Consider the following 288358-nt stretch of genomic DNA (forward strand, 5'->3'; position numbering starts at 1 on the left):
ATGTCATCCAAAATATGACAAAAGCGTCATAATTTACAGGTGTCCGTATAGCTCAACTGGTTAAGTGGGTGACCCATGTACAGGGGCTGGTCTCCAATGCAGCAGCTTGGGTTCGATTCCTGCACATGGCCCACTGCTGCATGTCATGCCCCATTTCCTGTCTACCTTCACTACCACTATCGAAAAAGATAAAAACACAACTTCAAAAGTGTCATAGTTTAGTATGTCGTCCAAAATATGACAAAAACGTCATAGTTTAGCACGTCGTCCAAAATATGACCAAAAATTTCATAGTTTAGTATGTTGTCCAAAATGTGACAAAAATGTCATAATTTAGTATGTTGTCCAAAATATGACAAAAACGTCATAGTTAAGTTTGTCGTTCAAGATATCACTAAAAAGTCATTGTTTCGTATGTGGTCCAAAATATGACAAAAACATCATAGTTTAGTAAGTCATCCAAAATGTCACAAAAACGTCATAGTTTGCCATGTCGTCCAAAATATGAGAAAAGCGTCTTAGTTTGGGGTGCCCGTATAGCTCAACTGGTTAAGCAGGTGACCCATGTACAGGGCCTGGTGTCCGATGCAGTGGCCCAGGTTCGATTCCTGCCTGCGGCCCTTTGCTGCATGTCAAGCCCCATTTCCTGTCTACCTTCACTGCCGCTATTACAAAAGACCTTTAAAAGCGTCATAGTTTAGTATGTCGTCCAAAATATGACAGAAACGTCAGTTTTCCATGTCGTCCAAAATATTGACAAAAATGTCGTAGTTTAGTATGTCGTCCAAAATGTGGGAAAAACGTCATAGTTTAGTATGTCGTCCAAAATATGACAAAAACGTCATAGTTCAGCACGTCGACCAAAAATGTCATAGTTCAATTTGTCTTCCAAATTCTGGAAAAGACGTCATAGGTTAGTATGGCATTCAAAATGTGACAAAAACATCATAGTTTAGTATGTCGTCCATAATGAGACAAAAACGTCATAATTTAGTATGTCGTCCAAAATGTGGAAAAAACGTCATAGGTTAGTATGTCGTCCAAAATGCGACAAAAACGTCATAGTTTAGTATGTCGTCCAAAATATGACAAAAGCGTCATAGTTTAATATGTTATCCAAAATGTGGAAAAAAACGTCATAGTTTAGTATGTCGTCCAAAATATGACAAAAACATCATAATTTAGTATGTTGTCCAAAATATGACAAAAACGTCATAGTTTAGCACGTCGTCCAAAATATGACCAAAAATGTCACAGTTCAATTTGTCTTCCAAATTCTGGAAAAGACGTCATAGGTTAGTATGGCATTCAAAATGTGACAAAAACATCATAGTTTAGTATGTCATCCAAAATGTGACAAAAACGTCATAATTTAGAATGTCATCAAAAATATTACTAAAAAGTCATCGTTTCGTATGTGGTCCAAAATATGACAAAAACATCATAGTTTTGTATGTCAACCAAAATGTCACAAAAACGTCACAGTTTGCCATGTCGTCCAAAATATGACAAAAGCGTCATAGTTGAGTATGTCGTTCAAAATATCACTAAAAAGTCATCGTTTCATATGTGGTCCAAAATATGACAAAAACATCATAGTTTAGTATGTCAACCAAAATGTCACAAAAACGTCATAGTTTGCCATGTCGTCCAAAATATGACAAAAGCGTCATAGTTTCCGGGCGCCCGTATAGCTCAACTGGTTAAGTGGGTGACCCATGTAGAGGAGCTGATCGCCAATGCAGCAGCTCGGGTTCAATTCCTGCCCATGGCCCTCTGCTGCATGTCATGCCCCATTTCCTGTCTACCTTCACTGCCACTATTGAAAAAGATAAAAACACAACTTTAAAAGTGTCATAGTTTAGTATGTCGTCCAAAATATGACAAAAACATCATAGTTTAGCACGTCGACCAAAAATGTCGTAGTTTAGTATGTTGTCCAAAATGTGGCAAAAATTTCATATGTCATCAAAAATATGACAAAAACGTCATAGTTTAGTATGTCGTCCAATATATGACCAAAAATGTCATAGTTCAATATGTCTTCCAAATTCTGGAAAAGACGTCATAGGTTAGAATGTCATCCAAAATGAGACAAAAACGTCATAATTTAGTATGTCGTCCAAAATGTGGAAAAATCGTCATAGTTTAGTATGTCGTCCAAAATGCGACAAAAATGTCATAGTTTAGTATATCGTCCAAAATATGACAAAAGCGTCATAGTTTAATATGTTATCCAAAATGTGGAAAAAAACGTCATAGTTTCGTATGTCGTCCAAAATATGACAAAAACATCATAATTTAGTATGTTGTCCAAAATATGACAAAAACGTCATAGTTTAGTATGTCGTCCAAAATACTACAAAACATCATAGTTTAGTAAGTCATCCAAAATGTGACAAAAATGTCATAATTTAGTATGTGGTCCAAAATATGGAAAAAAAACATCATTGTTTAGTATGTCAACCAAAATATCATAGTTTGCCATGTCGTCCGAAATATGACAAAAGTATGATAGTCTAGGGTCACCTGTACATCTCAACCGGTTAAGCGGGTGACCCATATACAGGGGCTGGTGTCTGACACAGCGGCCCGGGTTGATTCCTGCCCGCGGCCCTTTGCTGCATTTCCTGTCTACCTTTGCTGCCGCTATCGATAAAGGACTTTCAAAGCGTCATAGTTTAGTATGTCGTCTAAAATATGACAAAAACATCATAGTTTTCCATGTCGTCCAAAATATGACAAAAACGTCATAGTTTAGTATGTCGTTCAAAATATCACTAAAAAGTTATCGTTTCGTATGTCGTCCAAAATTTGACAAAAACGTCATAGATTAGTATGTCGTCCAAAATGTGGGGAAAACGTCATAGTTTAGTATGTCATCCAAAATATGACAAAAAATGTCATAATTTAGTATGTCGTCCAAAATGTGGAAAAAACGTCACAGTTTGCCATGTCGTCCAAAATATGACAAAAGCATCATAGTTGAGTATGTCGTTCAAAATATCACTAAAAAGTCATCGTTTCATATGTGGTCCAAAATATGACAAAAACATCACAGTTTAGTATGTCAACCAAAATGTCACAAAAACGTCATAGTTTGCCATGTCGTCCAAAATATGACAAAAGCGTCATAGTTTACGGGCGCCCGTATAGCTCAACTGGTTAAGTGGGTGACCCATGTACAAGAGCTGGTCTCCAATGCAGCGGCTCGGCTTCGATTCCTGCCCATGGCCCTCTGCTGCATGTCATGCCCCATTTCCTGTCTACCTTCACTGCCACTATTGAAAAAGACAAAAACAACTTTAAAGTGTCATAGTTTAGTATGTCATACAAAAACGTCATAGTTTAGTATGTCGTCCAAAATATGACCAAAAATGACGTAGTTTAGTATGTTGTCCAAAATATGACAAAAACGTCATAGTTTAATATGTTATCCAAAATATGACAAAAACATCATAATTTAGTATGTTGTCCAAAATACGACAAAAACGTCATAGTTTAGTATGTCGTTCAAAATATCCCTAAAAAGTCATCGTTTCATATGTGATCCAAAATATGACAAAAAATTCACAGTTTAGTATGTCAACCAAAATGTCACAAAAACGTCATAGTTTGCCATGTCATCCAAAATATGACAAAAGCGTCATAATTTGCAGGCGCCCGTATAGCTCAACTGGTTAAGTGGGTGACACATGTACAGGGGCTGGTCTCTAATGCAGCAGCTTGGGTTCGATTCCTGCCCATGGCCCTCTGCTGCATGTCATGCCCCATTTCCTGTCTACCTTCACTGCCACTACCGAAAAAGATAAAAACACAACTTTAAAAGTGTCATAGTTTAGTATGTCGTCCAAAATACGACAAATCCCCATTTCCTATCAAAAGACATGTTTCCTCAGTTTGTGTGTTTCACATAGATCATTTGAATAATTACTAGCTGTGTTTTGTAACAAAACCCTGTTTGCCATGTCGTCCAAAATATGACCAAAAATGTCATGGTTTAGTGTGTTGTCCAAAATATGACCAAAAATGTCATAGTTTAGTATGTTGTCCAAAATATGACAAAAATTTCATATGTCATAAAAAATATGACAAAAATGTCATAGTTTAGTATGTCGTCCAATATGACCACAAACGTCATAGTTCAATATGTCTTCCAAATTCTGGAAAAGACGTCATAGGTTAGAATGTCATCCAAAATGTGACAAAAACATCATAGTTTAGTATGTCATCCAAAATGTGACAAGAATATCATAGTTTGCCATGTCGTCCAAAATGTCACAAAAACGTCATAGTTTAATATGTTATCCAAAATGTGGAAAAAAAAACGTCATAGTTTAGTATGTCGTTCAAAATATGACAAAAACATCATAATTTAGTATGTTGTCCAAAATACAACAGAAACGTCATAGTTTAATAAGTCATCCAAAATATGAAAAAAATGTTAGTTTGTCATCCAAAATATCACAAAAACGTCACAGTTTAATATGTCTTCCAAAATGTGGAAAAAATCATCATAGTTTGGTATGTCGTTCAAAATATCACTAAAAAGTCATAGTTTAGTATGTCGTCAAAAATATGACAAAAACGTCAGTTTAGCATGTCGTTCAAATTCTATAAAAAAGTCAAAGTGTAGTATGTCTTTCAAAATGTGACAAGAATGTCATTGTTTAGTATGTCGTCCAAAATATTACAATAACGTCATATCTTCGTGTCATCAAAATATGACAAAAATGTCATCATTTAGTATGTCATCCAAAATGTCAATAAAATGTCATACTTTAGCATGTCGTCCAAAATGTGACAAAAACATCATCATTTAGTATGTCGTCCAAAATATCAAAAAAATGTCATTGTTTAATATGTCCAAAATATCATTAAAATGTCATAGTTTAGTATGTGGTCCAAAATATGACACAAACGTCATAGATTAGTATGTCTTCCAAAACATAACAAAAACGTGATAGTTTAGCATGTCATCTAAAATATGACAAAGACGTCATAGTTTAGTCTGTTATCCAAAATTTGTAAAACACATCATTTAATTTGTCATCCAAAATGTGGAAAAGAGGTCATAGATTAGTATGTTGTCCAGAATATGAGAAAAACGTCATAGTTTAGTATGTCGTCAAAATTGTGTAAACAACATTATAGTTTAATATGTCATCCAAAATGTGAAAAAAAAAGTTCATAGTTTAGTATGTCGTCCAAAATATGACAAAAACATCATAGATTAGTATGTCGTCCAAAACATAACAAAAACGTGATAGTTTAGCATGTCATCTAAAATATGACAAAGACGTCATAGTTTAGTCTGGTATCCAACATTTTTAAAACACATCATAATGTAATTTGTCATCCAAAATGTGGAAAAGAGGTCATAGATTAGTATGTTGTCCAGAATATGAGAAAAACATCATAGTTTAGTATGTCGTCAAAATTGTGTAAACAACATCATAGTTGAATATGTCGTCCAAAATGTGAAAAAAAGGTCATAGTTTAGTATGTCGTCCAAAATATGACAGAAACGTGCTCGTTTATTATGTCGTCCAAATTGCGTAAAAATGTTATAGTTTCGTATTTCCTCCAAAGTTCGACAAAATTGTCAGAGTTTAGTATGCCATCTAAAATATGTCAAAAAAAGGTGATCCAAAATGGGGTCAAAATGTCATAGTTTACTATGTCATTCAAAACATCACAAAAATGTCAGTTTCTCCGCCAAGGAACGCGGCACAGTTATGTGACAATCGGCATAGGTTTGTCTGTGAATCCGTCCGCCTGTCTATTCGTGAGCAACATTACTCAAAATCGGACAACCAGATTTGGATTAAATTTTCAGGGGATGTCAGAAATGACACAAGGACCACCTCATAAAATTTTTGCAGTGATCCGGCTTTTAGTCTAGATCCACGGCTTTGTTCAGGATTTCCCATTGTCAGATGTAATAGTGATCTCATTACTTTTATGTAAGTAAACACTTCTTTTGTGTTAGCAGTTTATGACATGCTAAAGCCACCATAAACTGTGGCTGTGCTACTTTATCCCAAACAGACGACATGATTGCTTCACATCAAATGTCACTCTTAATTGCTATAAAGGACACAGGCTGAGGAAAAAGTAATATGGCACCTGGAATCAACAGTGAGCCTCTCAGTTCGGAGAGCTAATAACAGCATGGCAGTGACAGCCGCCAGAGTGATGTGCACAGACATAATTAGGTTACCAGCAGCATGTGGTAGCTGGTGCTAGACTACTGTGCCTTTTGGGATCTTACCAGCTCCTACTAATGCATTGCTTTGGGGGAGGCTGTCATTGAGATGTCACATCTAAAAAGAGGTGATTTTATATCATCAGGCAAAACAGGAATTACACATTTCTGTTTCCATATGTGATATTTGTATGCTTTGTTTTCGTGAGATGACAAAACAAAGAAGTTGATTTGACAGGAGAAGTCAGCATAAACAAATAGGAGCAAATTTCTGATGGTGGATGTATCAAAATCATATACTGACCTGATGTTAAACATGAATATTATCAGTAAATTCAACACTTTATTCTCAGGCATTTAAAGCATGACCATTTTTTATTAAAAGATTGCAAAAGACTATGAAGAGTTAAAATCTTCATTGTCTTGAAGTACATGTACAGTTTTTCGAATAGGTTTTACACTCCTTAAACAGAGGACAACACTGTTGTAAAATAATGCAAAATGGAAACATATGAACTGTACATCTACGCCCACATCAGATCACACGCGCTCACACACTCTCCACAAGCACACCCGGACATCAGTGGTTACTCTATGACTCACTCGCTGTGTACCATCCTGCTATCACTATCTCATTAGGTACTATAAACATACACTGAAGAGTATCACAGCTTACAGTGAAATAATATGTACACACAGAAAAAAAAAAACAAATGTCGACAAGAGAAAAAAAAATTGAGAATCGTCTTGATGCGGAGACATCAGGTCTTCGGTTCTCCCCTCAGCTCTTTTTGTGGAGAAACTTCATTTTACTTCCTGCAAAAGGGAGAAACGAATCCATTAAATCATGTAAATTGCATTGAGATTAAATAATGTTAAGTCTCATTTGAGCCTGATTTATTTGTCTGCAGTTTTTGTGTTTGTCTTTCTGAAAAAAATCTTTAAAGACTGCCTGTTTAAAGATGTTCAGAAATGTTCTGCTTTGAATAAAACCTTTTGTATTTATAGACTAAGATTGGATCTAACATTCTGTCACTGAAAAACAGAGACTCTATTAATTTGAAATTTTACATATTTTTGCTGCTAGACTGCAAGTGTGTCCTACTGCATTGAAAAGTCAGTTCTCAGTGTACATTATGTTTAAGGTTTGCACATCATGGTGAACCACAACTGATTTAAAAGCCAGTATATCACAAAAGCTTGCCCGCAAGTAGAGTTATACACGCTCAACTGAGATTTCAGAGGAACACAACTCAGTACATCCAGTATCATTAAGCACAGTGAAGCTCAGAAAGTCAAATGGATTAACAGAAGCAAAACACATTTTTGACCCAATTATAGACCGCACAAAATAATTATAAGTACCTTTATTATTTCTATAATTTTAGGTACTCGTGGTATAATCAAAACAGAGTGAATGAGCAGCAGAAACTTCAGCTTTGTAAAAACTGGTGCGTGGCTCCATCTGGCAAGCTAACAGTAGCGTCTCATGTCATATGTCTGCTGCAGAACTTACCGAGTCCTTTGAGGAACTTGTTGACTCCACTCTGCTCTGTGTCTGGCAGCTCCTCCAAATACTGATCCACCCTCTGCTCAAACAGACCTGTCGACAGCACAATAGAGATAAAAAAAAAAAAGTGAGACATCCCAGTGTTTCAGGAAGTAACGCTCACTCTGTCTGCCAGGAGGAACTGTGATGTGGGGAGTAAACATGAGAACTCATGAAAACTTCTTTCCAGTAGAGGTCAGTATAGGTGCAATACTTTCCGCCGCACAGGGAAATCCATAGAGAGAAGTGAATCTTTGAAGGATGAGAGAACATTCACATACACCACTGGCACTCAGAGAACGACAGTGTACCTTTAGCACGTGTCTTCCTCAGCTCCCGATCCTGAATGAACCCTGCAAACATCTGCGACTCCATGAAGACACCCAGGAAACGACGGATGCTCTTAGATGCCACTGACTTGCGGAAGGCCTCTCTCTGGAAAATGCGTTCTCCGCGCTCATTCTGAGTGATGAACAGGGAGTAATGTCCGATAGTCTCCAGGAAGAAGCGGATGAAGGCTTCTGAGACCAGGCTGTTCAAGGAGTTATACTCTGTGGACATAAGAAAGAAGGGATATGCATATTTATCTTGAACTGGAGATGTTGTTTGCAGTAGTATTATGCAAAGACACAGTTTAATCTCTCCTTCCACCCAACAGACTGTACCGTGGGCTGCACAAGCATCTTGCTTTGGATTGCACATTTGCAAGACCAGGTTGTGATTGACATGCAGCAGATGGAACATAACCACACAGTGTTTAGCTGCTGGTTTCTCTTTCGGAAGCTGAGACAGAAAGTCTGTGCCAAGTAACACACAGTTCTCTTTATGCTGTCTCTTCAATGTCACTGTTCCTGTTGTTTATTTTATCCTGCAAGCAAAGCAATACAGAAATTAACCTTGCATCTCTTCACATAAGTCTAGTTCCTATACCGGGAGTCGAACCCGGGCCGCCTGGGTGAAAACCAGGAATCCTAACCGCTAGACCATATGGGAGGTGAGTGCTTTTGTACACCCAGAGGTCCAACTTTGCAGGACTGTAATATTGTCAGGTATGATTGATCATTGTTGTTTCATCTTGTAACACTCCCATATTACTTCAAAAAACATACTTCCATGGAGCGCATGAAAAGTAAACACTATTTGCCACCAGCCAGCCTAAAACACACACTGATATCATCAGTAACTCGACTCTGTCACCTCTCATGTGAGTGTTTGTGACTCACTCTGGTAAGACGTCTGTGCAGTGTATGTCATTTCTCAGCGAGTTTCACTGAACATGTTCCGCTGCGCATGTTGTTGCTCTAATTAACGTGGAGAACATCTGCCTTGTTATCCGGAGATGATCTGTCACTTACTCACCTTCGTCTGACTCGCTGTCAGAGTCCTGATTGATGATGTCGTTCCTCTGCTCCAGCGCTTGCTCAAGAGCTGCTTGAAGTTTCCGCGGCAACAGTGAGGCCTCGTCGTCCATCTACGAACAAATGAAAATAGCAGTGATGAACAGGATTGAGTGTTAAAGTTATACAACAGCAAACTGCATGTTGTACAGCCTATTTAAAGTGAGCCTGTTTGAGTTTAAAAGAAAAAACACAGGTGTTTAGCTGTTTCAGCATCCCTTTGACCTGTATGACCAGTAATGTATGATGCTTGAGCTTTAGGTAGTTAATTCTGTGCAACTGAGACAGTTTGCTCAGGTCACAATAGTTGCTGTTTAGCCAAAGTCACATCGTCTCACCGGTTTTGTAAGCATGTAGACCTACCTGTCGGATGAAGCGGTCAGTTCCCAGGTCAACCATCAAAGCCTGAGAAAAGAAATACAACTGTATCATTCTTCATGCAATCATGTGGTTTTTACTGTTTATTTTGCCTGCATTACCTCACTGCAAAACACTATGTCCATAAAATGAATGAAGAAGCATCATGATTAATGAAGTTAAGCTACAAAACACGACATTTTTTGACATTTCCATTATTCAAGTCAGTGTGAACTTTACCTAACTTCCTCTTTTCACACAGTTCATGCCTTAGTATGATATGTGGATGTAATCAGTGCTTAGAAAAAACAAAGCTTTAGTCATTTTTCCTTGAGCAAACCAGGGATAAATGAAATTTTTATGTAACGTGTAATTTCCACCAATTAATGCCTGAAAAACTCAGTCTAAAAAGATGATCTCAGTTTTGACTGGAAGTCGCTTGGCTTTTTCCCTGATATAACATGACCAGAGGATGAGGAGGTCCAACAGGCAGAGCAGCAGTTGCCAATTTATAATGGAATTACTCTGAATCTGTATTGCTGTAATTAATCACTCAAGACACTAATATTGAGTACTGTAAGAAACAGCTTCAATCAGAGACTAACCAGAACGCAGCAATAGAACAATTAGGAACATCTAGACGAAGCAAGTTGGAGGCATCAGTCTGTAACGTAAAATAATGTTTACCTCTTCAACAGGCAACTCTTTAAGTTTTGGCAACGAGCTGGACAGCAGCCCCACCAGGAAAGGAGTGGGACAGCAGACGATATCCAACATGGACGCTGGGAGCACGGGGATGAAGGTGTGCTGCCAGGAGAATGGGTAGAGCAGTGCCACCACTGCATGCATGCAGCTGGACAGGGTGCTGATGATGGGAGACAAAAAGAAAAGACACATCATTCACCTTCAAAGTCACACAACAACAAGATTAAAGCCAATGCAGTCAAAACAGAGCGGCACATGTGTCACTAGATAATGAAATACGTTAGTTTCCAAGGCTGAACAGGGAGTGGAGGGTTGTGTGGTGGCTTTGGTGTGGAGATGTTAAGTTAACATATATATATATTCTTCCACTAAATGGTTGAATCATTATTATTAAATCACTAACTGGGCTTCATACCAAACTATTAGAGCATAAACTGTGTTTCCATCCGTTCCATTCAGTTTGTTCTCCAAGTTAAATGACTATTTGATCCTCTGTTCCCTGGAACAGTTACTTTTATACGAGGCATAACAGCACAGCTAAGTAGTCTTTGATTCTTTGTTCCTCCTGCAGCTCATCTGAAGTACAGCAGGATCCAACAGACTGTTCTCACACATTCACAAAAACAAGCTGGATTTTCTAAAAGACTTCACACTGCAGCAAGCTCTGGACAAATGAAAGCTTTAATCTATTGCTCTTCCACTTCACCCACTCAGAGTTGAACACCATCTACTACAGACCGCAATGACGGAGGGTGAGCCCAATGAAGTGAATTATTGTGACATTACTCGGCTGTATCTGCAGGGGTGGCGTGACTCTGACATGTTGCTATAGTTAAGCTGGGGGCTTGTTGACGCAATACCAAAAGGCAGCAATTCGGTTTAACTCCGACAGCTGTGGTATAACATCAAGATCACAAATAGCAGCCCGTCTTTCTCACGATCCGTCGCTTGTTGACAGTGGCTGACCCTCCTCCCCTCTGTCTTCTACATACTGTCCAGTCCATGTACACAAAGAGAGTGAAAATAAACTGTGTCCCCAATCACACACACACACAAACATAAAAGACCACTAAATCAGTATGGATCAAGAACAAGACCAGGGATCAAACATGGTATGCAAAGGCACCCTATTTGAGATATATACACTTTTAATGAGGAATGTTTTCCATGGTCACAGTCATCAACAGCAGACAGAACGTTCAAGTAAACAGAAGTTACTCCCTTCTTTTATGAATCCTCATTCATTTTCAGCACAGAGAAACTTCACTGACTAAATTTTGGAGCAACATACAGAGAATCGGGATCAGCACAATAATCAGTGAGAAAAAACGGCGAACCCCCACAGTCTTTTCCACGTTTGCCACAGGCCTTTTTCATCTCAGCTTCCCATGAGTCAAATTGCCAAGATTAAAATGTGTTTTCTTGACAGGGTAAAATAGAATTAAACCAGCGAAACCCAAAGGCTACAATAACCACAGCATTCAGTCTTTTTAGGCCCTTTCCAGTTCCCTCATAACATGAAGCACTTGCAGCTTTACTTTGGCCAGTCTGATTTCCATTTGCCTGAGGAGGGTTGATAATTCCTAACAGATCCCGTCTCCTGGGTTTGACGAGTTCCAACAGGGAGTGATGGGGCACAGATCTCAGAAAACCTTCGCCATGGGCTACACACGGCCCTGCACACCACTGATACCAAAAGGATCCATTACACTCGTTCCCCAACCGCACACTCCTGGGAGAAAATGAACTTGCAATGAAAACACTCTGCGCTACCAGAGGTTGCCACTCAACGCTGGAAAGAGAGAGGGACATTCCCGTTAGAGCCAGACCAAAACACGCATTAAATAAAGCTTTCAAGCCGACACATCCACTAATTGGTAAAGATAATAAACAAGTTCTAAATTAAACATCTTGAATTAAAGATTTGAATTCAGTGCAAGCAAAGGAAGATGTTAGATTGTCTTGGCTTTAGGATGATTTATTATCTGGGGTTTAGATATGTAGGTAATTCCAGAGGCTGCAATGTGGGTGTAGCAGATAGGATTATGTTTTTGGATGGTGTACAGCGATGTGGCTCTCAAGGTGTTAAATACCTGCAAAACTAACGACATTCCCATCAACATCAGCTTCATTTTGTGCCAAAATGCGGCAAATGTTTGCATGCCAACTTGTCAAACTAAGATGGGAAACATTCACATTTTAACACTGGGCATGTTAACATTTAGTTCAAAACACAGCTGTGCCACAGCCGTGCGGCCAGCATGACTGTGCACTTTCTTGTCATTCTTTTGCCCTAATATGGATACAACAAGAAAGCAAAATTAATCATTCTGTGGAACAAGCCATGTCTCCTTTGGAAAGATAATAAAACTTAAACATACCAAGATGATGCAGAGTTTGTGAGACAGAAGCATCTGTCTCTAATCCCATTTTGCTTGTAAAATGTACACCACACATGCATAAACTCGAATTAGTTTGATTAATTCCTATTTGATTGCACACTTAAAAGTCGTATAAATTTATGATCGCACTCCCTGGAAAAGAAAAAATATGCAGTTCTGTGGAGGTGAGCTCTGTGCAGAGCTCTTACGTGTTGAGGTTTGGGAGCTAATCCTGATATATTAGATCTCATTGGTCTGCCAGGCCTGGTTTAATGTGTGTGAGGCTGAACTGGCAGATACTCCAGGAAACATGGGATCGGCCAGCTTAGTCTGTGAAGCCCAGAGGAGGAGGGTAGATTCAGTGTTGAAGAAAAAGAGAGTGTGGGACAAAAGGCTGTATCATCACAGCTCTGCACTGCATCCATCAGCCCGGGCATGGCTGATTACACAGACAGAAGACAAAGACTGAACCACAAACTGAACCACAGCTGTCAGACACCAGCTGTGCTGCAAAGCTCCACAAAACCACTCCTCAGTGTCTTCCCAAGCTCAAAATAACACCTAGGAATCATATAAAGTGGAAGCAGAGTGCATACAGACCTATAGGACTTGCAGGGAAGGCTGCACATGGAGTATTTTTATCCTTTAGCAAAATGTTCTCTGCTCATTCTCTTAGTCCCCAAATGGTTTTCCCTCACTTCCTGTCTATAAGGATCTCCAGCCACCGGCTCTGGATCTAACAGCAGAAGCCATTTTACAATGAGAAATTACCTCCCGACGGAAAGCTCCATACATGTTCTTATTAAAACTCCAACAACGTCTGAGTTTGAGCAAGGCTGTCTCGAGAGCAAACGAATGTGCACCAGGTGTTTGTGTATATGAGCATGTGAGCGTCTACACGTGGGCGTAAACACCCACCAGGGCGACACTGATGTAAAAATCAGCTGGTCAGACTCTGGTAATAGCCATCTTTCTCAGCTCTTTGAAAAAACAGAAACATTTCACATGTTTCATTCTACCTCAGAGTTAAATACCACATGGGAAACTGGCAGAGTTGTTAAAAGTGGTTTTGGCGTCCTACCAGCTCTGCAGACTGTGTTAGAGAAAGTGTTTGAGAATAAGCGATAAATGAAATCAGCAAGCTTCCAAATGTTTTGATTAGAGAATGCCTGAAGCAGCAGCAATAATTCTACCTGTCTGGTGATTACAGTCATCTTATATCGTAACACTGCAGCTGCAAAACATGCTGGGAATCTACATACCTGCAACTTCACTTCCAGTCAGTGGATTATTACGTAAACAAAGCACAACACCACATACTCTACATAAAGACGAGACTTCACATTTTGTAGTTTTTGTCACATAGGAAAGACAAGAGTGTGTCTAGAAACCCAAGCAGGCTGCTGTACCGCAGAAAAGTGAGCTTGATTAATATGCCACAGCTATGAGAAAAGCTTTCAGCCATTGTTTAGTTTCCCTGCACAGTCTCCTCCCTTTTCACTCTGTCTAACACAGACTTCTCATATTTCATTAAACTCTTTTCTCTCCTTCTCTGCTACCTCAGTCACAAAATGCCACTTACTGTGACGAGACATTTTAGCCTTTAGTCTTTATTTATTTGGACGGGACAGTGCATATTGATGAACATACAGTCTCATACTAGTTGCCATAAGGTTGCAGTAAATACGCCAAATTTAGCACAAGGCTAACATCTTGGCAACAGGACACTAAACTGATTAAACCATTGCAGGGAATATCAAGTTTACTGTCAGTATTGTAGGAGAAATATGTGTCTTTTGCAAGGTTTAGTATTTTTCTGCACAAAAATGCATTTGTTGCTGCTTGATTTTAGTGACATTTATATGCATGTAAGTATGCTTTTTTCTTTTTTTAAAAAAAGCCCTGAAAAAGGATGGCTTAACTGAGCAACACATCAGGAGAAACTGCTATGATCTAACAAGCAGCAACACCTTCACTGTCAGAGTAATTCACAGCCAGGCTAACAGACAAATCTGGATATGCACGCACACTTTGCTAACCGTTTACCGCTTTAGCCTGAGGATTGACAGAGACTGTTTACACAAGTCCACAGCACTGACAAAACTCATCCAGCATCTGCAGGTCAATCGAGTTAAGCAGCTACAGAGTGACATAGCTGATGATGAATATATCTGATTAGGCTTCCAACTTGTTGTTACAGGCATCAGTAGGTCAGTGATCACTTAAAAGAAATTGTCTGTGCAGACATTCATGTAGAGGCAACAACCTCTCTGGGAAAAACAACAAAAGTTTCAGTGTAATTTTACAAGGGTGAACGCAACGATTGCCTAAAATGGCTTTTTCTTTCAGTTCCTTCATATGTTGGATATACATTTCAGCAGAAAGACGCATACATCATGCTCTGCAGCTGAGGTATTTTGGGAATGGATTATGTACCAGAGTCCCAGAGGGAGAAGCTCTTTTATCATCGCAGTCATTAATGCTGCAGTGAGGCCCTGTCACTGTTCAAATGAAACCAAAACACAGAAGTACTGCATATAAGCACATATACATGCAAACAAATGCAATGCACAAACACACATGCACAGTTTGAGCAGATCATAGACCAAGAGGCTGTAAAATACTGTGGTATTAAAGTTATTTCAGTTTTATTAACTTCATATTTAGCTTGAAATTCTATTTTACACATCTTTGCTTTACTGAAGACCTTAAAACTGATGGTTTTCTTTGCAGTAATTTAACCTTCTGCCAGTTTAAGTCTGCATCATGGTGCATTATGGAACCTGTTGTTCATCTTGTTGTATGCTGCCTCTTGACCAGGTCATTATTGACAATGAGAACTACTTCTCAGCTAACTTATCTGGTAAAATAAAGGTGAAATAAATAAATGAAACAAATAAGAATGTATGACCTTTCTTGTTTCTGTGTGCTAGCAGATCATACAGAGGTCTAGATCTGAACACAAATTAGCTCCTAAGGCAGATGGGAATGTCATTGTTTTTGGTGCTAAATCAAAAGCAAAGAGGTCACCCAAATTATTACAATTCATCATAAAGAGGACAACAATGGCTGCTCCACATTTTGTTACTATCTATGAGACAGCTGTTGAAATATTTCACTTAAATTAATTCGAAAAAAAATCTGAGGATCACCACAATTAACAAGTTTTAATGGGAACCATCAACAAATGCACTTTATACACAAAATTATGTTCAAGAACCCAAAGCAGCTACGCAAATATTACAAGGAAACATCATAAATGATTCTCGTGCAAGATATCACAAATTTCACAAGTGGCAGCTATTGGGCCACATTTCATGATAATATTGCATCATTTCTCGATTCCCACTCAATGACTCCTTGATGTTATCACCTCTGGTAATGAGTAACTTGGCCAAACTTTCTCCAGAGATTCGCAGACTAAGGTCGCTCATACGAAGGGAGTGACCGTGGCATCATAAGTCAAACGGTGACAGTCGAGCCACAGATCATAGAGGGCAGAGTCGCGCACACAGGAAGTGCATTCCTTCCCTCACAGTCACTGCCCCCACTGATGTTTGTGTAAACTGGGCTCTGATACATGGAGAGATTACTTCTCCACTCAGATGTCCTCCCACTCCACTCCACCCTCGCCTCCGATGCTCTGACAGCACCCTTCTATTTTCTGTAACGAGAGGACACCGAGTCCTTGGAGACTCTTCTCATCTTATCAGCCCCACCCTGCTCTCCTCTCACTGCTGTGACCCACTTTACTGCTGCTATCAAAGCTGGCAGCTGACTGACCTGTTGCTTGACTTTCTGATATCAGTCAGGATCAAACATCACAATCAAACCGCTCCACACATGGTGCATCTGTTAGACCCCAGCTGACAAAACCACAGCACAATGCTGTTATTAAGTGTGTGTGCGGAGGTTATTGCAATGCTGCCATCAGCTGACAGACTGACTGTCAGGCTGTTTTAAACTCGTCGTATTCCTCAGTTTGAGAGGACTAGGAGGCACGGAAAACAAATACAGAGTGCCAGTGGAGCCCAATTAACAAACCTAAATATGTCTTTTGGCAATGTGTGCAGTCATAATATTTATCATCCTAGTCATTCTATTCATGGTATCCATCCGTTTATTCCTTTATTCTGTTGAGGCACAAGAAGCTGACTTTGGATGAGAAGTGGTGTGTATTCTATTCAAGCTGCCAGTCTATCACCAGACTTCAAAGATCATGCTAAGTCATTTAAATGAACTTTCAGTTTCTGGGGCCTCTTAAATCCAGAGACAACATTATTTTTGTCAGACAAGTCTGGGCAACCTGACACAACACAATGCTTGTTTGGCTCCATTTCTATTAAATATGAACAAAGAGTAAAAAGAAACAGTAAAAGTCACAGACTGAATCCCTCACACTGGAAGACGAAAGCAACTGTGACAAAAATTAAATGAGCAAATAAAAAGAGAAAAAAAGTTGATATTGCGAAATCCAGCTCATTACACTGCTGAGGCAAAGAATCAGTGGACTGGGAGTGGCGGGAACTCACCTGAGTTTATCAGCCACAAAGATGACCCTTCGCTCCAGCAGCAGCGAGGCAAAGACTCGTATCACCTGCCGAACACTCAGGCATCTGAACAGACTGTCGAAGTCCACGTGCTCCAGTCTGGAGTCGGTGGGCCGCCGGAGCTCAATGACCTGAATGACCACAAAGTTCGACAAATGCAAGCCTCATTCAGGAAACACATTTTCTGCCGCACTGTATGTGAACATTAGTGTTTGTGCTCTGCTTTACCTCGTTTCCTGCACCGGGCAGGAAGGTCTTTACTTTGATAAGCTTCCCTGGTGCAGGAAAGGGGGACTCCATCAGACTCCTCATGAAGGGATAAACCAGAGCTGCTGAGATGCCCCTCCGTCTCTCTACCTCATCCAGGATCTGAACATGGGAGGAAAGAGTTTCCTTTATACATTTCTACCAGTTTTCAATCAAAGTTATTGGCGACGGTGACGGTTAATGGAAACTTTTAATATTATTATGTGTTTGAGCACTCAGCATTCATTTTCTGTTTTGAAAAATAGCAAATGACTCTATTTCCATGCTTGTGTGATTGGAAAATTCCACCCATTGTGCCTGTCTGCCTGTTTTGGTCCAAACTGCCTCCTGTCTGGAAAGTTGATTGGAGAATCGTTCCTTTTTCGAGGTCATATATCACCCCTCTCGTTCTCTCCGTCTCTGTTTTTGTCTGCCTCTCTCACACAGCTCCCTCTAGAATCAAATGCTGCCATCCCCCTTTATCATCAGCAGCTATAAACTCTATTAAATCTGAGGTTTCATGCTGTACTACTCTCAAAGTTTAGATATATAATTTAAAATCATGTTATGCAAAAAGCCAGCAGGCTTTGGCACCCATAAACACATTCACAAATGAAGTGCTAAATGGCATAATCACCTATAATACTTCATCAGCGTGGTACAGCTTCCATGTTTTAACTCAGCTACTGAAAACAGATTTCTAATGTTCTATTTCAGGCTTCATAAAACAGCTCGTCTACAGTCTCAGCGGGCTACACACAGGCCTCCCTATTAAACAATGATGACAGCACATATGCACACTGTCTTTGAAATAGTCTGTGTTATTTTATGTCCATGTCATATAGCAGCCGCTTTGTTTCAACAGTCTGGATTCACTCACTTTGAATTAATAAAGTAATCAGATAAGGGGCTGAAAAAGTCAAACAGAGTGACTGCTCTGCTCTGCGTTGGCACCAGTGAGACAAAAGCCAAGGAATCAATTACTCTGGGAAATCAGAAAGTTTTTTTTAAAAAAAAGAGACGGAGACTGAAATCAGGTTTACCAATGAGCAGGCGTTCGGCAGAAGGTCTGCTGAAAGTCATTTCCTTCAGCTGTGAAATGGGTTAACCACAGCTACAACACCGCATACAGCTCACTGTCTGTGGCTGGCTTTCCAAATGTGTGTGTGTGTGTGTGTGTGTGTGTGTGTAGACGTGCATGTATGTGTGGCTTGAGGACAAGACTGAACTCACCGTGGAGAACAAGTCAAAACAGCCCAACCGGCTGATGACACAGTACACCTCTGGAAGGCGAGGTCCTTTCCCAGTCGGCTGAAAAAGAAAGAAAACTCATTAGACTGGTGTTTGATAAAGCAATGATGTTATGAAGTCTGACTGAACAGATTAAAAAAAGGCCAAAATATTCAGGCTTTCAGGCAAGTGAAGCCCCTATGTCTATGAATTGTGCATTTCCTATATTGCAACCAACTTCTGTGAGGCTTCTCTGCCTGCTAACAGTTCACATCTTTCACAATTTGCAACATGGGCTTTTCTGCTAAAGGTTTGTAGTCTCCAGGCTCGAGCGGAGATAATGACTTCATTTTCAGACGTCATTAAGGTGATTTTTCAGACTCCTCCAGAGTCACAGAAGACTGCTTTGTTCACAGGCTGAATAATGCTAACAGTAAACTGAGCTCGATGTGTAAAATTGAAATACACCGATGAGCCATTATAATAACCCTCCTGTTGTCCTCATTTACGGGCAGCAAAAAATATTGTTTCCTTCTCTGAAAAAAAATCCCAAAATTCAGAAAAAAATTCCCCAAATTTCTGAAAATTTGCAAAACCTTTAGGAAGAAAATTCCAATACTTCCTTAAAAGTTTATCTTAAAAATTTTATTTTTAAAAAAATCCCCCAAGTTTGGCAAGAAAATTCTTGCAAATATTTTCAAAATATGAATAAACATCTTCCAAAAAAAATCCTAAAAAATCTGAAATGATTACACACACACATATACATACATACATATATATATATATATATATATATATGTATCAATCAGTAAAATTTCTAATATTTTCTTCAAGAACATTCATATAAAAATCAACCAAAATCTGGTGAATTTCGCTGGATTTTGGTTGATTTTTATGTTAATGTTTTTAAGAAACATTTTTAACATTTCTTTTTTCCACCAAAAAATGTTGAAAGATTTCCCAAAAATGTTGAAAATGTGGACATCAGAAGTTTTACTGTGAAAATTTTTTTTTTTTTTCCCACATTTTCAAACTTTAAACGGGTCAATTTTGACTCGCAGGTCAACACGAGGATTAAAACCACCTGCCTAATATCGTGTAGGTTTCCCGCATGTTGCTAAACATCTCTGGGGATGTCCTGTGGTGTCTGGCACTGAGATATTTGCAGCAGATTTGTAAGATGTAGCTGGGCAGTTCGTCTAACAGGATTTTTCCTGCAGCTCGATCGTTTTGAGATCTGGGGAGGTTGGAAGCTGGATCAAAGTTTAGGCTCTTGGTTGTGTTCCTCGAGCTGTTTTTGGTAAAGCAAATTGTCCCGTGTTTTAAACTTCACCTTGCTTTGCTTTTACTGCTGTGGCTGATTGGTGTAAATGTAAACACAGCATATATACAGGTTGATGAAATTACCACGACGAGACCACCAGGATAACGTCACATGAAGAGGTCTTTGATTTAATCTGTCATCTAAGGTGAAAGTTGCTCATGTGGATTCCTCCTTCCTAAACACAGGTGGTTTATCTGCCCCTGCTGATAGTATCTGTCCTCAGCGCACTCAGAGCATTATGTGCTTTGAAACACAAGAGCCACAGACGCAGTCAGACACTCAAACACACGGACACAAATGAACACAGGCACTCAACAAACACCAATCCACTTGTCCATATTAGGTATACAATTTTCTCCTCTTGTTTCTCCCCTGCTTTTCCAAATGGATGATTAAATCAACTATGTGGAGCTTGATTCAAGTCCTCAGGAATGCTCGGCTGCTGCCAACTGCTGGACAGACAGCAGGGAGGAAGCGGAGTTACTGAAGGAGACTAGCTCACCTCTTTCACTACCTTCATTAGAATCTGCTTCAATCAGGATGAATCTCAGATCAACGGACCAGATGAAGCGTAACCGAGAGCTACAAACTAAACTTAACTTTTGTCAGTCGAAGAATTCCTCCGACGGTAGTGAAAGACACTCCTAGTCAACGTCAGAGAACGTACACACTGAAGCAGCATAAACATACTCAGAAAATACCAAACGGCAAACAGAATCATAAGCCACATTTACAAAATGCCACAGAGTCGTGCTCTCTTCCCACAAGCTAAATGGGAAGCTCAACAAAACACTTCAAAGCGTTCCCCGGCCTCATTATAGAGAGGAAATGCTTCAGAATGACAAAGTTTGGATTTTTTATGGTTTCTCTTTGTCTTGCCTCTCCTAAAAACCCTCATTAAAGTGAGTGAGTCAATCCTAAATATGTTTTTATCTTGAATTTTTATATTTTTGTTGCATTTTTATGTGCTTTCTAACTATAACCGAATTCTAGTTTTTATATGTGGATATTCCTTTGTCCATTTTAAGACCATGTTGACTATTTTAAATTCAAAATACATTCATAAAGACAAATTTGTATAATTAAGTAAACATATAATGACAATATACTCATTCAGTCGCGTAAATCCATTTTATAGCAACTGGGAAAAAACTGTTGTTAATGTGTGATTTGTTATTCCAGATGTTTTTCCCACTAACACTACCTGAAGGTATTTCCTTGGCTGACGCTAATCCTGCTCAGCTGCTACAACAGTTAGTGTGATAATCTTTGTCTGCCTCTATTATTTTCCATTGATTCTAAAATCCAAAAGGTGTTTCACGCCCACTTCATTTTTTTTTTTTTTATGTTTTTCGTGTGATTTCTTTCCTGTCATGCAACACATTAACAGTCCGACCGGAAAATCGCATCACATGGTAAAATAAAAACATCTGTCACAACAAACGGGGCTCGGCAGGATGTGGACATGGAGCAGAGGATGAGGAGCTGAACGGTGGCTTACCAGCAGGCGTCTGCAGTAGCCAAACCTCCTGCTGCCGTCCTCTCCAGTCAGCATAAAGGAGAAGGTCTCACTGTAGCCAAAAACAAATGCATACCCATGACAATTAACATGTGAAGACAACTGTACATGCAAGTAATAAGAAGAGAGAGCAAATAATAATTGACTGCACAGCACGTTTGTGTTGGCTCTGGCCCATTGTTATTTTAAAACAGTGGTACAGCAGGTGTAAACACACGGATAAAAGATTTTATCATCCCATATGCCGACAACAAGGGTGGAGATGTTTGAAAGATAATCAGCGCTAAGAAAACTGCATTGATAACATAGGAGTTTCAAAACATGCTGTGTGGATAATAGTTCGAAAATGGCCGTAACCTTCCTCATTTATCAATAAGTGATGCTGTAAAAACAAAAAACTCCTACAGAAAAGAGGTCAGGGTGGAGCCAAACTATAATCAAAGCATACAAGGAAAGTAGTATGAGAATAACGTCAGCAATATACCAAGCACTAAATTTGCATGATGAACATACAACTAATTATATAAAATATAACTGGGAGAAGGAACGGAACATGGAAATTACAGATGATGATTGGCTTGATATGTGGAAGATTCATATGGAAGGATTTCTCTTGGAAAAATTTGGCTTCTTCTTTATTACGCCAAAACCGACATCAAAAATGTTGGCGAGATGTGGAGAACTTGATGTAGATCACACATGTTTTTCAGAAATGTCAGAAAATAACTGTGTTTTGGGAAACTGTACGTGAAGAGCTACAACAAATAATGGGTTATAAGATCCCTTGGAGTTGCACTGTGCTTTATCTTTGTAATTTCTCTGAAGAGAGTGTGATGGGGAATGACAGATATTTCATCAAAATACTGCCAGTGGCACGCAAAAAAGCCATAATGAGAAATTGGGCTAAAACAGGACCACCAACAAAGGACCAATGGTTGAAAATTACTGAGGAAATTTATATAATGGAAAAAACTAACTCACAAACTGAGACTACAGGAAGCACAAATGGACAAAAATGGACAGAATACACGACTCGAAATGGCAACGTTGAAGGGGAACAAGCGGAAAATTACAATTAACAGGCCTAATGGATGATGTAGATCAGGGGTGTCAAACATGCGGTCCGCAGGCCAAAACCGGCCCCCCACAGGGTCCGATCTGGCCCATGGGACGACTTTGTAAAGTGTAAAAATTACATAGAAGACATTAACTGCAAATTGTACATTTGTATAACTATTAATTTAAAATAATTTCTAGACCATGACAAGTTGTTTTGATCATAAAGTAAAATAATAGATTGTTCTTTTGTCATATTCAGTCTCATTTTTGCAATAGTTTGTCTTGTTTTTGTTGTTTTCTGTCAGATTTTTTGTTGTTTTGTTTCTGGTTTTTGTCATTTTGTGTTTCCTTTTTGTCTCACTTGTGTTTTTTTTCTTATGTTTGTCATTTTGTGTTTTGCTTTATTCGTTGTTTTGTGTTTCGTTTGTGTCATTTTGTGGGGTTTTTTGTCTCCCCTGTGTTGTCTGTTTTCGTGTCATTTTGTTTCTCGCTTTTGTAATTTGTGGTCTCGTTTGTCTCATTTGTGTAAATTTTTGTCTTGTTTTTGTCATTTGTCCAATTTTTGTCACTTTGTAACTTTTTTATCACATTTTTGTCTCTTTTTTTGTTTGTTTCGTGTCGTTTATTTCATTTTTTGTAATTTTGTGTCATGTTTTTGTCATTTTGCGACTCATTTTTGTAATATTTTGTCTAGTTTTTGCTGCCTTTTGTCTTTTTTGGTCGGACCTTTGTCATTTTGATCATAAAGTAAAATGCTGTGTCATTCAGTTGCAGATACCGTTGACTAAATATTTTGTTTGAGTTTGACACCCCTGATGTAGGTGCTCTGTTACTTCCAGACTTTTCTCAGTTGTTTTGTTTGTTTGTTTTTCTTTCTTGGCATGTGTAATTGTATAAAAATAAATAAAAACTTGAGTGACAAAAACAAAACAAAAAACTCCACTCATTTTGCACATTAATTTCAATCTGCACTCTGAAAACAGCTGTACAACGTCCACTGCAGCCTCCAAAGTCAGCCATTGCCTGCAGTTATTATGTTTGCCTTTTGTAATGACCCTTGTGTAAAGACTTTGACACATCGTGAAAGATTTTTTTGGCCATACCTGCTGTACTCTGAGACAGGACTCCAGTCTTTTGCATCTGGGAAACAGAACTGAGGAATGGCTTTGAGCCTCTGTTCAGCCTCCCTCATTTGCTTGGTGGGTCTGTCCAGCTGCGAGAGAAGAATAAAGAGGAGAGGATTCAGCTCAGTGTCTTTCAAATGACTCTGTCCTCCTTTTTTTAATCTCCCCATGGATGTCTATGTGACCTCTAAATGACCAGACTAACATTTCTCCCATTCAAGGATAAACCTTTGCCCTCCCCAAGTCCTCTTTAGCTCAACAACAGAGACAGTTTTTGCCTCACTAGAAGTACTTCTCCATAGGGACACTTCTACTAAACCAAAGAACTTTCAAACATATTTTAAAAATGGATCCTTGTTATTTTTAACCATAAACAAGCTCCCAAAAAATATAAACTGTATTCGTCACTGACCTGCATTATCACGTGTTAATACATACTAATTTGTGTTATTGTCTTACAGGCCTCTGTGGTAATCCATGACTAACAGTTCACAGTGGAAAAACTTTGGAAAACCTGCCCAGAGGAAAATTCTGCTGATGTAAATTATCCTGTCCAGTTTGAGAATAACAAGAGAAACAGGATAAATACGGAGAGCTGAGGCTTGAAGCTGATCACTGGAACAAATCACTGATATTATGCAGGCTCCTCTATAAGCCGATTTCCTTTTGGATCTTACAGATATGTCAAGAGCTTATTATTCAGACACACAACGATTAAATTAAAGGTTTCACTTGATTTCATTGAAGTGTGTTATTTGAAATTGTCTGTGGAAAAAATAGACCAGACAGAAAAGTCATCTAATTTCCAGGGACGGCTGGTATAAATGAGCTAACAGGGCTAAGCCCTCCCAAGCAAACACAAAAAAGATGAGAAAATTATTTTTTAAATAACTTACAACAGATTGTTTTAAGTTTAGGTGAAACCAAAGGTAGCAACAGCACCAATCAGTCAAAAGAAAAACATAGAATATCTCTAAATGGGCTTGTTTTTTTACAGTCCCAGCAGATACCGTCCGCTTTCATTCAGAGAGAGAGAGAGAGAGAGAGTGAGAGAGGGAGGGAGAGAGGGAGAGAGTGAGAGAGAGAGTGAGAGAGAGAGAGAGAGAGAGAGCGCACTAAAGTATAGTGTACCTGTAACTGATGTAACTGTGTGAATCATAGGTGATGTTAACTATTTAATCGGTATTATGCATTTGTTAGCCCACCCAACAAATTTTACCACCAGCCGCCACTGCTCATTTCAAATTCTCCTTTTGTAGTAGTAGTAGTAGTAATAGTAGTATTAATAGCAGTAGTAGTAGTAGTAGTAGTAATACTAGAAAAGAAATAAAAGAAAGAAACAGAAGTCATAGTAGTAGCAGTAGAAGTAGAAGCAGAGGTAGAAGTAGTAGTGGTAGTAACAGTAATAGTACTAGTGGAATCAGAAGTAGTAATAGTGGTAGTAGTAGTAGAAATACAAGTCATAGTAGTAGAAGTAGAAGCAGAGGTAGAGGTAGAAGTAGTAGTAGTGGTAGTAATAGTAGTAGTAGTAGTAGTGGAAGTAGAAGTAGTAGTAGTATAAGTAGTGGTAGTAGAAGTAGGGGTAGTAGTATTTGTAGTGGAAGTAGTAGTAGTAGTGGTGGTAGTAGTAGAATTAGAGGTCGACGTAGTAGTACAATACAAGAACTTTATTTATCCCCAAAGGGAAATTCAATGTAGTAGTAGTGATAGTAGTAGTAGTAGTAGTAGTAGTAGTAGTAGTAGTAGTGTAGTAGCAGAAGTGGTAGTACTAGTAGTAGTAGTATCAACAAACATTACCATGTGGTTCAGACACATTTAAACTTTAGAAAAATCTCAGCACTGTTTGGAGTGTTTGTAATTTTGAAGCTAAAACACTTGCTGACATCTTCTGAAGCATTTTAGGACCACTAACACATTTCAATTACATTTCTTTTTTTGATTTTTGCTTTATGTGAATAAACTCAGTCACTGAGGATTCCTGTTATCTCAGGTGTCCGTGATAACCAGCAGCAGGATTCAGTCATGACTGTTACCTTGGGAAACTGGTAGGTGACCTCTGGGGAGTAGGTGTTCTTGCTGGGTTTCTTTTTCAGAGAAACGACCACAAAGTACTCAAAGAGTTCCCTCTCCTGCCACTCAATGAGCTGCAGCTCCAGTGTCCGGTAGCTAGGCGCTCGTCGGAGGATAGACTGCAGCTTCAGTAACCTCTGGGTGTGAGCTGAGGAGGGAGGTGAGCATTAAAAAAAACCCTACAGAATTCACAGTTTGCAGTGCAGTATGAAAATCTAAGGCTCACGAGGTATTAAATGTGGGTGTAATGCACTTATTCTAGAGTCCAAAATGGAATGAAACCATCACTAATTCAGCATTTATTCCTCTCAGTGGATTCCAACATGTGATAAATGCTGTCCGGTCTACTGGTAATCTGTGCATATGGCAAATGTTTCAGTTACAATTCTGTGGTCTGTTCGGGTCACTTGTTAAAACTAAACTGTGTGTAAGCACTGAGAAAAAAATGGCTGTTCAGAGCTAACAGAAATGCAGCACCACTGTGGTCACTCACCTTTGAACCTGTCATCGGAGTCACTCTCACTCTCACTGTTGTCATCTGGGGAGCAGATATTAGACAGACAACAAGTTCTTTTATGGGTCAGAGGGCACTTTCACAAACATGTGTTTATGCCATAAGAGGGACTCTATGTGGGTGGCTGAGACGCAAATATTTACTCGCTTATCTGTCCAGCGGATAAAAGGAATAAAGAGAACCCTTACCTCTCAGAGATGCGGTCTCAACATTGGACATGGAGAGTTTCTTCAGCCGCTTCTTCCCACGTTTAGTGCAGTAAATGGAGTTGATCCTCTGGACGAGCTGTAAACAGACGAAAGAGGAAATTCTCTGACGAGGGATCTGAAGTTTTGTTCCTTTTGATCCTAAGTATAGAGGGAGTACCTGGCCAAAAGTAACAGTGTGAGATAGTGGACATGTGTGTTAAGGGTTGCAGGAAAATACAAGTGAAAGGCTACGTGGGGAGTTCTTGAGAAAAGGCACCGCAGGGGCTGAAACCCACACAGTAATTATATGCACCAAGGCACTGTATCTTAAAAACATCTTTCCCAATCTGAGGAATTACAAGTGATCCAGAGCTGCTCCGACTCTGACCCGGTCCCAGCAGAAACCTGAGCAGGTTTGCGAAGCGGGAACGGAAAGAGAACACAGTCGGAGCTCAGCGAGGACTTAGTGAAGGTGTTTGTGTAGGATCAGGTGGTGTGTACCTTGGGGATCCTCCAGTGCCTGTGCGAGGCCAACGTATCGCTGGTGCTACAGAGGCTATCATCCAGCAGGCCGCAAGGTGATGTTGATACGCCGATTTGGGGAAGAAGCAGCATTTCATCGTGACTGTAGCGCTTGGACAGCTGTGACAACCGGTGGCTCTTCCTGTCGCTCGGACCAGGGAGGCGAAGGGACTGGCTGCTGGGTTTGGATGGCAACTAGAGAAAAGAATCCAAAACATTTAGCTAATTTCATTCATCATTTACTTTTGGATTATTCCGTCTCATCATCATAAACTACAGATGTTTAAAATGGTAGCTGTAAAATGTTACATTGGCGTATATTTTCCAAGGTATATACTGCTTTGTAAATTGCCTGTTGACCCAGTTTCAGCACTTTTTTTGCACATCAAAATTCAAGACTGCATTTGAACGAGATTTCAGGACCTATTTAAGATAAAAGCCTGAAATTTTCACTGTTATTCTCCATCATGGCACCGATTCAGAACCTGCAAGTAGATCATATGATCTCTTCTGAAAAAAATTAAGCACGTCATGAAAAGTCCCACCTTTGAGCACACATTGACAATGCAGAAGTCAATCAAGTGTTATTTTGTGAACCATATGTTGCATGTCACAATAAAACAAAACAAAGAATACTTTAAAATATGAAACACCTGGTCAAAAAAAGATAACTTCATAGATTTGTTGTCATTGCTGATTGAGCAGGTATGACAAGCTGTACTACAATAAAAATATCAGTAGACAGCCTGATCCAAGCAGAACGGAGGTCTGGAGTTTCAAAAGGCTCTCTAAGTACATATATTAAACATTTTTGATATGAAAGATAAAAAGTATATAACTTATCAAGCCAAAATTTCACAAATATCTTCATAAATATCCATATTTTAAAATTTTCAGATGAGAGCAGAAATTGTTCTGAAAATTTGATTACTAGAATGATTATTTGAATGACCAAGTTTCTGTTGTTCTGCTGACTTGTGAAGCACTTTTTAACCTGTTTATTTAAAAGTACTCCATACATGAAGATTGTTACCCAGGGTCTTAATTTGGGAGCCAAAACCGAAGTACAAGACCGGGGCCGATCATCAGAGTTTTTAACTTTTTGTAAACTATGTCGGATTGTTTGCCTACATCTATCAGCCTGTTGTCACATCACAAAAACCATTTTGTGGTTCTCTAGACACGCCTTAAACAAATATGACAGGCATTTTTTGTTTGTTTTTGATGCATAATATGACCCCTTTATACTATATACAGTATGTACCTCATTTTATATATATATATATGTATAGTAGTTTTTATTTTTAGTGCCAGGATCTGCTATTCCCTTCCAGGAAATGCCTGCATAAGTATAAAAGATTTACAGGAAAAGATGTGTGCATATAAACCACTCTGTACAACAGTACTAGAGTTACAGAAAAATAATGCTAATGCAACCAGGAGAACAAAGAGTAGCATTTATTGTTAAGAAGCAAAAAATGCAAAACAAACCATTGGTTATCTTCCTCATTGGTGAAAGAGTGAATTGGTTTCACACCTTCAATTTCTCAGTAAAACCCTCCTATTATGAGGAAAACTTACTCCCACTGTGTGCTGCTTGAACTCAGATTGAATTTGCGGAAGGTGTGATGGACAAATAGCCCAATTATTGACGGACTTCTTTATTAAAGCAGCACCAGTTTATTTTGGCTGCACTATAAACAGATGCAGCGGTTCCTCTTCTGCTTGACTCCAGACAAAGTAACTGCTCAAGGAGTGTTTACAGGAGCATTAAAGTGCACGTGTTTCCACCAGCAGCGACCATGTGTGCTCCCCCTTCATGTACCGAGACAAGTGCTTCAGCGTTGAAGTGAGGAAGCCAAATCTGCAGATGGGCTCTTCTGCGAACATCACGAGGTCTAAACATGTCAAAATGTTTCCTGCCGTGACACAAATGAGGTGTGAGATTCCTCAAAAGATCTTATCCAGGATCCAGCACTGACACCCAGAGAACGGATGTACATTACAGCGGGAAAACATATCGGTTATGCTTACTACAGGAAAATACATCAGTGCTGTTGATCCCAGCAGGTTTATGACTTACCTGAGGCGGGGAGTTCAGTTTTCTGTCCATGGTGGTCCAAGATCTGCTGCTCTCCGACTTCCGCCCCAAACTCTTCCGCTTCAGGTCAACATCCTCGTATGGATTCTCCTTCTCTGTAGGGATGAGGTAAGTATTCAGTGGAGCTCAAATCAGCAGTAAAGCCAGCAATTCTTCATGGACAGAGGCTGTTTTTGACAGAAGATGTATGACGCTGGTGGGTCAAAGAGGGTAAACAGGGGGAGGCAAAGGGTGTCAGGGGCACCAGAGGGCCTCCCGATGGTTAGTCTAAAAAGAGATGAGTCATGAAAGGTAAGTCAAAGGTCATTCCGGGCTGGCTCGAGTGAACTCCCTTTTTTTCAAAACAGTTACTGTTGGCACTGGGCCTCACAGGCCCCAGTGGGCCAAACTGAAACTTCTGGACACAACACTGCTGGTGACTCACTGTCCAGGCATGCAAACTGTCTGCAGCTAGAGATGAAGAAGGTCTTCTTAGCAATAAAGGGAAATAAAAATGTTCAAATGATGTAAAAAGTTATAGTCTACTGAATGATTAGAATACTACAATAATCTTTTTAATACACATTTTCCATTCTTGTGAAGTACACATAGTATTTACATGTGTTTTGTGTGTTTAAACACATTGTTCTGAAATAAGTCTAGACATTAGAGTACAGCTCACACTAGGATTTCAACTGTGATTTGACTTTTAGGACATAAATGCAATCAGCACAAACTTTGCTACTGCTTTATAGACGTACTTCAGTCAATAAATAATGGCAGAGGAGGAAAGAAAAGGAACATTACAGAGCATCGCATTGCTTTCACTGATGTCACCTGGCAGAGGACCAACTTCAATAAAGAGAGAACTGAACTGGTGTAACACCACAGTCCATGTCTATTCAGACATGTGCTCTGAGAATAGCTTTCTGGCAGGGTCTGAAAAAGGTTGTGAGAAAGAGGAGAAACCACAGTGAAGAATAAAAACAGAGCCAGATGGCGTTGAAATGCATGAAGGGAACTTTTAAAAGAACGAAAATCGGCGTTATCTGTCAGTAGGAACTGAAAAAACAAGGATCTATTTGGTAGCTGTGCTCCTTCTTCCTGACAACATTAGTTAAAAACCTGGTGAACTCTGGTTCTCAAACAATGACAAAGTCTTTTTTTTGTAAAACACCTAAGATTAAGATACAGCCAGAGCTTTGTTCAGTCTATCTATTTTTAGGTTAATTATTAAACTTGTACACACACCCATGCACACAGACAATGTACACTGCCAGGAATCGTTATGTCGTGTCGCACAGTAAATTAGCTCAGAGGAGTTTTTTCTGTGCATCATTAAAGCCAAGGAGCAGAGTAAGAGGGCTTAGTCTGGCCCCACATTGCGCCGCAACTCCAGTAAACTGAAGCAATACAGTAATGAGAGCCTGCTGGGAAAATGATATGTCTGTCTAGCTGCTTATGTACTGCAGGGTACTAATCTACTGCTCTGATTACAAACATCCCGATCTCGCTCTAACACACTCCTCGACACACCGTATTATGTAGGGAGTGGACACACCTCGGCTGCACACTGTGATTGTACATTTTCTGTGTACACAATGGCCTCTCCGGGCAGGGCGAGGCACAGAACAAACTATACCAACAATGTCCGTATCAGCTTACCCTATAAAGCATGCAGCTACAGTATGGCTACGGAAAAACGCAAGGGTTGAAAAAAAAAAAGGTTAGAGTTCTGTCAGAACATTTGGAAAACCATACAATCGGTCCATCATGAAAATAGTCTGTTTGTGACCACACTGGACACACTATGAGGGAGAATGGAGAATATTGTCCATCTGTATTTTTTTAGGTGTAACTTTTGAATTACTCATGACAATACGCCAGACAGGCTCCCAGATATATTCACAAGAGTGAGAGCAGACAGTTGAATCACGGTGACACTGGTGTGTGATTCATCAGCCTGTAAACAGTTCATTCATTGGCACCACATTTATCAACCATGTGAGCTAAAAGCACTTAAAACAGTCCCCTAACGTCACGATCTATCATGCAAGTGTAGTAACACTCTAGTGCAGGCCATGACTTGTACTCTCAAGGTAAACGTCTGACGTCAAGCACAGGTGCCAAAGAACCAAGATGATGTGAGTGGACCTCCGAGAACACCAAGATGTTCTCGTGAAGTTCAGAAAATACGTAGTTTTTATTGTGAGGTGCTTGTTAAAATGGGGGCACAAGAGGACACGTTTCCTACTGCTGTGGCTGCTTCTGAAATGGATCATCTGACCTGTAAACCACTATTCAATAGTGGTGAAATACAACATTCTTCTCCGTTCGGTTTGAAAGCTTCTATTTGCGCAATTTCAGACTTTATCGGAAACCACGTCATTTTCAAGAATGAACAGAGACTGGCAGAAGTGCGTCTCCGAACTGCAAACTATACACTCTCACTAGCGCCGGATGAACAATGAGGGCTTTGTCAGGATTCACATGAAAATCCGTCATGCCTGACGCTCTCTCTGAGACTACAACGAATCCTCGCCAAGAAAAAAAAAACAAAAAAAACAAAAAAAAAGCTCATGAGCTAGACACTGATCCCTGACACATTTAGAAACGGCTACTTGCAGAAATTCAGTGAAGTGACGTCCAGCTCGTATATAAAACAAATCCAGCCCTTTTTTGGTCGTCGTTGAAGATTTAACAATGAAAAATGTTTCAGAGAGTAGAAAACTTTTTAACTGCCTCTGAAATCCAAGATTCATCTTGAGGCTACACTCACACTGACACAATCTGCACCGGGGGGGGGGGGGGGGGGGGGGATAAGTAACTGGCAGCTGAACTGGGCAGAAGGCCTGGCGTTATTTGCTAGTGGAAAGGAATTTGGCTCTTCAACATGTCCAGCAATTTCATACACACATTATCTCAGAGAGCAAACTACTGAGTTGAGTTGTTTAATGTAAGACACTTAGTATGAGGTGTGAGAGGATGGTGCTAGACAATCAAAATTTAGCAACCAAATAAAGACCTTTTTCATCGTATATTTGGCCAGTCGTCACTGTTACTGATTTCAGTATCTTTTACTGTGAGAGGTTTTCGTTTCTCATCCTAAAAACGCATGGATTACTGAATAACAGTGTGGCAAATGCAGATCATTTGACAGACTTGGGAGGAAAACGCAACCTACACAGCCACGTTACCCATTAATCTTATGAGTGTTGATTGACTTTCCCCACAATGAGACTTTTTCTGTACCCGACACTTCCACATGAGGCAGATGCAGGAGGAGGAGACACTCTCACATCTTCATTATATATAAGATAAGAATCACGAAAACATCAGACTTCTGTCTTGAATGTCGCATTACATTGATAAAAGCCATATAGCGTATGTGTTTACAGTGGATATATCAATCTTATCTCATATCAGTACTTTCAAATTATAGTAAATGTGTTATTATATGAACAAAAAGACTCACACCATGTGCCAAAAGTGCTTGGTGCTCACTGCTATCCCTCACAGTGCTGCAGAGTTTCACCTGAGATTACCCTTAATGCCTCATTTGCTTTATAAACCACCTGTCAGATGACTAAACATATTGCATTGCTTAAAGTCCAAGCCAGAAATCACATGACTTTCTGTGTGTATTAAGTTGTTTAACTATTTATGATAATTAATTCTATTATTAATAGTCAAGATAATAAAATTAGAGTGAAAAATGATCACCCACATGTCCCAAAAACCTCTGTTTGCATATAATTTGTCTTGTTTAGTTGCATCAACAGTAGAAAACACAAATAAATTCAGTTAACTATCATAGAAGCTCAAGAAAAGCAGACAATATGCACATTAAAGATGCAAATACAGAAAAATGCTGTCATGTTTACTTTAAAAAGCGACTTATAGGATGATGATACAAGTTGCAGATCAATTTTCTTTAATCAAAATCAATAAAAATTAAGGCCATCTGCCTTGTTTTCAAAGCTATCAGACCAGTGCCTTACCTACTATGTCCTCATAGGCATTCTCCTCTAAAGTGCTTTTGGAATTGGGTCGACTCCGTGTATTTGTGGTCAGTGCGCCATTCTCTGTGGGTGAGGACGGATATGAAGACGGCAAGCTCGCAGCATCCTCTGACTCACACGACTCTCTAGAAAGAAATGAAGGAATTTCAAACAGACCAAGATGAGAAATAGCTGGATGCTCCAAAATTACAAGGAAGAATTGTTAATAAGCGTCAGTGTCTAACTCAAATTATGCAGACAGAGGATGACAGAAAACAGGCAGATGGTATTATAAATAGTCCAGACAGTCGGTTTTACTTCAAACATTCTAAACTTCTCGTCTGGAAACACAGAAACATTGAACAGGTGGCTAAGACACTTCTATAGTTTATAAACACAAGTTCAAATCCTTGAAAAAATCTCAAATCTGAAGTATTAATAATAAAGTAAAAACACCATGATCAACATGTGCACCAATCACAAGGACATTCCAGATAAGTCACAAGTAAACATGCAGATTTCTTACTATTTCTGAGTGTTCTCTGCACAGTGTAAGGCACACATCACATGTCAAGGCACTGCAGAAAATGTTTGCTGAGCTACATTAGTGCAGGGATCTACAGTACGGTCATGTCGCGCCATCGACAGCTTGTGGCTTTTAAGCCTGGTCTGAAATTGCTGGAGCCACAGGAATGTTAAACATAGAGTCCGAGGGACAAATGTTTAAGGATTTCACATAGGGACGATCTGTGGAGGCCCCACCCTCACACAAAAAGCTCAGGACGCCTGATCCTGAGAGCTATAAGTTAAAAAGAATTGAGAAAACGGCAAAGATTCAGCTAATATATGTCAGATTTCATGGTATCTAAAGAAAACTTACAATTGCCAGTTAGTTGGTGCAGAAAGCTGATTGTTTTTTGTACAAACTGCCAAAACTTTTTTTATGGCCCTGCTCGAATTTTGTTTTAAATGTTCTGTAATCTATAATAGAAACAAGCTATCTTTAGTGTGACCCCCTTTTATCCAGCAGGCTTTTGAAATGTGTTGGTTTGATTGAGGATTATTTTTTTTAAAGCTGTAGACATCATAAAAATAACACAAAGCTCTTCACGTCATGTCAAAAATGCTATTATTTGTCAGTGGGAAGTTTTAATAATGATATGCATTGTGAATTCAAACTAAAACAAACTGAGCACTACATCCAAAACACGTTGATCGGTAACTTATTAACCCACATCAGCAAAGCAAGCTGCCATAATCATTGATCAAATTCCTCACAAGACGGTCAGACATGTTGGAAACTTTGCTCCCAATGCCTCCAAAAAAAGTCAAAGGAGTTAAAGGGACAGACCGATTATTGGACTAGCCAATTATCATGGCCGATATCTGGCATTTTCCCTATTGTCGGTATCAGTAATTGTAATGATTATTGATAGATTTAATGCACTACTTCAGGTCTGATGCAGCCACCTCTCTCCATCTGTAGTCAGAGTGAAAGGTCACTCTTTGGTCTCAAAAACTGAACAAGAAACACAAGCTGTTGCAACAAACCAGGAAATTAGCTTCTCTCACAGGCTAAGGCTAAGCTAACTGCTAGCAGCTAAGTTAAGCTTAGCTAAGTTAAGGAAACCAAAAAAATTACCATTAAACAGTCTGGAAAAAAATAATTAATAGCCCTTTAAGATAAGAACCGTACTGGGCAGGAGACAAACTAATCAATCCCAGTCAATCCCACATCAACAGAGGAGAGCATCCTAATTTAAATGCTGCTATTTCTATTTACATTTTCAGCTATAGTCACCCTTAATAATACAGAAGCCTATTTAAGGGTTCTTTGTTAGGACATGCTGTTAAAACATTTCATCTAATGCATATCGGCCTCAAATGTCGGTTATCGGCCTTACTTGATTGCTAATATTCAGCACTGGCATCAGCCCCAACAAAAAAAGCATATTGGTTCATCACTCACCTGTCCTGGATTCTCATTGGGGTGCTGCCCTCAGTCTTTGCTGTTCGCGTCATGCTGGGTGCAGGGGTGGACGGCAGAGGTGGGGGAGACTCCGAGGCCCTGTCTGGAGGTAGTCCATTAGCTGGCAGCGCGCCCTTCTGGTCCCGTTTGGCGTCGTATTCAAAAGTGCGTTTGGGTTTGGGTAAGGGGTTGACTGGTGAGCCGACGGAGCTCTGTTGGCTGGGAGGTTCTGGGCTCTCCGACCTGGCTGAGCTCACACTGAACCTTTGTCTGAGTTTAGAGAGCTTATCGGGCACCAAAACAGCATCCGGTTCAGTGGCCACCGAGCAAATGCTGCTGCGCTTACTGGCGCATGGGCTGTCTAAGTCGTCACCTATCACAAAGGACCTCTGTCTCGTCTTGTCTGGAGCGTAGCAGTTGCTCAGATATCGTGGGGGGGCCGGGCTGGGATTCTCCTTCAGGGCCTGCTCTATCTTTTGTATCCTGTTGAGGACGGCTGATGTTTCTTTACGAGTAGACAGGGAACGCACAAACGATCCCGAGGAGTCCATCTTGCTTATCCTTTTCTGGAAACGGCCGAGACCATCTTTTTCTGAAACTCCTTCCTCTTCCTCTGTGTAGGAGCACTCGGAGAATGCTGTGCTCATCCTGCGAACGCCCTTAAAGTCAAAAGCCTTTTCGCTGCAGGGAGAAGAGAGCAAGCTTGGGCAGCCCTCACTACCCCCTACACGCTCGCCTCCCCTTTTATCCAGACACAAGCTCATCCTAGGCAGAGACACCCGTCTGCACTCCCATTCTGAGATCTTTTTGCGGATGGTGGTGGGGGGGACACCTGCTACTGAGCGGGTGAGAGAGAGGGTTCGCTTGTGGCCTTGACTGGAGGAAGGCCCCAGTGAGAGTGTGCTCCAGCTCAAGGGCCGACCATTAAGTCCATCTCCCGCTGACAGATCTCCTTGTTTCTCCTTCTGCTCCGGGGCACCCTGACTTTCCTGACAGGACTTGTTGGTTTGAACCGGGGGCTTATAGATAGACAGCCTGTTGTCGAGGCAGCTGATGCTCTTTGCTTTGGTGAGACGAACTTGGGCGTCAGCGTCACTTGCGAGAGATGCTCCGCTGCACAAGCTAGCTGTCTTGTTGTTCCATCCAGATCGCAGCAGAAACCTGCCGTCGGTCCTGACGTACCTGTTCTGTTTGCCAGAGCTGTCGCCGTCGCCGAGGAGGGGCTGCTGGCTCTGGCCCTGGCTGGCTGAGAGAGCTGGACAGGGTGATGTAGACTGGCACCTGAAACAAGACAGAGAAAGGTGTGAACAAAAGAGACAAGTCATAAGGGCTGCCAACAAGTCCACTCAACTCTGCTGCATGAAAAGTAACAGAAAACTTAATGTGGAACAGATGGGAGAAAACTGTAAAGAATCAGCTGAAAGTTTTGAATTCATTTCCAGGATCAAAGGCAGAATGAGAACCTGAGCCATGTATTTAGAATAACCACAGGAAAGTATTCCGTCTTTGGCAGCAGGAGATTAAAATTAAGGCCAAAGGAAATACAGACTACATTAAAATGCCACTGTAGATTTTTCCACATAATCAAAATAACTTGAGGAGAATCAGTGTGGACCTCACACAGAAAGCAGTGTGCCAAGCCAGATTTATCATAGCGCTCTTACCTGTATGAGTCTCCCCACTCCTCTTTGGTCCTCAAAGCCTTTTTCTGATCCCTGCAGCTAAGTGATACTAGAAGCTGCTGCAGTCAAACGCTCACTGCTGATTCTACCAACGTTTACCACACACACACACACCTTTTCTCACGGTGCTCACCTCCTTTAAGATTTCCATAAAGGGAAACTTTCCACGTAAATGCAGGACAACCTACCACTCATAGTCATGATCTGGAAGGTGACTAACCCTTGTGAAAGTGAAGTGCTGGGAGATCTGATGTCACAGCCATGGTTAGAATAACAAGAGTTATGGGAGGAGGAAGCTGAGGGCTGTGGACTGTGATCCAACAATGCAGGTTGGAACAGATCCGGCTTCACACCTATCTGCCCTTCCCTGGTTTCATTCCTGCTTCTCCAGGGTGGAGAGAGTTTTTCTGCAACTGGGTGCCTGCAAGCTGGAAGCCTGATGGATGGATCTTATCTTGCTTCCCTTGAAGGAAAGTGAGAAGACTCACATCTGGAGATTTCTATTGATGGCTTCTAGTACCCTGGAGTCACCTGAATAGATTTTCAGTCACAAAATAATTGTGATCATTTGGGTTAAATAAGAACGGCTATATCCGTGGACAGCTGTTCCTCCAGCTTGTATATTAAAAAAACAACCAAATATGAGACTCCAACCAGTCTGTTGCTTAAAATTTAGTACTTTAGGTATGTCAGAATACATTTCATGGGTTTTTTCATGTTGACAGTTTGTTTTTTAACATCTCTCATTCTCATATTAAAATATAAATGCAATCAGTCCCTAAGTTAGTTAGTTTACAAAATATTGCTTCAGTCATGATAAACAACTTTTCAGTGAAGTAAATTTTCTATACTGTAACATGACATAGCAAACAAAAAACTTTGTCTTCCGGCCGTAACCTCAACAGGTTTTTGTATAATCATCCATCTAGAAGAGCTCATCAGAAATTAAAAACATTTTGGTAAAACTTTATTCAAATCCCTCTATTTAGCAGTTATAAGCACTACATTTACCTTTTTATAGGTTTATATTAAAGGATTTTTTTAAAAATACAATATGCTGTAGTTCTATACAGAAAAAAGATATTTAAGATACAAGTTTGCATTAAAGTGCAGTGACTGTCAATAACAATTCTTCTCCTAACAAGACACACTTTCTATGATTACTACTATGTTCCTGGTCCACAAGAAGAGTCATAGCTGCTGATAAATACATTGATTATTTAAATTACTTAAATGTACTCCATCTTGCATTCTAGTGCCTCATAAACAGTTTATTCAAAACAATATACTGCTTCTAAATGCTGAATTGGGGGCTTAGCAACATGTCAATATTTTACTAAAAAATACAAGCCTTAAATTATCACATAATGATCAATAAAATATAAATAAAACCCCTTTAAATCTGCCTGCTTCAACAGCTACTAAACTTCTTCTTCACATTAGATATGTGCCAAATGTCAACAGACCGTATTTCCACCACAGCTGAGGTGACATTGTTAAAGCAAATATACACTGGCCTGAGTTTTAAGAGGTACAGTTACACTCCTATCATAAGTAAAAATCCTTCTTATCGAGTAAAATTACAGTAGCATTCCCCAAATTTTTCATTTTAAACATCAAACTACTTTTCTCCTACATGCTACATGTTAATATTGATGCATAAATAATCTTTCTAATGTTGTAGATGGTTGGGGTGAAGCTAATTTTAAATATTTTCTACACAATAGGACATTTTATACCTGCAGTTTAGGTCCCCTAAAGGCTCACAATGATGATTAATAGGACAGCAAAGAAAGCTCTGATACTTAAATCTGCTTTCAAAACTTTCTCTCATCTCAAATTTTACTTTTCTTGTGAAATACCAGAGAACATGAAGACTTAGTGAAATGTAACATGTCACAATGACCCTTCTAGCAACAAGGTTATGTTTTTTCATGTAGTTCTATGTATCAATGTAAAGAGCGGGATTTCTTTCTAAAATGTAATGCTGTTAAAATAAGTACAAATACCTCAAAATTGCACAGTACTTCACTAAATTTACTCAGTAGCCGTCCAGCACCGCACATTAAAATCCACAATAAGTCAAACAGACCGCCTGGTTTCATGAATAAAATAGTTTTTGAGCACACTGATGGTAATCAGCAGTCGACACATGTTGCAGCATTTCAGAGGGGAGCTATTAGAATTTGTCTGACAAATTAAAATCCTACTGGTCTCCTGGCGAAACTCCTATGCAAACTTCTGCCAACGAGTATGACTACTGCAGGAAGCCAGAGAAAGAACAGCGTCTCAGAAGCGAAATGTTGGTGGGAATGTTTTAGTAGCAACCAGACCAAACACTCAGCAATGTTATTCTAATGCTGCTAACAATAGAGTTTACTGAGTTAATCATGACAGGATTCCTTGGTGCTCTGGAGTTGTAACTTGACTGAAACAGGGATTATTCAGGGCTTTGCTTCGATTTTCAACAAATAATCCACCGATGTGACAATAATCAAGCAGTCATAAGATGACGTGGAAGAAAATATCCACGCTTTGCTACGCTTCATGCTGTTTCAAAGCATCATTAAGTACATTATGTCTTCAGTTAGAGAAGCTTGTTTGACTGAAGAGACTATGAACTGAATCTTTATAGACAGATTTCATCCTGATTTCCTTACCGCACATAACTTGGCAACACTGTTTAAATACACTAAAGCACATACATGTTTGTTTTCTTATTTATTATTTTGTTTCTGTGTACTTAAAATCTTCGGTTACATGATTTGTTTGCTTGCTTTGGTTTGCGCACCATTATGTCACAGCCATACTGTACTTAAATTGGATTTTTTAAAGAAAACAGCCAATTTAATCAACTGCAAAAGGAAAATAAACCAATGCATAATATTAATGCGTATATCGGAATACTAAGGACTTATATAAAGCTGGGATTACTCCTCATGCTCTAAAACAAAATGCAGACTGTAGATAACTCAATTAGACATGAAAAAGGAATCTGTGCAATTTTTTTTTGTCTATTCAGGACTTTAGAGGTTTCTAGTGGTCGGGTTAATGCTTGTCAAAATAAGCCCAGTTTAGTCAGCTTCAGCTGGTTCGGCCACACATACAGTATGTATGAAGAGCTGGATACCAGTCACAACCTGGCCTCTGGCTTCCACTCAGGCTTCCAGGGCATGCTGACCACAAGCCACTTCCCGTCACTGGCCAGGATGGAGAGAGCAGACTGGTCACACAACTACTGCTGCAGCTCAACTTGTAAAAACTTTATCTTCTACAAACTGCCTCACATTTTTTTATTTATTTGTGTATTTACAAGCCAGCACAAAAGCTTTGGAAGGTTCAGTGAATAAGGAGAATGTGCTTTTTTGAATGTATGCAACACTGATCAGAGCAACACGAGCCGAGCTTTCTCTCTGTTTTTTGACAAAACATCTCTCTGGATTACTTTTTAGAGATGATCTGATCTTACAGAAAATCTTTAATTACTCCTCTGCAGAGCAAGAATCAATCAAACAATTTGCTGCATGCTGCCATGTGTGCCTCTCTGGGCTGCACGGTTCAATCTAGATGCAATTTGTTCTAGAAACTGATCCCTGGTTAAATTCATAGTGTAGGGGAATGCATTGTGTATCACTGTCCAACACAAATAAATCCTCTCCATCTGTTAAAACACGGAGCTGCAATGCATCTTTGCTGCAAGTCTCATGAGCTTTAAATGTGATCTTAAAGACTGTAGGGGAACATGAACCCACGAGGACCACGAGCTGCCGATAAGTCTCTACCACAATGACGATTAATTTTATTAAACGTGACAGAGGTTAAATGCACAATCATCGTGCCAGAGGAATGGTAAAAGAGCTTTCTGCTACTGTGATTACTGTTTTACTCACATTTTCATTGACCAGTTGTCCAATGCACACCATAGGGAATAGCAGGTATTACTCTTTCCTAGACATGCATTTGTACAAGGAAGTGAATGCTCTTTATGTCATAAAATTTGATTTTTGATTACAATTTTTGCGGTTTACCACTTGCACTGTTCCTAATTTATACCACAAGCAATCAGAGAAAACAGCTGCCGCAGGTTACGTGTGGGAAATATTGTCTGTGTGTTTTTACCGCCACTGACTCATTACCACAAAACATCACGGAAGAAATGAGCAACACTTCCAGGTAAATCATAGCAATACATAGAATACTAACAGTAGCACAATTGGTAATAATCATCTTACTCAAAATCAGTCATTTGACCAGAACAATGCGAAGCTAAGTCTTTTATGAGTCTTACTGTTCTTCAGAGGATGTTCAGGAAACAGAACATTTGGGACTAGATATAAACAGACAGGATGATAAACGTTAAGACGGAATAGTGTAGATATGTAGCATTTCCACAGTTTGCTTTCCTCTCTCAGTAGGACACCGTCAGCTCTCAACATGCTAACACAAGCTTCAGCTCGGTACTCACAAATCAGGGCTGGATGGGGCCCTTGTCCAGGAAACAGGATCGTACTTGCAAAAGCTTTGGAAGTCTTATCATGACTGACAATCACTGGTCATTTTTCCCACGAGTGAAAAAACAAAGATAGTCTGCTAAAGACTGATGGAACACTGATAGAAAGGTGTGGGTAAAAAGCTGGTGAAAAACTCAGCACTTCTTTCCAAATAAGAAGAAGCAAAGAAAAATTCAATCAGACTGATACTCTGAAACTACGTAATATGACTGGAAGTGCACATTCGTCATCCCATCCCTTTTCCAGATGTCACTGACCTGTCGGGGACGTCCCGGGGAGCTTTACCCCCTCCTGCACGAGGCACGGCCTTTGAACTCTTGTTGGCAGTCATGTTTGTCTGCAACCCGCCCGCTCACCTGATGGACAAACACAAAGATGTGAAACACTCAGAAAGCTGCAGCATTCCACGTATTTCAGCAAACACAAAAGCATGAACTGATGTCGCAAACTAAATCTCTTTAGAGGCATTTAGGTTTGTCAGTCAACATTACAAGAAAATTAATCAAGTCATGTTTTTGGCACTTCTAAATTGTTTCTAGGTGTAAATGCGAGTGTGCTTGTTTGTGTTTTTATGTGGCCCTGCGATGGCCTGTCCAGGGTGTTCCCTGCCTTCACCCTAAATCAGCTGGGATAGGCTCCAGCTCCTCCAGCAACTCTAATGAGAATTAAGCAGTGTAAAGATGATGGATGGAAGCTTTTAAGCTATTGGAGAAGCCATAGGTTCAATACTATGATTAATATAGACTATATTCCAGTGTCAAACAAAAACGGAAGACTTTGATTCCTCTGAATCACAGCCAGGACCCAGACTCAAAAATGAAGTAGCTAAACTCAAGATACCCTGGGGTTGCACAGCTTTAATTCCAGTCTGACAAACTGTTGTATCAACGCATGAACATGGATTTCTATAACAGCACTATTATAAAAGGGAATTATGAACTATGGGGTAAAAGATTACTACAACTCTTAATTCGATATCACCTCAGCTTGACACAAATTTTTTCACAAACTCTCACTTTTCTCAGTCAGGGATTACAATGAGAGTGCAGCATGAACTATTGCACTTGAGAACGTTTCACAAAGTGAGCTAATAAAAAATCCTACAGAGTACCCCACTTCACCACATCTGCCAGGTTGAACCTCCCGTGTAAACACCGCCAACAACGTTCAACAAACCAAACCTAAGTGGCATAACTAACACAGCATGTAGACAGGGTTGTGCCAGAGAACCTCTGGCACTGCTGGCAAGGTTGGATTTTTCCACCTAGAAAATGTGCCTTTCAGCATCAGAAGGCACAAAGAGCCGCATAGCTCCAAAAGAGACGGCTAAACTGCTCTGCAACAAGCTCTTCGTCAATATCTGGACTATAGCTAGAAAGGAAATTTGAGAAGAAAACCACTGTTCTCGTGTCTGCTGAACACCAACAGGGTGGCAGAACTGAAACCTACAATGCTGATTTTAAGTTCAAACTAAATGAAAAACACACATTTGTTCACTTATTCCTTGTGACAGAATAAAATGCTTAATTTTTAACGCCAGTGTATATAATTGATCTGTCAGAACCTGCTAACTCCACATTAATAGAAGAACTGGATCTACTTATGCATACACTAAGTGGAGTTTTAACTAGTGCTAAAAAATAATGGATTGCTCTTCAGTTAAAAAAGTACCCTGTGGGTACTTTTCAGCAGCTTAGTACAGCCCAAAATAATGTTTCATTGTGACAGACTTTCTGGAAGTCACAGGAGTTACGACACTAACAGAAGTAATGTAGTCATAGGCACAAAGTCTGCATTAGAGGGAGGTCGGAGTGGATGGATGGGCCGGCAAAACATTGGAGTTAACAGCTTGGTATCTTGAAAACACATATATAAAACACTAAGCCACTGAGCATGTGACAGGGATGCATTGTGTCCCCCTTTCCCCGACTTTTACCTTAACTTTAACCATTTTGCACGTTAATTTAGCCCCATGCAATGACGTGAAAAACTTAAGATGCATAGATATGTCACATGAAACACACCTGAAATAACATGTCTTGTATTTTCATCGCACATAAGATTTTCTTCATCAAACTGTCTTTGAATTATGACCATTCCAAAACCTTAACTGCACATTTATAATTGTAACTATGATGATGCAGGTCCACTATTTTTACCCAAATATTGACGTTTCAAGTCGAACTGAGTTACAACCAATTTGTCGTATTCTGACACTGGAGACAAGGTACCTTCTAGTAGGTATAGTTGTTTGGTCTAAACTTGTCAGTGCTTTTAAAATTATTGAAAGATAACAATGTGTCCGAATTACCACAAACAGACTTTTCTGCTCTGTTACTTCTTGTTACTATTTTGCTGACACAGATGATATGGATAGAGAAGGGTACTTCAAAAGGTTCATGGCCTCACGTTGAAACAAATGGCTTAACTTCATTTTAGGGCTTCATTACATTCTATAAAGCTTTATATCACTGGCCACAAAAACTCAAATGTTGGAAGCAATCGAAGACAAAAGGAGAGGAAAGCTTCAAGCTAGCTGTCGTTATTTCCTCTCCTTGCAAAGAAATGATGAAAAGCATTTGTTTTTGTGGACAATGATATAAGACTATACACTATACAGTTATGCCCTAAAATGGGAGTCACATCTGTTGATTCTGGGTGAGGTCAAGAACTTTTTGAAGTACCCTTGTATGTGCAAAAAGCTAATATTTGGTGATGGATCAGTCGCACCAAAATTCAGTGTTCTTAATGGTCTTTAAGATTGCTGCCAGAACTATACTGATGGTGTGAAAAGTATTGAACAGTTGTGCATAGCACTTGTCAATTGTCTTTTTAATGCAATCAAACATGTTCTTTTTAAAACTGTGGAAAGTCCTCACATGTGAAAAAAAAACTAAAAAAAAAATGATCACACATCTTCCTGACAATAAGTATTTCCTGGACTTAATCCTAAATTAGACCATCTAAGGCATCTCTCCAAACTGGAGGCCAATGCCCCTGAAAATGCAGCACTGACCCTTTCAAGAGGGCTCACAGCAATTGTTCTGGTGCGTAAAGAGATCTAACGGAGATCCCTGGAGATCAGAGGTGGAGGATAGGAGGGTGCTTGGCAGCATGACTTGTTTACAGGAAGTTGTTGTATGAAGAAGTCAGCCAACCAGCGGTGGAGCTGATTCCTATAGAGACAGATGAGGAGAGCGAGGGAGCATTCCTGCTGTCAGCTATTTCCTGTGACTCTGAACTGCGCAAGGAGAACGAGGCATGCATCATTATTTTCAGAAAACACAAAGAATGATGTTGTCCTGTGCTGCGTACAATTCTCCACTGCTTCCATTTGTCTGTGAACCACAGAAAACATGACTCTCAGCACGAATTTAAACTGAATTTTGTAACAAAACAGAAAAGAAAAGGTGGGAAGGAACCTGTATTTCCTGTGATGCATATAGTGCTGCAGGAGTTAACAATGGAATTAAAACCTAAAACTCTACTGATGTGTAATACAATGGAAAATAGAGAAAAACGCAAGTGACTCAGAGTGAGAACTATTAATCCATCAACATGACATTTGTTAATAATTCTCAAATGCTTTCTAGAAATCACATTGGGGGAGGGGAATACTGATTATTTTGAGGATTGACATATCAGTTTTGGACAAAAAAAGATTTTGACACACCAACAGCTATGTAAAATATAATTTCTGAATCAGGATGATGTTTTAGATGCGACATTTACTATTTTCCTTCTCTGATTGATTAGAATAATAATAATAATAACAGACTAAAGAAAGAGTAGAGAATTTAAAAGGCTTAAAAAATGGAATTCAAGCTAGTTCTTTACACTCTAGATTGATTAATTTGTCAGTAATCTTTATTTGTGTTAATTTGCTCTTTTCTTTTGTTGTGTCTTTTTTTGGACTGGGGAAGCTACAATCACAGAATTGGGTCACAGAGGCCCAAGATGGACATTGTGGTGTAAACACCAAGGCGTTAGCCAACTGACTTCCTGACGTCTGATACCATCTCCCTACACAAAATCACAGGCTGTAAACAACCACTTCTAAGAAAGCTCTAGAGTACCTTTAAAGTGCATTCAAGCAGATTCAAGACAACTTTTCTCTGGAGATGTGAGAGCCAAAGGCAAGTTTATAGTCAACAACCGGTGACTGATGAGTGTTAAAATGTTTTTGCAGGATGATCCAGGATGTGAAAAGACATGAGCACGCTTTGGCGTGAGGGTTTTACTCACGAAATATATACATAAACATTCTGTCTCCCTGTTTTCTTTTCCATATCCTCTCTTTTTACACACAGCTCTCTGGGCTGGAAGCTGCTTCATGTCCTCCTGAATCATACTCTTTACGTCAACCCTCTTTATTGTCCTCCCTGTACATTTACCATATTCCTCTATTCTGTTCACATATTATTTACTACATGTCTGGCCATCCTAAAAGAGTCTGTTGTCCTATCCAAGTTGAGGTTGAGAGAATCGCAGGTGTACTACAATGTACAGCTCTCTGAGGCAACTATGCAATTTGTGATATTGAGCTATATAAATAAAACTGACTTGACTTGACTAGCTTGCACAATGCAAAGTTGGACACAGAGCAACATCAGCATTCGCTGAAGTTATTTTTCTGATCACCTGAAAAATCTTTTGGCTCCATTTTTGGCCTCAACCATCTCCTGAGGGCAATATCTTACTATTTAGCAGCCAAATGTTCCACTACGTTTACAAATTCACTTACTATGTCTGTCTCCTCGGCAGGTAGTGGGTTTCTAGAGCTGGATGCCACAGCAGGAAACAACTCTGACAACAATGGTGGGAGTGAACCAAAACACACTGGAAAACTAAACCACAAACTAGACAATGAAAATGTCATTAGAGCTGCAAAGCCAGAGCATGATCGGCATGATTTTAACACTTTATGCACACTTTGATGTTATTTGATGCATTGTTAATACTAAATAATTGATTAGGGCAGCTTTAACATAGATTTTTGTATAGTATATATTATAATGTGTTGTGGTTAAGTTATCTGACCACACTGACGATGGCTGGCAATGAAAATACCTCTGACCAACCAGCTCAGGGGCAAAACACACACTGGCAGCACATGATGCGTGTCCGAGAATCCACACCCACTGTTTTCTATGCGAGACCCTTGATGCATGTCGTCATATCTCAACAGGATGTGCCACTAATCTACTCTGGACATCAACACTACTAAAAAAAATCTGAAATTTGCTCACCAAGCTGCTGCACAGGTTGACTGTTTCTTCTGTTACTACTAATAGCACGGAGAGGTTAATGATTCGCCTCCTTACTGTAAAAAAAGAGCTTAATCCTTTTACTTTTAGCAGCTTTTGCCAATGGTTCAGACTCAACAGAGTGATGACAAACTTTTCCTGTCTTTGGCTCTGACACATCCCAGAATTTGAATTGGAATTACCTATGTGGGGGATTTCAGGGTTTTTCCTGGTTTTGTCATGTGCATTTCCAGAAGTATTAAGTGATTAGATGAGAGGCATATCAATGATGTATACTTTCCTCAGCAACAAGAACATATTGATGAAATGGGACTATGACAGTGTCTCTATTAGGCTGTTGGGCCTGAGAATAAAAGAGCTCTTTGTGTTCAATGCGGCCTTGAGAGGGAGAGATGGTTAAAAAGTAAGTCTGTTATCAGCATGTGTGTGTGTGTGTGTGTGTGTGTGTGTGTGTAGGAGAGAGAGACTCTATTAGGCAAAATAGTCCACATGCCCTTGGCCTTGCCATATTTGACGGATCATCTGATACACAGCTCTCCCCGCCACATACAGGAATGTACTAATATTTGCCCTATCCATCAGACCGTGGCCGCATTCAGAATATTAAAGAATGTTTTCAGGGGGTGAAAGAAAGCCCAGCGGAGGGGCAGAACCACCTGGAGGGAATGCCAAGAGCTTTGTTCCCATTCAGCCAAGGCTACACACAAATATGCACAGTCTCAGCACCTGGCACTCAGACCAGAGGAGCACAACACCGCTTTATGCAACAATTTACTGTTGATGTCATGGTGGAGAAACATTTATTAACCTCCTGCTACCGGAGTTTCCTTTCAGGGCTTCTTTTAAATCCAGAAACATGCAGGAGCAGCAGCACGCACAACGCCTTCCACGAATAGGACTTAATACTGTAATTGTTGTGTCTCCTGCTTTTTCCTGGTCGACCGGCTGCTCTATTTCTGCTGATCAGCAACCTGACTTCAAGGTTCTTAAAACCACCTCAGAGCTCGCAGGCAGCCAAGAAGTAATGGGGAGAGGAAGAGTGAAAATCTCTGCAAATTCTCAACTCTTTCCAGACGTCAGAACTTACTGGCAGACGAGAGCGCATGAGCCCACACACTGATCCACGACATTGTTTCAATATCTGCAGAAAGAGCAGTTTTGTCCCTCGATGGACAAAAAGAGACTTGAGCTGGTTGAGTCGAATCAGAGCAGAGTGGGAGACTCGGACTCTTGCAGTTTAACAGCTTCTATGCGTCTCTATGTAAAAGAAACCACCAAGGTCGGTGCTACTGGCAGTAGCACGTAGCCATACCTATATAATTAGCCCACCACATGGTTTGCCATTCTGCCACTATATACTGCAGCGCCATTGACCAGGTGGATCCAATACTTGGAATCTTTTTTTATCTCCTTTTTTAGCAATTCAGCTTTTTCTTCACAGAGTAATCATGGCATATTTTCTCTTTGTGGAAAAGAGGAAAAACCCTTCTGTGTAACCTAGATATGAGCATGCACAGCTGCAGAGGCAGGCATGTGGAAAACAGGCTTATATCCATCTGAGCTGCGGCAGGGGGGCCAGAATTCGTGTTGCAGAGCTGACCTCCGACACAAAAGTCTTTGACTTTTCCAAGGACATGAGACGTGTTTCTTGTCGGCCGCTTGTCTTAAAGTCAGAGTTTAGGTAAACAAAAACAAAGATTAGTTTGACTAACTATGTTGTTGCTCATTTGGTCAGAAACGAGCACATCTGTCAGTTTCAATCAACTTCAATCAGGTTAAAACTTTAAAATAAGCCTCTTTTTTTCAGCTGGAGTGTAAACATTAGGAAGACAGTGTGAAGAGATACAGGAGTTGATCAAGAACCTCACAACTTAGTCATTTATCCAATATATATGTTTTCACTGCAGCCAATCTCAGCAATAGTTGGACTCTTTAAAAGTAATGTTTCCCTGTTTCCTGTGATTGATGGTCAAGTGTCTACGACCTGACAACATAGCTGACACCGTTTGTATTCTGACATTGAAGCTGATGTAGAACCACTTGACAGAACCGCTAACATCCAGAATAAATAAAGGCAGAACATCTCGTAGAATGCTGCTGTTGTCAACAGTAGACAACAGGACAAGCCTCTGGTGTCTCAAAGGACTGAGGGATCCTCAAAACAACTACACACATTTGTCTTCTGCCTTTTCAGAATGGCAATGCAGTGTTGGAAACAAACAAATGAAAGTATATTAAGCTAATGCCACCTGCTTGAAACTAACTGTTCTCCATCCATTTCAACTACAGCTACAACAATCACTCATTCACTTGACGATTATGAAATGAACTGGCAACTATTTCGATCAGAGAGTCAATTTTTAAGAAGAAAAAAATCTCAAATCTCTACATCCAGTTGATCTTCGTAACTTCAATGTTTTCTGGTTTCTTTACTCCTCTAAGACGGTAAACTAAATATCTTTGGGTTGTGGGCGAAACAAGACACTTGAGGACGTCATCGTGGGCTTTGGGAAACACTCATCAACATATTTCACAATTTTTTGATATTTTATGAGCCCAACAACTAAGAGAAAAAGATGCAGTCCAATTTCAACACTGAAAACTGATTTCCAGCACTTTGGTGAGAGAGACCGGTGTCTGTAATCCTATAGCATAAAGTATGTGCCTAAAACCTGTCTGTACAACTTTATATTCTACCTGATCATTGTTGCTCTAAAGCAGAAGCACAAGTGTGTACCTTTAAGCTACGAGAATGTGAAACCAAAGGCACCAAGTACAGCAACAGGTATCCTTTAAGTAGATCGAAAACCATAATCTCCATCTGTCATTTCTCATTATTTTATCTTTGTGTGTATGCGCAACAGCTGAGAGTCAATGAACTCTAGAAGTGGATTTTCTTCGTTTCAAAGGAAGCTTTCTCTCAGCGGTTGATAACTTTAGTAGAACCACAGGGAGACAGATGGTCTTGTGATTTGATTCAGAGCCACATGTTGCAGAAATACTCCTCCCAATCTAAAAGACATGAAGCTGAGGTTCCATTCAGCGAGACTCGGAACAAAACAGTTGATTCAGAGCTATAGTATCAGAGCCTCACTCTCACAGACACTAGCATACCATCTCAACTATCCTTACAGCAAATCACAATACAACTATCGGGCTGAAAACGTTGCTGAGCGAACAACAGCCTCTGTTAAAGCATCTGGTGACAGGCCGGGCTCACATGTTCAACTGAATGGAGAACAGAGAAGAACTTCCTCAATAGCTTTGTGTTGACAGTCGCGTCCAGCCAGAGGGGAAGGTCATTGTTTGATCTGCACAATGGAAAGAGTTTGAGAGGAGAAAGGGAGAGCTAAAGAAAAGTGGTCCCAGCCACAGGGGTTTGTGATATACTGAATCAGATAAGATCATAAGGATTTAGGCTGCACCATGTTAAGAAAACCCATCTTCAAGACACACACAAAGCTCCTCACATTGAGAACACGCTGTTGCCAGTGTTCCTCAAAAAGTATTAACTTCAGTAACTCATAAATGGATTAAGATCTGCATCAAAATACAAAGACAACCACCATACACAAACCAGATTGTTCTAAAGATTCAAATTAGTGCACGAGGTTATGAGAAAGTAAATGCTTCTTTCAGTCATTAATAAAAAAAATGGACCTGTATTTGTAACAAAACAAACTTTTTGAATGAAAAAAAAACAATTAAAGTTAAATTACAGAAAGAATCAAAAGTCTACCATTGCTGGCAGAGTTTAAAACAAGTAAATACAAGGATAAGTTGTAGAAAAGTTCACTGATATGAACATCATGTCTGTTCATGCACATCTTTTCTTAAATAGATACAGGCTTTCATGACATGTACAGTCTTAACTAACAAACCTAATGAAAATCTACTTTATGGCTAAATTTATGACACAGATTTAAAGTTTTGTGTGCGTTTTTTTTTAATTATTATTATCTCCCTGTCCATAAAAACAAAAAAACAAATCTCTGCAGTTCAAACCACAGCAGGAGAAGGACACAGGGATCTCAGTTCAGAGTGCTGTGCTGTTTCTGCTTATCTGCTGGTTTGACTTTTTGGATGTTTAAGCGATAATAACTTGGTCTAATTACAGCCCACAGCCCTACAGCCTGTATCCGCTGGGACATTTTTCTTCATTCAAAGGGTCAGCTGGAGAGAGAAAAATGCAGTCTGGTGTTGTAGCTTTACTTCATCGGTCAACATGTCGATGACCAAATATGGTCACATGGAGACACTTTTACGCACATTTAACCGAACCAACTTTACGCAGCTTTAGGCTCATTTTTCGGGCGTCTTGTTTGTGCTCCTCGCCGCTATCTTACAAGTTACAACTTCCTCGTCAGTAACGGTTCAAAAAGCTTTTACCTCCAAGTTTCTCCCCACATCCATGGCTGCTGACATTTTCAGATTATAATCCCTTTGCGACGCACAAATCCCGTTCGTCGTGGAGAAACTTTGACTGGCTGTGCCGGATACCTGCCCTCCGCAATAAACTCCGACTCATGTCTTTCCAAGCAAAACCGACAAAAAAAAAGAGAAAAGAAAAAAAGAGAAGCCCTCCTGCCTCCCCTCTCCTCTCACAGCCTGCTGCAACAGAGTGCAGAGGCAGGACTTGTTGCCACGGAAACGAGTTGTTTGCCCCCCATTTTTCTGCAGATTTGCCCCCTCCTCCCCCTTGCCAACTGCCCCCTGGCCTCCTCAGACAGGCATTCCGCCTCTCTCCCTTGTTTATTGTCAGCCTGAGAAGTGTGGATGAATATTCAGTAGCTGCAGCTTCTCGGGATGAAACTCAGCGATGCAGCACATTGTCCTCCAAACCCTCAAACGTCTCACCCACAGCAGCACAAAGATGTCTTTCATTTGTCTCACATCAGAGTGTAACACTGACCAACTTATAAATCTGCGCTATCTCAGTATAGCTACATTAAACGAAACTTGTCTTTCTTATTATTTCATTGCATCTTACTATTATTTTTTGTGCAAATTAATCATTCATGCTGCAGGAAAAAGTTGCATTCTAAACATAGTCTAATGCATGAAATACTAATTAACTCGGTTCAGAAGTGTCATAAGCAAAAATGATTCATAATGCAGAAGAATGCCATCTACCTCACCTATTAGCAGCATTTTATAGATATGAAGCTAATTCGAACTACAGTAAATAAACCTACAACAATGTGTCATATTTGGATGATAGGGTTTGCACTGTGTTAAAACTGCAACATTTTCCTCTGAGATGTAGTCGATTAGAGGTATAAAATAACATAAAACTAAGTGGAAGTAAGTCCTAGAAGTATAATTAGCAAAATACATATTAAAACTAAACTTGCTATGCCACATCTAATGCCTGTTTTTAGTCTTATATTGTCATGCTGTGCTGTATATATGAGCAGATTTTAATGTTAAAGATAACAAAGGTGAGGCTAACTGTCATTATTTAACCACAGCAACATATTTTGTAAGATAATGTGCAACTGTATTCAAGTCTTAATTTGAAAAATATCCAATAACCGTAGCTAAGAACATATAAAATAGTGTCAAATAGAAATTCTTAAATTAAGTGCTTCTTTAGAGCAAATGTACTCAGCTACATATCACCACCGGTTATGAATTATGCACCTTACTTAACTAAACGTTTGTGATACAGTGAGCATCAGCAGAATTGCCCCTGTCAATGATTTATTATTTTATATGATATATTCAATTATATTCAGTGATGCATGAACATGTTAACAGCATTTAGATGTAGCTGGTCAGAGGGGAGAGAAGCAAATGTAACAACATCTAATTGCAGAAACACTGAGTTTCAAGTAAAGTTTGTGCATTAAAATTAAAGTACAAAAGTCACAGTGTCAAAATATACTTATAGTACTAAAAGTAGAAGTACTCATTAGGCAGAATTCCATTTTTCACAATAGTGTATATTATTCAATTATATTTATTAATGCATTAATGTGCAAATTGCTTTAATGTTGAAGCTGGTAGAGGTGATTTAACTCGTTTATATAGTTTATCTGTTGAGTATTTTGTACATTTCCACCCGGCTATCAGTAAAGTTGATCTTATTCCATGTATTTTGTATTATTAACCTAATCTGCAAAGTAATTGTTAGCTAAAGTGAAGTAAAAACTCAAATATATCCCTTCTGAAATGTAGTGGAGTGTAAGCATTAAGTAGCAAAACAATGGAAATGCTCAAGTCAAGTAAAGGTATCTCAGCATTGTATTTAAGTAGAGTACATTTACTTAGTTACTTTGAACGAGCTGGAGCTGGTCCAGAGTAGTTTATTTATAAGCATATTTGTTATATCATCAATATTTTGTGCTGTGACACCATTTGTGCAATAACTGGGCCTTCAGCTGTCAGGTAAAGTAAAAGGTACGACACATAACTCTGACATGTAGTGAAGTACAAATAATATAAAGCTGTAATATTCCACCAAACACAACTGAAAAGATAACCAGCTCCATGAAAACTTGTTCTGCAGACTTTTATTGTTTTAATTTCTAACCTTTTGGTGACAATGTTCAGGTATGATCCAGCACCCAATGGCATCAGATGAGGGTGTATTTACAGGCGAGACGGAGCACAAACTGTACAGAAAACACCAAACCCTAGGATGTTTCAGACTTAAAGCAGGCTTGAAATTTAACACCACAGAAGACAGCTTTATCAGCCATTCTGTAAACCAGTAATCTGGTAAATGTTCCATACGTTCTACGATATGGTTGGAGTTTTCTGGTCACAAAGTGTGACTGAGTTGGAACTGAACCACGGGTCAAAACCAGAGGAGACCGCAAAATATAAAAATAATTACCCATAATACGCGGTTACATAATGTGTGTTTAAAAAGTAATATCCGCGGCCTCCGTCTGAGTCAACTCCAATCAAATTAAGCCAATTTACTCTCTCTGTGCTGTGGTTGTGGAGCGTTCACTGAATAACAGATCTTTGTCATGTTCTGCTCATGTAAACCATTTCAGACTGTCTGCTGAGCGTCTAGAAACACATGAATTCCAAACTTGCCTACTATGCTGCTCATTTGGCCAAGTGGTGAGTGGTCAGTGGTCAATGGTCCCATTAAAAGGTCTTCAAAACACCGCATGGCGACAAACAAAAAGCGTCTGCACCATATATGCATACACAGGGACATACAGGGAGACTGTGAGATCAATGAATGTACTGTTAAAATGCATTCATGATGTTTGTGAATCTGATTTATCATTTAGTTGGAACTTGAAGTTTTGTTTCGTTGAAAATTAGACACTGAAGAAAGTTGTCTTGTCAGAAATCGGCACCTGAGCAAACGCCATCAGCTGATGAAGCCTGTGAGATGCAGCTAAAAGCTCCAGAACAAGCAAATAAGCGAACAGAGGTTGGAGTTTGTTTTGTCAGCTGTGACCAACAATGTTTTCCCCAACCTGTTTACAAGAGAAATCCTTCTTTGCCATTCATGGTTATCTTTCTGTGCAACATTTCTACACCAAATGTAGAGTCATCCATAAAACCAGCTCCCTTCATTCTCCTGGGGTGTCTTATCATCCCAAAGGCCTGGGAAGAGAAAGGAAGTCACAAAACCCAGACATCCGTGATCAGAGTTCGCAACATCGAGTCAGCAGGAAGCCCACCGGTCTGCCACTGTGCAGCTCCTCTCCGAGACGCATTCAAAAACCTTTCGAGGTCTCGTAAAGACTGTCCTTTCCTGAGCACAAAAGACAGAGGCACCAACTGTGTTTTGTGGGATGTTTTACCAGAATGTAACCTAAGCTTAAACTGGTGAAATTCATTGTTCCACAGATCGCAGTGCCATCTGGACTTCGCATTTAAAGCCACATCCTCTTCTTGCATGACATGGAAGCATGAAAGCGTACACTCACATACATACATGAAATTCTTCCAGCCATGAAAAGGATTCTCAGTTCAAGCCAAACCCTCATATGAATGATCTCAAACTGAGCGTCAGGACAAACCACAGAGCTCTGCTGCTGCAGTTCTTACTCATTCTCTACCTTAGTATGCACCTGTTCAACCTGCAGTTACACGGGAGCGACTGCATGTTTATCTCATTTAATATCACTAAACCTCGTCTGTGTTTGCTAACTGCGGATCACAAATCCTCAGACACTCAGAGGGATTATTCCACAGCTCCGGGAGACTTTTGCCACCGACACTCCAAAAATTCGCCTCTGATCCTTTCTTTGAGCTCCAGGACATTCCACAGGTTCAAGAGGTTGAGGGAGAAGAGAGAGAGAGGGGGAAAAAACTCAAAGTCGCTGCACATTTACCTGCTCCATTTTTCATAAAAAATATTCTGGCAATAAACATCCTCTCGGGTTTCAGAAACACACCCGAGGCTGCTTCTTAAACTGCAGCATTAAGTTGACGTGCCTTGTCAACACCATGAGATAGAGTTTGACGGCGCAGAGGGAGAAGACACAACTTGTCGAGTAAAGACATCCTCTCCTCTTTAAAACTGAAAGACGTGTCTTCTTAAGAGTAGCTGACCCTGCTAAAGGAAGCCTACACCGTTTTAAAATATATATACACTCTATATCTAAATGTAACTGATGCAAAAAACCTTCGGTGGTTTCTCATTTATCAGGCATGTTCGAAACCTGTCGTGGCCGGTAGTGAAACTTTGGCCAAATTTATCCTTCTATCACCACTGAAGAGATAAACTAAAGCAGAAATAATACCTATGGGTCAATGTATAATTGTGGGACTTTTTGTAACATAGTTGACATTTTTGCTGTTTTCAGACCTAAAATCAACATGGCCGCCTACAACCAAACACCACATGGCGTTTTTACAGAAAGATTATTCTAAATATTATATATACAATTGAGTAAAATCGAAATTGAAAGTTATTTATAAAGATATTGTAATAAACCCGACATGCGATAAATCCACACTTGACTCACACACTACTTTATATTAAATAAGAAAGCCTAAAGTTTTCTGTATTTCCAAAAATGAATATCTGTCATGATTATCTCAACTTAATAAAAAGAACACAATCAAAGCAATTTTTGAATAAGCTCAGTTTATTATGGTTTATTAATTTGGATGGTTATTTAGTTGATATTTCAGTGATATCCAGTCATTTTTTATTAATAAGTGATTGTTTTCTTGTGGAATTTGTAAAGACATACCAAAATGAACATAAAAAACTTTTTTTTTAATACTTTTAATAAAATTTTATGCTAGATGTATCCCATGGACTTCAAAGTCCCTCAATTACATACTGACCCTTATGTTCTTTCAGTCACAGTATGTGCTGTACCATCACCTATCATTAATTCAGTAGCGTGTGATGCAAAGACACTCTAAGGAGAAATAAAGTAATAAAATAATGGTAATGCAATAATGTGCCACTGACCGGGTCACTCTTTGATTAATGACAGAACTATGGACTGGAATGTTGAGTCTGAAAACCAAATTGTTCCCTCAATAACACTGTGTTACTGTGTCTAAAAATGCCACGGTTTCACAACATGCTGCAACAGTGGAACACCGAGGAGAAAAGTTTAGCACAAGGGCATTCCTTTATCTCCTGGCTTTTTTTTTTTTTTTTTTTTTTTTTTTTTTTGCATTTCGCCACACGGCAGCCACAACATCAGTCCAAGCAAAGACTGAGAAACCTTGAAAACAGAAAGTAGTGTTATGGTGTAACCTCTCATGATCTGTGTGTTTGTGTACTTTTATTATTTATGGTGTGAGGACATAAATCTGTGTGGTGGGGAGCCGCCTCCTATATCATAAATCAATACAGTTAAGGTTGGTGTGTGTGTGTGTGTGTGTGTGTGTGTGTGTGTGTGTGTGTGTGTGTGTGTGTGTGTGTGTGTGCGCGCGCGCGCGCGTGAAGCATGAGGTAAAAAAAAGCAAAGCACAGATGAGTGGAAAAGCCTTCCATTATCTGATGGATCAAATTCAAAGGTTGAGGCGCCCCCTGTAGGCTGACTGATGTAATTGCAGCAGTAAAAGCTGAGAGGAGCCACCGTCGTCCCCCCCCCAAACATCAAACACTGGAGCAGACAGTCAACCAACATCGATCGAAGTCAGTGTCTGTGACCAACGTTAAAGTCAGATTCGTCAATTATGCCACCAGTCACAAAGAGCTCCTTTTCTTTTCTTCTACTCACTGTCATCCCAACATGCTACAAATGCTCCAACTTACTTCAAAAAGTAGGAATTTCGTTAGATTTCTACAAAAACATAACTCTTCAGGAGGTGAAAGAGAAAAACTCACCCGTCTTTCTGTGATGTTGGAGTGTTTTTCCCTCAGTGCTCCATTCTTCTCCTGAGCCTCTGTGTCGCTTTCTCTCTGTGCAGCCTGAAAACTGATTCTTTTTTTTTTTCTGGGGGAAAATAGTCTCCTCCGTATAACTGCATGCAATGAGGGAGGGAAAAAAAGGAAAAAAGTGGACTACACAGGAAATGATGACGCAGCTGTATGGAAATCACTTAGCAAAATGAAAAGAAGATGGTTTGGGGTTATCAAACTTCAGCAGAGGACTGCAGATGAACGGACTTGCAATTCAAGTCAACATGTTTTTAACTTAACGTTGCTTTTATTTGTAGTTTCCAGATGTCTTTGAGTCAGTTAAAGCAACTTAAGAACTTATGTCTGGATGTGTTAGAAATCAGCTTGTCAAAATCAGTCCTGGAGAGTTACTGGGACAATGCATAATTGCAGGACTTTGTGTAGTTGACAGGTATCATAGTTGACATTTTTGCTGTTTTCAGGCCTAAACTCAACATGGCCGTCTATAATCAAACACCACTTGGCATTTTTACAGAAAGATTCTTCTAAATGTTATATATACAATTGAGTAAAATCGAAATTGAAAGTTATTTATAAAGATATTGTAGTAAACCTGTTGACATGCCATAAATCCACACTTGACTCAAACACTACTTTATATTAAATAACTCAGAAAGCCTTGGAGTCTTTCCAGTCTTTTCTTCAAGAGAAAATGACATCATGTGGAGCAGGTCATGTGATCTGGAATTAACACACTTCCCTGAGAGGTGTTTTTTGTAATGGTGATATCCAGTCATTTTTCATAGATAAGTGATTGTTTCCATAATAAATAATTATGGAATTTGTAAAGACATGATTATAATGAACATTAAAACATTATTTTTCAAAATGTTTAATAAAAATGTATGCAAGATTTGTCTCACGGACTTCATAAGCCCCTCAATTATATATTGACCCTATTATAGGAGACTGTATTTGCCAAATAAGTCCAGCTGATCCTGAATGAGTGTTTTCCATTGGTGGTGGTATAATGTTGTGGATCAGAAATCTGTTGCCAATACAGTCAACACAAACCATCAAAACAATCAAGAGATTTACTGAACACAGACATCAGACACAAGTAATTTAATTAAAAAAACAAAAAACAAAAGTGTGCATCCAAGCAAAATCTGTCAGAGTGGCATTCATTAACTACACATTTAGCTAGAAAAGCAGTTAAAATAAAAGATGGATCTTGAGTATTTTTTATTTAGTTAGTTTTAATATCTTAAGTTTAAGGTGAGAAGCCAGGTGAATATTGTACTTTTTGTAATTAACAGATATATCAACATGAAACTTCCTAAGTTCATTACATATACTAAGATAACCGACTTTTTTCTTTTACAAGTTTTCTGAAATTTTATGTCTAAATGTACAAATGATTTATCGGCAAGTGTACATCTAATAATGCACTTTTTTGTATTAATCGTCAGGATGGGAAATCTGAAGATTGGATAAATCCCGGGTCAAATTTTTTTTGATCATTTTGGTTGATATAATATCAAAAGCATTTACAGAAGAGATTTAGGATATGTATTTTTAGCACTTTATGGTGAGTAAAAAAAGTTTTCTTGCCATGTTTTAGTGAGCATTGTTCTACAGCTGTTCTATAAATCAGGCTACGTTAAAAGCTTCAGAGTATGGGCAGAATAAAAAAAATGGAAAGCTTGGCGGAGTATGACGATGGCCTGTGAAGATGTGTTTTGTAAAATTTCAAACATTTTTTTTTCATTTGAAACCACTATTTATGGGTGAATATTGTAACTAATAGATATCATCATAAAAACCTCTCTAGCTCACATTAAGACAATTGTTTTTTGCAGTTCTATTTTATGAAATTTGATATCTAAACATACATGGTGAGGTATTTAATGCCTAATTATATGTGCTAATTTGGATAAAAGTCAAATAGAAAGTCTATAAAATAAGTGAAATAAAATAAACATCTAAATATGTCTATGAACGATTCTGTCAATTCACAACGCGTCAGCTCAAGGCACTTTAAGACGAAGACCCTACAAAATTATACAGAGAATCGCAAGAAATCCAGCTTTGTCTCAACAGTGGAAAGAAAAAAGTCCCCTTTTCAGGAAGAAGCTTCCAGACTCAGGGAGGACGATCAGCTGTCTCAACTGGTTGGGGTGAGACAACAGGATGGTAGATAGAAATCAAACAAACAACACATAAAAGAGCGATAAACACTCGGGAGATTAGTGAGGTCAGTAACTGTAAACATCAGAAACATTCAGCTCCAGAGCCACAAATACCTGCAGAAAGAGGACAAAACACAAACTACAGGAGAGAGAGAAACCACAAAATTATGACATGCAGTTGTGGCATTTACAATTTTGGAAAAAGAAAGGACAAGAGCTGCTCAGTGGATGCTGGGAAGTCCCCCAGCAGGCTAGATCTATAGTAGCATTACCAAGGAATAATTCAGGATCAGACCAGCAGCCATTACATTAGGCTTTACCAAAATGTAAAGTTTTAAGCTTAATTGTAAGAATAGGGAGGATATCTGCCTCCTGAATCCAAACTGGAAGCTGATTCCACAGTAGAGGAGGTTGAGAGCTGAAGTCTCTGCCTCTTGCTCTACTTTTGGAAACTCCAGCAACCACAAATAAGCCTCCACTCTGAGAACTAAGTGCTCTGTTGGGACAATATGACACAATAAGATCTTTAAGATGCAACAAAGCTTGGTCATTGAGGGCTTACGTGTGAGAAGGATTTTAAATTCTGTTAGTAGGAGAAATATGATGTCTGTTGCTAGTATCTGTTAGTGCTCTTAATGTAGCGTTTTAGATCAACTGGAGGTCAATGTATAATTGCAGGACTTTTTGAAACAGAGTTGACATTTTGGCTGTTTTCAGGCCTAAAATCAGCATGGCCGCCTATAACCAAAGACCACATGGCATTTGAAAGATTCGACTAAAATATTATATATACAATTGAGTAAAACTGAAAGTTATTTCTAAAGATATTGCTGTAAAATTGTTGATGTGCAATAAATCCCCACACACATTACTTTATATTAAATAACTAAGAAAGCTTGAAGTTTTACACATTGCCCAAAAAAAAGAAATATCTGTCATGATTATCTCAACAAAAAGAACACAATCAAAAGAATTTCTGAATGAGCTCATTTTATTATTGTTTAGCCAATTAGAAGATGGTTGTTATTAAATTGGACAGTTGTTTAGTTGGCATTTTAATGATATCCAGTCATTTTTTATTAATAAGTGATTTCTTTCCATAGTACATAATTATGTAATTTGTAAAGACATGATCATAGTGAACATAAAATACTTTTTTTTTTTTAAAAACTTTTAATAAAAATGTATGCAAGACATATCCCATGGACTTCAAAAGTCCCTCATTTATATATTGACCCATTAGCACATCCGGATCATAAAAACATATAGTAGTCTATCCTACAAGTAACAATGTATGAAGTAGTATTTCAGTATCATATCATTCCCACATGGTATATATCCTTACAGATTTGCATGTTTGATTTGGCCAAAGTTTTACGTTGGATGCCCTTCCTGACAACCCTCTCTATTTATCCGTGCTTGGGACCGGCACAATAAGACACTGGCTTGTGTCCCCTTGCAGCTACATTATGGTGTATATCCTTACAGAAAAGTGTCTAAATGTGTGGAGTTCTTATTCCTGGGACACCTTAGCAGACCAATCCAGACTCTTATTGCAGACAGGAAAAGTAAAAAGAAGGTCATGTAATTATTTTCAAAGTGCATCTGCATAATATTTCTCACAGCAGTGGTGAGAAACATCAGCATCACATCTTATCTCTAAGAGTCACACATAAATATTGTTTGTCCGTGTCAAACGCTCCGACAGCCAGCTGGTACATTAGTGTAATAAACACAGTAGACTCAACACAATGTAATCCAAGAATCACAAATAAATTTATTTCAAAGTTCAACATATACAATAGTTAAGAACACTTCCGTAGGTCTCACAGCAGTGTGCTGTCCTTCACTGAGCTCAGAATAACAGCACTCTGCCAAACCACTGCTGCCTGTCCGACAACAAGGACTGATCATGGAGCTGACGTTAGACCGAGCACAAAAAGGGCCAAAATGAAAGACTATACATTACATTAGTTAGGCAGTTGAAGAGGGCACTGATTTCAACAGGGCGGTTAACAAATGAGGATCAATAGCACAGCTATGTTTACATCACCAAGAAAATTGCATCGATTTCTGCAACACGGTTCTGAGAAACTACTTTTAAATATCAAACTTAATGTAATGCATAAAATGATGAATCTCACGCCGGTTGTTAGACATCATGGTAGGAATGAAAACACATTTATAAAAGATTTAATAGAAAACATGCATTTTCAAAGAAGGCTGAGGGATGTATATTTTACACTCTTTTCTTCTGTGGTGAGAGCAATAGTGATGCCATGTTCACGTCTGTAGGGGGGGAGAAAATACCCACCAGATAAATGCAATAAAAACAGATTATTATTGCAGCCAGGAGACAGCCATGAGGAGTGGCACCATCCAGCACCTGACATCTTACCCTGAAACCCAGTTTGGCTGATAAAATTATAAGCCTGGACAACTTTAGACTGATGAGACTGCACCTATCATTTATTAGTCAAACAGTAAATTCTGCTTTTGGAAAAGCTATCTCAGCTAGTTCATTTAAGACAGTTCAAAAATGACTTCACTGTAATCTCTTTTGCTGCCTGCAGACTAAATAAGAGTTCCAGCTTTGTTTGTGCTTCTGCCAGGAACTTTTGCTCTACAGATCCAAACTTCGTAACCATGTTCACCTCAGATGCGTCACACTTGATGAGATTTAAACCACAAATGAGAGGAAGGAAGCGATAGAAATTGAGTGTTTTGTCACAGTGTTTTTTTGTTTGTTTTTTCTTTTTTTTTTGCTCCACCCGAAACTCAAAGGCAATTTTAACTGAGAACAACATGGCGGTCGAATACAGACTTCCTCTGTTCCTGAACCTGCCTCCTCCAGCGCTGCTGGGCATGTTCCACTTTATTCAGCATGTTGGGTCGAGAGTGTGAACGAGACAGAACGTTGTGAGCGTTGGCAAAAGGCTGCTGGTCCTAAAAACACAGAAGATAATGAGCTGAAAATGTCTGACAAACATCAAACACAAGCCTATCTTGTAAGACTCCTAAAAAATATGAAGAAGCACATAGTGGTTTAGGATTTCAGTTCTGTGATACTGTTTGACTTGTGATGGACAATTTAAATAAAGATCAAAATAATGCTGCAGCAAAGATGCTATCATCATTTTTTTGTTCCATTCATTCTTTATCCTTGTTAAAATCTGGTTCCTACAAAACTTGTAAAAACAACTTGAATACCCACATTCAAGTCAGATGTAGAGCCACTAGCTTCACATCTTCAGAAATGATGTAGGCTCCCCCCCACCCCCACCCCGCCCCAACAATATCTTTGTCAAAATGTCATTAGCCCCAACCAACATGAGTGAAGACATTTACCAGCCTTCACACAGCTCACCTGGACCACAAAAGCTTTTAGAATTCTTTCATTCGCATATGCAGTAGTACTCCTTACTACAATATGCAAAATCAATGCATTAGTGAATGTATTAGTTCAAAAGAGAAGTCCTAAAACATAATTTTAGGACTACTTTTCCTACATCATCTATATTCCTTAAATTTTCTTGATTGAATTTTTGTAAGCTACATTTTAACTTGTTAGATAAAGTTGTAAAACTAGTATTGTCATGACAAAAAACAAAGAAATAAAGGCTGGGGAGGATCACTGACACAGACATCAGAAAAATCTGTGTGTGTGTGTGTGTGTGTGTGTTATCAGTCAGGCATCATCTCTATATCACGGACTGACTAAACATTACAAGCCCATCATTTCCTCTACAACTCATTTAACAGTGGTACTTCCAGTTTAACGGTGCTTCTGGCAAATTCCCTTCCCTTTGCATTCTTCAGAAGAAAAGTTGCTGCACTACAAATATTTGGTCTGAATTTTCAGCACAAACTCTGGGATTAATCAGATAATGTTAAACTTCTAATCCTACACCACAGCCTGCTCATTTACCACAACATCACAATACGGAAAGGACTTTTAGCGTCGACTTCTGCTTTGTCCCATTTCAATGCAGCACAAGATGTTTTATGAGGACCCTCTCATGTATCGCTTCCACTTTCTTGAAGTCTGCCAGTCCAAACACAGTGTGCTCAGTGAGGCAGCTGTAGTTCCCCCTCCACCCTCAGGCGAAGGCAGAAACTGTTTCCTTTTGTTTTTATCTAAACACGGTGTCATACCAGAGCAGACCAAAGAGGGGTTTTTTGTATGCAATCTGAGATTTTTAACTGTGCTTTTGTTACATCAAAAAATAAGGAGTGGACAATAACAACTTTGTGAGAAACGAGATTCATGTGAGAAATTAGGTTGAGGCTGTCACGCTCCAATTACAGAATTAGTGTAGCATCCCACTTTCATGTAAGTTGGTCAGTCATTAGTCCCTACTTTGTGCCGCATATGAACAAATACTGGGACACATTTTAAACTGAAGCGCAGTGAGCAGAGAGTATGCAGCCTTTGAACAAACAAACTACTATACGACAATGGAAACTGACACAGAGGCTTGTACAGAAGTTACATTTTAGAGCTGACTGACAGTTAGTTGCAGCTAAACTTGACCTTATGTGACAGTGACACACATCCACAAGCACTGATCTTTGCCGTGCCTCTATTCACACAAACAATGAGGATTTATCAAGCAGAAATGTAGCAGCTTTGACTAGCTTTCTTTTAACTGAACAAAGAAACCTCATCTTCATTTTCAACATACTGTAGAATGCTGTCAGTCCCATGTAGTGTTGTATAAACAGTAAATGATTAAAACTTGGTTACAGCTTCCTTCCTGCAGTGTTTTTCCTGTGATTGTGGTTACCACTGCATTATCAAGTCTTTTCTTGAAACATCTGTTTAAACTGACTCGATCAGCCGCTGTGAGAAAGTGAAGTCAGATTTTCACGTTTGTTTCAAATAAAGGCTGATGAACACAAATCCACCTATTCAGAGGCCTTCCCACACACGAGGGCTTGAAGATTACTGCAGGGAGCTTGTTAAATTTTACCCACAAAATGATGACTCCCACGTGATGTTCTGTGCAATGGGAGGTTATTTACACTCTTAAAAAATTCCTCTGGGGAAGAAAGTGTTCAACATTTACCGCAACATAAAGCATTATTGCACTTTCTGAGCCGCAATGAGGTACAAATAAAAGCAACACATACCCCGACGTCGTCATCGCTTTGGATAAGCTGCGAGTGTCCAAACAGACGCCTCTTCAACATGGGCTCCAGCAGCGTCAAGTAGACCATGTAGAGCAGCAGCAGCCCCAAAATGGACAGGTATATGATGATGGTAACCTAAATAAACAGAGTGATTTTTGGGCATATATTCATTTTTCAGGTGGCTTGTGAACAATAAAAGCAGCAATTTAAGTGACAAGAAATGCTGAAACCATGAGTCAGTTATTAATCTGTAGACGGACACAGTGTAGTCATATGTCAGGGCTGGTCGCTTTACAATAATGATACATTTAATGTCTTTGGACTTTCAGCTGCTGTTGTGACAAAACAGGCAATGTGATGACTGCCAAAGTCTCCTGGCATTTTATAGATGAAGTGGCTTTAAAGAATAAACTATATTTGCTGAATATAATAATGTGATACTAGCCTAGCCATGCTAGATCCCATGTTTCTGACGGCACAAGGGTCTAGGGAAGCTCGACAGGGAGGGAGGCGGGCTAAAAGGTTGTCTATCAAATCCCTCTGCAGCAATTGGGTAGGTATACAACCAATCAACGCAACGAATAGGCTGACGTAGTTCCGAGAGCACCGGCAGATTGTGGCTAAGTCCCATTAGCTTCCCGAGCCGCGGAGCCAACTGGTATATTAAGGATTTGCCATATCCCGTCGGCATAAGTCCAAATACGTCTTTCTTCTCAATGAAACACTTCAGTGCCGTCCTTTGTTTATCTTTCAAGTTGAATTTTAGCTTCAAATCTTTAAGGGCTGTGGCCAAAGCCGAGTCGAAAGATAACTGTTTATTGTGCGCCGGTTGTTTCTGTCACAATCGTCACGCCTCTGTCGTCACTTCGTTACGCCCGCCTTCTGACTCTACACTTCATGGTGATTGGTCCGGCCAGTTTTAGGAGAATCCAGCCTCGAGCCTTATGGAGGGTAACTAGACCCACCCTGGCAGAGAATTAAATTCGTTGCCGTGGGTTGTCTAGCGCGGCTAGGCTAATGTGATACAGCTAAGTAAGTAGAAACAACATATAAACTTACCTTGATGGTGTCTGAGCTCCTCTCTTCATATTTACACTCACAGCGTAAACAGTACGCTTCCACATCTTTCCCGTCCACCGGCATAGGTTCGACTACGTGGAGGCAGTTGCTGACAAGATAATAGCATTAAAAAGTCGATACTAAGCAGGAAATGGACAGCTTAAATTACTCGATGAAGTGTAGCGACACGTTTCTCAACGTACCAGTCTTTGAGAGACACATTTTGATTGTAGATTTGCCCCTCAATGTCTCTGTAGGGTGGACAGATGCATTTACAGCGGATGTCCTCAGAATTCTGTAACAGACACATTACATATTCGTTTTCATTTGGTTGCCTGTTCTCTCTCTCAAATTCATTGGAAATACTCCACCTATATGAAATGCAAATGTTTTAGGGAAATTATCTTACAGTATTTTTTCAGACTGATATTTGATTTGCAATAAAATAAATCCATAAATAAAGTGAAGCCTCAGTTAAATATTCACCCTTTAATAGATTTAAAACATGTGATGGAGCACAGGAGACACTATCAAAGGCCTGACTATCATTCAGTAAGGACAGCATGAATTTGTAAAACTATTGACACAATAGTTTAAATCCTGGTTAGACATGTTTCAAAATGAACAAGATATTAAATCACGAATCTGGGCCTTTGTTAAGTCAGTCCACGCCTGAATCATTATGTCAAAATTGAATAGAAATTTATTACAGTTTTACTCTCATTATTTGATAAGAACAATTGGTATATTATATAAGAGCCTTTGTGATGTGCGTTGTTTCAAATTTCCATTTGAAGTCGATTGTTCTGGCCTGTCCCCACCTCACCTTTCACTGAAATTAAGCCATTTACTGAACATATAGAACTGTTAAGTGTTAAGTTTATGTTGTTATGCATTTATTTCCCCCCCCTCCCTTTCTCACCTTTAACAGTTTAATCCTATGCTAGCCTTTGGTTGCTGTTTGTACTGCCAATAGTGAAGTAATTTTTCTCAGTCCCCTGTTGTTTTTTTATGTCATTGCATCAACAACATACATATGCCAACCATACAAAGCACAAGTGCAGTTTTGTTTTCTTTTTCTTTGTACATTTTGTTGCACAGCACATACCGGATCATGTCATTGATTAGTCATACTGCTAGTCCCCACACAGCGGTCTGTACCAAACAAGTATGTTCGCCTATGTCTAGAAAATATGTTTTACAGACCAGGGAATCTCTGTAATACCACCGTGCTCAATTAATAATGATAATATAAATGTCGTGGGGTATCTTATCACAAAATTACAACTATTGCAATCTGGATACTGCACTTGGCAATTTTTCGATTAACTGTCCAGCTCTATTACACATTAAACATTACACACAGGTAGGTTTTAGGTCATCAGGTACACTGCAAAACAGACTGCATTCGTGGAAGTAACCATAATGTTTTATAATTCAGCAATCACAGCGTTGTAGCTCAAGTCCCAGGCTCTTGATACTGACATAAGCTTAGCTCTTCTTCACGCAACAATGTTTAACTTTAAAAAACCAGAGCGGTGATTGAAAATTCAGGCAGCTTTAAGGAGAGTAAATGTCAGTTTACTAAGCCACCATCACCATTTTCTCTCTTGGGCTAGCTAGCCATGCTAACATTAGCCTTACCTTCGCTGTCACTTGGCTGAGCAGCACAAAACAAAACAAAGACAGAACCTCGACGACAAACACCGACTTCATCTTCACGGTCCGTCTCAGGTGTCCAGTCTCCAAACAACAGCCGCTAAACTGTCTCCAGAAACCGCCTCAGCAGTGCGAAAAGCTCCCTAAAACCCTAAACGATGATAGCCATCAAGCTAATTCGAGAATAAACAGCCTCTCAGCAGCTGACTTGTAGTTTCCGGAGATGGCGGTCGACTTCCGCATTTAGGATCGGACTGGGGGCGTTCGCTTAAATATGTAATGTAAATCCTGGCGGGCGGTAAATATGAGATTAAGTTACGTAAAACCATTAATCTATTTTTTAAAAACTATTTTCGTGAGAAAAACTATTTTAATCAACACTTAATTGGTAGCTTTTAATGTATTTGGTCATACTTTCGAAATTTCGAACAAGCATATCGAGCGGGAAAGAAGCTGCTATCTAAATCGAACACACCCTTTGGTTGGAGATGATTGTAAACAGTGGAAGAGAACAGGAAGAGGACCAGGGTAGGAATATATAATATTTAGTTATTAGTGACATTCTTTAGACTGTATTTCATGTTGATAAAATAAAACATAGTTGATCTGACACAGAGAAGCTAAGCGTCTATGTGTGCATAGATATATCAAATAGATATTTACATCTATTTGTTGTTTCATACAGATTTAATTTAGGGTTAGGGTTTAAGTCAAAATCAGCCAAGTTATAAAAACTCATCTTTTAAGCTTAAAGTTGTCTGACAATAAAAGACAGAGATCTTAACTCCACTTAACTACAAATTAGCAAAACCCCTCTGTTTACAATACATAAACTAGAAATGGTAAGTTGATTTGACTAAATTCCTTTATTATGTTTGACAGCATGTCATATCTTTTCACATCTAAATAATAGAATGAAGTGTGATATTTATATTCCAGTGCTGTCTTGCTAGTAGCTATATAATTAAACTTTAATTCAAAGTCACAGAAGAGTTATGATGTCGATGCAAATCAAATGCAACCTCAACAATTATACAACAAAAACGGCTAAATGAAATTGAATTAAAGGGGAAAAACACAAGATAAGTTTCCTATCTTTATTTACAGCATATTAGATGTACAAAATCATAAAAAATATACATACATGTATCATCTAAAGCAGGTGAATAGCTCAGTTGTATTTTACAGGACTTTTCATGTACTCTGGTATCTCATGGTTCGGTTTCTCTGAGTGTCTGCAGAGTGATTAGTTGTCTTTGGTTGCTAGACAATAACAGTAGAAAATATATATCGATGCATACTGATGTCATTTTGCAAGCCGATGTGTCGCAAATGTATAAAAGCCGCAGTCAATTTTTGAAAGATAAAAAGGTTTTTTAAGCACAGCAGCAGTCATCTAGACACCTTTAAACACCAAAAACAGCCACCAGCAAATGCAGCACACCTATACTGTCAAAATGTATGTAGTCGCTACAATACATCAGGGTTTCACCTAAAACTTTTTACATCATATACAAAACATTCATCAGAATAATTTCTTTTGTGGTGGGACTACTTCTTTAGTAGTGCTAATGTTCCCCAGAAAACATTTGTGCTATATTTGCTTCTGACATTAAGCGGCATTTCTGTCAATAATTCATCTCTACCTGTGAAAATAGCCTATGTTAAAACTAGATACACACTCTATATACAGTGTCACTGACAGTCAGTATGTATCTGTTACCTGCTACCGTGTTGATTTATCATCATAATGCTATTAAAGTCCCTTAATGTCAGCATGTACAGTATGTAGCAATATTCAGATACACAGATGTGCACTTTGGATTTAAATCCTGATTTTAAAATCTAAAAGGGTCATTAAAATTCTTCTGTTGCTAAAAAAACAATCCAAAGGGAAGAAATCCTAATTCCTTTTTGAAGATTCCCATGCAGGTCTATGCTCAGCACCACTTCACCTCTCCCTCTTAAAGCTCCACAAAAAAGTCCACTTGCTTGAATTGTCCAGTCAGGATCGGTTTTATCAAGTGTGTTGTCCACTCTAGTGTGGATCTGCGTGACAACAGGTAGCTACACTCTTAAAGGGGCCAGTGGATGAAACAGATACTGTGGCCAGTATGTGATATAGTTTATCGTGAAAAATCCAGAAACCCGGTGGTTTTTAGGGGCGAAGGAATCTCAGGACTTTGGAACGCAGGAAGCGGATGAAGGATTTTGGGAACATTTCTCTTGATTCTTGTGCCGTGTAGTTGAAGAAGTTCTGTGGGTGAGCCAGTACGTCAAACAACGCCTTCATCAGTTTCTTGTCCTGGTGAGGAAACAATGTAGAGTGGAGGCTTATATTATATAAGAGACAAAAGCAGTGTGAATGGCAGTTTGTGATTTCTACATGTCTCCAGAAGAGGGCACTACAGGTTTACAGGAGCCAAATATAGAATTCCCAGCAATATAAACAAAGTAAAAATGTGTTGACTCATAATTTTTATATTTTGTAACAGAATACTTTCTATTGCTATGCATTTTCTATTTTCTATTTATATTTGATACAAAATCACACAAAAGCATGAATGTTCTTTGTTAAACATTTCTTGTATCTACTCTCAGATGTATGTCGCTTTGGATAGAAGCATCTGTTAAATGAAATTGTAGAAATTTGTACAAGACGACCATAAAACACAGATACCTTGAGAATTTCCTGGTGATTCTCTGAAGCGTATAATCTTCCATCTCTGACTATGTCTTCTATCAATTCCTGGTAGTCCTCTGAAACAAATAAAGTCCACAACCAGATTGTAAATGCAGCAAATCAATCCAAAATATGTACAACAAATAGAGATAGCAACAAATCATTACAGTTAACCTCACCGTCATATGTCACATAAGGAACCTGGAAGCCTTTTCCACTGTTTCCCTCATTGGACCTGAACTGTATCCAAAGCCTCTTGGAGCGGGAGGTGAAAGCAATGGGACGTTCGTACGTCTGACACGTCTCGTAGGTTGTCACAGAGTTGGACAGAGCTGTGAAGGGATTATATTATATTCATAATCAACTTACAACATTAATGCATTAGAAGTTGCTGTAATCTCTGGAAGATGAATGAGATAAAGACACTTTATGTTTGTTCCCCTTGCTAATGATGCCTGCCAGACATTTTCATGTCATTTGGGCACTCTGATATTATATATCAAAAATTTGTTGGGTTTCTATGTTTTTATAGGGTCGAAAGTTTATCTCTAAATTTGTCAGATTAACCTCCATGATTAACAGTACTGCGGGTTCGTCTTCTAGGTTGAGTTTTGTCATTTATGCTACTGTATGGCCTTAGTTATATTATTCACTACTTAGGTTTTTCTTCATAATTAATATCAATGTAGGGTCTCAGTCTTATAGTCAGGGAAAGCAGTGTTATAGGTAAGTTTTATAGGGTTAAATCCCTAAAATGTGAACTACTCTGGTAAAATCACACCATAAATGACACTTAAGAGTTTTCACCCCAATATTTACATCTGTTAGGTTACTCTAGTACTTTGAATCATAATCTCTTTTACTTGAAGGCACTTTGATGCAATATAACAAGAACAAAAAAAACCTTGACTTAACTATTAACTATTTTCTCTTGTCATATTGTATGCTTAAGATCTTTTTTTAAAAATTTGTTTTCGGTATTTGTCTAATTAGATATTTGCTTTATTGTGAAAACACTTTGTAACTTAGTACTATACAAATAAAGTTATTATTAAATGGCACTAATTCACACATTAGAACACATTATACACACAACCACTTGTTTTCATCATCTCTGAGAATTATAGAAAATAGGATAAAACTTACCAAAACCTTAACTCTACCTGCTAAACCAATAGATATACTGAGCACATACATTCATGGTGGTAATATATTAGTTAAAACAGTTCAAACTCACAGCTTTTTCTCATGACTAAGTAGTCTCCACATTCATCCTCAATAGGAAGGTAGATTTCTGGGACAACAATAAGGATCCTGCGTTTGGGCGGTGGGTTGATGGTCCAAGTGCACTCGACATTGGCCGGATAGTTCCCCGGGTAGTTGGGGGACTCAATGTAGCCGGTAAAATCTCCCAGCTCTCCTCCACACTGTCGGTCTGTTAAGTGACACAGATGCGTTTTTTTATTGTAAGTGGTTCAGTACGGTAAATCATCTGGATTTAAATCCCAAATTGCTGCAGTATTTACCTCCTACAGTGTACAGAAATGCTTACTTTTGCACTGCATGATGTTAGTGGAGCCATCAAAGTCAGTGGTGGTATTTCCAGGACAGGCCATGCAGTAGTTCTGGCCAAACTCCCGCTGATATGTGCCCATGGGACAGCGAATGCAGCGGTGTGTGCTGGTGTTATAGTAATGTCCTGGAGAGCACTGGACTGCAGAAGACAGGGACAGTAAGAGCAGATCGTTAGTTGATATAATCCTGTTGGGTAAAAGGTTTGCATCTGTTACCACTGCAGGGTTTTTTTTTGTTGAATTTAGATCAGTTGAAAGATAGCATGCTATTCACTGAGTGTTTAAAATTTCTGCTACGTTCTGCTACAGTCCTGATTATACATAAAACTACGATTTTATTAAACTGAAACTAGCTGAATCTCTAGTACAGACCATCCAACAGCTGCAGAGGGCAGCAGAGGTCCTGACAACACTTGAAAGCTGTGTCGGCTCAGCAACCACATCATATGATTAGAGTCAAAATCGCAACAAGGACAGATGTTTCACTTTATCTAACAAGTCTGATGAGCTTTCAGAAACTTTCTCAGCTCCACAAGAACCACCTAAACCTTGACTTATGTTACAGAAACCTAAAGAGGAGTTATTAGGATTTCACCCTGCAACAACAATAACACAGTTGACTTTCACACCTTTGGTCTCACACTCCTGAAAGGTAGCAGCCCCACTTCGCTTGGTGACCAAGTTTCCTCCACAAGGGAAGCAGGAGGTGCGTCCCACCTCTGGCTGGTAGGTTCCCAATGGACAGGACAGGCAGGGGCTGAAGCCATCACGGGAGTACTGACCAGGGGAACATTGACCTGAACACACAAGCATTTGAGTCATATTGCGAAATGTTGGAATCAGTAAAGTTTTTGTCCAAATAACAACATTCGCAGAGCTGCATCGCTTGGATTAGTATAATTACAGGTTTGTTTTTAGTGTTTCATGAGAACTAGGAGACAAAACGCGGCAAAGCTTAAGCAAATGTTTATGGACTGATGCCGTGTTTTATCTCCTCGTCTCACATCACATCACTCCTGGATGACTAATGCAAACTGGGTGCCAGTGGGAATCGTCTCTTCTTGTTTAGTCTGTCAGAGGAGATGGGGATCTGGGATTCGGCCACAAAGTGATTCTGATAACAGCACAAGAGGAGAACAAAACATGGTGGCTCCTTCAGCTTTTATTCCACAGTGAAAGAACCTCTGTTCACCTTGTGAATTCAAATACATCTTGAACATCTGAGCTCAAGCTTCTTTGGGTTTACACAAAGCAGAACATCTGCCGAGGAGAGATCTTTATCAAGGCACTGCTGTTTCCTGTGTGGCTCAGATTCACAAAACCGCTTAATTACAGTTTGTGATTGTTTGAGATTTATTGCTTTTTTAAAAGATTTTGTTTATTTGTTCTTGTTTAATCTTGTTTCCCTTTGGGTTACTCATTTTTCTATTTCCCTGTTTCATTCAAAACCGTACGAAAGAAAGTAAGGAAAGAAAATGTTTATATTTTCATTTAAGGGACTAGTTTGACAATATTGGGAAAATAATTTATTTATAAATAGATGTCAATTATAATAAGAATTCATGTCCTGCTTTACAAGTCCTGAAGAGTCAATGAAGGCCTGATGAGCTTGTGACTACCTTTTGCACATGCTATACTCAGCGTTCATCTTTTTCTATGTTTAACAGTCACAAAATAAAAAGAAATTCTATGCAAAAATAATTTAAAACATGTAATAATGTTGAAAGGTTATTGTTGTTATGCAATAACAATCTTAATGTTATGACAATACTGTTTGTGTCCATTTTTGATGATTGCTTTGGTTTTGTCTTACCTCCACACTCTGACATGTTTCGGGCTCCAACCACCTTGGAGACTTCTCTTCCTTCAGGTCCTGGACAGACCTCACAAGACATCTGTCCCTCCTCATCCTGATACGTTCCAGCTGGACACAGGACACACCGTCCCTGATCGCCATCGAAGTACGTTCCAACACTGCAGCTCACTAGCAGACAGGTGGGAAAGAACAGGAAGACGAATAAAAAATTATGTGATTTATTCAGTGATTTATTTGCAGCATCCCTCAATATGCTGAACATAAAGCCGAAAATGTTTCTCCAAGGAGTTGCCAAGCTTGTGGTTGTTTGCTATATCTCTGCGAGCAGACAGTTTTGTCACAGAGTTGTGGTGAGTTTTGAAAAAACCCAAAACAACCTTGTTTTCCAGATGCTAAACACGTCTATTATTTTCTTTAAAAGAAATTGTGATATGGCAACAAGTTCAATCTAATTTAATTGCAAAACTACGGCAACATCAAACAGTTTCCACAGAACCTAAAACAAACACCTCAGATTAGACACCCAAAACAGGCTGTCACGTCTAAAACTTTAATTTACACCAATTTAGTTGACGGATCGGTGTTATGTAGTGGTTAGCACAAAAAGCATAAAAGGGTAGAAACACAATGTAAAATGCAGCACGAGTCTACAAATATAGCAGTCTGCCCCGTGGCTACACAAAATCAAACAGTCTTAACCACAGTGTAGATGCACACAATAAATACAGCAGCTGAAGTGAATGACAAGACCATTAAAAGAACCCAGACTTTAACTGCCTCTCAAGTGCAATCAAAGAGGGCCGTGTACATACTTGAAACGGATAAACACAGTGAAGAGAGTCAGTTAACTGCTCACATATTTAACACATCAAAGGCAATGGCTCAGCCCAATCAATTTATCAATCCGATGACAGATTTGAGAGTTTTGCTCATCTGTTGCTGCACATTAAAAGTATCACTCAGCTTAATGCAGTTAAGCAGAATATACAGCGGTGCATAAAGCTGTACACTGCGTAACAGCACAGTTTAGTGGAGCTTTAAATGCTGCTTCTGATTGAAGTAAAAGTGTGAGTGCACTTAGTAGGCTATAACATGCAAAATAATGTCTGTTTAATATTTTTTTCAAAGTTAATGGCACAGTTTTTCCATGTTTCTGACAGGACATCTGGCGTATTTTGTTCGAAAGCTCCGAATAATAATCTCACATATACAAAGACACCTCAGGCTCATTGATGAACTATTAAACTTTTAAGTCTGTTGAAAGTTTAGGACCAAGACTACAATCTTTGATGCAGAGCTAGTTATTTATCTTGACATGATACAGTGCCTGTTGTGCTGCTGTGTTTGGGGAAGTTGTAGTGATACAACCATTTACAACAACTGAGAAAACTACAATCATCTAAACCAGGAGAGACATTTATGTAGAGCTTTCATTCTTATATTGGGCGATGGCTGAACTGAATCATGTAGTTATTAAATTCAAAGGCTCATAGAGGTCAGAATTGCCTGGAGAAGTGCAAACATGTCAATAATTCAAGAGTAAATGTTCATATTAGAGCCCAACCAATATATCCAACTGATATATTTGTTGGCCAATATTGTCACTTGATACTGGCTTATCACTGATATATTGGTATTGCTGTATAGGCCCGATATATACCAACATGAAAGCTTTCTTTTACAAAGAATATTATAGAAAATGGTGCTGAGGTAATTTAGAAACAGCGCACAGTTTATCCAGCAGATTAGCTCCCACTGCATTGTTTACAATCCTCTCAGCACTGTCTGCAGCACATGTAGCAGAGAACACATCAGCGCTGAGCAGACAGTGGTACGGAGTCGAGTGGTGTCTTTTTGGTAATTTGCTAATCAGTTTACAAAATATATTGCTGGAAAGTTAAAAAGCAATAACCCCATCATTTTGCCTTTCAATATATATTTATATAAACATTATTGGATATCAGAATTCTTTACTCCCATATTTGCTATCAGACCCAAAAATCACTGGTTAGACTCTAAATCACATATGAGTGAACGACTAATGGATTTCAAATCAAATTTGTGATTTAATATAATTCAATTACTAAACTTCAAACAACAAGACGACATGGTCATCAATATCCCCCGCCACATGTGATTCTGAGTCTATATCCAAAATAGTGATCAAGGGCCATTATCGCACAGGTCTCATTTTGGAACTTGATCAAGGTGTCCATGGTGTGAAGCTACACTCTAAATTTTGTAATCCTAGCTGTGATAGTTTCCGAGAAAAGCTGTCCCCTTCATCTCGGACGGACGGACGGACGCACGAACGGACGGACGGACGGAGGCCAAACCTATATCCCCCTTTTCCACTTCGTGGAGGCGGGGGATAATAAAACGTAGGATGTATGTAATGCAGTGCATCTGATTCAGGGTTTAAACTGTTGTGTTGATGGTTTTCCAAATTCATATTGTCCTCCTTGTGTGACAATCACACTTTTGATGGTCTCTCAAGTGCTAATGCTCCAACATGTTTTAAATCTATTAAAGAACTGAATCTTGACTTTAAAAAAAAAGATAACCTGTCAGGAGAATCGCAATTGCTTACTTTCCCTAAAACATTCAGTCTTCATACAAAACTAACTTTAAATCAAAGACCCTGTCTATTAATTATATTTGTTAGTTTTTTGTCATTTCATCAGTGTATAGTCTGATTCTTGTTATTAACCACAGAAAATCTTGATTTGAAAATAAGTGTGTATAAATGTAGTCATACTCTGATTGTCATAAATGTGCACATTCAAATCAAACCAGATACAGATACACAGTGTTGTAGGATAGTAATTAAGTGTAACATAATGTATTAATAAATATATTCTATAAGTGCATTACAAATTGGCATTCAAAGCACAAGTTTTCCGACAACATTGTAACACTGGTAACTAAAGTGTGACCACCTGAAGGCTACATGATCATTTACTCACACAAATAAAGGAAAAAGAAACACCTGCATGCTGTCTTTTACTGCAGTTCCAGACACTCACACATAGAGACACACATTATGTACAAAAAGCCTGCATTAAGCTGTTAAAATGCTTTTGCAAACCAATCTAATACAGCCACACAAACCCAAGGAGACAAAAGAGCACCAGCCCTCTCCACAGCTGCTTTTGTGCCCCACAGCTGACATGTCCTAATACTTGATACAACATAGCTGTGCATCAGGGAGGAACTTTTAATACCCAACATAAGCACACTCACCTCTTTTAAAAGCAAACACAGAGGCAAATCAAAGGGAGCATTTCCCTCTTATCTCACAAAAGTGCAAAGGCTTGATTAAAGGGACTGAAACACCATTTTGCTTTGGTTCCTCCCATTCAAAGTGATGCCTGTAATTAATTTGGGAATTACTGTGTCTGTCTGATAGCTTTAAGAACTTGACTTGAAAACTGAAGCTGCTCTCACACAAGAATAAATCAAATAAATCCCTGGGCCTTCAGCGCAAAATGTGCCTCAGATGTAGCCTTTAAGTTGCCCGTATGGAAAGAACCACTATCTCTAAAAACTCTCCACACAAAAGCTTTAACGTAGATCCATTATACATGGCTCAGCAAATTGTTAGATTTTCCTCAAAAGAAAGAAAATGTAATTCTATCAAGAGCAGTTCATTTTTTGAAGCCTATTGTTTATTCTGAAAGACCATGAGGAGCCATCATTGCATTGTCCTCTAACAGCTTTTATTTGACAGAGGGAAGCAGTGAGGGAAGGGAGAGAGTGAGAGTGAAAGAGAAAAAAAAACCTTGAAGCCTTTCAAATGCAAAAAACGCTTCTATAGAGTCCTCGAATTGATGGCCCCAAAGAGGTCTAAAAGACCTTTCACCTCTATTCAAGTCCCCAGTTTTTGCCTACTTGATGACATAGGAAAACACTACGGTATCACAGTGGTAAGGAGCTGAACCCAATAAAAGGGGTCAGGTTTCTGAATCCCCCCATTCTGCTTGGCCCAATCGCTGCTCGCGCCCATCAAGCAGAGGCCCAAACAGCTGATGCTAATTGATTCCCATGGTGTGGCTGAAGTCAATTCTCTTTAGCAGTTTAGTGGCTGGGGGTCATGCAAAGTGGCCCCAGCTGGGGGGCAGGGGGGACACGACACTCAAACTGCCAGCTTGAATCAACAGCACTTCCTAAACATCTTCAATGTTAAAACAAATACGCAAACAAGTCGACTACGACGCTCAAATAGACGTGAATCCACGGACATGCACCATTCACAGCATTTTGGATCCTCTTAATTGACCGTTTGCACAAATGTTTTAATTTTTTCATTAAAAAATGAATTGTATTGGACTCAGATCCTCTAGAATTTCAAATCCACTGTCCAAAGAAATAAAACAATACAAAAATAATGATTTAATTCATAAACTAAATTACACAGAAGCTGTTTTAAACAGACCTGAAATCTAAACTGCACAACAACCAGTAAACCCAAGTATGCCACAGAATGAGACGGGAAAGGTTTTAAACAGTGCACAGTATTTTCTTCAAGGCTGTGTTGTCGTTCCTCTGAAGAGTGAGAACGAGCCCCAAATGGGGTTTTTCAATGGAGTGGGCAAACTGAAAAGGACTGAACTGCACTCCGAGCTAAGCCAGAGCGGGAGGTGGGGGAGGAGGGGAAAAATATAGCTCCTTTAAAGAGCTGGAGGTTAAGAAGAATGCCTTTCAGACCCCCCCTCCTCTCCCAAATTACATGTCTACACCCCTGCCATGGCCAATAGACTGCTTAATGTTGACCTGAAAGCATAGCGGGGGAGTTAAGGAATCAAGACACTTAAGATCTGTGTTACTGAAAGATAGAAATAACGAACAGGAGCAGTTCCGGCTGAAATCATGTCAGCTCAGCTTAACAGTAGAAACAGGTTGAATGCTAATGATGAGGCCAAAAAGTGTTTCAGCAATCATCTCTATAAACTAGCTGCAGTTTCAGTCTCCACTTAAAGAGCAAAGATCTTAAAATTAATACCATTCCCATAAGCCTCATTGTTCAGATCCGCAGCTAAAGATTTGAGTCTACATCAGATTCAAACAACTTCAACACTGGCGGTAGATGTGTATATATTGAACAAAACACATACTGTCTGAATAAATATTTACACATCTCAAAAGCGGAAAGGCGCCAGTTTCCTCTCATTGATATTGAGAAGATGTGCAGCAGGCAGCAAACTCACTGTGAGGCCTGAAAATAGGGGCGTACAGTCGCAACTGCCAGAGAAAACAAAAGCCAGCTTTCAGCTCTCTAACACTGACAGTGTGCGGTCCTATTTAATGAACATTTTCTCCATAACAGGTTGTATATAAAACTTAACCGAGAGGCAACAGCTACCAGGAGACCCGCCATGGGCCCTAATGTTACGCTCTTATCCCGGGGAGATGCTGGAAGATCTCACAGCTTGGAGGGCCAACAACAGTCTCTCTGTTCTTCCACATGAGCTCGCTCTCCCCTCCAACCACCTCATTACAGCATGTCTGCAAACCAAATATGGCACTCATCTGGCCCACACCTGCTCCAAATCCAATCATTAAACTAACTTGTCTAAATATATCTCACTGGCATGAGCCATTTCAATTACTTTAAGACATGACTGTGAGTCTACTGTGTGCACAGGCAAACCTGGAGCCACTGCTGCCTTAATAACAAAGAGGCTGGAAAGATGAAAGGATTTTCAGGAAAAGTTATGCCTGGCTGAATGGTACGTGCCCAGATCTTTAACATGTTTTCTATACTGACTAATAAGAACATATATGAATCAAACTCACCGCATTTCCTGCCCACCAGCACCTGTCCTGCCACACAGTGTCCGGGCAGCTCAGCCGGCTGGCCTTTGGATAGTTCATAGTCAGCTCCAGCAAAGTGGAGGTGGAACTGTTCCCGGTTGATGGACTTCCTCAGAGTTCTGATGGTTTTCCTGAGCCTCTTCTCTGAGCGTCGACGGACACAGTTCAGGTCACAGCTCTCTGCTGAGAGAGAGAGACACTTGATACCACAACTGTTTCAAGAGCGAAATTCATCATCGTCACATGAATAATCAACTGTGGTTTCTCACCTCCCACATGCTTTCTCAACACTCAAGACATCAAGGAAATAAAACACCTCACCCCCATGCCCCAAAACCCTCGAGCCCACCACCAGAGCCAAGTCAAAACAGGAGATACTTTAACAGTGTGGCTTGTTTAGTGACAAACAGGCAGCAGCGAGAGAAAGACAGAGAATAAGAAGCAAAAGTCACAGGCAGGCAGGAAGCGCAAAGAGACCAACCTGTTACCTCCTCTAGGTTCACATCCAGCTCAAATTCAGCTGTGATCGAGGAGCTGTCCTCCTCGCCAGCCTTCCTGCCGTGGCGGCTGCGCATTCGCTGTCCAGATGAGGTGCAGCGCAGGCTCACATAGCTGAACTGGACATTTTCAGTGAAGAGAAACCTGCTATCTGTGAACATGGGAGACAACCACCCCCCGACGACCAGCAGACACACAGATATGACACACACAAAATCGCACAATTGTTAAAGAAAATCAGAGCCAGAGCCACAGAAAGGAAACATGTAGGTAATTTATTGCTATTACCAAATGCTACTCCATAAATAGACTGTTAAAAAGCACCCTTATATACACATATTGTAATTTTTTGTGATGTAGTGTGGAAAGCTGAAAAAGGATGAGATGTCAAAGAGATAATGTCCTTTATTTGAAACAATTATGTTCCCTTTCAGTAACTGTGAGGGCTGTGATAGACCATGCTAAAGCCCTTTGGAGAAACAAAATAATCCTACAATCAGACCTCGTTTGATTGATAGCAAGGTCAGACCTCACTGAAAGGCATGCTATGGCTAATTACATCCTCCCCTGTCACTGCCAGACAAAGCGCTGCGCTGAGACATTCAAGACACTCAAAACCACATCACTTTCCCCACAAATTTCTTTCACATTTGCCCTTGGTTTTTGGTTTTCTTTGAAGCAGCTTTCAGGTCTGCTTTGTCTTCGTTAGATGTTGGCAGTTCTCGGTAAACCCAAAATGTTTTTTAACCAGCTACACGAAGGAGCTGTAACTTTAATCCTTGTCTATATGTAACCTAAGTCTTGTGTTTTGATGGCATTGTTAGGCTTCCTGTGTTGCAACCTCTGTACCTGAGTGTGCCGAGTTTAAGCTCTCCCTGAGTTTCTCCTGACTCCGTTTTAAGTTGCACTTCGCGATGCCAGACTTAAAAGTGGCTGTGGTCTTAATGCGGGGAACACCGGCCATTTCTGGACCTGCAGGACAAATGAAGGGAAAATCGTGTCATTTTGATCTCCTTAAATATCGACTGAAAACAAGGAAAGCATAGCTTGTTCCTGAGTAACTGTTTCGTGTGACAGAGCAGAAAGAAAGATGCAAATCTGAGGTTTTGTACTTGCCTAAGCAATACAAGCCACTGTTGTTCTTTTGTGCGTCAGCCAAGCAGGGCAGAGGCATTCCACAGGTCACCGTGTAGGAATCCTCCGTCCCTGAAAACACACAAGAGGCCGTGACACACAGACCAACACTGACAAAAGTCGAGGCCACAAAATCCAAGTAAGAGAGCAAACAGGATACATGTATGGACACGAAGAGTCACTCTGTGGGCTGATGTTGACGACCGCTCACACAACTAAACCCAGAACAGTTTGACTTAGTTGCTTTTCCACCTTCCGCCTAATGATGCACTTGCTTAGAAATCACTGTTTTTTATTGACTCTGAAGACATATAACACTCTCATTGTTTGCTGTACTTTGTCACAGCTCCACTGAAATCAGTTCATCTATTACGACTTATTACGTGAACCAAAGACTGTCAAAAATGTCCAGATTTGATTTTAGAACAAATTCTGTCAAGCTGAAAATCAGCTCTTGTGGCAAACCTTGGAAAATTAATGAACATATTCAGCAGCTGATTCACTTTGACAGCCTCCTAGAAGCCACTTCTTCATTTTGTACCAGCTAATATAAAGCCAAATGTGAATCAGTATTATGAACTTGATGTCTCTTTTTAAGCTGTCACACCACAGCCGCAACTGAAAAGACATTTTTGATCTAAAATGGCTTCATCAAGTGTTGAGAATTCAACAAAGGGGAGCCACTGGGGCTAAACTGTAGTAGCTAAATGTATAATTTTCTGGATTCTTAACTTGCACAATATCTCAAGGACTTGTAGGCACAGCTATGAGATCACAGTGATGCTTTTGTCTGTTTGACGAACAGAAAAATCAGCAACATAAGCAGGAAACTAACAAAACTGTCACTCATTTGCTATGTCAGTCAGCTTTAGCACATTGAAAGAAAATACTCCAAAACAAGAGGCAAGTGAACTCACCACTGCTGATGTGAACTTGGGACTGGCAGGTCAGAAAGCAGCGATCCCCTCCCTCCTGCTTACTACAGTTCAAAGTGGGTTTAGAGGGGGGGGTTACAGGTGGTGAACCCTCAGCCTCTAGATAAAAACCACAACAAAACTCAAAGGTAAAAAAGAACATGTTTGATTGTAACAAGGAGGACGATGCACGTGAAGATGAGGCACAAAAAAATGCCCAAAATCCTGACAGCACTGTCGCATTTTGGATGTTTTACTCAAGCACAAGAAAGAACAGAGAATTAAAGAGAAAAACGGAAATAATTCAAAGTATCTCCTGTTTTTGTCCCCCCGTTATTTTGTCCAAAATGTGGGATGTTGCACACTTCGTTATGACACAATTTCCAAAGAAACAAGGCAACAGCGCTCAGCAGTTGTGCCTCTCTTATAAGGAAGAGGCACCGACTTACCAATGCAGTCCTTTTTGTTCCAATGTAGCTTATAGCCAGGGCGGCAAAAGCATTCAAATCCACCCATGGTGTTCTCACAACCCTGCTCACAACCACCATTGTTCACACTGCATTCATTGACATCTGAGATGAAAAGGGGAAAATCATTATTATAATTACAGAACACATCAATGAGCAAGAACTCATATTTGTGCGCTTTTTTTTTTAGAACAACACGCCTCTAAATTGAGCAATTGTGTGTTATGCTCAGGTTATTATGTGTAGCCCCCTCCACCCGACGTCGACTCACCTCCGCAGTGGGCCAGTCCGTACATGGTATAGCCTTTGTTGCACAGACATTGAAAACCACCGGGGGAGTTCACACACGTGTGATCACATGTGCGCTCGAAAAAACACTCATCTATATCTGTAATCAAAATCAGGCAGATGACATAATAGCAGGGCAGTCAGTTAGCAATCTTCATCAGCAGGAATTTCCCACCCAAAACGCTCCCATTTTCCCCACTTAGTGATATGTGACAAGTGCTCTACGCCACACCAGGTAAAACATTTGCTTTTAATTACAGGTAAAAAGAGGGGAGCGTTTCAATGAGATCCCTTAATTATATTGGTAGTTGCATCATTTCTTAAGGCAGGCTTTAACTCTGATCCCAAAGGGAAACAAAAGGGAAGCCCCCAACCAGTCACTTATAATAAAAATAATGTTAGTTCTAACTTCTAGAGTTTGTTGCAATTAATTAACATTAAAAAAAAATCTATCAAATGAAGGCTTTCAGGATTTAAAAAATGATAAGAAAGGATTCAAAAGTTGCAGTAAATATAAAAGGCCTGTGTGGGGTGACATGTTCTTCTTCTCCCATTTATGTAAGGCAAATTTTGCTCAAATAAAACAGTTCAGCCGCTGTTTCTACCTTGACAAGAACGTTCATCAGTCAGCAGCTTAAAGCCTTTTCTGCAGTTGCACTCAAAGCTGCCGATGGTGTTCCTGCAGAAGTGGTCGCAACCGCCGTTGTGAAGCTCACACTCGTCAATGTCTGTGGAAATGATGTGACATTTCAGCAATACTTCCTCCAAATGTCTACAAAATCAGTGTTTCAGCATGCCACCTTTCTGTCTCTGGGAAGTTTTTCTTTTTTTTGGCAGACTGGCAGGCTGACCTTTGCATGTTTTTCCATCCGGCTGCAGTGTGAAGCCAACAGGGCAGCTGCAGCGCACGCCTGTGGATGTGTCTTTACAGGTGCAGTCACAGCCCCCATTGTTCACCGCACAAGTTTCTGAAATTAGAACAATACATCATGCCACGTTATGTGAATGAATGAATGACCTTTCTTCGTGTGAAAACCGTGGCATATTCCTCAATGTCAGAAGCTAGATCCTTAGTAAAACAAGGGCATTATATAAAACATCAGTGTTACAAATTTTTTTATCTAAACTGCTGATAATGTTAAATTCATACACAGTGTTTAGCAGTGTCTAAACTTTCCTAAATGCTGATGGAAGCTGACAGGTAGTCGGTATGCTGCATAGATGCATGTTTGGATCCAAATGGAGGTTATTTATATGTGACGTGCAGGTTTGAATTAATAACATGCGCTATTTATATGACAGGACAAGATTCCCAGAGCTCAAGTGCCAAAAAATTTATCTGATGAAGTGCCAAAGATACAATGTTCGACATGTATCAAGTGACCCAGAATCACACAACTGATAAATACTGGAAAAGATTCACACGCTGCTCTTTCCAAATGGAAGGAAAATGCGAAATGTACCACACTGTCACAAATGCGTATATTTCAGAGGGGAAACTGGGGGCGAGAAAGTGAGCATGTAGTCATTTCACAGTTTGCTCAAAAGACTGAGGAATGTATCGCTTTAGTAGACATTACTCCCGTCTCCTGAGCGGTGACTGGCAGCTCAGCGCACCCTCATGTAAAGCACCAGTCTGAGCTGTTTGAGGTGTGCAATTATTACCCATCAACAGCCTTCGTTTGACCCGTTTGTCCACCTCTGCGAAGGACGTGGCGTTGTGGTCTGAGGATTCGGTGGTGGCTTCGTCTCGTTCTGTGACGTAGAAAAAAAATCATTATTATACCAAATGTGTGTCCATACATTCGACAGATTAATCAAAGAACTGAAGCACCGTAACTTTTCTATTGACTTCTAGGTGTTTATGTCAACCTTCAGAAACCACATGGATTTTACACTTGAGATATTCAGCTTGCAGTGGCTTGGTGTGTGTCAGATAACACAACAGATCTGAATCAGGAGGCAGCGTCACAGTTATAAGCCCGGACCTCACACACACCGCCGCAGGAAGGAGAGATACTACCCATTATCTGATGGCTGATCTTTATCCTTCGTAACCATTGTGTGGAAAAATGCACACTGCCAAACAGGAGAAGTGATAGAGAGATGCTTCTAGTTACTGTGTTTTCATCCATTCATCAAGATGGCTTGTGTGTTACAAAAGAAACAAACTGCAACATACTGTAAGCTGCTCCTGGAATGCGTATCTCCTCGGCGGTGGTCTAGTTTTGCTATATTCTGCCTGCTAATATATGTACATAAAAACAACCCACTGTAGTTTATGATGTTCCTAATAAACCATAAACGGCAATGACAGACACGCTGAGCTGCATCCAGGTTTAGCAATTTGTTTTCTACTTAGCAGTTTTAAAGTTGTTAAAATCAGCACATGCCACACATTCAGAATGCACACTGTACTTTACCAACATGTTTTATCCATTCACTTTATCATTAAAGTATTACCAACATCGTTTATCTTAAAACACACAAGTCCTACTGATATGAAAGTGTCTTAATTTAAGCTCCAGTTATCAGTTTACAACCATGTCATAATCTTTTTCAGGCGTCACCATAGTTTTGTGCTTCCTCTGATATGCTTGTTATCTTTGGAAACTTTTAGTTTTCTTTAGAATTTGCATTAATGTGTGATATTGAACACAGTGAAGTGACTTAGCTTAGGTCAGTTTCATCAAAAGACCACAAAGCCTCACCCATCAGAGGATTAAGATATGCTTTCACAGTGGAGTATTCATTGAATGTAATGATATTAAAGACAGCAGAAAATGTTAAAAGATGTAGCATGGGGACTTTGCATTCCTCTGGACTGTGAGTCTGTTAACAGTGCGCTTACCTACACATGACCTCTTGTCAGGCTGCAGAGTGTACCTGACGTGACACTTGCATATGGGGCCGTTCTCTGTGTCCTCGCACATGTGCTGGCAGCCTCCGTTGCCATGGTTACACGTTACTGCAGGGTAAACCAGAGTAAAAACGATTGGCTCAACATATTAGGCCCAAAGTGTTTGCATGTCTTGGCTGATGTGTTGTGTGAATTTTGCTTCACGCTGTTGCACGTACAGATGCAGCCTCTCTGGTTCCTGGCCAGCTCAAACCCTGGACGACACTCACAGGCCACACCTCCTTTGGGTGTCTCCTTGCAGATGTGGGCGCAGCCGTGCTCCTTATTCATACAGTTGAGGCCCTCTGGGATAGAAAGAGGGAGAGAGGTACACAATGAAACTCTCCTACAGTGACTGACCGGCTCCACACAAAGGCACACACACTGAGAGATTAGTCTGGCATCCTCAAAGACACTGATTGTTCTCACGCCTCACACAATCCAAAAACATCCACCGCTGTGTTATTTTTAGCATTTCTACGGGGGAAAAGAATATTCAGTACTCAGAGTTGAAGCTGGTCAAGGGTTCATTTAGTCAAAATAAAACCCTACAAAGTCTTCTGGGGCATATTAAATACTGCTTTGAGCTAAAAACTGAGATAAGACGCAACACCATTTAGATAGATGAGTCACAGCTGAGTCGATGGGATTTAAAAGGGTTGTCAGGACTCGATGGAGTGGAAAGTAGTTGCATTTGACTTGACTTCAGTCAGAGGACAAAACAAAGGCGCTTCAGACTAATCTGTGACACAGACCACATAGACCAGAGTGTTGCAGTTATTAACTTATTTTGTTCTATGGGACACAGAAATCCTTTTCCCACAGCATGTTGCTGCTGCAGATAAAAGCTCAGTGACGAGAGCCAGCTTGAACCTGTCACCCCTCGTTGGGCCATCAATCTCTGATTTGTAGGTGACTCTGGGCAAATTTGCTACATCATTTTTCATGGTTTAATACAATTTGGACGTACAAGCATCCACAAACACACACACCAACAATACAGACTCATTTATGAATGACCTGTTAAAATTTCCCCTGGTGTGGATGTGGTGTACTCACCCACAGAGCGGTGGATGCATGTGTGCTGGTTGTCGCTGAGGAAGAAGCCCTCTTTGCAGCGGCACTCATAGCTACCCATCGTGTTGACACAAGTGTGTTGGCACCCGCCATTGTTGAACTTGCATTCATCTACATCTGCGGGATGCAGTGGATTGACTGCATTAATAAACAGTTTACAAAACTTTGGGGAAGTATTTGTTATATTCACAAACTTGTGTAAATCGCACTGAGGCTGTTTTGTTCAGCGCTGCAAACATTGCAGATGTTTCCTTTTTTTCTTTTGGAGTGTGAGAAACTTCACAAACAGCCCACACAAAAATGCATTCTCCACCACCAGAAGTAGAGGCTGATTGAAGCTATCTCTCAACACAGAAGGTTTAGAACTTAACGGTTTAAAGATGATCTCACCGAGACAGTTGTGCCCATCGTGTGCCAAGTTGAATCCATCATAACAAGTGCAGCGATAATTGCCTGGTATATTGTTGCACTCTTGTACACAACCACCATTGTACTCCAAGTCGCATTCATCAATATCTGAGAGGTAAACACCACATAAAAAAGTAATCACAAAGTTAAAATGCCAAATGAGTGATGAGTGAGTAAAATAAGATAGATGGATATGGTAACATGCGGTTCATAATAAGGACATTTAATCAATCCAGTAGGTGGATAAACACCCAACCTCCTGTGATTCAACTCTGACACTCACATAGTTCAAATAGTTCAACAAAAAAGGAGCCACATTACCTTCACAGTGTTTTCCATCTCCTTTAAAGCCTGCTTTACATGTGCACTTGTAGGAGCCTTGGGTAGTCTGACAAATAGCATCAATGTGACAGCCATCACTTCCCTCTGCGCATGGATCTGCAGAAATCCATGTGAGCGTGTCTTATTATTACCAAAACACACTGAACAAGTCAGACAGTAAGTAATTTACCAAATATCCTCCTTTCAAATCGACATATTTTCGGAGAATATGCTAAAGAAGACGAGCGAGAGAACTCCGATTTGACTGACAAACACTAGAATACAAACTTGCCTGATGGTGACAATCAATTTGACTAATCTTAAAGTTAATAAATTGGAAGACAAAACTGATTTTACAAACATGTGCGTACATGGAGACCAGCAACAGTCTTTTAATATTATTATTATCATTATTGTTATCATTTTATAAAGCAGCATATATCGAAACTAGGAGAAAATGTAAAAGTCACCGTTGGGGAAACAACAAGAGCGCACTCCTGAAAGCGTGCGTAAAGTAGCACTCTCCGCGACTGGAAAACACAACACACACATGCTCACACACTCACTACAGTCCCACCTCGAATCTCTGGAAGCGCAGCGCTTTGGCGACTATTTAACAAGAGCAAAAACAAACAAAAGTCCCTTGTAGCCCAAAAAGCTCCCATGGTGATATGATCCAAGTTTAGAGGTCTCCTCAAAAGGACGCGTACGCACTGAAGTCTTGACCGAGCGTCCGCCTCATTTTCATTCTAGCCTGTCAATCTGCTTCACAAGGGGCTTTTCAAAAGAGAAAGGAGTGAGTGACCGAGTGTGTGCGCGCGCGTGTGTTTGTGTTCGTGTTTGTGTATGTACGCGTGCGTGTGTGTGAAAGAGAACGAGAATGAGCGCGTGCGTGCATGTAAAAGTGGGGGGAAAAGCCGCTTTTGAAGCAGAGTTGAGTCAAGACAGTCAGATAGGCAGCGAAAAACGGGAAGTGTGGAGACTATAAGTAAAACTTTACACCAGCACTGAGCTGAAGAGGCTGTTATTTTGAAGCTAGGCCCAGAAGCTCTTTGGTGAAGTTATCAAGCTCTGTAAAGCATAAACTTTGTAAATACGGGCTCCAAGGGCATTTTAATGTGTGCCGTGACACATATCTGTCATAAAAAAGACCGAATACGCGATTACCTAAGAGACTATGAGCATGTCAATGACAAATGAAAAGCTAACTTAGCTACACGTTAGCTAACTAGCTTGTGCCGTACAGTTAGCTAAACATTATGGTTGCTAGGCAACTCAACTTTTTCACTTCTAATTTTCGACTAATCTAGCGAACTAAGCTATCGTTAAACGGGGGGAAAACAGCATTTTTCCTTTTACTAAATGTATGTATTTCATAATAGTAGTTTAAAGTAAGTTTTTAGTTTTACTAGTAGCTTTAGTTTTACTTTAGTAGAAAAAAACTTACTATACGTTACATCACATACCACTTTCTATCCGTCGCCTCTATACATTCGTTTCAGTAGCTCTAATCAATAAATGGATTTTAACTTCAAAATAGAGTTAACTATCTTCGAATCTTGTATCTAAGGCTACTTGCCCAAAACTCTGCTTTGAGGAAAAACCCTTTAGATTTTTTACATTTCAGTGTAGTTTCATCTACCACCATGTACCCCAATTATAGAATAGAATAGAATAGAATAGAACAGAAGTTTTTGTAGTCAGTTTGTCTATGTATCAAGGACATACAGAGGAACCAAAAAGACATTTCTCTCACACTTTTAAGGACCAAAATACAAAGTAAATAAAATATATTAGAACATGAACTGGTGGTAGTACCATATAGGACAGCTTATGGAAGTGATAGTAGTGCAAATGGTTGTAGAAATCTTTATCTGCAAAATCAGCTGATGCAGTGTCCTTTTGTAAATGGGTGTGTTGCCCTCCAGGGGCAGGAGGCAGAGGGGGGAGATAGTGGGTAGAGTTCAGCATCCTGACAGCCTAGTGGATGAAGCTGTTATTCTGTGTAGTATTACTACTCTCCAGAGAAATAATGGTTCTTAAGTGGCTCTTCAAAGTGCCATCAGTAATTGAAGAGCTCCTTCATTTAGACCAAGGGTGTCAAACTCATTTTAGTTCAGATACAGGCTAATTTCATCTCAAGTGGGCCAGACCAGTAAAATCATAACATAATGACCTATAAATAATGACAGCTCCAAATATTTCCCTTTGTTTTAATGCAAAAAAAAAAAAAAACACTCTGAAAGTGTTCACATTTAATGATGTTTTACCTGAACATTTTAAGAAAAATGAGTGCAATTTCAACATTATTATGTCTCAGTTTATCATTTGTGAATTACAACTTACAGATCACAGTGTCTCTACAGAGGCACAAAATATTTAGTGGCAGGTATCTGGAACTCAACGATACAGTGTTTTACTTTACGATGGAAACAACTTGTAGAAATAATTTTAAATTTATATTCATATATACATGTGTGCAGTAATTCTGACCTCCTGAATTGACACACTATTAAGGAAGAAGGTTTAGTTGTCCCACTGCCTTGTAAATGTCGAAGATTTATACACACAAAATATCAAAGTTGTCGCATTGCATAAAATGCTTTTGTACTGAAGCTGCTGACTGACCTTATATTACACAATGTTCAATGTTTTTAAATATTTTCACAGTAAGTATTCATTTTCACCTCTGTTATTTTTATTGTTGGGTTGGATCCAGTGGCAGGCTGGTTCTGGCCCACAGAACCACACTTCTGATTTCGAGAATCGGGGCGCATTAATAACTTTGTGATTTGTTGAAGTATTAGTACATTTTTATTGGGGTTATTGTTCAATGATGAAAATAATGATTATTTCATGTTATCTGCTATAATATGCTTAGTATTTTCTCAATCATTAGTTAATCGTTTGGTCTGTAAAACATCAGAAATCAGATGCCATCTTGTAGTATGTTTTTCTCTCTGACCAACACTCCAGAACCCAAAATATTAAATGTGTTCCAACAGAAAAGACCCCAAAATGTTGCAAATTCTTACAAATTACTTTTTTTTGCTTTAAAATTACTGAAACGATTACCAAGTCCTGATAACAAAACAAAACCAGATTTTAGCTTAAGCTCTTTAGAGCATCATTTATGGTCCCCAAGGGAACTATTTTTGGTTCTTTGAAGAACTTCACATCTTGCTAGAAGGTTCTCTGTGGAACTAAAACTGGTTCTTCTATGGCATCATTATAGAATTTAATATAGCTATAGAGTACATACCAGTGCTCTAAACTGGGTCACAAAATGTTATTAAAATCTATAAACCAACTAAGTAGTGACAAACAGAAAAATTACAAACTACCAAAGCTAAATCTTCAGTATGCATCACCATGTTGATGAACAGCTGACCTCTTCTTAGCGCTTGTCCACCACCTGCTGGTACAGTCAAATATTACAGACCCACCTTGTTCTCTAATTTTTTATTTATATTACAGACCTACTTTGTGGCACAGAATACAAAAAAAGCATTAAAAAAAAACCATACATTTCATGTTCAAAGGAAGTGCACAAAATTAAAAACAGACTTTCTGAAAGGCTCTACACCAGTTATCTCAAAATTTCAATTAAAAAAAGGTTTTGTAATAAATAAATATAAATTACATAGGAATCATAATGGAAAGGTCAGGTAAGTCATTAAGGCACATCTCGCATCCCAAATGTACCTCGCAAAAACAATATGGCAACTCCTTAAGGACAAAAAACAAGCTTATTCTTCAGCTAAAAAGGAAGCAGCATTTCTCCTTTAAGTAAGAATCATAAACATGTTCAGCATTTAACTACCCTGCCGTAGAAGAGTTTATATATTAAGCAACTTTACAGAGCATAGCCTGTCAACTCATTTAGCTTGAGATTGGTTACAATAATATAAAAACAACAAAAAAAGCAACCGTTGTCACTGCAGTATTAATTTGAGACAGTATGCTCCATGGCAAAAACTGTGCAATCTGAGCATTAGTATAACATGACATACATGAGAATGATCTTGACAAAAAATGACTTACGATTTGGAAAAATGCAACATTATTGCTGAATTAATGGATGCTTTTTACAAGCCAATTTGGTTGAGTAAGGATCCGTCACTTAACACTTTAATAGCAAAAGCAACAGACAGCCCCATAGCACTTATCACATTCAAAATGTCTGCATAGTTTGAACTTTTGACAGCTGTTTCTAAAGATGAATAACAGTAATGAGAACCACAAATACACTACTCCTAGAGCACCTTTTTTTCTGGTTAAATTGTAGAGCGACCATAAAACTTTGGTCACGTGTTTCATGTACCTTCGGTTTCGGTCAACAGCGATAAAAACTGTAGTAATATTACAGCTCGCTGACGCTGCAATTAAATTTCTACTTTTCCCTGCAGTTACACATATTTCTGCACTGAGCATAGGCTTCAGCAATCCATGCCTCTAGAGAAATGTGTCTAAGAAAATGAGATGTGAAAATGCAATAAAACTGGCTTAGCATAAAAATACGTTTTCAGCACCTTTCAGACACACAAAAGCAGTTTGTCTTAAAACAGATGTAGTGGTTTTCCATTCCTGTAATTTAAAAAGGTTTGGATGTACCAAGAGCCAAAATACTGTATTTACAAAATCCACTTTAAAAACATTTGCTTTACAACATGCACTGGCATTTGATTGGAGACTGTACAAAAGAAATGAATGAATCAGTGTCACTTCAAAGGGCAGAAAAGACGTACTGCATGCATCGTCTAACCACATCTATCTAAGTCAATGTGCACAAACTGGTGAACAAAATCAAAATGGAGTGTTTCAAAACTGTGGCATGCTTAAGCTGTGTACATATCTGAGAGATGATGCGTTTTTACCTAGTTACACATGAAAAGATCATTAAATTCAGAGAGGATACTTGTAATGATGATCAATGGTGTCAGCGAAAGCTATTTGTGTACTAAAAACAAAATCTAACAGACTCACTCGTTTGCACATATGGAGCAAACAGTTAGGACAAGACATTGAAGCAACATGTTGAAGAGCCACTCCAACACACAGAAAGCTGGTATTAGAAACAGCTGGTGTCTTTCATATGCACACTTACAATTTAACAAATTATGTAAAAAAAAAAAATTAAAAAATAAAATATAACAGTTCTGATATGTATCAAAAAGTGACAAAAATATTTACAAAAAGCTGATCACTTAGTACAAAATAATCAAAAACAATTCAGAATCAAAAACAGAGCCTGAACAAAATTTGTCTCCTCATCTATAAATAACGCTAATGCCCATTTTTTTCTCCTTTGTGCTTTCTATAAAAAAAAAATTAAAAAAAACTGACTCTATACAAAAAGTAAAATAAAAAACCCATATTAAAAAAAGGAATATTATGTGGACAGGTAACATCTAATTAACTAACTATTAGGGGGAATGGAAATGAGAGGTCTGCCACTGGAGACAAATCCAGGTGGATGCCATGGATAACCCTTACAGGGGGATTCAACATAAGCCTTCACCAGGTTTCTTTCATGTCTTCTGGGAGCTGTGGACCGAGCGTGTCCGGCATGTGTGTAGCCACTTGTGTGGACGTCAGTGTCTTCTGTTTTTTGGAACTGCAGCAGGGCTTGAAAAGTCGGGGATCGATAATCACCTCTCCAAACCGACCTTTGTAGACAATTCCACAGCACACCTTTTGCCTAAATAGAGAGGGGAAAAAGTGTTATTTATGACATTAAAAACAAAGAGTTCATTTTGTCCTGTCATATAGTGGAACACAGTTGCTTGCCTCTTCCAGTAGGAGCGATCCAAGAAAGAGAAGATGGAGGGAGTGGAGCGTCTTTGTTTGGACTCGATGTCTGAACCATCATCTGACTGGTTGCTGTAACTGGGAGACTGGGCCGGGGACACACTGGAGGTTGTGCTGTGGGCGTCTGAGTCTGCTTGAAAAAAAGGAAACAGATAAATACAATCATAGCATTTAGTAGAAAATTGCAAAATGACTTTCCAACTAATATTTATTTAGAAAATGTATGCATCTTCTTTATATTTTTTGAAAAAAAAAAGCATTAAATAATTCTAAGTAGCATGTTGGTAAAAACAAACAATCTAGATCATACTGGGGCAACAACTACAAATTATATCCATTAATCTGCCACTTCTCAAAAAAAACTCTAAATCAACCAGTCAAATGTGCACATTTTCTCCAGAGCCCAAGAGCAATTAGTCATTTAATTGATTAGTTTTTTTTACATAATTAACCAGCAGCTATCTGAATAATTGGTGAATTGTTATTCTCAAACAAAAACTCCCAACACTTGCTGCTTATTTGTTCTCTATTTATTTTTGGAAGCTAATCTACTTGTTTTGTTCAAATAACAGTAGAAACCCCAAATGCATCAAGTGTACTGCCACACAAGACAAAAACAAATTAAATATTCAGATTTTTAAAAATTCAAATGAGTAAATTACATTTTTAATGACTTCTCTACATGTCTCTTGAAACCAGTGTGCACCCTAAAACACTGCAGTAACAGTGGATGCCCTAATCCAAAGAGCCACAAGATGCTGCTACAGTCATTTTTAATGAGGTTTTAGGCTGAGAATAAAATCATACCAAACTTAAGACTGATGCAGAATGAAACAGCACATATTTGTGTTAGTGAGATAGACATTTTTTTCTTAAACATCCCATTCAGTTTACATTTAAATTCACAACAGAAATCCTCAACACGTGCATGCTGCTAGTCAACATATGAAACAACTTACTTTGTCTCTTTAACTTGTGAAGCTTCCTCAGCTTGCTTTTCTTCTTCCCGTCGCTGTTCTTGATCTTCTTGGGTTTTGTCATCTTAAATCCGGGGCCAGCTCTAGCATCCACCACCTGAGTGAGATCAGGCAAAAACATGTCAGGAAATCCATCCAAGGTCTTAAGATAACACAAATATGACGCCCGCTAACACAGGCAAGCATCACTTACATGGTTCCAGTTCTTCTTGGAGCCATGAGGCAGCTTCTTCCACCTTTTCACCAGTAACACACACGCGTTGCAAATGTCTCCAACACGATCCTCTGAGAGCCTTAAAAAAATTCAAGTGTTGTTGTTAACATTCTGACAAAGAAATCTAATCTGATTCACATTCACAACAGCAATAAACACGCAGATTAATGACCATACAAACACACACAAGATGAATGAACGGAAGCTTTACCCAAAACACAGTTTGAACGTCTCTTCATAGCGGCTGCTGTCTGTGAAACGTGAACTGGAGGACTTGGTCTTGCAAATGCAACAGCCGTCGTTACTCCGGTAGATCTTTGACTTATGAAAGCCAAACATGGTCAGTGTTATGGGGGAAAAAAACCTGCAAGGGTAAAAAGCACACGGTCGGTAATTGTCCCAACCCCCGTAAAAAGCACCATGGATGTGTGCAGACAGTTGTGTGCTGTACTGTTGAAAGGGGGCGGTCCCAACACGCACACACATACAGATACAAGCAAACCGCTCTAAAACACACAATTGCAACAAATCCCGCAAGAGTCCCGCTTTAAAGTATTGGTGCATTAAATAGACAACGCACAAATGGACGAAAAACTGATTAAATTCGACTAAAGCGACGTCATTCAAGTATCTTAAGGAATTTAAAGCCAAGTCACGGGAACGCCAAAACACCCCCAAAACAGACGACACTTGAAATCGCATTATAACCTAGTGATACTGGTTGTGTTATCTCAGAAATAAAACTCAATGAGCAAGAAAGTTAAGCTGAGCATCTGAAACGGGGTCCCGAACTTTCAAACACTCAGTCCGCGAAACGTGCGGAGAATCACATCGACGTTACACCCACCACTCAAGTACTGTTTTACTGTTGGCAATTGGAGTAAATGCTGTCTTTCTGAACACTTGTGTATAAACCGGAACTTTCACGATTTTACAATAACGAATACAATTGCTTTCTTCTGTTATAAGACGCTGTTTCGCCGTCTATTTGTTTGCGAGGGCTAATCCGAAACAAAAAGCGGGCAGCAGCGCTTTCTGAAGTGCAGAAACAAAAAGCTACCGGGCTATTCGTTGAATTACGGGTGAATACCAAACACACATTCATCAACTAGGCACAATTCATGCATGTTGTCAAAATTTTAATAAAAAACATAAAGTTCCGATAAAGCCACCCATCCCTTTAAATTCGAACTTTTGCCCGCTAGAGCGCCAAATATGGCTCATTGTTGTTAGCTGTTAGCATGCTAGCTAGCCGACGCTGCTACCATCACCACGCCACGCTCTCGTTCACTTCCACGTTATCCCATTGTCGGGTCGGTTAAGTCTTTGTACATGCAGCCCGCAGCAACTGGAAACGCACACGTCAGGTTACGATAACACAGCAACGCCACCAGTCTCATCACCCAGAACAAATTAGTAAACGCTCATAAATGTAATTTTTGTACAAGAGAAGCAAGAGTGCACTTACTGAACAAAAACTTTGAATCTTCGCCGTGTTCTTTTCACGTACTGCGCATGCTCTTACTACGACTGCACGCATACAGCTGGTCATTAGAATGTATTTGCATAAAAAGCCGGAATGAAAGGGTTGAGCGTAAATGACCATATAAGGAGTGCAGCCGTTGGGTTTGAACAGAGGTCCAACCAATCACAGCGATCCTCTTGTATTCTTCGGAAGACATGAATTATGGGAGGTGTAGTGAACGAGCGGCAAACCGCGGGGATGTCGGCCTGCTTTAAACTCAAAGTCCCATAAATCACCAGGCCAACGCCTTTAAAGAAAAACAGCTCTCTGACATGGCGCGAACGAGTTTGTTTACATTTTCTCAGCTGAGAAAGCACATTCAGCGGACAATATAAATCGACAAACAGCTTGTTAAAGCAAATATAATTCGTGACTGTGGTATTTTACAACTGAGAATTTGGTTTTAACTTTAACTATAGATCAAAGTGTTCAGGTTTTATTTCTAAATCTCTGTTTAATGACAATCACTACAGCAGCAAGATTACATGTTTGGCTGCAATTAACTAGTCATTTTATTAACAATTAATTCGCACAATATGATCATCATTTAACTACATTTAATTAATAAACCATTTGCTGTACAAACTTTTGGAAAATATTGTTAAACATCTTTTGTAGAGTCCAATTCACATATTCATGTTTGACAGCAAGATCAGTAATACAAATAATATTCACATTTGGCCGAAACCATTTTTTAAAGTGATCTAAATCTTCCTAGTCAAGGTGACTCATTCAGCAGACAGTATAAATGTATTGAGGAACAACTGGTAAGTCCATTTTAATGCATTACAGATGATTTATTCTTAATATATTTTTTACACTGTACACTGTTGCTCACTTAGTAAACACTACATTACACAGCTATGTCAATAAATGTACAACTGTATTGGAAAACAAAAATATATATCTCCCAAGATGCTCATGTGTGGGTCGTACACAGATGAGTACAACACAGTCATTCCAGACGTTGTTGGCACAGAAAAAAAGTCCATCACATATCAAATCTCTTGATCTGCACAGTAAAGTTCAATGTATATAACGGAGGAGGGGCCCAGTAACATTTCAATTTTCTCTTGTGGATATTGCATAGCAAGAAATCATGATGACAAAATCAGGAGAGGAAGGGGGAAAAAGCAGTCCTTTTTGTTTCCAACATGAGAAGCAGGAGATCATCCTTCATCACAAGGGATCTACTCAGATCATTACACTGTTTTTATTCAGAGAAGAGGGCAGATGTGGTATGAGGGCTGTAACGATGGGAGGGTAAGGGCTAGTTGGAGGTATTTACATGAAGGCTGTCGTTGTGATCCACTTTGCACAGAAAGCTGGGTCAAGCATCTCTTGGTGCACTTGCGTCTGGAACACAAGACTTGGGGTATTTTCCAACTGAATATACGGTCCATCACTGGATATAGGCTTAAGCCACACAGTCTTATTATCATGCAAGAAGGATCATTTTCTCCGCTGAAGGTATTCCATGTAAAAGATTTGCATACTTGTACTTTTTTTAGGGAAAGGCCCAAATGTAACAGCCTTTTTAGTCCTACGTGGGTGAACCATCTTCCACTCTATAAACCTCCCTGCCATACACATACTTATAAAGCATACTTCTACATCATTTGCTTTAAGCTCTGCGTTATGACATTGAATTCGGAGTTGACACCAGAGCAAGCAACTTCACCGATTTAACAAAATAATACTGTTTTTCTCTGAAAATATATTAACAGTTTTCATCATCGCTTTCCCTTAAATAAAGCCATTGTCAGCAGTTCACGATAACAATGAAAATATTTAGCTTTCAATAAAACATTATAGCACAAGGAGGTCATCGTCAATAATGTGAAAATCATGGTTCATAATAGAAAACATATTTTTAACATCTAATGGCAACATCATTGAGGATAAAAATAACAACATATCTTGAAAGGCTCATTGCACTTAATATATGGCAAATGTAACAGTAGCTTTAATATAAGCCAGAAAGTGTCCTTTGTTCAAGTCTGTTCCTGCATATAAAAGGTTCAGTTATTCTTTTTAGTGGTCCCCAGGGGTCTTCCTGGTCAAGTATGACTGGTGGTAAGTTGGTTTGGTTTAGATACCAACACCTTTGACGAGCGAAGCCTCCAGGGTGATGTTGAATTCCTGCAGAGTCTGTAGTACTCTGATCAGAGAGTTTACCAACGAGCGGTCCTTAATCAGTGCAGTGTCCTCGTACATCTGAGCAGTGATTGGACAGTCTGCGAGCAGAGCGATCCAGTGATGCAGCAAATGGTCCCTGAGACAAGAAGACACAGACAGTTTAACAATACAGCCAGTCAAGTTGCAATGATCAAAAACAAAAACAGGCAATGTAAAAGAAAGCATTTAACTAGTTATTTTCATGATCAATTAATATGCATTTCATTTAATTACATGATTGTTTTATCAAAACGTGACATCTTCAAATTATTTTTCTGACCAGCAGTGAAAAACCCAGACACATCCAATTAATAAAACTAAGAAAAGCAACAAATCCTCACATTCGAGAAGGTGAGACGACTCCGTTTTAAAGCATAAACATTCAGATTGTCAAAAGTGTTTGTAATTAATTGTCTTTGATTAATTAACTATGGCAATACTACTATTCTGTGCAGAGAAAAAATAACCCACAGTGATGTGTCTCTGCAGCAGAGTCACGTACACTCTTAAACAGGAAGGACTAAATGCAAAATACCACATCGTACATCTAAATCTGGACAATCAGGTTTTTAAATAAAGAAGCTGTCAGCTCTATATGTAATGCAAAAATATACACACAGTCTTCCACAAAAACAAAAGGACTGTGTCAAAGCAAACCAGCGCTGTAGCTATTTTTTAGTTAATTGCAATTAAGTTTCGGTGCATCACAATTAATATATTTTATTATTTCATTGGGCTGCCAAGTTTGTGGTCTCATGAAAATGAAAGGTGTATATTTGTATGTAAAAAGCCAACTCGAGACAAGAGCTGAAAATTAACAATAGCTATATATTCTCTATGAAGAACATCAGTTTCTCTGTATTAGAACTATAATGAAGAGCATAATTTCTATTAAATAAAACTAATTAAATCTTTAAAAAAAATCCAGTAAAATGTACTTCTAGACTCCTCAAAGAAGAGACTATTTTCAGCATTGCAGATCATGAATTTCATTTGTTGTTGGTCAGGATGCACGGTCAGAAATAAGAGCAGTGGATCCACAGCTGTTTCAGTTCACTAAACTCATTTCTCATCTGCAACAACATCAATAATGTTCGTCACTTCTAAATGTGTCACAGAGGGAAAAAGCGCTGCCTGCCCACCTTGCGCCAAGACAGACGAGCATCTGGAACTTCCCATCCTTCCCAATGTTTCTTGATGTGTTGTTGATGGCACGCATGAAGCGGCAGAAGTGGCGCACTCTGGTTTGCCAGTTTTCGTCTGGAGTTGCCTCCCGCTGCTCAGCACTTTCAAAGTACACTTGTGCCTTTTCTGTTTTTAAGTAGATTAAAAAACAAATTAGTTAATAATTCATCACACAGTAATATGAAGGAATAGCTCATCAGATCTTAAGTCCAAGTCCAACTTATTTGTTGTTTCTGAAGCTTTTCATCTGAATCTCATCACTGATATTGCTCGGCTGGCATCGATAAGGATGAGTTGTTAAAGGTGATTTTTTTTTTGTATCATTGTTTTCTTCTTATAGTAGCGCGTTTTCAGTATGCACGGAATTCCAAATCGTATAAATGGTTTCAACATGAACCAGACTGTGCAACCAGAGAAGGTCTTAATGAATTCTCTCCTACTTTTTAAATCTATGAAAACATGGAACCATTATAAGTCCACTGACAAACTTTTTACTGTGTATGCTTCAGGTCTAGAGTGTGTTTGATGTGGCTGAAGTCCTTACCCAAGAAGTCCCAGATGAAGACATTCTTAAAGAGTCGGGGTGATTTGAAACCGTGCTGGAAAACTTGCTCCAGAGCCCAGACAAGGCCGTACTCCCCACAGAGGAGAAGTGTCAGGCTGCCTCTCTGTGGAGAGAAAAAAATCATGTGGTTGGAGTTAATTCAAGGTAACTTAAGGTTGTTGTTATTTTCTTACAAATGAAGACTTTTCTTCATCCATTATACAATTGAAACACCAAACCTGCTGCCAAACATCTTGCAGAAAAAGAGGTCTGACTGTGCACACAGCTTTATCACAGGTGGCATTTAAATTCAGATTTAAGTCAAACTTTCAATTGATGCATCATTATGAGGAGATGGACCTGAATTCAAATATGTGATGAATGATGCAAGAGGGTTAATTTAATTCAGTTAAGGTGAGAAGCTTGTGTTCAGGCCATCATGTCAGAATGACCTGACAGAAATACAATCCATGACTGTATACATACATTATAAACATAGTAACAGGCACAACAACACAACAGAATACATTCAGTTTAAAAACTTTATTGTCTTAGGAGTCCCCCTTCGTTGTTCTTGTCTGTCTGAAGGAGGTGGAGCAAAAGGGAGGGGGATTTCCCTGTGAAATGCCTTTGTACTTTTTAATGAATGACTCTTTAAGCCTATAATAAACAGTTTAGTGACAATGCGCTTTAAAAATCTTCAGCAGGCATCTCCTTTGAATTGCGGTTATCACTGCACCTGCCTTACTATGTAATAATTATCAGTGTTGATGATTAATGTTGTCCATCTAGAACAGGAAAAATAACCGGTATCACTCTAAGCCTGTGAGATGATCAGGAATAAGGTCAGTTTCCAAACACCAGCATACACTCTTATCTGCTATGTTGAATTGCTATATACCACATAGCCTGCAGTTACTGAGGAGGCTTTGGGGCCACCAGAGCAGACAGATGTTTCTTTTCATTTGCAATGAATAATAGAACTACATGTTTGGGCCTGTCTAGACTGCCGTCTCCCACCTCCTTCTCTGGCTTGTGGAAGTGCTTCACAATCCCGTTGATGGCCTCTCCCACTCCCTCCTGGATCTGACCTGTGTTTAACTCTGGATGGGGGAAAAACCAGGGCAAACAAAGACACTGTGAGACAATGCAGTCAGACACAGGGAGAAAAAAACTCTCATCCATGTTTTATCTATTTGTCACTGTGCTTTATCATTCATGCATTTGATTTTTTTCTAGAAACAAGTCTAAGTATCAAGATGAATGTGCGTGGAAGATACTTAACAGGTAAATCTTAAATGTGTCATATCAGTAGCTGGTGGGGATGACTTACGGTTGTGCAGCTGAGTAACTCACTTGGTTTGCTGTTTGGCGAGATGATAACAAATCTCCTCATCATTCCCGGAGACTGCTGCATCGGCGGTGTGCGGCACATCCTTTCATCGTTCTCTGTGCTGGGGGTCATCAGCTCTCCCACCAGGATCCTCTCCAGACTGCCATCATCTACTCCCTTCCCCAACCACCGGCCACATGGAAACCTGTTCGACAATTTCACATTTTGTTCATCTTCTGACAACCATCTGGTCAAAACAACACTCTGTAAATTTCCCTTATGAGGTATGCTTACTTGTACGTGTGCCCTGTGATCTCATTGCGGACCATAACACACTCAACAAGCCACTTAGCGTAGAGCCCCGTGTTATCATGACCCATCTGCACTGTGGTGAGTTTGCCCAGGTTCTGGCACTGAGAGAGAGGAAACCACATTGATGTCAAACACCCAAACCACAAATTACAGTCAAAACAACACACTAGGTTGTAGAGATAATGGACAATTGTGGCTTGTTACAATTTATTTGCACAGATTAGGTCATCATTTCTACCTAGAATTTGTTGAGGGAAAAGAAATCAAACATGAAGAGGAGCACAAGAAGTCTGGTGATGAGGGAAACCAAAGCAGAAACAATGCTGACCAGTAAAATTAATACTCACGCTGTCTATTTTAAACACCCATAGCAGTTCACAACCGATTATGAGAGCACACTTGTCTATAAAACTAGGCATTTTCTTTAAGTTGGTTTGTTAACCACCTATCTGATCTTTAAATCACTCATGTTTGTTGCTTTTCGCTGTATTCCCAGACAAACAGAAATGAAGACGAAATTACAAAATCGAGACCCAAGTTCTTATACAGTGGAACTGACTCAACACGAACCTCAAAAGTGATCTCCAGAGTATTCCTGGGGACCTGCAGGACTCCGGTCTCTGCCAGCTCACCAGAAACACACACCCAAGGGTTGGCTGTGAACATGGACCCGCCGAGCTTCTTACTGGAAACAACCACCACATGGTAGGGGATCACTGGGAGAGAGGGAGAGAAAAGAAATGTTCCACAGTGAGCTCAAATCAATAACAAACTGCTAGTTTATGGGATGTTTAACTCCAAAATCGCACTCACTGATGGTTGTGAAGACGTTGGTGAAACAGAAGTAATCGACAGCATTAAAAGACAGGAGGTGGTAAAGAAACTGCTCCTTCTCATCATCACATCGCAGGAAAGCGTAGCGCTTGTACAGTTTTCTGAAAGGAAATAAAAGATTGTGAAAAACATGATTGCTTATATGCAACAGAGACTAAACGATTTCTGTTCTCTTTGAAATTACCCAACAGATAAACACTCCTGAACTGTAAAAGGAGCATGACAAATGATCCGTTTTAGGACAAATGGATAATAAAGTATATATTGTTGATTATCAGGTCGAAGAAATGACACTGTAAGGTCACAGTGGCAGACAGAAAGCCCCCTGACCCAGTTCACCACTCTGATATTAATTATGAAAAGGCTGTGCATTATTTATGCAGCGGTGGGCTACAGTAGGATGCTGTGCAATTTCAAAAGACTTAATGTATTATAAATGGCTTGATCACACGGCGTCTTTCATTTCATATGAGACAGACATTCCTCCACAAGCAAAGAAAGAAGGTCAAGACGAGAACAAATCAGAGGTAGCACAAGATGCTCAGTGATCTTTAAAAAGTCACAGCACAGCAGGACTTACTCACCGGTGATGCTCTCTGTCTGATAAATACTCAAACTACAATAGACAAAAGTGTATGAAGTGTGTTGTTCTGCTCACTTTGTCAGCTCGTGGTCTGAAAGTAGCTGCTTCAGGTGTCTGGAGAGCAGCTTCTTCTCCATAGAGAGGCGGACCCAGGCTCTGGCCTTGCCCACATCTGTCTTGATCTCACTTATATTCTGGATGTGTCTGCAAATAAAATGAAAAGTTTAGGGATCATTAGGGGACAGGAAATGATGCATCACCGCACAATGAAAAATCAGGACAACTGTATGCAGGGATGAGCAGTAATTAAAAGCAGCATTATTACAGGAGTCATTTAATTGATATTTGGCATTAGTATACTTTTTTATTGTTTGTCTGTGGAACCATCATGGCGATAGAAAATGCATTTATAAAGATTTATACATAAGTCTGTTGTCTGTGAACTTTATAAATGGAACGGTTTGGATAATCAATAAATCTGTCATTTTGGACGGATTTAAAATTAGTTATGTCCTTAAAATGTTAAAATCTTTGAATATAAACACATCAAGTGACAGCTTCAAAAAGCTTCTTCTGTCCATATAGTAGTTAAAACAACTAAACAGCATTAAACTTCCAAAGATGTTAAGCAAAGAAAGCTGAAAAAAAAAAAAAGAAAATCCTTGCATTTGTAGATTGTAAACAAATTTACAATTTACAATTGTAGATTGTGAATTTGCAATCTACGTAAATCAACTAATGACTAATTCTTTCAGCGCTACCACTAATACAAATGTCTGACACTGTTGTGGCTACAGAGAAGTCTCAGTTTTCCCTGTGTGGTGTTTTCTCCACAGCGGAGTCTCTGAGTGTGCGAGTCGATCCCGTGTCGTCGCTCCGAGCCACTATCATGTCTCTGATGTCCAGACACATTCCCTTCCACTCCACCTGTGCCATACGCTCTGCTCGTCTCCTTCTCCACCTTCCATCCCCCTCCCCGTCTCCACTCTTGACGCTCACTCACACTAAGTAACCCAGTTTTTTTTTCTCGTTATCTCCATGGCAACAGTGGAAAACAACTACTAGGAATATGTGTGCTTTTATTGCTACCTCTTTGTTAAATTGAAAAACAAAACAAAACAGTGCAACACAGATATGAATTGTTGACATCATCTCTGATAAGATTTTAAATGAGCAAAATTTGACTATCAACACACTTAATGGATGTTAAGATGATACAATCAATTATTAAAATTCATTATGGGATGCTGATGGTTGCTTCTGTGAAGGGGTGTGTTTGCAGACTTTTATGCGAGTGTGGAGGAGGGTCTATGTATCAATACAGTAGAGCTGTGTGTTTGTGGCCTGTGTTGACCCTCCTCCTCTCCGCTCAGTCAGACTGGCGGGGGGTCTGGTAATTAGGCTGGAAGTAACACGCTGTAACACGGACTCACTCTGCCTCTTCAACGCAACACAGGACCAGACTCCTCACTCCTGGCTGGTTACAGTAGATAACATGATCAGAGTGATGGCTGCCATCACAAATACGCATATGTGTGTTGAGGCATGCAGGTGCGCCTCAGGAGTCGTCAGTGTCACTGAAAGGCTCAGTGTTTTTTATGAGTAAAAAATATACTGGAGTACAACATTTTGAGCAAATTGGGGCAGGATGCTGGCCTAAGGGTCTGAGATGGTGGTCATGTAATTGGAGTGACTTTTGCTGCATGTAGCTTCCTCTCTCTTAGCCCTCATTTGCAGTCGCATGTCTGTCCATGATTTAATGAAAGTGAAAGTGCTGACAAATACTTCAAAAAGGGGTCAGAGCTTCTTCTGTAGCAACACTATGACTGTGGACTAAGCTGAGCAAAAATCTCAGACTTTCAAAATCTAGATTTCCTTCAAACAGCTCTTTAAAGGTTGCCATATAATCCTATTTTATGTGTCTGTGCATATATCAACACATAATATATTTATGTGAAATGCATGTGTACATATATATTATTTTGCCCTATGTTTGGCTTTTGTAAAACACTTTGTAATTTCTGGATTTAATAATTGCTTCTAAATTTCATACTATGTTCAACAGTGGTTCACTTGGATGTTTTATACTATAGTCCAACAAACACACAAATACAAAAAATAATGTCATTTAAGCAATTTTTTTTTAGTAATATTCAACCATAACTAAAAAAGCTGTATAGATAAGCCTGCAATTAAACATTTAAAGTCTGTTTTATTGTGTAAAATTATTATGTTTCTAAAATCCTGGTCTGCAACTTGTGCTACTAACACTGACATTGGGATGGTATTGGTGTTTCAGTTGCTGAGATGCTGCATTTATTGAAGCTAGAAAAACTTTTTCACAGCAAACTTTTGTGAAAATTGGGCACTTCTCATTTATCTAGTTTTATTGATGAAGTTATGAAGAACCGCCTTTATATCAAACATAAAACAAACATACAGACACAAACCTCCTATTTTTACAGCATTGGGTTGTTGTTGAACCGTGTTCCCTCTCAGTACAGAGGCACTAGTTTAAGAATGTCCATTTTTATTTTGACTTAATCAAGGTAACTTAAATTATTACTGATTTTGCCCCTGTGGATGCAAAGACTCAGTTAAAACAGTCAATAATCATATGAATGTCTCACTTTATATAGGTTTTGTTTGATGGTCTGCCACAGGAGGGCAGTATCAGTCCAAAATACATTTATCCGATGGTGACTGCAGCCGACAGAACGGCTTTGGGTAAATTGGATGGCACTAATTATTCCTCCTTTATTCCTTCATCAGCATGCACATTGCTGCAGTCTTTCTCACCTCATGTCCTGGATCAGGGAGACTTTAAGAGGCGGCATGGCGGATACACCCCCGTCAGATTTACGTCTCTCAGTGTCATGAATGAAACCTGGCATGAAATAAAGGATATGTAATTGTATCAAAAATCACCAGTTTGTTGAATGATTTTTATCAGATGAAAGGATTTTAGCATTTACCTGGAGGTCCCAAACCACCCGGGGTTGCATTCTTCTTCTCTTTGCTGTCCTGGTAGTGCAGCAGGTGGGACCACAGGGCAGATTTACCCTTAAAGACAAAACACATCATGGTGTCATTACTTGCACTGAGAGCACTGTAAGTCACCTAATTGTTGGGAATCGATCAGTTCACAAGGTGACAGCAGTCATTTGTTTCTTCCTGACCTGTTTAACCTGCAGCCCGTGACTCCAGATCCTCTCCAGCAGGTCACAGAGGCTCGCTATCAGGGTGTTTTCCTCGACACCGGTGATGCTGACCTCTCCGTGACCCAGCTCCACTGCCTCCCGACCCATCTTCTCCACCAGCATACGCTTGGTCTGCAGAGAAACCAAAGAAATGAACAGGCATACACAACTATACAAAGAAATTGAACATTACAGGAGAAATATTTTGTGCTCTGTTTGCTTTCTTCATAAGTTGGCCATAACTCCACACTACTCACTCTTTGAATAAAACAAGCTCCATTTTAACATTCTGATAGATGTCTAGAAATTATACTGACCTTTAATCAAATAAAATTATGTGGCACAGCAGGGATGGCAACAATCACAGCAACATTAATCAAATAGAGCGCAGTCATACACAAACCTTGTTCCTGCACTCCTTCAGCAATCCTTCAACAAACTTCCAGTTAGTCTGAGCGATGACAGAAGGCGACAGGTTGGACAGTTTAGGCTGTCGGATGGTTGTGCCCAAGTTTCTGGCTTCCTGGATGTATTTCTGATAAAAGACAGAGAGGATTCAATCAGAAAATACAAAAAAATGTTCTACCAGATAAATCAGCTAGTGAAGGCTACTACATTTCACTTTGGGATATAAATTTGTCTAACTACAGCTTCCTTTAAGGTTGAGATAGAGGGAATACCAGAACAACGATAAGTCACAGTTTGTTGTTTGTTCTACAGTAAAAAAAACCAAAACAAAACATAATTTTCCAATCAATCATCTGAATGGTTGTCAATCTAGCAATTCACAAGTTGAAAGAATAGATTTTTACACATGAGCTGTAATAACTACAGTCTATAAATTAGTAAACAGAAATGAAAGGAGCATCAAACCAAGCCTAAATCTATTAGGGTGTTTAATGGGAGAAATCCATTCCCCCTCTCTTAATCCCAAACATGACACGGCCTAGAAAGTGTCATGTACGGTACTTTCATATAAAGCTCAGCTGCTGGAGGTTTAGGAAGCAGAGGGGATTTAAAGACCACATGTTGACAGGACATGGGGTCTGTGGACAACCAACACATACCACGTCCACAGTCACCGACTTTAGACAGGGCTTGAAGGACTGCGAGAGCCAGTAGTAGTCAAGAAACAGCAGGAGCTGCAGCTCCGGAAACAAACACTCTACATGCTGAGAGTGTGGGAGCGTGAGTGCAAGAGAGAAACAGAGAAAAAATAAATAAAAGATAGTGACGACATGCGAGAGGGGGTGGGAGAGCAGAGAAGATGATGAGTGAAGTCAAAATAAAGCAAACACAGAACAGGTCATGCAAAATGAGCACAGACAACAAAGCTCAGGCTGTCAGTCTGTATGAAAGAGCTGAGAAAAGAAAACAGCGTGGCGACCTCTCACCTCTCTCTGGTCGTTATCTAAATAAAGGTGCTCGGCGTGCTGCTTCTGTCGATCCCTCCTCCTCCACTGGGCAGGAGCACTCCTCTTGGCATATCTGTAGCACAAAACACACCTTTGATCAGCTTTGTGAAGCTAAAGTATAGATAAAATATTGTCAATAACAGTCAATTTCACTTAAATATAAAGGACATAATGTGAAATATTAAAATACTTGTTGCTGGTGGGCCCAGTGGAGAGCACATCAGACTGCAGTCGAGGGAAGAAGCCCTGCTCATAGCGGCCCTGACCGATCTTCATGTCCAGCAGGTGGGGGTGCAGGGCGGTGTGATCGATCTTTGAAATTCTCATCTCAATGGCTTTTTCTGTGGAGGAGGTGTAGAGGTGTAAAAGGTGCAGAAGTCAGAAGTGAGATTACAGAATGCATTCAACCTTTCATTCATTTTGTTGGTTTTCTGAAATCACAGTGCTTTCATTGCCAAGATGCGTGATTGAGTGTTCTTGGCATAACAAAGTGTCCTTGGATTTGGGCAAAATCAAAATATTACAAGATCATCTGGTCATGAATTTTGCATTTATTCCAATGTGTACTCCAACAGCAAATCAATGAGGATTGGTAGAGGGAAAAAAATGAAATGGTTATCAGTAAGAAATTCTACAAGGCAAATATCTTCTTCTCATTACTCTCCCCACTTAACCAAATGAAGGATCAAGTGAGGGCTATCCTGACATCCCATCATCAAAAACCACATAATTTTCTTTTTCTTTCATCTTCTCACCCATCATTTTAGAATCTCATATCTTCTGTAGCAGCTCTGTGCTGAGAAATCAGGATAACCATGACTAAGCACCTTTAATTTCAGATATAGTAACTGGTTGACACCAGAAGAAAGACATGTTAAAACTGAGAAGAAAAAAAAGTCCTCCCACCCACAGAATCAAAAGAAGTGACAGAAAAGGCTCAGAATAGATGTTCTTTTTCTTCAAAGGAAGCCAGCCCAGAGTCATAAGAATGCAGCTTTAGACAGTGATTTTCTGATGCCTGATCAACAACACACCCACACATGAGCTGTGTTGACTAAAGCACCCATGAGTTTAGAGTAATAAAATCAACTTTAATAAGGACACTTCCGAAAGTCAGCGAACGGGCACAAAGCAGACAAGGTGAGAGATACAGAAAGTGTAGAAATGCAGCATAAAAATGGTAGGAAAGTAGAGACTTCAGACAGAATTCATCGCCACCCATTCACCTGCATGCTGCAAGTTCACCTGGAGATCAATGATAGCACTTGCAATTGTTAAACACATCATGTTCACCAACGCTGGTAAAGGCTGTCATGTCTGCAATGCACAGAGGCTCTCACAGAGGAGTCTTAAATTTCCAGCTTAATGTGAAAAGTACACATTTAGCAGTTTTTGTTTCCTGCATAGAACACTATTACAGTGAGTTATTACATGAACAAGGTCAAATGAGGCATTTCTATCCTCTGTGAGTGTGCCTAACGAAGTGCATTGCACACTCATTCAAAGAGCTGCCACCCAGGGATGCTCGAGCTAATGAGAACAAATATTACGATGGTCAGTCTTGTCATTCTTCTGCCCAATGGCATGAGGTCCAGGAGCGACAAAATCGGCTTTTTCGTATCGCTTTTTTAACAGCTTATCTGCAAACAAGACAGCAATTACAAGTCAGAGCAGAACTCCAGGTCTGTCAGCAGTTCTCCCCTTTAAACAAATTCATAACCACACTCATTGAAACTTCAAATTAAATGAGTTTTACAGGAGTTTTTAACGTCTGTCTATAATCATATTCAAAAAACTTTAAATTGAAAATTATTTGGCTTTTACACAGGGTCAGAATTAAACATTACAGAGGTCTATGTTTTACTGTTAAATGAAAGGATACTGTGGTGATGCTGTTCATTTTCAAAGTAAAACTTTTGCCTTCATTAGGGCAAACCACTCAGAGAACAAGAGGGTTTTATCCAAAGACAGAAAGGTCAAGATAACTGTGTGCCAGCTCAGTGCAATGCTTGAGAGTTCTGAGAGCAATCCAATTATGTTCAAGAGCTTTCAAAACCCCATTTCTATTTTTCTGAAATCCTCAAAGCTTTCAAGGATTTTCCTTTTTCCGTTCCTTCATATTTTTTATCCGTTTCCTTCACACATACAAACAAAACTTAAAACCTAACCTCCCTCCCACCCACATATACACAAAAGGAAATACAAAAAATAAACTTATTACTGACAGATGAGCAGAAAACAATTCATTTATTTGATGATGTTATGCAGAGAAAGGCAGAATTATAATAATGTTGCTCTTATTTCGCTGAGGAAACGAGTTCATTCCTCTTATGAGAAGTGTCTAGAAAAAGGGCTCTAAATTTTGGTCAAACTGAGCTAGACCTTATATTGGAACATATTCCCACCAGCTACATTCATCTACTGATTGAAAACTAGAGGATTCCAGTATCCCCAATATTAATCTCTCGTTATCAACTTGTTCCTTTAGTAGGATTTGTAGTGAAAAGTCTAAAGGACAACAATTTGTACGTCCCACAATGGGTAATGGAGAGAAAAAGCAATTGAATATTCCCTTAAATATAAATTAGGAATGGATATAAACCATTTGTTTGTATGAACAGTTTGTGGAGCCTGCTAATTCATTAGGCGGCAAGTCAGAATAGGGGTCTTCCAGTACAATAAAATTACACATAAGGGAAGAAACATGTAATCTCACATATAGAATCTTTCAAATAATATGCCTCTGCTTTTGAGAGGTAAAGCGCAGGAGACAGGACACCAAAAATGTCCAGCAGGGGGCATGACTGAATTGGTTAGCCAAAGTAGGTGGAAATTCATGAAAGATTTTTAAGCACGAGTTCTTTTATTTTGCTGCAAGACCATGATAAATGCAGATGAGTGGCTGGACTAGATTTTCACTTATTGCATGTGGACCTAACCTCGGGAAACAGTTCCACAAATTTTTGTTTCACCTAGTAGCTACAATGAAGTACTTTATACTGCAATGGCGGATGCAAATGGAAGATGTGTGCACTGTCTGATGACTATCTGAAATACAGATGCTTAGCTCAGTTTCCTAGTTGACTTTTAAGCCTTAAAATTGAGTTTTTTCGTGTAAGCTTAATAATATTTTTAATTTTGGTATACCCCAATACAAATTATGGCTGTAAATAACAATTGTTCCAGATAAATCTATAAAGTCGCAAGGATTACTTAGAGGTATAGAAAACATAACTGCAATAGAATACAAACTACAACAGAAATCAGGAAATGAATCGATGTCCAGTTACTACACCATCCAAGGATATCTTTTTTTACTAACCTGCTTCTTCAATGTTGGTGCATTTCTGGTACATGGAGGTACGCAGCGTGGGTGTGCGAACATTCAGCATGCGAATCTTATCCACACGTGAGTCAAACACCCTCAGTGTGTGCTCCTTCTCCTCATCGTCATGACAGAGGATCTTACTGTCGATGAAGGAGGCAAACATCTGGGTCTCCAGGAAACGTGAGAGGAAGGGCAGGTAGGGTTCTGGTTGGTCAGACAGGAAGGAGGCCTGCACAGAAACCAAAATTTGAAAGGGGAAATTTAGTGCCATTTATTACAGGAAATATTAGCCATCACTATACGCTGCTGACAACAAGCTGTCTACAGTCACTTTACCTTGTCAAAGTTCTGCATCTGGTCTCGATTGGTGAACCAGGATTCTTTGTCCTGGCTCGGCTGGATGACAAACACCTCATAGTCTGCAAACATCTGGGTGAAGCGGTTGGCGAAGACCTCGCGCACCTGGATGTTGAGCTGGTGCATCTTCAGCTCCTCTTCATCACACTGAGCTCGAGCATCCTTGTAGCTGCTGGCATCCTCTCTCACCTCCAGCTGAAGTGCACAAACATTCATTAACACACTGTGTAATTATAGATTTTGATAAATTACAACACACAATAAAGAAAGGTTTGAAAAAAGGGAAAAGCATGTTAGAAAGAAACCCGAACAGCATCGGTTTTCCCCCTCGAACCTTATCTGTCTGTTATCAAGGCTGCTGATGAAGCAGTCGGGTTATGGGAAAGGAAGTCAAGAACACGTGTTCTGATTTATGCCCTAAATCAAAACGAAACAGAAATTCTTTTTTTAGCATGTCAGCAGGTCATCTGGACAGATGCCAGCAGCAGGAGGTTAAAATAACAGAGAAGGCTGTCCACTGTGTCTATGCATAACAAATGTTGCAGTTCACTGACATGGCCCGGGAATCTACTTAATCACTGCCTTGTTTCTTTAATTGAAACTCAGCAGGGAGTTCAGATAAGACTAATTATAAGTAAGGTCTGACCTCGTAGCAGGAAAACTATACACAGATGACGCACTAATCCATTCATAGAAAGCTAATGCTGGCTATAAGTGCATAAGCTGATTAGACTGTACATTTAGAAACTTTCTCCGAGTACCAGTTCATTCATCGTTCAGTCAGCCTTTGGAGGGTGTACTTCATCACTAGCCTAGCTAGACCCGCTAGACCCATGTTCTGAAGGCACAAGGGTCTAGGCACGCTCGACAGGGAGGGAGGCGGGCTAAAAGGTTGTCTATCAAATCACTCTGCAGCAATTGGGTAGGTATACAACCAATCAGCACAACGAATAGGCTCCGAGAGCGCCGGAAATCAGAGGATGCGGTAGTTCGGTGAAGCCTTATTTATACAGTCAATGGGTGAAGCTCAAGTATATCACAGACATGTGAACAGAAAGATTATTCAGAGTCGGTGCTAATGGAGCTCAACGACTGTTGTCGTTTTTGTTGTCGACCCTGGCAGAGAATTAAATTCGTTGCCGTGGGTTGTCTAGCGCGGCTAGGCTAGTTCTTTCTGGTTGTTTCTGTCAGAATCGTCGCGCCTCTGTCGTCACTTCGTTACGCCCGCCTTCTGACTCTCCACTTCATGGTGATTCGTCCGACCAGTTTTAGGAGCATCCAGCCTCGAGCCTTATGGAGGGTAACTAGACCCACCCTGGCAGAGAATTAAATTCGTTGCCGCGGGTTGTCTAGCGCGGCTAGGCTACTCGATCACATTATTGACGAGTATTTGTAAAATTCTCAAACCAAATGGAAATGAGACCCTACAGATGTCAACTAAATCTGTCTATAAAGGGCTTCTGTCATCCAGCTGTGAGATATCGACCAGCAGATCTTCAAAGGCTACCAGAGCCGAAGTGTTGAAGTGATGAAGTCACCTACCTGAAGGAGAAAACCTGTTTAAGACACCATGGCACTGTGAGTGACACTGGCAAAGCTTCCTGCGCCATTAACATGATGATGAGACAGTTAAAGAGGAATCTCTCATCTAAAACCATATTTAAATAATACAGAAGTATAAATTACATAGTAATTACTCAAATATAATAATGATTCAAAACTAAATAACAGTGTATACAATTTAAACCACAATTTTTATGAAAAATACACGTTAAAAACATTATCTGTTTCTTCTTTAAAGTTTTGACAAAACATTAGTTCAGTATTAAAGTGGGGCTCCCCCTTTGTTTTCTGTCCCTTACTGCAGTAGTGCAGGTGATAACTTAGAATAAAATAAAATTTTGCACTTTTTCAGATCATTAATATCGATTATTGTCCTCCTAATTATACCTTTGCTCTTCTCAACACCTTTTATTCACTACATCATTTAAAAACTGGCACAACATAAATACATATACTTAAGAAGACAGTAATTCCAAATGACAATGTTTTGGATTAACAAGCCAACATTTAAAAATTGAAATAGCACTGAGTTTGAGGCACAATAATGCCTAGTATATATTTTTACTGTAAAGTCATTAAATATTATTTCTAATTAATTTCTCATTTCAGCTGCCAATAATCTATTTGTTAACTTAATACTGCAGGGTTAGGAGAATTCTGATGACCTGAAAGCTAATATTGAGATCCAACTTTCAATTACTTATATTATCACAGCTGGTGAGGAAATATAGTCTCTTTACTATATAATTTACTGCATCATATTGCACTCCTTGTGGTCAGTATCTCATTTACAATTTTGTATTTATAGGATTACATCATTTCTCACCTTCTCCAGGCTAACACCTGTCCTCTTGACCAGAGCCTGCAGTCTGGCAATTGTTTCATTTTCTCTCAGCAGGTAGGAGTTGAGGGGCGAGGCCAGGTTGCCGTTGCGTTTGTCAGAGACCATATCAGCAGATCGGAAGGGCCGGTATTTGGCCTGGCTGTCGCTGGAGCGAATATTTCCCTCTGGAGACACGCCGAAGGACATGAGCACCTCTGAGATCTCCTGAATGAACTCTAGTTTGTTGGGAAATTGGGGCAACTCCTCTGGCAGTTCAATGAAGTGATTATCGATGTCCACAAAACACAAGTTAGCCTGGAGGAAGACAAGTAAGAGACGATAATGAAGAGATAACTACAGAAAAAAGATTGAGACTAATGCACAAAAACACTGGCATTATCATAGCTTGACACAACTTAAACAAGTCTTAATATTTTTACAAAGCCTGTTTTTATATTCCTTTGGGTTGGTGGATTTGACCGATTTGATTTACAAAATAGGAAGCAAAACACTTGGTTTAAATGAGCTGCCAAAGTCATGTCAATCTGAAGTAACTAAATACTGCAACTGAGCTTAAAAATGCAGGCAGAAGAGGAGTGAAAAGACGCACTGTGTTTGCAGTGCAACAAAGGTCTTACCTATGCAGAATAATAACAACAAACCTGCTTGTTCAGACTGCAATTAAAACCCTGAAAAGCAGGTATGTCTATGTCCTCATAAAAAATAAAGACTAGCAGGGATTCATTCTCATCACATTTGTTCATATTTTGAAACAAGCTCGTAAACTGCATCTCGAGTAAAAAGCAATTATGAGCGCACAGTTGCAAATGTTGATTTGTAATCAGTGTAGCTAAAAGAAAAATAGACTTTACAGTTCACTTCACACCTTGAAGTGCAGCACAGGCCACTTTCACATAATGAATACATCTGCAAAGTCATGAACGTAAATATTCCTTCACAAGCAAAACACATTCAAATCAAACAAATGAGAAAAGTCGGAACTCTTTACAGGAAGAGACTACTATTTGTTTATACCTCCTGGGGCAGCTCTAGCTTGGTGCGGTCATCCTGCCCATTGGAGTGGAGGCCCATGAGATACGGCACAGGAGCGTCCAGGAAGTGGAGGAGGGAGGCGGGCAGAATGGGAACGTACACGTGCTGCCACTGGAAGGGGAACATTAAGGCTGTGATGCTTTCTGCCACCGTCATCAGCCTCTGGTAATCTGTTGGACACGTAAAAGAAAGCAGTGGTGATGGAACAACTGTAATCATGTAACAGATATGGGTTAGGAACATACACAATCAGAGTATACAATGCTGCTTTCTGGTTGATCAACACTGTGGTGATTATATTGGCTATAAGTACATGAGAATATCTTTTCTTACTCATTTCTGCAGTCTAATTGTGAAATCAACCACATGAAAATACTGAACTCAACATTTACTGAACAAGTAGACCGGCTGCACTAGTTGTTCCCCATATTTTTTCCCCCACACAACTCGTGAACAGCTTATGACAAAGGCGTTGTGCCAACAGGATTGTCTGTTTTTTTTAATGGGATTACATTGTTGATGCCTCCCTTTTCTGTTTTGCTCTCTGAGCTCAGTCAGCAGCAACACACGACATGATGCATTATAGTTAGTCCTGCTGTGTTCGCAGTTACAAGGGTGTAAATTTACAGGCTCTTGTTTGGTCAGGTCTTTCTGATAGCATCTTTTCATGTATGACTGTACATGGAAATGAGCCATAGATATAAATCACTTCTGACTGGGTGTGGACAAAATGACAGTTTGCAGCTACAGAAAGAAGTTCTTCACTCTGCAGGGAGAAAGTAGACTGACTAAACAGACACGGACAAGACAAAAAGAAACACCCAACCCTAATACAATGTTCAGTGTAGTTGAGGGAGTAGAGCTGGATTGATGTCCAACATTAAAGGATTGAGGTGTGGTAGCTAACAAACTGTTCATATTTAGAAAGAAGATTCAGTGAATATTTTACCCAACAACCAGGGAACATGGGTCAAAACATTTGACCTGGGACAGCACTGTTAGTGAATCCTTTGCAGTCCTCTATACTCTTATTATCAAGTAACCACTGGATAGCTTGGGTGGGGTATTTTTGTGAAATAGTATTTGTACATTGTGCTAATTCCTTTGTAAATAACACAACTCATACTCCTAACTCTGTAAATAGATGCTGAAACCTGACAGCATTAAACGAGTCTCTGTTAACCACTAGCATTCACACTTTGTGGACCATTTTAAAGGCACCATACTGGCGCTACACTGGCACATTTTTGAAATTCTTCACTGCCTGAACACACCATTAGTTTTAGTCTCTGTAAGGCTTCAACATCTCATTTGAAGCGGAAGTCCTCTGCGGGTCCTTTTGTGGCCTGCGCCCTGAGGAAGATCCAGCCTCTAAAGTGTGGCACAGCTGCAGACAACTGGCCTTCTGGCTAACGTTAAATTCCTTTACCATGACTCCACACAGCAACACTCCTTCATGTTCAGAGTTTCACACTTGAGTCGACTGGTATACATGCAAATATGTGTCCAGTCCTCCTCGTCTGCATTCCTGTTCTATCCCGTTGACACTGACTGCACATTCGGGAGCAGCAGCTCTGCCTCTCCCGTTATGGTGCCAAAATAAATACCATTCCTTCATTTGGTCATGTGCTGGTCCATGGGAAGAATTGTCTCACCCCAGCCTGGGCCTCCCCCTCATCCCTCTTCTCAGCAGGCTTCCTCTCCCAGGATGGGGACAAGAATACTAACATCATTCACCTCCTTTTAAAGTAGGCCACCATAACAAGAAACTACTTCAACAAAGAGAGTCAAGTATTGCTGCTTATATATACAGCTTCATGCCATGAGTGTTAGAAAAATCAACAGAGAGAGCCGGTAGCAGTTTGGACATGAAGTGATGCTTTAACTCCACAGTGAGGGCAAACTATGCAGTGAAGCAGGCTGAAAATACACTGGATATACAGAAGTGAAACTGCTACCACTCTGATATCTCAGCACTATTTTGAACACACCACTTGTTTTTGAGTATTCATTTAAGCATCTTAGTTTTGTACCATGGACGTTTTATATTGCTTTTGATCCGATAACATTTTCATTTGGGTGTAGTAAATGAAAAAGCCAGAAAGTGACATGGCATGTGTTACCTGCACAGATGTGCTGTGAAAATTCTGATTTGTCTCAATGTTCATCAGCTCAGATATCCAGTTTGTATAATTAGCAGCCCAAGTAAAAAACTACATGTACTAATTTTTTCAGCTACTTAATTTGCTGATAACTTTCCCAATTAATCAGTGAATACTTGGATAAAATGTGAGAATATAGAATGAAAGAGAAAATATCAAAGAGCCACATAAATCAAAAAAAGTGTAAATCCTTACATTTAAGGAGCTGGAAAGAGACTGTTGTGCATTTTCCTTTTAAGTGATAAAACACTCAGTCCTGTGAAGCAACTGATCGATTCATCAACTCTTTTAGCTCCTGCCAAAACTACACAATTAGGTGGACTGATATTGCAGCTTCAAGTAAAAATTAAACCCACCTCTGCAAGGTTTGAAATAACAAAATCTACATGTGAAAGTGGGGATAATACGATCATGTAATTCTCTAATGCTCATCTGTGTATGGCTGAAAGATAGAAGTGATTCTATACTTAAAGGCCACAGCCAAAGACACTGTAATAACAGAGGTCGAGCTTCAAATGTGCGCATGTAAACTTGATTTCCACCTCTGTGGCTGAAATCATGTAAAATTGTAACATCCTCAGGGCAGATCTGTCCTCACACCTTCATATCCCTCAGCTCTAACTTGTCCTGTCATTCTTAACTGCACAAATAACAAAACAATAGGAAATGCACATTAAATAATACCAATAAATTATGGCTTATTGTATCAAAACACTCTAATAAGATTTGTGCTAAGGTTCCTGCTTGAGAAAGATGAGAGAGGAAGCAGACGGTACTTAAGATGTTTTTCTTTGATGGCTTGATGGAAAAGATGCTGGCCTGGGTCGTTTTTTCTTCAATCAGAGTTAAGAATTCTAGTTCTATTTTTAGCACACATAGTCGCCTCCTTATTTGCAGAGCATCCCTCTGCTCGGTGTGTGTGTGTTAAAATGCATGCCGTCTTTCTCGTGGACGACTGCCAGGGCTTAACTCTACACAAAACCCTTCACATGTTCTGCAGTGATGAGCCTCATGGGGGTGAAAAGAGGCATGATGTCACTTCCAACCAATAATAATCATCCTGCATCACTGCCATCCTCCTTGTCTCCGGGTTACCTAGCAACACCACAGCTTTCCCCCTTAAGAGCTTCCCCCTCCCGGCCAATGCTGTTTTGTGAACCATTTGCCTTCTCTTGCCATTGTAATGGATCCAATCACCATGCCAGAGCCAGCATTCTTAAGTGATCTTCTTGTTTCTCCACACAAAGTCATTCTCTCCAAACGGTGACCTGAATGGCACCTTTTTGGAAAAAATTTATTCTGCTCACCGCAGAATGAGCTAAATCTTTCGTGAACAGCTGCTCATAATGAATAAGTGCTAACAGGGATGGCGCTGACTGCGTTGTCTGAATGCTAACAGGTTTAGCTGATCAAAAAGTTGCAATTAAATTAGGCATTTAACTGTCAGATTCTTCCTGTACATTTTCCTTACACAGATTACTGCAAACAAAATATATTGTGGCATATTTCCATTGACTTCGAAGTACGGTTTATATTGAACGCTAGTTAATTAAATAACAAACACAAGAAATTCAAGTCAAAAGCAAAAAATCAAAAGGTTACCATTAGATAAACAAAGGAGGAGGAAGGTTCAACTGAAGGATGCAGTGTACTGTGTGTGAAGAGTGTGCTAGATGATCAAACAGCCTTGGAAACCCCCCTGCACCCACACTTTCAGATAAGAGAGGCGTCCAAAATGTATAAACCACAATGACAGCCTTAAAGCTACATCAGCGTGTAATAGGCAGGTCCCCAGACAATACCCAGTCTCATGTCATGACAGTGATACGTCCCCTAGCTCTAGGGAGATCTCTAGAGAACAGCTTTGCTAACAGGATCACATGACCTCACAATTTTGAAACAAACAGCTGGTACAGATAATTTTGTGCTTCCCTACTTACTGCCCTTTAGAAAACATGCATAGTTTTGTTGAACTCTGTCCAAACTAAACAGGAATTCAGTGCAAGCCAGACTACTTGTGCATTTGTTTTAAATATGGTTGCAATATGAGCCAGATGCACTGTAATCAATGCACCCCAAATGGGACCGGACGTTAAAGGTCACATGGAAAAAACCTGAGTGCAGCAGTTGCAGAGCAGCTACTTACGCTGTGAATAGAGCAGTATCTGCATCTCCAGCAGGGCACAGGTGAACAGCTGAAGAACGTTCTCCACCCCGAGCAGATTAAACATCTCACTGATGGCAAAGTCAAAGAGCGGCAGCTCAGATGTGCTCGGCCTCTGGCACACCACAGGCCCATAGACGCCTGAGAACTTGAGGGAACGCCCGGAGGGTGGTTGGGGCACCTCATAGAGGATGTTATAAATGTAGCTCTCCAGAGGGAGGGGTGGGGGCTGTGGGGAAGTGACGGCCTGGTGGAGCTGCTGCAGCACCTTCCTGCAGGCCTGAGCGAACGCCATGGGTGTTATTAGGCAGATGCACTTCGACACGTACAGGGTGTCGCGGCTGATGTCGTAGGAGTTGAAGCGCTGCAGACGGGAGATGGAAGGTGCAGCGTGGAGCATTGGGCGAGGCTGCGAGTGTGGGTGTCGCTGGTCCTCGGGTCCTTGAGGGGAGGTGGGCGTGTGCAAGATGTCATACTGCTCTGCGTTGTGCATGTGGTAAAGAGTCTGCATGGCGCTGCAGATCTGCTTGCTGGTCACCTCCTCGAAGAAGGTGAGGGCAAAACCGTAGGTCCGAGAGCCGTCCTCTCTGGTGATGATAAAGGAGTGGAACTGGGGCTCCCGAGAGTCAACCTGTGTCCTGAACGACAGACCCTTTGGCATACAGAGCTGTAGGAGGATATTCAGAAAAGGAATCAGAAAGAATCCTGACTGGAACCAGCCTTCAGTAACTGATCAAACAAACACCACATGAAATGTAATTTGTGATAAAGGTGCTTTAGAGTGTATGTTTTTTACCTTTGGACTATGCTAGCTTTTTCCCAAGTGTCTGTCTTTATTTTAAGCTAACTGCCTCCTGACTCAGACAAGATTGTATAAATATTCTTGTCAAAAAATATGTGAAGAAAACACATATCCCAATATGCCTGTAACCCAGCCGTACCCTTATTCTTACAGAACAACGTTATGTTAGAACTGTGTAGAGACCATACCATGCCAACCGCATCCTGGTCAAATGGATTCCACTCGACATTGTCTGGATAATGCGCTAGGACTTTGGATTTAAAGGTCCTCCGCAGTGGACTCTGCTCAAAATTCTCACCTGAAAGCAAAGCAAATAGAGAGAGTACAAAAACAACAGAGGAGGAAAAGAGTTAGTGCAAGTTTCCAGATGTAGACACAGGAGAAGAACAGTCTGATCATAAGCAGGCTTAAAGTGCCAAGCACAACTCCAGAGGAAAGAGCAAATCAGCATATTTGTCTTGAGAGGAAGATTGTATTGCATCATATAAAGCTGTCATTTGCATCCTGCTCCAAAGAGTAAACAAAATATTATATTCAAGCAGCAACATCTAATACTCCAAAATAGATCATTTATCATGGGAAAAAATGGCTAACTTTACGGCTCTTAATGCTTTCCGACAGCTTTAATGGCAATACTAAGGGACACACAAAATAATCAGTCATAGAAGCACAAATTGAGTTGATTTGAATCCAGATTAAAGCAGAAGTGATGCACACACCAAGGCAGTACTGAAAAGTCATTCAGAGTGTCAGGGGAGAGTAAACATTGACCAAGCAATGCCAGCGCAGGCAGCACTGGATTTGTGTGTGTGTGCGTGAGAAACCGAAGCAGTGATTGTCAAACATCAGCTCATTGTTCAGCTGCTGCTGAAGTAGGTGAGGGAGATGGAGGCGGGGAAAAGAGAAACTGAAGGAGGAGAAAAAAAAAATCAGTGTGCAAAAAAGAAAGGGCAAGTTCCCACACCTGTGCAGAAAGTAACTGTGAAAAAAAAAAAATCAGATTTTGAATCAAAAAAAGAGGGCTGCTGAGAAATAAAACACAACACAGTGTGCCAGGTTGAAGGTTGAAGGGTTAAAGCTGAGCTCAGGTTAGGAGGGAGAGGAGTGTGTGTGGCGGGAGGGTTACCTTCATTTGCCCCTGCCAATTTTCCTCTGGCCCCATCTCTGAATTTAGTAGCTTCTATATACTGGCATAAAGCTACACAACAAATAAAACAAAAAAAATAATTAAAGGCCTGCTTCTGGATGGGTAGCGCATCACTTCTCAGTTTGTGTCAACACATCCTGGCAGCTCTGCTCCCAAAGAACCACACACACACACACACACACACACACACACACACACACACACACACACACACACACACACACACACACACACACACACACACACACACACACACACACACACACACACACACACACACACACACACACACACACACACACACACACACACACACACACACACACACACACACACACACACACACACACACACACACGTCAGGTGGGTTATATGCTAATTCAAGCCAGCTGGTGAGGTTACAATAAAAAAGGATGCAGCATTTCTGTCTTCTTCTAGAGATCATACAAATTCATAGTGGTCAAGCATGAATATATTTTTAACACAAATGCACTGGGAAAGAACCAGCTGTGCTAGCAGCTCTGTCAGGCTGTAATTAGGCACAACAGCACTTTAAGCTACATGCTAACATTAGCAAGCTACCATGCTCACAGCAGCAATGACAATATGATGCTGTTTAAATGATATAATGTAACCATATTCACCATCGTAGTTTAGCACATTAGCAAGCTAATACTTGTTTAGCATGTTAGCATGATACAGATAGAAGAGTAAACGGCTGAAGTCTAGTAGTATGAAGACAAAGCTACAGCATTAATTTTTGTATAGAAATTATTATAATAAAAGTTGTGATTTTAAGCATAAGATCATGAAACTGGCAACATTTTTTTTAATCTTTCTTACTGTCAAGAAGTTCAATTAAAGAAAAAAAATATTCATTGTGTAGCCAAAACCTTAATTGACTCTTTCTTCTGTGTCTGATTGCTCCACTTTGGTCCAAAAACAACACAGAAGACAATGCTGAAGCTCAGCTTTGAACTGGATGACATATTCCATCATTAGCATTACACATGGATCCTGTCGTTTATTTTGAGTCGATCCCACATACGCCAACATGCTGCTGTAATTACTCACTAAGCACACTGAATTTGCATTAATCCATACTTATAAACATTTCCCAATCAGTACCGATGCTTCTCCTTTTTGGGTACTGTTTGCTAAAAGCTACAGTGCTCAGTTGTTTTAGGAAATGGCTGAAAATTAGAGTTAAAAAAAAATGTATATTTTAACCTCTTTGTTAAGATGTTTTGTAGTATGAACGAGTGCCACGGATAGGGTAAGAAAGTTGCAAGATGTTTATAAGAGGTATGTAAGACACAATTACTTACACAGAAAAGAAGTAAAGAAAGAAAGAAATTACAACATTTTGCCCTTTCAATTTCATGCTCCTAAAACATTTAATGGTATGGCACATGGGTCTAACATGTGGATCCCGTCACCAGACAGTCATGAGTTAGAATACAGTGAATGACTGCTTTTGTATTGCAGCCCTGGAGTTAGATTATCTAACATTTTACATTTAAAAAGATCCTTTGTACCCTTTGCAGGCAGGCAATGCTATTTGCTGACTTCTTCAATCATGACATTTGCCAAGCCCCAATGAAAAATCCTGCTGGCACAAAAACACATTCATGCAGCAAGTAAAAGCCAAATGTAAGTTGTGTGACACATGGCATCCACTCTTTTCTAGCAACATCACTTCAGCCTCAGACTAATGCTGCTCTCAGGCTAATGTAGCCTCAGAGATGTCAAACCAGGACAGTCCTTAGTGCACTTTCTGTCGACAACGTACTGTGGGGAAAATCCATTTTCATTGCATTTATAATATGGCTCTGTCGTGACACACACACACGGCCAGACAAGAAATGATCACTTTCTGAAGTCTGGCAGTTTCATTAATTCTCTCTGCTGCGTATTAGAAAGAATTCACTGAGAATACTAGCTGAACTTTTGAGAACGATGGATAAAAATTGTGTTTAGTCAGGTAGCTTGCTGATAATATTTGACCTCTGAGTCCAACAGTAACAGAAGTGTTGTTTAGAGTACAAACAGGGTCACATTAGAGCTGTATGTACGTAGTGCCGTCTGAAACTAATTCTGGCAAGGGAATGGAAGTCTTAAGGATTAAGGGGTGTAATCTGTTGGTTACAGTCATATCCAAAGTGCCCACGGGGAAGAATCTAGGCCAGGAACTCAGACGACAAAAACGCCAGCGACCAAAGATAGGTCAGACAGTGAGATTATTATTTGTGGGGACAGATAAAAATGGTTCAGGTCCTTACACTTTTTTGTACCACAGTTAAGTTACAAAAATGCATGTTTAAAAAGCATATTTTAGGCATATAATTGTCATCTGATGTTGTTAAAAGTGGATGAAAAAGACTGCATAGCTGAAATAACAAAGTAACTGTTCTAAATGTAGGTCGAATTCCAAGACAGAAAGCGGAAATCGACATGTGACTGAAGCTGTCACTGAACTCTGCCAGCAACACAACATCTGGAAGCATGTGGCTGTGGAGCCTGCTGGACGTGATGTGTTGTTATGCTCAACCAACAACAGCTAACAAAACAATCAGAACTGAGTAAATCATAGCTAATGGTAATATACCATTTGCATAAATCACAGCCACAATCACACACACAGCAGGTCTTTACACGAATACAGGGAGGTTTGTTGATTGTGAGAATCATGATCACCTTTTCAGGGTATAAAACATTCCTGTCTAGCATGTAAAATACAGAATTTCTAACAGTATTTTCCACAGTTTAAATGTACAGGATGGTTGTAATTATCTCTAAGAAAAAAAACATGCAAAGCTATTACGTGGATAAATAAAGAAGCCTGATCTAAAGTGTATGGAGAACAATGTTGGGCACTTAAAATGAACGAAACAGAAAATCTGAAGGGAAAATGGCAAATAAACCATCATCATATCATGCAATTTATTATAATCAGGTCATTACTAAAGAATAAAAAGAAAATGGCAGTATGAAAATGTAAAGTAATTTAAATTCCTGTAATGAAAATGATAAAAGTCACTATAGCAGATAAAAGCATTTCTAGGCTATGATTAAATTCTTAAAACATATAATAAGAAATCTATTCTCATCCTCCACACTTTCACTGTCATCGCATTGCAAAATAAATAGAAACTGTCATTTCACAAAAAAATATTTTAAACGAAAACAGCATCTGCACATTCAGATCCAAAACTGGGTGAGCTTTCCTTTTCTCCTCTATGTTGGAAATAACCTATGCTGACACTGCACCTTTTCCTCGTTTTTCACATAGGAAGATATAATGTATAAAATCATACTTGTGCTTCAAGTGCAGCTGGTTAAGACAACAAAGACATTCCCTTCATCTGGTAATTAGTGCTAATTAGAAGCTGACTGCATCACCTGGAGGAGACATTTGTTGACGTAAAGCTCTACCAGACCCCACAGTGTAAACATTTTCTTGATTTGTCATATTTTCTAATAAACAGACAGTAACGCAATAAGCGTGGACCGGTAGTGGTGGGAGTAGAGCGTCACTGCTCCGGCTCCTCATCCTATGAGCCAAGGACCACCCACAGTTCTGCACCCCTGCTGTGCTCACAACCCCTCACACCTACTATAGCCTGGTCCTCCAGGACGGGCATGAAGGGATATACCTCTCTGAGTGGAAAAGCTACAACTCAAGCACGACTCGATTCGACAGCCCGCAGCAGAATGTGGTGTAAAGACTGCTAACACTTCAAAATAGCTCTGCAGCAGAGGCATCAACACTCATTCACCTAGAGGACCCGGTGGTGACAGAACATGATAGCTCACTCGCAGCTTAAACTCACCACCTTCACAGCTCAGTCTCAGCAGAGACACAATGTGGGTTGTTGTGTGTGTGTGTGTATGTGAGTGTGTGCTCAATAAAAGGATATATGTTCTTTTTTCAGTTTTTGCAGTGCAGAGGGATTCTGAAGCTGACACCTGTCTTTTTTGTATTTAAATTAGTGGTTAGCACCACTTAAGCTGATGCTAGCTACAAAAAAAAAAAAAAAAAAAAAAAAAAAAAAAACAGCACAATGCTTCCTGGGTAGTTTTAGGGGGAAAAGTCATGAAATAACACCCAAAGAAAAGATGTCAACCTATCAAGGAATTCCTCAAACTACACTGGACCTGCTAAAAACCCAAATACTGACATTTTACTCTAGTCTACCATGCTTCCCTTGGTCTCCTCATCCAAAATAAAAGATTCTGATACTTAAACATCATTGGTTCCACAGCCAAAAGCTATTAAAAATATAGATTTGATCTTTAATAATGAGGCTGAAATATGAAACAGAGCTAGTGAGAATTACAAAAACCACCCAGACCACTTTCTGCACCACATCTACAGCTAGAAGCTGCTGTCGACAAGGCACCTGTAAATCTTACAATGCTTTAATGTAACATGACAGACTGGAAAAACTCTGCTCTAAAAACATCTGTTAGCCACCACGGGATTGGACAGCAGAAGACACGCCATCTTTAGGACAAGAATGTGCACGTTTAATTTCTGTGCCATGATGGTGAAGAATGCAAACCTTCACTATTCAAGAGCACATCCAAGCTGCAATCTGAAAATCCTCACAGTTTTACACTAAGAGAGGAGTGCAGAAATGAGTGAGGGAAAGTGATGTTTCTCCACAGTGAATTAAAAATTTATCACCATGTGGAGGCTAATCAAGCCCAAGAGGTTATCTCAGGGCAAATTCAACTCTCAATGTGGCAGAAGCAAAATAAATACCCCAATTAACACAGCAGATTTTACGTTAGGAAGCCAAACAATACAGTGTAGCTTGTTGGTTTAGCACGAGAAATAAAAACCACAAACGGAAAAACAAACTATGAGGAAAATATTAGAATAAGTATTATGATCAATGGGGTGTAGCCATCCTGTTCATGAAATTATTTAAACACAATTTTCCAATTTATTTTTGATCAATCTTGGCATAGCAGACAGTCTAAACACGACAACTCCCACAGAGAACAAGTCGCAGCTTCATAATTCATCCAAGAATCGAGAATTAAGTTGGTTAAAGCCGCAGATTGCGTTATCTGCTTCATCAACTCGATAGGCCTTCATTAGCGGTGTATATCAATTAATCACAGAGATGGGATGTTTCTTGCTGAATTGCACCATGGGAGTCATAGTTATCTTTCACAGGCTTGACCACTTGCTAAACAACTGTTTATCAAAGAACCAATCGTTTTCAAGAGCCGCTTTTCAACATTTGTAGAGATGATTTCACTAGAAAACTTTCATGTCCCTCCAAACTGTAGAAATGATCCGACTGTGAGACATTTAGCATCGTCTGCATGGCAAAAACAGAGTGGATTTTTATTTCTGAAACCCAAAACAACCAAATTCACTTTGCAATGTGATTAATTATCGCAAAAATAATAATTTTAATTTATAACAAAGGTAATTATTTAGCACAGCATCACAGGCCTATAAGGTAGTACTTCTAAGAGCTTACTTGTGGTCATGTTCTGAGTGTGTATGCATTCTGGGTGTAAAGATCGTGGTATGCTTCGCCTTCAAAGGATTGTTAAAATGTCTAACGAATCTTCAAAGTGCATCCAAAATTTCACTGATACATTTTCAAACAGATTTTTTTAAAACTACATACGAGTTACAGGCCCATAAATAAACAACTCCGAGCGAAAATATGAAAGAGCACATTATGCATTTAAAGCTAGCTTTCATGTTGAGCCATTCATCCTCATTTGTTTGCAGAGTAGGATTTGGGGGAGAGAGGCTGCCTGGGAGATTCAAAAGGATATTTAGCATTTGAATAAGTGGAGCCTGTCTGCAAGTGTACTTATGTCCCTCAGCTCCCTGTGTTTCCAGTGTCGCCTGTGAGGCTGCAGGGTCATACATATGCTAATCAGGTCTACACTGTGCTCAGACAAAGTTTTGGTCAATGCTTTGTGTTCCGCTGTACACGAATCACTGCTGCATCACATTAAAAGTGCGGAACATACTGTACTCTGGCTCTGTTGAATCCCCGAAGAAAACCACTGGAGAGTTTGATTTGGCTCATTTCATTCAGTGCACCATGGATCTATCAAACAGTTTGAGGCAAGGTTACTTTAAGTCACTACAAATCATTGTGTGTGATTCATGTCTAAATAATGCGCAGTTATCTGTTCAGTGATTACAATAATTACTAAACAGAAAGCTCCAAGGTTACCATTCTAGCCATCTGTTGTTTCGGGTCTGTGAGATAAAGCTGTACTACGTCTTTGTTGTTTCATAATGGGTTTTTTTTTCTTGCTTAAAACTGTTCTTTAGTTACAGCTGAAAAAAAAAACCCATTTGTTTAGAAATAAATTTCAAACTAGCTGCTGATTATGTTTACATTGACGGATCTGCTGGTTCTGTTCTTGCTCAATGAAATATTTGTTTGGAATAGTAAAAAATTTGACGCTGCAATTGTTTAGATTACTGATTCACAGGTTTCTTTTCTAAATGAATAATTGTTTAAACAATTTCTTAGGCAGTTCCTTAGAGCTAAAAGTCTCATCTTTGAATGTCTTTTGTCCAACCATCGATTCAAAACACAAAGATTTTCAGTTTACTTTTGCACATGACAAAGAAAACCGAGAAGCTGAAGACATTTAAATTGTTTGCTTTTTCCACTTTTGTGCAGGGAAAATTACCTAAACTGTGAAATAATCCAAAAAAAAACAAGACAAATAAATTTCTCTCTACCAACTGATTGATTCAGCAAAGATTGCTTCACCTCTAAACACATTTAATGTTAGGTCTTTGACTCAAAGATGTCATGTTTAGATTCCTTGTTCTACCCAACTATCACTCTAAAGTACAAAGATATTTAGTTTGCAATCTTGTACAACACAGAAAAAGACAAGTCTTCAGATTTGAGAAACTGGAACCAAGGAAAATATGGGTATTTCTACTTGAAAAATTACTTAAACAACTGATTGATTATCAGAACAGTTGATTTCTTGTCAGATGTTTGTTTCATCCATTTTCTTTTTCAGCTTTAGTGTTAGATCTTATACAGAAAGGTTGGGAAAACACAGAACTTTGGTATTAATAGCAATATTAGAACTCAAAAGCGATGACTTTTACTGAAATCAATGACTTCAGAATTTCCCACCTTCTGCATTTTCTACTAAACTAACCACAAACGAAAAGAAAAACATTACTGTCTTTCGAATAACACAAAGTATTTTGATTTCATGCTGAAACGGCACGGAAGCTCTCTGTGAACTCAATAAATCCTTTATAATTTATACAACTACCACTAAATCTAAGACTTTTATATTATTATATTAATGTGTTTGATCATTTATGACTAATAAAGTAAAAATATGAACTTTTAGGCAGAATTGCAACAATTAAGTAGATGATTATCTGTCAGCTAGAAATTAGTCTAACTGTTTTGATGATCAATGTATTGGTTTGATTAATTTTTCAAGAAAAAAATGCCATAATTTTCTGTGTCAAACTTTGAAAATTTGAATATTTTCTACTTCCTTCGTTTTTCTATGAGCCAAATTGAATATCTGTTGACTGTGGACTTAACTTATTGGAAGCTGTCATCTTGGGCTTTCTGAAACACTGACGGACATTATCTTTCACCATCATTTTTTGATATTACTCATCAGTGAAAATAGTCATTAGCTGCAGCCCTACTTCTAGGTACACCTGTAGTTTTAGCTGAAATAATCATATGCGACCTGTAACAATGGAATTTCCACACCATTTCCTTTCTTCAACTCATAACTGAAACAGTTGATAAGGGCAAGCCCCTAACCTGTTTCTACAGTAAACAGCAGCAGCATGCAGTAAGTAGAGCGACACCGGTGATGTTTGACCTCAAAGCACCAGTTTGTACGTCTGTGCAAAGTTTCAGTGGGTTACATTTCAGTCTTGTCAGAGAGGCTTTAAGGAAATCTTAAGATACACTCGCAAGACAAAAAGCTCTTCCATGCCTTTAAGAGAACCTGAAGGGTGATTCAAGAACATGATAATAAGGCGACTGCAATATAAACTGCAGCTGCTAAACAGTATTTCAAAAAGCCTATACGTATTTACGTCTTCAGCATGTGTTAAAAATGGTTTTCAAGCAGCTGATAATTTTAGTGCCAGAGTTGAGTGACAAACAACGCAGCTGTCTAATCTGCTATACCGCCATACAAAAAGAACTTGTCATATTAATTCTGCTGCTACACAATGGCACCAAGCTACATATTGGAGAGTGGCAATCACACACAAGTATTTTTTCTGTCAACCCTAATGTAAGGCTGACATTTTCATAGCATTCGCTGTCTTCAGTGTTCTCGAAAAGCTCTATTTTCACCAGAAGAATATACAGGCTTACTGTGGAAGAAATAGGCTGCATTTTTATATTAAACTACAATAGTGTGGACATTTTCTTAGTGTTGTCAGCTTCATGTACTTTGGCTCTGCTCAGTTAAACAGAAACGTGAATTTTTTGGAGTTTCATTAATTTCACAGATTCAAAGTGAATTTCTGTAAACCTGTAAAGAGGAACTTCATTGGAGGAAGTAAAAATAGGAAGTACAGGCGCTGAGTCTTTGAAAGCTAAAAGGATTTTTTGGTTAGGTCATTGCTTTAAGGAGGAATGAACTTTCGTTCAGCAACAACAGCAACTCCGCAGGCCTCCAACCGCCTGCTGAGTCACAACAAATCACATCAAAGTGGGACAGAAAATAAATAGACAAGAGATCAAATCAATCCTCGACCCTCTCTCAATCACTGCGTTCCAAGTTGCAGTTAAAGAAAGAACATAATTTTGTTTTCATAAGACTAAAAATGAGGAAAAATGGCTGAACTAATTGGACTGTTGTCTGAAGCCAGACGGAGCATTGGCCCAGTTAGCGAGAGCTTAACAGTTACTCTCAACAAGCTTAAAGACAGTTCACGTTAGATTTACGCACGGATCCCCCGACTTGAATCATAACAACCAGGAATAAGAACCTTAGTGCAGCACAAGACAAAACTGAGTATTTTGCTCTATCTCTACATATTTCAATTTAAATGCAGTAAGACATAATTTCAGTTAATCTGTTTGTTCCTGTCAACGCTTACGGCTTCCCCAGGTAACTTCATTTTGCTCTGTGGGAAACTGATATTACTTCATAAGGGAAATGATGGAACTGCCTGATAATTTACATCAACTCTGAGCAACACTGATCTCTTATCAAAAGTCTAAACACTATTTTTTTAACAAGCACAGCTCGAATTTACATTTTGGTTACGTTATGACTCACACAGATGACAGAAACTCAAGAGCATTAATTATTACATCATTTTTGTATGAGGGCAACCCCTTGAGAGCAAACCACACAAACAGTCAACTTCAGAAACTCCAGTTCCAAGACTAATAGTGTTCAGGTTTATTGTTTTACCCATTAAAACAATTAATATATCCGTAGACAAGTACAGTTTTAGCAAAAACTGAAAATGAATATTAGTCAACTTGGAGGTAGGGCAACATAGCCTACATAAAGTGACCACACTTATAAATGTCTTCATATATGTTTGAAATCAGCTTATCCTTAAACACCTGTAGCTTAACATACAAAAGAAGTAGCCCTCTAAAAAACCCCACCTGTTTTACTATTTGTAATATCAGAATGCGTGGGCAAAATGTCATAACATACTACATAAAATTCCACATCATAATGTCACTCTGTGTCAGGAAATAGTTAATTTTTCTAGCAAAAATAAAAAAACACTTAAAAGGTACCTTCTAAATGCTTATGTTGTATCAAGAGCAATAAATTCCAGGCAAATAAAGAAATGCTACCATACCGGTACAAAAATAACTTAAAAACCCCAGAAATAAAATAAAAACATTTTTAAATATGGCAAAATCACTATAGACTCGCTGACATTACCTCCCAGTACATTGTGTAATATGTTTTCAAAACGCTAGTAAATGATGCTACAGACATATTTACTGATTGTAATCCTGTACATCTGATAAATTTATTCAGTATTCTGTGTGAGAGAAAAGCAGCGCTGTTACTATGCTGTAATCTCAAACAGCTCATATCAGCGCTGAGGAAACCTTCGACCACAGCTTCACATGAAAACATTATCAGATCCTCTCTCTTTCACTCTAATTCTGATACACATACAATCTTAATTTAAATCTTACACAAATAAATAGGATCCAGGTTTACCACAGCCTATCGTACTTGCACTGGATGTTTAAGCTATTTGTGTGATTGTTTGTGAAAGGAAGGGTGTGCCCTCTGAGGAGGTCAGGGATACAATGTGTTCTGGTGGATGCTGTGGATGTCAGAAGTCGATGAGAGGGGACATCAGGGATTTTTTTTTGCCCCAGGTGAAACAACCATGTGGGCTGCCATCTTGATAACTAATCCCCTTTAGATGACAGTGATAGTCTGATCATAGGCAGCAACGTTATAAAGACATCAGTGTCACAACAGCAACGCCTGGATTAACCCAAACTGAAGTGTTGCTCATTTAAAATATATAATACTGCGCATTACTGGCATTAAAAAAAAACTTCCATGCATATTGAGTGTAAAAAAAACAAGCTTTGAACTGAAATGCATGTCAGTGCGTTAAAGAGGAATAACGAACAGTAATCCCCTCTCTTCTCATCGAGCAGCACAAACAAGAGGCTGAGAGATGAGCTAGGCCTGACGTTTTGTTCGCTCTGTATTTATCCCAATAAAATACACAATGTTTTACACGAATTATTAAAATACAAACATATAACGATACAAAACCGATTAAATAATGAAGCCAATATGATGTTAAAACACCCCTTCCTTCCTTATTCGCGTCCCGAGCATCAGCCCCGACGTTTACCCCCGATGGCTAATGTGCTTACCGGACAGTTCGTCGGGTTCCAGCCCGCTTTCGGTGTCGAGTCCGCAGATCACAAAATAATCTGCGAACCGGCAGGAACCGGAGCTGAAGCCGGTGGTCATTTTGAGACTGGTCCGGTGGTTCCCTTGTGCCCTCAACAGGGAGCATATTAAAGGAGCTCGGAGAGGCGACTTCTCCCTGCCATTACGGATGATACGTTGCTGCGAAGCTCGAAAATCACTACCAATAACGAGAGCCGCTAACGGTCAAGCTAACAGCAACGGACGTGATAAGCCCAGCCCTGGTCCTTCACAATATAACCTCCTTCAGAATAAAATGCCTTTCGACTACACGAATTTATAAACAATAAACTTTAATTTTACACGGAACTTCTCAAAATTCCCGACATGAATTCTGCATGTCATTTAATGGCTGATGGATTATCTATATATAGCTTTTGAAAAGATAAATACAGAAAAGAATAAAGGAATACAAAAAACACAAATTATAAATTAATAAATAAGAATGATTAATATAAGAACGCACAAATATACGAACATTATATGAAATTATATTGAGTAAATCTATAGTACTGCTGCTTCTATGACACAAGTATAAACGTAAGCATATTTTGAATAAAAAATACTTTCAAGTCAGTCAAGCTGTACATATTTTAAAATAAAAATTCGCACTCAAGTGTCACCTTGGCTTAAAGATAATACACTGTTGTAAATAAATTAGCAGTTGTTTCACTATAAATTAAAGAAAATCTGTCACAATAACACACATTTGAAATTTTGAAGTGTATGATTCTTGACATTTCTCTTCATTAATATAATTTTATGTACATTTAAATTAATTAATCCAGTTATTCTGCTTTTATTTATTTTATTTTTTGCCGTCGCTGAGACCAAGCAAACGTTTAAAGGCAATGTTCTTGGAATAGGAACAAGAATAGAAATTTCCGGGTTTATTCTAACTATTTCTGACTTGACTCACCAGAAAAATCAAAGCGTTGCAGTCGAAATGCATCATGGTCCATAGGCAGCACCACAGCTGTAATAATCTGCCTGTGCATGAAGCTGACATAGAATGTTCTTAAAATACTCAACAGCCATATGAGCAACAATGGTTATTGTGTCCTTAAAATAGCATTATATTCTATTCCCAGAAGCACACTGATTGGATGGATTAGATGTAGCTTTTAATTCCAGAGAGGTATCAGAATTTTACTCTCTGATCTTATGTAACCCAGATTATTTGTTTTTGAGGCCAATATTGAATGAAGTCTTTAAGTGCAAAATGAGTGCAGTTAGATTATATCTGTGAAATGGTAAATGTAGTGCATTAGCAGCATTGGATACAGGAATATTTCATATTAAAGCATGTTTTTTTCCTTATTCATCTCTTCTAGGCTTCTGTTGTCATATAATCTCACTGGATTTAACAAACAGCAGCTACACATTTCAGTCCAAACAAGATTTTTTTTTTTACCACTCCAAAAACAAGTTTTATTTCATTATCTTGCTTTTCATTCCACCAGCAGGTATCTAAGAAAAATACTTACCTATCTAAAAATCCGCACTCTGATCTGACATTTTTGTTTTTAATAAACAATTAAGTGCTGTCATTTCTTTCTATGTTCAAACTTACATTTTCTCATCCCGATTAACACAGTTTAGAAGCATTCTCACTGCTGCACACACTACAGTCTATTACAGTGCAGGGGTATGAAGGTATGCTACAATGTCACCACCTGGTGGCACTAAAATCTCCTCCTACATTTGTTTGTGATTTAATAAGCGAAGGTGAAAACATTAATGTAGCCATTGTTTGGACTACCGCAACAGATATGTTTTCTTCAAATGATGTCTTGTCCAGAACAGCAAAAGAGAATCTCATATGTATAACCAGCTTAATAATTACAAGGAAACCCCACATTTGAAGAATTCTATATTTATGATCAATAATTCAACATGTGCTCTTTGCAGATCATTCTCAGAACTCACTTATACTCTGTAAAGAAAATTTTAATGATTCAATAAATATAAAAACAAGTTATATTAGGTAGGACAGAAGTCTGCAATCTGTAAACACTTCATACTGCAATACATCACTGCTGAGTACAGAATAATACTGCCTTTTGAAATGTTAGCAGAGGGTTACACAAGAGGAATCTCACATCTGTGATTGGATAACAGGTACACCAATAGCATCCAAATTGAGTGTGAAGCTTAGAATAGGCATAATGTTTTATTACTTTAACTATTAGAAAATCACTTAAATCTATTAGCTTTCATCTCTTGGCAGTTTTACCATTAAGGGGAACTAAGATTAGGTTAACCATAGTTTCAAATTAAATATGAGGACAAAAATGAAAATTGTTAGGATTCAGTTGATAACATTTTACCATGTTACTGAAGGTCCTACTTGAGGTCCACTTTCCACAACAACTGAGTAAGTACTGTAGACGTACAAATGCAGCAAGAACCATAAAAACAACCTGACTCATGTAGCACTGTTTCCTGCTTTTACATAAATTGTTTTTATAGCCATTTCTAAAGTAGGTTTGAGAGGTTGATCATCTTAGACAGTAAATCTGTTGTGTAGTAAGACATCAAAGAAAGAAAAAAAACGGGAAATCCCAAAATACACAACTTCCTCTAAATGTGCAGTTTTTAGAGACTAGATAGGTCTGTTGTATAAGACTTGTTACCTGCATCTACATTCACTGCATCAGTGTCTCTGGTAGCCATCCAGAAAGTTTTTTAAGCAGCAGCATTAAAGTTGCCTTAGTGCAAAGGCAACACATCTAAATGAAAAACCAAAAAAATCAGTAAGCTTTCATATCACTGGACACAATTAGCAATCCAAGACAATTTAAAGAACACAAACTAGCAACATAAATCAGGCATCGTAATACATATCCCCTGGTGAAAAATGGAAGCGATAAAAGCAAGGCAAGGCTTGGATACCTCACAGTCTGTTGGCAGTCTCATCAGGGGCACGGGTCTATCATCCACAGACATCTCCAGTTCTATACTGGTGTATTGGACATGGACATACATAATCACAGTACACACACAGAAGTGCATCATTATCACTTAATCCCAAACTTGAGAACCCATCTGACATAATTATTTTGTATTTTGTTAATGTTTTGGGTTTGCAGGTATATTATATCACTCGAATCAGCAAATTTACATTGATCTGTATTTATTTCAATTTAAAAATACCAGTTGAAGATCAGCAATGCTTGAACTGTGATATCCTCCAGTTTGGATATCCTGTGATCAAATATTACATCAGCTTAGTCTTTTATTTACGTACAAGTTGCAGTAGCAACATGCTGCTTTAGGCTACCAACATGGACAGAGATCGGTGAACCGGAAAAGGGCTATTGTGCGGCAGTGGATCCAGGCACCTTTTGAGGAAGAACGTGGGAACTCATCCACATTTCAACAAAAGCTGATCTTACTGATCTGAGTCGTTACGTTTTTTCTTCTACACATTTTCCCCTCGCACTGCATATGTCTGCCAAGGCAAGCACCAGGTATCAAAATTTACTTTTAAAAACTAAAGTCCTCTTTCAACAGTAGTGTGACAGTTATTGCTGTGGTGGTACAGTTCACTGAGTTGAAACTAGACACAAGCATGTAAAAATAAATATTAAAAAGGGAGTGGGCGTTAAAGGTGCTACCAACAGGATTAGTAAGAGATATGAAAGCAAATGTAACTGCTGTTCCAGTAATAAAAAAGAAAGATGTTTAAAATTCCCTTGACAAGGTGCTGATGATTTCAGTTCCCAGCAAGAAATACAGTATAATCCCAATGAAAAGTTGGCTATTCGAATTGGAACAACTGCACTATAAAAAAGGATCCTATTAGTAGCACCTTGAATCATCTGTTAAGAAATGACATAATAATGAGTCTTAAATAAAAACAAATAATGCAATTTCTCTTATTTACAAGATGTGCCACAATCAACAATACAAGTCACAGAAACCAAAAAAACCTGTGCAAGCAGCGGCCAGTTTACACTTTAGCATCAGGAACAACGCACCACTGCATGCATTTTGTGGTCAATGAATGCTTGCTGTGCCAGAGCCCAGATTCCTCCACCAGCAGCGCACTGAGGCAGGGCAGCCCGAGTGACAGCTGCATGTTCCTGAGCCGAGGGAAGGGGATGTCGGGATCAGCCAGCAGATGAGGTGCTGAGGTGTTCAATGTTCTACTCAAGTTTCTGCTGCAGCTTTTTCTGGAAGCAGACGGGCAAGATCGAGAGCACAGCGAGCACACCGAGCACAGCCAGGGAGTTCCAGGACACTGCCTCGCCGGCTGTGGTCAGTTTGTACAGTGTTGTACCTGCGTTGATCGCTACAAAGGACGGTGGTGCCACTCCTGTTAATCAGCCACGTGGAATACAAGTGAGTCAGAGACAGAAATGAACAGCAAAGAGCAAAATACAACGGAAATGATAGACGGTCTTACCGAGAAAGGTTCCAATGAAGAAAACCCCCAAAGGCACATTAATAACAGGCGAGGTGATGTTGATGAACCAGTTGGGAAGAAAGGGGGTTATCCTCAGAAAGATGATGTAATTGATCAAATGATCTCTATGTTTGTCAACCTGCAAACAACAAGTCATGAGAAGAATGTTTCTGGCGTTATACTGGTGCAAAATATTGTGATGCAATACAATAGCTCTTAAAAAACCCTGTCTGTAAATATATATTGGTACTGTTTTAGAGGACTGTTGCCATGCAGGATAATAGGAAGCTCAGAGATCATCATTCACTTTACTCTAACAATGTGAGTGTCATAGTCTAGAGCTGTAATGTGTAGTCGATTAATTAAATAGTGCTTGAACAGAATATTAATCGCCATCCATTTTGAGAGATTCATTGTCTTTGCTTCTCGAGTGAATAAATGTTGATATGCTACTTTTACTTATATGAATTCAGGACTCCAACTTTAACACATCACCTGAAAAAATAATTAATCAAGACGATAAAGATCAGATTAGTAATAATGAATATTATTAGGTTATTGGGTTCAGCCCAACCATTGTAACATTACGTAATATTTTGCAACAGAAGTACTTCCTTTTGATAAAATAAACTTCAGTCTCCCAAACAGCTGTAGCAACACTCACAAAATGTCAATAAAGTTGTAAATACAAGCTTCACAAGTGTGGGCTGTACTGTATTGAATTGCGTGACTAAAACAAAGAAAGAAGACACATCTGAAACCAAACATCTCAAAGAAAAAAAACTTGCTCATATTGTGTGAAAGCTCTCACCTGCTGGGACCATTTCTGTGCTCTTTCTGTGAGATATTTGTAGACCATGGGTCTGCCCACCAGATACGACAGCATATAGCAGAAGGAAGCACCCAGGCCAGAGCACTGTAACACAAAAAAAACACAAATGATTAAAACATGTGATAGGGAAAACACAACCACAATCTCGTAGCTATTAAAAAAAACAGCAAAACAAAACACTGCTTACTTTCACACATGGCAGTGATTTGCCCTAAATAAGACTCTTGTAGTTTGGTAATTGTACAGACAAACTCCAGAGTAAAAGTATATGTGCTAAAATACTACATTATCTCAGCCGTCGGGACTGGCTTATTTTAACTTTGATCAGCAGTAGCGTCGCATTCATCTAGTCATTTCAAAGAGTGACTGTGGGTCTTGGTGTTTTAACACCTTAACCACCGCCCTTCATAGTTGGCACGGCAAAAGGAAATAAATTGTTGCACCCTGAACGAGAACTCCCTCTGCAAGCATCACATTTTTGCGATCATAAACAAAGCCACTGCAGAAGTGAAAAGAGAAGAGCAAAAAAAAAATCCAACCGAGAGTAGTCACACCTGACTGTACCGCTACACAGCCACATGACATGCTGTATATCAAAGTACTGAGGTCAAACTGCTGACTTTGTTATTGTAATGCAGCAACAAAAAATACAGTAAAAAAAACCTTCATCACACACACTGCCTGCATATTTGGAATTTTTCCTTAACATAGGCACATGCAATGCTGATTTATTGCTTAAAGGTCCCATACAGTGAGAATCCATTTTTATTCTTTTTAGTATGTTCCTAAAACTTGGTGGTGTAAAACAGAGGCTGTAAAAATATGAAGATGTCAACGACTGCCTTTACTCTAGCATAGAATTATATTCCATTTGTATGGAGAAGCTGAGTAACCAGTAGTCATCTGGCTTAAAAATTGCACAATCCTGCCCCCTCGCTGCCCACTGCCTGTGAGGTGAGCCATTCAGAAAGCGCAGCTGTTTCACAGAGTTTATCATACAGTTCAACATTTGTTTTCGATCTCACATTTCATACTGCTCTTACTCACCAAACAGACTAAGAAAAGAGCCAAGGGGAAAGGGTAAAGATATCCAGACAGGATGCTAAGGAAGATGGACCCAGGGATTGCAAATGTCTGGAGGCTGGTAAGAGTGTCAAGGGGAATAGCTTTGCAAAGACAGAGAGATATCACACAGACATATGCATGTATAATAAAACAGGCATATTCCTCCAAGCACTCTGGTCTAATGGGCCTTTTGTTGAATCTTTAATTTGATACAGTACATTTTATTATGAGAAAGAATACACAGAAGGGATGTATTTTTCAGAAATGTTCAGTTTTTCTTCAACCAGAACCACATATTGACGCGTTTTCCCGTTAGTCATCATGGAAAGGTCAGTTAAACAGATAACTGGGCATCTTTGATCTAGACTTTGAGCAGCTCAAGATCTGACTGTCTGCATACACCAGGCAATGTTCACATACGTAAGTAAGTTACGCAAGTTTTGTCAGCTTGAGTCAATTCAGCAGACTCAAAACTGATACTTTTGACACTTGTGACAGATTATTTCTATGAGATAGTGGCTATTTTTCAGTGTAGATGCTACTGGGCAGGTTTTGTTAGCTCATATGCAGTTACACTTTGTCAAGAATGCCAGCAGAATGACTAAATCAAGGAAACAACTGATGATGCTGCAACCAGTGTGTTGTCATTGTGGTCCAAAATAGCTGTAAATCAACTGAATTGCTTCTACAACCTGTTATGGCAAACCAAACTGTCTTCTAAAACCTGAATGTCAGTTCATTCGATAGACGAAGCAGAACTGAGGTATATTTTTCCAAAAGATGCACATGATTTCACAAAGGATACAAGATATATGTTGCAAAGTAGGCCACCAACACCTGGGAGTAGTAGGTGTCTTTGTATTTGGACAACACAGTTCCCAAAGCTTTGGCATCATCCATGTCTTTAGGGATTTTGATTTTCTCCATTTCATCACTGTAAAAAAAGAAAAGAAATAAATGAGTCTCTTCAGGAATTCATCTTTAACAAATTCTTTTGTCTATTCTACAATTTCATTTAAGGTTTTTCTTCATCCAAAGCGACGCACATCTGAAAGTAGATACAACACGAGCAAGGATCTAGTCAGTAGAAAACAACTTGACCATTTTCAATGTGGCTTCTTCATATAGTAATCAAGAATTTCTTAAATGCTTTATGCTGGTTCCGCTCTATATTCATGCTGTATTTGACACTGGTAGGAATGATGAATTTCTTCAACTGATGAACATTTAGCATTCCAGAAAATGACAGGACATACCCCAGCAGTTAATGCTTAGTTTAGTCTTGTTCTTCCTTTTGAAAAATTACAGAATATATTGTTCTGGTATTTGGATTTTGATCTATTGCTCATTTTGTTCAACTTACAATGTAAAACAGACATGGTCAGAAACTTCAAAATTTCATAGTTCATGAAAAAACAGATATTTAAAGAAAACTGTAAATTGTATCTCAGCATTTCTAGATTCTGAGCACCATGTTAAAATTAGTAGTTCAGTTTTGGCTTTTCTGATAAATAAAAGCTGCCAAACTCAGGCACATTACTGAGCCTTAGAATTTGAGAAAACTCCCAGAAAACTCCATTGCTGTTTTTTTCCCTCTATTTGACGTCTCTGCACTTCAGCCAGTCTGCTCTGGCTTAACCCAGACTAGCCCAGAGATCCGCCACAAGGCTCCTAACAACAACAGTACACGAATCTAACACTGAGCCACTGCCTGCTTCTTTGTTTGGTTACCCATTAACTTTAAGATTTACTTTTTCACTGAGAAGACATTACAAATGCAGCCAAATCCATCTGTACCTAAAAACAGTGGTTGTCCTCTTAAATAACTTCAGCTGCTCAGAGTGAAGGGTGTCATCACTACCTCATGAACCTCATCGAGTGTGCAAAGCAGTAATCAAAGCAAACGAGGGCTATTTTGAAGAATCTAAAACATGTTTTGACTTCTTTCACACCTTTTGTTTACTACATAATTCCATATGTATTCAATCATAGTTTTGATGCTTTCAGTGAAAATCTACCATGTAAACAGTCAAGAAAATAAAGAAAAAACATTAAATGAGAAGGTGTGTCCAAACTTTTGACTGGTAGTGTCTGGCTGAAATTTTCATTTTATTTTATCTGCTTTTTATCTGTATATTAATCAACTCATTAATTGTTTAGTTTTTCCCATTTGTGTTCCAAGAAACCTTACTATTCTTTAGGATGGCCAAAAATAGTGACAAGATTGCTTTCAGGATTAAACTATACCTGTGACACAACCTGTTCTGCAAATGGTATTTACACTTATGTATATACATTTGAATCTATCTTCACACTCAGTAGTCTGGCCTTGCTGCTACTGAATGTGACAAAGTAATGTATCTCCCACCAGGGAAACAGCTGAACTCTTTGATTTCATTGCAGTGGAAATAGAAGGGTCCACAAAAATATATTTCTTCAGATCCAAGAAGGTTTTTTGGGGGGTGGAAAATCCCAGGATACGGCTGTCATTACTGCACTTTATATTCAAATAAGCAAACCAGATAAGCCACTCAACTTTACTGCACTATGCAAATCATTATGTAACTGCTAAAAAGGTATTTTAGATTTTTAGTGTAACCTCTAACAACTCAAAAATCTAATATTTATTTTTTAAAATACCATCTATGAACAAAAAAATTCTGAATTTCCAAAGAAGTCTGAATTTCCAAAGATGGACATTGTCCCCCTCCTCTTACATATAACCATGTCTAATGATTATAAAACAACTTACTCAGGAAGCTCTGGGAAGTTCCTGTAGACCAGGTACATGACTGAGGCAGAGCAGGCGAAGATGGACACCAGAATGAGAAGAGACATGCGAGTTGAGCCCCCTACACTCTGTTGAGCCTCTGTGTGGACAGAAAACAAGGTATTTGCCTAATAAATGAAGGGTTCAACATCAAAACATACAGACTAGCTAACAGCAACTCTTATGTAATTTGCTTATGTGTTTTGCATCACTTGATAAAGACACTACAGGGATTCGAGTCTCCCCTGTGAGATAGACTCTTGTCATTGCTGAGACAGTCTAGTTAATTTTGTTTTCAACATTTTACGGAAAAGGAAAGGAAATTGCAATTATGTTGTACTAAAGCAAAATTATAAAAATATTAGTGGAAGTTTGGGTATTTTAAACAAACTATAGCACACTAAGACAGGTGGATAAACAAGGTAGGCGGAGACAAATCACAGATAACAAATTAATATTAATTACAACTGATTAACTAATTGGCATAGTAATTAGGTATGCATATTTCTAAACACTTATTTACAATCCAAGCATGCTTTTTCATCACATTTCTACTCTATTACAAAAACATTAATAGAACTATCAGTTAATTATTAGATAAACAGAATAGAAACAATATATTATCCTTTGTGAAATTAGAATTTGTCCCTGATGAACTGGTCACTGAGTGTAAAACATATACTATGCTGTGCAGTTTTTTCAACGTTATTTTAAAACAACTGGCCTAAATTGCAGACAGCAATAAGCCACTGACTGATAAAATTTATGATAAAAAAATAAGACTGTCTACAAGAATTTTCATAATAAACTCAACTTTGTGTTTACTGTTGGCACCATAAATGAACACAACTTCACAACACAACATTGCCATCAGTTCAGAAGGTTTTTCCTCCTCTCACCCATGTCACACTATTTTATGTCCCTATTAATTTATTGCTTTTGTTCTACAGAATACGGGAAGAAAGAAAAATGTGCATAAAAGTTCTAGAAAATCTCTTATCTTTGACACACAACTGCTATAAGTTTGAAGCTCGGCTGTAAACAGGCTGTAGGAGATGACAGGGGTTTAATGTTATGTTTCAAAACGATAGATTTATAGAAATTTCACACCAGCTTTGTTTATTGGTTATGGATTTATCTTTAGATGAAATAAATGTGTCTGTGTGTAACTGTTGTACCCAGTTGATTCTGGTTGAATGAAGGAATCTTTAAATGAAGACACTCCCTGTTATTCTTGATTAACTTTAGTCACTTTTGGCTGATATGTCAATGACACTGGTAAAATATAATTATAGTACATGTACTGGTGTATTTCTACTTCATGACATTTGACAGATCAATTCCGCTATATTTCAGGGGTAAATGTTGTATTTTTTGTTCTGCTGCATTTATTTGAGAGGTGTAGTTAGTAGCTACTTTACAAATTAGTACAATGTTATTTAAAACTATTTTATACCACATTGTATAAATTGCATGAATTACCTCCAAACAAGCTAATTACATATTTATATAACAGTAATAAGTGCATGATGCAGTCTCGTTGTATTAGCAGTCTAAGGCTTGTTTTACAATGCGTACAGTTACTTTACGTTATTTCAAGTATATTTTGATGACAATACGACCCTGTAGATTTGATTTTCATGCGGTTCTTTTGCTACTTTTACGTCAGTAATATCAGAGGAGCTGAAGGCTTCCCTGAACGATAGTACGATAGTCTTTGTTGACCAAACATTTATCTTATCTAGCTAATAAAACATTCAGAGATTTGAGGTTTTACCATCGTTTAAATAGTGGTGGTAATTCAATTATATCAACTATGATGATTCGCAAAGTAACAAACGACTTAGGTATGTATGCAGCTAACTTTGCTTTGTGTTTCATTAGCTAGCCATCGAAGTCGTATGGGGGCTAATTTTAGCTAGCTGGCTCCGGCTAACATTAGCTCCCGTTCCGCAATTTGTACCGACCTCAAAGTAAGCCGGACGTTGCCAAGTCGCTATATTGCTTAATCTGTCTTTATCGAGAAGAAATACCTATTTTTCTCTCGCTTTATGTTAACAGTTAGCCGCCGCCGTGATCCTACCTTTCAGTTCCTGAGAGACATAAGCGTTCGCCTTCACCTCCTCCTGAGCCGACAGAAAACCGTCCGTCTCTCGCGTTTCTCTCCGCTTTTTGGCCATTTTTCTTTTCGTGACTAAGGTTGAGGTCGGTTGCGGTACCGAGGTGTCTCACAGCAGCAGCCGGCGGGTGGAGTGACACCGGTGTGGTGACAGCCTGCTGACACGTTACACAGGCTGACCTTTTACCTTCACATCCAGCAGCAAACCGAGCTTCATCCACAGCAGCGCCCCCAGCTGCAGCTCACCGTCCACAGACACTGAAGCACCAACAGAAAGGATTTACTGCCAAGGAGGTTTTCACATAGGGATCTGACTTAGTGTTTTAGTGTAAATACCATAAATGGTAACATAAAGATTAAAAAGTGTTGCCAGTTATTAATATTAAGTGTAACCAGATAATGTTACAGTAGTTTACACTAGTAGTATACAAAGTACAAAACACAAAGTGTCTAAATGTGTAAAATGTCTAATTGGATGTCAAGGAATAGTGTCTAAAAAATGAAAATGAATAGAAAAACACAAGTTCAAAATGTAAACTGTAAACTAAATAACAAGAAACAGACAGCACTTGACAATGATAATACAGATAGTAAGACTATTAAAGACAAATCTGATGATATTGCACATGAAAATAAGTCTGTTGATTATGTATTACTCCTGCAGAGGGTGGGGGAATTGTACAGTCTGATTGTCACAGGTGGGAAAGACCTCCTGCATCTCAGTGTTAAAGTAAATAGTTGCAGTAAGTGTACAAAAGGGTTTATAAAATAAAAATTATAGAAATATTTCCAGAATGTGCAAACTACTGACTAGTTATACAGTGTTTGTAATCCAATACACTGGAGCACATGTTTCTGGTGCTGGAAGTTTTCCTTATTCTTAATATTACTAATGAAAAAGACATAATTATTTATTTTGAGTACAATAATATACCAATTTTTCTTATCTGACAGCATCTGTATCAGTGTTTTTATTTAATATCAAGGCTTTATAGACAAAAATTAGGATATAAGATGTGAATTATAGCTACAGATTCAGCTGCCAGACACTTTAAATGTAGGTAATGTCACCGCTTCCTGTTGAAAATAGGCCTTCAATTCAGCCATAAATACTGTATGTGGCTGAATAACTATCCTATGTGTTTAACTTGTAGGACAATTACATCTAAACATGACAATGTCAGTATTGTATATTTGATCAGTTTTGAAAGTTATTGTAATGATGTGAAGTTTTTCATTTTAATCTTATTCTGTTAACTATTATCTTTGTTCAAGTAATTAATGTGGCATGTATGTAATTATGTTTTTTTAAAACAAAAATCTGTACATTTTACCTACTTAACTGATGGACAACGTTCATGATGATACCTGTCTAACTGAATACTAAATGACAAATGTCTGCTGCTATGCTTAAGAGCAATGTATTTAAATGTATAATGTTGTAGAAATACCCTGCAAAGTCTTTCTTTTAAAGAGAAAAAGAAGGAGAGATGGTTGCTATAATTATTGAGGATGTGCAGATGTCCTTGATGGTAATTACAAGATCAGAAAATAAAGAAAAGGTGACCTGAGTTTGCAGCGTAATTTCTGCTTTATTTATTTGAATATCTAATTTTCATGTGTTGATTCTGGACACGGTCTGCACAATGGATCGGCAGTTAGCACTGCTGTCTTGCAGCAAGAAGATCAATGGTTCGTGTCCCAACCTGGGGCTGGGATCTTTCTGCATGGAGTTTGCATGTTATCCCCATGCATGCGTGGGTTTTCTCTGGGTACTCCGACTTCCTCCCACAGTCCAAGAACTTCCATCTATCCATTCTCTATACACCGCTTAATCCTCATTAGGGTCATGAGGGGCTGGAGTCTATCCCAGCTGACTTAGAGTGAAGGCAGGGGACACTCTGGACAGGTCACCAGTCTGTCACAAGGTAACATATATGGACAAACAAAAATTCACATCATAAATTACGTTATAGTGTTTTAACCTTAATATTTAAAATTGTAAGCGGAATTTGCAACGGCAGTCTTATTTCTCTACCAGGAAGCATTTTACTTGTTTGAAATTTGTTATAGAAATAATGGTAACTTAACTAGATTTTACTCAGCAGTGGGTCCAACAACAGGTAGAACATTTAAATTATTTGATCAGCTGCTAAGTGGTTGGCAGAAGCTTACAGACAAATTAATCATCATATAATATTTTGGCATTTAGCTGAAGGTAATTTTACATCAGTAATGTTTGTTGGAAAATCTATAGTTCAGATTATAATCAAATGAGAATGCAGAATGCACAAATCACAGAAACTCTTTACTTCTTGTCTTAAATTACCTTTTAATTATCTTGAGAATATCAAAAATCAAATTAGCCAAATTATTTTTCATCAGAAGTTTTACAAGCAACAGAGTTCACCAGACCAGCAGTTTAGTGCTTGTAATATTTTCTTATATAGTTGAAGGTCATTTAAACCAGTAGCTATAATCTACATTTCAGATTATGAGGTTGCAGATTTATCAGAGACTTTAAAATGGAACCTCTCATTTAAGATATTTCAAAAAGCAGACGAACCAAATATTTTTTTAAGAAAGCGTCCAGCAGGTGGGTCACCTTCCCTTTCTATTTGCTGGACACAGAAAAAAAGCAGGTTGTGCTTTATTTCTGCTGAAAAACTACAACTCCCATAGTCGCGCCAACGAGGCCGGATGTTCATGTTGCACAAATTTGGCGCTGATCTATCCGGGTACTTCATTCACTGCTTCCTTTCGCGCCGGGTAACCGGAGAGCTGTGCGTCCATGTGCGCAGTGACTGGGAATTGATAGACCTCTGAAATATTAAAATCCGAGCCGTAAACAGAGTTTTCGTGATGGATCCCGAGTCTTTGGTCGAGGCCCTTCGGGGGACGATGGACCCCAACCTGCGGGAGGCCGCGGAGAGACAGCTGAACGAGGTAAAAGTTGAGATTAGCCGTTAATGGTGAAGGCAGTTGTGGCGCGGTCTCGGGTCGGGCCTCGGCCGTTCACAACATCAAGATGGAGCGATCACGCAGGCTGGGCTCTGCTGCCTTTATCCGGATATATCGAGCGCTAAATCCCGCTAAAGTCGCCCGCTCTGTCTCACCGCCCTCGGTCCCGTCACCATTATAGAGCCACAAGCACCGAGAGAGGAACATTTTTGTGATCTCGATGACACACTCGTGTGCCAGTAACCAACGTCAACGCTAGCTACATCTCGAGCCAGCTGTGTCGCTAATGCTAAACAAGCTAGCCTTTCTGAAGAGATAATGGTTAGCTCGTCACAGACCATTTCAGTTCAGTTTAGACCGATTTCAGAGCTGACGTGACACGAGAATAACACGGGCGGCGTGTTAAATGCCAAGTGAAGGCGAGCGAATGTGGGACATTAGCCGGTTAAGGTATTTAACAGCAGGATACTGGTGTCTAGCTGTGTGGCTAATGTCAGCTAGCTAACTTAGCTACTTGTTGGATGAGCTGCCATAGCTGCTGCTCACGTGTCACTGTGACAAGCCCTGGACTGAACACAGTGTTTAACAACGAAGTAAAAATTATATAATTTGGCCTTTTTGCGGTTGATTTTCCTATCTAAACTTAATACTTGATCGGCGACTTTGTAATTAATTACATAAAATACATGGTAAATTGGATTTTTTACGCTAGGCGAGTTCCATGTTGAGCTAACGTTAAGCACGTTAGCACTAGTGTCCTGGTTGAGGCAGCAGCCGGAATGTGTTGTTAAAAAGTTGTCTTCTGTCCTCAGATGCCTGTTATCGTGTCTGCTTTTGACCTTTAGTTATATATGTGCATTAAATTATGGCGTTACATAATTAGGTCTCAAATCAGAGACAGAACGACTTTAAATGGCTGCGATTGAATGTAACTTTCACTATAAGCTGAAGCCACGAGGTTACTATTGTTTTGTTCCATTCTGAATCGACTGAGTAATGTTGGTAGGAGAAATGGCTTGCATGTTCATCAAGTTAATTAGAATGCATTGTCTTCACTAAACAACTAGAAGCCTGAGCCAGTAGTTTGTACATTCATGCACAATTTGCACAGCCCTCTCCCTTAGATAACCCTGTAAATATTTGTATTACTTTATTACTTTGTGATGGCTGTCATATGCTGCACTTGCTTTTCATTTGACTTGCAACTCATGCCTTTTACAATCTGTTGTTGTTATTTTTTCCCCCTGTTGGGGTTTACTGTTTTGCTCTAAAAAAAACCCCTTCAAATTCCACTTATGTAAAAACTGACTTGGCAATAAAACAGGATGTGATTCATAAGATATTTGGAGTTCTCTGAGTCAGGCTTATTTGTTACACAGATTAAATGCAGGACCAGATATCTTAAATTGTTTTGAAACTCGGGTTTTAGGTGCGAAAGTGGTATTGGTTAATCAAATGTTGATGCCATGATGAACTTCCACACTGTTCTTCTTATATCTGCATTGCTGTAAGTCACAAAAAATACCTGTTTGTTTTCAGGTGATGATAATCCAGTTATAGCACAAATGTTCAGTATGTTGTGCTCCAGTCAAGAACACTTCCTCTGTTTATTTATGGCAGTGCTAGGGGCTAAAGTTTTGTTTCTCCCACATATGCAATGATAGTGATGGTTCACTTGAATGGCATCCTGGGAGAGTATTCTCATACAATTGGCTGGATTTATACAAGTTGTGTATGGAGCCAAAGAAATCATGTCTTCTGGAGGAGGACGGAGTAAATCTGTAGTTTCTAAATACAGTTCTTTGCTTAGTCATAAACTCTGACACAGTTTTTCATGGAAAATTGAATAAAGATTCAGAAAATGTTTATTACATTGCGTGACCTTTAAGCACGCACTAATAGACTGCAGCTTCAGAGAGGCTGAAGGCGTATATTGCTGTCTTTAATGGAGCTCATCTTGCCAGTGTGATGGTTGGATTTGGCAGCGTATTTATTAGTCTGACCATACAGAAACAAACATCTGATGTATCAGTTGGTCATCTCATGAATCATCAGCTTTACAAGTTCACAGGGACCAGCTTAATGCAGCTTTGCTCCGGGGGAGGAAATTGCCCAGAGAGCTACCTTACATACTTCACCAATTAATCATATTGTAGATCAGAAAATGAACTTGCACCGTTTGGAATCACAGTTTGTTAATGTGAGCATACATTTTTAATGACATTAGTCCTTTTGAAGGATTCACTCATGTAATATTTGTACTTCTCTGTTGATGTGTATTTTTTTTTCAAATTTAGATTGGACAAATAAAACGATACAGACTATGAATGTTTTATGAAGTAAAAATGCAAAAAAGCCTGAAATTATTCATCAGTTTTATAAAGGTTATAAGTCATTATCCGTTTTTGTTGTCAGTTGCCTAGCAACAGTGTTGACATGAGCATGCCTTTGAGCATCTGAATGACAAACATAATGTTTACTCAGCTTTCCATGTCAAAAATACACCCGGCCGAGTATGTTTTGATTGCAGTGCAAAGTAGGTTTCGTGTAAAAGCACACAGAATAGTATTTTTTTATATATAAAAAGGTTATGTTGTGCATGTTTGTAGCTCATCTACATTCAGCTGTTTTCAATTTTGATTTACAGGGTCACACCCAGGTAAACTTTGTGTCCACTCTGCTGCGTGTCACCATGTCTGATCAGCTGGATTTGCCTGTCAGACAAGCAGGTGAGTCTAAACCCTGACATGTAATAATAGATCTTCAGATGATTGATCTTGATGAAAAAAAATCAGCTGTGTTCGCACACTATCAGATTAAATGTTAATCAGTTTGCCATTAAATGTCTTTTCTTTTTTTGAGTATATTAGTGGACTGCAACTGAGAAAGAATCCCTCCAGTATTTGTAATTGCTTGAGACTAATCTTGAGCATTTGAAACATAATGCTCCCTTAGTAATTAGATTGTCCTTTTTAGTTTTTCATGTTGTTGTTTTCTGACTTGATAAGTAGTGTGATTTTTTTATTTTTTTTTAAAACAATGCTAAGACTCTCAGTTCATGCGTATATCCCGTTGTATCAGCTGGATTCACACATGGCTACTAAAACACTCTGACTCTCTGTGACTTTATGACTTTACCACTTTATCCTTTATCCGCCTCTAAATTTGTCAGATTGCACTAGATGAGAAATCGACTTGATGTTCTCCACGATCCCAAGTCAAATGGGTCGCTTACATAATAGTGTTAAAAAAAGGATAATTTAGTGGTGATACGTGAGTCACACTTGTGTTTTTGTGAGGCTAAAGTGGCACGCTGAAGTGCAGTGCACACGTGGAGTCGGTTAAATATAGCTTGTTTTGCTTTAGTCAAATGCTGCTCTGTGAGGAAGGTGTTGATGGAAGGAAAATCTATGGGCAACGTTGAAATTTTGTCTGAAATTGTTAGAGAATATGCACAGATCGTATCTGAATCATTGTGGGTCCGCCTCCCAAGTGTTCATAGCTCTACTAGCAAATTAAGCTGCTATAGAGCTGCGCTTTGGTCCAATAAATGACTTTTCCAGCTGTAGAAAAAAATGCCAGAGCAGAATAGAGGAGCAGCTCCTCCAGACTGCACAGAAGCTGTTGGAATAATATCGAAAATGAAGCTGATTGCAAGCATACATTGTCGGAATTTACTGTCCTGGCACTTTGTCAATCATTTAGACTGGCCAGATTGTTATTTGTTTTTAGAGCCTGTCTGGCTTGATGCTGGTAGGCAGTTCAAGATTTTTTTAAAAAGAAAAGGCTTTCGTGTTTTTTTTTGTGTGGAAACATTCTGCCTCTTTTATGATCATTTTATGTGATTGGCAGTGGTTACATAATTTGAATAGATTGATCAAGTTAATAGTAGTTGTTTCACAGCAGAGTGTCTCTAGACAGCATGACTGGATGTGGGTTTGAGTCGTATTTGAGTCAGTGTTGGTGGGATGTGCTGTATGAGCTGTACTTTTGTGATTTCTACCTCCAAAAAACAAATAAGAGGGTAAATGAAGTTTTGTGTGTGGTGGTCCAAGCCAAAAAAAGCAAAAACAAAACACTTTTAAATTTGAAATTCCATTCACCTCAGCTGTATTTGTGTGGCAGCAACTTATAAAATCAGTATGGAAAGCACACAACCTGGATACTGCCTAAATTCTGTACAGCTCAATGCTACAAGGAATATTTGAGAATTTTTGATGTGAAATGTTGTGAACTGATCCTTTTTAAATATTTGGTTCAATCAATATAACTGTACCTCCAGGACATTAGTAGTCACTTTTTAAATTTCCGATGATCTCAACTTTGTGGAGAAAAAAGGGTAAAATTGTTATGTTTGAGAATGCCTGTAGTAAAGAGACAAGTTAGATAGGGCACTTTTGTTGTCTTATTTGAAGTGGTATTCTACCATATTTCTTTTTCCATTTTATGTTTTTCTGGCTTATGTATTAATCCTGCAGCCATTTCATTAATTTATACACTTTCAAGTAGTGATTTTCCTCACGTCCATGAGTCTGATTTATATGAGAGACCCTTGGCAGCGCTGGGTCGTAGTGTAGGGTAGTTTGGTGGTCATAGGTGGCAGGGAGGGGGTTTATGCTCTGTCAGCATTGATAGGCCAGATTATGATTGCCTCGCCAGCGGGGCAGACCTTTGTGTCAGCAGTCTGACGTCTGCGTCCAGCCCTCTCTCCTCCACTCCCTCAGATGCCACAGAACTCAGAGTGGGGCCCCACACTGTAGATGCGAACCCAGCTGACACCCCGGTGCCACATTCGAAACTACTGAACTACAGACGGAAGAATTTATTTCTGTAGCTTAGAGTTTAGGTGGTTCTAAATTCACCCTGATGTGTTGTACACAGCCTAATGATGCAAATGTAGTCGATATGATGAACGCAAGTTTGGGATTTGTGTATTTAAAACCACACGTTGTGATTTAGTCTAATGTGCACAAACGGGTGCATTATCCTGAACGGCATAATGGTGTCGTTAAAAAGCTATTTGACTATGCACTGGGGTTGATGTTGATGCAGCGGAGAGAATAAGATGCCAATATTTTAGGATTTCTGTAGTTTGTCAGCATTCACACATTGGATTTGGTGGCTTTCAAGTTTTGTCAGTGCTTTGAAAGATCTATGAAGGGCTGACCTTTGTGTTCTCTCTCTGTTTAGGTGTGATTTACCTTAAGAACATGATAACCCAGCACTGGAGTGATGGAGACGGTTCAGGCACAGAGACGCCTGTTAATAACATCCCCGACGAGGACAGGCTGTTCATTCGAGACAACATAGTGGAGGCCATCATCCACTCCCCGAGCGCATCAGGTAACCTCAAACCCTGCAGGTTGAGTGGAGCCAGGAGGAGACTTTGTCAGCCATCCACGTTCCCTCAGAGTCACAGTTGGTCACTTCACGCACTGTATCCTGTCGCTTTCTAAATCACCCTGTCTAAAAATGTCCCCTTTAAACTTCGCAGGGTTCAGCTGACAACATGTATCCACCACATGATCAAGCATGATTACCCAGGCAAGTGGACGACCATCGTGGACAAGATTGGCTTCTACCTGCAGTCCGACAACAGTGCAGGATGGCTGGGCATCTTGCTCTGCCTTTATCAGCTTGTCAAAAACTACGAGTAAGCCAGAGCTCTTCGTCTTGGATTAATATAGTATATATAACGCATGACATGGGGTTAACTCTTCTTGCATGGCTCTGTGTTTAAAACAGATATAAGAAACCAGAAGAGCGCCAACCTCTTGTGGCTGCCATGCACATCTTCATGCCCATGTTGAAAGAACGCTTTATCCAGCTTCTCCCTGACCACTCCAGTGACTCTGTCCTCATACAGAAACAGATCTTCAAAATCCTCTATGCCCTCTTCCAGGTAAAGTCACAACTCTTACAGTTATTGTTTAAAAGAAGTTTGGTTTGTTCTCTGAAATCAGTTGGTGTTCTTTGACATGAACACACCTAAATGTGTAGTCTAATCACAGAAAGATATCTTTTTTCAAAAAGCTGTCTTTCTTATGTGTTTCCACAGTACAACCTCCCTCTGGAGCTAATCAACAGACAGAACCTGACAGAGTGGATGGAGATCCTGAAGACAGTAGTGGATAGAGACGTGCCTCCAGTAAGGAGACGAAATGAATTCACACTGCTTTAACACTGCCAGTCCTCAAAGACTGTTTGCTTTCCAGACTGTGTGCAATTAACGTCTCAACAAGCAAACTGTGCCAATGTTGTTCTTGTCTGTGCAGGAGACGATGCAGATAGATGAAGATGAAAGGCCTGAGCTGCCGTGGTGGAAGTGTAAGAAGTGGGCCCTTCACATCTTGGCTCGATTGTTTGAGAGGTAAAAAAAGAAGTGTAATTTATCCCTTCACTTGCTTAATAAATGGCACAAACATGTTTAACACTGACTATATTAATTCCTGTTTGTAGGTATGGAAGCCCAGGCAACACAACCAAAGAGTACGCAGAGTTTGCTGAACTTTTCCTAAAGGAATATGCAGTTGCTGCACAGCAGGTAAGAACTTCAAAAAGTGAAATGGAAGCAGCAGTTCTCCAGTTAGACTAAATTGAGTGTTTTTTTGTTTTGTTTTGTTTTTTTTGTGGGGGAGTGAACATCACAAGTGAAAAGTTTCTTTGTATATTTGTCTCCTAGGTGCTGCTGAAAGTCTTATACCAGTACAAGGAAAAGCAATATGTGGCTCCCAGAGTACTCCAACAGACACTCAACTACATCAACCAGGGCATAGCACACGCTCTGACGTGGAAAAACCTCAAACTACACATCCAGGTACGAATACATCCTGTTTGAATATCCAGTAAGCATTTCATTATTCTGTACATGACTGTATGTTCGCTATGATGTCCTGATCAGAGTCACTGGTAGAGCTATTATGTGGTCACTGCCCATCGCTACTGGTTCAACCATGGTTGACAAAAAACAACAACAAAGTGAACATCATTTCTCATATTCTCTGTTGGTAGTTCAGTGCCCGTTCAAAATGTGTCACTTGCAGCTTGAGTCAGTGATAGAAGACATTTATTATGAAGGAATGGGGTGTGTCAGCAAATACACAACTGATTTGCGTGCCAATATTCAGCCTGCATTTACTAACAGTAGTCTGGAACTGAAATTTCCATTTAATGTTACTTCACAAAGTTTGTCATATGTGTCACAATAATAGAGGAAAACAAAAACAGCTGAATTAAGCCAGATGACCAGAGCTAATGCATAACGTGACTGTTTTTAATAAAGGGCGTAAGGATACACTCTGCTTGTAGAGCATCTGAGCGTCACTGCTGATAAACACTAAACGCCCGAAGTGAGCCTGAGGAGCAGAGATAATGCTTAACTAGCCAGCTTTTGCTAGATAACTAACTGAAACCCAACTTTTTTTATTCGACATTTATTTTAACATAAAGCCAAGGGTGAAAAAATAGATAGTAGGACAGCTGATAGCCGCTAAATATAGCATCGAAAACATCACATCCAGCAGTAATAAACTGTTGATGTTTCCTGATGAAGGCCTGCTGACAAGTCACTGAAAACATACCGTTGTGAAAATGTAACAAGAACTACTTAAACACCTGCCAAGTATGAGGTAGACTGGATGAGCAGTTGTTGAGGAAAGCACTCGTTAGATGTTAGAACAGTGTGGGGACGATGCTTTCTGGCCAACCAAATAAAGGACCTTAATGGTTGTATTTTTCAGCTTCAGCCATCTGCAGTGGTAGCTCAGTGTTTAGAAGTGTGTAGAACTTCATCCTTGCACTTTCATAACATCAGGTCTCAGGTCAAATGCTGGACAGCTGCCGTGTTAACGCTCCCTGTTTGTGACTTTTGTTTTTCAGGGCATCATCCAGGATGTGGTTTTCCCCCTCATGTGCTACACAGACAGTGATGAGGAGCTGTGGCAGGAGGATCCATATGAGTACATCCGCATGAAGTTCGGTAAGCGCAGAGTTTGGGTTCCTGTGATCCAAACCAAATCCAGTGCTCGTGTGATGATGACTAACCGTTACTCCACATTGTGCCGTCTCCCTCAGACGTGTTCGAGGACTTCATCTCTCCAACAACAGCCGCCCAGACGCTCCTCTTTACTGCCTGCAACAAGAGGAAAGAGGTGAGTTGACACTTTTTTTGTGGTTAATTTTCTGGTAACTTTAAAATGATTTCTATATTTCATGTTCAATGAGGCATAAAGAATAACACAGTATGTTGTTCTTGCTCGTTTTAGGTGCTGCAAAAGACTATGGGCTTCTGTTATCAGATTCTCACTGATCCCGCATCTGACCCCAGGAAAAAGGATGGTGCCCTGCACATGATAGGCTCTTTGGCTGAAATCTTGCTCAAGGTAAACTTATGGCTAGCTTGTATGCAGCACATCTTTGACCATTTCTTTCTTTTAAACACAGATTAAAAGACCTGCAACTCCATCCTCACTTGGTAAAACGGATGTTGAACATTTCTAACATGGTGCAGCAAAAGATGCAGCAATGATTTCTCGTGCTTTCACCACGACTGCCCTCATGAGCATTCAGTTGTACATTATGGTGCCTAACTGGGGCAAGAGATGAGTTTGCACAAGTTGACTTGGATATGGGCGGATGGTGAACTATTATCCCTACTTAGTTGTGCTCTGTTGAAATCCATCTAATTATTTCATAGCTGTAGGCCAGATATTATTCACTTATTCAAGTGCTGATATTGTACACTTGTTAACTCTTTCCCTAATTTAAGCAGAACAACTTCAAGAATTTACCAAACAATAAAATAGATTTATACTAATGTGATAAAATGCTAAACATACAGGTTAAGTGTTGTGTTTGACTGTCTTCCTTATTTCATGCTTGACACAGAAAAAGATATACAAGGACCAGATGGAGTTCATGCTGCAGAATCACGTCTTCCCCCTGTTCCGCAGTGAACTGGGCTACATGAGAGCCAGAGTGAGTGATAATCACTGAACAGACTGACCTCAGACTTGTGTGAAAACCACACTGAATAAAGTAGCCTGTAATATTGGCATGGAGCTTCATTTTTGTCAACCTCTCTCCAGGCTTGCTGGGTGCTGCATTACTTCTGCGAAGTGAAGTTCAAAAGTGACCAGAACCTGCAGACAGCTCTCGAGCTGACCCGCCTCTGTCTAATCAATGACAATGAGATGCCAGTGAAGGTGGAGGCTGCCATCGCTCTGCAGGTCCTCATCAGCAACCAGGAGAAAGGTGAGCAAGTGAAATCATGGTCTGCTGACTGCACTACATGCAGTAATTGACATTTTTTATTAAGCGTAATTCGGTTTTCCTGTCTGACTAAAGTTTTGTATGTTGTTTATACAGCCAAAGAATACATCACCCCCTTCATCCGGCCAGTGATGCAGGCTCTCCTGCACATTGTCAGGGAGACAGAGAATGATGACCTCACCAATGTCATACAGAAGATGATCTGCGAATACAGCGAGGAGGTCACTCCAATTGCAGTGGAGATGACACAGCACTTGGTGAGTTCAGTCAGCCTGGAGGTTACACGTTGATGTCATAATCTTACATGATTCCATTCTCTTTACCGTCACTGAGTAACCAAATTAACTCCCCCTAGTTTGTACAAACCTGTGCAGCATTTCCATTTTTGTCATGTCAATATACTCATAGAAGATGCCAAATATTTGCCTGTTTGAACATCAGAAAGTTCAGTGTACGGTGATGTCTCATTCATCCGCTTATTTTGTTTCGAAGAGAAAGCTACACTCAAATTGATTCCGTTTTTATTGTCTCCTTTAGCAATTCAGAGAAGGGAAAATGTGTCAGATCTCCTGCCTGTTGATGAATTTGTTGCCATTTGGATGGCAATATATTCTCAATCTAACAACGTAGTCATAATTGTCCCTCTGTTCGCTCTTTGACAGGCGATGACGTTCAACCAGGTGATTCAGACGGGCCCTGATGAAGAGGGAGGAGATGACAAGGCTGTGACAGCGATGGGCATCCTCAACACCATCGACACATTGCTAAGTGTGGTGGAGGACCACAAAGAGGTTAGCAGCGTCGCCGCTAAGTGTGCAGCCCACATACGCGCACACTCCTGGCTGATCACTCATCTCGATGCCACTTCCTCTGTGGAAGCAGCTCTGGTCTGCTGCAGCGTTCCTGCCAACACACTTGAGCCACCCACCAACTCCTGGGAACACGCTCTGTTCTCACCATGTTCAAAATGACTCAGAGGCTGAGGCAGGCACTAGAAATAGTGCCGGGCACGCTGCCACCATGTCTGCTGAAACATAGGACCAATGCTGCTCGAAGCCAAGAAGCCATTAAATGTGACCAAGCATTGAGTCTTTTGCTTTCGTAACGACTCAGTAGTTTGGGATTCAGCTATTGTCAGCATACGTCACTTTGCTGCACAGACGTGGGAGTATTTTTGTCTCACCTGTGAATCTGGTTTAGGAAATGTAACCTTAGAGAACAGCTGATATTACAGCACCAACACATCAGATACATACAAAATCACAACTAATAAAGAACTGCTTATTTTTGTTGCTTTTAGGTGTTTTGACTTGATAATTTACTTTGACTATACAGTCAATACTCAGATGTTTAATCATATTTTCAATGTAATGATCCCGCTGAATTGCTACAGAATTAGTTGGAAATTTAAAAATATAGAAACACACAAAGGCCCAGGAGAGGATTTAAATATACTGTGAAAAAAACAATATTTGTTGACAATTTCTTCTCTTGAATTTCTAATGGAATGATTAAATCCTCATTGACTTTTACTATTTGTGTCGTTTCAGATCACACAGCAGCTGGAGGGCATCTGCCTGCAGGTGATTGGCACCGTGCTGCAGCAGCATGTACTGGGTAAGCAGGACCGGTTCTTCCTGAGCTTCCACATTCCACCCTGTATGCTTCACTAAAGCTCTTTAGGTCTGCCCGCTTAAGAGATTACCTGTTGATAATAAACACACCGTGCTTGCCACCAATGACTGTTTGTTTGTTTTGCTTGTTTCTTTTAGAATTCTATGAGGAGATTCTGTCCTTAGCCCACAGCCTGACCTGCCAGCAGGTGTCGCCACAAATGTGGCAGCTTCTTCCACTTGTGTATGAAGTCTTCCAGCAGGATGGATTTGATTACTTCACAGGTACGTGTATGGGGGAAGCATTTACATTCATCAGAATAATAAATAGGCTTCAGTGAGGTATATAAACCTTGAAATAAATCAAAAGTTACACTTAGTACCCAGTCAGTATCCTGAGTTGTGACAGTGAAAGAGGAAAAGTAGAGAGCTCTAGTTGTATGACTGTTGCAGCCTCATATTCTGCATACTTTGCTGTAAATTCAGCTGCGTTAATAATATCTTTCCGTTTCAGATATGATGCCTCTCCTTCACAACTATGTCACAGTTGACACAGACACCCTCCTATCTGACACCAAATACCTGGAGATTATCTATAACATGTGCAAGAAGGTAAAGTCAAGTTGATACATGTTCTGAGAGTGTCTGTATATTCAAGCAAAGTTCTTTGATGAGTGTGCATTTGAGGTTTACTTTGGTTTGTCACTTCACAAAGGTCCTGACAGGTGATCCAGGTGAGGACCCAGAATGCCATGCAGCCAAGCTGCTGGAGGTGATCATCCTGCAGTGCAAAGGCCGTGGCATTGATCAGGTCAGTCTCGCACAAATGAATCCTTAAGATGCAGCAGTAGTAATTTAACATCCGTAGATTCCAAGAGATCTTTATTTGCCTGAGATATTTAAGAGAAATCTGGATTTTATTGTTATAATGTATGTTTGCTATAATTGCGTATAATAAAGAAAACAATTGGACCTGGTTTTGCTGGCAGGTTGTGCCCTTGTTTGTCGCTGCTGCGTTGGAGCGTTTGACGCGGGAGGTGAAGAACCAGCGAGCTGAGGACCATGTGCCTGCAGGTGGCGATCGCTGCACTTTACTACAGCCCCCCTCTTCTCCTCAATACTTTGGAGAATCTCCGCTTTCCCAACAACACTGAGCCAATCACTAACCACTTCATAACCAGTGGCTGAAAGACGTCGACTGCTTCCTTGGGTAAGGCTTATGTTTTTAATATTGCAAATTACACCTTGTTGCTGGATGGCAGTGAAACTGACTATAGCGAAGACGCAAACGCAGCCAATAATGTTTGAGTAATCACTGTTAATCATACAACTGTTCATTTAAAGGACCAGAAGGATTTAACGGCACTTTCCTGGTTTTTAACTTGTGCATTAGAGTCATCTTTTACCTCAGAACTAGTTTTCTAATGTGTGATTACATAATTACAGAGAGATGCACACTTAAGAGACCGAGGAGGGAAGGAGAAATTGCCTTTCAGGAAAAAATACACCTTTGCTGCAGAAAACCTAATTATTTTTTATGATACATTATCTGATTAAAATTAACCGAAATACAGGTTAATAACAGCAGCTGTAGTGAGATTTACAATGAGCATCTAGCAGCTATCCATTGCTGGTAAGACATTATTTACTAGTATATATTACTTTTAAACAACCAGTTTCCTCAGCTATTGTCAAGGTCATTAGTGTTAATATGAACTCCGGCTAACTCTTTGTGTCCCCTCTGCTGCCCCTCACAGCCTCCACGATAGAAAAATGTGCATCTGGGACTCTGCGCCTCATCGACCTCGACCAACAGGCCTCAGGCTGTCAACCAGGTGGCCGGCCAGCTTCTCCCAGCAGCCTCCTACTATTCAGTGGCCTCAAGAGGGCGTACGCTTGTCGAGCAGAACATGAGAATGAGGATGAAGACGATGACGAAGATGGGGAAGACGAGGACGACAACGGTAAGTCACAAGGTTTGATGAATCAAATGTTCCTCTGCAGGACAAATGGTGACATTAAAAGGTGTTTCGTAACTCTGTGAATGTAGCTGAGCTGGCAGCGACGAGGATGACATCGATGAGGAGGGTCAGGAGTACCTGGAGATGCTCGCAAAGCAGGCCGGAGAGGACGGAGATGACGAAGACTGGGAGGAGGACGACGCTGAGGAGACAGCACTCGAGGGCTACACTACAGCTGTAGACGATGAAGATAACTTTGTGGATGAGTAATCAGATTTTTCAAAGCCATACTACAAGAGTAAGACAACAACAGCTTGTGTTTATCACCCATCTGTGAAACAAACCATCCCATGTGGTGCATCGCTCACTGACTTCACTTCACTGTGTTGCAGACATCCAGACCGCGACCCTGCCTGGTAACCAGGCACTAACGCAAGCCCTCGACGAGGAGCAGGGCAAAACAGCTTCATGACATTGGCACACTTGCAGACCAGAGACGGGCAGCACATGGTGAGCGCGCGGTGTGGACCGCACCTCAGTTGTCCAATGAGACACTGACGTTGCACTTCTGCCTGATAAGACAATAAAGAATTTTTTCTACATGTCACTATTTACTGCTATTTTTGTTGTCGATACAGCTCTACCTGAAATAAAAAATTGTTGTTCAAAAGCATCTACATATTTACACCACAAGTCTAACATATTGAAATAAGGTATCCTTGTTTCTTTAAAGGCCTCTGGTTGTGTTTGGGAATCAATAAACTTGTTTTCTCATCACACACTGTTATCGAATTAAGAAAACAAACATAAATTGGCAAAAAAGAAGTCCTTTGACATCGAGTCCCGAGTATGTGGCTGAAACGGTGTGGTCTTATGTCAAACCTTGAAAACTTCAGTCCTTAAGCTGAGGCAGCGGAGTGGTTTGAAAAAAGAAAAACCAAAGAGACAAGTGAATGTTCATGTTCTTCGATTATTTTCAACATAAGCCCGTTCTGTTTCCTGTTGTTCATTTTCTCTGTTGGATTACCAGAAAGTTTTGTCTCAACATTACATGTCATGTGTAGATCACATGAAAGGAAGAAAAATTCCAAACCTACTCTTGAACATGAAAAGTTGTCAGAACCTCCAACTTAACATTAATAACAGCCAATCTTCAGTAGTTGTGATCCACCAGCTGTGCAGTAAATAAATTAAATCTCAAAACATTCCTCCCATGATCTATGTTGCTTGTTTTCTATTAACAGAATCCAAGATGATCGAGAAACACGCGGGTACAAGTTTCACAGCGCCAGTGGTGCCATCTACTTTCACTTGGAGGCACTGCTCCAGGAATGAATTGAGTCATCTGTTCTACTTTTTATTACTCTGTGACTGATTGTAGTGAAGTGAAAAAGCTTGTGTTGTTCCCTTAAGTAGTGGTTCCAGAACTGGTTCTTCTCAGTCATTCTTCAATCTGTCAAATGGGAAATAGCACCAGAAGATGTGGGAAAGCAACCAAAATGCAACCAATGGCTGGGGAAAACAAACCAAGAACTTGAGCACGATGCAAGAGAAGAAGCTCTGAAACAACGCTGTCTTCTGGAGCCCAGTGTGCAGGGGATACCATGACGGCAACTCTTTTGTTTTTTTTCCCACTTAAACAAAATTGGGGATTAACAGTTTAGAATTGATAATGGGACTAAATATTCCATTATCACTGTTTTGGCCAAATGGCCGTAATAAGATTATACTCTGGTAGTGGTGAAAATCTACGTTATTTTCTGCATAAACAAACACTCATGTTTATGTACATACAAGCCAAGGTTATTGAATTTTTCAAGTAGCCTGAAAAACACCAAGAGGCATTTGTAAGGTACAACAGCTGTATTCATATGTAGCATATTGGATAATTCATAGCACTATGTGATGCCTGATCTCTGTAAATTAATGACTAGCACTTTCATATTGTTCAGGTCTCCTAGCCTTCTGTATCAGACTGCAAATTTTTTAAATTGATGACTATTTAAAATGAAAACAGCTGTAACTTGTTACTTTGCAAGTGACTTCTGTAATTGGCTGGTTGGAACGCATCTGGTTACAGGGTGGATCAGTGGGCAACTCGGAAACATCGATTTCAGGAAAAGAGAATGTTCTTGGTGTTCAATATGGCTACAGGACAAGTGTTTGTAAGCACTGAAGTGCAGTTGGATACATCATTGAAGCATGTACAATTGGACTTATCGTGAAGGTCTCAAGCTTTGGTTGGTGTATGGAAATGAACCATCTAATATAATCATACTAAATATTAAAAAAAAAAGCTAGGGAAATTTGTGACCATGAACCGTAGTTTTCTTACACAGGCATGGGGGTTTCCTGTAACTAATAACTAATAAGTGTAACTTTGTAATGACTTGTCCACAGGGAGCAGTGCGCTCAAGTGATCACAGAATTGAGTCACTGTTTTTAAAATTGTTGTCCACAGTGCTATATACACCTGCATTAACTGCATTCTGTCTGTTAGCCAGTAGGGGGCGACTCTTCTGGTGGAAAAAATGGTCTAATTGTAAAGAGTCTATGAGAACATAACCCTACTTCTCCCTTAATGTTACCACATTCAGCATTTCCTAATGAGTGCAGGATCTCAGTTACTAGCTTACAACCAGAGCATTATAAAGAGGATTCTGTTTTGTCAAAGATGTTGGTAGTCTGACACATCTGCTGCTCCTTCGCAAAAGTCAATCATCTGCTTTGTAACAGGCATAGTGGTAAAACATCCAGCCAATCGTGTAGAACAGAAACTGCACACGTTGAAGAAGTAAACCACCTGCAGATGATGCTTTATGCTTTACAGGTTTTAAGGGCATATTTTCTATTAAAAAATAATCAAAATTACACATGAATCAGACAGAAACTGTAAAACCAGAGGAAACTGGCAGAATTGGTAACTTTCCCTGAGCTACTCATCTGTGATGTGTTGGTCCATCGTGGACAGGATTGTGATATTTCATCAACATTATTTGTATGGCTTATTTTTTAAAAAATTGTCAAAAATAAATACTTTGCTCTGACCGGATTCTATATAAAACTAAACATTTCTGCACTCCTTGGCCACATTTGCGAAGGCATTCGTACTCAGCTGTGACCAACAGTTAAGTGGCAAAAATGCAGGGACTTTTCAGCTGATTGCAGGCTGTGTTTGCACAGAGCAGATAGGGCACGTTTATGTCAACCAATTTAAAATGATAGCAGTAAAATATCTATAGTATACGATCAGTGTTTTTTCCCCTACTATTGCAACGCCTGGAGGACACTTAGAAGAATGTATGTGTTTATTCCAAGTTTCATTTTCTCAAGTTTTGAAAAAAGAATTAATTACATCTCTGTCTTTTTATGATTTATGGCATTGTAATTGTTGTGCTGCACAGAGGATTTTTGAGTTTCCTCTACGTCTAATCATGGTTGTGCTGGTTCCATAAAGGGTGAAAAAAATCATTCTGCAGTGGAGATGAGCCCATAGTGAGGTAAAATGTGACGGGTAAGAAGGCCCCTGAGGCTGCTTAGGAAAGAATTCATTGAGAATTTTAAGGGGACATTCCCTGATGGTTTCCCAAGTGTTCTGTGAACTATTCAGAAAATGAACAAGACCATCCATCCTCTTATACTCCACTTTATCCTCACTAGGGTCGCGGGGGGTGCTGGAGCCTATCCCAGCTGACTCGGGCGAAGGCAGGGACACCCTGGACAGGTCGCCAGTCTGTCACAGGGCTACATATACAGACAAACAATCATGCTACATTCACAGCTATGGGCAATTTAGAGTAATCAGTTAACCTCAGCATATTTTGATGAACAAGACCCATTGTTGCAAATATCCAAAGTCAGGTTCTATTTTTTCTAATATGTTTTTGTGTATATATATGGGTATATATATATAATAATATATATATATAGTATATATATAATATACTATATATATATATATTACACACAGTATATATATACAGTATATAAAATCATCTTTTGCTCCTTTTTCCTATAATTGGGTTTTACAGATTTTTTTATATGTTACATACATTATTTTTATTACTCATATAATTATTTTTGCTCATTTTTTTTCTTTGTTTGGGTCTTACAGGGTTAAGGGAGCATTTCCAGAACGTTCCCTGAGGTCTGAAGCATTTATTAAATAACTTAAAGGGAAAGTTAGCTGAGTGTTTTTTATTTAAAAAATAAATAACGGTGCAAAAAATAAAGTAACACTCAGGAAACATTCTTTGAATGTTGTTGTTTGCTAGGACTGTTTACTTGATTGCGGCTTTTGCATCCACTACTGGAGGTTCTGGCTGAAGTTAGCTGTTGATCGTCATGTGGCGCCATCATCACACTTCTCCTTCTGCGCCTCCAACTTCCGAGAGGCGGATAGTTTCAAATCGCACCGACAAACAGCAGACAGACGCACAGATACACAGACAGACTGACTGATAGACAGACTGACCTCCCTTTGGTGGCGGCTCAGGGACAAAATGTGGCATCGAGAGGAGCTTTTGAAATCCGTCTGGCATGCATTCACAGCCCTGGACCTGGATCATCGTGGAAAAGTTTCCAATCCCAGTTAAAGGTGCGTTTCACTTCTGTTCTTTCGCTTCACAAGTTGACACCCACCGCAGGACGAACACTAACCGTGTAGTTACCGTTACTCTAAGACCTAATTCACCACATCCTGGTGCCACTTGTTGGATATTTATGCGCTCTTTTCTCGTGATAAACAGTCGACTTTACTGTAGAACTTAGTAGTGTAAAGTAAATGCATTACCTAGATTAGTCTTGCATTGGACAGCACACATGGGAAATATCACTTCAGTATCAAGTGATTCAAATTGTGCCACCTTAAATAAAAAACTAACAGCTTAGACTTACTGTATTAGAATACTGAATCCGCTAATGCAAAATAGTCAGAACACCTGTCATTACTGAGATTTAAGTCTTTTGTTTTATGTCTAGATTTGTTTTTGATGACAGTCAGTCCTCAGTATCGAGGACATCATTGTTGCAGACATTTCTGGAGAGATGTTATGCAACTATTGAAATATGATTTTGTTTTTAACTCATAGGTTCTCTTTAAAATACACCAACTGTTTTTATGATTCAAGTCTGGTGACATACCTGGTCAGGTCTCAGAGTTCTTTGGATCCTTATCATGCTGCAGTATCTCTTTTATTCCTAAAGAATGGGAGTCACCTAATTAGCTGGTATTTTTAGAATTCACAGCCTTCATTGTCTATAAATGTCATAACTCCGCCAAGGAATGGTGGAGTTATGTGAAGATCGGTGTGCATTTGTCTGTGAATCTGTCTGTCTGTCCGTGTGAAACATTGCTCAAAAACGGACTAACAGATTTGGATGAAATTTTCAAGGAAGTCAGAAAATGACACAAAGACCACCTCAATAATTTTCACAGTGATGCGGCTTATAGTCTAGATCCATGGCTTTGTTAAGGATTTCCCATTTTTTGATTTTGCCAGATATACCTGCTGACACGGAGTGACTGTAACCATGACAACAAGTGAACACTGTGTCAGTTACCTGCTGACATCACGATTGCAGTCCTACTACAAATTGACCATGATTTATCAGTTGAAAATTAAACAAGGAACAAATGTGTTTCTGAGTCCCGCCAATTCCTGCTGCCCGCTACATGTTTAGGTCACGCAATGTAGCAAACCCCAGCCAGACAATGTTGAAGCTCCTGATGTTTCACAAAGCCTTTATTTACATTCAGCCGTCAGCCTTATTTTGAACACAGAGTCACCTTTCTGTCCTTCACTCCTTTCTTCAGGAAACATCGTAAGAGCTTGTCCCCATTCCAGCTAGGTACTTCTAAGTTTAGACACGTCCTTTCCTGGACAGCAACAGTGTAGAACTGCTTTCTTTCATCTTTACCTTAATTTTCTGACTCTTTGGCAGCGTCTTCCTCATGTCAAGAAAGCGCGTCTTAGATAAACACTTCCTGTGCCACTGGAATGGTGAGACAATAAAAGCCCGCAACATTAAAAATACGCCAGTTTATTATGTCGTCCAAAATGTGAAAAAATGTCATAGTTTAGTTATTCGTCGGAAATGTCACTAAAATGTCATAATTTAGCATGTCTTCCAAAATGTCACAAAAACGTCATAGTTTAGCTTGTCATTTAAAATGTGAAAAAAGTCATAGTTTAGTATGTCGTCGAAAATATCACTAAAATGTCATAGTTTAACATATCATCGAAATGTCACTAAAACGTCATAGTTTAGTATGTCGTCCAAAATGTCATCAAAAAGTCATAGTTTAGTATGTCGCCCAAAATGTCATTAAAATGTTGTAATTTTGTATGTCGTCCAAAATGTCACAATAAACGTCATAGTTTAGTATGTCGTCCAAAATGTTGAATAAATATCATAGTTTGGTATGTCGTCAAAAATGGCACAAAAATGTCATAATTTAGTATGTCATCCAAAATAAGAAAAAAACGGTCATCATTTCGTATGTCGTCCAAAATGTGACAAAGAGTCATTGTTTAGTACGTCGTCCGAAATGTCATTAAAACGTCATAGTATGTTGTCCAAAATGTGAAAAAAGTCATTGTTTAGTATGTTGTCCAAAATGGCACAAAAACGTCATAGTTTAGTATGTCGTCCAAAATGTCATCAAAAAGTCATAGTTTAGTATGTCGTCCAAAATGGCACAAAACGTCATAGTTTATAGTATGTCGTCCAAAATGTCATTAAAATGTCATAGTTTAGTATGTCGTCAAAAATGGCACATAAATGTCATAATTTATTATGTCATCCAAAATATGAAAAAACGGTCATCATTTCATATGTCGTCAAAAATGTGACAGAGTCATTGTTTAGTATGTTGTCCAAAATGTCATTAAAATGTCATAATTTAGTATGTCGTCCAAAATGGCAAAAAACATCATAGTTTAGTATGACGTCCAAAATGTCATTAAAATGTTATAATTTATTATGTCATCCAAAATATGACCAAAATGTCATCGTTTAGTATGTCGTTCAAGATGTCACAGAAAACATCATGTTTTAGTATGCTGTCTAAAATGTTGAAAAAAACATCATAGTTCAGTATGTCGTCAAAAATGGCACAAAAATATCACAGTTTAGTATGTCATCCAAAATATGAAAAAAACGGTCATCATTTCGTATGTCGTTCAAAATGTGAAAAAAAGGTCATTGTTTAGTACGTCGTTCAAAATGGCATGAAAACGTCAGAGTTTAGTATCTCACAGTTAGCAGGCGCCTGTGTAGCTCAGTTGGTTAAGCTGGTGAACCATGCATAGGGACTGGTCTCTGACGCAGCGGCCTGGTTTCGATTCACACTTGTGGCCCTTTGCTGCATGTCTTCCCAATTTCCTGTCTCCTCTGTCAAATAAAGCCTAGAAAACACCAAAAAAATTCTATTAAAAAAAAGTTGTAGTTTAGTATGTCGTTCAAAATGGCACAAAAAAGTCATAGTTTAGTATGTCATCCAAATATGACCAAAATGTCATCGTTTACTATGTCGTCCAAAATGTCACAGAAAATGTCATGGTTTAGTATGTTGTCAAAAATGTTGAAAAAACGTCATGGTTTAGTATGTTGTCAAAAATGTTGAAAAAACGTCATGGTTTAGTATGTTGTCAAAAATGTTAAAAAACGTCATGGTTTAGTATGTCGTCAAAAATGTTGAAAAACCCTCATAGTTTGGTATGTCGTCAAAATGGCACAAAAACGTCATAGTTTAGTATGTCATCCAAAATTTGCCTGGGGACCAGACAGCCTTTATATTGTGTATTACAAATACACATAAAGTCAGTCTGGAACTGCTCCATTGAACCAAATGTAGCCCAGAGGCGGGACTACCGATCACAGCTTGAACTGGAGAGAGCCAATCAGCGTAACACATGTGTGACGCAATCACTAAGCAACCTAACAATTGCCTTTCCGCCATGATGTTTTGTAGTTTTAACAGCTTCCTTCGCCATACAGGGGTCCTGAGGAAAATCTAAGCTCTCCCTTTCAACAGTGGAGGGCAGCATTACGCATTCTATCGTACAGCCTGCCGGAATTAAAAATACATCCTTTTAAAAAAAGAAAAGCTTTAAGAGCTGCTTCTTGTTGAGGTTTTAAGGAAAATTCAGCCCGTGCAAAACAGAGGAAAGCGCACGAGAGAAACCTCGCTCTGTTGCGGTCACATCGTTAACTTCCGCCTCTGGTGCTCTGATTGGTTCGGTCTGATCTGCTCGGAGCTTGAAAACCTGTCAAAATGTGTCAATGGAGGAGGGCTAGACCGTATTCCCGTATATCCCTTATAACGGGAATACAGTCTAGCTAAGCTAGGCTAATCCAAAATGTCATTAAAACATCATAGTTACCTCCACCAAGGAGGTTATGTGACACCCGGAGTTTGTGTGTTCGTCTGTTAGCAAGATAACTCAAAAATGCCTAGACAGATTCAGATGAAATTTTGAGGTGATGTAGACTATGGTAAAAGGAAGAGCTGATTTAATTTTGGTGGCAATCCGGAAATGATCCTGGATTCTGTTTTTTTACTATGTTTTTTTAGTATGTGGTCCAAAATATGACAAAAACATCATAGGTATGTATGTCGCCCAACAAATTGGAGCAAGGTGTCCAGATAGCTCAACTGGTTAAGAAGGTGATTTGTAAGCGGAACTGTGTCAGAGATGCAGGTTCAATTCCACCTCATGATTCTTTACTGCATGGGTTTCCTGTTTTCCTCTTTATCCTTGGCAGAGGTCTGCCCTCTCTGAGTGCTTTTCTAGTTTAGTATGTCATCCAAAATGTCATTAAAACATCATAGTTTAGTATGTCGTCCAAAATGTTTAAAAAAAAGTCATAGTTTAGTATGTCGTCCAAAATGTCATTAAAACGTCATAGTTTAGTATGTCATCCAACAATATGACCAAAATGTCATCGTTTACTATGTCGTCCAAAATGTCACAAAAAATGTCATGGTTTAGTATGTCGTCAAAAATGTTGAAAAAACGTCATGTTTTAGTATGTCGTCAAAAATGTTGAAAAAACGTCATGTTTTAGTATGTCGTCAAAAATGTTGAAAAACCCTCATAGTTTAGTATGTCGTCAAAAATGGCACAAAACGTCATAGTTTAGTATGTCGTCCAAAATGTCATTAAAACGTCATAGTTACCTCCGCCAAGGAGGTTATGTGACACCCGGCGTTTGTGTGTCCGTCTGTTAGCAAGATAACTCAAAAACGCCTGGGCAGATTCAGATGAAATTTTGAGGTGATGTAGACTATGGTAAGAGGAAGAGCTGATTTAATTTTGGTGGCAATCCGGAAATGATCCTGGATTCTGTTTTTTTACTATGTTTTTTTAGTATGTGGTCCAAATATGACAAAAACATCATAGGTATGTATGTCGCCCAACAAATTGGAGCAAGGTGTCCAGATAGCTCAACTGGTTAAGAAGGTGCTTTGTAAGTGGAACTGTGTCAGAGATGCAGGTTCAATTCCACCTCATGATTCTTTACTGCATAGGTTTCCTGTTTTCCTCTTTATCCTTGGCAGAGGTCTGCCCTCTCTGAGTGCTTTTCTAGTTTAGTATGTCATCCAAAATGTCATTAAAACGTCATAGACGTCAGAGACGTAGGTTCGATTCCACCTCATGATTCTTTACTGCATGGGTTTCCTGTTTTCCTCTCTATCCTTGGCAGAGGTCTGCCATCTCTGAGTGCTTTTCTAGTTTAGTATGTCATTAAAACGTCATAGTTTAGTACGTCGTCCAAAATGTTAAAAATAGTCATAGTTTAGTATGTCGTCCAAAATGTCATTAAAACGTCATAGTTTATTATGTCGTCCAAAATGTTGAAAAAAAGTCATAGTTTAGTATGTCGTCCAAAATGTCATTAAAACGTCATAGTTTATTATGTCGTCCAAAATGTTGAAAAAATGTCATAGTTTAGTATGTCGTCCAAAATGTCATTAAAACGTCATAGTTTAGTATGTTGTCCAAAATGTTGAAAAAAAGTCATAGTTTAGTATGCCATCCAAAATGTCATTAAAACGTCATAGTTTATTATGTCGTCCAAAATGTTGAAAAAAAGTCATAGTTTAGTATGTCGTCCAAATGTCATTAAAACGTCATAGTTTATTATGTCGTCCAAAATGTTGAAAAAAAGTCATAGTTTAGTATGCCATCCAAAATGTCATTAAAATGTTATAATTTAGTATGTCATCCAAAATATGACTAAAATGTCATCGTATAGTATGTCGTACAAAATGTTGAAAAAAAGGTCATAGTTTAGTATGTCGTCGAAAATGGCACAAAAATGTCACAGTTTACTATGTCATCCAAAATATGCAAAAAACGGTCATCATTTTGTATGTCGTCCAAAATGTGAAAAAAGTCATTGTTTAATATGTCGTTCAGAATGGCATGAAAACATCATAGTTTAGTATGTCGTCCAAAATGTTGAAAAAAGCCATAATTTATTATGTCGTCGAAAATGTCATTAAAACGTCATAGTTTAGTATCTCATCAAAAATGTCGCTAAAATGTCATAGTTTAGTATCTCGTCCAAAATATGACCAAAAAAACACATTGTTGTACGTCGTACAAAAATGTCATAAAAACATCATAGTTTTGTTTGTCATTCAAAATGTCATAAAAACGTCATAGTTTAATATGTCGTCGAAAATACGACAAAAACGTCATAGTTTAGTATGTCGTCGAAAATACGACAAAAACGTCATAGTTTAGTATGTCGTCCAACATGTGTGACACAAAGTCATAGTTTTGTCTTTCTAAACTATGACATTTTCGTGAACTAAGCAGCCTTGGCGGAGTACTGCACCCTCTGAGAGCTTTTCTAGTTCATTTTGTAACTGATTCAGACCCATGTCGTAACACTCCCACTTCTCTGCTTCACTTTCAGGATTATGAACTCACTTTGATAACTGTGGTACACACCAGACATGCTAGACCCAATCGGACCCAAATGTCTGACACAAGAAATTAAGCTTTTTTCATGATCGTTAGAAAAGTTTAATGTTTTAATCGTGTGCCACAGAGCAAGCAAGGGTTTTGCTGTTGGATGCAATCTGCAGAGGTTGATTTTATGCTCTGTTCTTCAAACTGTATGGGCTGTCAGAGAAACTCCCATTTCTATTAATATCCTCTTTGCTGAGTCTGAAGATTATGCAAGATTATGCATCATCATTTTAGGGGAATGACCACTGCAGCTCTGATTCGTGGTATTACAGTTTACTGTGTACCTCCTGATTACTATTACAACTGTATTCCATTGGTTTTTAGTTGGTCACTGATCTGCCTGTGTTCTTTTCCATCTTTTGGAAGTCTCTTTATCAGATTTTCAAAATTTGTCTGGCAGTTCTTGCTTGTATGGAGCCATAACGTGGACATGCTGACAAACCCAGACAATAGGTGCAAACTGAGAAAGTTCTGATATCATTTTATATCAATGCTCATGCAGTTGAGCTACCTGGAAATGACAGGTTTAATACATTTTTTATGTCAGTATGCAAAGGTGTATTCACTTCTTTACCTTGAGTTTTAACTACACTATGGGTCCCGTATTTGGAATATAGTCTTTCCAAAGTTTTGCATTGTTCATTAGAGGAAATACTTTGCTTTTTGACTTAAAAATATTGTAGTTACTGAAGACTGGTTCCGTTTTGAGTAATTTGACATTTAGGTGATATTTTAAAAGGCACGCACTTCTCTTATTTACTGCAGTTATTAGATACATATATAAAAAATACATAATAATCATGTAAGTTATTTAAAGCAGCTCCCTGTTTAGCTTCACCTCAAACACATTGATTTAAAGGCTGCTTAAACAATAATCTCTCACTAATAATCCAGTACTTCAAATTATGTTGTTTTGCCGTTTTTTTGTTAAAAATGTCATGCTTCTGAAGAGATAATTTAATATTCTTGCATCTGGCATCGACAGCACATAATGGATTTGTACCATTATAAGGCATTATATTAGCATAAATGTCATAAACATGTCATTTTGTTTGTCATTACCTTGTATTTTATTATGTATTGCAGATATTTAACAAATACAGGAGTTGAAGCATGTCTAATTAAGGTCTAATTGGTGAAAGAAGTAGTTTTCGACTGTGCTACTGAAACCCAGGCCTGAGAGGTGGTGTTTTGCTGTATGACAGCCTGAGCCTCGGTTTGTTTGCCTGCTGGCTCTCATGTCTATGTGCCCAGCCTGACAAAGACACAGTCTGACTTCAAGGCTCCTGCAGGGTTTTTCATCTCTCACATATGCTCCCTCGGCACTGTGGAGTGGCCAGGAAAACTGTAAAACTCCCTATTTTTGGGAGATTTATTCATATCGCCGTGACATCACTGTTCGTCTGTAAACTGTTGAAGAGGAGGTTTGTTTGAATCTAGTCCTCGCTGATGTAACTGTACAGATTAAATGAAACGTTTACGGTTGTCATTCTACAGTATTACAGCTGAACTAACCCATGGGAGCAACCTGAGGTAATGCTTGGCCAGTAATGCCAAACACTGATTTGCATATGTAGCAGAAATGTGTGACACTGAAGTTGAGCTTCAGCTTTAACTTACTATTTTGCAGGAATGTGTCTTTAGTTAACCTATCGTCTTTCCTCTTATGTGCAGCACTCATGTTACGGTGGTTTCTAATTCATTTGTTGTGGTTTTTTAGGTGCTGTCTCACAACCTGTGCACGGTGATGAAGATCCCTCACGATCCTGTGGCACTTGAAGAGCATTTCAAAGACGATGATAAAGGGCCTCTGTCCAACCAGGGCTACATGCCTTATCTCAACAGGTTTATTCTTGACAAGGTGGGGGCACAGAGTTTAAAACTGTGTAATCTTTATTTTTACTACTAATGCTCTGCTTTGTTCACAAGCAGCGATTAGATCAGAGTTCCATTAGAGGATGAAACGAGAAGTTGGTCTGGTCTTTACAGTAAGCAACCGTGAAACTGTGATAACAGTATGAGCAGCAAATTTAGCTCACACTAAATATAGCGTAATAATGGGTTAGTACAGTATCAAGGAAACATGATTAAACATGCAGACGAGCTGACAAATACCTAGCTGTATTTTACATAATCTCTCATGCCAGACAGAAACAAAAGGAGCAAATTGAGAAAAACACCAGTCAATATATACCTGCGGGACTTTTTGTAACATAGTTGATAGGTATCAAAGTTGACATTTTTGCTGTTTTCAGGCCTAAAATCAGCATGGCTGCTTATAACCAAATACCACATGACATTTTTACAGATTCTTCTTAATATCACATATACAATTGAGTAAAATCGAAATTGAAATTTATTTATAAAGATATTGTAGTAAACATGTTGAAATGTGATAAATCCACACTTGACTCACACACTACTTTATATTAAATAATTCAGAAAGAATTGGAGTCTTGCCAGTCTTTTCTTCGGGAGGAAATGACATCACGTGGAGCAGGTCATGTGATCTGGAATTAACACACTTCCTTGAGAGGTGTTTTTGTAATCAGTTGAAAAGGATTTCTCAGACACAGATACAATTTGTTATTTTCCATATAAAATTTAATGTATTGCCAAAAAAGAAATGTCTCTCATGATTATCTCAACTTAATAAAAAGAACACAATCAAAACTATTTTTGAATAAGCTCATTTTATTATTGTTTAGCTAATTAGATAGAAGGTGGCTGTTATTAGATTGGGACGGTTATTTAGTTGACATTTTAGTGATATCCAGTCATTTTTCATCAATAAGTGATTGTTTCCATAATAAATCATTATGGAATTTGTAAAGAATTGATCATAATGAACATAAAAAACAATTATATTTTTTACTTTTAATGAAAATGTATGCAAGACATAGCCCATGGACTTCAGAAGTCCCTCAATTATATATTGACCCACATAAGTATAGTATATTGTCCTATTTGAGTGTGATCCACTGTGTAGTTGGGTGCATGGATTATACGCTACTTTTCTGTCAACAATCCTGCAATGCAGTGTTTGCTTTTTATAGATATGAAAAATCAGTATCTTTAAATGTCACTGATGACAGAATGGTGAATTGCTATTGTCTGAAATTCCGCTTTTCCATTGAGTCAGATATTTAGTGTTCATTAGTCTGACTCACCAGATGCAGACTACGGACATAAGGCTGCCACTGGCTGTGATATATTTACCATTTTTAAACTCTCATAAAAAAGAAATAAATCACTCTGTAACTGTAAGAACTTAAGTTTAAGTTCTCCTGCTGCCTTGAAACATTTTCTTTTTAACTCAAAGACATCTGTTGACATTGTTCTTGCTCTTCTCTCCTTCCTCAGTGACAATGAAAATACAGTTTCTCTGTGAACATCAGCAATTGCACAAAAAAGGGACTTTTTTCTCAGTCACTGTAGCTTTTATTTCTTTTAACAAAAGAAGTCAAACTTGAAAGAAAACTTTGCGTACATAACTTGAAATCATCAAAGAATAAGTAAACAAGATGACAAATGTGACAAGATATTTGATGATGCCGGGTGTCAGCAGTTTCTGACAGTTTTTTAATTACACTGAACGTCACACTTTGCCAGGAACAGTTCCCACAAGCTTTTTGTAAGACTTAGCTTGAAAATCTGAAAAAGCCAGTCAGTTACACAAACAATAAAAATAGTAAAAACCCACAAACATCCACTAGAAGACTGCATGACGTGGATTAAGATGACTAATCATGACCTGCTTTGCTCTGTATTAGAGGAAATGGTTGCATGCACTTCCCTGTTGTGCCTGGAGCAACAATCTGGGTTTTTTGGTCTTCTGTTTGTGCAATGATTTTATAATAATTAGCAGTTTAGTGGATTCTTGTTTCTTTGCTCTGCAGCTTAGGGAGCTCAGTGTAATGCACAGCAAACACATCTGTTGAAGTTTTCTTCAAACTAACTCTCATGAGCTGTTTGGGTTTCTCTCTTTGTACTTGAAGGCTGTTTTCTTCCCTTTCTCTCGGAGGTCCTGACTTGAATGAAAATGAGGCATTTAATTGCATCACGTTCGTACCTCACATCCTGCAGACTTGAGTTTTTTGAAAGGGGACAAACGCTGTTCTCCTGCTTAGCATTTGTAAACACACACAGATCACTGCTGCCGGCCAGCTTGACTTTGACTCCGCTGCGTTTTTGTTCACAGGTACAGGAGGATTTTGATGTACTGGAGTTCTACAGGATGTGCTGGACGCTGTGTTTCAAGAAAAACATACACTCTCAACACCTCCTCATCTCAGATCGAGATGCTTTCAAAGTCTGGTGCATTTTTAACTTTCTGTCAGAGGACAAATACCCACTAGTCATCGTCATTGAAGAGGTGAGGAAGATTCTTGTAGCTGCTTCCTCTAAGATTTTTTTTTATATATCTTAGAGTGAATAACCTGACAAAGGTCCACTCCACCATGGTTTTATATTCTAAGTAGAGTGTTTTTTTTTCAATGTCCGTCTCCCTAGATTGAGTACTTTCTGCGGAAGATGACGGAGGCGATGGGGAGTGGATGGAGTGAGGAGAGGTTTGCACACTACAAGCTGCAGCTGAACACGAAGAGCTGCCTGACTGCCTGGGAGCTGATTGAACTGGTGGGGTTGGGTCACTTCAGCAAGGGCTTGGACCGCCAGACCCTGTCCATGGGCATCACCGAGGTCTTCACTGAGCTCATACTGGATGTGCTCAAGCAGGTCAGACAGGATGTAGATCTGAAATACACTGTGGGATTTTCATATTTGCTGTCCAAACGCCATAGTTTCAGACTGATTATTCCACTTAGATCACTCTGAACTGTCCACTCCCATCACCTTGCTGACATTATATAAAGAAAGAAGCCCTAAGTTGAAAGAAAATGGTGCTTCTTATTTAAATAGCCCTCATTTGTTGTACTGCGCTCACCAACATGCTTTACAAACTGGAGGAAGTGACTGTACATCCATTCCATGCTGCACAAACAGCAATGTATGAAGATTTACAGCAATTTGTGCCACATTAGCTCTTCTTAGGTCAGACTACATGGACCAGACTTCCCCCTCCACCTGCATTATTGAGCCTCAGTTGCCTATGACTCTGCTGCATGTCCACTAGTTGTGCTTCCTTGGACCACTTTTGGTTGGTGCTAACCATCACATACTGGGATCCTCCCACGGGACCTGCCCATTTCAAGATACTCTGAGCCAGTCATATAGCATCAAATTTAGTCATGTAGCAACCATTGTCAGATCTTTACACTTGTAATTTTTCCTAATTCCAACACACCAACTTCAAGAACTGACTGTTCTCTTGTAAAATAAAAAAAAAACCTGGAATGAAGGTGTAGACTAAGATCTGTTGGCCGCAGCTGGAGGGTTTTGTGTGTCAACATCTGCACCTGCTGTGTAGAGTAAAATCAAAGTGTTACAGCTTGGCTCAAACACTGTAACAAAACAGGGAGACAACTGTGTGGTGACTAAAATGGATTTATTCTATCACAAAAACAACCAAAACTACACATTAAAGTCCCCAAACAGGAAGCCAAAAACTACGCTGCTGGCGCTCCTGGAGAAAGCAGCTTCTGTCAGAGGAAGAGAGCTGGAATGGAAGTGAAGGTGCTGTTGAGCCACTGGATCCCAGATGTGGTTCAATCAGCTGACGACCCTCCCTCAGATCTGAAAAAGAAAAGACAGGGCCATCTATTGTCCAGGTGGACTGGTGGAGGGTTGTCACAAAAGTCTAACCTGAGGATATACACTCCTGATCAGAATCTTAAAACCAGTTTAGAAATTGCATTTTTTTCACTGGTGGATCTTAAGAAGGCTCTCAGCAGAGCTTCAAAATGCAATAAGAAGAAATGGGGGTGAGAGAAAAGAAAATTGAAGCAGGCAATTTGTTGAAAACTGCTTTTAAACTCAAATGTGCTTTTGCCAGCTGATGAAAATTTTAAGACCACAGCCTTTAAAAGCCAAAATCTACACAAAAATGTGGATTCCACATCATTTCCTGTCAGGTATTCACTCTGTCATGACCTCCTGAAGTCAAAGGCAAAACAGCTGTCTGTCTTTGAATATAGTAAGATTGTTGAGCTGCAAAAGCAAGGCCTCTCAAAATGTGCCATCGCTGCTGAGGTTGGACGCAGTAATTTTGAATTTCTTAAAAGATCCTGAGGATAATGGAACAAAAAAGTCAAATGGCAGACCCAAAAAAGTTTCACCAGCGCTGAGCTGGAGGATCTGATTGGCTATTTGTCAAGAGACGAGACGATCCTCGACCCAAATTATGCTCCTTACTGATGTAGTTCACAACGCTGGCCTGATGAAGGACTTCTTCCAGGAGAATAACATCCCTCTTTTGAACCATCCTGCATGTTGCCCAGATCTAAATCAAACTGAGAACATTTGGGGATGGATGGCAAGGGAAGTCTACAAAAATGAACATCAGTTGCAGACAGTGGATGCCCTTCATGAAGCCATCTTCACCACTTGGAGCAACGTTCCCACCAGCCTCCCTGAAACACTTGCATCAAGCATGCCTAAACAAATTTTTGAAGTGATCAACAAGAACGGTGGAGCTACTCATGACTGAGTTATTTTTTCACACTTATGTTTCTGTTTTGAGGGGGTTTTCTTTGTTTTTTGAGCTGTGGTCTTAAACTTTTGATCAGCTGATGAGCAGCCTATTTCAGTTTAATTGTTCTTTTTAATAAATTGCTCTCTAATTTTTTTTTCTCGCTCCCATTTCTTGTTTCTGCATTTTGAAGCTCTACTTAGAACCTTATTGAGATCCAACAGTGCAAAATGCAATTTCTTTCAATTTTTCAACTGGTCATAAAATTTTGACTGGGAGTCGATACGTGTTTGGTAGAATTGTGACGAGATGTCACCTAAAACTCATATAAAAGGAGCTTTCATGTCCAAGGAAATGTGCTCTTGTGTGCTGAATGTATGATGAAAACTCTGACGTGTACTATTCTCTGAATTAACATTACACAGGGATGAGCGAATCCAGCTGAAGACATGAAATTACTCTAAAAGTTTAGAAAAGGAGACTGTTCTCCATAAATGTAGGCGCATCAGAAGCTGAGGTTCAGTTTTCTCTTGGGAGCAGCTCGGGTTATTTCTGTTGCTGTTTCAAACACAGGAAACTCTTTTGCAATGGACTTTGACATCTCCAGTGATCTTTTTGATTGGACTCTGACTTCTTCAAACCTACTCGTCTTCCTAAAAATTGCATGTTTGTAAAAATAATAACAACTGATTATTCCAATCCAGCGAGCTGAGGATACTTTTGGACCAATTAGACCCTTGCTGGCGTTTGGACACGTCACACTTGCAGTCTCATACATCCCACATCTTGTTATCTTTTTACAACCTTATCATTGAATTAGTTTTGCTTAATAAATGACACTGATGATGACAGATTTATGATGTGACTCAGCTGTCTTTGTTGACCTCCGTGCTGCCATTTAAAGGGCTACATGATGAAAAAGGGCCACATAAGGAAGAACTGGACTGAACGCTGGTTTGTCCTTCGACCCACCTCGTTGTCATACTATGTCAGTGAGGATGCTGAGGAGAAGAGGGGAGACATAATACTGGACCAAAGCTGCTGTGTGGAGGTAAACAGTCCAGCTGTGCAGTTATAAGAGTTCTAACATTGAATCACACTGTTGGGCTGTGTTGACCGAACCATTTAATATTACTTTTTGTTTCTAAACGTACATTTGAACTGACAGTATGACTTAGGCTGTGATAATATTTTTCTCCTGTAGTCTCTGCCAGATAAAGACGGAAAGAAATGTCTTTTTATCATCAAGTGCACTGACAAAAGCTTCGAGATTAGTGCTTCCGATAAAAAGAAGAAGCAGGAATGGATTCAAGGTACTGACTCGTCATTTTCCCCTGCTCTGTAACTTCCTCATTATGAAGAAGCTCATTATTGAGTTACTGACTCAACAGCGGTTAGACTGTCGGTGATTCCTGTCTCTCTTCGTCTTGCGGCAGCTATTCAGTCGTGCATCCTGCAGCTGAGGTTGGGGCTGTCGTCTCCTCACCGTGAGGCCCGGCTGAGGCGGCGGGGGCTCCGGCAGAGGCAGCAGATGGAGGAGGAGGACCTGGCAGAGAGGATGAAGCGGCTCCAGGCAGCCAGTGACACCAAGCAGAGAGAGCTGGAGGCCATGAAGATGGTCTGTGTTTAACTCCAACTCAGATGTTAACATAAGATATGATAAGATACGTTTTCTTCAGTGAGCTTTTCAGTCTCAGACATGATATTAAATATTGTATATCTGCTATAGGAGCTCTTTCCTCCTAAACAGGCCTGCTAAAAACAACCACTGAGACATCATTTTGATCCTTACAAAGATTTTTGTGTTCCATTTGTGTCCATCAGTAGCAAAAATATCCAATTTTGTGCAGTGACTGAACTGTAAGAATTCATTCCACTACAAAAACACCACAAATTACAGCCCAATAAATGATCATCATTAAGTCAAGGCCTCACTTATTCTCGTCACAGAGCTTCTTTATACTAGATAGATGTTTATGTTAGGGCTGGTTCTAGCTTCAAGCTGGATACGATTTTTTTTAGAATTTGTGGTTCTTGCCTGCTATATAGCAGTGGGCAACTTTGGAGATAGAAACTCCAGAAGTCAGATAAGTGAATTAGTAATCAGGAGATTGCTGATTTGAGTCCAGATATCTTCTACTTTAAGATAAGTGTTTCTGTAATAAGCAGCATAAACAAGACTTACACTTAAACTAACATTTAGAACTGTAGTTTGTTCAGATCCACACATTATTTAGAACAGATTGTGTTTCTGAGGTTTCACAAGCGGTGGAACCGTGTTTGTTCTTTTACTTGTTTTTGTTTTTGCTGTGAGAGATGCTCTGCAGTGGGCTAATGTGGAGGTAAGAAATTAGAAACAGTACAAGTTATTGATCTATTGGTTGAACCAAACATGTTTTTTTTCTTGATATCTGATTGGCTTGGCCGAGGACACTCCTGTTTGACTCCTGATGACAAACTGGGGGAATATTCTAAATATTGTAAATACAGTTGTATATTTTCTTGATATCCTCTGACATCTTCTTTTCTTTGGGAAGCACAAACTGATCCTGAAGAGGGACAAATGTCATCATCAACAAAATTTTGAGTGGTCCAGTTCTGCTTATTGTTACATATTCTGGTTCAGAATAACAGTGCAGCAGAACTCTCACAAAGAAAAGAGAAGTAAAAGTATGTAAGCCACGCAAACAACAGTATATATCACGTCAGGGACACCTGCAGCCAGTGAAGGGTGTATGAACTCAACTCTTTTAGAGCTGCAGGAAATGATTGATCATTTCTCACTTCTCTTTTTACTCTGCCAGGTGGTTTTACCAGTTGTCAGAAATAGATCACGTCTATAAGCCTACTTACTGATTATGTGGAGCGTAACTTCATGTTTTTTTATTGTTTTTTCTAAAATACACCACAGAGTTAGAAAGCAAAACATATTAAAGTGACGACAAAACAGAACAGAAAAGCTGCTTCTTGATTATTTTACCAAGAAATAACGTGTTGAAATAACTCCTTCACAGTAGCCACAGATTCCCTCCTTGACTAAACCCAAGTTTCTCTACTATGTCTTGTTTGTCGTCAGTGGATTTCTGCACTATTTAATGTGGAGCAGACAAGTTGCAGCTCTTTCCTCTTATTCGCTTCACAGAAAATGGAAGAGGCTGCGGCTAAAGCGACGCTGGAGGAGCTCAGGAGGAAGAAGACTCAGTTAGACCTGCAGGATCGCTACAGACTGGACCTGGAGAGAGAGAAAATGGTAACGACTGTGCTCCATGGCCCTGATCATGTGGTGACACACCGCTTCGTCATCAGTACAGAAGGAGAAATAATGCATTTGATTAACTAAGACTGCCTTTTCATTTCATTTTTCATTTTTACCACCCGTCTGTGGTTTGGTCCTTTTAGGAAACAGGCTAAAATTACTTTAAATAACATATCCCATGATGTTGACTCATCTTTGGTCTGAGTGTCAGATGAGTTAACATATTAATCATCCTCTTAGTTGAATGACTACACAGAATAATGGCTTTGTAGGATAAGAAAAACTTTATTGTTTGCTCAAGTGCGTTATTGCTTCAACACATATGGGGGTGTAGAAGAAGCTAAAATTAAGCAGTTGTCACAATGTAGTGATTTATAGTTGATTTGTAGATGATTGCAAAGAGCCTGTTGTGTAAGAATGTGCAACACTGTGTTTGGTGTCATTCAGGTGCGTCAGCAGATGGAGGAGCAGATGGCTCAGAAGTCCAATGAGCTGGAGCAGTACCTGCAGCGCGTCCGACAGCTGGAGGACATGTACCACCGGCTGGAGGAGGCCTTGGAGGATGAGAAGCAGGCCAAGCAGGATGAGGAGGCCATGCGAAAGCTGCAGGCCAGGTCTCAGAAACACACAAACACACTGGGCAGCATGTGGATAAATACATGAAGTAAACACTTGTAATAATATATGTGAGACAATGAAAACCAGAGGAACAGATCTGTGGTTTTTCAGAGCTGTTAATAGTTACTCTTGTTGCCAGAGAACTGTTGACTCATTTTCTGGTTTTATTCTGCTGTTAGATTATCTTATGTGGTCGGTCTTCTGTTATGCAGTGAGCTGAACTCTTCCACTTCTACTGGAAATTTTACCAGATACAAAAAGAAAACTGTAAAAAAGATTATTAATTATAATAACATAAGATACCTCAAACCTGCAGTGAGGAACTTTTGTCTCCTCCTTCTGGCAGTGAGAGTAATTACACAAACACATACTTAGGCTGCTATTGATCGCTTTCTTTGTAGACTTTAAATCCTTCCTCTACATGCCGAGTTTCCTTTTCATTTGGAACGTCAGGACATTTTCCTGGATGCCACCTCCTTTTTTCCAACGTACTCCATTTTGTGGTCGCCTTCTCTGTCTCGGTCGCTGCGGTTGCTCCCCTCTTTATTGGAAAACCAGTTGCTGCTGGTTAATGTGACATGCATTACACAGACAGATTTACAAGCCACTGATGGACTTAAACGACACTGAGTGCAGTCGTTTGACAAGGACTTGAAAGTGGAAGATGTTCATTTTACTTGCAAAATTCCCTAAAGCCAACTCTAAGCACAGTTACCATGAAACTGGATTCACAAAAACATAAATTCACTTTCAAATCACTTCCATCGACCTTAGTGCCAGAAAGAAACTAATTCTCACATGTAAAAGAGCAACATCAAGCCTCCACAGGAAGGAGAGCTCAGTGATTGTACCATAAAGAGCTTAATTAGTAGTAATTAAGATGTTCTGTAGTTCAACAAATATCGAGCTTGGTTACCACTAAAACATCTAAATTCAAAGACACAGTCATAAAACAGTTGCTACCCTGTATGAATTTGCATTTGTTCACTTACTATTCTAAATTAGTCTGTTGTACGTGTAATCATCTGTGCCTGTTTTGAACTGACAGACACATTTTTCAACGCTTGTTCTGTGCTCTTCTTCTAAAGGGATTTTGACTGAATAAAGAAACTGTCAGAAACATTTTTTCAGCATCCTTGCTGTTCGTTTCCTGGCAGGCTGCTAGAGGAGGAGGCAGCCAAGAGGGCCGAGCTGGAGCAGATCCAGCTGCAGCAGCAGAGGGCGCTGTGTCAGACCGAGGCGGAGAAGCAGGAGCTGATGGCCGAGCAGCTGGCCAAGGAGAGAGACCTGCAGGCCGCCACGCTGCAGCTGGAGCGGCTGGAGAAGGAAAGACAGGGAGCGCTGGAGCAGTACGAGGTCAGGAGCACACATGGAGGTTTACAGGAAACACTCACAGACAGCTTTAAATCTACACTTAGCGAGAACGTCGGGAATGGTTTTATTCATTTTTCTGTTCTGAGCTGAAGAGAATGGGCAACAATCTGGTATTTTTCATAAATCAAGATTTTTCAAATAAGAGAAAATTACAGCTACAATGTTGCATGACGTTTTGGGCGGCTATGGCTCAGGTGGCAGAACAGAACATGTGGAGGGGCGGTTCTTCATCCCCCACCTGTCCACATGCTGAAGAGTCCTAAACCTTTACTTGCATCTACCTTGCAAGCACCTTGAAAGCCAGCTCTGTTGCCACTGGTGTGTGAATACATGTGTGTGAATGAGAAACACATTATAAAGCACTTTGAGTACCAATGGGATAGAAAGGTGTTATGTAAGTGTGGACCAAAGGATCCTAAACATCACTAAAGACTAGTCACACCAGCTGGTTAGACTGAAGCTGTACATTTTCCCTCTCATGCCAAAAAACCCAACAAACTATGCCGAAGGAGGCTGAGCCAATAAAGTCTGCAACAAACAAGCAAGAGGTTCACCAAAATGCATAAAATCTGCCCAGTTTCTTTTAAACTAAGCAGTTAAAACAAATGTTAAAAGGGTTTAAAAATATCCATAATTTCCACGTATCCACCTGTCTGTTCATCTCCTCAACATCTGAATGCATCTCTGTCTTTCTTCCTGAGATACAGGAGGTGTCGAGGAAGCTCAAACGAGCTGCTACCAAGACTAAGACCTGGAAAGACAAAGTGGCAAAACATGAAGGGTTGGTGCGTCTCATCCAGCCAGGTAGGTGGAGCTGATGGCTGCTCCTCAGTAGACATCAGTTCCTTTATACATTCATAGTCGTGCAGCTGCAGGTATTTCTGGACTGGTTCACGTGTTTATATCTTCCTAAAAAACATTCCTCCCCTTTGTCTTTTAGGTGATAAAGGAATTCAGCGCATGACTAACTGGGGTCCAGCAGCGTTTACTGGTACTGAGTTGGAGCAGAGGAAGAAATTATGGCAGGACAGTAAGAACCAGGGAGCTCAGGCTCAGTGAACATTTTAGATGAACGACTGACTGATCGGAAAAACTCTGGCTGTGTCCGAAATCACTCCATGTTCAATACTATCTATCTATCTATCTATCTATCTATCTATCTATCTATCTATCTATCTATCTATCTATCTATCTATCTATCTATCTATCTATCTATCTATCTATCTATCTATCTATCTATCTATCTATTTTGTTTTTTTAATTTATATATTTTTAGATTTTTTTGGTTTTATTTTTTTTGCTCATTTTCTTCTATATTTGGGTTTATATATTATCATGATTATTGTTATTAATATATGTGTATATTTTAGTTTTATTTTTTAATAATTATTTTCTATTCTGGGTTTACATATAGAAGTTTTTTGTTTATTTTTTTGTTCATTTTTTGCCTGTATTTGGGTCTTACAGGGTTAATAGACACTTCAGTAGTAAGTGAGTTGAAAAGTCAGATAATTATCATCATTTTGAATTCAGACTGAAAACAAAATGCAGAAAAAAAAAGTTAAACGATATGTGTGAATATTCAGTGATTTCAGACGCAGCCTGTTTTTAAGATGTGATAACATAAACCTACTGAGCCACGTGATAGCTGAAAAAACTGCTTTACTTACAGAATTTCAGATACTTTGAAATGCACAGAGCAGATTTATTGCATTTCATCAGTTTCTTCTGTAAAAATACCATCACACTCAGGAGGGAGAAGTTCATTCTTGACCTTGGAAGACGTCTGGTGAAATACTTTTAAATGTCCCATATGGTGAAAATATAACTTTATTGTGTTTAGTATGTCTTAAAAAAAAAAAAAACGTGGACGTGTAAAATACCACTGCCATTACTCTGCTTCAGTACAACCTAAACAGCCTTTACATCAGTTTGCTTTCCTCCTGCTCTCTGTGCTCACATAAACTGCATTTTAATACACCCAAGTCCCCAATAAATCTGCTCTCATTTGTGTATATATTTTCTGTTTCTGTTGTCAGACAACAGAACAAGTACGAAATAGTGACTGACACACAGCATGTTAGGTGGAGGTCATTTCGGAGCCATTTCCTAGCCTCTACTCTCCACAGATAAACCTCTGATTTTATTGCAGTAACACTGTCTGAAAAACTCACCGCACACATGAGGTAAAAACAACGACTGAGCAGTGAATTTGGGGATATTTTTTGTGTAAAATAAATAAGAACATCCTCTTCTCACACGTCATTCTCGTCTATGGTTGGTCAACTGTTTTCCTCCATGCTGTTGGTCACAGACACAGAGAGAGTCTTCTTCCTGAAGGTCAGAAGCAGACAGGTTGTATTTAAAGCTACAGACACATTTAGAACAAGAGTAAAAACAGCGATCACGGTGAGAGGAATAATTTTTGCAGTATTGTGAGCTGAGGCTTGTTGAAAATGGCCTCAATATGCAACCTTTAAGTCAGAGTCTACTTACTAGCTTTCTTTCTGCCATGTCTCGTTTTATTCAGCAGATGTAGTTTATCCAGGTGTCATGGAGCTCGTGATGATAGATGATCAGCCATCTCTGTGACAAATGAGCAAACTTCATCCACTGAAGACGTAAATGAGAATGCGACTGAAGTTTAGTCAAAACCACTGAAATAAAGGAGATTAAGTGAACCCATATTCTCAGTCTATTCAGCTCCTTTTGTAATTTTAGTCCTTCATTTTTCATTTCATGCACTGTTTAATGTAACTACTTTGCAGTTTTTCCATGTTTTGTTTTGACAACCTTTACTGCTACATAAACGGAGGAAAAAGTTTAAGATATTACTTGTCGACAATTTTGTACACAGCCTCAATTTATTAGCTGGAGATGACTGAACTGCATTTGTTAATCAACATGATGCAAATTAAAACAATTTATTTTTCATGAAAGTGGATGGCTATTTTCATTTCATAGACTGAGAACAGCCTTTTTATCCCCCGCCGGCCGTAGCCACGGAGGGGGATATTGGCATGGGCACGTCCGTCCGTCCGTCCGTCCGTCCGTCCGTCCGTACGTATGTCCGTCCGTCCATACGTACGTCCACATTTCGTTTCCGGAGCATATCTCAGAAACTACTTGAGGGATTTCATTCATATTGCACCCAGGCCATCTCTATATAGTATAGATGTGCCTTTTGGGGTGCATGACCTTGACCTCATTTTCAAGGTCATAGTGACGCACTTCAAATATTTTTGGGTTTCCGGAGCATATCTCAGAAACTACTTGAGGGATTTCACTCATATTGCGCACACTAAGCCTGTTCGTAATGTAGATGTGCTTTTTCGGGTGCATGACCTTAACCTTATTTTCAAGGTCATTGTGAGGCACTTCAAATATTTTTGGTTTCTGTTTCTGGAGCATATGTCAGAAACTACCTGAAGGATTTCATGCATATTGCACCAACGCCACCTGTGCATAATGTAGATCTGCCTTTTTTGGTGTATGACCTTGACCTGATTGTTTTTATTGTAGTGAAGATGTATCATTTTGTAGGTGTATCGTCCAGTATATATTATTATTATTTCTTGCACTTAGAGGCACTATATATAAGGCGGGGCATGTTTTAAGCGGAGCGTATTTATTACAAATAAAGACACTTAAATATGGCTTAAGAATCCTACCAGCTCTTTCATCATGTATCTCTTGAACAGTGTCCACCAGGTGTCACCAGATGAACAGGATCTTTTGTTAGTTAGAACCTGAGCAGGAAATAGAGACTGTATGCTACTGTTATTGGCTGCTTCAAACAGCAAAACCTCTGAAAATCTGACCAAAAAAGTCTACAATAGCAGTACATAGACAATATTTCAGGATGTTTAGGAGCCTCACAGTGTCTCCAGACTTTAACCTGGAGTTCTTCTTGCTGTTGCTGCTCATGACGGATGAAACTGCTGTCCGTTAGAAGCTTTGTTGGGACTATTTTGAGTCTGAGGCCTTATTCTATCAGATTCAGATTTCTAAAAAGCACTGCAGCAGGGAAGGACTGATCTGACGCTGACCTGCTTCGGCAGACGTGAGCGTCAACCACAGAGCTGCTATCAGACCGGTTCTTGTTGTTGGCAGACATCAGAAAGAAAACAGTGGATCTCTACATGCTCTGGTTACCTGCCTGACAGGCCTGTAGGTGTTTTACAATATGACTTCATTGTTCCTGTAATCACACAGCGAGATGAATCAGTCGATGCACGTGGCATGCGGCGGTGGGCTCTCGGTTTTGGTGTCAAAACAAATCAGTTGGTGCAACAAAGAGATCCACTGTTCTAAGACATACGCCTCACCCTCATGCTTGAGTGAAAAGAGAGACATATTACAGGAATACTGTAACTGGGTGAAACTGTCAGCTGTGGGTACTTGTTTGTCTCAATGTAAAAACTCTGAGCCCACCTTAGTTTGCCCTTAGAAAGAGAGGAGCTGGAAAAAAACTGAAAAAGTTCACTTTGAGTTCAGATTTGTTCAAGCAAGAAATGAGATGAGAACCTGCAGATATTCATACACTGATCTCACCGTCGGCGCCGTGCACATCTCTTTGTGCCGGTGGGTTATTGAGAAAACATTTACCACATCAAGATTCCAAAAAAACAGCCAGTTGTTGGTTGAATTTATTTGTTTTTATTGCAGTATTTGTCAGGAATTGTGCTCTGGTGTGCGGTAAACAGATTTGCTGTTCACATTTCTGCAGTGAGAGGTATTTATATCCCAGAATCTGAGAAAAACTGCACCACTTTCTTTTTACTGCAAAGACTATTCTCAGAATCTGGGGTTCTTCATCTCCGTAGCTAAATTGCACAAGCCCCTCGACATTCCAAGTATAAGGATATCTGTAGCTGTCTCACCCTCGCCCCATGTGCCGAAAAATGCGCAGAACCAATTCATCTGATTCCTGTCCAATCATCGAAACTGATTTGAAACTGGAAGGCTTTATGGGATTGTCTGTCGGTGAAAAAATGTCTGGCAGATGCCTGTTTTCTGAGTTAGATGACTTCCCACAGTGACCTCACGGCCCGGAGCGTTTCGCATAGTTGAACGGACTCGGGGTTTTAAGCTGCAGAGAGAAACTGCAGGTCACTTCCATTGGCAAGTGAAAAACATCAGGGCCTCAGATAAGTAACCCAAAGTGGGCCGAGAAAACAGACATTAGTGCAAACTGTAGCAACACTCACTACTATCCCCTAAAGCAACAAATCAAACGTTTAATTGTGCTTTTCTATTCATGGATGAGTGGGCGGTGTCCGGATAACATCATCTGGAGCTCGGTTGATTCATGCACTTGGTAATCTCCCAACTAGACCCCCATGTGCTGCCGGCAGCTGACATCACCCTGATATCTAAGGGTGGGACTCGATGATGTGTGCCGAGCCGGTGAGATCAGCGTTTGGAGGTGCTGCGTTGAGTTTCAGAGCAGGTGCCCGAAGAGGGGCCACAAGGTTTCTGAGGCTTGAAGGGCCTCAGCAGCGGTGAACCAGCTCCCACATGGCTGCAGAGGCACCCAGGAAGTGGAATCTGCTACATAGCCTGCATTCACCGCAGCTGCAGGGCTACATGGATAATAGGATTTGGAGGAGCAATAAAATAAATCAGTATCATCTGTCAAAGGGGGTATTTTTGTGTTTTTTTTGCAAAGGCCAATCAGCATCCACTGCAGCTGTGACTGCACAAGAAGGATGCAGGCTCCAAAAGTAACAGATACGTGCAATCTTGAATTTATAGACTGCTTTTGATTTGTCTTTTTATGTAAGAGAAGCACACTTCCAGCCAACCACGACTTATCCCACTGAACTCAGAAGAAACATGTGGCCAAGTTACACAAGATCACTGTCACACAGCTATGCGTTTATAACAATAGTGTTCTTAAGGACATTAGATGCTTTTGTCTGTAATTTGTCTTAAACTTCCCAGAGGATAGCATTTGCAGAGGCAGTAATGTACCCAAAGTCACGTCATGGTTATATAACAGCAGAGCGCTTTTCATCTCCCAGAACAGCTCTTTTGCATGAATGTGGTGTGATTTAGTCAGAGGAAAACAGTTATGTGAAATCAATAGCTAAATAAAATGGCTGCTGAGGAAAACCGCCATTTTTATCTCAGGGTAAAATGATTCCTGTCATGCCATTCCTCACAATCCTGCTGGAGAACTTCCGCTGCATCCCTGAGCTCACGGGCAAGCTTCCTAATCTCCGTACCCAGAGCAAAAGGCTAAATATGGAGAGAAGTGCCAGAGGCTCTGCCCAGATGTTCGACTGCAGCAGTTCTGCACCTGCTGCCAGAACAAGCCAGCTGGGATCCCGAAGCACAAACACCCACCGCATACCACTGAGCCCATGTGCTCCTCTTCTGACCTCAGCTTCCTCCCACAGGCGAACTTTCGAAGGACTGCAGGAGTCCTGATCTGCACCGCCAACCAGGCGCCACAGAGCCTGAGCTGGGGCTCTTGCCCAGTCCCATATTCATTGCTGGCAAGTGAGACATCCATCATCATCCTGTCCAAGCCCTGTTGTTGGCTCTGAGCAAAAAATACATGGGCTGCAGTGGTGTCTGATTACCTTTCATTGAGAGAAAACCCTTGTTAAAGACGAGGTGTTTGTTAGAGGCCAGAAAAACATGGCAATTACAAACGGTTCAAGTTTTCTTCCTGTGTCCTGTGACCCATAACAAGACCGAGAGGCTACAGCCACGTTAGCAGCTGAGAGGCTCCACTTTGTACTAAGGGCTAAAATGCAACACTCACTGCTGAGTTTTTAACAGTTTTTAGCATATCCATCACATTGCACATTGACTTCTTGGTATATGTACAAGTATTTTGAGTGGAATATACCATTAAGCCCAATGTTCAAGGGTTCTTCTGGGAATATACCATTAAACCAACCTTTTAGGTAAATGTTCCAGGATGTTGGGTAGAATATACCATCAGATAAACCTTTTGGTCTACATTGGAAGATTTTAGAGTAGAATATTACTCCAAACCATCCTTTAGGTCAGGGGTCGGCAAGTAGATGTGGCATCGGGCCAAAATGTTTGTAAACAATCGAACAGCGGGCCAACCTGCGGGGGGGGGGGCATACTGCGAGCAGCGGAGCTTCTACAGCTGATCGCTGCTGCTTGGGACACACGTCTCAATTCTGATCACAGATGTATTCAAAATGACTCCCGAGACACACACATGTTTTGCACACACTGTTGCTCAGTGAAATCTGGCTGGTACAACCGTGTCCGACCAGTAGCGCGAACGCGGAAATGCCTGGCAGCAGTCGACCACGCAAGTTTCGTGTTGCGGTGCAAATTTTCAAAATCATCTGGCGGGCCAGATATTATTCCTGACGGGCCAGTTTTGGCCCGCGGGCCGCCAGTTGCCGACCACTGTTTTAGGTCTACATTTAAGGTGGAATACTCCTTTACACCAAGATTTTTGGTCTACATTGAAGGATTTTAGGTGGAATATTCCTTTGAATGAAAGTTTTACCTTTATGTTCAAGGATGTTGGGTGGAATATACCATCAGACCAACCTCCAAGGTCTACAGCAGTCAATTTTAGGTGGAATATATCATTAAGCTCATCTTTTAGGTCAAGATTGGAGGATTTTAGATGGAATTTTCTTCCAAACCGTTTATAGGTCTACATTTAAGGATGTTTAGATCGGTATATTCTACAGGTCTACATTTCAGGTGGAATATTCCTCCATACTAATTTTTTGGTCTACATTGAAAGATTTTTTCTAAACCACTCTTTTTGGTCTATATTTGCGGTTTTGGGTGGAATATTCCTTTTAACCAGCCCCTCAGGTCTCTTTGAGGATTTTGGATGGAATACTCAGTTAAACCAACATTTTAGGTGCATGTCCAAGGGTTTTTGGTGGAATGTTCCTTTAAGGTGGATGCGTGAGGATTGACTCTCTTTATAACTTTGACATGCGCAGTTCGTTCCTCTTCAATACAAGCGATAGGAGACCGCGGGGCGCAGGATGACCGCGCCCCGCTGAGCGATCAGAGCGATCAGAGGGATCAGTCTCCCTCTGATTGCTTTACACACCACCGGCCATGGGGTGGCAGCAGAGAGCGAGCAGAGAACACAGATGTAGAGGTGCTGGCTTTAATCTCTAAAATGTGAGGATTTACTTTTTTTGTCATTTAATAATGTAAATAAAAATGTTATTTGACACAAGTGGCACTTTAGACTGAAAGCCTGTTGATTTTCATATGTTCTGAAATCTGAGGAATTACTGTTTTTCTTTATTTTCATTATAAATATTTAATGTTAGTTGACAGAAGCACTTTGGGCTCAAAGCCTAAGATAAGATAAAATTTTATTTTAAGGTTTTTTTTTGTCACATGCACAGTTATACATAGTATAATGCCTAATGGTTTCGGTATTTTTTTTATTGCTTTGATCTTAAATATGCAGATTTGCTGTTTTCTCATTGTCATGTAAGGTTGTTAATGTAAAAGTTAGCTCACAGAAGCACTGTCTGCTTTAAGCCTTATAGTTAGGTTTTTTTTTTTTTTACAAAATGTCCAGTGTTTGTTGGTTTCACAGGTATGGATTTGTTTTTGTTTATTTAAGTATGTAAATATAAATATATTGTTCCAAAGATTTTGCTGGACAGAAGAAGCACTTGGCACTCTTTGAAGCTAGAAAAATGAATTGTTTCTTTTTTTACTTTTGAAGTAAAAAATAGATTTGCATATTTATACATTCTTAATTTGTTTAATTATAGAAAAGGAGATTTTAAGGGTTTGTGTACCAATTACAACTTATCTGGAGCAAATCATATCAAACACTGTGGAGATAAATTCAGATTCACTAGCTGGGAACATTTACGTGCATTTAATTGTGTATTTGACTCAGCAGTAGTGCTTCGGTGTACCCTCCTAGTGGTGCATAGTAATAGCACATCAAATGGCTGTGAACATAATTTACATCAATTCTTGTATTCCGGTGTTGCCGACTCTGCTGTTTGGTTTGGTAAATTACGTGCCCCCTCCCCCCCAAGAGAAAAATTCACCAGCCGCCACTGCAGTCTAGTAGCCCCGCCCCTGGCTTTTGCATCTGTCACTTCCAACTGTGTTAGCAAAATAAATTTTCCAAAGCTGTGCAGTTGTATTGATAATAATAATAATAGTAATAATAATAATAATGGGTATCTGTAAGGAACAGATTCGCATTGAGCACTTTCAGTAGTTTTTGGTAATCAAATTATTATAGGAACAGTAAACTGACACTGAACAGAAAAAATGTTTTCAATTCTGGTTTTAATACAGACACAAGTGCATACTTCATCTAACAAACAAGGCTATTACTGCAGTACTGTTGGCAGAAGAAACATCCCTTTTTGTTGTTTTTATTAGTAGTTTTGTATCTCAAATAAAATATTTCCTAGTTCTGGTGATTTACTGGGTTTCTTTGCCAGATATTGGGGGTATCTCCAGAGGAATTATGGGTCAGTTTTTACAGGCTATCAGCAGACTTCAATTTGGGCCAATTTTGGCAGTTTGACTGGGGTGATTGCAGCCAAGTTCTAGCAGCATCAGTTAGATTTTGGCATCAAGATTTGCACCAGTGTGGGCTCAGTCTGTCATTTTTAATGAGGGATTGTGACCCTACGCTGGCAGCGCCGGTTTACTTTCAACACCCTGAACTAGTTTACTTGGGCCAATTCCGGGGCGTCATTCGTACTGAATTTGGCAACCAAACTTATTTCTGCTGGCCTGCTGGGGATAGACTGATCTCTTTTTATGTTTATTTTGTTGTGCACTTGTTTCTAAGCGAAGCTGACTTACAGATGCAGTTGATCGCCGGTGCACTGGTTAAATCACTGCAGGATTTCCACTTGTAACTTGACCGAATTGAAGAATCTGAATACTTCTCCAATCACCATTAGCAAATAAGTGAGCAAACCCCACTGATGTCCACTCAGTAAGCCGAAAACATCAGGAACGATGAGTTTCAAGTACGTTTGATTTATTTCCAAAAAATTAGTGTCACCACAAAACATGGTACAAAGATACAGTAACAAAAAAAGCCTCTGACATCTTTGAATAGTTTCATTTATGTTCTTTTTTTTTGTAATGAAGCTGTATAGGCTGCACAAACAGAGAACAGATGAGACGAGGATCTCTGAAAACCACAACGTCCTACATGATATATTCTTTAAAAGCCCTTAAAAGACACAGAGCCTGCCTGAACAACAACAAAAAAAACGTCTCCATTTCATTTTCAGAACAATGTTTCACCACAAACAGGGAACAGGCCACTCAGGTTTTTTTCTTTTTTTGCACCAGTAACAACACATTAAAAAAAACGGTTGGTCACATTAGAATGAAAGTTAGAAAAGTATACTTATGTTCAGTACATACAGTATATAAAATGAAAAGTCACATAGGTATTTACAGGAAAACATGACGCCACCACACGGACACAGTTACACTTTTAATAAAAAATAATAATTTACATTGCATGAGACAAACGTGTTAACCAGAAGTCAATAAACAATCAACAAAATAGAGAAAACGTCACTTATTTAAATAGAAAAATGTCAGGTAACTCTTTTGAACTCACTGTGCAAACTCTTCTTTTCATTTAAACCGTCAAGATGAAACATCACATGAACATAGTAAAGTAATGCCTTTAGCCTCGCCGTCTGCATCAGTTAGAAAATCTATATTTGATTATAACGAGTGCATACTTTAGAGCTAAGTGCAAAAAAATTGCTTTTTAATGTTGTGCATTAAAATCTCTGAGTTTTTGGCGGTTCATAACGTTTCTGTAAGCAGCAATAACCTTTTTACTCGTAGTAAAATATCTGATAAAAATTCTTTTACAAGCTCTTTTCTATATTTTTTTAAGTCTAAAATTGAACCCACAGTTTTAATGGCCAGTGATATTGCTTTGATGTATTTACAGCTTAAGTAGGATAACATTTCCTCCATAGTGCAGTCCCCTAAAACATCACCTCCTCTTCATCCCTGTCGGAGGGAGCTGACAGCAGAGACGGATGTGACTCTGACTGGAAGCTGACGAACGCTTGATCAGCCGCTAAGTAACGGGCAGAGAAGGTGGACGGACGGTTTCCATCCTCCACTACCAGGCACTTTGTTCACTGTGGTCCCAAAAGATTAAAGACACCTGAAAGCTGAAGCGAGCGGTTTCTACGTCTCTGCTCTCAGCCGCCTGACGCTGCCTCTGGTGTTGCTGATGTGATGTTTGGCCTCAAAGTTCAGGCGTCAGAGATGCAGTTCTGGATCTTGTCCATCCACACCTGAGCACTGGGAGCGTCGGAGGCGCAGAAGTTGTAGACTCTCTTGCTGGTCTTTAACTGGAGGAGCAGCATTTAAAAATGTATTTATTTATTCATTTATTTGATCAGGGAACATGCAATTAACATAGAACACATCTGATGTATTACATGTGGAGTGTAAAGCATTAAGCTGATTTTCAACTCCCATCCCTGGTTGAGCTTTTCAGTAAAAGTAGTCAGAGGACCAACAATGAAAACAGCACAGACAACACACTAAACCACAAAACCCCCCACCCACACACAATGACACAATCCACAGTCAGTCAAACTTTATAGATGTCATAGGTGGGTACATTTCTGTTTTTCTTTCAGCCAGTACTTAATTTTTGCTGTAAAAGTTTTTAAATTTGCCATCCTGTTCATTTTGTTTGGTAATGTGTTCCAGATGTGGCAGCCTTTGATTGAAAAGGCTGTCTGTCCAAAAAGGGTTAATGGTCACCTAAAGAGACTGAAAAGATGTGAATACAATAACACACTTTACCATCTAAGTTTAGTGCTCATTTTAAACTACAAGGTTCCTCCACTTATGTTGGAGTTCTGTTCCTACTGATCTACGTAAGTTGATTTTCGCTAGCCTAGCCGCGCTAGACAACCCACGGCAACGAATTTAATTCTCTGCCAGGGTGGGTCTAGTTACCCTCCATAAGGCTCGAGGCTGGATTCTCCTAAAACTGGCCGGACCAATCACCATGAAGTGTAGAGTCAGAAGGCGGGCGTAACGAAGTGACGACAGAGGCGTGACGATTCTGACAGAAACAACCAGCGCACAATAAACAGTTATCTTTTGACTCGGCTTTGGCCACAGCCCTTAAAGATTTGAAGCAAAAATTCAACTTGAAAGATAAACAAAGGACGGCACTGAAATGTTTCATTGAGAAGAAAGACATATTTGGACTTATGCCGATGGGATATGGCGAATCCTTAATATACCAGTTGGCTCCACTGGTTGGGAAGCTAATGGGACTTAGCCACAATCCGGCGCTCTAGGAACTACGTCAGCCTATTCGTTGCGCTGATTGGTTGTATACCTACCCAATTGCTGCAGAGTGATTTGAAAGACAAACTTTTAGCCCGCCTCCCTCCCTGTCGAGCGTTCCTAGACCCTTGTGTTTTAAGAGTTGGGTCTAGCACGGCTAGGCTAGATTTTTGCCATAAGTTGGACGAAAATGTAAACAAAGCCGTTATGTGCATCACAGTATCGATCAGTTCTTCAGAAAACTCATGAATACAAACGACTTTCATGCTTGTATGAGTCATTTTACAAGAAGATAACGGAATATTGTAACGGACTGATGTTGTTCATGTTGAGGTTTCAATGTTTATTGTTCAGTTCGATATTTAGTGTCCATCCCATGTTTAGTTAGCTCACCTCTGATTGGCTGAGAGTCAGCAGTAGTGTGTGTCGAGTGAGAGAGAGGTGGGAACGACAGCTAATTCTAGAGCTAAGTTATCAGGTTTTTGTAGTTTCTTTGACATTGACTACGGCCCAGAGCAGCCTGTGTGAAGGTTTGATAAACAACCAGAGAACCAGATAAAGTCTCCCTCATTCATCACAGAGGGTTACTACAATATGTTGCACTGTTTTTACAACTTGAGCGATGTTCGTCGGTGTTTCGCCCTGTTTCGAGTGTTTTATTATATCTAATATCACTTCCATGGAGGTGGCTTTCCTTGTCTTAGAAGCACTGCCATCAGAAGAGTCTGACTGACGCTTGGGAGCCAAAATGAAGGGCAAAAAGTTGCGAATGTAGCACAATCCAAGGTGGTGTACAACTGGTGAACGTAAACAAAGCTGTCTTATAGCGTCGCATGACGACGTGTATGTCCACGTTGCTCGTCAACTAGTTCCATGTAACCGGTTCTGACGAAACGCCATGCAATAAACTAAGGACTGGTCCCTAACCAGTTCCGACGAAACACCATAGGTCGATGACGCCGTAAACCGAGGACCCCCTTTATTTTATAGAAAATCGGCTGCAGAAAAAGCTTTCCATACAGTTGTGCTCATAAGTTTACATACCCTGGCAGAATTTGTAAAATGTGCTCCATTCTTTAATGAAAACATGAGTGATCAGAGCAAATACAATTGCATGACAATAAATAGCTTTGTCTGAACACCAGCCCTAAATGAAAGAAAAATGTTTCCAGTAACAAACATATTTGCTAAAAAAAAATAAAGGACAATATTTCACAAATTTGGCCAGGGTATATAAACTTATGAGCACAACTGTATATCAGGAGCTGGCTGAGAAGAGTTCAGATTCAGAAAACTTTATTTGTCCCCAGAGGGCAATTAAAAAGTTTATAGTAGAACTTTTTCTTGTAGAGAAAGAGGACACATTAAGGTGAGTTTACATAGAAATCCTACTTTCATGTTGTTTTATCTATTTACAGAATGTCTTTTTTGACATTTTCGTCCTCAGTGGACATTTTAAACACATTATGATCACTTTGCCCCATTTTATTTTTCATTTATTCAAGAACTTTTTCCTGTCAGCCAAACAAAAAGTTGTATCCAAAGTTTTCAGCACTACCACATAAGCGGCTTAGTTTTTCCATTCTTTTACCAGAATTGTATTGAAATAAAACATAAAATACATTGAAGTAAGGCAGTCATACGTTATTGCTTTGGAGACGAGGGAACGGTTCAGTTTTGCAACAGCTGACGTCAAACAGATGTTATGCAGCCGTGTTCTGTACCGACCCGAATGTAGGACGAACCCGAATCAGAGGCTTTTTCAATCAGTATGGTTTTATTTATGTGGTGAAACATGTCACACAAGCCTTAAGAAACTCCTCCAGGTGAAACTGGGTGAATGAACTTCAACGGCCGACTTTCTCTGACAACAAACTCAAGAAACGCGTGAGCCTGATGACAATAAGGCTACAAAAAACCATGATGCAACACTTCCTCTATCAAAAACAAGATATATATTAATATAGTTGTGAAAATGTAATGCTCTAGCCCTGAAACATAAGACGATGTCCAGACTAACATGTACTCACGTCAAAGAAAGCCTTTTCACTGATATGTTTGGGGGCTCCTATAGTGGGAGCAGCGATCATCACAGACTCCACCTCGGCCAGATCGATGTGGCCTCTGCAGTTTGTGTCCTCCCCGGTGTCGTAGTACCTCAGCTGTAAAGACGTGACTGTTAACCTTCAGTCTCACTCGGGTAAAGACAAAAAGTGTTTTTTTTAACCCTCTGAACCCCTAACATTTTCTGAGCAATTTTCACTCCTGCTAAATGTTTACTCCCCATAGACTCATTTCTTGCTCCAATGTAAAGTCTTACAACTGTGGCTTCATTCTGTTTTTTTTTACAGTTTCTTTCTCTAATGAATGATGCATGATTGGCAATAATTTAAAGGGCCAACATGCCTTTTAAAACTATGAAAGGGTTTTGGAGTCCACAGGGTTAAACATGAATGTGCTACGACCTGCTCACCTGGTGTTTTGTAATGTCCAATACAAACCAGCGAGGTTTCCAACCTTTCAGCAGCGCTCCACGTTTGTACAGGATCCCCTCATAAGACCTGAAAAAACACAAAGAGTAAGATTCAAGGGCATTTAGAAGATTTAGATGACAAATTAAAGCCTCAAACTACCATCAGCTTCAAAAGTGTTCCTAATTTTTTATTTTTTGTCACCCATTATTCCTGTTTAAGTCAGTAAAGTATATCTCAGTGTTTGTTTCCTACAAGGTTGAAAGACATAATGCAAATTTGAGTGAATTTCTCCATACATACCAGACAGACTCCAGCGCTGTTTATACACTCTAATGCCGTCGTGTAAAATGAGTAGGTGTGTCACACATGTAAAGAAAGCTTTTAAAGCTTTACATGTAGAACACAGTTTAAATCAAGCAGCAACCTCTGGGGCAAAAAAACATAAAGGTGCCTAAAACTGCAGTCCCTCTAATGGCCACTAGAGGCTGACTTCAAAAATGTGTCAATCCTCATAGACCCCACGTTAAAACGTTTAACTTTAAAGCAAAAGTAAACATACTTATCACCTGGAACAAAAATCAGTTTTGGTCTATAGCTAATTTCTCCATTCATGAAAATTTCACATGGTGTGAATTTTTATATAACTCACGTTGACATTGTTTTAAGGCTTAGAGTTATGTATAATTATGGAGGGAGCCATTTTAAATGACAGGTGAGTACCATCACAGACATTTCATGGCCCAGCTTGGCTACACTCACTCAATTTTGGATTAGCGGGGAGTTAGGAGGAGTCAGGCACCGCCAAGATAGCGACGGCTTGAACCACCACACTTAAACTGATGGCTGGCATCATAGAGGGTTCATGCATCTTTAGATACAGTCAACTGCTTCAATGATCAGTTCACCTCATCAGAAACTGTTTTTACCTTTTCTGTGTGAGGCTTGCAAATATCTGATAAAATATTTAACAGGAAATGAGAATACTTCAAAGGATGATATCATTTATGGATCATTTATTAGACAGAAACAAGCATAAGAGTGAATGATGTTTATTGATGTTAGCTTTCACTCTCCTCATCTGTTAAAGCTTGTATCTGTCAGAGCGTTATTCGGAATGTGAAATATGGAGAGCATGTACAAAAAAGTTTTTTTTTTTTTTATCCCAAGTAGATTTTAATCACTGTTTGTCCAACTCACAGGAAAATATCCAGATACTGGAGCCAAGAGACTGTACTTTAACCTCACAGTAATTGTAAAATTACACACCCAGAGTTTAACAGAGGACAGACAATCCTCACAAACATGACACACGTCATACCACAGCACTGACTCATCTTCCAAAACTGGACTGGCCACTTGGCCCCAGCCAGCGTGCAAGTGAATCAAATGTGGACTACTTATTTGTTCCGGTGCTCAGGAAGTTCATGACCCACCTGTTCTCCTCGCTCTTAGGGGTGAACTGGTTGTAAAGCGTCGCAGCGCGGCGGTTGATCCCATTGGCCGTGGCTGTGCTGCGGTCGTCGCCCAGTCCGCTGTCTGGCAGGTGCAGCATGGAGCGCCGCTGGTAGGCCTGCAGGCCGGACGTGGCAATGAGGCCCGAGATGGACACCGACTGCTTACAGAGCTGCAAACACAACATAAAGGAAATGATTTACGCAACTGAACAAATGCACGTGACTGCTTCTTCAGTTTTTTAAAATAACTTCTATTACACACATTTCCTTCTTGCTTGAGATCTTCCTGAATGCTGATCCTGACCCTCTCCAGAGTTGTCTGCCATTTCTCCGGGGGCTGGTTTAGTTGACCTTCCAGCTTCTCGATGTCCTGCAGCAGCAATAAGAGCCAAAAAAGATGACATACGAGAACAAACAAGGCACAACTTGGGTTAAAGCTTTTGGTGATAAACTCTTACAGCGAGGAGTTTGGTGATGGCGTCAGGCTGAGCGCGGCTCACGCTGCTGTAACACGGCCAGACAATCCTCCTCTTACTGTTGGAGATGGTGTCAGCCTCCTCCGAGTTCTCCAACCTCACAGCCATCATCTTCCAGTCGTAACACGGTCCAGTGGACAGAGTCTCATCAGTGAAGAAGTCCCACTTGTTCAGGCTGGGGATGCTGATAGACGGCTTCAGAATCACCTAAAATACAGAAACCAGGAGGTGTTGATGAGAATCTAACGCAAACTTGTGGGGTCTGATATGCAAAACACAGCAGAAAACAGTATTTAAAATAATAAAAAGCCTGACACTTGTAGAGGTGAATCACTGTCTGTCACAATGACTAAGCTGATGATGTCTATATGGTGTTTTTTCATTAAGATAATTCAGCTTCACAAAGAGCAGCTTGTCAGTCGGTGGTGTGGTAAGACACAGAAACAAGATCCTCTCATTGACATGGCTGGAATATAACTGGAAACACAAGAAACTTGAACAGTGAGGACTCATTGTTCAAATCTAGACTGAACCACCGACGTTTGATACTATTTCTTCATCTCTACTTCGATCATTCTCTCACCCTGACTCTCCTTGATTTATATCCATGGACTATTCTGTGAAAATACAAAAAAATGTGCAGATCATAAAATCATTGTGGGTCTCATTTCCAACAATGATGAAACCTAGTATCACACTGAGGTGGACCAAGCTATCACTCGGTGTGCAAAGAACAACCTCCTGGTTAATTCAGGAAATCATTTTTGACCTTTAATAGATGCACAATTCCAAAGTACCCACAGACATAAAGGGCCTACATTGCTAATAACTTCAAGCGGAAAACTAACACTGAACACATTATTGCAAAAGCTCAACAATGACTTTACGTCCTGAGGAAGCTTTAAAGGTCCCACATGGTGAAAATCCATTTTATTGTGTTTTGTGGTTGTTAGAAACTTGTAAAGTAAAAGCTGTTAAGACATTAAGATGTTTACTCCTGCTATTTCTCAAGCGCCCTGCCATCTAGATTGGCCCCCAGCTTTACCAGCCAGTTTACTAAACTATGTTCTAGCTGAGGAACTAACAGTCCTCTGGTTTAAACTGTGTGTAATCCTGCCTCCTCACTGCCTGCTGCTTCTGGGTGAGCTATTTAGAATGAGCAGCTACCCCTCAGCCCACCAGCTTTATTTACTTTCTAGAGCTGCTTCTGTCAAATCTAAATGTCTCAGCCATGAGAAAAGCAAAGCAAAAGTTCTGCTGCTGGCTGCAAGAGTGAACACAACAGTCTTCAGGTACTCCCACGATTCAAGGAACTGAAATCCAGTGAATTACATGTATTTCTTACGACGATGTCCACACAACAAAAGGAAAATCCTTAGTGTCAGTGTGTTGTGGTGCAAATGTGACTAATACTTGCATCTCTAAAGCTCTGCTGGGCAAACTCCCAGAATACCTCAGCAACCTTCTCACTTTCAGTTCTAGTAGTTACCGTCTGCGCACCTCCAGGTTTTGAATATTCCCCGGGTTCTAAAAGACTTTGGCAAAACAACGTTCTCCTATCATGCACCATGGTCATGGAATAATCTTTAAAAAGACTCTTAAACTACAAACATTCACATCCATTAATGAGTTTAAGAGTATCATAAAGAATGAAAGTGTTTTTCTTGAGAGGTCACTTTCCTTGAACAGCTGTCAGTCTGTTTCATTGTTTATTTGTATATCATATATCTGTTTTATATAACTTCTAAGTTTGGTATGGCTGCTTCCTTGGCCAGGTCTCTCTTGTAAATGAGATCTCAAATCTTAATGTGACTTCCTGGTTAAATAAAGGTAAACACATAAATGAAATAACACTAATTAACTTTGATCACATGCCCACAGGTCAGAGCTGTGTGAACAGTGTAAAGTTGAGATATACTGAGAGATATTGGAAACTTTAAGACCAATTGAAAAGCCATAAACAACCTCTCTGACGCCGCTGATTTGCCAATTTTTAAAAAAAACACATCAGCCTCAACATTATGACCACTGACAGGTGAAGCGAAAAACATCGATCATCTTGTTACAATGCAACGTTCTGCTGGGAAACCTTGAGTCCTGATATTCATGTGGATGTTTGACATGTAACACCCCCCTAAACATTGCAGGTTAAGTAACCTCCCACCCTACTGTGGCAACAGCGGTCCTTGATGCCAGCTGCCACCCTCAATAGAACACTGCACCCCGACACACCTCAAACTGCTCAGGAGTGCTGTTCATCTGGGTTCCACACTCTCCAGATCTACTGAACATCTGTGGGATGTTCCAGGATAAGCCTGATCTAGGTAGGATCCACAGAATTCACTGCCACCATCCCGGTGTCACAGAGGTCCTGTATCTATGCCCCACAGGGTCAGAGGAGTTTTAGCAGAATAAAGACGACCAACACAATATTATGCGGGTGGTCATAATGTTATGCCTGATCGGTGTACATTGATAATGTAATTACAGCGAGAGTCTGAGTTAGGGCTGGGCGATATGGCCAAAACATAAAATCTCGATTTTTTAAATCATCTTGGACGATTAGGATTTTAATTGATTTTTGCTGTTTCTTTGTGGTCTGTTTGCTATGGCTAGTGCTAGCCATGCAGCACTCCTGTAGCTGTGAGCACTCTTCCCATTCTTTAGGATGCCTCTGCCAGAGGTGCTGAAAGAGGTTAGTTGTGCTGTTACTCTTCGTTTTCACAGTACTTTTGCAAACCTTGCACATGACTGTAGTTTGCTCTGTGTCAGTCTTGTCAAAGCCGAACCACTTCCATATAATCGATGTAACATGAGGCCCTTTTCTCGCAACCAACTCTTCGCCTGCTGTTCTGTCCGCCATGACGGCGGTGTGAGTGTTTTGGCGGAAGGAGATGAGAGGCGGAAACAAACGTCAGTGCACAAGTCGTGGAAGGCAGAAGAAGAATCTGTATTGTTATATATTTAAGCTCGCCTCGATTTTACGATTTGGAAAATTTTCAAATCGTCAGGTTTTAAAAAGACGAATTAATCGAATTAATTCGATTTATCGCCCATCCCTAGGGTGAGTTTATTCCACCTCCTCATGTATGCAAACAGCTCCTACATAGCTCTCAGTTGGCTCTGGTGAAGGCCAGAAAGGTAACAAAAACACTCACTTCGCTCTCTGAGGGGCTGTACAGATAGTTAAAGAAGATGGGACTCCTCCGGTGCATCCTGTTAATGCACTCCCAGATGCAGATGCCTCTCCGGGCCTGTTTATCTCCTTTGTCTTCAAACAACAAGCCTGTGAAAAACAGAGGAGAAGCTGTTCAGCACATGGGCCAGTTAATCTCACAAAGTGTTCTAGCTTATGCAACAGTCTTGTTAACAAAAAGTCAGCAAATGGTGATTGTGAGTTATAACGTGGGCACTGGGAGAAGAAGGCTTTGGCTGGTCATGTGTGCACTCATTTTACAGAATATCAACATGAAGTATAGACAGGGCAAACTACAACTAACCTCACCTCACAATTTCATCATTTCATTTCCTGTACCAAATAAAGGCTTACAGATTTATTTTTGGTAGGTTTAGTGCTGTCATGTATCAGGATTCTATGAGGACAGTGAAGGCTTAAGTGATGGATTTAGTTTTAGAAACTCTTTACTAGATTAGGCTGTTTTTTTTTTTTTTTTTTACTTACATGGACTCATTTACGGAAGACATTAATTCTGCAAATTCAGATGTTGTAAATAAGTATAACACTGCGAGTGGCTTTAGACAAATACCATAAAAACAAGATTCAAAGTAGAAGTACTCACAATGGACATAATAATGATAACAGTAGAATAACACAACAGTTACAGTCATTTAAAGGAGTCTACACAATGTTTTAGGTGAAATTTCTTAAAGGGCAGACTAAAAAATAACATTATTAATTAAATTAACAAACGTTTAGAGAATAAGTGGACAATGACTGCATAATGAATACTAATGAAAAGACAAAAAGCAAGTTTATGCAACTAATGTGTCATTAAAATAATACAGCAGAAACAACAACATGACATTTTATAATTTGAAGTATCATCATTATGGACAACTACAGTTATTAAAAACACTACTTTAGTCACTACAATATATTAATCAAAAACAATATGGAAAACAGAAAGGAAATCGACAATTAAATGATAATAAAGGGAAAGACAAAAATATTTAGATTTTTGCTAACCAGGCTGGTAAATGGTTTTGATGAATGGGGGTCTAAAGAGTTTACCTCTATCTTTTTAATTTAATAAAACAGTTTCTTAAGGGACTGTGCAGCTAATATGGGTTGTTCATATCTCAGTGTAATGAAGCATTATGATAGCTTCAAAATGAGAACGTTTAAAAAAAAATAAAAAAAATCCCCCCTGGTATTAATTGTAAAGGACACTGACCATGTTCCAAGCGCTCATAGTCTGAGTCCAACAGGAAGTTCTTGAAGCGGTTAGAGATGTGATGATAGGCCAGGAACTTCAGATAATACTGATTAAACTCAAACTCCAGAGGATGCTGCTCCAAAATCTGCGAGGACATAAGAAAATGGATAAAGACACCTCGAGACCAAAAGGGAGGAAGACTCAAAGACAGGAGGTCAGAGTGTTGTGTGACAGCTGCGTTGCGTCCTCATGTTGTGGCTTCACTTCTCTCCAGTGTGTAACTGACCAATTACAAACAGGAAAGAACCTCTCCTGTCCGTGTGAGGGCAAAGGCCACTGATATCATCACCGCCAGACACAATCCAGCCTGAGCCAGCAGGACTGCTGCTCCATTGTTCCCATCCAGTGGTGTGAGGTGGCCAACGAGAGTGTCGAATATTTGAGGCCACCTGGGTCTGCTGGCAAAAACAACAGCTGTTTTGGAGATGAGGCACTTCTATTTCTAGCTCTTGTCCGATTCTCCTCTCTCCCCTCCTGTTTATAGCTCTCCAGACCCCAGGACCCCCGCCAAAGTGTCTTAGCTGCCAAGCCTACAGTTTCAAAAGACAAATGCAGAAACTATGTGTTGATGTAAGTGTATGGGAGTGGATCTGTGTGACCCCAGGAGACACAAAAAAACACAGCGCATTCTCTAAAGTTAGCATTTCAGAGCGGACACAGTTCTCTGGACCTCAGCTGTGTGAGCTTCATTCTTAACTCAACCCCCCCACTCCTCCTTCCCACCTCCACATCCTGAAGAACACCCAAACCTTCCTAGAGACTCTCAATCCCCCAAACTCCAATTTTCCACATGCAGCTCTGAGCACGCACTGAAATGTGAAGAGATGCTGAAACACGCGAGCACAGACAGCTCAACGCTGATCACTGGGTTCACCGACCATCTGGGCAGCAGCCTGCCTGCACACTCACTGGTGCAATATGCTGTCGTGATTACATCTCAAGCGTTGGGAAAGCTAAACCGATGCACGGTTAATGACAGCTGAATTTCTCGCCTTCTTCACTCACTCGCCTGTTTGCTTTTGAGGAATGCGATGAGCTCATGAGGAAGTTGTGAATGACATTAGGTCACAGGGTAAAAAGTGGAGCAGAGTCACGTAGCGGAGCCAGAGGTGAGCACTCAGTTCACCTGTGCTGCCTGTGGTGGTGACTGAAGCTCACCTGGTGCACACAGTCCAGGAACTGCAGGAAGATGGGGGTGAAGCCGCTGCCTTGGCTGCTGGGACTCAGGTTGCTCCGCTGGCTGAATTTGTGGCCGAAAGACAGCCACTCTTTCTCCAGGAGCACCTGAAAACCCTCCAGGGTCCGGTAGAAAGGATCGCTCAGCAGCTGCACCAGAGACACCACCTGCAGCGAGACGGAGAAAAGATGTGAGAAACCAAAAAGCAGGACGCTTGACTGAGACATGATGTGTGAGAAGAAACACCTCCACAGAAATAGATCTTCCTGATCGGTACCATACTCCTGGTTTGTGGTGTCTTTAGTCCTGCCGTAGCCTGAAATCCCAGGGTGCACATGTGGTTTGTACAAAAACACACACAGAAACACTGTGTTCCTTTAGGATAAGATCATACTGTTCTGAGTAAAAGGTACACGGGCTGCACATGTATCGTAACACACAAGTCAGACAACCTGCTCAGCCATCTAAGCCACAGCTGCATCTTAAAAATATTGAGAAAAAATTAAGAAAAAAGAAAAAAAATTGCAATCATCTACACAGTGAAGCTAACCCAATTCTTTAAATATGGAATAATGGAAATTTATGTATGTATGTCTGAGTGACACCAATTTCTTTGATGTTCTATTCTCATTTCCAGATTTGACAAACTGCTGAAAATGACTTGAACACAGCTGATTTTACGGTGATGATGTAACTAAAACAGAAATATAAATTATGGATTTTTGAGGCCAAGACCAACACTGATATTTCAACATTATAATATTGATATCATATGATGGAACTAATAAGTGTAATGAAACCCAACAGTGTTTCTACATGACCTCAAACGTATATTTGACATTGCAGTTGTGTTTCTTGTTACAGTTTGTGCCAAAACCAACCGCCAACCCACTGTTAATACTACTGAAGAGGGCGCTTCTTAATATGCTAAACTTATATGACATTTTGGCAAAGAAAATGCTTGATCATCTATACAGTGAAGGAAAGCGACAGCTGTTTCACGACAACTGTGCAGAATTTTTTCTGTTTGTCACACATGATTACAATTCAGCACACTTCATTTTTAAAAAATTTGGATGGTCTGACTTTGATTTCTATCCCTCTCAAAAGTCAACTGATCATCTGCTATCAATAACATTATATAATGCAGCCGCAAAGTCTTCAGGCACACTTGAGCTCACCCCACAAAACACCAGTTGAGAACCACTTGTCTACACATGCAACACTGTTGGCCTGCTGCCCTGCCCGCGTCTCCTCCAACACAACTAATGAGCCCTGACGCGTGTGGAATGAGCGGGAAAAACACTTCATGGCTTCCCCATGGGGTTTACAAGAACATCCAGGTCCGAGCGGCAGAGAAAGCCCCCTGCACCCCAGCAATGAAATAAAGCCCCCCACAGCACACTAAAGAGTGGCTTTAAGAAGGCAACAAGGCATGAGATAAAAGGGAGGACATGAGAGAGGCTCAGGACAAGAAGGAGAAACAAACAAAAAAAAAAAAACAGCATGTGGATCCCTAGAGGTTTTCTATAAGGTTGGCCCAATGGGTCAACTGATATTTATAGGGTGGTACAAAAAAAAAAAATCGAAAAGCTATAGTTGAATTTCTGTGACCTATGCATATACGAGAGCTAATAAATTATCTGTGGTGCACATACTAATACTGGTGCAGTTAAACTTTAGGGTGACCAACTTTTCAAAGTAGGAGGAGAGATGCTGCAGTGTGTTTCAGGCGAAAAAAATCACCTGTAGGTAGGACATCATTCATCGATATTTATTTAGGAATTCTTAAACAATGAAAATTCGATCCATATGTGATTATATTTTCAATGATTGACTTAAATTTCCCACAGGATTAATAGAGTATCTATCCATCTATCTATCCATGCATCTATCCATCCATCCGTCCATCCATCCGTCCATCTATCCGTCCATGTCATGCCTAATGTGTAATTATAGGAAGCCCTCCTAAGATGACAGTCTGCTGTACAACTGTAAAACTGAAACATCTTGGCAGTAAAAAAAACTTGAAATGACAGAAAAATATCTGGACTTCAGTTAACAGATCTGACTTCACAGCAAAATGATATCCCATCCCATGACGGAGAACTTAACTATGAACAAATGATTTAACTGTATCCTATAAACATTGATTCTGTGAGTGACGGCTCACCTGCCTAAGTGATCTGAAGTACAGTGTTTTTTTGCCCTCCATGTCTGGGATAATTTATTATCCTGAGTAGTTTATAAGGTTACTGTTGTTGTTTCATGCTTGTAAATGTGTGCAACTCTCATATTATTATTATTGGATACGCTCGATTGGATCCTGCTGCTGAAAGCAAAACTAACCCTCAGCTCCTGGTAATGTTTGGTCAAAACCAATACTACATCTATTATTGCTCTCATTAACCTGACTGGTACAGATTCTGTTATCATCACAGTAAAGTTTTATATTTAATGTCATTTCAATTCATACTAGATGTGAAATTTTAAAAGCAAAGTGAAAAACTCAACATATATGGGAAATGTTTTTGCTTTTGTTTGGGGAGGTCTGTTGAATGTGTTTCTGTCAATTAAAGTCTTCATGGATCAATAATTGTTCTGGAATGTGGGAGGAGTCGGACGCTCTGATTTTGTCTTGTACGAGTAGCGGTTACGTCATTTAATGCTGCTTTTCCTTGCACTCAGTCCACATAATTGCATTCATTGCAACTTGGACATCGGAATTACAGTGATTGAACCTGAATCTATCGGATCTAGTGGTATGATAACAGGGATCAACAATGAGATTTCTTTGGTCGCCAGTGCTCCCCTAGTCCCCCCCCCTTGGCGGCACTACTGGCAGAAAGAAAGGAAAGACAGTTCTGCATCCTGTCTGCTGGATGTCTATGGTCCGTAGACCGAGGCAGGAGAGCCAGAGCATATGGAGACCATTTGCCTGAGCAGGCTGATCAGGACCTGGCGTGATGGAGTCGGTGGCCCGTGGAGAAAGATGCTCAGGGCCGAACACGTGCCCCGCATAAAGGATCCACAAATTGCGATTTTAAACAGCAGCCCAGGGCCTTACAAAAACCGTAAACACATTTGAAGGACACGCGCTTGCAACACAAACATGTGCAATTTAACAGGCCGGCATGGAAAATATGAGCTCAGAGAGCAAACATGCGATGAAATTCTGAGTTTTGCAGGAAATGGATACTGACAATTGATCACGATCGAAACAGACTTTTTGTTTAGATAATTAAAAATCTGAACCGTGAGCTTTCATGGAAGAATTTATCACAAGTTAGTGACATAAGGCTTCAAGACTTTAGAACTCTTCTTTACATCTGCATAATTGGGTCAACAGTGACAGAAGTGATTAGAAGGATGAGCAGGAAAAGCAGGTGCGGCAAATTTATGAGCCACACATGGACCACTGAGAAGTGCAGACCTAATGGATGCCATGGGTGTCTGGAGAACCCCTAAAAATGTTGTCAACATCTAGAAATCACATTTAAACTGCAAGATATGCTTTCAGTGTCAGTTGTGGCACTAGAATACTGAGGACAACAAGACAGAAACGTTTAGTACAGCTACACCTAAACGTTTGTCTGAGGTACCTCTTTGATTCATTCATGCTCCCCCTTTTCTACTGAAGAAGACCAGAAATGATTGAGTAAATATGTGATAAAATAGACCACAGAAAAGACTAGAACCTGTGGTTTTTCTGTGTGCACACCATGGTTGCTGTTGTTTGGTATCTTACAATAGTTTACACAGTTTGAACAGTGAGGCTTTGTTCTTTCAAAGGTACCAATGCTGTGTCAAGCTGGATTTCAGGATGCACTGATGCCATTCAAAACACAGCAGCAGAATGTTTGGTTGACCCACAGTCGGACATTCGAGTGTTCCTAAGTTAAATGATTGAGCGGCGACATCTGGATCGTTTTTATATACACCTATTGGGCTTGGTTTTGTTACGTTGTGTCTCTGCTCTAGTGAAGTGAAGTTGTAGAAGGATCTGAGGAGTTGAACAGTTGAAGATATTAAACGGTGAGAATCAAAAAATTGCTAAAAGTTACTAATAATAACACAAGCAGTCAACTATATTCTCCCAATGATAAACCTTTAGCTTGTATCTACATGTAAGTTATGTTTAATTAGAATGTCGCAGCAAGTTTTACGCTCATTTTTGAAAAGTTGGCAAAATGCAACGTGAAGTGTGTGTTGCATCGGCTAAAGTGGTGCGAGTATATTTAACAGAGTGCGGCAGAACTACATAATTAATTGAGTTCCAGTAAAGCTGATACATCATGGCATGGCAGTGCTGTTTCCTATTAAATACCTGTGTGCTTGCTTTGATGAATTAAAGCGCGTCTTTTGATCCGTGTGTTCCCTGTGGCGTTTTTATCAACTGCTATGATTATAAAGAGGGGAGTGAAATGTAACAAGGACCCCATCTGGAGCTGTACCAGTGAAGTTGTGTTTACCTACTCTTAACAACCCCCTTCTCAGTTCTTTGTTTATGGACTCTAAAGTGCAGTGGAGGAATGTAATGGTGAGTGGCTGCATGACATGGATGACACATCTGCACCAGTTTTTATCAGCTTGTACAGTAGCGATTTTTCTTTTTCAGCACACCCACTTTCAAAATCTCTGCCATTTTAAAATATGATATAAAAATAACTTCTGCAACATAATTATTTGCTGTAATACCCGTTTTTAGACGAAATTAAGATCATCTGGAAAATAGGTTGATGGAAATAAACCTAAAGACAAATTCCGCACCATGTCAAACCTCTTGCCAGACATTTTACTTAACCCTCCTGCTGTCCTCATTTACGGGCACCAAAAATATTGTTTCCTCATCTGAAAAAAATTCAAAAATTCAGCAAAAAAAATCCCCAAATTTCTGAATATTTGCAAAACCTTCACGAAGAAAATTCCAACAATTCCTTAAAAGTTTCCCTGAAAAAATCCCCCAAATGTGGCACAAAAATTCTTGTAAATATTTTCAAAAAATGAGTAAACATCCTCCAAAAAAATCCTAAAAATATCTAAAGTGATTACATACATATCAGTAAAACTTGTAATATTTTCTTTAAGAATATTCACAAAAAAATCTACCAAAATCCAGCGAAACTCGCTGGATTTTGGTAGATTTTTTTGTGAATGTTCTTAAGAAAAACTTTTTTCAAACATTTTTTTTTCCACCAAAAAATGTTCAAAGATTTCCCAAAAATGTTGAAAATGTGGACATCAGAAGTTTCCCTGTGCAAATATATTTTTTCTCCACATTTTCAAACTTTCAAACGGGTGAATTTTGACCTGCAGGACGACACGAGGGTTAACATCATTTTCACGCACATCAGCCATGTGCTCGTGCTTTTTCGTGAAGGCTTTTGTGGCATTTTTCTTACTTGTGTGGTGATGTCCCAGCCGTCCTCCAGGCTGAGCAGAACAGACGAGCCGCTGTCCAGAAGCTCCACCAAAAACAGTGCCAGCTGCAGGATCTTCTGAAGCTGTGGGAGGTCAACATATGCACATGTGAACAAACAGGCACACACACACAATGAACCCACTCCCGTTGCATATATTACCATGTTTGGTCTACCGGTGAATTACTTGCTGAGTGCTGCTCATTTCCCACAGATATTTCTCGACAGTGTATGATATGCTCAATGTAAGTCTGCAGGGGGTCAATCAGATAACCAGCACGATAAGGCCTCTGCTCTTACCCCGTCGTTGAGAATCTGTTTCCCTTGGGAAAATGGCTTCAGAGTGGATTTATTCACATAATTTATCTATTATGCGAATCTGACACACAGGATGAGCAAAAAGAGTGAACAGCTGGGTCATTCTCACACAGTTTCGGGGGTTTTTAGTGTAATGTAAAGATGAATATAAAAACAGGCTTGTTTGTGTGTTTTGTTACCTGCTGGATCCACTCGGAGTCCTCCAAGGCTTTAAGGAAGGAGTCCTCTGAGTCAGATGAATTGGCACTGGGTGCGCAGGCCCTCAGCAGCTTTTTAAAGGCAGCTTTAACCTGCCGTGTGTCCGCAAAGTCCACCGGAACCAGTTCACAGTTCAGACAGGAGTCCACTCTGAGGCCCTGCACAGAGAGAGGGATAGTTAAATTAAATGACACTGAAAGAAAAATACTCAAAAAAACATGCTCAATGTAATGCAACAACTGGATAAATACCATGCTACATAAAAAGTTGGGTTTTCGTTTAGAGTAATATTTAGGTTTTATGTTGACTCAGCTCTATGGAATGTACCTATGTAGGAACACGCTCATGTATAATCAATAAGACATAATGTGTGTCTTTGCATTGGGGCATTGCTCACCTCCTCCTCAATAACTACTTTCTAAGTCTATATTCAGTCACTTATGTTGTGAAACTGTATAAGAAAAGGATAAAGTCTGGTGCTTCAGTTGCATTTTAGGAGCGTTACACGTTGAACTTGCATCTTTTAGGTGTAAGAACCGTCACTTCATATTCAAAGAACAATTACTGCATTGATGGGTGTTGGTAAACTGAGTTGAATTATTCCGGAAGAGAGGCTCCATTTTTACTAATTGTATTAATACTATTTTGCTTTATGTGTCAGCACACTAAGACAGAGAAACTTCTTAAATGTTAACTTTAAACTAAGCTAGTTAATTGCTGTTGACAGTTCACATTGTTTTCCTGCGTTAGGATTTATACGAAAACAATCAAATTGTTCCCTTCCACAACATACCACTAAAGGAGCTTTTTGCAATGTAATGCTGCTGTTTAGTCTGAGCTGGGAACTGGAAAATTTTTTCTTTTAGAATTTATACAAATTATGATGCTGTTCCACCACAAATTCTGATTTTGTTGGATAAACCTGCGCAATGTACTGCAACAAATTCCTCCGTTAAAAGGTTTACAATGATCAGTTTTTATACACAGTTTAACTTATAATTTTAAAACCTCGTTGCCAAAATAAAAGAACATTATACGCATCATTAAAACATAATTCATGGCAAAACAGATTGCATCTGGTACAGCAGGTGTACCTCATAAAGTGTCCACTGACAACAGATTTACAACAATATACTACACCGACTTGCAGCAACAGCCCCTAGAGAGCAGCTTTTTGTTTTTTATTTTAATTCTTACCTTTAGGTGTGACTTCTCCCCAAAGATGTACAGGGCAGCTTGATGTTTGAGGAGTTGAGCCTGCAGGCTGTTGCTCCCTGCAGGGGGCGCCAGATCCTTCCCTGCTAGTCTGGCGCCCACATCGGCTGTCAATGGGTGCTGACTGAGTCTGCTGCTGGAGCGCAGGCTGGCCCACATGCCTGCAAACATACGGATACAAACAAAAGTCACACACAGACGCAGGAGCTGGTACGTTCGAACATCACTGATGTACACATGCTGTCAAACAAACGAAGACTGAGTGATGAACAACACATGTCATGGGGACGGCGTTTACATGCACAGCACTACAACAGGAATTATGTAAACACATTCATTCCTTCAGTCCACCGACAAAGCAGTCGCATCTGACAATCGGTATGCTGAGATATTAGAAGCAGAAGTGGCTGGAATTTTTTAGCAAGTCAACAAGTCTAGAAGCCATTTCTCAAAAAAAAGAAAAAAAAAAAGATCAGCATGCAATACCTTCCAAACACCATGAATCACCATCAGGAAGGACATGATTTTTCACAGTAATCACTTTAGGCCTTTTCAGCTGCACTTGTACAGCGATCAAAGTGCAACAAGTGTCAGTTTCTGTAACCAGGGCAGTTGTGTAAGAGCCTTTGGCCAAATTAGCTGAACTTCATCCATCCATCCACCCATCATCTGTACACTGCTTAATCTTCTTTGAGCTCACGGGGGGACTGGAGCCTATCCCAGCTGACTTAGGGCAAAGGCAGGAGACACCCTGGACAGGCCACCAGTCTATCATAGGGCTACATATAGAGACAAACAATCATGCTCACATTCACACCTACAGACAATTTAGAATAATCAATTACCCTCAGCATGTTTTTGGACTGTGGGAGGAAGCCAGAATACCCGGTAAAAACCCACACATGCACAGAGAGAACATGTAAACTCCATGCAGAAAGATCCCAGAACCAGGCCAGGATGCAAACCAGGAGCTAGCTGGTCCACAGTTCTACCACCGAACCACTCTGCAGCCCTTACTGGATTTCAGTATTTGTAAATCCTTGGGTGTGATAATTACATTTCATCCTGAAATCGGACAAATTTCAAAAGCTCTGACACTTTTTTCAGATAGGATCCACAACATAACTGATAATAAAATAGTGTTACTTTTAAACCGACAACTAAATCAGAAAAGTGTGGTCTACCTTACCGACATGTTTCGACTGCATCTGTAGCCTTTCTTAGAGCGTCAGTGTAAAGACTACAGATGCAGTCGAAACATGTCAGCAAGGTAAAACCACACTTTATTTATTTAGTTGTCGGGTTAAAAGTAATGCTATTCTATAGTAAGAAATGACAAAATGAACATAATCCAACTATAACTGTTTATGCCTGATGCGTCACCTGATGACTGCTATTCTGATCTAATATGAACTAAAGAGCCAATCAAAACACAGTCATCACATGCACAATATCAGAGAATTTACGACATTTTCTCACATCAACCAAATTCGGCTTCCTTTGAGCCACATTTGCAGCACATATTCGACCCGTCTCCAATGTACTGCAAGATTGCAGGGGTCTCATTTTCTGTGATTCATGACTGGTGTGCCATGACAAACAGCTTCCTTTCCGTCTCAGTCTGGACCCGGCTCTTAACTGACCACAGTTAGCCCTGCTGAGCCAACACATTAACAATGGAAAAGACCACATCAGAGTAGCCACTCTGGTTTGTGAAAAACCACAGCTCCCAGAGGAGCACCCACAAAGTCAGCGATGATTAGTACTATGTTCCACAAGGTTTTTGTAAGGGGTTTGCAGCGTGGTGCACTGTAGTACTTGACCTGGTTAGTGAGCAGTCGTGTAGGTTAGAGAAGCAAAAATGATGAGCCTTGGAGGAGATGTTAGATAAAGCAGATGTGCTGCACAAGTGCTGGCAGGGGAAGCAACAGATTCACTATACCTTGATTGTGGATTCTCTCCTTACTGGCAGGTTTTTGGTTTGAGTGAGTGAATAGTTTATCTCTGTACTCAAGCACTGGGTGGTTGTTTTGTACAGGACAGAGGATGAGGGCAGGGAGAGGGGCATGAAAAAAATAAATCATGTCAACATCATATGAACTACAGTCACTGCCGACACTACGAATAACTTCACATTACAGGAACAGTCATGCAATTGAGGAGTTATAGTTTGCTCTGGGACACGTAAACTGACAATGAAATACAGCCTATATTATTAATGATCAGGAGAATGGTTGTCATACAGTAGCATGCATGTTCATGATTGTTGATGATGATGATTGATTGTATGGAGATAAAGGGGCAGATTGAAGTTTTCCGTGTGAGCTTGCATGGAACAGATGTGGGAGGCTGTCAACATCTGTGCACGCTGGAATCATTTACAGGAGCTGCAAGCAAGATTTTGTTGAACCTTATTAAACTTTAAAGAAATCTTAATGGCAACGAAAAAATGATGAGCACAACAACGACGCCCCTCTCAGACACTCAACCCTTTCCATTAATCTGAACATGTCAGCTTCATGTCTGAACAAGCAACCCCGGTAACTTTTAGACGTCGTGACATCAGTCTTACTAGATAGGATCTAGTAATATGTAACTTAGAGCATGGCACGGGTCTGAACTCCATGCTGTCGCTTTAACAGACGGGTGACAAGCAACAAGCAGCTGGACCCATATGAGCTTCCCTGATGTGATCTTATTGATACAGACACATTTGAATTGACCAGTATTGGCACGGACTTAATTAAGCCTAATTCGTTATGTTGGCTGTCACACAGGTGTCATAAAAGGAGAACACAATTTGCGGTAGGATGCAAGGAATTTAACGTTCGATAATTTTCTTAATCAGTCATTCTATTCTATTCTATTACCGGCATTAACAATAAATAAATGATTACTTGAGAAGACAAATAAGTGGATATCTACTATATCCCAGCTCATCTTAAGAACATCAGCTCCGTCTGCAGGTCATTAAGCGTTGCTTTGTCATGGCGGCCTGTGGCTAAGTAAACCCCAACAATGTTCTCTGCTTGCTAACACGGACCCAACCACAGTCCGGGTAACTGCCTCCTCGGGTCACTACAGAACTGTAAAGTTGGAGGCTCCACATGATGGTGCAACTAATGTCCAACACCCTATCCTTCAGATGGTTTATTGCCCCCTATTTAACATTAAAGAGCAACTTAAATGTAGAAATGCACTGCACAGCTCTTCACTGATAAATTAAACACATTTGACTGTTTTCTATAACTTAAATGTATTTAAAGTGATGGAAAATGTTATTGGATTGGGACTTGTATCGGAAGTCACTAAATATTAACTCAGATCAGATCTGGGGCAAAACCTTAATCAGGACATCCGTATTTGTAGATTATCCCCGACATGGAGGGAGGATTGATTAGGATTTAATAACACGTAACACCGTGTACACTTCCTCCCTTCAGGCAGGTGAGCTGTCACACACAGCTGCAGTTTGTGAGTTACAGTTAAATCACTAGTCATAAACTGTATTTAGTTTGATTTGGTAATTAGCATATTATCATGCAATATGCTACTTGATGCACTGTCCAAACTCAAAACCAGCATCAGGCGCGTACCGTGGCCCTCTCCATCAATGTCGTGGATTTTTTCTGAAAGAGGCCATGAGGAACATTATCTGAACGACAGAATGCTGTCATGTGCAATGTTACATATCTAAAGTCTGAAAAGAGCTTTAAACAGCCACCCAAAGTCAACACTGCATTGCCTCAGTTAATTCACCAAATGTAAATTAATACAAATACACAACCTTGGAACGAAGCAACCACTAATGGCTTTATATTGACAATATTTATCTCAGTGATCTATTGCAACCTCAGCCCTATCGACAACTTCACCCTTTACCTAATGCACTCTGTCTGTTGGCTCCTTTGAAGCAACTTGTTAAATCACATCTTTTTCTAATCTCTAAAAAGTCTTTTTAATGTCTCACACTGTACTTTTAATAAAATCCTGAAAACGGTATTACAGTTTAATGAGTAACAAGATCTCTAAGTTATCAAATATTTCCAGATTTCGGTGATCCCAAATCAGTCAGATCACTTCATTTGTGTCACTTCCTTACAAAATCTGGCTCGAACTTTCACTCCTTGTTCCATGGAAGCAAAAATGGTGTTAATGATAATTCAGCACTTTAAACAGAACAGTGTTGCGGTTTGGTGGATAAAGAAATGGAAGTGACACATTCACGTTGCAAAAAATTTAAAGTGCTGGGTCATCCTTTTCTCTGTGCTAGAAAAATGCTGAGTAATGTTTGCGAATTCTTTCGCCTTTGAGCTTCATCTGAAGCAGTGACTAACACCTCCGTTATGCATCAACTCTAAGAAAACATCTGGGCAAGACAAAACACTCAGTATCGTTGTTTCTATTTAAGACTTTGCATTCCAGTGTGGACAGTCACTGTGTTGTGTCAGCTTAACAGAACATGATGTTTTATCTGAAAGACTGCATTTACAGAAATTCTCATCTTTCTGGAAGATCGCGTGTCACAATAATAAGGGTTAACACAGAGGTCAGTTTCTGGGACATAAATTAAACTTGACATAATTAACAGATGCTGAACTACGTTTAAACTGTAAGCATGTATGACAATAGGTTCACATTTGCTCTTTGCACTAATGATCACATAGTTTATAATCTATTTTTTACTGAAACCAGTCCGTTAGTTGTACCTTGGTTGTATTCATTTGAAACATGTTTTTACCTCTTGGTTACTCTTCTACAATTTTTCCAAGAGGGTATACATTTGCTCGCATTCATGCATTATATTAATGACATTAAAACTAAAATATACTGTCTGAAGTCTGATTTCTCCTCTTTCAATTGATTAAACAGGAACATGTTTTTGAATACATGCTGTAAATGAACAAAATTATTATCACTGTGAACAGTTGCTACCTAATGTAGACATTAGGGGTTGTTGGCCTGTTAGCACTGGCTCACACTTTTCTCATAAATGCACATCGTTTTCAAAAATGACAGGAAAATCATTAAATATCATCTTTTTTATTGTTTTCTATTATTTATTCATTTTTGTTTAGGTGTGTACTTGTGTCTATAGACGTTCTCCAGTTAAAACTGAGTAACTTAAAAGTTTTTTTTTGTGCCATATTTAGGCACACTATGCATGTGGTGTGACTAAACTAAAGAGAAACAGAGACTCAAGTGGACACCAGAGGTAAGGGAAAAGAACATCTCAAAGATCGTTGGAAAACAGGAGAGTAATTAAAGAATTGTGAGGAGTAAGAGAAGTGCATGTCTTATTTCCTTTAAATAAAAAGATGATGCTACAACAGTCATAACTGCAGTTAACAGATGACAGTTCTAGTTTTTCATATTTCATCTGACAGCAGGAAGACGGGTGACAAATTGAGCAGGAAACAAAGGAAAACACTCACCTCCTCTCGTAAAGCTGTTCGAGAATGGGAGGTCTAAATGGACGGGAGCCATCTTTGGTATCCTCGATGTCCTCCTTTCACTGCCTGAAAGCAAAACATTTGTCCACAGGATGTTAAAACAAGTGTCAGGCTGCATGCATACGGTGCTAGTAGCAAATAATAAACAAGATGACAAATGTGCTCTCAATAATTGTACAAGCAACAACCAAGCTGATGCAATGATTAGCTGCGAGTTTTGGCTCCACTCATTGTAACACTGCAGAAGTGCGCTAAAGTCAATGTTCCACATAAAGACCCCTTAATCCTATTTGAGAGTTTAAAACACGAGATACAAGAAAGTTAAATGTGAACACATGAATGATCAGAATTCGCGTGTGTGTGTGTGTGTGTGTGTGTGTGTGTGTGTGTGTGTGTGTGAGTGTGTGTGTGTGTGTGAGAGAGAGAGAGAGAGAGAGAGAGAGAGAGAGAGAGAGAGAGAGAGAGAGAGAGAGAGAGAGAGAGAGAGAGAGAGAGAGAGAGCATCCTGGACACAGTTTTAGCACAGTATATCCAGGATACAGGCAGGAGGGGGTGAAGTCAGAAGAGATGAATTGGTTGGACAGTGACCCCAGGCTGTCTTGTGATTCTTACATAACCTTTTATTGTACAAATTTCCTTAGAAATGTTAAATATCAGATACAGTATTTCTCCCACACAATCTCTCTGTGTAACTAACACACACACACACACACACACACACACACACACACACACACACACACACACACACACACACACACACACACACACACACACACACACACACACACACACACACACACACACACACACACACACACACACACACACACACACACACACACACACGAAGATAAGTAGGTGAAAAATAACCGCTGACCAAAGCAAACACAAAATGGAAGAGAATGATTACCTGATTGCAGAGAAAAAACAGACTTGAAGGGAACGAAAATAACTCTGAGGAGTGCAAGTCTGCAGTTTTTCTCTTTATCGGAAGAAGTGAACTCTGTGTGGCCTCCTTTCCCTTTGCAAACAATCCAAGCTTTTTCTCACGGCACAGCCAAGGCCATCGCACAGCAAATTCAGGTCAGGTAGGGAGCACGACAGACGGGTGACGTAGCCTTGATTTAGGGGAATGAATGCCCGCTTATGCTAAAATTAGGGTTTACATAAAAGTGTCTCACAGGTGAACTTACTGTATTTACTATCTTATAGTTATGTGAGGTGGGTGGATGTGAGGCATCCTCTTCTGTTTGCTTCCTTAATGTCTAAAAGCAAGTGGAGATTTGCACACCGCAGACTAGTAGCCATGGCAACTTCTAGATGACTTTGACACAACATAAGGTCACGGTCTAGGTTGGGATCTGTCAATTCCTGGCAAAGAAAGTGAGGTATGTGTGCAGTCTGAAAGGCTCACATCAGGGCGACAGTCTCCGTCTCTGTTTGGTTTAAACAGCCCTTTCTCATGCCCCGCAATTTGACTAACAGCCATCAATGCTAACTGATAGCATGTTCCAGCTTCAGCCACCGCGCCGCCGGGTTCACTGGTATGTCTTGGTGGTAAAATGAAATGGAAGAGAGTCGTCGTTACGGTTCACTGACACCTAAGATATAAAGAGCCCAACAGGCACAATGATGCACCAAATGAATTTTGTCAAGAAGGTGAGAGAACAGTGTCAGTTTCTCTCCAAATAAACAGGACATACTTTGATTGAGTTTCAAAATAAAAGAACATGTCTTACAGCATTACATGTGCATCATTAAGAGCGCCCACATAATCTGTTTTACTTAAATAAAATGGAAAATTATACCGCAAGGTAAACCTAAATCTAATCAGATCACCTACTCCTGTGATATAATTGTGAAGCTTCTGCTGTACAGATTATGAATCATGGTGGCAAGACATAAAAAAACAAACAAAAACAAACATTGAATTTGAATTTTTTGTCTTTTGAACAGTACCTGGTGAGAGGCCTATGAGGGAACGGTTGGACAGGGTGTTGTTTCCGTTCATTTTGAAGTAAACAGGGATGGATTCCAGGATAGCCTGCAGGTACTTCTCCTGTTCAAGACTACTGGATGAATCTGAGGATGAGGCAGGGGCTAAAAACACAAAGACAGAAAATAATGACCATTGTTTTAAATCTGCTTGAATTACAAATCTACATAAATAGGACAGGAGCCACCAAATAAACTGTTGTGTTTTCATAGTTTAACCACTGCTAATTTCTTGTGATTCATGTTTTTCAGATCTTTAAAGGAACACAATAAAGATACAAAAGACAGAATATCTGTGCAAACCTGTTGAGGAGGGGTTCTGCGACTTAAACAATCCCACTACACTCTTGCCGTGAAAGCCTCCTGAGCGGAGCAGCACGGCTTTGGTACGAGGATGCTTCCAACAGACCACAGGCAGACGGTTGTGTCTGTAGCAGCGGGCTACTTTGTGTAAACTGCTGTCCTGTACAGCTTGAGGAACCACCAGCAGACCTGGGTAGCTGATGGACAGAGACAGAGCAGAAATCTGTGCCATTAATAAACCACAGGAAGACAGACATCCAAGTGAATAAACACCCTCTTACAGAATTTACAGCCAACATTTTAGTAAATTTGTGTTTGAGTATAGAGACCAAGATTCTCAATAAATAAGGCAAATATCTGTCTGCCTAGTAAAAATGGACTCCCCACTGGCAGTTCGAGATACCAAGGCTTACACAGCTTCCGGCAGGGCTACAATTACTGGAAACTAAAATTTGCAGCACCGCTGTGCCGCAATTTAGTGACATCAGCCCAGATCAGCAGGTTTCTGGAGTGATTCATGAGGCGCATAAAGTCACACCGCTGCAGATGATGCTACTTAACTGGCAGCAGATATCCAGTGGGAGGCGTTGTACCTGCGGCAGAGGGAGTAGAGTCTGTTTACGGCTGTGATCCTGAACTGCTCGCCCGATTTGGAGCGAGACGAGCTGGCGTTAATGGTGCCCAGACCCAGACGCTGGTAGTCACGGAAGCAGGACTGCTCCACCAGCTGCTCCATGGTGGATTTCTCCGACGCTCGCAACGTGTTGCTGGGTGGTGGCTCTCCTTCGTCTGATACTGAAGCACACAGAAAAAGCCGAATTACATTTTTGAAATATTTTCTTCAGTCTGTTTTCTTCTCCCTCCAGGTCCACACCACCACTTGTAAATGTGTCATCTCTCACTTGAAATGTCATCATCTTCATGCCAGGTCATTCTGCTGCCTCTGTCGTTCTTCTTCAGCGAGGCCTGGCTGCCACGGCCCATTGTGATCTTTCCAGCTCTCTTCGCTCCTTTGACAATAGTTTTAGACAGTGTTCTGTGAAGAGTACAGAGCAGACAGAATTTACTGTGTGCAGGCTTTGGTGGTGCATGTTTCTTCGCAGGAACATTTCATATGACAGCATGATTCACACACTGAAACAGCATTCAGTGATGCTCTGTAAATTGATTTAAAATAAGAACTCAGTCCAGTAGCCATTTCTGTACAGCTGGCTGACGAACCTGAAGCCAGTGTTTCTCTCTTTTTGCTTTGGAAGGATTAGTTGAGGTGCTGTTTGTCCTGCAGCAAACGCAAAGGAGCTGAAGATGGACTGTGGATAGCGGATTCTCTGGAGGTGCTTCCTGAAGATCTCCACCATCTCTGAGCTCACCTCCTCGTCAAAAGCCACTTTTATCAACTGCAAGAGACACCCATCAAACTGATTATCTAACAACGCAAGCAACAATTCAAACACAACATTTCACATTTACACCGGATTCCAATTCTGTTTAACCCAAGCAACACGTTTTGAGGTCAACCTAAACACACATGGCACTTCTCAGTGGAATAAAGCTGATTCTTCTCTGTTTCACTCCAAAACGTTTGCACAAGGATGAAGATCTACAACCTCCACATTTAATGAGAGAGTGGTCTAACAGGCCACGTATGGTTTCCATAACACTGGCACACAGTAAGTATGGAAGCACAACAAATCTACAGAGCAACCTACAACAACTTTCATCATCCTTGTTAGTAAAAAGAAAGGAATGAACCATAAAAAGGTTTATAGCAAAACATTTAGAGTAAAAACTCATGCTTGGCTGAATATTGTATTGATTCTGAGAGGCTTGAGTTATTTAGCACAAGACAGTGAGGTCATGTGTACCATGGTTAATGTTAATCATAAGTTCAAGTGTTACTGCTTATACATTAGTTTGTGTTGTTTTTGAATTTTTTGCCAGCACAGTAAATTTAAAAAAAGGCATTGAGTTAATATAATATTGCAATCTGAATAATGGAGAAACAGAACCACAGATAATTATAAATAGGACGTCGTCACTGCTCACAAGTCGCAATAACTAAAACACACTGCAGTAACTCCACTCATCTGTTTAACGTCTTGCTGGAAGTGTGTTTCAGTGTTTACCTGAAATGATGCAGAGCGGAGCTGCAAGCCTTCCTGCATGTTCTGCTGCAGCTGGTTCTGGATGCTGATCTTCTTCTCTTTGGTCAGCGTGGACACTGGGAAAGCTCTGATCACTGCCTGCTCCCCCACTGGACAAATACAGATATACAGACCCGCATCACATGACTGACATGTCGTGGGAGTTTCAGTTAAAAAGCAACTCTCTTTCTCTTGAAGACATTTCACTGTACATTCAAGAGGTTACTTCAGTTCAGGATTGAGAATCTACACAGATATTACTGACATGATGGCTGCAGCATCCTATCAACACAACCGACTTCTTTGCTAATTGGTATTTTATGCCTTTGTTAAACAGCTGGCAGTAAAGAGATGTGGAACATGGCATGCCAGATGTGAACAAAGAGCAAGAACATGAGGATCATTATTTTAACTTGAACATATAAAAATGTTTGGCTTAAATTACTGGGAATGAATAATCAATTGAACATTTTGTTTCTTGCTGTCTGTCCAAGAAAAAATGTCATTTTAGGTCAATTATTAACAAAAGCAGACTTATTATTTTAAACCTGAAAATGAGAAAACACAGTATTCTTTTAGTTCACTGAGACTACAAAGCCAGTGATGCTGTGGTTCAGTATTTACCGAGTGGATCGTGGGGGATGCCTTTGAAGATGATGCGGTACGTGGTGAGAAAGAGGGCTCCCTCTGCTGGCAGGATGTGTGGGCCCCCCAGGAGGCCCCCAGTGGCCTCCTCCCTGCCGTCAGGGTCCAGAAGCACCCGCAGCCCCTCCGACACCAACTCCTCTCCGGGAAGCAGCGCTGGACGCAGAATCTTAGGCTGAAGGGAAAAAACACATTACAAGCTACCCACGACAGAAGCACGAACTGTACCTGCCTGTCGACACGTCTGAGAGCAAACGTTGACAGCTTTCATTGACGAGAAGGTATTTAAAATGAAGCCAGGAAAACAATTTATCATCATGATGTCAAATCAGGAGCACCACATGACCTTGTTGGACAAATTTAGGCTTCTCATGGACGTCATCATCAAAAACACACATCTTGCAAATGCACTGACCATGAAGGGGGAGCATTTTAAAGATCAAACTTTCCAACAAAAACAAATTCCTGCTCTCCACAGAGACACATTTAACATTTCAACCCTCCTAGTAAAACTCGTGATCTGCTTTTTTAGTAAAGTGGTTCTGTTTATCCAATTTACTGAGCTGAGTAATTATTGGTTCTCGCTTTGTGTTTTGAACATTTAAACATCTGGACACAGACTGCTGTGACGTGTTTTTGTACTTGTAGCGTAGATTCATTTGATTGCCCAGTCATCAATAAGGTAATTAAAGGTTTCACTCAAAATGCAGGTTTTATACATCCTACTTTTGTTCTGCTCACTCAGTTGAATCATATTAACATGAAAACTTTGTGTAGCTAAAGGCATGAGGACTAACCAATAGCAGCCCTTAAAACTTCACATTTTTGTCAAACAGCAAATATCTTCTACATTCAAGATCTCTTAAGATACTTCTCATATTTGTGTGAAAGTGATTCAGCAGACAAATAACACTTGGAGAAATCGGTGTCCGTTTTAAGCTACTTTTCCAAGACAAAGTTAATGATGCTTGCATCGTCCTATAGAAAGAAGAAAGGGTGCGTGCAGTGAGACGAATATGCCTCATGTAATACACAGTTGACTGCATTTATGTGTTTTGACAAGAGAACTGATTATTAACTGTCCCTAACACCATATGACCGACTGTTTCTACTGCAAGAACTGTAACTAAAAACAGTGAAGTCTGAACCCTGCATTGCTCCAGCTCCTTCTGACCTCCAGTCTCAGTACAGAAATGCTCAATTGTTCCATTGTCACAAATACAAACGAGGAGGGACGTTAGATCATTCACAGCATTTCCCATTAAGGCCATAGCTGACCTGAGGGAGCCACGGCCTGGCCACAGGATAATAATAGCTTCTTGAATCTGTCCTTGAACGAACAGCGAGACCAAGAAGAGACTCCCTCTGCACCTCATTACTGCTGTGAGCTCTGCTACTTAGTGGAACTGCACCTTAAATGCGTTCACTGTTTTTCTTCTTAGTGCTATGGCTGCCAGTACTACAACTGTTCAGACTCAGTGTTGTTTACACACTTTTTTTTCTTTTTTAGCATTTTCTGGCATGATGCATGCAGCTCGCTGTGCAATTGAATGTTTTCTCCAACACATAAACTCGTGAGAAGTTAACCACAAAGGGCAGCAGACAGACTGCTCACCATGGTGTCCAGGTTGCTCCAAAAGCAGTGCTGGCATGGCGTTTGTCTGGTAAGTCTGTGTGTGATTGTGTGGTTTAACAAGAACTGGCAGACATATAACACAGCAGGCTACAATTGATTAACTGGTAAAATTTAGAAGTTTGACTGGAAAACACTGGATGACACTCTGCATAGTAGCAACAAACCAGACTAAACTGATTCAATTGTGGTCAAAACTGAGAGTTGCAACATGAGTTAAAACTTTCATTAAGGCAACAGTGCAGATGCATATAGTGTTTCGTATGAATATAGATTCATTTTTAGGTTAAGGAATTCAGATTTTATTCTCAGGTATCAGTATAGCCTGATGAGGGTAGCAAGCGCTGCACAGCCTCGTTAACATTTTAGAGTTGATCCTCTAACATCCATCCATCTATTCTTTATACATCGCTTTATCCTCATTAGGGTCGCGGGGGGTGCTGGAGTCTATCCCAGCTGACTTAGAGTGAAGGCAGGGGACACCCTGGACAGGTCGCTAGTCTGTCGCAGGGCTACATATACAGACAAACAATCACACTCACATTCCTCTAACATAAAACTGTATTTTTTTTAATGAACACTTGCTTGTATGTTTAAACTTCACCTCCTGTATGGCACATGTTCTCTCAAGCTGACATTTTAATTAAACTAGACAAATAGAGTTTATGTTGTACAGCTGAATTTTGTGAAACTGATGCCTCTCATATAGCACGACAAGACAGCTGAACACCACTTGAAATGCACTTTCACTTTTGCTTTCTAGTTAGGCAACACATTTTAAATATTTCTGTTGAGTCTAACTCCCTGTTGTTTGATTTTAGAAATGCTGCAGATACAGCTGAAGCCCCAGCTGCTCAGTGTAGAACAACACTCACCTTCTGAATGGGAGGTAACCTCCTGCTCTCTCTGTGAACTGCCTCGAGAGCCTCCATCTGCATAGCTACAATGCCTGCAGGTCAGAAGACGGGTCAGTTACCATATGTATGTGCACTAGAACGCATGTACGCATGCACGTTCTACTCTCAGGTGTATTTACAGATTGTGAGGCCATTTGGCGAGTCAGGAGTTAATGAGCTCAGAGGCCTTTGTTGCTGTTGGCTTGAGCTGAAAATACACGTCCAAGGGCTACTGAGGGAATCGAGGCAGCAACAGAGCAAGTGAATGCTGTGAGTTCTGTACCTGGAATCATGCTGTGCAGGCTCTTGATGTGTTCCTGGGTGACTCCACTCTCTGTGCACACCTTGTCAATGAAGCGGGCAACAAACCTGACGACAGAGTTGGCCACGTCGCTGATCTCTGAGTCCTCAAACCCGCTTTCTGTATCAAAGCTCTCTGCCACACTGCCAGCAATGCTGTAAACAGAAAATGAGAAAGGTCAAGCATCCATGTTCACTAGAGATCTGATCTGAGATCTGAGAGCAGTGTGTTGACAGAAATGGATTAGAAGATTCACTGTGATAAAGAGCAGTGCAAGTGCGAGCGATTTGTAGCCTGGAATGAACTAAGTGTCGATGACTGGATCAAATGCTCAGACTGTATTAGCCAAGAAGAATGTTTCACATAAAATAGTGATGCAACCTTCCCTCTGGATGCACAAATACTGAGTGATGAAACCTAAATGTCCTTTGTGTGAAACAAACAAGTCTTGAGCGAAAATGACAGAAAAAATAAATAAAAGAAATTTTCCATCGAAACACATTTTTGAGGGCAACATTTATGTAATCTCATTTAAAACAAATGAAGTACAATCAAATAGCAACATTATGTTCTTGTGGGTAAGTGTGAAATTATGAACAAATGTTTTGTTCAAATATCATACGTGACAAAAACTGACAGTCTGTTCCTTTGATTATTGGAAACAAATCTTAAAATTTGGAGCAGCACATTTTTTGGCTGAAATCCTTCCAGTTTTTGGGAAAGACATTCATGGGGGATCCTCCCATGTTTAATTCGCTCCACAGTTACTGCAGAGCAGTACGGGAAATCACTTCCTCTGCTCTTTTGCTTGGTTTGGGTGAGCACAGCTTAGCCCGTTAAAGACACCCTGAGGGATTGAAACTTCCCAACAGAAGTAAATGAGCCTCACTCTGTTTTGTGCAGTAGCGATGAAAGCCCACAGGATGGACGTGGGCCGGAAACACAAGTGGAGCTGTGGTCCATTTGGCTAAATAGAAAGGTATCATGTAGACTGAGTTATGCCACATCCACCCACATGCTTATCATCACCTTATTAAGAGAGGTACACATACTCCCAAACCATGAAACCTTACCTTAATATTTCCTCCAGATAAGACTGATCACTCTACCTTTCAAATTCTGAACAAGCCAGAACTATGTTCTAGGCACTTCTGTGTTTCATTTTAGAGGAGAGTAAAGATGTTAAACTTCATCTTTTCTCTACTCAGACAGTAGATTATGGTATGCAATCAATCTGCTGACCTGTTTGTCACGATGCTGTTGCTGCCGCTCTCCCAGTCAGCAGCAGGAGTGTTACGCAGCAGCTTGTTCTTGCTGGTGTCCAAAGGTACCAGCAGGTAAACCATGAGGCTGGCGTAGTGGATGGCCTGGCTGAACACAGTGCTCTCTTCGTTCTTCACCAGCTCCTGCTGCTTCTCTTTGCTCAGGTTGGGCCATGATCGCAGCTGCTCTGCTGCCAGGTCCATGGCTGTCTGCTCCTCATCTCTGCCTGCTGCAGGTACGGGGTCCACATCCTGGAGAGGTCACAGTAATCAAATGGACTTTCACTGAATTTGTTTCTTCGGTTAATGACCCTAAAAATGTAGTGATGCTTGTTTTGTTTCAAGCAACAGAGAGCTTACTTAATCAACCAGAGCATGATTCTCTTCTCTAGATTTTTATTTTTTGCATAATATTGTAATATATTAAATATTATCCTGCATTTCTTAATTAAAAAATGTAAACACACAAAATACTAAAACGTGTACATTTTATTTTTATTACAATAAAATAGATACTGAATTATGTTTATATGATTTAACTCTCTCAACCCTGGGAGGGTTTCAAAGTGCTTGTTATATCAAAAGAAATAAATAAAAATAAATTATCCACATTAAAACCACTTAGCAGAGCCAGAAACTGTGCAAACAGGAAAGATGTCAAAATTTGCATCTTTCTGATGATCCTTGAGTGCAAAATGTGTAACTTTTAGTGTTATCTATAAAATGAAACACATCTAAGTTTAAACTCATTATATTTAATCAAAATCTTTTTGTACATCTCCTTATAAAAATTACAAACTACTCAGATTCTGTTAAAGACAACCAAAATTATGTTCCTCATTGCAACCAAAAAGCTGCTTAACAGTCACATGACAGAAATTCAGGGACTATACAGCTGAATGGAGCTGCACTGGACTAAGTTCGAACAACGTTTAAATATCTAACACCTGCGTTTTTGGAAAAATGTGGTACGTTACATGCTTGAGGTTCAAAGGGTAACAGTTTGACCTTGATGTGGATTAAAGGAGTGAGGCTAAACACACCTTATATAGGGACAAAATCTCACTCGACATTTAGTCATATTGATGTTTTACCGTTAGCCTGGCTGTGATGCCCCCCTTTTCCTCTGGGGTGTTGAGGTAAAGGGCTCGGATCTGGCTCTGGACTTCGCTGTAGAAAGTGGCTTCCCAGAACTGCTGGCTGGTCCAGATGGGATGGTCCTGTATGCAGGTGTAAGCAAACTGGTTCACCCCAGCAGCCAGTTTCTGAAAGAAAAAAAATCAGTTGGGACAATGTAAAGAAAAATTAGGCAAAAAACAAAATTAAGCAACGTTAAACCATTTTCTCTGCTTGGGGTTAGATGTGCAGGGCTGATCTGAGGGTTAGTAGGGTTCTTAGGGTTATTTTTTGATCAATATTGCATGTTTCTGCAGACATGAGAACATTGTTTTCTAGATATTAATCACCACCTTTACTGAATGAAGTGAAACTGGAGCTTATTAAATCACTATCAACTGTAAGGAAAAGATAAAATGTCATTAAGCAAATAGTTACAGACAATAACATCATTTTTCTTTATTGACTAAATGATTAGTTTTAATAGAAAAATTAAATCTTTACATATACAAATTTGTCTCCACTAGTACAAACAGATGCTGCAGACGCAAACTTCATTCAAAAGTTCACCAAGGGTCCTTCAACACAAAATATCAGAAGGTTTCAGCTTAAAGGAACTGTGCAGCAAAACATAACATTGTGTTAATTTCTATACAATGCTACAGTAGTCAGTTGCTCCTGTATTCATGCATCTTACTTCTCGAGCTCTGTGTCTGGATGCATCTGGAAACAGAACTTTTATTTTTCATCAATGTGGGCTGAAGATTAAATCACCTGCTGCTTGAAAAATAGCAACTAAAGGGAACATACCGTCCTCAGTGAAATGCACTGACATTGATCCATACAACACATACATTAAACCACATGGAGCACACAAGTCACATGGTCTCCACAAAAGCACAACGTGCCAGTGAAATGAGCGGCCGCAAACCAAACGCTCACCAACCGTCCGTCTCCCTGTAAAGTCTCAGGACCACATAAGGCTCACATCTATTATTAGATTAGCGTCTGATTTCTCTCCCCCGAGTGTGACACAATACAGTGTTTTCTATTATAACTGCATAGTTTGCCTTTGAAGGATGAGAACTAGGGTGGAGGTTGTGGTAATTATAACAGACAGAACCAAAACAGGTCTATTCCCAATGTGATGGTTCCACAAGCCAACAGGCAGGAGAGCTGGGAGCCGAATGCCCATATAAAAAAAACAACAACAACACAGCACTGTTGTTCTTCATTTATGAGTGTCAATATATCAGCCACTCTTTAAGATTTAAATATACTGTTTATCCTCATTTACTACAGAACTAATACTTTAGAAAATTATTAGTAAAAAACTGGCAAATGTCTCGTTATTTAGTTTAAATGTATGTAATGAGAGAAAAATATGGGCAAAACATCTTGAAAAATTTAAACATGTTCTGACATCTTATTACACAATCGATGCAATGCCCGCACGCTGCTGTTCTCCTAATATTAGATTCCCAAAATGAAGCCGCTTTTTCAGGACACATGACACTGCTGAGTGAAGCAGATTTTCATCAAGATGTTGTAAGAGCCAAGGATATCCTGCTGGCTAATGATAGAATCCAACGAGAAACAGATCCAAATTGTCTCAATTAAGCAAAGGAATGTGAAACAGTAGTCTGAGGTATTTTAAAGCAAGAACACAGCAGTGCTCACATTTTTCGAAACTCGTCACTCGAAAGGTACAGGGTGACACAAAAAAACGGGAACTTTTTAACAATCCAATAAAACCAAGAGAGATGGAAGAAAAAATATTTTATTCATAGTAATTGAAACCTTAAAACATGCCATTTAAGAAACAATGATGGAATTTTCATTTTTTTTTAAAAATTGCTTCCTGTAGATGGAAGACAAAAAATGAGGCAATGAGGAATCTCAACAGCAGATTTCAAGAACGCATTCGTACAGGAGGACGCCATCTACAGGAAGTAATTTTTAAACAACGAAAATTCCATCATTGTTTCTTAAATGGTATGTTTTAAGGTTTCAATTACTACGAATAAAATATTTGTCTTCCATCACTCTTGGTTTTAATGGATTGTTAAAAAGTTCCCGTTTTTTGTGTCACCCTGTATTTCATGTTGTGAGCTCAACATTTTAGGAATCAAACCAGGGGCTGTGGCTATGTGATATGTGCTGTACCCTATGGATCACAGAGTGGCCCATCTGAAAATCTTTTGCCTGTGTTCACCATCTCAGTTTAGCATTTTAGCATATTAACCTAAACAATACCGTAAATCATGAAAAAAGAAATAACTAAAGTTGGATTTGAAAAACTTGAAAAGCTTGGATCAATATATGTCATCATGGCTTTGATAAAGGGTGTAAATTTGGTGATACTGGAAGAAAAAAATCCTTACCAAGCCTATGGTGGGTTCTGGGGCACAGAGGGTTAACATTAGCTAACTCGAAGTTAACACAAAGTTCAGGAATGCCAAAGTATTCAAACATTCCTCTCAGGAACAATTGATTAGTAACCCTTCTAGCAGAAATTGAGACACTTTCAGTCTACAGTTTGACTTCAGTCTTGGACCTTCCAATGTTGACATCTCGAGATAACAAATCACTCGCCAATACCAGTTTTTCAGTTAAAGTGCTCTCTGGTTGATAAACTATGTGATCATGACAAAGTGTTTCGTCAAGTATATCTTAAGCTTTTTTGGCAAACATAAAAGCTTGTATTGCTATATCTGTGATAAGATTAAAATAATGTTGGAAATGCAACTACCCAAAAAATGTGTTTAACTGTCCTGTGATGAGAGCAAGAGGTGTCTCTAATCTGTCCAAGCTGAAATGGTTCATCTCCTGCAGGCTTTGCACAGTCAATCAATGCTAAATTACACCTCACTGCTTAACTATAAATGCGCCTCCCCTCCATCCATCTAAACTGCTCTGACATCTACATGTGGTGAGCCAAAGTACAGCCTTGCAGTAGATCACAAGCCAACATTAGGACGACATAAATGGGGAGCTTGCGTAGATGAACAGTTTTCTCAGAATGAAAGATGATTAAATTCACTTTGCTATCATCAGAGGAACCACGCATGCTGTCTTAAACCGAGTATGGGAATTAGGCCATTAAATGACTAGGGCAAATCTGGTGGAGCAAAAAATGCTTTGAAGAGTGGCTAAACCTGGCACTGATCTAGTTAACAGACCAGTAGACTATGGACGATACATGGTGTGTGGACTGACGGCACACAGAAGTCAAACTCTGCAGGAATGGAGCGATGGAGCTGAGTGAAACACGCCATAAATAAGTTGTATCAAATACGATAAGAAGTGCAGCCCCCTTGATAGTACGGTAACATCTTTCTGTCAGCTGAGTGTGTTATGTGTCTTGGAGCAGATGTTGTGTGAGTGTACGTCTGTGTTTGTGTAGGGGGGGTCTGTCAGTGTGTGCGATTCGTCAGTGCTGTCTATAATCAGCCTGGCTGTACTTTTCTGACTTGTCAGATATGTCCAGGTCATTTTGACCGAGGTCAGGCCTTCCGAATATGATAATACACAAAGCTTAGAGAGACATCCACGAGACAGATGTGCAAGGAGGAGGACGGGGAAGGAGAGAAGAAAGGAGAGGAAAAGGGAGGAGGAAAGGAAGGTAGGAGGTAAAGATGAAGGCGAAGGAGGGAGTATACCACTATCAGACCCATCTGGCTGCGTGACCAGCAAAGAGGAGGAATGCAGGATTGAGGGAGAAAGGGTGAAAAACAAGCAGAGAAACCTCAAGGGGAGACAGACAGAAAGGAGAAAATGCTTTGTACAAGTCAGTGGAATGAGGCTATCAGGATTTGGGATCTTGTTTTGAACTCTGGGGCTCGATGCAGAGGTTCACTGTATGATTGACTACGTCCTCCAAGCATCAGCTGAACAGCATCACATATGTCCACTGTGTCTTTCAGAGACTGGGAGACTGCATGTTGTCACTGAGGGGAGTGTGTACTTACATGCAGACACTGAGCGAAGACTGCTGTATCTGATATGTCACCAGCCTTGGGGCAGCAACATTATTTACGTGTTTTGGAAGAATTCATAGCATTCCTAAACTGTTGATACAAAAACAGTCATGATTTCTAAGTCCTCGATGAGACTGCACGCCTGACCTGGGCGCAATCCATCTCCTCACTTTTGCAATTCGACATGAGTCAGTGTATTGCGAGAAAAACTACTCAAACCCTGAAACCATGAAGAGGGTATTTATAGAATGCAGTCCCGTAAAACAAACAGAGAAAAACATGTCGAAAGTCAAACCAACAAACGAGTCCATCATGGCATCCATAGGCGGCATGTGCGCAAAAACACAATGTGCAAGTAACACAAATGTTCTGAAGCAAAGTAAACAGAGATATGGCAAGTCAAGAGCTGGACATTTCTGAGATATACAAAGGTCACCCAGTACGTCATCTCCCCTGTGAAGACATAGTGGAGAGCAGTTTGACAGAATAAGCTGCCAAATCCCTCCATGCATAAACTCTGGCCGAAAGAATGCTAACAGTCAAGTGTTCTTGCCGTGTAGGTCATCCAGAATCGTGTTTGGGTTTTTCCACATGCTGCCGTATTCATTCTTTGTTTTCCCCAGGCAGAGGCATTTACACTCTGTTGGCACATTCAAATGTAAGAAATATCATGTGCCACTGTAAAGGGCAGAATAACAACCGACTCGGGAGTCAATGACACCCGCTCATCTCATGATAAACCCACCACCCACAAGATAATGAATGCCAGAGGAACTGGCCGCAGATTAGACAATCATAACAAAATGTAAAACATCACCTCCAACAAAAGGCCACTGTGCAAAGGTTGTAAGGCATTTAGACAAATTTTACCTACACAGGCAAATCCATGATTTAGACTAGAAGATGTTTTGCAATTACCACCCATAACTCTGAATCAAACACTGTTCCGCAAGTGGTTCAGTTTGAGCAAAACATTCAAGGAGGGTCAAATTGAGGGGAAACTCAAGAAACGGGACAGCAAAACAACTGAACACAGAATTTGTGTCAACAGCATAAGCTGTTCAGTGTCAACAAATGGCTATGAAAAAAACTAAACACTGTCTCGATCGTACAGATTCTGGAGGCAGACATTTGGTGCGATGGGAAGCTTCCCACGTTCCCCGACCTGGAGACATGAGGGCTGTGGGGAAAGTGCCACCGTCAGCATGAACGCAGTGTGAGCCTGCCAAAGTCTGGCTGAGAATACCACACAGGAACATGACCAATGACTGACTCCTGATTTTGAACTTAGAGTCTTTAATGTGTCTCAACAGAGGGAGATAATTTTTTACCCAAAGTTCAGCATGGAGTAGTTTTCCTAAACATGTATTCCTTCCTTCCACAGTGAAAAACATGTGCTTGTTGTAGAAAAAAAATTATAAACTGTCACTTCTGATTCAAATCACAAATATTAGATGGTAACACATCTTTAAATCGGTTAATACATAAAAGTGTGAAAAGGTGCAGGCAATCAAAGGGCAAATTCCTCATCTGCTCCTGCATACGAGACTAGTTCAAGATTAATGCCAACACACAGCTAAGTGGGTCAGTGCAAGATCCGACTGGGTCAATGATTTGATTCACAGCACAGACGACCTGCTGGCTTGGAAAAAAATGTGAATCACTTTTCTAGTTGTATTCTTAATAGCAGAGCCTTAATTACACAGTATGATCATCATACTTTACTGTAGCATCAGTAAACATCTCATTAAGTGTGGCTGTCAGGCAGTATTTTTGGATAATTGGCATAGAAATCTTATGAAATAAGTCGAACATCAGTCCAGCTATGTGAGATTAGGTTTAATAAAGGACGACTCAAACGTGTGGTTTTATTGAGACCAAATAAAAGATGTAGGACGAAACTAATCTCGACCACATGGACCACTACTGACTGCTTTAGGCATTAAATGACACAATAAAGTATACAACGGACAATGATGAACTCGTTTTACTGTTTTCAAGTTCCCCAAGGCATGAGAAACCAGCTATTGCTCACATTCTGTTCTGTGACTTTCAGATCTTGTCTGGTCAGATTGATCATCTTTAAAGTATCGACAACTGCTTGAGGAACAACTGTAGATTTATAGTCTGTCCAAACTGCATGTTAGACTGTCGGAGACCACTCCCTCTGCACGTTTCTGACGTCCGACGGTCATTAAATCTTTCGAACTTGTCAATCTGACACTCACGCTCTCTTCATGCTGTGATTGAGCATCTGTGCAGAGGTGAGAGAGGAATGAGAAGATCCTCTTTCTAGCTCTCTTCTTCATTTGTTACTTATCCATTTCAGACACCTTTCATGTCTGTTTAAGGTATTTTAAATGCTTGTAAAACATCTGCCTTCTATTTAAACTCGGTGTGTTATTGGACTTCCAATGTCATTGTACTTGTAAAATAAAGACACACCACATTCATGTTGCAAAACTTCCAAGACCGCATGTTGTCACGGTCAGATTTGTGAATGCAAAGAAATGACTAAACATGGATAAAACGCTGTGAAACTGGGGGTGATGGATCAATTATGAGATGTCAGGATCATGCAGGCCTCTCAGTCCCCACCCAAGTTGACAGCTGTTGTGATGCTCCATTACCAAGCTTTGTTTTTCTCACATTTCCACTGCATGATCCTTGCTCCATAAACCAGTTATTACAGACACTTTTGGAAGATTTCCTCCTGACCTCACTTTACTTTTCACCCTTTGGGTGAGGCAGAGCTTAAGCTTGTCACCAGTTCCAATCATCAGTAAATAACAAGGAAAAATCTGTCTCTCTTCCTAACTAGCTGTCAGTGCCAGATAAAAAATCATTTTGCAATTTTTTCACTGGAACAGCAAAGCATGATGGCAGGGTGGCGATGACGGTATATTCTTATGAAACGATTTGCTTAGAAGTGGTCAGTAATTGTTACATGGTTTAACAAGTGCACAGCCAAGCGGACAGGGCTGATTAATTTACGGTGCTGGTGGTCCTGAAGAGAAACAAGAAAAACAACACATATGGCTTTATCTGGGATAGTTACATCAGCCTGTGGCATGCGAACTGGATGAGTCATGTGGTAGTAGAGAGCGGGCCAGGTCTCAGTCCAGCCCATCAGGGTATGGCACTGGTATCCAACAAAAAGCCAGTGCGGACAGTTGTGTCTGTCCCCATAGCGACAAGTAAGCTGCGAGGACATAGTTGTGGTGAATACTGCAGCTAGCCAGTGTCTATATTATGACTTGGAAACCAAAGGCCACAGTCGGCTCTTTACACTTCACTGCGGAGACTTTAACGTGTTGCACTGCGTACGAAAATGCTCCAGGATCAGCAAAGGTCAAAGGCTGTGAAAGCTGTCCTTTCTCTGACTATTCCCTGCTTACAAACGTCTCTATAATGCAGTGCTACCTTAAGCCCAACCAAAAGTGGACTTTTAAAGGCAACTGTGACACTTAGATTTAAGAGTTCTGCTGACAATGCACTAAATAAACATTCAAGAATTTTTATAAGAAACCCAAAAATATCCTTTTTAGAGAGAATTGGGAGTTGTCCATTGAATATACTGGTGTAAAAGTAGCATTTAACGTAGACACAATTGTTTTGAACTGTGTCTTAAGCACTTCTGCACTATCATTCGTAGTTACCTTTCAGCCATCATATACTTCACTGCTTAAAAATCACCAGCAGTAGAAACAAATAAGCTACCGTATCTGTCTGCTATTGTACTGTACTAGTCTACATCAGTTTTTCTATTAGTTGATGCACAATCGGTTACAACGGTTGGGGCATTCAAGGTGGACAGTTTCGTGTAGGTGAACATGTTTAAAGCCTTCACTCCAGAAGCAGATGTTCTCTGCAAAGACACACTGCTGGTTGTTTTTTCCAATACAAGTTGTCAATGTTTTTGCAGATTAAATAATTGCTCACCTAAAATGTACTAGAATGGTGTTCAGAGAGAATAGTTTGACAAGATAAACTACAGTATGTGCACAGGCAGAAACCACTTACAAAGTGGTTTGCATGCATGACAGAGAAACTAAGTAGAACAACAGAATTCCATTAAATTCACATACATCCAACTTTTGCGCTTTTGGGACTAGAAATTGATTTCCTTACCCTGTAAAAGGCTGTTGACAGGGGCAGCAGTGCAGCGGCCACGGTGAACTCCTCGGAGCTGGAGCAATCCTGTAGGTCGAACAACAGGGAGAAGGTCAGAGCAGGACATGGCAGGAGACACGCTACAAATCTCTGTGAACATCTCGTCTTCACTAGAGCCCCAAAACAAGCAGCACAGGTTTCCAACAGAGAGGTCACACACAGTGGCCAGAGGGGAAACAGCTTTGGTAACTTCATGGAGGAACATTTTATGCCTGCTTCAGTCAATCCATTTTCAGCAGTAAGGCAAAGCAAAATCTGTCATCATTCAGCATACGACTGATGAAGTGTCATAAATTAGAAAAGCAGAGATTAGCTGAAGACAGTAGGGGGCAAAGAATCCATATAGCATACATAAGTTCCTGTTACATAAAGACACCCTGTCCTGCTAAATGACAGGGCAATGCTAAAAAAAAAAAGACCTGTCTAAAGCATTCGCTCTCCTCCTCTGCACTATCAGGACATATGCTTTCAATAGCCTTACATAATCTCCGCCTTGACACAATTGTCAGAGCGTTCCAGTCTTCAATTTACTGACAATTTTATGTTTTTCATTCTTGAACTAGAATCCCATACAAGTCTCATCAAAGAAAATCACAGGATGTTGCATAAAATACACCCCCTGTCAAAAGTTTTAGGACACTTTCTCATTCAAATAAAGTAGAACCTGTCCTACAGCTTTTGACAGGGGGTGTATTTCATCATATGGATGTGATCAGGACAGAACTCTGATCATACATGTAAAGGTGCAGGCAGATTGGAGGATGTTCAGGGCATTTACACAGCATTTGAAATTTCATGGTGAAGGATCAAAATTCCAGAGGCTGCCACAGACACGCCCTTTGCCTTTGGAAACAGATTTTAATAACTTTGGATCATTAAGGCCTCCTGTATGTACTGGCCGAATTTGAGGTGAATTGGAGTTTCCCCCTAGGAGGAGTTCGCTCTAGAAAAAAATGAAAATTGGGCAAAATCTGACATTCAACGCAAAATAGCTCACTTCCTGTTGGGTTTGGAATGTGGCTGTCACTGACTTTTTTGTTCAGCCTGATGTGCTGCATATGTGTACCAAATATGGTAGATACACCCCCTGTCAAAAGCTGTAGGACAGGTTCTACTTTATTTGAATGAGAAAGTGTCCTAAAACTTTTGACAGGGGGTGTAGATATTTTTTGTCACAGAATGCTGTATCCATTTATCTAGCAGCTAGCTATAACTGCAGAGGGAAAAGTAACTCTCTTTTTATTGTTATTTTTAAAATCAGGGAAGTTGAAAATACTCCCTCTTAGACATTTACACATCATGCCTATGTGTTTTTGTAGCTGGGACTATTTCAGGTCAAAGAGGCGGTGCCTAATTGTGCTTTCAGGAGAATGGTATTACGCTAAAGAGCACATTAAGAGGCTTAATACAGGAGGTTTAGGGGCCCAAAGTAAACTTTTCTTACAGAGATCACAAAAGACTGATGAGAATGGAGAATAAAAAGAAAAGACGCGAGTTAGATTCGAACCTACTTCACTCTCAGGAAATTGGTACTTATCATTGGTAAGCTGTGTTGGGATTTATTTGTTGGAGTTTGTAAATGAGAATAGCCGGAGGAAACTTGATTTAAGACCATGTCCAAACAACAGCACTGATTTTGACCTGGTGCCGCACCTCATAACCCCCCAGTGGGGCATCACAGCTAGAAAATGTGGGTATTGTGCATTTTCTTGCGCTTTTTGCAATATAGAATCTCTTTTTTAATGACGTTAAAAAGAGAACAAACACAGACATACAGAAATCTTAAATACACAGCTGTGTGTTTTTAAAACTATGCAACAAGCTATCAGAGTCTTTAATTTTGGCGGGACAGACAGGCAGAGGAATGCTGCACTTTCTGATAGTGGTCTGTAATGGGGGCCTCTGTTACCACCATTCCTCGAGAAAAAAAAAGCACAGAGACACACACACACACACACACACAGACACACACAGACACACACACACACACACACACACACACACACACACACACACACACACACACACACACACACACACACACACACACACACACACACAAGAATGTACAGAGGGGAGAAAATGCAAAACACATGAAAGTCTGGCCCCCCGTCGACCAAGCTAAATAGTTTCTGTTTTATTTTCCTCGTCGCTAGTGTTTTTCTTTGCAGTTATTTGGGCTGCGGTAAAATGTTCCAGCTTGCTGGAGCGGCACCAAAGCATTGTTTACCAGCATCCTCCACGACGCTGTAGGTCACAGGAGTTCATGGACACCAGTCAAAACAGAATAGCAAGTGGAAATGCAGAGACAAAAAAGTGTGAATATCTAGCAAACCATAAAAAAAAGAAGGAAACTTAGCCGTGCGTGTCATCAGTCCTGTGGATCAAAAACTCGGGACGACAGACATTTCTAGCACTGAAAATGCTGTCGTCCTGCTTCAGATGAAGAAATTGCTACAAGCTATATTCAAAGTGCTCTTCAACAAGTCATATCTCATATAAAGTAGACATTATCAGCTTTACTCAAGCCACACTTACCCCAAACAACCCCTCTACCTTAATCTCCTGTGAGCAAAGGGGCTAAGTGACAGCTCAAGAGCTTTGGAGGTCAACTAACAAAGCAAAGTGATAGCGGCAAAATCTAGAGCAGCTCTGAGATGAAAACAAATGAAAATTGAAAGTTTAGAAGGTACGAGCCTTGTATTCAGGTATATCCTATTGTGTTCAGGACTCAGTTACTGTCAGTGGTGAATAGATTCCTTTCGTGGAGGGTGGGAAATGCAGCTTAGTTTATTTCAAGGTTGCAGGAAGAAGAGGGTGCTCTGCATCCCCACGTTTCTGTTTCTGAGGACACCCTGGAGTCCGTTTCCTTCTGTTATTTCCCAGCACGCTCACCATTTTCCCTTTAGTTTTGAAACTACAGGGGCTGTGATGGCAAGAGTGACTAACACAGCTATGCCGTCTCAGACACGTATACAGGGAACATCAACAGAAAGCGAGCCTGTGACAGAAACACTGCAGGATATGAACAAACAGCAAATTTCTGTGCTTTCAAAAGAGGTTGGCACTTTCCAGAGAAGCTGTAAGATTAACTGATGCTCATGGCATGCTTTTACGAGACTTTTGTGGCCACGAACAAAGACAAAATCTTCAACTCAGCGTCTATTACTGTTAAGTGTGTTGAATCACTGATAGGAAGCCACAGAGTTGACCTCCATTTTGCCCAGACAGGCAGTAAACACTGGTTCCAAGACATCCGATTAACACAGATGTTTACCTGGTCATACTGGTGGACATCCTAGAGAAACAGTGAACTGGACATGGGAATGATACCCAGCACAGATTCCCAGTGACCATGTTACGCAAGACAGTTTATCATGGACACTAAGGCAGACAGGGGCCATGTTCTCACAGCAAGAGGCTAATTTATGATGTAAATAATGTAAAAATGCAATGAAGTCATCTATTCAAAGCGATTAAAGCACAGCGTTCAGGCTCAGGGTACAGATTCAGTTGGTAGGCGCTCCAAGCTGAAGCTTCAGGAGTCTGCAGGTCGAACACGATGGTCAGATAAAGCTGCTCATTCTTTCAAACAACATTTTGTGTAATGTGTGTTCTTGCACAGTGCTCCACATCGGACGGACGAGCTCAGGATCAGAACGCATGGAGTCCATGCCGTAGCGACCACTTCCCATGGACCCCCAGCCCAATCCCCTCTCACAGTAAACTGCCATTCAGAGTGTGTTTTTGAGCACCATCATGAGGGCCTCAGCCATGAGAGAGCAGAGCACAGAGGGCTCATAATCCTATCTGACAGGAAATAGTTGGGATGCCAGGATACATCCACAGCAAGGCTCATTCCCCCCACATGGCTTGCGAAACATTTACTTCTAAAAAGCTGGAGCAGTGACCAGTGCGCGCACACACACACACACACACAAACAAATGAGCAATTAGCTCAAATATCTTAATGAGGGTCGTTACCGTGTGTGATTCATGGCAGAGAACGGCACCGATAAGGATTACAACAGATGTTTAAACAGGAAAAAATGCGTCACTGTACATTTTTTCGCAGCTGTATCAACCCATTCCAGATATTGTATCGGCATTGTTTTGTGAATTGCAAAATATGTACAGAAAGATAAAACAAATTAATCAGAACTGACAAGGTACAGTTCAACCTGATTCTAATGTCCTAACCTTCAACCTATTATACAATTCTATGGATTACATAGCACTTCCTGCAGCTGTACTCCCCTGCAAACCTTTCAAAGAAAAACCCTGATTGCATCCAGACAACACAACTGTCACTCGGCCTGAAGCTGACAGTTAAATGATAAATGTTGTAATCCGCCTCTTAATGATGATGTCATCGCAAATCAATGTGTCACATCAACACGTATGCCAGAAATTCTAATGAGGCATTATGCTGTCATTATACAAAGAGCAAGCAGCATTTTTTACCGAAGAGGTCACTTTGGCTTTGTTCAGCCCTGAAGGATCTTTAGCACACACACCCATACACGACGGCTAACGTTCTCTAATATCATTTTGGGATTCTTATGTGGCCGGGCATTGAAAGAAAGGGCAGAGTGCAGAATATGAAAGTAATTACTGGTACCGCAATTTACTATTTATACTCCTTTCACAGATCATCAGAGACAAATTCCTCACAACTTAGAGGAGACCAAGAAATGAAAGCCAGGAACAAATGCTTGGCATCAAGACTAAATAACAGACAACACACAATAAAATCTAGAAAACAAACAGGAACCCATCAGAGAAATGCTGACCATATAGTATCCCGTGCTGCAGTTAACAAAAGAGCGCTCCACATCAAATCTCTTCTACATGTGTGAAATTACTACATCTTTCCACATGTGTAGCTGTGGATCACTGTTTTTTCAGCAGTATGCCAGAGAAAACAAAAGGAGGCAAATTAGGTTTTAAAATTCACTTGGAGACTGTTTTTTTAATATAGTTATACAGTGGTAGTAAAGATTTTACCCTACTTCAAATGACAGACCTTTCTCTTTTTTTCTTGTTTTTTGTTCCAGATGTGCATAACAGTTACCTGTTTCATGGAGTCTGACCTTGATAACATAAAAGACTGCAGGATTGCGACTATCCATCCATTCTCTATACACCGCTTTATCCTCACTAGGGGGGTGCTGGAGCCTATCCCAGCTGACTAGGGCGAAGGCAGGGGACACCCTGGACAGGTCGCCAGTCTGTCGCAGGGCTACATATACAGACAAACAATCACACTCATATTCACACCTACGGACAATTTAGAATAATCAATTAACCTCAGCATATTTTTGGACTGTGGGAGGAAGTCGGAGTGCCCGGAGAAAACCCACGCATGCACAGGGAGAACATGCAAACTCCATGCAGAAAGATCCCAGGCCCACCCCGGGATTTGAACCGGGGATGTTCTTGCTGCAAGGCGAAAGTGCTAACCAGTAATCTGTTGTCCACCACTTCACTTCATTCAAATTGTTCATATGAATTTTTTATCACATGTCTGTGTTATGTTACAATATTAAATCTGTGGTCACCTCAGACAACAGCCACCGTTAAATGGTTGTATTTTACATATTTACACACAGTGTACAGTGGATCAGTGGTTAGAACTGTGGACTAGCTAGAAGATTCCTGGTTCGCATCCCGGCCTGGTTCTGGGATCTTTCTGCATGGAGTTTGCATGTTCTCCCCGTGCATCCCTGGGTTTTCTCCGGGAACTCCGGCTTCCTCCCGCAGTCCAAAAATATGCTGAGGTTAATTGACAATTCTAAATTGCCCGTAGGTGTGAATGTGAGTGTGATTGTTTGTCTGTATATGTAGCCCTGTGACAGACTGGTGACCTGTCCAGGGTGTCCCTTGCCTTCGCCCGAGTTATGTGGGATAGGCTCCAGGCCCCTCCACCCCCCTGCGACCCTAGTGAGGATAAAGCGGTGTATAGAGAATGGATTTTCAAGACTCAGTAAGGAATTGACAAACTTGAGCCTTCTGGAGCTTTAAACTCCTACCATTAGTTATAAACTCCTTTAAAAACACAAAATAAAATAAATGTATGTCTTAATTCTTCACACATTTTGAGTATTTATTCTGATAATGTCAAAGAACTGCTTGTATAACTTAAACAAAAACAAAAAAAATTGGTTGCAAGCACATTTTAAAAGCAGCAATAAAATGAACCAAGTTTGTTGTTTTTCAAAAACATTCTAGAATCTTTAAAGAGGTGAAATTCTGTGAAACTCTTCAGTTCGATGAGGACTTCTTGGGAGAAAGATCACAGCATTTAGTGAAGAGATCGAACAACTACCACGATGTTCTCCTGTGTCGGAAAACGCAGAAAGGTTAGTATCTGATTCTCTGTTGTTATTATTATTATTGTTATTCACTGTTCATTTGATTTCATGGATTGAGATGATTTCCACAGAAATGTGACAATCTTCATGTGTTTGTTGATATTTTTCTGTTTATCAGTTAGGTATGTGTCTGTGACATTTCCTCACAAGTGATTTTCTATCTGTTTAACAGGAAAAAATTAATAATCAGGATGTCCCTGAGTGTCCAACCACCACAGGCTCAAGTCCTGCTGAGGCAAAACCCAAAAAGACCTGGTGGTTTGGCAGATGGCTCTGTCATGTCAAGGTACATTTTACTTATTATTTGTTCTACAATTTACTGTTATTTTCCACATTTCTCTGTTTTGTTAGTTCAGATAATGGCTAAAATCATAGAAAAAATATATGTATATATTTTCATGTTATTTTTTGAATGGTTCAGTATCCTATAATTTTTTTTTCAAACTTGATCAAAATATCTGGTGTTTTTGCTGCCAGATTTTGCCATTTTTTAGGTTTAACAAAGCTAAATATGTCAAATAATAACCAGTGAACAAACAATGTAGTATGTTGTCTGTCTCGGCTCTCTTTAACAGTTATTTTTTTGTATTTGTATCCAGCAGCAAACCAGCAATCGAGTGATTCCACTCAATGAAGACACGGACGAGATGTATGAAATTCTTTCTCTTTCTGTTCCCTTTTGAATTAATTGAACGCATTATATTGGTGTTATTTCCATTTTGTTCACTCCATGCAGTACAATTATAGCTGTGTTTCCTTTTATCAACAGTGTTGACACCGGCTGCAAGGATGTGTCACTGAAAATCCCGGTCTTTGAGACGGCCGTAGCAGAAAGGTATGAAATTCTTTTACTGTCTGTTGCTGTTTGAAACTGATCATTTCAGGTGGCTGTTTTTCCACCATCTCAGATTTTGTTCAGAGTTGATTTAATTGTCATTTTAAACTAAGTTCTGTGAAATATGTTGACTAACATAACAGCTTACTAGCACTAGAAAATGTATTATTTTCTGTCTAAAAGACGACCTAGCTGACTCTAGGTGAAGCTAATTAATAGAACATTTTTGAGGACAGAATATTTTACAGATGTTAGTTTTGGGTCCCAAATAACAAATAAGTACATTTTGAATAAAATGTGAGAGTTCAGCAAAATGTTTCCTGAATTCTGACTGATCTGACACAGACTGACAGTGAACATATTAAAGATTTACTTTTACTTGATCAAAGCAGCAAAGGCCCAGTCATATTTGCAGGATCATGAAGTCAACTAAAATCTGTGTTTCCCTTTATTACCAGTGTCAACACAAAGGACCAGGAGGTTTCACCCGCCACCACCACTGCAGGGACGACGGCGGTGATGACTGAGAAGAAGAAGGAACCATGGTGGCGCCGGTTTTGTCGTGTTTCCTTCAAGTATGTTTCACATGGCTAAATGTTGCAAGTATTATCACTGAACATCTGTTAAAGTAACATGTGGAGTCTGAATGTGGGAACGGGAATGTGGGAAGCAAGGGGAACTGAGAAATTACAAAAATAATGAGCTAAAATATTATGTATAATATTCAAAATATTAATAAAAAATGTTCTATATAATTACTAAAAAACTATCAAAAGATATGTATATATATATATATATATATATATATATATATATATATTTATATCAAAATATTAGTATAAAATATTGTATATAATTATCAAACTATTTACCAAAAATATCAAATATAAAAATCTGAATATTAATATAAGTTTTTACATATAATAATCTCAATATCAATGTAAAAGTGTATATATAAAAATCTAAAGTTTTCTAAAATTTTCTATATAATAAGCTAAATATTAATCCAAAATTGTATAAATAAAATGTAAACTGATTTAATACAAAATTTTAAAAAACTGTTAAATTGAAAAATCCACCATAAAAACATCAAATTCTCACAATTTAATTTCACAGAATATTAAGTGGCTGTTATCAACATTTTTCTGTCATTGTATGAAAACAATGTCAGCAACTTAACATGTTTCCTCTTTCTAACATGTTTTTTATTCTCTCTTTTTTCCTAGGTAGTGTCAATAGCTCTGTGTCTGTCTGTCTCTGTCTGAGTGTCCGTGTGTCCGTCCGAGTGTCACGGAAAAGTGTCCAAGTGTCTGTATCTCTCTGTGTGTGTCTCTGTGTCTCTCTCTCTCTCTCTCTCTCTCTCTCTCTCTCTCTCTCTCTCTCTCTCTCTCTCTCTCTCCCTCTCTCCCTCTCTCTCTCTCTCTCTGTCTCTCTCTGTCTCTCCCCCTCTCTCCCCGGCCGGCCAGCAGCAGATGGGTCCCCCCACATGAGTCTGGTTCTGCTCAAGGTTTTTTCTTCCCTGTTAAAAGGGTTCTTTCCTTGCCACTGTCGCCTTCAGGCTTGCTCTGTGGGGGTTCAGGCCATAGGGGTTCTCTCAAGCTTTTTGACACAATCTGAACTGCAATTGGCGCTATGTAAATAAAATTGCATTAAACTGAACTGAATGTACTTTTGATCGTTTCTTGAATAAGTGTATAAAAATTTGACATCAAGATGTGTTCATGTATTCATGAAACTTGACTGACAACTTCTATTCTGTGTCACTGACAAACAAGAACAGCTGAAATACAAGAGTGTGTCATTTGTTCATACACACCTGAACTACAAAAAGAGAGTTGGAACAGGATGTGTTGTCATCATCTGACTTTATTTATCTGACCATTTTCTGGATATTTTACAAGAAAACTGATTGTTCAGTTGTTGATGTTTATGCATGCCATTTTCTGTTGTTTCTTTTTGTTTGCCTTTCAGCTTGCATCATATAACTGTCAGTGCTCACAATAGTGACCTCTCACTTCTGTTTGTTGCTCTGAGTTATTTTCTGTTTCTTCCTGTGTGACCCGACAATCTGCATCTTGCAGCCACATCACACTTCATCTCAGAAGCTGAGGTCAATGTGTGCCCATTATATAGGACTTTTTGCTGTAAAATGCTCCATGTAAATACGGCGGTACGAGGATAGACGGACCAGGCTTTGGTGGCATTGCTTTACCAATAAGAAGTAGTTCAAATGAAAGTATTTGAATGCATGTGGTGCATTTAGCCTCACTACATGGAGAGCTTTTTGCAGGAAAAGTGTGAAATGTAACCACAGAGGTGAATATGTGTGTACGAGTTGTACACTATGAATGCCCTCCATCGACCCCAAGCTCCTCCTGCTGACTGTGATGCAGTTTATTATTGTGTTGCTTCATTCACAAGCAACCTCTGAATGCAAATTGAGCATAAATGTAGTTCGGAAGGCAGTTTAGCTGCACAGGAACATCATTTCTTTGACATTTTTGATGAAATCTATGTGATGTGAATTGAATTATTTTGCTTTCATGTTGCCAATAGTGATGATATTTCCTAATCAGAGCTGAAAATCTGATTAGGAAACATCAGGGAGGATGGTAGACGAACAAAATATTGTAGTTCTTAAGAGGACTTATTGATGAGGAGGTCAATACTAGAACTGCACCCATGAAGCCGAGACTCTTGAGCTTCCAGGAGTTGCAAGCTGCGCTCCAGAACTTGGCAAACTAACAAGTTCCATTCCCAACACACATATGCCCAGATACGTCACTTCAGACTGTAGTGCAAATGTGAAGACAGAAAGGACAGAACAGGAGCATTCTTTTAAAGGAGCAGAGGAGGTTAATGATAAGAAATGGTATCATGCACTGCTGCATGAGAAACTATCAAAGCTTCGTGATGGAGCAGTTAATACTACCAGAGAAGCTGCATACGCCAGTCAGAACCGCTCTGAATGATGACTCATGGCACTTTGGCACTTACTAAAGGTTTTTCCTTACGTCTGAATTCTCGCTTGTGTTGTACGTCGCTTTGGACAAAAGCGTCTGCTAAATGAAATTGTAGAATTGTAGAACTGTGGGCTTGGCAGTAAACAAATGCTACATTTTTACAAAAAAATGCATATTTCACAACTATTCACTTGAGTTTTGTTAACATTGGCAACAATAAAGTACCTAACCCCCCTAAAATTTTCTCAATGGATTTAGACGATTCACAGAAATGTTCAAATTTGAAATTAAATCGGCGTAAATCCGCGGATCCACGGTTAGCAACTTGCTAAATGCTCAGATATAAAGGATATCTAGAACATATCTACAGTATCTAAACACTTTGTGATGCATATGCTGTTAAAAACAGCCTTGGTGGGATAATTGTATCTGAACATTTCTGAACATGCAGAAAGATCCCAGGCCCAAGCCGGGATTTGAAACGGGGATCTTCTTGCTGCAAGGCGAAAGTGCTAACCAGTAATCTGCTGTCCACCACTTCACTTCATTCGAATTGTTCATATGAATTTTTATCACATGTCTGTGTTATGTTACAATATTAAATCTGTGGTCACCTCAGACACCAGCCACCGTTAAATGGTTGTATTTTACATATTTATTTTCAAGACTCAGTAAGGAATTGACAAACTTGAGCCTTCTGGAGCTTTAAACTCCTACCATTAGTTATAAACTCCTTTAAAAACATAAAATAAAATAAATGTATGTCTTAATTCTTCACACATTTTGAGTATTTATTCTGATAATGTCAAAGAACTGCTTGTATAACTTAAACAAAAACAAAAAAAATTGGTTGCAAGCACATTTTAAAAGCAGCAATAAAATGAACCAAGTTTGTTGTTTTTCAAAAACATTCTAGAATTTTTAAAGAGGTGAAATTCTGTGAAACTCTTCAGTTCGATGAGGACTTCTTGGGAGAAAGATCACAGCATTTAGTGAAGAGATCGAACAACTACCACGATGTTCTCCTGTGTCGGAAAACGCAGAAAGGTTAGTATCTGATTCTCTGTTGTTATTATTATTATTGTTATTCACTGTTCATTTGATTTCATGGATTGAGATGATTTCCACAGAAATGTGACAATCTTCATGTGTTTGTTGATATTTTTCTGTTTATCAGTTAGGTATGTGTCTGTGACATTTCCTCACAAGTGATTTTCTATCTGTTTAACAGGAAAAAGTTAATAATCAGGATGTCCCTGAGTGTCCAACCACCACAGGCTCAAGTCCTGCTGAGGCAAAACCCAAAAAGACCTGGTGGTTTGGCAGATGGCTCTGTCATGTTAAGGTACATTTTACTCATTATTTCTTCTACAATTTACTGTTATTTTCCACATTTCTCTGTTTTGTTAGTTCAGATAATGGCTAAAATCATAGAAAAAATATATGTATATATTTTCATGTTATTTTTTGAATGGTTCAGTATCCTATAATTTTTTTTTCAAACTTGATCAAAATATCTGGTGTTTTTGCTGCCAGATTTTGCCATTTTTTAGGTTTAACAAAGCTAAATATGTCAAATAATAACCAGTGAACAAACAATGTAGTATGTTGTCTGTCTCGGCTCTCTTTAACAGTTATTTTTTTGTATTTGTATCCAGCAGCAAACCAGCAATCGAGTGATTCCACTCAATGAAGACACGGACGAGATGTATGAAATTCTTTCTCTTTCTGTTCCCTTTTGAATTAATTGAACGCATTATATTGGTGTTATTTCCATTTTGTTCACTCCATGCAGTACAATTATAGCTGTGTTTCCTTTTATCAACAGTGTTGACACCGGCTGCAAGGATGTGTCTCAGAAAATCCCGGTCTTTGAGACGGCCGTAGCAGAAAGGTATGAAATTCTTTTACTGTCTGTTGCTGTTTGAAACTGATCATTTCAGGTGGCTGTTTTTCCACCATCTCAGATTTTGTTCAGAGTTGATTTAATTGTCATTTTAAACTAAGTTCTGTGAAATATGTTGACTAACATAACAGCTTACTAGCACTAGAAAATGTATTATTTTCTGTCTAAAAGACGACCTAGCTGACTCTAGGTGAAGCTAATTAATAGAATATTTTTGAGGACAGAATATTTTACAGATGTTAGTTTTGGGTCCCAAATAACAAATAAGTACATTTTGAATAAAATGTGAGAGCTCAGCAAAATGTTTCCTGAATTCTGACTGATCTGACACAGACTGACAGTGAACATATTAAAGATTTACTTTTACTTGATCAAAGCAGCAAAGGCCCAGTCATATTTGCAGGATCATGAAGTCAACTAAAATCTGTGTTTCCCTTTATTACCAGCGTCAACATAAAGGACCAGGAGGTTTCACCCGCCACCACCACTGCAGGGACGACGGCGGTGATGACTGAGAAGAAGAAGGAACCATGGTGGCGCCGGTTTTGTCGTGTTTCCTTCAAGTATGTTTCACATGGCTAAATGTTGCAAGTATTATCACTGAACATCTGTTAAAGTAACATGTGGAGTCTGAATGTGGGAACGGGAATGTGGGAAGCAAGGGGAACTGAGAAATTACAAAAATAATAAGCTAAAATATTATGTATAATATTTAAAATATTAATAAAAAATGTTCTATATAATTACTAAAAAACTATCAAAAGATATGTATATATATATATATATATATATATATATTTATATCAAAATATTAGTATAAAATATTGTATATAATTATCAAACTATTTACCAAAAATATCAAATATAAAAATCTGAATATTAATATAAGTTTTTACATATAATAATCTCAATATCAATGTAAAAGTGTATATATAAAAATCTAAAGTTTTCTAAAATTTTCTATATAATAAGCTAAATATTAATCCAAAATTGTATAAATAAAATGTAAACTGATTTAATACAAAATTTTAAAAAACTGTTAAATTGAAAAATCCACCATAAAAACATCAAATTCTCACAATTTAATTTCACAGAATATTAAGTGGCTGTTATCAACATTTTTCTGTCATTGTATGAAAACAATGTCAGCAACTTAACATGTTTCCTCTTTCTAACATGTTTTTTATTCTCTCTTTTTTCCTAGGTAGTGTCAATAGCTCTGTGTCTGTCTGTCTCTGTCTGAGTGTCCGTGTGTCCGTCCGAGTGTCACGGAAAAGTGTCCAAGTGTCTGTGTCTCTGTGTGTGTGTCTTTGTGTGTGTCTCTCTCTCTCTCTCTCTCTCTCTCTCTCTCTCTCCCTCTCTCTCTCTCTCTCTCCCTCTCTCCCTCTATCCCTCTCTCCCCGGCCGGCCAGCAGCAGATGGGTCCCCCCACATGAGTCTGGTTCTGCTCAAGGTTTTTTCTTCCCTGTTAAAAGGGTTCTTTCCTTGCCACTGTCGCCTTCAGGCTTGCTCTGTGGGGGTTCAGGCCATAGGGGTTCTCTCAAGCTTTTTGACACAATCTGAACTGCAATTGGCGCTATGTAAATAAAATTGCATTAAACTGAACTGAATGTACTTTTGATCGTTTCTTGAATAAGTGTATAAAAATTTGACATCAAGATGTGTTCATGTATTCATGAAACTTGACTGACAACTTCTATTCTGTGTCACTGACAAACAAGAACAGCTGAAATACAAGAGTGTGTCATTTGTTCATACACACCTGAACTACAAAAAGAGAGTTGGAACAGGATGTGTTGTCATCATCTGACTTTATTTATCTGACCATTTTCTGGATATTTTACAAGAAAACTGATTGTTAGTTGTTGATGTTTATGCATGCCATTTTCTGTTGTTTCTTTTTGTTTGCCTTTCAGCTTGCATCATATAACTGTCAGTGCTCACAATAGTGACCTCTCACTTCTGTTTGTTGCTCTGAGTTATTTTCTGTTTCTTCCTGTGTGACCCGACAATCTACATCTTGCAGCCACATCACACTTCATCTCAGAAGCTGAGGTCAATGTGTGCCCATTATATAGGACTTTTTGCTGTAAAATGCTCCATGTAAATACGGCGGTACGAGGATAGACGGACCAGGCTTTGGTGGCATTGCTTTACCAATAAGAAGTAGTTCAAATGAAAGTATTTGAATGCATGTGGTGCATTTAGCCTCACTACATGGAGAGCTTTTTGCAGGAAAAGTGTGAAATGTAACCACAGAGGTGAATATGTGTGTACGAGTTGTACACTATGAATGCCCTCCATCGACCCCAAGCTCCTCCTGCTGACTGTGATGCAGTTTATTATTGTGTTGCTTCATTCACAAGCAACCTCTGAATGCAAATTGAGCATAAATGTAGTTCGGAAGGCAGTTTAGCTGCACAGGAACATCATTTCTTTGACATTTTTGATGAAATCTTTGTGATGTGAATTGAATTATTGTTGCCAATAGTGATGATATTTCCTAATCAGAGCTGAAAATCTGATTAGGAAACATCAGGGAGGATGGTAGAAGAACAAAATATTGTAGTTCTTATGAGGACTTATTGATGAGGAGGTCAATACTAGAACTGCACCCATGAAGCCGAGGCTCTTGAGCTTCCAGGAGTTGCAAGATGCGCTCCAGAACTTGGCAAACTAACAAGTTCCATTCCCAACACACATATGCCCAGGTACGTCACTTCAGACTGTAGTGCAAATGTGAAGACAGAAAGGACATAACAGGAGCATTCTTTTAAAGGAGCAGAGGAGGTTAATGATGAGAAACGGTATCATGTACTGCTGCATCAGAAACTAACAAAACTGCGTGATGGAGCAGTTAATACTACCAGAGAAACTGCATACACCAGTCAGAACCGCTCTGCTCTCTGAGTGCTTTTCTAGTTCAAAATTTGAGAGAGCCAGGTATACCGTATGTATGCAAACAACCAAAATCTAAAAAAAAAAAAAAACAGTTTCAGTAGCGACCTCTATACTATCACAGTACAGCACAATTCCTCAAATTTGACAAATTTTTGTGTCTCTTCAGTACAACAAACAACAAATTGTATTGATAAAAATTATGAAAACATGGTTAGCAACTTGCTAAATGCTCAGATATAAAGGATGTCTAGAACATATCTACAGTATCTAAACACTTTGTGATGCATATGCTGTTAAAAACAGCCTTGGTGGGATAATTGTATCTGCATTACATATTAATCTCTCCTTCAGGGAGACCTAGTGCATTGGTCTTCATTCCGTGTTAAAGAGCATTTTGTGTCCAGCACTGCAACATTTTTTGAAATTCCTATTGCTCATTTGTCAAAACAAACCTAACCAAGATCTCATTTCAGCACAAAAAGATGCACAGTGCAATGTAGGAACAACGTTCAGTTCTGCATCAATTTATACTTAAACACAGTTTAAGTATTGACTAAATTAGCAGTGCAGACGGAATTGTGGTCTTGACTAGACCTCTTGCCACGTTTTGGCTTTTCAACAAGTGATAAACTACTTTGAAAACTGCTGAGAGTTCATCTCTCATCCTGAAAATGAAGGCAGTCAGACACTGTGCAGCGTAAAAGGGATGATTCGATAACGTTTCTTTTACGTCTTTGTGCGTGGAAAGACAACATCTGCACATCATAGCCTTGACATGCAGACAATATATCGGCCAAGTCATCAATACTGCATTTTATTTTGCACCGATTTATAATTGCGGAGCAAATGACACGTCCAATGACCTTGCATGTCCCTGGTGCAGGCAGATGGTGGGATTAATTGACTATTTATCATTTCTGGGGGGAAAAAAGAATGACTGGAATCTAAAGTCGCTCCATAAAAGCTGCACTCTGTGAGGACTGCTTAACATTATTAAAATCTCTGGAATGGGCTGATTCAAGGCAGTAAAACATGAGGAACTACCAATAAAGACCCGGCTGCTCTGGTCAAGTAAAGCTCCAGCGACTCTTTATGAGCTCCACAAAAACACATTACTTACTCACTCTGACAAGTAGCTGAGGCATGAGGGCACCAGGAAGAGACAAACATACCATCTGATAAACAATGAGCAGCACAGTTGAGACTCCGTCTTTCAACGTTCTGCCAGTTAATGGAGACTAACTTAAGAATAAAGAAAAAAGACGTTGAAGACAGCCAGCTATTTACTACTGTACACCAATTTCAGCTAAACATTTTGGGGAACATTTATTTTTATGAAAAGAAATAAATAATTGCTATTTATACTGTAAGACTTAAGATTCACATTCACAGTTTTGGTAAGCACTCAGGATCACATTTTCGGTAAGCACTCAGGATCACAACACAAAGGGTCAGATTCCTGTTTGTAGCAGAGTTATCTGTCACTTACCTGAAGGGCACAGTTCATCATACGAATAATGTAGTCAAACTGTTGGTGGTCCATTATGGCACGATTCTGCTGAACGTGAAGACTCAGTTCGTCAGTCAGACACTGGCGGGCTGCCTTGCCTTTCAGTGCGCGCAGTGCAGCCGGCAGGGTCTGTTAAGGGAAAGACGAATAAAGAAGGTTTAAGAAAAAAAATAAACAACTAAAACTACTGCTTTGTGGTTGTCCGCCTCTGCCAAACAGTCAAGCTGCAGTTCATATTCATGTCCATCCAAATTCATTTAATACATTTAGTTAATTGAGAAAAATTAAAGTTGTAGCTATGGCAGTTGACAATGCTACAACATGGAAGTTGCTGCAAAGAAGTGGATGCTTCACAAACAACAGATCTGCAAGCCGGCAGCACAGCAGATCTGTTCAATCAGCACAGTTTCAAGGTTTGCTGCCAAGATTAGTGTCACCAAGTGAGTATCCAACCAAATGACTTTTTGGATATATAATGTCATTACTTTATTATTTTTGGGGGCTTTTTTGCAGCTTTATTTGACAGTCAATAGTGAGAGGAAGACAGGAAAGTGAGGAGAAGAATGGGGGAATGACCTGCAGGGCCATGGGCAGGACTCGAACCATCATTGCTGCGTGGAGCCTATAGCCCCAGTTTATGGGTTGTCTACCAAACCTGTTGAGCTACCCGGGCGCCGATTATGTCATTATTTTATCTTTTTACAGACATATTTTGTGTGAAATTTTGTCATACATATGAATTCTTGAGTTACTGCTAAAGGTCACAGTGACCTTGATCACCAAAATCTAATCAGTTTCTCCTAAACTTCAAATGAACATTGTGCCACATTTGAAGAAACGGCCTAAAGGTGTTCCAGTTATATCACATTAATGAGATTGGGGCAGAAAGATGTTTGTATGGACAGACACAAAATGCAAAAATAAATGCCTTCTGCTATCAGCTGTCATGAAATACAGGGGCACAAAAAAAATTAGAATTAGGTAACTGACCTCAAAAAAGGCTGGTTAGTGTTAGAGAAAAAGACGTGACCGTTTAAAATAAAAGGGAAACACATTTTTAAGAAAGCCAACCGCTGTTCCATGTTGTTTCAATAAATAGCACTAATTTGATTTTACTATCCACTCACTGCTTTTAGTAACACTATGTACTAAAACAGTACCTCCAACTACTTCGACCCGCTGGATGACTAATGATGTTCAACTGACCATTCGGCAGTCAAGCATTTACAGGCTCGTGGGGGGTTCAGAGGATGCCTGCTACGCATTCTTGCATTATGGACAGAGATGCAGGTCTGGATTATATAACTGCAATATGAAGCCATAGGGATGCATAAAGTAACTGGCAGCCATCCCGTTTTGAACATATTGGATGCATATTGGGCAGAATGTTGACCTACAACATTACAAAGATCAGGTTACAGGAAAAGAAAAAAAAGTGAAGTAAAGTTTTTGTCGAGTGTAGATGCTTGAGAGGCAAACACAGATGATGAGAACCGATGAACCTCTGTGTTAAAACAGTAATTGTTGCTGAGCAAGTAAGCTTGGAACATGGATTCAGAGTGTTTTACTAATGTCCCGTCCATTCTTGTGTCTTGTGTAAATGTGTGCCAGCTGGGAGATATTAGAACGATGAGGGTGAGGAGAGACCAGCAGCTCCATGACACCCTGTAGGAGAAGTGGAACCCAGAGCACGGATGTCTCCGGTTAATGAGCTCGTTTAAAGGTTGATTAACTCCCCTGATGAATGACACTGTGCATCACCTTTTCAGTCTCCAGGGTCTTGTTGTCAAAGATGAAGGAAATGCAGCTCCGCACCACCTCTAGCCTGCGAGCGCTATTAAACACGGAGCCACTCTTCCCCATAATGGACGCTGGAATAAAGAAAGACAAAACAGCAGATAGATGTCTGCAGGTTAAAACAACAGCTGCTGCAAAGACACATTTTGCAGGTGTGAGTAAATTTATCGCAGCAAGAAAGAATGTTCGGATCATCACAGAAGTTTATATTCCTCAGGACTGAGGTTTAAAGTGGGTCATACCAACAGGTGGTCCAGCAGGTACAACACATTTCCTCTCTAGTCGTGTAGAAGGAGGTACGTTGCTGTGTTTTGCCACACCCTCCTGCAGCATCTTCTCCACCTTTTCGTCATCCAGCAGGGGGAAGGGTACCTGGTGCACACGCAGGTGGGATCCCTCGGACGGCCGAGGCACTTTCTGGAATGCCATGTGGGGGTTTGGGTTCTCCTATAGTGCGCCCACCAGGAAACAACACGCATTAACAGGATATACTGGCATATATGCAACACTCCTGTAGAGCGAGCTGAAATGAGGACAGGTGCTCTATATAGTGGAACTTGCATGAAGCCTTACATTTCTGTACAGCTGCTCAGAGAGCTCCCTGATGTGCTTTTGCAGCTTGGCAGGGTTCACCTCCTCTTCCTTAAAGCTGTCAAAGTCTAAGGCCACCAGCTTCATAGCGTACATCAAACAAAAAAACAAAAAGACAGTATTATGCACATTAAAAGGGATGGATCAATGCATTAAAGGTTGCACGGTCACTCATAACTGACGCTGATCCGATTAAACAGGTTGAGTATCAGTCATATTAACCTTCTGAACCCCAAAATTTGTCAGCATGCACATAAGGCATGAAGTCAGAAAAAAAGAGGTCAAAATTGTACCATTTATCAGAGCCAGAAAAAAGGAAGTGCAAGTGCTATATTTCATCAAAATCACTTTATTCTGCATGTCTCAGTTAAAAGTTGGCTGAAAATAAATCATTGGCTCTAACCAGATTCTATAAAAAAAAAAAAAAAAATTCTGCACTCCTCTGTGCAACCGAGAAGCCATTACCTCAGCTGTGGTCAGCAGTCACGTGGCGAAAATTCAGGGACTATTTGGCTGAGATGCAGGTTATTTTTACACAAAGCAGAGAAGACACAACTATGGAAGCATATTAAATAGGGGAGCAGTAAATTATCACTGGCATGCAGCGTCACCGTTATTTTCCAGTATTGGTAACATCTGTGGGCACATGGAAAATTTTGCACATGTTCAGTTTATTATTCCCTTTTTAAATTTTTGTAAAACAAATAATAAAATAACCTCAACTTTCCTTTTTTGTTTTATATGATATATGGCATAGCTGCATTATACTGCACAGAAAACATTTTTGAGATCTCTCTCCTTCTGCTCGCGGTTGTGATATTTCCACAGAGGTGCAGCACTTTCTACTGCAGTGAAAAATGAGCCCATTGTGAGTAAAAATGTGACAGAAGCAGAAAAAGCCCAGAAACGGCTTGGGGGTCAGAGGGTTAAACTAGTCCATATTTAAATCTGTTTCTTTTTCATTTTAGTGTAAAAATGTTTCAGTGTGAACTTCTATAAATAGCTAAAAAAAAAAGAAAAAAAAGTGAGGGTTTAACGGGTCCATCGTGGTGCTGTACCTCATCAAAGAGATCGCAGGCTCGGTAAGGTGGACCTCTCTCTGAGACGAAGCCAGCGAAGGCCATACCATCCAAAACCTTGGTCAGGAAATCATTCTCAATGAGGCCTCGCTGACCCAGGAAGGCAGTCTGGATAATGTCAGAATTAGAACAGTTACAATCCCACACAGATGGGAGCAATGTAATGGTGATCATATAGATTTAGTGCGGACTGAACAAAAAGCATAGCGATCACAGCCATTTTTACAACATGATCACAGAATCTGCAAAAAGATCCCTGCAAGGGGCCTTTTTATTGTTAAAAACATGAATAAATTCTTCAGCATGCACAAAAGGGGAAATAAATCTAGTTATAAATGACAACATGCAAATGATTTTAATTTACTTTACGCATAATTATTTGTGCTTGCGGGTAGAAGAGATAAAACAAAGTTCACTCAAGCCTTCCCCACTCAGGGATTCCAGACGAATAAGCAGAGCTTTTGTTTATAATGTGATCCATGTGGGGTACTTAGAGGATGATGTGCTGATGGGTTACCACGGAGACACCACAGACATGAACAAACAAAAACCCTGGCACAAAACAAAAATGTAAACCTAATACGTTTCATATGGCTCATTGCCGGGCTTTGCCCAAGGCCTGTGTCCGAAGTTTGCATAAACAAAACGATAGCATCATGGAAGAGCGTGTGCATGAAGCCTCTATGACACACTTAAAACAACATGCATACTCACACACACAAACACACGCCGTGCACCCATCACAAGTTTATCTGTCACGTCTTTGTAAGTCCACCCACATTGCTGGATAAAGCATTCTTGGCAGATCAAAAGAATAATGTGCTTGCTGAGGACAAATTGTCTTGGGGGTTTAAGCTAAGGTCACAGTGGAAAATGCGGTTTGTGCAAAATTTTACATTTTAGCACTGGGATTTCCAATAGGTTGTTTTCTTACCTTGTGAAAGTGAATAACAGGTTCGGAATGGATGCGAATGAGCTGCAGGCAAGACCTGTAGCCCTGGAAGAGTTGTGCAAACAGCCTGAGAAAGACGGCCCTCACCTCCTTGTCCTGGAAAACACACACACACAGACACACAGACACACAGACACACACAGACACACACAGACACACACAGACACACACAGACACACACAGACACACACACACACACACACACACACACACACACACACACACACACACACACACACAGAAAATGTTACTCCTCAAACAGCTATGCCACAAATGCAGCCTGATTAGCTCATTTCACAACAGATATGTTTTTTGACTTCAGGGTGATGGGTCAGTTAATGCCCTCAAGCTCTCTAGTACTGACATTTTCGTAACAAGAAACTTTTTCTGCTGTAGGCAGCCTGTTCTCCTCACATAGGGAGAGGAGAACATCACTACTTACAATGAGACGCCCCGAGGACCACGAGTGATAAGAAGGCATGTGATTATTGTGACGACTTACCAACAGCTTGAGGTTGGAGGGTGCAGTGCGAGGCGGAGGGAACGCGTTGTCTGCTATCTCCAAATCAGGGTGCAAAACCTAAAAAGAGAGAATTCATCTCCTGAATACTTATTTGTTTTCAATTAACCCAACACATTTAAAATTTGTTGATTTTGTGTAAGCATCTTGCAGCATTTAACAGCAACATATGTGAACATTGCTTATGTGTGATCAGTGAGGAGAAAATACAGCAAACCAAAAATGTCGCGATTTATTTAAGAAAGAAGAGTAACAACATCAATTTTGTTGGCAATCAGTCAGCAACTTTAAATTGAAACATCAAAAAAACTCTACATTAAGTACTGATGTGTGTAAATCGTGTGAATAGCAGACATGCACACAGATGCTCACAAGAACATTCTAGGATTTGTCTGGATGGTGTTCAAAGTTGATTGATTTCAAGAATGTATTAATTTTTGAGACCTGACTTCATATCTCATCATATTTCCATTATTTAAACACACATGTGTGAGTCTGTGTTTGTGTTTACCAGGGACAGAGTACACTGTGTTTGGTGTAGCAGAGGTTCAGGCAGCAGGGACAAGTGGATGCACTCAGGGATCTTTATTGTTCCTCCATCCAGGTCAGCGATAATTACATCCAACTGATTAAAACACACAAAACATTGCATGTCAGGTGGTTTGACTGCAGCTGGAGGAAGTGCTCTGACGTACAACATACACACGTACTGTGTGTCTGATGAGATTCAACCCAAAACAGCTAATTAAATAGACATCTTGTTTACATGTAAAAACTTCCTGAAAGCAAAGGGCTTCTGAAATTAAAACTCTTCTGCTTAGTAGAAAGAACAAGTCACAGGATGTCACGATTGCTTTAGAGATATCAAAATAAACTCAAGAAGACTCCAGTATTTGTTAATGATTCACAGGTGTCTGAAAGCATTCAGCGGTTTATGATGTTTGACCATGCATGTCCGCAACAGAGACTGCTGGCTGCCTGCGACACATCTGCACTCACCAGATCCTGGATTTCATTCTGAAACATGGAGTGCACTCCGATGATGAAGGGAGTGGGTGAGCTCAACACCTCCAGCAGCCGCGAAGGAAGAATAGGGATGTATGGGTAACTGAAAACATGACAGGAAATACAAAATGAATACATGCAAAATGTACATGTCACAGACCAAATTAGAATCCAGGCAGATTTGAAATCCGCCGAGGCAGAATTAGAATTTTGATTTTGCCTAGGCGAAATCAAAATCCTACCATGGTTGTTGTACGGATTTCAATCTTGATATATCAATAGCCTGTATATTAGAAAGAATAACCCTAACATTAAAAGAGCATATCATATTCTAAACCCTTCAAATTTCAATCAAGCCTAGGCAAAATCAAAATTCTAATTCTGCCTAGGCGGATTTAAAATCTGCCTGGATTCTAATTTGGCCTGTAACATACACATTTACGAAGAAGACAGTTAAGCAAGAATTAGGGGAAACCAAGAGCTTAAAATATACTCCCATGGAGGGAAGTGGACGGGTTTGAGTGCACATTATTATGAAACTAACTCTCACATGAGTAAGCCTAGAATAGGTGATCGGATAGCATTAAAGTGTAGATTACATCAATAATTTTGCAATTAACTGTTACAAGTTCTGGAAATTTTCTATCGCCATCAACATCTACCAGAAACTTGGGAGTATCTACTTTGTATCTGCTGGACATAATATATTTCACAATGTGTCGAAACACAGCATCTTTTATTTCTACATGTAACACAGAAATACAGAAAACCAGCAATGTGTGCCAGCCTTTTGATGCTACTGACGGCATGTTTTCAAATATGAGATGTTCAGAAGACTCATCTCAGTATAGTGTTTGTGCAGTTTGTTACACTTTTGAATTACACAATGATTTTTGAGACATGCATTTGTGTTGCCAGTGGGTAGGATAGGCAAATAAATCATTACTAATATCTGCCTGTTGCTGTTGGCAAACAGGCAAATGTAGCCCAAACATAGGATGCAGGAAAAGTCTGGCTTATGCTATCATTACAGAGTAACACAATGGACGAATAGACACTGGGGCATCTGTGATTCAGGGTCAAAGGGAATTTGTCCATCTTTTTCAGGGTTTGAAGGCTCGATCCTCAGCTCTTGAGCACATTCATGGACTTTGTGATTCTGGCACCAATTCCCCTAATTACATTCTTTATATTTTGTGAACTCTCTGCTTTTCTATACAAATACTCCAACACACAAATCCATCCACTCAAATATGAGTTCACCGAAAACTAATAGTACACTATCTTACAAAAAGATTAGTGTATATGTCACAGTGGGAAAAGCAGGTATAAATAACAAAACCAGTGCGACTGACTGCCATGCTACATTTCTAAAAGGCGAAAGTTTCACTAATGTTGATGAATGACAGATCAAAGTAGGGCGGCAGCTGTCAACTATTTTAATAATCAAATATTCTATCGACCAGTCTGGTGATCTGACTGAGTGATCTAGTGTCTCCGTCCCCATTTTGCATTCTGCACTTGGCATGAGCATTACACCATTACAAGTAGAAGTAAATACACTGTGCAACAGAAATAACTGTCCAGGCAGAAGGCGAGTGGACATACACAGTAGAGTATGGAGTGGATTAAAAAAAAAGCAGAGTTTTGCCTTACTCGAGGAATCATTTCAGCCCTAGATCAAAGTGTCTTTGTGAAAAAGGCCTATTGTCTCAAAGTATGTTGGTGTTTTGTCGGCCTCTGTTTATTCATCATTCTTGGTGTTTTATGTGTTGAAGATGCGTAAAAAGGAACTCCTGAATTTTTTCAAGTTTCATGCAGTTCTGTTTAAAACGATTTGCAAAACTGTAATACTCATGAGGAAATTACCTCCAAAAAGTTCCCTAAAAAAATAGTTGCGCAAGAGAGTATTGTGAAAAAAGGCAGGATGTTCATCACTACAGAAGAGAAAGGCCTTTCTAGGTGCAATTAATCCTAAGAAGAGTGACTCAGTGGAAAAGGTCATTTTAAGAACATGGTTAAACAGGGTAATTTTTTTACATTAAAGTGTGAACTTATGCAACCAACAAAGTGAATTATTCATCAGATCACAAGCCATCAAAGTCATAACATCAGTCAAAGTTCTCGTAAAGAGTCACGTGAGAACCTCACCTATATTTGAGAGGGAACATGAGGGCTTCGAGGGCGCGACACGCCTCTTCAAGCCTCTGGTAGCTGGTGGAGTGAAACAAAACCTTGTGTTCTGTCAAAACCGCACAAAACAGGCTTAGAACATTTTGGATTCCTGAAACGAGAAAAACAAGAGAGATTAAAATTGATGAGGTATTTGTTGGAATGTGACGTCCACATTGTTTCAGATCATTCATCAAACTTTCATGGCTATTTGCTGAGGACTGCAAACTTCAAAGACAGATTACAACTAATAACATCCATTTGGGGGTTCTGTGAATATCCATAACAGCTTCAAGGCTGATTACTGCACTTCTAAACATGCAGTGTTCTGCAGAATATGCCATCAACATGACAATCATGATGTCGAAGTTTATAGAGCTGCTCATAAATGGGATATAAATGTGTGGATGTTAGTCTAATTTGTTTGTGCTGGAAAATGTGCTGCATGACTTCACAATGCACGAAGCTGATACGGTGTCAGCTCTTTGGTAAGGAAGATGCCTGAAGCAAGGGTTGCAACTCGCTTCTTTCAAAAACGAGCTTTGACTTTGTCTGCATAGCATACTGCAGCCTTATCATTTTATTGGTTCCACTGCCTACATAACTGAAGCCAAGACAGCACGTCTTTGTCTTTGTTACGTGGGCAAGGCATTGCCCCTCTGTTTTCCATTGCACAGAGCAAACACGTGGACAAGAATGCTAAGCTAACAGTGAAATAGAGCAACATGAAAAATGTAAGAGTGAATGAAAGCGAGTATGCAATCAATTCAATTGGTGCTAAATTTTGCTCTTAAAACCTAACAGATGAGTATCCCTGCACGTAATCTGCTGCTATTTTCAGACATGCAACCTGCTGGTTCATGCTGACAAAAACACATTTCCACAACCAGACAGGACAGTTTATGTCAAACACTGAATATAAAACCTATGGGAAAACTCATCTCTGAAAAACAAAGGAAATTGCTCACCCTCATACAGTATAAATAATATGTCAAATACCGATTTGACAATCAGGAAGAATTCAGGAATCAGGAAGTTTACAGTTCCTGTTATTGTTTCCTATCAAGCAGTGACGGAGCAATTCATCACACATTGGAGTGATAAGGAGAGGGGAACACTGGCAGACATGTCCGTGCCACTGGGGGCGCTGAGTCTGGATGTCTGGTGGTCTGAATGGAGCACTTCAGTGATAAACAGGAAACATGACGAGCCTCAAAAAAATATGACTTTTGAAAACGAATACGTTCGTCATTGCTTTGTGGCCTTTTGCCCTGAAGAAAGCATGTTGTACGACACATTTGCATCTCGTCAACAGTCCAGCTCGGACATGTAAATATATTTTATTCACATGAATGCCTCAGTGTGGAGATTTTTTTTTGTTGTTTCTCTCCTTTTTGCTTTACTATTTTTTCCCTTAGACACCAAAGAGCATCCAACCAAAATAACCAATAATTCTATTAACAGAGATGCTCATGTGAGCGAGCTACTGAGGCTCTGGTTTCATAATCACACCTCCAGTTTAGGTGTTTAGTTATCTTATGGAAACAGCGACGAATTTCCGAGCCCTAAATAAAAAATGTGACAGCAATAGCCCCGGAAAACAGAAGAGACAAAGGCAACAAACAACAAACAGCAGGGCTGTTGATGGCCGCTTTTATCCTGCCCCTGGGGGGGATGTACTTCCTTTGCAGTGTGACATGTTTAACACACATTCCTCTCTGGTGACTCGGTGACCTGTGCACACAGACTGATGTGCCGACCTGCCCGTCTGCACAGCTACTATTCAACCCCTATATGGAAATAAGGATGACCTAATATGTGGAAATGAAACACTTGTTCTCTGTGCTTACATGTAGTTCATCAGCTGACTTATGAGACTTATCTTCCTGTCAGCATGTACAGAAATCAGTTCATAATGTTTGAGGAATGATTAACTCAGTTGAAGTCTCACAATGTCAATCACCTTCATTCTATCTGGCTATAGGAGATTCATGCAGACATTCATAATGCTTCACAATCAAAAAAGCAATACAACAACTGGCAGTTGTTTATCACCAGACAGAAAATAACCACAAAACTGCACATCTTTTTCAACATGTGGTGATTATATACTAAGCCATTAAAAGTCAGTGGACCTAACTTAACCGTCTGCAGTACATATCAAGTACAATTATGACAAGGTGCAATCACAAATCGCTATCTTGCAAAGAGTAGAAAAAGAATCATACCAATGTCTATGAGATATTTGCCTGACAACAGCAAATTTGACTCTGCCAACCAGCACTTTTGCATCTTAAGTGTCTATTTTGTGTTAGTTTTGTCATCTAACACATGGCAAGAAAGTGAGAAGCAGAATTTCCTAAGATGTTGAACCATCCTTTTAAGGATGCTCATCAACAGCCAAAAGCACAAACACCAGTTCATTAGTCAGTATTAGAAAAAGTGTTTTACAGCATGGAAGCACACAGTGCCATTCCACCTGTCTGTCAAACCAAGAATTAAAGTAACATTTTACATTTCTTACTCAGCTCTAACATTAAGCAGACAAGATAAATGTCAGACATTAATGGCAACAACACATACTGAGCATCTTTTTAACACACACACTAGCTCCAAAGCTTCTTCACAGATGAACGGCACTGAATAATGTGCTGTGTTGATGAATGAAAGCAGGTTTATAAAAACCAACAGACCACGGTTGACTACAAATGCATAACTTCGACATGACCCTGATCACATGTATCGTGAAAGTACCCCCCATGTGCATGTTATTCACTCTGTCCAAACAAAAGAGGACGGTGTTAATACATTCAGGAAACACTGATTTGAAGCACATTCTTCAAATCAAATGAGGCTAAATGAGGGCCAACTTTCCATTGCCAATCAAATTTCAGCTGAACTACATCTAATTTCACTCTCAGCTCATAGATGCACAGCGCAAGATGTGAAATAAACCTCATTCTCTGGAGTGACCTCAAATAGCTCTGTTCATGACGTATGCCAAACCATCATTTTCAACAGCTGAGGAAGGTGATAGATAGCCTGTCCAAGCACAGTTGAACTACATATATGACTCACAGTGAATGAGGAATGCTGTATCTTTACGACGTATGGCCTGTGCAAAGCGTTTAACTTCAAACCACTGACACACTGTGCAAACACTGCCACATGAAGTCAGCAAACTGCATCAAATCTTCATCATGTGCTCATTGCAGCCCAGACAAAACTACAGGAACTTTGATAGGACACAGTGAAAACAACATAATCTTGCCTCAGGCACATGTAGAATTAATCTAAGCTCTTAACGGCTCATTGAACAAGTCTCCTGATTGTAAAAGGCCTATAGTGCTGCAGTTTACCATGTGATTAACAAAGTAGAAACAATCCTTTACAAATCTGTTCAGAATCAATATGAAATATGTCACACAAATTAAGCTGCTTTGTTTAATCAACCAAGACTCTAATTTTAGGACAAATGTTCTTTTGAGTGTTTGCTGTCAGATAGATTATAAAACTCAACTGAACAATTCTCAAAATGTAATAAAATCAACCTGCAGGAAGAAGCTATTGTTTAATGAATAAATTCAATTCAAGTAGGATTCATGTTCAATAACAAATGACGGGACGTTTAGTCATCTAGTCTTGTGAGTTCATGAAGTACAGATACAGTAAATGACAAGTCATGTTCTGACTCATGATTAATGGTTAGTAGTGATCAAAGTGCGTGGAACACACCCAGCTGCTGGAAGAGTAGAGCAACACTTTTGCATGTGACGGGCAATGTGTCGTTCAGGGGCGTCTGGATGAGCTGCCGGTCTCCTGCTCCCAGGCTAAACAGCTTCTGTAACGAAAAAAAAAAAGCAGTAAAAGTCAGAAAACAGTCACGGGTAATTTCTGTAGCCATCACGGTCAGGCAGCGTGGCAACTGACAAGTCATTCATTAAGATTAATAGCTGAGTGCAGTGTGGCTCTATCAAACAGAGAAGACTGTTCAGTTTTATGCAGAAAGTGCAGCTGCAGAACTGAATAAACCATCTGAATACATTGGCTTGTCATCGAAGAAAAAAAACCACAACGGCACGTTCACAAAACTATAACTGGCACACCAAACAGCTGCAGCAATATCATGAAATCCCTTAAAAAGATCCTTCTATAAAATATCTAAAAACATATTTCGATTCTGTGTATCTGCTGCTAAAACATGCACTGACTGTTCTGCTGGGAATATTTAAAGTCCTACGAATAGATTGGGATTCAGATTATAAAGAACTAGCAAATGAGAAGTGTTTGGTGGTGGCCTTGAAGATGTAGAAAATAAAAGTTGTTCAACAAAAAGGAAACTTTGACATGTTGCAGGGTCTCTATTCATACAACTCCTGACATACCTGTATGTTCAACCTGGTTGCATTTAGACAAATGTGTCTGCTTGTGTCTGGCATATGGCAGGACTTGAGATTCACATTGGCGTCTTGCCAGAGAATACAGGCCAAATTCTTCCTAATTACACCACAATAGCAATAATTTAAAACAAAATCAGATGTGTATCTGAGTGATAAGGACATACCTCCAGTAGCAGTGCTTGACAAAAACAGTATTTTTCTATGGCGTCATAATTGGGTCAAAAGTCGCGCGCATAACACTCTCTCGCATGCGCGAAACATGTACCCCGCACCAGCGGAAAAAAGTCTCCACGGGCGCAAAGAAAACACTCTGCGCGCGCGTGGCAATGTCTCCGCGCGCGAGGAGCCTCCTACGCGCGTGGAGACATTGCTACGTGTCCGTGTATGGTGCCATAATTATCCGTGGAGCTCTGATCTACGCGCGTGGGGAGAAGACTTTTGACCCTTTGTGGGCGGATACCAGTGCTCGCCACAACCTCCCTATGATTGGCTGTCTGCGACAGCAAGAACTCACCCCCCACGTGGGATGCCACTGTATGGGAATGGCTAGTGTGACGTCACGGACCACTTCCGTGTCCTACGCCGCGGCGCACCGAATGAAAACACAATGGCAGTAGCGAAAGAACTGGTCGCTGTCAAACTGAGCATGATAGACATTTCTTGAGTTCACTCAAAATTTTGTAATCTAACATAACAACTCTAACAAAGCCAAGTAAACGACATTTAACCTCACACAGATGATAAAGCTAGCTTTATTTCTGACATCCTGTGTTTGTTAGCTTACGCTACTTAGCTACTCACCTCAACACTGTACGTTTTCTTTTTCATTGACGCCTGCACTTTCCCTTTAAAACCACCTGCCAGCACACTAACATTTACAACTCTGTTTGAGTTGTAAGAGTTAAGACCTCGCTTTACCGACTTCGGAAAATCCGCAAAATAAGATGTCACATGGCAGCACACTCTAGCGCTAACTTGTGCAGGGAGCACATGGCTAATTTGCATATGTGAATAACTACGCATCTCTTTACACTAATCATGAATCCATAACAGTTAAAATAATCTTAGCCAATCATTTTTAGCAAGTCAATCCAAGTATTGGACTCAATTAAATCCAAGTCACATAGACCCATATCCTAGTCAAGTCGAGTATTTTGGGCAGATTGGTCAAGCAAGTCCAAGTCCCCAAAACTGGGACAAAAGTCTCCCTCGGCAGACTTTATTCTTATAAATTAAAAGTATAAACTTTAATCTCGACAACTTTTAGTTTCTTTAGTAATGTGGCCCAAACACTCCTCGTAACACAAAAAGATAACATGATTCAAGCGGCTAACACTAGCTAGCGCACGTTAGCTCCCGGCGCTAAATGTTTTCTAAGAAATCCGATTTACCTTATCAATGTCAGCCATCTTCTCTTCTCCTTTTCGTCCAGAGGAAAGCGGTAGAAAGATATAGTTTTATTTACATCATTTCTATTGTTGCAACACGGGACACAACACAGCACCATTATATCGTTGGTTTGGTAGGACACGGAAGTGACGTTTTTGGACACGATGATGTAATTACTAGCCATCCCCATACAAGAGAGGAAATGACACAGTCCACTGGAGCCCCTTTGATGCTGCTGCCGCTGTTCTGCTGTGTCCATGGACTGCAGCTCCGCGGAACACACACAGAACCGAGCCTGGATCTCCAACTGCCGGTGGGTGAGTGTCTCCACATATTTCTGGCTCTAAACAGCCGGTCTCAGTGCTCCATTGTGGGGCTGTCAGCCTTTAGTACAGCGATTAGACGTTAGTTAGCTCCATTGCTAACGGCAGTTACCCAGGTGGACTGACCGGAATCGGCCCAGAAGCCCAGCGGGTCTACTCCAGTGATTCTGACAGGGAGTTTAAGAGTCACTGGAACACTCTGCGCGCACGCGGAGACATTTGTCCGCTCGCACGGGGTACGTGTTTCGCACGTGCAAGAGAGTGTTACGCATGCGCGCGCGCGACTTTTGACCCAATTATGACAGTATATATTTTTTAAAGGTGTAAGTACTCTTAAGTACTCTATTGTCGAGATTAGTACGCTTATAGCCTCACCTGTGACACGTGGCCACCAAACTGCAGCAAACAAATTCTGCTTGCCGCTACAAACACAGTTTAGGAGCCTGCCTCTTCGACTGAGGTATTTTGCTCCAAGTGACATGATGGGAAAAAATAACGCTGTACTATTAGAAAATTACTGCGTGGAAACAACATTTCTGACTGGTTGCACAGCAAATATAAATTACTTTAAGTGCTGCACCACTGAGCCTCAGCCATTACTTGAGATTCAGCATTTCTTGTCTGGTCTGGCGTGGACCTGTGGACCCTGTAAGGAACCGGTCCGTAGCAGAACTGTGGGTGTCTTGCAGACCGTAGTGCTTTGAGTCTGCTGTGTCTCAGGACAGACTCACCTGGGATCCACCAGCAACAGGAACCAGGAATGCAAAGAGGTTGGCCACCAGACCCTCTAAAGGGAAACTCAGGCTATCAATGTAAACTGTGTAGATCAGACCCAAGCAGCCCTGTGAGGACAAAATGCAAAATAGACATTAGATGTGGACAAAGGGGAAAGGTAATCGATTTACAAGAGTCATCATTGTCTGCATTTTGCTGGGTATTATGACAAAATGTATATTTTCACTGATCTGGAACATTCAGGAAAGGTTTGCGAGTACCGTTTATACCAGCAGAGAAGCTATTACTGTGGATTGCATGACTGACTATAAGTCTGCAAAAACGATGACTGTAATGAAAGTCCAGTGAAAAGATCAAAGGCTCTTATGCTTCTATGTCTCATTTACTTTACTAAAGTGCATGCTTATACTTGATCAGACTTAATCGTTTTTGCAGTCCCTACAAGGTAGATTAGCATCATTTCAAGACTGCAAGATAAAAGCAAGATTTGTCAAAAAATTCTGGGAATTCCTTCTGAACAGATAGACAAACATTTTTTTAATCAAGATTAAATCATATGGTGTCTTATTACCCGGAATATTTCGGGATAATCCAGCCTGGACACGAGGATGAGACTTTTTGGTGCAAACACTTGAGCTGGCTGGATCAGGCCATCCTCCTCCTCCTCCTCATCTTCTTCATCTCCATCGGCCTCAATACTCTTTGATCCCTGAAACATTAAAAATAGCAGCTATTTCAGTCAAAGAGTTCAACGTGGTGCCATGGACTACAGACCCTGAACTCTACTGTAGAGCACACCAGCACCACTGAGCTCCTGGCTTAATTTAAGAATACACTGTGTGCCTCAAACACATCTAGTACATATCTGGCATGTGTACACATCACACCACAAGATAACACATTGAAATCTGCACAAATTTCAACTGGTGCACCAATTTACAATGTGCGCGTGTACGGATTAACACCCAACTTCTCAAGATTCAGAAAATTTAATCGTCTATCACATAATGACAAAAGTTGGGCTCACAAACAATATATACTCATAAAAGACTCATCAAAATTACATCAAAACACAAAGAATTACGAGAATAAACAAGAACAGATGTGCAAAGCTACATCAAAAAAGAAGTGACAGTGTACTCAGCTTTGTTTAAAACAGATATTTCAGCAGAAATTAAAGACTTTTTTTGAGTTCTCTATTTGGCTTCTATTTCCCATTTTCGCTTGAGGTGTGTGTCATAAAACGGGCTTGTAAGGAGCCATAGGGGAAAATTAGTTGCATTCCTCCGACAAACAAAACAAAAACAGCCAGCTCTTGCATCAGACAGCCCTCTGATATTCTTAGGAATCTTTGTCTTCAGAGAGGAAAAGCTGAGACACACTTATGAAAGTTTAGTCTATCAATTATCGCCTCTCCTAATCTGTTGCAATTCAGCTCAGTTTGTCCCAATGGACCCGTTAAATGAATGCAACAAATTTCTAAAATTACGACGATGTTATTAAAAGATCTCACTTCCAAAGAAACAAAGATCATATGCGAGGATCTTCATACCAAGAGAGAAATTAGTTTATGAGGTTAATATTTAATCCCTCCCAGAGTCAAATCACAACACAATATATGTGTTAGCAAACATCAAAAACATTAGTAATACCAAACATCCGAGCGACGACATAATTTACAGTTTCGGTCTGTTTTTAACTGTCTCCTCTGTGGATCTATTACAACAGCGATGCACCAGCCTCTCGGCGCTCATTCCTAACTAAGGCCCTTATCGCAATCTGGTTTATTTCTCCAGGCAGTGAAAACATGCCGCACTGCTCAAGTATCTCAGGACCAAGGAGTGTGGGATCAAAATATCCCATTCAGATGGGGGTCACATTTCTTCATTATTCTTAGGATTTGGTTCAATTATTAAACAAAACACATTCCTGCTCTGCCTGTCTGGACGCTCCCTGGATTCCAACTGAGCAGATAAGGATGTCAGTTTAGAAAGTAAAGATTGTTAAAGCACCCTCACGTTTTAAGAAGATCTTCAGGGCTACAGAGTGAATCTTGGAATGTGTGTTTGTTTGCAAGGACATGACGTCTGGGCTGAATATAGCCTGATTTAATGATTAAGGTGAACCTGACAAAAAAGGCAAAGTGATACTGGGGATGGAGAGTCTGCCAAACTCAAATGTTTATAAGGCTGCTATGTAATCTACACAAAGTATTCACGTGTCTCGGTCAAGTGTCTTTTTTGGCACACACAAACTTATTATTGTAACCCGTTTTAGAAAGAAGTATCACTTAAACTCTCTCTACAGATGCATTCCTGTTTTACAAATACTTATCCTGCCGACAGCTTTAATACTGACTCTTCTTTTTCAACAGTTTCTCACTTTATAAAGCAGCATACATTTCCTTTTCAAAAATGTGAAGTATAGCCAGGTTTCTCTCACCCGTTTATGACTGAAATTAAAAGCAATAAATGGAACTTTCAAAATAAAGCAGGTTGTACTGATTGTATTTTGTACCATGTTTTGTTTGTGTTGTTACATGTTGAACTGAGAGAATAGTTAAGGCCACTTTTTTAGAGATCTGTTTAACTTTTGTAACTACAACCAAATCCAGACAGTCAGATTATGAAGGGGAACCGGAGATTATGAGAGTAAAGTTCAAAATCTGAAACTTGCACGGTTTCTGATTATCCATATGATTACACTCGTACAATGTCGCAAAAATAATGAAGTGAAATGTGAACTGTATTTAATGTCCGTGTTAAACCTCTGACCCCTCAAGCAGCTTGTGGGCGTTTTTTTTGCTCCTGTGGGCTCATTTTGCAGTGCAATATAAAGTCCTGCACCTCCCTGGTACCAGCATAAAAGTTGAGTGAACTCAAAAATGTCTTTTGTGGGGGTGTCCAGGTAGCTCAGCTGGCTGGGCTGGTCACCCATGAACAGACGCTATAGTCCTCTAACGCAGCGGTCTTTAGTTCGAATCCAGCTCATGTCAATTTACTGCATGTCATTCCCTCATTCTTCTACCCATGCTTCCTGTCTCTCTCTCACTGTCCTATCCAATAAAGGCAAAAATGCCAAAAAATAATACTTTAACAATGTCTTTTGTGCAGTTTGACTTTAAAGAACCTCAAGTACAATTGTTTTTTTGCTTCAAAATAACTACAGTATTTTCTTTTGGCACTTAGTGCCTTTATTTACAATCAGGAGAATATTTTGAATATAATAATAATAATAATAATAATAACTTTATTTATAAAGCACTTTCCGTCAAAGTGCTGTACACAGAAATAAAAACAATAAAAACAGATAAATAAAAACAATAAAAACAATAAAAATAGAACAATAAAAAAGATATCAGTAAAACAATTTAAGATTCATATATAAAAGAAAAGAGGTGGGTCTTCAGCTTAGTTTTAAATACATTAATGGACGATGCCTGCCTGATTTCAGCAGGTAGACTGTTCCACAATGTAGTTGCCCGGGAAGAAAAAACACCGTTCCCCCACCGTCTTTTTACAGACCTTCGGGATATTGAGAAGTCTAATCCCCTGGGAATGGAGACCCCGAGCGGGGACATACAGATTCAGCAGGCTGGATAAATAAGACGGGGCAATTCTATGAACAATTTTATAGGTTAGTAGCAGCACCTTAAAGTCTGCTCTAACAGGAAGTGGGAGTTAATGCAGAGAGGCCAGCACTGGAGTAATATGCTTGTTTTTACTCGTTCTGGTCAGAACGCGAGCTGCTGCATTCTGAACCATCTGCAGACCATGAAGGCTCTTCACTGGCAGACCTGATAAAAGGACATTGCAATAGTCCAACCGTGAGGAGACAAAAGCATGAATTAGGACCTCAGCATCCAGAAATGACAGACTTGGTCTGATTTTAGAGATATTTCTGAGGTGGAAAAAGGCCAATCTGGTCACCTCTTTAATATGGAATTTAAATGAAAGGGTTTTATCAAAGAGTACACCAAGATTCTTAACTCTGTCTTTACAATGAATAGCACAGTCATCCAAAGACAGAGTAGGGAAACATGTTTCCATACTGTGCACATGACAATAAACACTTTGATTGATTGATTGATTGATTGATTGACTGATTGATAAAGTCATCAAGCAGAGGATTAACACTTTCAGGTCCAATCACCATCATTTCAGTCTTGGCAGAATTCAGGATGAACATTAAATGTGAAGTATGGATGAAAGTGATGAATGTGGAGTATGGATGAAAGTCAATAACTATTATGATTAATGACAGCTCATTTAGCTTATGTGTGACTGAAAACTGATAAGAGAGTAGAATATTAAGCTGCAATTCTGGACGAAAGTGATCCACTGGTCTCATGTTTTATACAGCTGAGGAACTTCACCAGTCTGTGACAAGCAATGAGAATTATATCTATTGACAGGGTCTTTCAAAGACACCTGATAACAGCTAACAACTGGGCTAATTCTGGTTACTTTTCTTCTTTAATGTGGCATTTTGCCCGTAATGCTTTTCACAAGTTTTATGACAAAGGAGGACAAATATGCCCGGTTATGCAAAGGAATGTTTGTGTAATTACGGTTTGATACAGAACTGACCATAAACATTCCACCAATGTGACTCGGACACTGTTTGAAAGCGGATATCCTTCCTACAGATGACTGCAATTTGAATTAAACTTGATAATGCCTGGCTGAGTTAACTGGAACATGACTGACGACTGCCTTCTTCATGCGAAAGGAAGTGAAGTCACAGTGGGCAGAGCGACAGAAGTCATCCAAGGCCTCCAAGACAGGCCAACACAGTGAAACAATTAGCTTGGTATTCTGTGGGTTTTTTGGCAGTGAGAGACACTAACAAAATCATTTGTAAGTATAAGAATGAGCCTGTCCAAACAAATCTGTTGTAATCAATAATTTATGGGGGTTTTGAACATTTGTGCCGTGACCACTAAACAGGCATCAAACGCAACCTTGTATGCATGAGTAAATCAAATGAAAATCGCCGGAGGGAAAACACTGGTCCATCGTCTCCTTTTTAAAAGAATCCCCCAGCCAACTTGCAATTTATTAGGTTGGATCCAAGCAGGGCTTTTGTTTTCTTTAACACCTGAAATTCTGGAAAACATCACAACAAGCATTCCTAAAAGTAAAAAAAAGTGTCAAAAAAAGGCAACAAAACAATAAGCCTATAATGGAAAACAGAAAACGAGCACAGCTATATTGCCTAAGCATGATTTCCCTGAGGGTTTCTAAGGGTCATGAGGATGAAGATGACCTCATGCTCATCACGACAACATTACAAGGATGGAGGAGAAGCCTGATGGACACAGTGATGAGACGCACAGCTTTTGAACAGAGTGACATATTGGTGGAATATTTGTGCGTACTGATTTTACTACATAAAGATGTCTAAAGCCAACATGTAGGGGCACTAGTGAGCGCTGTTGTCTTAAACTGTAGCTGTGTGGGATCCATCCTTTCGCTGAATATGTAAAATGATATTTGCATGTTTGTGCTGGTGGTGAAAACCCCAAAATACAAATAAAGTAAAGTGTGTGAATATAAATGTTGCAGTCTCACCTGGAGATTGACCTCCGCCTCGTAGAAAGTGAGGCAGGAACAGTAGTGCCGGTCTGAATCTATATCTGTCAGCACAACGGTGAAGAAGGTGGGTGCTTTCCTTTCCCTCGACAGCCTCCAACCTCCTGGCTGGCAGAACTGAAAAATATTTCATAAAACACCATGACATTAGAATAAAACTGAGGATAATTCATATACCAGGGTCAGACATACAGCAACATTTGCTCTAGACAGGACATGTGCTTTTAGTCATTTAAGCTCTTGGCATTTCACTCAAAGATTGAATTTCTTAAGGGTTCAATGATTATCGCATCCCCAGACGTTCTGCTGGTGAACCATTCAAACCTTACATGGACGGGCTATAAGCGTATTACTGTGGCAGGTTGTAGCTAATGCTAATGCCCCCATAGAGAGCACAGACAGGATGTCCTGTTCTGGTGTACCAATTACATGTCCTGAGCATGCCACAGAGCAGGAAGTGGCATGTTTGGAGTTTATTTTCCTTGAAAGTCACCAGTGAGGGTGCCTGATGTCATTAACAGTAAGTACATGAAAAGAAACATTTTAACCCTGTGAACCGTGTAAATTCCTCGCTATTGTCTCCTCCTTGCAGACCGTGGGCTCATTTTTCATTGGAATATAATGCCCTGCGTTTCTACAGAATGTCTTTTGTGCAGCATCATAAAGCAATAATGCTATAAATAATTTTAAAAAGAAAAAAAAACTTTGAACACCAGTTTTACAAAATTAACCTGGAACTCAAATATCCAAAAATGCTTGTCTACTGTCTGCTTTGTGAAACACAGCCTGCAGCTCAGCCCAGTTTAACCTGCTGGTGAGTTATGGCTTCAGAGTGTTAAATAAGGCTACTGTAAAAACACCATCCATCAATTATCTATACACTGCTTCATCCTCATGAGGGTCGCAGGGGGGCCAGAGTGTATCCCAGCTGATGCCAGTCTGTCGCAGGGATACGTATACGGACAGTCACACTGACAGCTACGCACAATTTAGAGTTACCTGTAAAAACACCAATCAATTAAAAAGTACATTAAACTAAGGTTAAAACCGAAACAAACAGCAAAGATACATTCACCCTGCTGCCAGAATTCTATTCATCATCAACTGAAACCAACCTTTGCACTAGAAAACTTGATATATTGCGATGGTCTCAGGGTCTCAGTTAAAGATTCAAATCTAACTGGCAGAGTTTTGCTTACACATGAGACTTGTTTTACAATTCTGCATAAGTATATCAAGCTCTTCCAAAACTTTCCTGGAAAAACCCATTACCTATAATTCCAAACACTCTGTTTATCAAGAATTGAGGAATCACACAAATCAATAATTTGCAATGCATGACAAAACAGAGCAATTTTTAGAATACTGTGGCCACAGAATCTCACAAACACTGTTACCATAATAAAAAGCATCTTAAACAGGTTTTAGGTCTCAGAGCAACAGCGTGAGTCATTTGCAATCTTGACACAAAACATCTGCGAAGTGTGGGATAAAATAAGCTTTTTCTGATATGGTGTTTATGCTAAATTTTTTAGATGTATAAAGCTTATCAATAAAAGGACTCAGCAGATGGGGATTTTATGTGCTGTTAATGTTGTTTTCACATAAACACTTCCAATTCTATGAGCCAGTAACACACTCGCCAGTTGTATGATGAAATGTATGAATTACTATTTGAGACAAACTTTGAAAATGAGACGGGCACACGGGAGAGCGCCGGGCCTAAATATGGGAGGCAGGCGGGCATTTGGTCAGAGCGTCGAGTGTTTGTGTCTGGTCTCTCTCTGTTTTTCCTGGAGGCCCAACTGGCCCTGGCTCTGAAAATGGTGTTTAGACTGCTCCTCAGGGGTTACACAGGGGATCACCGGACACATGGAGGAAGAGAGGAGAGGAGGAGTGGGTGAGGGCAAAAACAGATGGACTGATGGGTAGATGGATCTGCGTACAGCCAAAGACTACTATAATGGCAAGGTAGCATCTCTTGGGGTGAAAAGAAGAAGAGTAAACACAGAATAGGAGAAAGGAAAGTTTAAGGAGAGCAGGAAATTTAGATTAAGAGAGGAAGGGAGGAAAGAGAGGAGAAGGAGGTGGAGGAAGGGGATTTGGCTTGTTCAGCCTGGAGGTTTGGACCAGGCTGCTACCATCTTCCAGCAGATACAATAGTATACAGGAAATCTGTTAAACCTGCATTGTGGTGAGCTGCTCATGTGTGTGTGTGCATGCACTCAGGCCAGACAGGATCCAAGGACAAGTGCAGATAACTGTGATCCTGTCCTAAACTATTCCAACTATGCCATTCATTGTTGTCAAAAGCGCATTCGGGACCGCATGCCTAAGAAGATCACAGGAGATAGAGCATCCTGTGTGTATGTTTCTTTCCATAGGATCATATGTATGTGTGAGAGTATGACTAACTGTAAGGGACAGTGACAAGATGTGACCACATGGAAGCATGATAGTGAGAGGAATTATGAACTTCCATGATATTAAATGAGCATTTCCTTTAAGCCGTTATCTCGCCTGTAGGTCTGCGGAGAGATATTTGAGGGCTGGCACAGGTTCAAGCACACTTTAGGAGCCTCAGTGTTTAGTAAACTTCACTGTATTCAGGGTCCAACGCACCCAGACAGACTTGTGACATCATGTTACATACAACTTATGGCTGCCTAAGCAAAAGTTCAACGACAGAATTTAATTTTAAAAAAAGCTTAAAAATAGCAGATTTTTTGTATCCTACCCTTTATGAAAACATGGGGTACATTACTGAGACATTAAACACATTTTTTTATGCGACATTATCTACTTGTGGCTCTCGTGTATTCCAGCATCCACAATAGCTACGCATGCATCCAGTGCTCATATAGTGCTGTTTGCCTGTAAATAAGCGCCTTGAAACTGGCTGTGTCTTGATTCCAGAGTCTGTCCTGCTTTCTGTAAATTTTACAAAAGCAGGGAAATCTTTTAAGGCCAGCAGTCCTTTCTGCATATGTTACTATTTGAAATTTAGCTTTAATAATGTGCTGTACAACAATGTGTAAACAAAGAAGATATGATTAGGCTATTTGTTTAAACATTCAACTGAAGAAATTATGTCATTTGCAATTCAGTCACACACAGGATTTAGCATGGATTATAAACACACATGAATACACTTCTGATGTTAGGCCCTGAAGGCAGAATGAACAGAGAAAAGAAAGCCAGTTTGCAATATTGTGACAACAACAGGAGAGTTTTGTGTTAAGAGTATGTGTGTCCCCTGCTGCTACATTTTGCAACCAAATGCAGTAAGTGACACTGGACAGATTACTGGTATTAGCTGAGGGAACAACAAGTGAGAGCATTGAGTTACAGTGTCTGTACTGTACATTCACTTTACAGCATTACACAGAATACCACTGCCGTGAAACAGGCGGAAAGGTTAAACACGTAGGAGACTTAGCCTTTGCACAGCACACACACACACACAGTGCAGAGAGAAAGGGCATCTCCTATTCTAGATTTAGACCTCAGTCAAGTGACAAAGGAACTCTGGGACACACTTGCTGTATTGATGTCAAAGCTGAGTAAACTGCTGCCCTCCAGCTAAACCCTCTGCACCGCGTCATGTGCTGCAGCCCAGCATGACTGGCTCCCAACTGCACTATTCACCACCTCAGCCAGTGACACTGGATACCCAGTCTGACCTGCTAAGCATCATTACCTCTGTGTGCTTGAGGAGCAGCACCAATCAAAGAGGGAATAAGGTGACACAGACGCTTTGCCTGAACAAGACAGGCCTACATTCTTAGAGTGTGACAGGACATAAAAGTCTGCTCAGGCCAGAGCAAGCCGGCTATAACGGGAGCGACAGCCATTGCTAAAGATGACTCAGGACAAAGATACAGTGACAAGGCTGTCTCCCTTTAAAGTCACCGTTGTTTTCCTCTGGTATGACATAACTGAAATCTGACTGGAAAAGGTTTACAGTGTTTTTATCATGACCGCAACATCTGAGAGTCCAGTACTTGTGGAAATACAAACAGACTTCCATGGGTCATAAAATCTTTAAAGTGTTCCTGGTACCACAAATGAGCTTAGACCCGTGAATCTATTCAGAGAGGGACGCATTTCATAATTCGGTTGAATTACAAATCTAACTGAAATCGGGCACCAAAAGTTCATCCACACAGCAATAAAATACGTACTGACATTTTTTCTAGAACGTACAACATTCCATTGCATGAAAAAAGAAAATTTGGGAAATGATAGTGAGACAAACAAAGGAATATGGACAGTTCTCAGAGGATAAAATGCACATATTACAGAAAAAGATCCAAAATAAACATGGAAACAAACTGAAAGTACAAAATACAATCTCTACTCTTAGAGCAGGTGTTAGCAAAAGAAAATAAAAGAGAGATGACTTTCCAAACTTTCAGGGACCAATTGTGAACTACAGATGGAGCGTGAATGTAAAGGGTCTGCAAGACAATGCAGTCAGGAAAACTTAACAACAGATGTGTGCGACACCATGTACTCCCATCATCCTCTTCCCCCCACCTTGTTCTTTCCCCATTCATGTGGAAGAGTCGTATGCCAGGAAGACAACACAACGACGGAAAGTGAGGTGCGAGGTGTCAGACAGAAGCTGGTGGAGGTGAGAAGGTCAGTGGCGTGCTGCCTGTCCAGCAATTCAGCTTTATCAGGGCTGCAGGATGAGCAGTGGACAAAACAACCAGAGACGGCTGCTCCATCCGAGTAGCTTTGCACACAAACATGCACGTCCATTCATCCTCACCCTTCACAATTACCAAGGCCAGCTTGATAAACAAAACTGCCAACAAAAGGAGCATAATAGCACTGTTACCCAAATACTATTCAGAGATTGCAGTTAATTTACTGCACCAAAGCTCACTTCCATCACATAGCTCTGAGGTGGCATCTCCTCCTTACATCCGTTTCTCAACTCTGCTCCCCCGCTGTCACCAGCACTCTTTGTTTCCATTGCTGATCCGTTTATGCAATACCAGTCACATATGGTTCATTTTAGAGATAGATATTTTTAGACGAACACAATGGACCACAGCAAATCAAAAGAATAAAAAAGTCTAATAAGGCAATGAAGGAAGAGTCATCTAGCAAATATTGCAAACAGCATCGTACACAAGATTTTGAGCTTCATGAATGCCATATGTGCAGGGAAACGCAACACCGTAAAAAGAACTTACTACAACATGCATTTTTAGTGATAACGTCAAGTTTTGTTTTTTAAACCACTCACGGTCCAGTAACAAGCTTGTAAGGACAGTTCTGCTGAACTCCCATCTCTGCAGCATACCTTGGGGAGATTTGTTCACTTCAGGGCAAATACTTCATTTCAAAAACACATCATAAATTAAAAACATGCGGCCAGTTAACCACATGCAACTTGAAAACAGAAATGTAGAAAGAGACAAACAAAAAGGACCCTTTGGAGAATTAGGCATTCCTACGCTTAAATCAGTCCACTGCCAGATTGACTCATCCTGTCTCAAAGCCTCACTCTTCAGCTAAACCTCAACCGTCTGTGTGATGCTCACAGTTGGGATGGGGATCCCAAGCACTAAACCAACTTCATCATGTGTCACTTTAGTCAAAAGTAGGTTAATAAATACCATATCATCCACGCATAACTGAGTTGAATCATAGCTAGTAAAAAATCTGTTGTAAAATATACTCGTGGGTAGAAAAATTCCATGTCAGAATTCAAGGAAAGTCCATGGATTTTCCCAGCACTGATTGATAGTGGGCTCGAGTGATAAAACTGATACGAAAACCACTTGAATGCTATAAAAACAATCAGAATCAAATAAATTCTCTCTGTACTATGATGGAATCTGTCAAAACTGAAGCAGTAAGATCAAACTTCAGGAATTTTGGAAAAGACAATCAAACCTGGTCTGTCTCGTATAAGCATGCTTGCTTACACTATTCTGGTAGTCATAGCCTGACAGTTTGTCTGCACACGGTACTTTTTAGACAAGTTAAACCACTGTCAAAGCCTTGTAATAACGAGAGCTACACAATTTATATGAGGTATTTATACTAGAGAGAAATTAGTGCAATTAGCCATGAACAGCAAACAGTATAAAAGCAAGAGGAGAATTTAAGTAATGTACCGACAATGACCACTGAATACAAGCACATATGTTGCACACTGGATGCAGATTTTTTAAATTTCCAGCACGAGTTACTTGCAAAATTAAAAATTCGAACCAACAGCCAGTGGAATGTTAAACATTTACAGACAATGTCTGATTTATAACCTTCACAGGACAATGAGAGCCAAATGAAAACAGAAACCAACCAACCATAACAACATTTTCTGATTGTAACAGCATTGGTGAAAAACACAAACATGAGTGTCCCACATAGGGTCTCGCTGACAGTGACCTGAAACATTTAAAGGACATGGAAGTGAAAGATGGAGACTTTTAGTTGAACTGGTGGTTCTACTGAATATTTGCAACAGCTTAAATGACATAAATATTTGTCAAACAAAGGATTACAATTCTAAGTCTTGATGTCGAGGACAAATGAGCCATATTTTACTCCAAATGCATTCAAATAACAGGCAGATGCTATTACATAAGTGACTCCCACTTGTATACAGACTCGGTTTCGGTGATTTTTGTAGCAAATACAGCAAGCAGATGCAACTAAGTGAACTACGATGTTGACTTTCTTGTCTTTTCTATCACTGCAACTTTCAAGTTAAACTACAGAACTAACTCACCATAACTTATCGCTGTGCTTGTGCCTCTCATACCAGCAGATGTTCAATGCCTCCTCAGAACCTACAAGGTTACATCTGGCTGCCAAACTTTGGCTGCCTGCAGATGTGCATTTGACCCTCAAGCACTTTCCCTTCAGCTACATGAATTACACAGGTTGTGGACAGAATACAGCGAGAGGCATCTAAACTTACAGAATAAGTGCCCCCGTGTCCTCAGGTTAGACTGGGGCTAGCAGTGGGCTGTCTTGTCTTTCACAGTTTCTTTTCTTTGATCACTGGAGGTACCAAAGCCAGGACATTGCTTTAAGTAAAAGGTATGTCAAGGGACAAGTACAAAATGGATAAAACAAAGCAGCATTCAAAAAACTGAGACTCTCTCCTCCATCAGAATCTCAGCAAAGTACATTTCGAATGGGTCATTTATTATGATCCATATGTATGTACTTCTGGGACATATTTTAAGTAACCGCTTACTGTTATTTTCCGTAAATCGCTTTTAATGATCACCACATTACTGCAGTTATTTTGCAAGCCTGCATCAGCTGAGGGATGGTAAACACGGTTGCCATTCTGTTTTTTCTGTTGGAAAGTGTACACAAAACATCAAAACACGTTTCTGAGCACATGGAGTGATGCAAAGTGATGAAAGAGCAGGGTAAACAGCTTTGTCCTGAGCTTGTATATCAGTACAATGGCTGTCGTACTTCAGACTGTTCAGCCCTTCAGAGCACAGTAAGAGAATGACTTATGAACAGGTGCTTCCTCCACCGCCTTGTGGGGGCCCTGGCTAAGCTGCAGTACTCACTATAGGTTTTGATCTCACTTCTGCCTTTCGTGCGCTCAGTTCAAACCACAACAAGATTTGTTCCTCTCCTGACTATATGCTAATTTAGTGTGAACAGTGAATGTGAATCTGTGAATTAGGCGTCAGTGTGTTTGAGTGTGTGTGAACACAAATGAGCTTCCCTGTGTATCCAACAAGAGAACACTTGTTAACACACGCCTTTTCTCACATTAGGCTTTAAACACATATCTCACAACGGTTTAAGATAACAAGTGAATAGGAGCCTTGTTGATTCTGTAATTAAAATGTTACTATAAGATTTCCTGTTAAAGAAACAACACAATTAACCACTGGATCATGACCTGTCCAAATCACGGTTAAGATTACTTTTATGCTTAACAGTTAACTATTAACTGACAAAAACTACCAAAGTGAGTAATTTTTTTTCCACAAGATGTCTCACTGCTGGACTGGATAGGGCAACAGTAACTAGCCCTATGAGTGAAGAAGAACAATGTGCACACTTGTACTATTAGGGACAAATATGCAGCCACAAGAACTGAGCATACGGTGTTCTAAAACAACTACAACAACAAGGGATATTATCTTGATGTACCTTATATGTGACGTCTAACCCCACATCCCCTGTCCCTGTCACTGTATCAGGAAAATGCACTCCAAGTGTTTCTATGGATAGTGACTGTAACTATATAGTTGCCATATAAGATAAAGGATTTGTTGTACAGATGCTGAAAAACAGAAATTGTGCTTGAGTTGTATTTTTCTTACAATGAAGTGATCTGTTAATTAGCTGTTGTCTAATAGCTGAATAGCTAAGGACATGAAATTCAAAAACATGAAGTAAGACATTAACTTTGTACCACCAGGTGTCAATTTTCTCTTAGCTACAGGTAACCTAATGGTGACACTGTTCCTCCTTGCCACCACAACATATTTATCGGTGAACTAAGGATCGCAGTTGATCTTGACAATTTTTGGATCTGATGTTCAGCATTTTTCTGATGATCAACAGGGTTATTTTTCATAAAATAAATCATTGAAAAAATGCAGTACTTTGGTTCTTTGGACAGTGACAGAGACTGAAGTAGACAGTTTTATAGTGGAAATACTGTATAAATTGAGGGTATGACTCTAAAAGCTATGAAACCATGCCACTAAAGGACATGCCGCTCTTCAAACCCAACAGGGTTTGACAACCGCCCAGCACTGTCGTCCTTAGAGCTCCACACTCTTACTAGGATGGCTAAAAATGTCAATGAATAACAGCAATGTAATGTATTACTGCAACGTGTTATTATTCTGTCTGTGGCTGTCTGAAGGAATCTCAGTATTTTTCACTTGAAATTGCAAACATCCAGGCCATGTCAACACCACTACTTATTCTCAAATCAAACTCAACGGGCTAGGGATACAGCAGTCTGGGTCCTATCCTTACTATGCCACCACAAAAGGGAAAAACATGGCTGGGCAGTCATGTTTAAGTATACTAACACTAAGGACAACACATGAAACTGACTATGTACATCTGCAGACATCAGATAGTGGTGTAATATTTTCATGACAAATAGTTCAAGTTTAAAGGACTCAGAGATTCTCCTGAAATAAATACATCCAGTCAACAGAAGGTCTGTACATATGCTATGTTCTGACTTTTGAGGTACAAGTTATGTCACTAGCCACAGGCCATAGTCGTAGTAGCAATCAGCACTTTTTTACTAGTGATTGTGGTATTTGCCAGAAGCCAAGTACAAAGATGTAGGGAGGCAGCCAGTCCTTTAGATGGGAGAGAAGAAATGTACAGGACAGTCGGGGTATCCCAACTTTGCCCTTGGGCCCATCCGGCACAATTTTACAACTACATGTTCTTGTGAAGCCACAGAGCTGCCCATTTATCATCACTGCTTTTGTTTTTGTTTGTTTGATGTGTGGCTTTTCCGTCTACAAATCTCAGACTTGGGTCTACGAGGAAATAGCATTGCTGGAAGTGGAAAGGCTTCTACTGTATTTCATCTAAAAGTTTGATTGTGTGCACTCTCCAGTGTGCTGTGGCTCGATTTCATCCTGTGTATTCCCATTTCCTGGTTAGCTAATAGTGCTTTTCAGCATGGAAAGTCCTGCCTGCTTGACAGCTCCAGCTTTGTTTCCCGATGTGTTTAGCTTCACTGGCACATCAAGCATTGATTACTCATCTGTGGATCTTCCTGACAAACACATGATCCCATTCTCCCCCCTGGCTGGAATGGCTTCCTGCTATCTGGAATGCACTGTTTAGTTTTTCCCTCATAGTTTTACAAACACCATAAGACCGACGTGCTGTGTGACATGTCAAGTTATGGTCACTTGAGTCAATCCATAAAGTGATACAATTAGGCTACATTCTTTCATCAGTCTGTGGTTTGGCATGGAGCCTAAATCTGACTAACCAAGGCTGCTGATTGTGAACAATGCAGTTAAGCTTTGTCATGGTTTGCCTTTCCGACCTAATGCAAGAACAAGGCCAGATAAATGACTCCTCCAAGCAAAAAGAGTCTTAACTGAACTGAATCTGACCTAAGCCCAGAGGCCCAGGTCTTACTGGAGTCATGACCTATAGTTTTTCTGAAACAATATGCATCAAGAAGATTTCTGTATTTGTACTCAGGGCCAGCAGAGATTTCAACACATGGCACCGGCAGTGTACAAATTTCTGAATCACCCCGGCATCCTTTCTGGAAGTGCAAGCCATGTTCCTCGTTACAACAGGGATTTGAGGGAAAAGGGAGGAATTCAAGAAGTCAGAGTTCTAGACAAGAGAAAAGACACATATGTTTACAGTCTGGTCAAGTCGGGTCACATTCCTTCGTTAGACGAAATTATGCCCTGAAGAGGATTTCTAAAAATTTAGCGTCTGAACATTTTAGTCAGAGGAAAACAGGAGTGTTCAGTGGAATTACATACACAGTGAAGTATCTCTGTCTGTGCCGATGCGTTAAGCTTTTACCATACTCACATTTGTACATTTAGTATATGTATTGTGTATGTGTATTTATTGTATGTAGCATAGATAAACAATGCCTACCATTCTCTCTCTTTGTTATCAGCTCAACTTGGATTAGCCTGTAAGCCCACATGTGATTTGCTTTTGTGTTGGATGCAGAGGAGAGGAACTCATCTCTTCGTTGTTCAGCCTGAAAGTGCACTATGTATACTCAAATTGTGCTTCTTTTGAATTGTAAAAAGCAATTTAACTAATAAATAAACAAAAAAAACTATAGCTTGTCTCATTTTATGCACTCCTACTCAAGCATTTAAAACACTGCGTACACCTTCTCCCCCAGTCAGCCTTTGAAATGTGATCGACGCAGTATGGAAAACATTTTCACACCAGAATGCACAGATGTCATGTACAAAATACTGTACCTATTTTTCAGAATAGGGATTTACTTCCACTGATAGCAGTTAAGAGAGACATCTGCTTAAAAATGAAAAGCTGATAGCTGAGGAACTGACCAAACAGCAATCACATTAATGAAAAGGGGAAATATGAAAGATCGAGCACATAATGTGAAAAAAAAAAGTTGCAGTTTGTTTGGTGATATACTTAAAACAGATTCCTACAGAAATGAGCTTCTCCTAATCCATTTATTTCTAATTTGCTGATAGCATTGTTGACATACATTCAAACGAACCCATATCAAACAAGATATACATTGTCCTGTGCACGTACAGTGTGACCAACTGACAGTGTTTCCAAGCAGTCTAAGCCTGAAAATAGCTAAAACATGTAGTGACAGCGCGATAGGGCTAGTGAACAGAGACAGTCAGGGGTGAGTTATGTTATTTATGTTCTAATTGATAGGATGCACCGCTGCCTTCTTTAAAATTAGATGCTCAGAAAAGGACAGACGTATCGCCTGTGTTGTAAACCTCACTTTTGAAGATTGTTCTTAAGCTTGGATTTGGGTTTACCACTGACCAGCATTCTGAAAGCCATTGGAGTCACACAATTCAAATTTTGGCAAATATGGGGGTCATCTTGGTGGAGCTGTGGAAGGACAAGAATGCTGCAGGCAGTCAATCTCAGTGTGACACATTGACACTCTTTTTAATCAAGCAAACACACTTGAAAACATCCACCTCTACTTTTAAAAACCACACCGCAGATGAAATTAGCTAGTGTGACCATAATGCCTTGTGGAAACTCGTGGCACATCAATAGTGGCTGCAGTTCTTGGACCACTGTGGGGGCCATCTGTGTAAATGACTATTTGTCTCAGTAACAATTATGGCTACCAGTTTATGGCTGAGTAAGCAGTGGGACAAAAAAGCAAATGACCGGCGTGGTATGTGGTCAGAGAAGCAGCTCTGCTTGGCTAGCTGACTGTGTGGAACAGAAAACCCACACCACACACTGTGCTATGGATGGGTTCAGTTCAGAATTACTATTGATGGTAGAACTGCTCTCCACTGTCAATCGTAAAGAATTACTACCGACGGTGGAGAGCAGTTCCAGTATAAGGCTGAAGCTGCTTTCGCCGTCACACATCTAAGGTTAAATGCCACAACCTTTTAGAGGTGAGACCAGGTCACCTATTACCTTTGAAAACAAACTAAAAACAAACTGAGAAATACGTCAAGCGGAGGCAACGTGCAGCAAGTAGAAGGTTTTTGCATAAACATCTCCTTTGAGGATGTTTCAACCTCGCTGTCATTAATCTCAAACTGCTGAACGAAATGTTCGAGCTCCATAGCCGCATTAATGCATTTTTAAAATATTTCAAGTGGAAACTTAACTAAACCAGCAAGTATTACTGTAAAGCTTCAACTGAGCACAAGTTAGGCCAAATTAAATTAAAGCAGCCGGGAACAATTATTTTCATTACTGAAAATTTTGGAATCATTTTTTTTCTGTTGATCTGGAAATATTGAAACATAGTGAAACTTTCCAATAAAGCCCAAGGCCATGATGTTTCCAAATCAATCTGCCAAAAACCCTTAAAACATTACATTTAAAGCGACATAAAACAGCAAAGAAGAGCCATATTTGTACATTGGATTGGATGCAGTTGAGTCTGTTAATAAATAATTTAAATGATTAATCAATTCACATAATTCTCATTAGACTGATGAGTTACTTAGTTGTTTCAGCACTGCTTAAATAGCACAGAATCTTTACTTTGACCTGATGTTATATAAAAAAGACAGTAGTCTGCTTACTGTAAGTCAGGCTTTAATCTTTAACACATCATCAGATGAGATACATTTGAGGCTGCGCTTTGAGAGGAAAAAACTTGTTTTCTTGCTGGGAATTATGACTACAGAGGAGACAGGAGGAATGAGTCTGTTGCCGGAACATTGTCTACAGGCTACATGCAATGGACTGACCCTCATGTTCAACACTGAACTTTGTGGTGCTTTGGAATGTGTTTGACCTCTCAGCATAGTTGTCAAGGCATCTCTCTTCACCCAACGCACACATATACAAACTGAAGGCCAAGCCGAGCATGAACACGAACAGCTATCTATTCTCATTCCACAGTATACGTAGCGTGTCATTTTCTGTGTATTGCAATTTCCATTTCAGTTGAAGGACTGTATGCTGTCTGAGACATTTCACGGTACTTTGAATTATTTTTCATAACCTGTTATATGTTCAAATTACGTGTATAGTATAAGACTATGTTGAGAGCTAGGCTTAGAAAAGACGATTTTTCCAGCTAACAGACAATAAAATAAGTATGTAACAGCTAAGTATATGCATCAGATCATCAAATGCTAAAAACCAGCATCTTTACTGTTTTGGTAAAAATTTTAAACTTATTAGCATTCAAATTTAAGTAACCAGCATGTGTTTATTGGGTATTTTACAAAGTTTGGCAAAGGATAAATCAATCAAAGTCAATTTGTACAGTTTCAGAACAGTCCGTTTAAAATACACGTTCAATATGTTTTACGTAGCACTGTTAGTTCATCCAACTCGCACCCTTAAATGAAAAACATCCTGTCTTAAATTAGACACATATTTCTTCCACTGAAGGTTTGATTCAGGTGAGGTGAGCGATAAAGATTTACAACACACTTTACTGGCAAGCTATTTTTTGCACAAACTGCAAAAAAAGCAAGCTAGGATAAGATTTTGTTTTCGTTACTTCACACACTCACCAATACTTGGATCACATTAGAATGTTTAATGTCCATGTGGTTGTCTCACAGTGTCGACTTTACACCTACAGTTACTACAATCCATTTCACGTGACAGAAAACAGCCCCTGTTCCAAGCAGAGGACGTCCGAAACAAACAAGTGCACGTGATGGAAAGGGACTGACAGGAGAGTGTAGGGCTCCGAAATCTGAATTTGACACCAGTATGTGGTGTATAAACAGCGAATGTTGTGAACATCATTTTGTACACCAAACATTAAACATGCTGTATTTAAACAAACAAACTCAGTGAACACTAATGTCATACCAGGCATCCCTTTGGCATCTGTGTGACACATTTCTTTGCTCACAACTATCGAGAGGTAAATCTAGATAACAAAATGCAGGCTGTCTAATAGAGGGAAAAATAATGTTTTCATAATAAAACTGCTATGATGCAGTGTTAGTTGGAAACAACTACTATGAACAGAAGCAAAACCAGGAAGTTCATATTATTGCAATTTGACACAATGTGCTATTTTACATTTTACATAAACTTAACTACAGGTGATAAACCGCCTGAGCACATACCTGTTTTTTTCCTGGAGAACTCCTCCACATTAAATCCACAAATACTTTTCCTGCAATGTGGTTTCTAACAAACACTGCCCTGTGTTCTGAAGTGGGTAACGTTTCTCTTTCAAAGACAGACTTTTACATTTATGCTGTAATCCACTCTCTGCTCTCCTAACTTATACTAACTTATACCAACTATGAGCAAAAGATGATTCTAACAGCTCTTGGAAAACAGCAAATCAAAGTGCAGTGGGGGAAATGAGCATCAACCCCAACTGGCATCAAATTTGTGCCATCTGTTTACGTTGCCAAAGGCTCTGGACGTGCATTTAGTTGTTTTCCTACACTTGGGGCATAGTAAAGATGTTCGCACATACTAAATTCTCGAGATGAGAAGAACTGAAAACAGAGTTCCATCACTATTCTATCCGGCAACTTAAGAGTTTAATGTCATGAGTTTATCCCATAGACTGTATATATAGTGGACGTAGCATCTGGCTCCAGAACTGAAGCCAACCCGGAAGTGTCAAAAACTTGCAATATCCCGCCGTCCGCTAGGGTTGGCTCCAAAAAGCTTTTTCTCCATAGACCCCAATTCATTTTTGGAAAAATAAAATTTGATAGACTGATTTTCTACAGCTCAGGATTTTTTTCCCGTTAGTTTTCATGGTCAAAATGAGAGATCAGGTGGCCGATCTTAAAATAAATCAATACTGAATTTTAAATAAATCGTTAAAGTTGGCGGAGCCAGGGGGCGTGGCTATACTTGATAGACAGCAACAGAAGCCTCTGCAGTAAAACGTGGGCAGGATAAGAGAGTCCTCAGCCAATCCTGCCCCGAGTTGCTCTCCGGTCCAGTCTGTTTGATGACGCTTTTTACGTCACTGGCTCCAAAAAATCCAAAACGGCGACCAGGAAGTAGCAAAATCCGGGCTTCATTTTCTCGGCGTTGAAACCAACGGGTGACGTCACGGTTAGTTTACGCCTGGTTTATCCAGAATAATACTCATTTCAAAGTTACTCAGTATCACTAAATCTACACTTTTTCATCCTCCCAGCAGAAGAAGCTTCGGCCCACTTGGCTTAAATGAACCAAGAGCATGACTAAGGTCACTTTATCCAGAGGTACTGAATCCCTGACGCAGTGGTATTTAAACTATGCATCTTGTGGCAGAAGCAGCCAGCGATTTTAATTAAACACCAAGTATAATAGGCTAAAATTGGACCCTAGTCCTTCGTAGGGAAAAAAATAAAGAACAAAATGGGTTAGAATATGGGAAATCTTACTAATGATTGTGGAGTGAATACATTTCAATAACTGTTCTGGCAAAAATGTGCACTAAAGAGAGCTCAGTCGTAAGAAGGAAAACATTACAGCTGACTGATACATTTTGAGGCAACCATTATTCATTATGAAATTTGGTGCAATTTATATTATAAAAACCTTCTACATGAAACCACGGTAGTTGTATCTCCAGAGCCTCAGTCCTTTTACTGTAAACGACGAGGACTGTGCCTCAACAGTGGACTGCGAGGTGATGGAAATGTACTAGCTGCTCAAAGTGCTGACCTCCATCTACAGACTGGACTCATCCAGAACAGATGAGGATTTGAGCTGGTTCCTATCATCATCACTTGCCCGGAAAGATTAGAAACACATTTTTCCAAGCACAAGTTGTAAACGCTTTTTCTTGGTGCATTCCTCATCTGTGGCTATTTAGTTTGCTGGGGGCCTGTTGTGACCGCAAAATGCTTTTCGTGCTCAGCTTCATCCACTGTTTTCTACAGATGTGTTCCTTAGTGTTTGTAAAAGAGTAATTTTCTTTTTCATGGACTAGAGAAAATCTGCAAATAATAATGGTTTACATACCAGGCAAAAACAGAGCCAAAATGCAAATTGCTTAGTGGGTCTGTTAAACACTATGGTGTATCTTCATTAAAGCTTCAAAGTAGGAATTTCAGTCATTTGGCTCTTGACCAAAGTTTGTCACACACCACACAGTAGGAAAGTAAATATCTGAAACAATCCCCTCATTCCTGTCCTTCCTTACTCTGATTATTTTTCATATTGAAAATCAAATATTTCAACATATGAATCCTATTCATTCAGCGTGTTGTTCTGTAATCATACTTCACATACAGTTGTATCCCAGAAGAACATCATCTACGTCTAGGTCTTGCATTGAATGCATCCTCTTGTTTCCGTGTAAGCTTAGTGCCTTCAATGAGAAGAAGTTTTCTTTACACTCTGGGGATTGCAGTATGTCTCAATTTCAGTCTAGGCTGACACATAATGAAGAAGTACTGGTGGGATCACTTCAGCAAGATGGAATACAAAAAATTCACACACACCCACACATCCACAAAAACTGGTATGCAGGTCCTCGGTGACATCTGGAAACACTAAGCTAATAGATTTAGCTAAACTTGTTGCAGTGTTTCTATATTTAAACTCGAGGAAACCATGACAGGATACTTGAGGGATGATACTGAGAGAACAGAGCCACCCTGGTTTATTCCTGAGTCACTAATAGGAAACAGAGGTTTCACCCTCATATCAAAAAATTCAAGCACAAAATTTCCTCAACTTTGTCTAGACAGGACATTCTTTAATTGTTAAATTCTTTTGCCTTTCATTTGCTGGCCATTGCTAGCCTTGAGGAGCTCTGGGCTTTGCCGAATGAC

The 288358-nt window shown here is 39.8% G+C and overlaps 9 protein-coding genes, 1 long non-coding RNA gene and 1 other non-coding gene across 20 annotated transcripts in view; 3 read left to right on the top strand and 8 right to left on the bottom strand.

Annotated features, from left to right (window-relative positions):
• Nucleotides 1-6564: 6564 nt before the first annotated feature.
• On the bottom strand, nucleotides 6565-56841 carry dennd2b (DENN domain containing 2B). 2 transcript variants are annotated; one of them, XM_051937544.1, is made up of 20 exons: nucleotides 56730-56841; nucleotides 41447-41545; nucleotides 34997-36277; nucleotides 33028-33173; nucleotides 29030-29142; nucleotides 26926-27141; nucleotides 26425-26521; nucleotides 26216-26260; nucleotides 25686-25870; nucleotides 23632-23741; nucleotides 21452-21521; nucleotides 18627-18704; nucleotides 17376-17516; nucleotides 17130-17278; nucleotides 10199-10376; nucleotides 9518-9559; nucleotides 9117-9228; nucleotides 8069-8308; nucleotides 7725-7811; nucleotides 6565-7024 (listed from the first exon to the last, which is right to left on the bottom strand). In XM_051937544.1, the coding sequence occupies exons 2-20, from the start codon at nucleotides 41518-41520 to the stop codon at nucleotides 6990-6992; spliced, it is 3399 nt and encodes a 1132-aa protein (XP_051793504.1). In that variant the 5' UTR covers nucleotides 41521-41545; nucleotides 56730-56841; the 3' UTR covers nucleotides 6565-6989. The 2 variants fall into 2 exon arrangements, with proteins under 2 accessions (XP_051793504.1, XP_022058238.1); XM_022202546.2 differs by lacking the exon at nucleotides 56730-56841 and adding an exon at nucleotides 50846-51085.
• Nucleotides 8679-8750, bottom strand: trnae-uuc (transfer RNA glutamic acid (anticodon UUC)). The gene has a single exon. It is a non-coding gene; the product is annotated as a tRNA-Glu (tRNA).
• Nucleotides 56842-60693: 3852 nt separating the features above from the next.
• On the bottom strand, nucleotides 60694-67020 carry tmem9b (TMEM9 domain family, member B). The gene is made up of 5 exons (XM_022202545.2): nucleotides 66773-67020; nucleotides 65332-65423; nucleotides 65129-65237; nucleotides 64070-64204; nucleotides 60694-61882 (listed from the first exon to the last, which is right to left on the bottom strand). Exons 1-5 carry the CDS (start codon nucleotides 66842-66844, stop codon nucleotides 61727-61729), a joined length of 564 nt encoding a protein of 187 aa, XP_022058237.1. The 5' UTR covers nucleotides 66845-67020; the 3' UTR covers nucleotides 60694-61726.
• Nucleotides 67021-67870: 850 nt separating this feature from the next.
• scube2 (signal peptide, CUB domain, EGF-like 2) lies at nucleotides 67871-87502 on the bottom strand. Of its 3 annotated transcripts, none has more exons than XM_022202543.2 (23): nucleotides 87258-87502; nucleotides 86681-86797; nucleotides 86342-86467; nucleotides 85934-86068; nucleotides 85054-85179; nucleotides 84827-84943; nucleotides 83641-83730; nucleotides 82827-82943; nucleotides 82581-82703; nucleotides 81959-82075; nucleotides 81670-81792; nucleotides 81224-81340; nucleotides 80289-80378; nucleotides 80022-80144; nucleotides 79156-79323; nucleotides 78657-78854; nucleotides 72858-73028; nucleotides 71674-71841; nucleotides 71023-71184; nucleotides 70708-70905; nucleotides 69650-69802; nucleotides 69468-69547; nucleotides 67871-69092 (listed from the first exon to the last, which is right to left on the bottom strand). In XM_022202543.2, the coding sequence occupies exons 1-23, from the start codon at nucleotides 87343-87345 to the stop codon at nucleotides 68946-68948; spliced, it is 3054 nt and encodes a 1017-aa protein (XP_022058235.2). In that variant the 5' UTR covers nucleotides 87346-87502; the 3' UTR covers nucleotides 67871-68945. The 3 variants fall into 3 exon arrangements, with proteins under 3 accessions (XP_022058235.2, XP_022058234.2, XP_051800844.1); XM_022202542.2 differs by having other exon boundaries at nucleotides 78657-78857; nucleotides 87258-87500; XM_051944884.1 differs by lacking the exons at nucleotides 79156-79323; nucleotides 80022-80144; nucleotides 80289-80378; nucleotides 81224-81340 and having other exon boundaries at nucleotides 78657-78857; nucleotides 87258-87499.
• Nucleotides 87503-90127: 2625 nt separating this feature from the next.
• Nucleotides 90128-95270, bottom strand: sinhcafl (SIN3-HDAC complex associated factor, like). Of its 3 annotated transcripts, XM_022202552.2 has the most exons (6): nucleotides 95151-95270; nucleotides 93894-94046; nucleotides 93662-93761; nucleotides 93451-93565; nucleotides 92471-92624; nucleotides 90128-92381 (listed from the first exon to the last, which is right to left on the bottom strand). In XM_022202552.2, exons 2-6 carry the CDS (start codon nucleotides 94019-94021, stop codon nucleotides 92198-92200), a joined length of 681 nt encoding a protein of 226 aa, XP_022058244.1. In that variant the 5' UTR covers nucleotides 94022-94046; nucleotides 95151-95270; the 3' UTR covers nucleotides 90128-92197. The 3 variants fall into 3 exon arrangements, with proteins under 3 accessions (XP_022058244.1, XP_022058242.1, XP_022058243.1); XM_022202550.2 differs by lacking the exon at nucleotides 95151-95270 and having other exon boundaries at nucleotides 93894-95126; XM_022202551.2 differs by lacking the exon at nucleotides 95151-95270 and having other exon boundaries at nucleotides 92471-92621; nucleotides 93894-95125.
• Nucleotides 95271-95979: 709 nt separating this feature from the next.
• dennd5a (DENN/MADD domain containing 5A) lies at nucleotides 95980-131334 on the bottom strand. Of its 2 annotated transcripts, XM_022202540.2 has the most exons (23): nucleotides 131080-131334; nucleotides 120170-120241; nucleotides 119232-119341; nucleotides 118224-118908; nucleotides 113898-114085; nucleotides 112866-113177; nucleotides 110456-110671; nucleotides 110114-110348; nucleotides 106982-107132; nucleotides 106771-106864; nucleotides 105780-105911; nucleotides 105356-105508; nucleotides 105152-105239; nucleotides 104976-105063; nucleotides 102252-102380; nucleotides 101573-101694; nucleotides 101330-101475; nucleotides 100742-100860; nucleotides 100471-100652; nucleotides 100135-100217; nucleotides 99115-99238; nucleotides 98528-98696; nucleotides 95980-97482 (listed from the first exon to the last, which is right to left on the bottom strand). In XM_022202540.2, exons 1-23 carry the CDS (start codon nucleotides 131177-131179, stop codon nucleotides 97299-97301), a joined length of 3882 nt encoding a protein of 1293 aa, XP_022058232.1. In that variant the 5' UTR covers nucleotides 131180-131334; the 3' UTR covers nucleotides 95980-97298. The 2 variants fall into 2 exon arrangements, with proteins under 2 accessions (XP_022058232.1, XP_022058233.1); XM_022202541.2 differs by lacking the exon at nucleotides 120170-120241.
• A 1663-nt stretch (nucleotides 131335-132997) lies between these two features.
• Nucleotides 132998-142544, bottom strand: tmem41b (transmembrane protein 41B). Its single transcript, XM_022202539.2, has 7 exons — nucleotides 142299-142544; nucleotides 140198-140315; nucleotides 138251-138379; nucleotides 137428-137521; nucleotides 136360-136464; nucleotides 135549-135687; nucleotides 132998-135458 (listed from the first exon to the last, which is right to left on the bottom strand). Exons 1-7 carry the CDS (start codon nucleotides 142393-142395, stop codon nucleotides 135289-135291), a joined length of 852 nt encoding a protein of 283 aa, XP_022058231.1. The 5' UTR covers nucleotides 142396-142544; the 3' UTR covers nucleotides 132998-135288.
• Nucleotides 142545-145055: 2511 nt separating this feature from the next.
• On the top strand, nucleotides 145056-160354 carry ipo7 (importin 7). Its single transcript, XM_051940328.1, is given in 31 exon segments — nucleotides 145056-145280; nucleotides 147943-148024; nucleotides 150486-150657; nucleotides 150790-150948; nucleotides 151041-151197; nucleotides 151354-151443; nucleotides 151571-151665; nucleotides 151755-151839; nucleotides 151978-152112; nucleotides 153174-153273; nucleotides 153369-153445; nucleotides 153560-153676; nucleotides 154182-154271; nucleotides 154382-154547; nucleotides 154662-154822; nucleotides 155228-155356; nucleotides 156116-156182; nucleotides 156338-156463; nucleotides 156693-156790; nucleotides 156894-156989; nucleotides 157168-157221; nucleotides 157223-157352; nucleotides 157355-157388; nucleotides 157936-157955; nucleotides 157958-158038; nucleotides 158041-158142; nucleotides 158234-158437; nucleotides 158532-158593; nucleotides 158595-158649; nucleotides 159384-159447; nucleotides 159449-160354. Coding segments are annotated over 31 exon segments (3123 nt in total). The 5' UTR covers nucleotides 145056-145196; the 3' UTR covers nucleotides 159480-160354.
• A 2126-nt stretch (nucleotides 160355-162480) lies between these two features.
• On the top strand, nucleotides 162481-183903 carry swap70a (switching B cell complex subunit SWAP70a). 3 transcript variants are annotated; one of them, XM_051940320.1, is made up of 13 exons: nucleotides 162636-162729; nucleotides 163290-163297; nucleotides 170848-170988; nucleotides 173329-173502; nucleotides 173640-173864; nucleotides 176621-176767; nucleotides 176921-177029; nucleotides 177153-177334; nucleotides 178859-178966; nucleotides 179420-179586; nucleotides 180748-180946; nucleotides 181672-181768; nucleotides 181905-183903. In XM_051940320.1, exons 1-13 carry the CDS (start codon nucleotides 162642-162644, stop codon nucleotides 182021-182023), a joined length of 1764 nt encoding a protein of 587 aa, XP_051796280.1. In that variant the 5' UTR covers nucleotides 162636-162641; the 3' UTR covers nucleotides 182024-183903. The 3 variants fall into 3 exon arrangements, with proteins under 3 accessions (XP_022058229.2, XP_051796280.1, XP_022058230.2); XM_022202537.2 differs by lacking the exon at nucleotides 163290-163297 and having other exon boundaries at nucleotides 162481-162736; XM_022202538.2 differs by lacking the exons at nucleotides 162636-162729; nucleotides 163290-163297 and adding an exon at nucleotides 170447-170660.
• Nucleotides 183904-190946: 7043 nt separating this feature from the next.
• The window catches only part of sbf2 (SET binding factor 2), a 113020-nt gene continuing 15608 nt past the window's right edge, over nucleotides 190947-288358 (bottom strand). Inside the window, exons 3-42 of one of the 2 annotated variants that reach the window (XM_022202534.2) lie at nucleotides 271398-271535; nucleotides 266396-266533; nucleotides 265821-265931; nucleotides 262713-262818; nucleotides 258957-259089; nucleotides 256800-256908; nucleotides 256312-256425; nucleotides 255783-255860; nucleotides 255263-255376; nucleotides 254308-254436; nucleotides 253232-253330; nucleotides 252901-253105; nucleotides 252623-252732; nucleotides 250841-250990; nucleotides 234331-234399; nucleotides 226198-226368; nucleotides 225084-225355; nucleotides 223824-223996; nucleotides 223520-223593; nucleotides 220991-221186; nucleotides 220349-220476; nucleotides 219444-219619; nucleotides 219125-219258; nucleotides 218816-219017; nucleotides 218223-218419; nucleotides 217884-218024; nucleotides 215904-215987; nucleotides 212411-212485; nucleotides 210451-210629; nucleotides 209235-209411; nucleotides 208720-208821; nucleotides 203299-203484; nucleotides 202099-202225; nucleotides 200842-200969; nucleotides 197666-197890; nucleotides 197470-197577; nucleotides 197187-197377; nucleotides 195753-195840; nucleotides 195310-195441; nucleotides 190947-192321 (exon numbers count right to left, since the gene is read on the bottom strand). In XM_022202534.2, coding sequence (XP_022058226.2) covers nucleotides 192223-192321; nucleotides 195310-195441; nucleotides 195753-195840; nucleotides 197187-197377; nucleotides 197470-197577; nucleotides 197666-197890; nucleotides 200842-200969; nucleotides 202099-202225; nucleotides 203299-203484; nucleotides 208720-208821; nucleotides 209235-209411; nucleotides 210451-210629; nucleotides 212411-212485; nucleotides 215904-215987; nucleotides 217884-218024; nucleotides 218223-218419; nucleotides 218816-219017; nucleotides 219125-219258; nucleotides 219444-219619; nucleotides 220349-220476; nucleotides 220991-221186; nucleotides 223520-223593; nucleotides 223824-223996; nucleotides 225084-225355; nucleotides 226198-226368; nucleotides 234331-234399; nucleotides 250841-250990; nucleotides 252623-252732; nucleotides 252901-253105; nucleotides 253232-253330; nucleotides 254308-254436; nucleotides 255263-255376; nucleotides 255783-255860; nucleotides 256312-256425; nucleotides 256800-256908; nucleotides 258957-259089; nucleotides 262713-262818; nucleotides 265821-265931; nucleotides 266396-266533; nucleotides 271398-271535 — 5568 coding nt within the window. In that variant the 3' untranslated portion in view covers nucleotides 190947-192222. The remainder of the gene's footprint in view (nucleotides 192322-195309; nucleotides 195442-195752; nucleotides 195841-197186; nucleotides 197378-197469; nucleotides 197578-197665; nucleotides 197891-200841; nucleotides 200970-202098; nucleotides 202226-203298; nucleotides 203485-208719; nucleotides 208822-209234; nucleotides 209412-210450; nucleotides 210630-212410; nucleotides 212486-215903; nucleotides 215988-217883; nucleotides 218025-218222; nucleotides 218420-218815; nucleotides 219018-219124; nucleotides 219259-219443; nucleotides 219620-220348; nucleotides 220477-220990; nucleotides 221187-223519; nucleotides 223594-223823; nucleotides 223997-225083; nucleotides 225356-226197; nucleotides 226369-234330; nucleotides 234400-250840; nucleotides 250991-252622; nucleotides 252733-252900; nucleotides 253106-253231; nucleotides 253331-254307; nucleotides 254437-255262; nucleotides 255377-255782; nucleotides 255861-256311; nucleotides 256426-256799; nucleotides 256909-258956; nucleotides 259090-262712; nucleotides 262819-265820; nucleotides 265932-266395; nucleotides 266534-271397; nucleotides 271536-288358) is intronic. The other variant, XM_022202535.2, reaches the window with a different exon arrangement.
• LOC127530634 (uncharacterized) lies at nucleotides 242041-243293 on the top strand. Its single transcript, XR_007937276.1, has 2 exons — nucleotides 242041-242156; nucleotides 242808-243293. It is a non-coding gene; the product is annotated as an uncharacterized LOC127530634 (long non-coding RNA).

Source organism: Acanthochromis polyacanthus, chromosome 2 (genome assembly GCF_021347895.1).
Source record: "Acanthochromis polyacanthus isolate Apoly-LR-REF ecotype Palm Island chromosome 2, KAUST_Apoly_ChrSc, whole genome shotgun sequence".
Classification (NCBI taxonomy): domain Eukaryota; kingdom Metazoa; phylum Chordata; class Actinopteri; family Pomacentridae; genus Acanthochromis; species Acanthochromis polyacanthus.

What these genes read in the sequence shown, in the direction of transcription:
- tmem41b (XM_022202539.2), bottom strand. Translation starts at nt 142,395, where the DNA reads ATGGCCAAAAAGCGGAGAGAAACGCGAGAGACGGACGGTTTTCTGTCG. An exon ending in CACAGAAATGGTCCCAGCAG is followed by an intron (nt 135,688 to 136,359) that starts GTGAGAGCTTTC and finishes TGTTGTTTGCAG; the next exon opens with GTTGACAAACATAGAGATCA. An exon ending in CTTCATTGGAACCTTTCTCG is followed by an intron (nt 135,459 to 135,548) that starts GTAAGACCGTCT and finishes GCTGATTAACAG; the next exon opens with GAGTGGCACCACCGTCCTTT.
- dennd2b (XM_051937544.1), bottom strand. Translation starts at nt 41,520, where the DNA reads ATGACTGCCAACAAGAGTTCAAAGGCCGTGCCTCGTGCAGGAGGGGGT. An exon ending in CCTGTCTCAGAGTACAGCAG is followed by an intron (nt 21,522 to 23,631) that starts GTATGGCCAAAA and finishes TTTTGGCTACAG; the next exon opens with TGAGACCTTCTCCTTTATGC. An exon ending in CTGACCGCTTCATCCGACAG is followed by an intron (nt 9,229 to 9,517) that starts GTAGGTCTACAT and finishes ATTTGTTCGTAG; the next exon opens with ATGGACGACGAGGCCTCACT.
- dennd5a (XM_022202540.2), bottom strand. Translation starts at nt 131,179, where the DNA reads ATGACCACCGGCTTCAGCTCCGGTTCCTGCCGGTTCGCAGATTATTTT. An exon ending in ACGGGCTGCAGGTTAAACAG is followed by an intron (nt 105,240 to 105,355) that starts GTCAGGAAGAAA and finishes TTTGTCTTTAAG; the next exon opens with GGTAAATCTGCCCTGTGGTC. An exon ending in TCAGACCACGAGCTGACAAA is followed by an intron (nt 101,695 to 102,251) that starts GTGAGCAGAACA and finishes ATTTCCTTTCAG; the next exon opens with AAAACTGTACAAGCGCTACG.
- swap70a (XM_051940320.1), top strand. Translation starts at nt 162,642, where the DNA reads ATGTGGCATCGAGAGGAGCTTTTGAAATCCGTCTGGCATGCATTCACA. An exon ending in TAGTCATCGTCATTGAAGAG is followed by an intron (nt 173,503 to 173,639) that starts GTGAGGAAGATT and finishes CCGTCTCCCTAG; the next exon opens with ATTGAGTACTTTCTGCGGAA. An exon ending in GAGCGCTGGAGCAGTACGAG is followed by an intron (nt 180,947 to 181,671) that starts GTCAGGAGCACA and finishes CCTGAGATACAG; the next exon opens with GAGGTGTCGAGGAAGCTCAA.
- tmem9b (XM_022202545.2), bottom strand. Translation starts at nt 66,844, where the DNA reads ATGAAGTCGGTGTTTGTCGTCGAGGTTCTGTCTTTGTTTTGTTTTGTG. An exon ending in TCAGCCAAGTGACAGCGAAG is followed by an intron (nt 65,424 to 66,772) that starts GTAAGGCTAATG and finishes TGTCTGTTACAG; the next exon opens with AATTCTGAGGACATCCGCTG. An exon ending in GGAGCTCAGACACCATCAAG is followed by an intron (nt 64,205 to 65,128) that starts GTAAGTTTATAT and finishes CTGTTTATTTAG; the next exon opens with GTTACCATCATCATATACCT.
- scube2 (XM_022202542.2), bottom strand. Translation starts at nt 87,345, where the DNA reads ATGGGAGCTTTTTGGGCTACAAGGGACTTTTGTTTGTTTTTGCTCTTG. An exon ending in GAACCTAGAGGAGGTAACAG is followed by an intron (nt 78,858 to 79,155) that starts GTTGGTCTCTTT and finishes TCTCTCTCTCAG; the next exon opens with CAGAGAGCTGTGACCTGAAC. An exon ending in AAACATGTCAGAGTGTGGAG is followed by an intron (nt 71,842 to 72,857) that starts GTAAGACAAAAC and finishes TTGTGTGTTCAG; the next exon opens with GTCAATGTTCCCCTGGTCAG.
- sinhcafl (XM_022202550.2), bottom strand. Translation starts at nt 94,384, where the DNA reads ATGCGATTTCAAGTGTCGTCTGTTTTGGGGGTGTTTTGGCGTTCCCGT. An exon ending in TCACAAGTTAAAGAGACAAA is followed by an intron (nt 92,625 to 93,450) that starts GTAAGTTGTTTC and finishes CTTTTTTTCAAG; the next exon opens with CAGACTCAGACGCCCACAGC. An exon ending in GATCGCTCCTACTGGAAGAG is followed by an intron (nt 92,382 to 92,470) that starts GCAAGCAACTGT and finishes CTCTCTATTTAG; the next exon opens with GCAAAAGGTGTGCTGTGGAA.